Genomic DNA, 288,358 nt, shown 5'->3' with positions numbered 1-288,358 from the left:
GTTGGGATCGTGGCTAATGACCACAATGTCATTTGCAAATCGTAAATGGTTTAGGTACTCTCCGTTCACATTGACTCCTTTCTACGACCAGTCTAATCGTCTGATAGCTTCCTCAAGGGCAGCAGTAAACAGCTTCGGAGATATTGTGTCTCCTTGTCGAACTCCTTTCTCAATTTTAAATTTCCTACTGTCTTTGTCTAGTCTAATAAAGGAGGTAGCACTCTCGTATATTTTCTTCAAAATCATAATATATGCAGTATCTATGCCTTGTCTTTCCAGTGCCCGAAACATTGCCTTATGCTGTATGGAATCAAATGCCTTTTCATAATCCACAAATGCCAGGCATAATGGTGTTTTATATTCATTTGCTTTCTCCATTAGCTGTGATATTACGTGAAGGTGATCCATAGTTGAGAATCCTGTCCTAAAGCCAGCTTGCTCTTGCGGTTGATTCTCATCAAGTATTCTTTCTAATCTGTTAGTAATGACCCTTGTGAACAACTTGTAGATGTGGGACAGCAAGCTAATTGGTCTATGATTTCCAATTTTTGATTTATCTCCTTTCTTATGCAGCAAAACTATGATTGCATTATTCCACTGCTTAGGCATCACACCTTTTCTAATGCACTTTGTGAAGAGCCTTGCCACTTTTTGTGTTATGTCTCTTCCTCCCAATTTTAACAACTCTACAGTAACTTCATCTTCCCCCGGGGCTTTCTGATTCTTCATTTTCTTCAATGCATGTTCTACCTCATCAGGAAGAATATTGAGTATGTCGTATGTTTTGCTACTTTGCAATCCATCTTCCCTACTGCTGGTATCATTCCCTCGCTCCTTGTATAATTCTCTATAGTAGTCTTCTGTTATTTGAATTATGCCTTCTCTGCTGTTTATAAATACACCATCGCTATTCTTCAGTTTCAGTATCATTTGTCTTTCTGTATTACTGCTCATGGCTGCTGATTTAAATCCTTTGTTTTCCCTTAATGCTTGTTCTACTTTTCTTGTGTTAAATCTTCTTATGTTCTCTCTGAGTCTCTTTCTAATGGCTTTGCATAACTCAGTATACTCAATTTTCTCCCTGTCAGTGTTTTTCTTGCTTTTCATTTGTCGCCTTCGGTTCATCATGACAAGTGTTTCTTGACTAATTTTTTCTTCTTTGGATTTCTTTTTCCCCTATAGGTTTGTTGCGCTTTATCACTTTCAGAAAGTTGTAATATTCCTCGTCGATATCTTGGTCCTCAGCAGTCTGCAGAAGCTCATACTTGTTCTTAAGTTCCAGTACATACTGCTTTTTCTCCTCTTCTGTTATCTCAAAGACCTTTGTATTATTTACTCGAGTCAGTTTTTTCCTTTCCTTTCCTAAATCTATATCAAGTGTACATCTTACCATTCTGTGATCACTTCCAACATTTACCTTATTCAGGACGGTAACATCATTCACAATATATCTTCTGTTAGTGAGGATGAAGTCGATTTCATTAGTAGTTAATCCATTTGGACTCTTCCATGTCCACTTTCTGTTCACCCTTTTCTTGAAAAAAGTGTTCATTACTGACAATCCTTGAGATTCTGCAAATTCCACAAGTCTTTCACCTCTTTCATTTCTTTCACCAATTCCAAAATTTCCTATTGTTCCCCTTTCTGCGCTGTTTTGTCTTTTCCCAACCTTAGCATTGAAGTCTCCCATAATAATAGTGTAGTGGGTTTTATGCTCATCTAGAAGACTCTCAATCATGGCTCGATGTTGGTCACTATTAATATTAAATGGTACTTCTTCTTTAAAAATAGATATGAAAGCTTTAACTACTTCTTGTGAATGTTTAAATTTTAATGATCTTACCCAACCATTTCGTGAAAAGCAATCAATACACATGAGAAGAAAATGAACACCATTACAGTATTTGCTTTAGCCAGATTTGACATATTGGCTAAATCACATTGAAATGTATGGTGAAGATTGGGAACTTTCATCTGGTTACGAGGAAAATTTCTTCGTTGCTGTCTGTGTCTCACATATGTGGGACAGAAGATACTTTCCTTTATAGTACCCTTCATACTTTTTGTAATGGGGGAATTGTGGACTGTCCTTGAAAAGAGAGCTGTCTCAAGATTTTTTCAGAATAATGATTCTTTTGTAAATAATTTTGTTAACAGTGTTCAATAAAAGACTTCGTTCATTATAATTCTGTCTTCCTTAAAAATTATATTGAAAATCACTTTCAACCGACAAAATATCATTGGTTAAAAATATTGTTTATGAATACTTTAATTATGTTCAAATAATACTTTTGATTTGTTCATGAATACTTTAAAAAATATCATTGGTTAAAAATATTGGTCATGAATACTTTAATTATGTTCAAATAATACCATTGATTTGTTCATGAATACTTTAAAGTAAAAACAACAATTCAAAATAGCACTAATTAATTTATTGCCTAAAAATAACATGTTTAAAATTGCCTTCTCATTTAAAATTCTTTTTAAAATATACACGTGCTACCATTCAGCAGCAAAATTAAAAAAAAAACAAAAAACACGTCATCACCTTCAAATGGGAGAACAAAACCCACTCTTTGAATTCAAAGAATTACCACAAAGGATTATGACGTCATAAGACATGTTAAACCATGCGGGGGTGAGAAGAGGGAGAGTGGAATACAACCCCGGTCACGTTTTGTTCAAAGTGTTTCGGTGGCAGCGGCACCTGGCGGCAAAGGTGGGGAGAGGGAGGGTGGAAGACCACCCGCAGACAAAATCGGTTCAAAGTGCTTCGATGGCAGCGCCACCTGGCGTCAGAGGTGGGGAGAGGAAGAGCACCCCCCTGGTCAGTTTGGTTCAATGTGCCATCACTACTACTCAGACCGTATCTATGAAAACTAAACAAATAAAGCACAATAATGAAAATCCCATTAAGCATAAAGGTTAATTAATTAGTTTCGTATAATAATAAGGTAAAGTTCATTTTACTTTCACCGATGCTGTGACCTATGGCATTTAGAAATTCCTCCAAGTTTGTTGAACGACTGGAAGGTCTATTGGACTATTTCAGTAGCACCTAATATTCGGCACATTCTGCGCATCCAGCCACCAGCTCTTCCTGACTGAATACTTTCTCCAGTATGCATGAGAACGATTCCTGCCCCGTTTCCACCACAGTTATGGAATGTCCATCAGGCAACCATCGATGAGGAGGACGCACCAACAACCTACGCGAGAGTTGGAATTTTGCTTTCTATGGGCTTGTGGAACTTGACCACCCGGCCATCTGAAAGGTCACTGAAAGTATTAGAAAGGATCGGGCTTTGTATCAACAGCCCTGATTAAGGATTCTCCTAGTGAGCCTCCAAGAAAACTAGTCCAACGTGCCACAAAGAAGTATCAACAGCGTTTGAAGAACCTATGTCTGGACTATGTGAATGAGAGCAAAACCTTGGAGGAATTTCTGATGGCCGTAGGTCACAGAATCAGGTGGAATAAAATACTTATAATGCCTTTGTATTGCAAACTTTGTATTACATATAATGAATGTAATATTTTGCGTCTCAGAGGAGTGTTCTTTAAGTGTTCATTCTTAAATAACTACAAATAATAATTATAAATATTGTTTTAAAATTTCGTATTATTATTTGTCCCAGGGAGTTTTTTCTTATGGATGTTTTGTCTGGACCCAAATGTTGGAGGATGACGCATATGTATACACCCTTTTCTATGAAAGGTGAACAATCTGCATTAGACAGGATCAGCCTATCCACTAAGCAAGATTGGGGATGACTAGGAGATTGTTGGAAAAAAGGTCCAGCTGTAATTATACAGGTCAACTTAGAGAAACCTTTAGGCGAGTCTGCTTATACCAGATCTAGAATTCAAAAACTAGGACATTTTTAGTTTTTAAAACGAGGTCATTTTAAAAATTATATTTATTACTAAAAAATCGCAGTACATATTTATTGTTACTGCCGATCACATTCAGTAAGTTTGGATTTCAAAGTAAGTAATTATAAAATATTTTACAATCTATTTTCAAATTATCAGTAACCAACAAAGTACCATTCACAGTATTTGTTTCCATTTTATTTCTAATGTTGTCCATTGATTGCTAATTAATGAAAATACACGCTCTACGTTCCCATTGGGGCAAAAATAGAAAATGTATATTGAGCAATATTTAAAAGCTCGGAACTTTCCTCGCAACTCTTGCATTTATTAAACTATTTATTCCACTTTCTATGGACTAACAAGTTTCCCTAGTTATCATCTTTCTTTTTCTCAGAAACAAATTCCTTAAAATTCGAAAATTAGTGAAATAATCTGCTATCATCGATTTTCAATTAGAGGAATGACGTCCACTTGTGTAATTTTGGGATAATAAAAAGGAAAAATGTTGGGATAATACAGTCCACTTAATGCAACGAGCGTATTTATGACATGTCCTCGTTTGACTTTAGATATGTATACGAGTGAAGGCTCGTGAAGGCTCCCGAGGACATGAGCCTTCACTCGTATACTGTACATATCTAAAGTCAAATGTGGGGCTGGTGGGCATTCTTGTATTGCTAGGAGACGCAGTGTTGTGATTGGCTGTATTCACAAGATAACACGTCGGGGGTCAAGGCCGAATGACATTGTCAAGAGCTCAGATTTTTCTGTTCGAACAGAAATTTCGTCAGAAGTGACCGCTTGACAAGAGGAAATGCTAATAGAAAATAAAATTTTAAGTAAATAATCTGTTTTCAGCGCACAAGTAAGAATATCCGAAAAGAAATAACAACTTCAAGGACGTTGCTCCTGTGCCTTTCCGAAGCACCCTTAACTTCAACCAGCTACTTGGCATACTCACCGCAAATGTCCAGTCACAGGGACACTCAAAATTGGCCAAAGGAGGAAAATAGACCAACAGAATTACAAATTGAGAGGACGAACAAGTCGATCATTTCAATTTGCACAACAAGCTCAATTTTTAGGGTTGAGAAGTAGTTTTTTGTTGTTATTAAATTTCATTATTATTATTTTTTTTTTTGTTTCGTATTTTGACAGAAAAGTCATTCAAAATTAAACTTGCAGTATTTTAACTTACTTGCGTACTCTTTTTTGTTTTCTCGGCTATAAGTCCCAGGGGCTCACATCTGGTGAGTATGGGCTTGGCACACCCAGGGTCCTGAGCTGGGTATCATCATTCTTCTCTTTCTTGGCGATTCCCTTCTATTTCTCTCTCTCTCTTGAGAATTTTTTTTTTTTTTTTTTTATGGCTGGTGCAGCATAAGCGTCAGGCTTCCTTGCACCTTATGGCTAATAATAATAATAATAATAATAATAAAGAGAAGCGCATGCATTTTCTAAATCTTCAAAATCTGAAGAGGAGGATGAACTGTGGCAATTCATTTCGCTTCAGCTTCCTCAAAGAGAATGACACGTATACAACGTTACAGGTTGCCAGACGTACCCCTTTTGGAATTATAATAAAATTTCCAAGATACCCCTTTTTTAACATTTGAAATGAGGAATTTGAAAAAAGCAGAACTCATAAAACAACCCGTCGAGATGATTATTTAGGAAGAAAGAATTAATTGACGATAAAGTTGTTGAAATGCACCCTTAAAGACTCAAAAAACAACATTCTATCCTATTTACAAAGGGGGTTACATAATATTTATATTATGCTTACTTTGTAACCTTTTACATTCTACTTGACTTCTTTTTTATTTCGTTGTAATGGTTTAAGGCTCAGGCAACAAACTTTTTATTTAAAATTCCCAAATCGATTTGCTGTGTGAAGAATATGTTCTGTTGAGATCATTCCTCAGAAATATTGAGTCAAAAGGCCTCAAAAATACCACAAATGTTTGGATAAAAATTTGGATAAAAAGTACGTAATACAGAAAAAAAATATTAATTTTGTTTTTGCTTTGACTCACTCAAATGCCACGAGTGAGCGAGTATTTAGCTCAATGTTAAGATATAATGCGAGTACCCCTAAACGAGGAATGAATACCCCAAACATAAGCATGAGTACCTTGAGATAAAATTTTTAATCTGGCCAACCTACGTTAGTTTCTTGTCCAACCGACTTCACAGTTTACACTAAACAGGGACCACAGAGTACTACTCTGTGACAGGGACATGACGAGATTCACGTGACGTGATAATAGTGCATTCCTGCCCTTCTACTACGCGTTCAAGTCACGAAAATTAATTTTCGTTACTTCTCAATCAGCTGGATTGAGAAACAAGAACCAAGGAACAAGAGGAACAAGAACCAAGAGTTATGTAGACGTTGATGTAGACGTAGACCAAGAGATATGTAGACGTTGAAATTCCACATTTCAGTGAAGTAGCCCTTTGACACTACCAAGAATTTATTCCCTCAGTAGTCCTCGTGGATGATTACATTCTAATATTACAAAATATTACATCCTAACAACCCGATTTTATTAAGGGAGTAGGTAAGAAGAACCACTTTAGGTCTCAGGATACTTATATCCGTCTAAAATCTTCTTTTCCTTTATTCCTGGTAATTATTTCCTTAATACTATTATTAGAAAATTAAAAGGAATAAAGAGATTGGACTTTGAGTTAATTTGTTTCAGATTGAAGTATTACTACATCTGCATGCATCATACTGTTGGAAACATTTCAAGATTTTACTAACTCCTGTCTTCAGGCAAAACATAAGAGAAGCTTTGGTTTGGGAGCCATTATATCCCTAAAAATTTTCCGAATTTGCAGACAATTCTAAAAATCTCGCGTTCTGTGAATTAGCAACTAATCTGGGGCTTAGCTAATCTGGAAATAAGATCCTCAGGACTTTTTTCCGGCACACAGCTGCATTAGACAGGTCAGACTACCCACTAATTAAACTTCTGGATTGTTTAGGGTGTCAATATTTGCTGGAATCATAAATTAAATAAATGAATTTTCTGTTTATAATCTAGGATACTGGCGCGCAAACTTATTTCGCTCGCGACCCCTCAGTGTAAACCCCGAGGTAGGATGACCAGATTTTTAGAGAAGAAAAATGGCATTTTATAAATTATGTAGTAGAAATTTTTATTCCAGTACTGAGAAAGGAATAAAAAACTTGTTTCCATTTTAATTTACACATTAAAATAATTGTTTAATATTTTAATTGAATATAGCAAAAACAACAAATCAAATTCTTATTCTTCAATTAAGATTAAGAAACAATTACCAAACAAAACAATTAATGAGAAGGATGACCCTAATAACCGATAATATTTGGTCCATATTTGGCCCAATGTTTGAAGTTCTAATCTCATGTCATCTTCTGGATCAAGTCTGGAACACTGTTTTGTTATTATAGCTGTTAATTTTGAGGACCCAACCTCACATAAATATGTAGACTCGAAAGTTAGCAATGTTTGTATCTCCATTTTCAATAATTCTGGATACTCGTCTCGAAGAGAAAGCCAAATGGAACTACAAATGGTGTCGGCATGCTTTTGAAAAGGATTCAGTATTTTTCGGTATTTTTCATCAACCATAATATAAAAAGTAGCAGAATAATGAAAACACTGAATTGCGAAGCACAATAAAGATGCGGAACAGGCTTGCTATTTACTGTCACCGCATATTCGCACCCCTGGCCTTAGGGCAATATCAGAAATTTTTGCTGGCTGCCGGAAGCACGAATTAAAAGCTAAAGGGATTATGGTTCAGCAAATCAGTAGTACTGAGAAGTATCTCAGCTGCTTTCTGTGTGTGTCCATAGACAATAAGTAAGAAAACCACCTGCATCACACGTGAAACAACCCTAAAAAATAAATAGTGTTCATTCGTATCTCAGATTTCGTTCGAGTAATAAGGTCTCTCCACCTACAGTTTTCAAAAAGGAATTTTAACAACGGATTTTTTAGCTTTTATGTACACAATAACTAATTTTATTTAAAAATTGCCGCGACCCTTCTGGGGATCGTGCCCCATAGTTTGCGTACCACTGCTCTAGGCTAACCACACGATCAGAAGATTTTAGAAGACAGAGAGAATACAATTAACACTACGTACTGTATTGAGAAGTCACAGGCTTGAACCCCGGTCACTCAAAGCAATCCCAGAGTTTCAAACTTCTTGGGAATTCAAAAAAATTATGAATGCATTTTAAAATGGTAGTATTATAGAGGTCAAAGATGCATGGTACTTCATGTGACTTATATTCCTTGAAAAAAGTGTTTGCTTGTTTACATTACAGTAGTTAAACAGGTCCGATAGTTATAGTTATCACCCGATGGCTTATGCTCATTAATGAACTTTTGTTTGTCAGAAATATGTATAAAAATTCAAAACTGTCATTCCCTTCTCCATTTCTCCAGCAGTTCCAAAACAAAAATTTGTTAAAATAAACAGATATCGAAATCTGAGTACAATACTAAGTGTGCAAAGTTCATGCACTTCTATAAAAATTAGAAATATTAAATAAGGAAATTTGTATATTTTATAAATATTTCTAAAATAACTAACAGAATGATTTATTCCACCTGTCTGAGGATTATTTTGATAGAGCCGGGTTATGGCACCATGTTGTTTGCTGGCGAAGTTAACTAGGGGACTTAAAGTGTGTGTGTGTGTGTGTGTGTGGAGAGGGGGGGGGGGATTATCTCGCTGAGTACAATACTAAATAAAAGGATAACTTTGAATTTCCTGCGTCTTACGATGCGAAGATTATACTAAATTATGCAGTGATGCTTTTAGAAGTGACTATGAAAAGTATAATCAAATCATGCAAGTGGCTCTCCCAAAAAAAAAAGCTTTAGAAGTTAACCATTCCACTCAATTTGAATGGAGAAAACAAAAAGTTGTTTGCTTCACCAGCCATTGAACATATCAATTAGCAAAACTTTTAAAGTATTCCTTGCATGAGGAATGGACCATCTGAATGGAGACACCAAATCACGATTGCACCAACAGCACAAATGAAGCAATTAACAATTTCACATGTGTGCGAATTCGTAAAAAAATCATCATAGTGAACCAAAACATATTTTCTGTCTTTCAAGAAATTTCAAATCCCGCATAATATCATCAGTGATGATATTACGCGGGACTTGGTCTTGCAGTGGAATGACAATGGCTGCAGATTTATTTATGAGTTGTTAGCGACCAGTATTATCACTTATAACCCACAGCACCTAATCATTTGGAGATCGATTTTTGAAACAAATACTATTTTTTTGTCTGTTTTCGTGGACACGAAATTTGGTTGAATTTGCATAAATGACAGATTTACTTACTAATCTTTGGTCCTTAGACCTGAGTTTGAATCCCGTTGATGACGGGAAGCATTTGTATGGGCGTTTTTCACAACGTGGCTGAGTTAGTAGGTCTCAGGCGATGGTAGCATGGTTTTTTCCTCCCAAAAACTCTGTTTTTTCGCCTAGCAAACAGAAAATCGATCTCAGAACGCACGCAATTTACAGACAATACACATTAAGCATCATGGCCTTAGTTGCCGATGCTCCTAATACCAAAACAACAGCAACTAATCTGTGGTTATTATTTTCATGTACGAATATTTAAGAAGGAGAATATTCAAATCAGGGTATAAACATTTAAATTTGGCAACTAAGTCGGGCCATTGCATTGTCATAACTGGTACCATACATTTTTTGTTGTTGTTTTTTAGATAAATCGTCAAATGAATGCGAAAAAAAAACAAAATATGGAATTGAATTGAAAATGTGACCGATTATTTTGCAACGCAGAAAATATTACAATTTGTATTCGTCAAAATATATTAGAAATGGCTATGAATGTTCAAATATAGTAAACGCTTGAATTACTCTACGGTTTAATTTATTTTTCTGTATTTATTATTTCTAAGGAACAGGAACTTTGACTTTGTTGAATCACAAGCCATTCTGTGGTTTGGTATAGAAGATAACTCCCTCACAGCAAAATTAGTCACTGTGAATAGCATACATGGCACAATGGAACTTTACCTACTCTTCTGACCTGGGGTGTATTGCCACTAAACGGAAATTTGAAACCCCCACCCAACTCTTTCCGTTTAATTCTTCGGTTTGCTTTGATTGCACTCAAGAATTAAAACTTAAATTTAAATTCTTGAATGCAATCAAAATATGTGGATTTATGTTGTACTAAATTGAATAGGCCTGCACAAAAATACACATTTTAAGTCTTATATCATAATTAAATCGACAAACAATTCGAGAATTTCGAATCATCAAATATTTCCAACAGGATCTTAAAGAACATGACGTCATGATAGTGCGAAGGTTGGGAGGGTGCCAAAAAACATTGTCACCCAATAGAAAAATTAGACCACATTAGTATGCTAATCCTTTCACCAATAGATATTAGTGTTTCTGATGTGACACTCCTCAATAACTATAGAGATTTTGTATAAATAAGAACCGAATTATTTCCCAAATGCTTTCCTTTCTTATTTGTCTCTTAGAAGTGGTCAGTGGCAGCACGTGGAATTTTTGGTAAAGCACTAGAATTTAGATTTATTAGCGTTGAAGTGTGCTTCGGAATTTGAATTCCTTGGCATTCTTTTTTACCGTATAGCATTCACTCTCTGTAGTTTAGAAGTGTCTTTTTCGGAATTCCTTCTTCAAAGAATGAGTATGTTATCTGGTTCATGTATTTCAAAATCATGACTAGATTCATACTCATCCATTTACGTAGGAAAAGTCTGCTTACAGAGAGTCGTCGAGGCATCTGCTACAGAATAGCAGTTAATTTCGAAGTTGTAGAAATTGTCACATTTGGTAGAAAGATTTATTAGTTTTTTTAAACTAAATTTTTTAATATAATTTAGTTAATTAAATGGATTTTCGTTAACACTAAAAGCTGTTTTTATGGATAGTTAGGTTTGTAAATTAGTTTACTATTCATAAAAGTATTAGTTAAACGATAGATGTTGGCAATTTTTACTGGATTTAGAATCTACACAAATAGATTCTAAATATTTTCCAAAGCACAGCTAAAGAGGCAGATACACTTTGGTGGTATAGTAATAAAATCATCACCGGGTCCGTATCTGCCTGATTTTCTGTGCTGTTGCAATCAAGAACCAAGAACCATTTTGAAAATTTCCACTCTTCAGACCTTGCCTTGGATATTAACAATTTTTTGAGATTTCTTTCCATAGGATCAGTGTTTATAACTTGGCCACCGCACTTGTATAGCAAAAGAGGCAGATGCACTTTGGTGGTATTGTAATGAAATTATCACCGGGTCCGTATCTGCCTGTTTTTCTGTGCTGTTGCAACCAAGAACCATTTTGAAAAATTTCCGCGCTTCAGACCTTGCCTTGATATTTGGCCACTGCACTGATAGTATAGCAAAAGAGGCAGATGCACTTTGGTGGTATTGTAACGAAATTATCACCGGGTCCGCATCTGCCTGTTTTTCTGTGCTGTTGCGACCAAGAACCATTTTGAAAAATTTCCGCCTTGCCTTGATATTAAAACTTTATTTGGGATTTCTTTCCATAGGGTCAGTTTATATAACTTGGCCACCGCACTTGTATAGCAAAAGAGGCAGATGCACTTTGGTGGTATTATAGTGAAATTATCACCGGGTCCGTATCTGCCTGTTTTTCTGTGCTGTTGCAACCAAGAACCATTTTGAAAAATTTCCGCGCTTCAGACCTTGCCTTGATATTTGGCCACTGCACTGATAGTATAGCAAAAGAGGCAGATGCACTTTGGTGGTATTGTAACGAAATTATCACCGGGTCCGCATCTGCCTGTTTTTCTGTTTTTCTGTGCTGTTGCAACCAAGAACCATTTTGAAAAATTTCCGCCTTGCCTTGATATTAAAACTTTATTTGGGATTTCTTTCCATAGGGTCAGTTTATATAACTTGGCCACCGCACTTGTATAGCAAAAGAGGCAGATGCACTTTGGTGGTATTATAGTGAAATTATCACCGGGTCCGTATCTGCCTGTTTTTCTGTGCTGTTGCAACCAAGAACCATTTTGAAAAATTTCCGCCTTGCCTTGATATTAACTTTATTTGGAATTTCTTTCCATAGGGTCAGTTTATAACTTGGCCACCGCACTGATAGTATAGCAAAACAGGCAGATGCACTTTGGTGGTATTGTAATGAAATTATCACCGGGTCCGTATCTGCCTGTTTTTCTGTGCTGTTGCAACCAACCATTTTGAAAAATGGTTCGCGGCAAGGTCTGAAGGTTTTGAATGGTTTTGAAACCATTTCCGCGCTTTAGACCTTGCCTTGATATTAAAACTTTATTGGGATTTCTTTCCATAGGGTCAGAGTTACTGATAGTATAGCAAAAGAGGCAGATGCACTTTGGTGGTATTGTAATAAAATTATCACCGGGTCCGTATCTGCCTGATTTTCTGTGCTGTTGCAACCAAGAACCATTTTGAAAAATTTCCGCGCTTCAGACCTTGCCTTGATATTAAAACTTTATTGGGATTTCTTTCCATAGGGTCAGAGTCGCTGATAGTATAGCAAAAGAGGCAGATGCACTTTGGTGGTATTGTAATGAAATTATCACCGGGTCCGTATCTGCCTGGTTTTCTGTGCTATTGTAACAAACAAGAAGAAACCATTTTGACAAGTTCTGCACTAGTACTGACAAGTTCTGAGTCCTTTGCTTAAAACTAAAAACAATTTATTCATTCTGATTTCATTTCCATAGAATCAGAACACGACCACTGGACTTTTTAGTATAGCAAAAGAGGCAGATGCACTTTGGTGGTATGGTTATTAAATTATCGCCGGGTTCGTATCTGCCTGATTTTCTGTGCTATAACAACCATTTTGACAAACTGCGCTTGGATACTAAAAGAAAAATTTATTCATTCGGATTTCATTTCCATAGGATCAGAATTTATAACTTGACTACTGCACTTTTTGCATAGCGAAAGAGGCAGATGCACTTTGGTGATATAGTAATGAAATTATCACCGGGTCCGCATCTGCCTGATTTTCTGTGCTACTACAAACAATAAGTGACGTTTTTTTGTAAATATATCAGACCAATTTTATTTGGTATCCTAAATTACAAAAAAATAACATTGTTCCAGAAAATTTATTACTGATTTTTCCATTTCGTTGAATACTTTGGTCTTGGGGCTTTGGTATTTTATTAACTAACAGCATTTTTTTTTTTTTCTCAAGGAAAGTTCCTAACCCGAAAAGGGTGTAATCACTGGTCAGTTTTTATAGTTTATCTTTAAAGTTCAGTTAGCAAAGCTGATGGTAAATATTTTTGGCACAGGAGAAGAGGCAGATAGACTTTGGTGGTATGGTAAAAAAATTTATCACCGGGTCGTTATCTGCCTCTTTTGCTGTGTTTCTGCAACAGGTCGGAATTGGAAGTTTAAAAAAATCCAGTACAGGTGATACATTTATAATTAATATCACTACTGGGCCAGTATCTTCCGCTGAACTTTGCTACTTCCCTAACTATTTTTTTCAGTCGTGGGAAGCAAATACATCTAGATCCATAATTGATGGCATCACAGATTAATGTCTGCACTAATGCAACTGGAAGAAGATTGAATTGAAGATAGAAGGAGAAGAAGAACTGCAAAATGAAGGCTATTTGGAATGCATTTTAAACTACTGAAACCATGGAAATACAAACTTCACGCGAAGGCAGATTCACTTGATTGATGTTGTTTTATACAATTCATCATCGGGTCGATATCTGCCTTTTTGTGTTGCAATATCTACAAATTCTACAATATCTGAGCGAATGCTTCTGTTCAGGACATTTACAAATCGTAATAAGTTAGTAAATAACAGTATGTAGCAACATCTCTTATTTTAAAACATAGTTAAGTATTCTTTGAATAGGCTTACACTAAATTCAGCAAAATGTCAGAATAACTCCATTTCTATGCAGCTTGCAAATTTATCACAGGAAAATCTAGAACAATTGTTTCCTAAATGGTGTTCCGGAGAATCCTAGGGTTTTGGAAGTGAAAGTACGCTTCCGACAAAAAATACACATGAAACTTGCCAAAGTTACTATTTTAAATTCGTAATAAATATACTAATTGAGAGTGGATTTTCTTTAACCTTTAGTATCAAGACGAGATTTGTTTTGGAAGAAAATTACAAAAAATCAATCCTTGGTGCCTTAAGCAAGTGATTTTCTTATTGATAATCCGGCACGAGTCCTAACATCGGATTTTTTCAAGTGACATCACTCTGTCCAAATGGCATGAATGAAAATACGAACTGTTAATGATTTTGCTAACAAAGAGCCGAAGAAAGGATTTCTTAAAATCTTTATTTAGCAATTAGTTTGTAGAATTTCATTATTGGTATAAATTTCTTAAATTATATTGCAGGCGCTAAAAATTAAGGTTCAGTTCCTAATTGAAAGGAGGTCTTACTTCCTAGTACAGAAATTAATGTTTGTGTGTTCAACATGGTATTAACATTTCATTAATGACAGCATTATTATGCCAATAAAGCGAGCCTACGGATGTGGTGGATTATTACAACAATTTTATTTTTTTTGCAAGAAAGATCTTTAAAATTACATTAAACACTATATTTATCACGTTTTAAAATACTTTTAATGCCATATTTAAAAGATATTAAAACTATGCATTAACTTTATTAATGAGGAAAAACCCGAGTTTCTGGGAGAAAAAAACATGGTCTGAGACCGACTCAGCCACGTCTTGAAAAAGGCCTATAAAAATTCTTCAGTTCTTTTTTTATGGAACTCGAACTAAGGTCTTTTCCACCTGGTATAGGAGAGGATGGCGGTGGATAACCAACTGTTATTCACCAGGACTTTAGCATTTTTTTGACCTTGTTTATATTACAGAATTTTTGAGGCGAAAAAAAGTTGATTCTTCATTTACAGGAGCAGGGAACCGTGTCCCCCCCGTCCCAAGGGATTCTCTTGGTTCCTTTAATGCATTTTTAGATTTTAATTCATCAACCCTCCAATGTATTAAATCATAGTTTGAAGGTGCTAAATAAACATTTAAAAGTAATGACAATTTTTGTCATACTGTGTAATCATCACTCGCTGATTATTCACAATTTAAGGATAATGTATTTGCAGTTTTCAGGCTGAATCTTTATCTTAATATCTCTTATCTGAATAAGAGAATTACTATTTCCTTCAGATACCGTTCCGTATTTCGTCTTCTCAATCAGCAATAAAGATAGGTGCTGCCATCTTGTGTTTCCAATCGCATTCATAGATCGCAAATTCTAGGACCGGCCCTAAGTCGTATGTTATTATTATTAGCCATATGATGGGAGGAAGTCTAAGGCTCATGCTGCACCAGCCAAAAAAAAAAAAAATCCCCGAGTTACCCTGCGAGAGAAGTAGGAAGGAATCACCAAGAAAGAGAAGAATGATGATATCTAACTCAGGACCCTGGGTGTGCCAAGCCAATACTCACCCTGGATCTCGAAACACTTATACTAATCAACAAATACTATACATTTGCAACTGAAAATACAATATACTATTGCAATTAACAGAACAAAAATCAATGAAAATTGATTTTTCACTCTCTCTCTCTCTCTCTCTCTCTCAGGGTACTCAAATTTTATTTTTGGCTAGTACAGCATAAGCCTCAGGCTACCTTGCACCATATGGATAATAATTGTTATATACACTTTTTTTTAATTCCTTGAATGCGGTGTGGTAAGAGATTTTGCTTCAGACCCATAAAGCTCTTACCAGGTCACTCCAATCATTTACAGTTTCAGTAATTATTTTATAAAGTGAGCGAGTTTGTTAAAAGGTCATGAGATCTGCTATTTTTGGCAAAATATCCATCCCTACTCTATTCTTCGTCTTTCTTACCACTGTATTGTGACTACATCAACACTTTCTATACATTTCACATCTACACCAGAGATATCTAATTGGGTGTTTCCTCTTATAAAAATTCTTTAAAGAATTTCTTCCGAAAAATTCCAATATATTTTAAAAAAATTCTTAAATAATTTCCATGGAATATATCTCTTTCATTTTGGCCATACACCACTTCACCTCAAATTCAATTACATTTATTATCATATTTAATTAAATTTTAGTCATACATTTTATGAAAAGGTGAATGGTTGATCTGTACAATGCTACGTTTTTTCAGAAATGTCTTCACAACAAGTGCGGAATGGGCAGGGGTATTATCATGCAACAAGAACCAGCTGCCTTTCTCTCGAAATTGCGGTGTTTGTAAACTCTGTAAATGAGACAGAAGTCGCGCTCAAGACGATCATGACTTCTGTAGACGAAACTATTTCGAAATGCGCCCTGCTAAAAATGAATCAATCAAACTGACTTGTGAGTTCAAGTAGCCCTAAAAAATTCCCATTCTGCAGCGAACCAAAATTTTCATACGCTTTCAAAAAGCTAGGATAACGTACGAATAATAGCTATTACAGGCTTGTTCGAATAAGTACGAATAACAGCTACTACACGCATATTACAGACATGTTCCCACTAATTGCACTCTTCTTTAATTTGTTTTTTCAACTCTTGTCGCAGTCCCAAACATTGCGAGTTAAGTACGTTAGCATAAAGTCTCGGTGTTTAGTTCTTCTTTCGTGATGAGCAATTACACTAGTATTTCGCCAGTAACTGAACCCTTCTCTTTCAACAAATCACGAGGAAAATTTAGGAGCAAAAAGTTTACAAAAAAAGCGCGCAAACTGACCCTGTTGATGGTATCTTGTTTGTTTGCCACTTCTGAAAGTTAGGTAAGATTTGTCATGTGGTCCATTGTGGTGTTAATAGTCACTGGGTCCGCAAGCAATCCAAAATTCTCGCCACAACCCTGGATCTTTCGCTTTATTTACTTCATTTGCAGACTAAATCATTTCACCTTGATCCAGTAGATTTTCATTTTTGGCAATCTTTTCAACTTCAGATAGTCTTGTCGAGCAACTTCTCTCAACATTTACGCTAGACATATAAAGAGAATTTACAGGCAAAATGTGATCAGTAGTGATACTCGTGCCAGTTGACCCAACCTGTGACATCTCAATATAATCATGATGTTCTGATCTTGAAATATACCGAGTGGTACTGATAGGTTTGTTTATCTTCAATCTTGTCATAGTCAGATACACTACAAGTAGTTTTTGATGGCTGAGATCTCTTTTGATTTAGAAGATCAGGTTGTGTAACTTTTATGAAGAAATTAGTCAGCTTTCCAGTCTTTGCTGATTCTTTTTAGCCTGTTTTCTCTTTTGCACCACTTAATCGAACACGTTTCAGCTTGGGTCTGAAAATTACAGAAGAATGAATGTTAAAAAACACACATGAACCTTGCCAAAGTTACTATTTTAAATTCGTAATAAATACACTAATTGAGAGTGGATTTTGTTTAACCTTCAGTATCACGACGAGAGTGATTTGTTTTGGAAGAAAATTACAAAAAATCAACTGAAGAAGCATGTGGCAGTGAAAAAGTTAAAGGTTGGCATGATAGCTAGGGAAAAAAACTGATGCCCCTTTCCCTTGGTGCCTTAAGCACGTGATTATTTTGCTTATTGATTAGTCCGGCACTGCATGAAGGAACCACGAGTCCTAACGTCGGATTTTCTCAAGTGACATCACTCTGTCCAAATGGTATGAATGAAAATACAAACTTTTAATGATTTTGCTAACATAAAGAGCCGAAGAAAGGATTTCTTAAAATCTGTATTTAGCAATTAGTTTGTGGAATTTCATTTTTGGTATAAAATTCTTAAATTATATTTTTTCGGTACAACATGGTATTAACAAATTTCATTAATGACAGCATTATTATGCCAATAAAGCGAGCCTACGGCTGTGATGGACTATTACAACAATTATTTTATTTTATTTTTTGCAAGAAAGAACTTTAAACTTACATTAAACACCACATTTATCACGTTTTAAAATACCTTTAATGCCACATTTAAAGGAATATTTGTAATTATTAAAACTATGCATTAAGTACCCTCGTCTGAAACTGACTAACTCAGCCACGTCTTGAAAAAGACCCATAAAAATTCCTGTTTTTTTTGCAGAACTTGAACTAAGGTCTTTTCCACCCGGTATAGGGGAGGATGGCGGTTCTACCAACTGTTATCCACCAGGACTTTAGCATTTTTGTGACCTTGTGTATAATACAGAATTTTTGAGGAAGAAAAAAAGTTGATTCTTCATTTACAGGAACAAGCCGTCAGGGAATGGTGTCCCCACCGCCCCAAGGGTTTCGGATTTTAAGTTCTTTTGGTTCGTTTAATGCATTTTTAGATTTTATTTCATCAATCCTCCAGTGTATTAAATCATGATTTGAAGGTGCTAAACATAAACATTTAAAAGTAATGACAATTTTTATGTCATACTGTGTAATCATCACTCGCTGATTATTTACAATTTAAGGAGAATGCATTTGCAGTATTCAGGCTATCTGAACTTAATATCTCTTATCTGAATAAGAGAATTACCATTTCCTTCAGATACTGTTCCGTATTTCGTCTTCTCAATCAGCAATAAAGATAGGTGCTGCCATCTTGTGTTCCTAACTCGCAATCATAGATCACAAATTCTAGGACCGGCCCTAAGTCGTATGTTATTATTATTAGCCATATGGTGCGAGGAAGCCTGAGGTTTATGCTGCACCAGCCAAAAAAAATTCCCGAGGTACCCTGAGAGAGAGAAGTAGAAAGGAATCACCAAGAAAGAGAAGAATGATGATATCCAACTCAGGACCCTGGGTGTGCCAAGCCCATACTCACCAAATGGGAGCCCCTGGATCTCGAAACACTTATACTAATCAACAAATACTATACATTTGCAACTGAAAATAGTAGAAATACAATTAACAGAACAAAAATCAATGAAAATTACAAAGAAATGTGTATGCATTACTCACTCTCTCTCAGGGTACTCAAATTTTATATTTGGCTAGTGCAGCATAAGCCTCAGGCTTCCTTGCACCATATGGATAATAATAATTTGTTTTATATACTTTTTTTTTAATTCCTTGAATGCGGTGTGTGAAGAGATTTTGCTTCAGACCCATAAAGCTCTTACAAGGTCACTCCAATCATTTTTAAGTCACAGTAATTATTTTATAAAGTGAGCGAGTTTGTTAAAAGGTCACGAGATCTGTTATTTTTGGCAATATATCCATCCCTACTCTATTCTTCGTCTTTCTTACCACTGTATGGTGACTACATTAGCACTTTCTATACATTTGACATCTAAACCACAGACATCTAATTGGGTGTTTCCTCTTATAAAAATTCTTTAAAGAATTTCTTCCGAAAAATTCCAATATTTTTAAATTCTTAAATAATTTCCATTAAATATATTTCATTTTGGCCATACACCACTTCACCTCAAATTCAATTACATTTATTATTATCATATTTAATTAAATTTTAGTCATACGTTTTATGAAAGGGTGAATGGTTCATCTGTACAATGCTGCGTTTTTTCAGAAATGTCTTCACAACAAGTGCGGAATGGGCAGGGGTATTATCATGCAACAAGAACCAGCTGCCTTTCTCTTGAAACTGCGGTCTTACCATAGAAATGGGCTTCTGAGGTCTTTGAACTTTGAAAGCAGCATTGATTCTCTCCCCTTCAGGTATAAATTCCTTGTGAATTACCCGCTGTTTATCGAGAAGTCATGATCGTGACTTCTGAAAACGAAACTTTGTAAACTCTGTTCGCGATCAAGACGATCATGACTTCTGTAAAGAAACTATTTCGAAATGTGCCCTGCTAAAAATGAATCAATCAAACTGACTTGTGAGTTCAAGTAGCCCTAAAAAATTCCCATTCTGCAGCGAACCAAAATTTTCATACGCTTTCAAAAAGCTAGGCTAATGTACGGATAACAACTATTAAACGCTTGTTCGAATAAGTACGAATAACAGATACTACACGCCTATTACAGACATGTATGATCCCAGTAATTGCACTCTTCTTTAATTTGTTTTTCCAACTCTTGTCGCAGTCCGAAACATTGCGAGTTAAGTATATTAGCATAGAGTCTCGGTGTGTAGTACTTCTTTCGTGATGAGCAATTACACTAGTATTTCGCCAGTAACTGAACCCTTCTCTTTCAACAAATCACTAGGGAAATTTAGGAGCAAAAAGTGCGCAAACTGACCCTGTTGATGGTATCTTGTTTGTTTGCCACTTCTGAAAGTTCGGTAAGATTTATCATGTGGTCCATTGTGGTGTTAATAGTCACTGGGTCCGCAAGCAATCCAAAATTCTCGCTACAACCCTGGATCTTTTGCTTTATTTACTTCATCATTTGCAGACTAAATCATTTCACCTTGATCCAGTAGATTTTCATTTTTGGCAATCTTTTCAACTTCAGATAGTCTTGTCGAGCAACTTCCCTCAACATTTATGCTAGACATATAAAGAGAATTCACAAGCAAAGTGTGATCAGTAGTGAGACTCGTGCCAGTTGACCCAACCTGTGACATCTCAATATAATCATGGTGTTCTGATCTTGAAATTGACCGAGTGGTACTGATAGGTTTGTTCATCTTCAATCTTGTCATAGTCAGATACAGTACAAGTAGTTTCTGATGGATGAGATCTCTTTTGATTTAGAAGATCAGGTTGTGTACCTTTTATGAAGAAATTAGTCAGCTTTCCAGTCTTTGCTGATTCTTTTTAGCCAGTTTTCTCTTTTGCACCACTTAATCGAACACGTTTCAGCTTGGGTCTGAAAATTACAGAAGAATAAATGTTAAAAAACACATGGACCTTGCCAAAGTTACTATTTTAAATTCGTAATAAATACACTAATTGAGAGTGAATTTTGTTTAACCTTCAGTATCACGACGAGAGTGATTTGTTTTGGAAGAAAATTACAATAAATCAACTGAAGAAGCATGTGGCAGTGAAAAAGTTAGAAGTTGGCATGATAGCTAGGGAAAAAAATTGTCCCTTTCCCTTGGTGCCTTAAGCACGTGATTATTTTGCTTATTGATTAATCCGGCACTGCATGAGAGCATGAAGGAACCACTAGTCCTAACATCGGATTTTCTCAAGTGACATCATTCTGTCCAAATGGCATGAATGAAAATACGAACTGTTAATGATTTTGCATAAAGAGACAAAAGAAAGAATTTCTTAAAATCCGTATTTAGCAATTACTTTGTAGAATTTCATTATTGGAATAAAATTCTTAAATTACATTTTTTCGGTACCTATATTTTTTTTCGTAGGCGCTAAGGTTCCGTTCCTAATGGAAAAGAGGTCTTGCTTCCTGGTACAGAAATTAATGTTTCTGTGTTGAACATGGTATTAACAAATTTCATTAATGACAGCATTATTATGCCAATAAAACGAGCATACGGCTGTGATGGACTATTACAACAATTGTTTTATTTTTTTTTTTGCAAGAAAGATCTTTAAAATTACATTAAACACTACATTTATCACGTTTTAAAATACCTTTAATGCCATATTTAAAGAAATATTTGTAATTATTAACTATGCATTATCTACCCTCGTCTGAGACGGACTAACTCAGCCACGTCGTGAAAAGGCCCATAAAAATTCCTGTTTTTTTTTTGCGGAACTTGAACTAAGGTCTTTTCCACCCGGTATAGGGGAGGATGGCGGTTCTACCAACTGTTATCCACCAGGACTTTAGCATTTTTTTGACCTTGTGTATATTACAGAATTTTTGAGGAGGAAAAAAAGTTGATTCTTCATTTACAGGAACAAGCCATCAGGGAATGGTGTCCCCCCCACCCCAAGGGATTCTGATTTTAAGTTCTTTTGGTTTTAATGCATTTTTAGATTTTATGTCATACTGTGTAATCATCACTCGCTGATTATTTACAATTTAAGCAGAATGCATTTGCAGTATTCAGGTTATCTGAATCTTTATCTTAATATCTCTTATCTGAATAAGAGAATTACCATTTCTTTCAGATACTGTTCCGTATTTCGTCTTCTCAATCAGCAATAAAGATAGGTGCTGCCATCTTGTGTTCCCAACTCGCATTCATAGATGGCAAATTGTAGGACCGGCCCTAAGTCGTATATTATTATTAGCCATATGGTGCGAGGAAGCCTGAGGCTTATACTGCACCAGCCAAAAAAAAAAAAAAATTCCCGAGTTACTCTGAGAGAGAGAGAAGTAGAAAGGAATCACCAAGAAAGAGAAGAATGATGATATCCAACTCAGGACCCTGGGTGTGCCAAGTCCATACTCACCAAATGGGATCCCCTGGATCTCGAAACACTTATACTAATCAACAAATACTACACATTTGCAACTGAAAATAGTAGAAATACAATATACTATTGCAATTAACAGAACAAAATCAATGAAAATTACAAAGAAATGTGTATGCATTACTCACTCTCTCTCAGGGTACTCAAATTTTATTTTTGGCAGGTACAGCATAAGCCTCAGGCTTCCTTGCACCATATGGCTAATAATAATTGTTATAAACACTTTTTTTTTTAAATTCCTTGAATGCGGTGTGGGAAGAGATTTTGCTTCAGGCCCATAAAGCCCTTACCCGGTCACTCCAATCATTTTTAAGTTACAGTAATTATTTTATAACATGAGCAAGTTTGTTAAAAGGTCATGAGATCTGTTATTTTTGGAAATATATCCCTACTCTATTCTTCGTCTTTCTTACCACTGTATGGTGACTACATTAACACTTTCTATACATTTCACATCTACACCACAGACATCTAATTGGGTGTTTCCTCTTATAAAAATTCTTTAAAGAATTTCTTCCGAAAAATTCCAATATTTTAAAAATATTCTTAAATAATTTCCATGAAATATATCTCTTTCATTTTGGCCATACACCAACTTCACCTCAAATTCAATTACATTTATTATCATATTTAATTAAATTTTAGTCATACATTTTATGAAAAGGTGAATGGTTGATCTGTACAATGCTACGTTTTTTCAGAAATGTCTTCACAACAAGTGCGGAATGGGCAGGGGTATTATCATGCAACAAGAACCAGCTGCCTTTCTCTCGAAATTGCGGTGTTTGTAAACTCTGTAAATGAGACAGAAGTCGCGCTCAAGACGATCATGACTTCTGTAGACGAAACTATTTCGAAATGTGCCCTGCTAAAAATGAATCAATCAAACTGACTTGTGAGCTCAAGTAGCCCTAAAAAATTCCCATTCTGCAGCCAACCAAAATTTTCATACGCTTTCAAAAAGCTAGGCTAACGTACGGATGACAGCTATTACAGGCTTGTTCGAATAAGTACGAATAACAGCTACTACACGCATATTACAGACATGTTCCCACTAATTGCACTCTTCTTTAATTTGTTTTTTCAACTCTTGTCGCAGTCCCAAACATTGCGAGTTAAGTACGTTAGCATAAAGTCTCGGTGTGTAGTTCTTCTTTCGTGATGAGCAATGACACTAGTATTTCGCCAGTAACTGAACCCTTCTCTTTCAACAAATCACGAGGAAAATTTAGGAGCAAAAAGTTTACAAAAAAAGCGCGCAAACTGACCCTGTTGATGGTATCTTGTTTGTTTGCCACTTTTGAAAGTTCGGTAAGATTTGTCATGTGGTCCATTGTGGTGTTAATAGTCACTGGGTCCGCAAGCAATCCAAAATTCTCGCCACAACCCTGGTTCTTTCGCTTTATTTACTTCATCATTTGCAGACTAAATCATTTCACCCTGATCCAGTAGATTTTCATTTTTGGCAATCTTTTCAACTTCAGATAGTCTTGTCGAGCAACTTCCCTCAACAATCACGCTAGACATAAAGCGAATTTACAGGCAAAATGTGATCAGTAGTGAGACTCGTGCCAGTTGACCCAACCTGTGACATCTCAATATAATCATGATGTGCTGATCTTGAAATTGACCGAGTGGTACTGATAGCATTAGCATTAGCATTAGCATTAGTAGAGGCATATGATGCAAGAAAGCAAGCTTATTCAGCATCAGCCAAACAAAAAAAAAAAAAAAAAACAACCACTACTCCCATTTCACCCCTCCGTTCGTACGAAATACCTGTCCAGCTGAGCCTTAAATTTATTTAGGCTATCAACTTCAACAAAAGCGATGGGAGTCTATTCCACAAACCAACTGCCCGCTGGCTAAAGGCAAATTTCCGCACACATCTATCCGACATCCGTCCTTCCTCAATTTGAATTTATGCCCTCTCAGGTGATTATTCTGAGCAAGAGGAAGAATCCCATCGGCATTGAGCATGCTCAAGCCATTCAAAGCCTTATACACCTCTATCAGATCACCTCGCCGATGCCTAGTCTCCAGGCTCTGTAATTTGCAAAACTTAAGCCTTTCTTCGTAAGAGCAACCCTTTGTTCCATTCACTAATCTTGTTGCCCTTCTCTGTACTCGTTCCAGCAGCTCTACATCCTTCTTGAAATGAGGCCTCCAGACCTGTATACAGTACTCAAGGTGTGGCCTGACCAATGCCTTATACAAGGGAATAATCACGTCCTTATCCCTGCTAGAAAAATTCCTGTATATCATTGACAAGACACCATGAGCTACTCTTGCAGCTCGTCTGCACTACTCAGAGAACTTCATATCTGCCTGCACAATTACCCCCAGGTCCTTTTCATTCTCTACCACTGTCAGCGTAGTACCACAGAGTTGATACGTTGATCTGGGGTTACTGTTTCCCATATGTAGTACTTTACATTTGTCAATGTTAAACTTCAATTGCCACCTCTCAGCCCATCTGCTCAACCTTTCCAGATCCTGTTGCAGTAGCATAGTATCAGTAGTGTCCTTAACAACCCTGCCAACCTTGGTATCGTCTGCAAACTTGGACATTAAGCCTGATACACTATCATCAATATCATTTATAAATACTGAAAACAACAATGGACCCAACACTGAACCCTGAGGAACTCCACTAATAACATTAGTCCACGTTGAGCAGTGTCCATTGATTACCACTCTCTGTCTTCTGCCACTCAACCATCCCTTTATCCATAGCAGCAATTTGCCTCCAATGCCACACTTCTCCAATTTGTGCAGCAGTCTTCCATGCGCAACAGTATCAAAAGCCTTTCTAAGATCCAAATATATAATATCAAAGTTATTCCCTGCATCCAGTTCTTTTGTGACTACATCATAGTATCCAATCAAATTGGTCAGACAAGACCTGCCCTTAACAAAACCATGCTGTGTCTGAGCTATAACTGAATTCTTGTCCAGATGATCCTGCAGTGCTTCTTTAACAAGTGCCTCCATTAATTTTCCTGGAACCGAAGTTAAACTAACAGGTCTATAATTACTTGTGTCAGCCCTTGATCCTCCTTTGTGAATTGGGGTTACATTTGCACATCTCCAGTCCATGGGTACCTCCCCTGAGTCCAAAGAAGCTCTCATAATTATGGCTAGGGGTTTGCTTACTTCCTTTGCTGCCTCCTTTAATATAACTGGATAGATCCCATCCACCCCTGGTGCCTTTTTTATGTTTATCCTCAGCAATTTCTCCTCCACTTTCCTCTCAGTTATTAGAAAATAATCTAGCTCACTGCCAATGTTTACTTCACCTACGACATTCCCCTTCCTGAATAACTCCTCATGTGTGAATGTAGATGCAAAATATTCATTTAGATTGTTAGCCCCCTGAGCAGGATCCTCAACTGTTGAACCATCAACATCCAGTGGACCAATCTGATTCATCCCTTTCCTTCTTGAGTTTAAATAGGTAAAGAACTCTTTTCTGTTTTTCTTTGCATCCTTTGCCAAGGATTTTTCGTAGTCTGCCTTTGCCTGCCTAATCTCCTTTGTGACTTGGTTACAGACCAAATTATATCTATCATAGGCTTCCATGTCACCCATTAATTTGTATGTATCCCATGCATTTTTCTTCTCTGCCATATGTCTCATTAGTTCATCTGACAACCATTTAGGCCTGAACCTTGAACAATATTTCTTGGTTGGTATGTAAAGCCTGGTAGCTTCCAAGATTAGTTCCTTGAATGCTTCCCATTTTGAATTTGCTGTTGGTAACATCATCAGTTGGTCCCACTGTATAGAATTTAAATACTGTCTCAGACCATCATAGTTGCCTTTACGAAAGCAAAAACCCCTCCCTTTGCCTCTGATGGTAGTTACCTCCTTGAGTAAATCCCACTTCAGCACACTGTGATCACTGCCACCCAGTGGTTAATTTTTTCTGCAGATTCCTAATGCATGAAGAATCACTACTGATAATCAGATCAAGAGTATTACTCCCTCTAGTTGCCTCCCGAACATGCTGGTGTAGAAAACAATCATCCAATAAATCCACAAAAGCCCTGCTAGTGTGTGAGTGACCAACCCACAAATTCCAGTCAATATCTGGGAAATTAAAATCCCCCATTATAAGACTCTCTGATTTACTGGCCCATTCTATTTCCCTGTACAGTATCTTATTATACTCATCAGAGTCATTAGGCCTATAGCACACTCCTACTCTCAATTTTGATTTACCTATGTTTATGTCACACCAAACTGACTCGACACTGCCCTGTCCATCAATGTCGACTGGCTTCACTTCCTTGGATTTTATGTGTTTTTTAACTAATAGCATAACCCCTCCCCCCTTCCTATCCTGTCTATCCTTTCTGTAGACGTTGTACTCCCCAAATTCCAGTTCTGCGTTCCTTATATCTGTGTGACACCACGTCTGTGATATCCCAACAATATCTGCCTTTGATGTTTTGAGCAATACCTCAAATTCATCAAATTCATAGGTTTGTTCATCTTTAATCTTGTCATAGTCAGATACAGTACAAGTAGTTTCTGATGGCTGAGATCTGTTTTGATTTAAAAGATTGTGTAACGTTTGTGAAGAAATTAGTCAGCTTTCCAAAGTTACTATTTTAAATTCGTAATAAATACACTAATTGAGAGTGAATTTTGTTTAAACTTCAGTATCACGACGAGAGTGATTTGTTTTCGAAGAAAATTACAAAAAATCAACTGAAGAAGCATATGGCAGTGAAAAAGTTAAAGTTGCCATGATAGCTAGGGAAAAAACTGATGCCCCTTTCCCTTGGTGCCTTAAGCACTTGATTATTTTGCTTATTGATTAATCCGGCACTGCATGAGGGCATGAAGGAACCACGAGTCCTAACATCGGATTTTCTCAAGTGACATCACTCTGTCCAAATGGCATGAATGAAAATACGAACTGTTAATGATTTTGCTAACATAAAAAGCCGAAGAAAGGATTTCTTAAAATCTGTATTTAGCAATTAGTTTGTAGAATTTCATTTTTGGTATAAAATTCTTAAATTACATTTTTTCGGTACCTATTTTTTTTTCGTAGACGCTAAAGGTTCCGTTCCTAATGGAAAAGAGGTCTTGCTTCCTGGTACAGAAATTAATGTTTGTGTGTTCAACATGGTATTAACAAATTTCATTAATGACAGCATTATTATGCCAATAAAACGAGCCTACGGCTGTGATGGACTATTACAACAATTATTTTATTATTTTTTTGCAAGAAAGATCTTTAAATCTACATTAAACACTACATTTATCACATTTTAAAATGCCTTTAATGCCATATTTAAAGGAATATTTGTAATTATTAAAACTATGCATTAACTACCCTCCTCTGAGACCGACTAACTCAGCCACGTCGTGAAAAGGTCCATAAAAATTCCTGTTTTTTTTTTGCGGAACTTGAACTAAGGTCTTTTCCACCCGGTATAGGGGAGGATGGTGGTTCTACCGACTGTTATCCACCAGGACTTTAGCATTTTTTTGACCTAGTGTATAATTACGGAATTTTTGAGGAGGAAAAAAAGTTGATTCTTCATTTACAGGAACAAGCCGTCAGGGAATGGTGTCCCCCTCCGCCCCAAGGGATTCGGATTTTAAGTTCTTTTGGTTCCTTTAATGCATTTTTAGATTTTATTTCATCAACCCTCCAATGTATTAAATCATAGTTTGAAGGTGCTAAACATAAACATTTAAAAGTAATGACAATTTTTATGTCATACTGTGTAATCATCACTCGCTGATTATTTACAATTTAAGTATTCAGGCCATCTGAATCTTTATCTTAATATCTCTTATCTGAATAAGAGAATTACCATTTCCTTCAGATACTGTTCCGTATTTCGTCTTCTCAATCAGCACTAAAGATAGGTGCTGCCATCTTGTGTTCCTAACTCGCAATCATAGATCGGAAATTCTAGGACCGGCCCTAAGTTGTATATTATTATTATTAGCCATATGGTGCGAGGAAGCCTGAGGCTTATGCTGCACCAGCCAAAAAAAAAAAAATTCCCGAGTTACTCTGAGAGAGAGAGAAGTAGAAAGGAATCACCAAGAAAGAGAAGAATGATGATATCCAACTCAGGACCCTGGGTGTGCCAAGCCCATACTCACCAAATGGGAGTCCGTGGATCTCGAAACACTTATACTAATCAACAAATACTATACATTTGCAACTGAAAATAGTAGAAATACAATTAACAGAACAAAAATCAATGAAAATTACAAAGAAATGTGTATGCATTACTCACTCTCTCTCAGGGTACTCAAATTTTATTTTTGGCTAGTACAGCATAAGCCTCAGGCTTCCTTGCACCATATGGCTAATAATAATTGTTATAAACACTTTTTTTTTTAAATTCCTTGAATGCGGTGTGGGAAGAGATTTTGCTTCAGGCCCATAAAGCTCTTACCGGGTCACTCCAATCATTTTTAAGTTACAGTAATTATTTTATTACGTGAGCGAGTTTGTTAAAAGGTCATGAGATCTGTTATTTTTGGAAATATATCCCTACTCTATTCTTCGTCTTTCTTACCACTATACGGTGACTACATTAGCACTTTCTATACATTTCACATCTACACCACAGACATCTAATTGGGTGTTTCCTCTTATAAAAATTCTTTAAAGAATTTCTTCCGAAAAATTCCAATATATTTTAAAAAAATTCTTAAATAATTTCCATGAAATATATCTCTTTCATTTTGGCCATACACCACTTCACCTCAAATTCAATTACATTTATTATCATATTTAATTAAATTTTAGTCATACGTTTTATGAGAGGGTGAATCTGTACAATGCTACGTTTTTTCAGAAATGTCTTCACAACAAGTGCGGAATGGGCAGGGGTATTATCATGCTACAAGAACCAAAGAAAAATATTTCTTTGCATGGTTCCTTCTCCATTCCTTCCTCTTCCTTTTCTCCTACTTTCCTGCTTTGTTTGATGTTTTATTGCTGATAATAGGATCAATTAAGTAAGATATTTAGAGAAATTAAAGGTGAATTTTATGAGCATGTCCGATGAGTCTGTTCTAGCTTCCTGTCTTAATTTCCATAGGCGTGTTGTTAGTATTTTCTTGTCATTTGTTTTGCCACTGAGAACAGGGCCGCATCCTTCATTAGGCACTTTATGTACTATGCCTTAGGGCCTACAGAAAAATAGAGACACAAAAATAGAATTCAATGATTTTATTCCAAAAATAAAATTGTACAAATCAATTTTAAACACAGATTTCTAAACTAAATTATTTTTCTGGCTTTTTCCATAGCAATATCATTAACATTGTCATCAAAGTTCATATTGAGAGTAAGTTAGTAATGGAATAAGTGTTGTGGGAATAGCTTCAAACAGAATTTTTAGAAAGTCTCCTGGTTTTTATAAAAACAAAAAAATTGGTTATAGGCAAGAGATTTTAATCTGTGCTATAGTGTAAAGAGGCCTTGGACTGATTAGTACCTATGGCCGACAAACACCAAATGAAGAGTATCTAGCACCTAAGAACGAGATCGATGGGTCTTTAACAAGGATCTTCATATCAATCATAATTGACAGGACCAATTTTACTGCCTGATCTGCTTTTAATTACGAGTATTGCAGGATTCTGAGTGTTCAGTGTCGTGTACAAGGATCAATTTAGATCTGATCAGGAGAGAATGGCAGTTATGGGTTTCATTCTGCACTAAATTGAAGGAGCTTAGTTGGAATAGATACCAAGCTGTGTGTGTGCTGGTGGAGAATCTAAGGGTTTAAGAAGTAATTAGATGGCAAAAAGTTATGCAGAAAAATTATTAAATATTGTTGGTAGAGAGGCAGAAAAGTGAAAGCCGGTAAGATCACCGCTTTGTCTTACTTCAACAATCAGTGTATGATTATATTGAGCATAATTTGAAGTGTGGGCAGAATGAAGTTGCTTTATGAGAATGCCTTCCCAATTGATTAAAATAGCCATCATATTTGACAAGAATCGTAGTGCATGAAGAGCAGGACCATGCAATGGTACGAAGGGGCCCGGGTACAAGGTTATCTTTGGGGTCTTCTTTTGTTATAGCCATTTAAGAAAGGTATTGGGCGCTTTTTCTGTTGGGGGAGGCTGAGTACGTGGCATCCACACACCCCTCCCCACGTTTTCATGGCCCTGATGAAAGATTAGAGATGCCACATCTAGATAGATAATTTTCATTTTGTATGTTACAATTTGAAGCGATCTCATTAAGTCTAATGCCTGCAGATTCGTTGTCATAAAAAATTCTCATTTTAGGTTTACCCGAGAACCTCATCCATCTATTTTATTATATTCATAAATTGCGCATGTCCTTTAGTCGGTATGCCTATTTTGCTGGACGAAAAACCCGAGTTTCGAGGGAGAGAAAAAAAGTCGATATCTTTGCCTGAGACCGAATAACTCTGCCAGGAAGTGAAATAAAGTATATAAAAGTTCCTCGCGTTATTGGCGAGATTTGAACCAGAGCCTTATTCATCTTGTGAGGGAAGAACAGTTATCATGATTACTGTTCTATCTGGGAGGACAGGGTTGTTCAGGTAATATATATATTTTTAAACTATTATATTAGACCAGTAGAGCGCAAATTTATTTCACTCGCGACCCCCTTTGTTAAATATATATTTGACGCGACCCCTCAGTATAAAATCTTGTCATCCCCCCTGAGGGAGGATGACAAGATTTTTTGAGAAGAAAAATGCATTTTATAAATTATGTAGAAGTAAATTTTATTTGAGTACTAAGAAAGGAATAAAAAAAATTGTTTCCTTTTTAATTTACACTAAATAATTGAATACAACAAAAACAACAAATCAAATTCTTATTCTTAAATTAAGATTACAAAACAATAAAAAATGAACAATTACAAAACAAAACAATTAATGAGGAGGATGAGCTTGACTAACCGATAATATTTGATCCATATTTGGACGCAATATTTGAAATTGCTAATCACATGTCATCTTCTGGATCAAATCAGAAACGGTGTTTTGTTTTTATAGCTGTTAATTTTATGACATAAATATGTAGACCCGAAACGCTTGTCCTCGAGTCTACGAATCTTTGTATCGCCATTTTCGATAATTCTGGATACTCATCTCGAAGGGAAAGCCAAAAATTTCACAAGTAGTCTTGTAACGAGCACGCAATGCTTCGTCGACAGGTCGATAAGACCTTTCTTTTGATGAATGGGATTTTCGGGACATGAAGAAATATCAAAAGTACAGGGATCACGGATCCAATACAACTTTTTATTTGGAGATTTCACCCCAGGGGCTAACTTCTGGTGAGTATGAGCTTGGCACACCCAGGGTCCTGAGCTCGATATCATCATTCTTCTCTTTCTTGGTGATTCCCTGCTACTTCTGGCACTCTCTCTCTCTCTCTCTCTCTCTCTCTCTCTCTCTCTCTCTCTCTCTCTCTCTCTCTCTCTCTCTCAGGGTAATTCAGAAATTTTTTTTTTTTTTTTTGGCTGGTGCAGCATAAGCCTCAGGCTTCCTTGCACCATATGGATAGTAATAATAATGATAATACATTAAATCGTTTGGAAAAATTCTTAATTAGCATTGTTAGGTGGGTGGCAATGACATCTCTAAATTGCAAAATGTCAATATTATCGCTATTAACAAAATCAGAAAAACACAGAAACATTTCAGTATTATTACGCTCAAATTCAGTTTTCCAAAGGTTAAGTTTATTTTTGAAAGCTTCTGAGTATTAATATACAATATTTTTTCCCTGTCCTTGAAGATTTAAATTTAAATCATTAAGTTTTTCAAATATGTCGACAAAGTAGCTAAGTTTTCCAAGCCATTTTTGATTTGTAAACAATTGGAAAAGGTTCTGATCTGTTTCTGATAAAAACAATAAAACTTCATATATGAGGCCAAAAAGAAGTCGCAACATTTTACCAGTGGACAACCACCTCACTTTCGTATATAAAAGAAGCGTTTCATAAGCGGATCCCATTTCATTACAAAGTATAGTGAAAAGTCTGCTGTTTAAGCTTCTACTTTCAACAAAGTTGATCACACTGCATCTTTCAAAACTTCGTGCAAATCAGTTTGCATTTCCTTCGCTACTAATGCTTCCTTATGTATAATGCAATGATTAAAAACTGTATTTGGAGCAATTTCCTTTACTTTGCCCTTTAAACCTTTATTTAATGCAGCCACAGTCCATACACGTTAGATTATTTATTTGAAAGAAAATATTTATAACATCAAAAATTGTCTTGCCCGTCGTTCTTCCTTCTGAAGCTTTGCAAAATAGGAAATTCTCTAAAATATTCCCCTCGTAGCAGTATCCAATGTATACAATAAGTTGGGCAAGGTTTGAAATATCTGTGGATTCATCTAACTGTATTGCAAAAGTTGGGCAAGGTTTGAAATATCTGTGGATTCATCTAACTGTATTGCAAAAATTGGACTTTCTCTCAATCGATTTAGTAAATTGAATTTTACATTGTCCGCGATAACTGCAATACGTCACGAGACTGTATCTCTGGACAGAGGAATGTTACGAATTTTTAAATCGTATTTTTTGTCTAGGCTCCATAAATTCAAAGATTTTCTGTTTCCCTGCATTTCGACTGGTAGTTTTTACGGCGTTTCTATCTTCAGGAGCTGTGAATTACTTTGATCTTCATCAGGTTTTGCATCGAGCTTAGCTGCAGGAGTGGTGTAATTTCAAGCAAATGAAAATTCTTCAGAGATTACATTGGACTAAACTGGAAGATTCCTCTGTCTCTAAATCCAAAAATTATATTATCTGATGTGTCTTCTTTGATAATTTTGCTAAAATCCGCTCTTGTGATTTTTTTTTGTCGCTCTTCGTTGAAAATATCTCAAAGAAACCTTGACGGCTCTTTGTCGCACAAAGAGCTATCGCTTATCCCATTTCTGTGAACATGACTTTATGGGTAGGCATTAATGGTGGTTTACCTGACTTGGTGGTTGTGTTAATTTCTGCTACCTAACCAATGCTATAATATCCAAAGATCCCATTCTCTGCTCCAGAATACAGTGTCCTACCATTATTATCCAGACACCAATCGGTTGTAGTTTGTCACGTTCTACTCAAGAACCACGTGTCATGCACAACTATAAATGTGCTCGCAGACCTTGGAAGGGACAGTAGTACGATTGTGAATGCAAGATACCGTGATTGACGAAGCTAACATACTTCCAGCAAGGAATGATAATAGTGTGTTAGTAGTGCTACAGGTCTGGATGCCTCACTTTAAGAAGAATGTAGATCTGCTGGAACGGGTACAGAGAAGGGCAACCAAACTAGTGAAGGGAACAAAAGGGTGCTCTCACCTAGAAAGGCTTCATTTCTGCAAATTGCAGCGTCTGGAGACTAAGCACCTGGAAAGATCTGACTGATGTGTTTAAAGATGGACTCTGTGTTTAAAACCCTTAAAATGGACTCTTCTTGCAAGTTCTAAGACCCTGATTGTGTAATGTGTGTGAAGAAATACCAGTGCTCTGCCTTACTCCTACCTGTTCACTTAAATAGGACGGATGAGTCCTACTTTTATTTTATCTGTACATTTCAATTCACTAGTCTTCTTATGTACAGTTACTTTTCTCTTTACTTTGGGAAATGTATACTCCAAGCTTCTACTTTGAAGCTGTGTAATAATGCTTTGTAGCTGCACCCTCAGGCACATTTGTTTGCTGTTTTGTAGCTGTTAATAATAATAATAAGACTAAAATGAATTGAGTAGGCTGAATGTTAATGGCATTTTTCAGATATTCTTCCATTTGCTGAGATTATACACATGAGAGGACATAAAAATTTTAAGTTGAGGAAGGATGGTTGAAGGATAGATGCGTGGAAGTTTGCCTTCAGCTAGTGGGGGGGGGTTGTTGGAACCGACTTCCATCTGTTGTTATGGAAGTTGATGGATTGCATAATTTCAAAGCAGAACTATTACGTGAGTTGTAGTTTTTTTTGCTACTGCTGCTGCTACTACTACTACCACTATAAGGAATTGTTCTGTACACAACATTTCAATATGACTGCAGCTGAAACTCAACAGCTTCAATTTGCAGTTTACGTTTCGTCTGCTTCGAAGGTATTCCGGGTGGCTCGGAAAATTCCTAAGTTGACAAACCTTGACAAGGGTGTCCTGAAAGACTCGTCCTCTTGAAACGCAGGTGGAGGCGCCTCCGTAGCCAGGTGGGAAGGAGCAGCAGTGTCTAACCCGGTCTAATCAAGAAGCACACGCTTCTTGATTAGACCGGGGTTCGAGCCCGTCACCACCAAATACGGAGGATGCGGAAAGGTCAGGGAATGACCACCGCATATCCCGGAGCAATATGGCCTTAGTTGCTAATGCTCCTAAAAAAAAAAAAAAAAAAACCAACAATAACAACAACGCAGGTGGACGTTGTCGCAGCCTTCAGTAAGATCATTGGGACACATGTCGCCACCATTACAGTGCGCTGAACGCTGAATGATATCTGTTATCACGATAGTTCAGCCGTCCAACAGCCACTAATCGTTCCCACCAATGCTAGAGCGGTGGACCTTACAGCACGCCATCTAATTTGGTGTAAGACATAACATTCTTGGACCGTAGACCAATGGAAAGCTATGCCTCAGAGTGAAGATCACAGCACGTAGTCCGCCAGTCATGCATAGATGTGGTAGATCTCGTATTCTCGTAATGTCCTCAAATTACGTCTGTAAATAATATGTCCCCGTATATAAAATCTGTGGTCGAATTGCTGTTTGCTGGAATACCCCCCCCCCTCGAGTTTCTGGGAATAAAATCTATGTGGCGGATGCCCAGAGAAAGCTAAGTGCCGGCTGTGTCGTCCCGATACAGTGCGGAAGAAGCAGCGTAGTCTGGAGTTGTTTTTTAGTTGTTTTTGGCCTCTTTGCCACCAGGAAGGCGAACAGGTGGAACGGTTGCCCAATGCAAACAATGAAGGGGCCACAACTTTGAATTGTAGCACTACGACTATCCTGTGCAGAATGCCCAAAGTGAGTTTGAGATTATTCTTTTAAAAATTAACAAATTAATTAAAAAAATATAAATAGAATAATAATAATAAAAAAAAAAAAACTGAAATTCCTGAACGGACAATTGATATGAAAATTATAAACTTTTTATTATTTTATTTCATTATTTTTGCAAAGAGAAGTTGCTTTGAACATAAAAATATTTTTACCGGTTTAATATTAGTTTATGTTTTCTACTAGAGCCAGCTTATCTGGCATTTGCCAGAATTTCCAAATTGCCAGCCCGCCACTCTGTTAAAAGTTTTGAGACAAAAGGAAGGAAAGAAAAAATTTCATTCTATCATTCCGAATTTTCAAAGTTGCTGTGTTGACTGGAAGAATAATTTGATTGACACATCTTGTTAGATAACTTAATATTTGTGGCGCGAATAATAGAAACAAAAAATAGTTATAATTATATTTTAAAAATAGCGTACTATACAAAATACTGCATAATACAAATAACTACATTTTCCTCAATTTGGATAAATAGATTAGTGATTATAGCGAACATTGGAAAGGGGACCGATAAAACTAAGCCACTTAGCTTCAACCCCGAAATCGAGAAACGAAATTCTGCCAAATGATAACGAAATTCTTCCAAATGCGCTGAACTACCAAACAACTAGACAATCAACAAAATTCTGCCGAATGATAACGAAATTCTTCCAACGAAAAGAAACGAAATTCTGCCAAATGATAACGAAATTCTTCCAAATGCGCTGAACTACCAAACAACTAGACAATCAACAACTGCTCCACGTTAGGGATCTGGATGTTACTCGTCAGCACGAATACACTTCTGTATACTCCATTGTGTTATATGCCTCAGAAATTTGGGAGCCTGCAGCCACACCAACATCAAGCGCGTGTACTCCGCCGAATACTGGCTCCTTCGTTGGATTATGCATAAATACCGTCGTCCACACCAGTAAAATACAACTGCGATGGCGACCTCACTAAACTTTGCCCGACTGCCAAATCTTCAAATGAAAGGCGCCTCTTCTTAACTGCCAAATTGACTATCGGAATAATCTCGGAGCCAAACATCTGGGAACTGTGCAGCGGGAGAATCCCTCAACCAGGCCTGAGGTTAGCTCCCACACTTATAGACTAGCCGTTTGTGATCGTTTTCTCCTCAGGCAGATGCTCACCACAGTTCAAGAAATTGATGGCGACTTCTACAAATGTGCAAAGAATCGAAAATACAGAAGACAGATCCTTGATGGCCTAACCTCAACCAGGCAAACTGCATATTAATATGGGCAGTATAAAGTGTTCACATCCAGTCGATGTTGCGAAGAACTTTAATGGGCTTTTTTTCACTCCGTGGCTGAGTTAGTCGGTCTCAAGCGTAGATAGCAAGGTTTTTTCCCAGCAAAACAGGCAAACCGACCAGAGAACACATGTAGTTTACAGACACAAATACGGCTTTATGTAATGAATTAGGGGCGACCCTAATAATAATAATAATAATAATACAATACTATACAATAATAATAACAATAATGGTACAAGAAGCTCACTTGCACACACAAGCACCTGGCAGAGCAGTTCACCGAATGATAAGGCACCCAGAGACAATCCCGAAGTTTCTCACTCAAGAAATCACATATCTGAAGCCTATAGGCAAAGATACAAGAAACCCGGCGAAATATAGGCCAATCACCTGCCTCCCAACAATGTACAAGATCCTGACCAGCTGCATAATCAGGAAGATATCAGACTACTTGGAGAGCCAGAGCATAATGGCTGAACAGCAGAAAGGATGCTAGAAGAAATTAGCATTAGCATTAGCATTAGTAGAGGCTTTTGATGCAAGAAAGCAAGGTTATGCAGCATCAGCCAAAAAATAAAAAAAATAAAAATAATAATAATAAATAAATAAATAAAAAATAACCACTTCCACTTCACCCCTCTGTTCGTTCGAAATACCTGTCCAGCTGAGCCTTAAACTTATTTAGGCTATCAACTTCCACGACAAGGGATGGAAGTCTATTCCACCAACCAACCACCCGCTGGCTAAAGGAAAATTTCCTCACGTCTATCCTACATCTGTCTTTCCTCAATTTGAATTTATGCCCTCTCAGGTGATTATTCTGAGCAAGAGGAAGAATCCCATCAGCATTGAGCATGCTCAAACCATTCAAGGCTTTATACACCTCTATCAGATCACCTCGCTGGTGCCTATTCCTCAGACACTGTAATTTGCAAAACTTAAGCCTTTCTTCGTAAGAGCACCCCTTTGTTCCATTCACTAATCTTGTTGCCCTTCTCTGTACACGTTCCAGCATCTCTACATCCTTCTTGAAATGAGGACTCCAGACCTGTATACAGTACTCTAGGTGTGGTCTGACCATTGCCTTATACAAGGGAATAATCACCTCCTTATCCCTGCTAGAAAAATTCCTATATATCATCGACAATACACAATGAGCTACTCTTGCACCCCGTCTGCACTGCTCAGAAAATTTCATATCTGCCTGCACAACCACCCCCAGGTCCCTCTCATTCTCTACCACTGTCAGTGTAGTACCACAGAGTTGATACGTTGCTCTGGGGTTGCTGTTTCCCATATGCAGTACTTTACATTTGTCAATGTTAAACTTAATTTGCCAACTCTCAGCCCATCTGCTCAACCTTTCCAGATCCTGTTGCAGTAGCATAGTGTCAGTAGTGTCCTTGACAACCCTGCCAACCTTCGTATCGTCTGCAAACTTGGACATTAAGCTTGATATACCATCATCAATATCATTTATAAATACAGAAAACAATAATGGACCCAATACTGAACCCTGAGGGACTCCACTAATAACATTAGTCCACGATGAGCAGTGTCCATTGATTACCACTCTCTGTCTTCTCCCCTCAACCACCCCTTTATCCATAGCAGCAATTTACCTCCAATTCCACAGTGCTCCAATTTGTGCAGCAGTCTTCCATGTGCAACAGTATCAAAAGCCTTTCTAAGATCCAAGTATATAATATCAAAGTTATTCCCTACATCCAGTTCTTTTGTGACTGCATCATAGTATCCAATCAAATTGGTCAGGCAAGACTTCCCCTTAACAAAACCATGCTGTGTCTGAGCTATAACTGAAGTCTTGTCTAGATGATCCTGCGTGCTTCTTTAACCAGTGCCTCCATTAATTTTCCAGGAACAGAAGTTAAACTAACAGGTCTATAATTACTTGTGTCGCCCTTTGATCCTCCTTTGTGAATTGGGGTATCCTGAGTCCAAGGAAGCTCTCATAATTATGGCTAAGGGTTTGCTTACTTCCTTTGCTGCCTCCTTTAATATAACTAGATAGATCCCATCCACCCCAGGTGCCTTTCTTGTATTTATCTTCAACAGTTTCTCCTCCACTTTACTCTCAGTTATTACAAGATTCTCTAGCTAACTGCCAGAGTTGAATACACCTCTGGCATTCCACTCGCTGAATAACTCCTCATGTGTGAATGTCGATGCAAAATATTCATTCATTCAGTTTGTTAGCTACCTGAGCAGTATCATCAACAGTTGACCCATCGATATCAAGTGGACCAATCTGATTCATCCCCTTCCTTCTAGAGTTTACATAAGTAAAGACCTCTTTGCTGTTTTTCTTTTTTTTTTTTTTTTTTTATGAGAACCCCAAACACGAGAGGTGTTAAACCTATAGTACTTAGTACCGTGCTTGGGTTGGAGGTTGAGAAGACGAAAGAAGATATTTGTTGATATTGGACTTGAACTTCTGTAGATTGTAATTTTCAGGAAATACGTATGAAGGAAGGTTGTTCCAGAAAACGGCAGTTGAATGAATAAATGAGGAAGATGAAAAGTTGGTTCTGTGGGTTTGAAGTTGGACAGTAAATGGATGTTGGCTGGTGGCGGCACGTGTTCGGACTGGTTTGAAAGAGAGAGCGGGAATTATAGAAGCCAATTCAGAAGAACAGTGCCCATGGAAGTATCTGTAGAAGAGGCATGCAGCAGAAACAGTGCGTCTATGAGACAGCGAGTGGAGAGACTCTGTTAGAGATGAATCATTAATTAACCGAACTGCCCTCTTCTGAATGGAATCAAGAAGCCTGAGAGAGGTTTTGGGGGCACCACCCCAGATGTGGGAACAATATTCCATAGCAGGGCGGATTTGCGATTTATACAGAGTGAGCAGCTGTTTGGGAGAAAAGTAACGCCGAGAGCGAAACAGAAAACCAAGTTTTTTAGATGCAGAGGAAGCAATATTTGTAATGTGCTTGTGCCAAGAGAGATTAGAAGTCAGGGTAATCCCCAAAAGAGATATATCATTTTGCCTAGAAATTGGAGTGTCACTAAAGATAAGCATAGGAGCAGAAGAATCCTTTTTGCGAGATATAAGACAAGATTGAGTTTTAGAAGGGTTGAAATCAACTAAGTTGTCTTTGCCCCACTGGAGAATTACCTGAAGATCGGCATTTAAGGAATTGGCAGCAGATTTTCGAGAACTTAAAGCTGATTGAGCTGGACAAGGTTTCTCAAAATGGAAATTTGAATGCAATGTGCTATAATCGGCAAAATTATGGATGGGATTTCCAGTCAATGGAAGAAGGTCATTGATATACAAGAGGAAAAGAGTGGGGAAAGAACTGAACCTTGGGGACACCGGCATTAATGGAGAAGTTAGAAGACAGAGAGCCATTTACCATTACCCTCAGTGAGCGATCAGAGGGAAAACTGGATAGCCAATTACTAAAAACAGTTGGCAAACCATAAGATGGAAGCTTGTTTAGAAGACCTTTATGCCAAACACGATCAAAAGCCTTTGAGATGTCAAGAGCAACTACTTGTGTTTCACCGAACCTTTCCATTGAATTAGTCCATAAATGGGTAACATAAGCCAGAATATCACCAGTGGATCGACACTGACGGAATCCATACTGGCGCTCGTTGATCAGACGGAAAGTTTCTAGGTAGTTTAAGAGTTGGCGGTTAATTGATTTCTCCATTACTTTAGAAAGAGTAGAAGTAATTGCAATGGGACGATAATTGGATGGGAGGGATTTGTCACCCTTTTTAGGAACTGGCTGGATATGAGCAAATTTCCAAGCAGAAGGAAAAACACCTTTGGAATAAGAAAGTGAAAAAAGGCGGCAAAGAATAGGAGTAAGTTCAGGAGCACAGGTTTTGAGAACAAGTGGAGAAATACCATCAGGACCTGGAGCTTTCTTAGCATCAAGATTCATCAAAATCCTTCTGATATCCTTTTGACGGAAGACCACAGGAGGCATTGAATGGAGCGTGTTAGGAATGGTGGGAGGTGTTTTACCAAGATCATTAATACATGAGCTCAAAGAAAAATGGGATGCTAGCAGGTCAGCTTTATCCTTGGCTGAAGTGACAACAGAACCATCTGGTTTGGACAGAGGTGGGAGCAGAGATGGGCAAAAGTTGCGGCCAATAGCTTTGGCAAGAGACCAGAATGCTCGGCTACCATTAGGGCAAGAAGCAAGTTTTCTACTCTTAGCCTGTTCAAACTCTAGTTTGGACTGATTAATAACTGCTTTACAATTGTTGCGAGCTTTGGTGTAGGCAGAAAATGAAACTGAAGAATTAGAAACAAGCCAATTACGATATGCAACGTTCTTCTCTTGGACAGCCTTAGCACATTTATTGGAAAACCAAGGTTTAGATAAAGGACGAGATTTTAAAGTGGAGTGTGGGATAAAGGATTCCTTTCCTGCAAGAATAATTTCACTGACACGATCTGAGCAAACGTTGACCGGGCTAGCCGAGTGGGTAAAGTACCTGCCCGGCAACCCAAAGGTCGCGGGTTCGATTCTCGCCTCGGGCTTGGATCAAAGTACTGCAAAAACCTTGGGAGGTGGTGCAATATGGCCACAGAAGCCGATGCGCCAACAACTACCAAATCAAAAAAAAAAAAAAAAAAAAAGTTGACATCAGAAGTTTTGAAACAGTAATCAGACCAAGGAAAAGAAGAAAAGAAGTCTCGCAGGTCATCCCATTTTGCATTCTTGTAATGATAAACAATACGAGGTTGGGAATAGCCATGAGATAAAGGTTCCATTGGAGAAGAGGCAATCACCAAGTTGTGATCTGAAGTGCCTAAAGGACCTCTCACTTCAACCTTGTACTTAGAAGGGTTGTTTGTGAGAAAAAGATCAAGCGTATTGGCTGTATGATTAGGATTGTCCGGTATTCTTGTAGGTAAATGAACAATCTGTGCTAGGTCATTAGTAATTGCAAAAGCCTCAGCATCTCGACTTGCTGGGTCGGTGTGACTAGAAAACGGAAGCCAGCTGGAGTTGTGAACGTTAAAATCACCAAGGAAAATTACCTCACTCTTAGGAAAGTAGGACTGGAGAAAGTCAAGTTGCAAAGAGAGGAAGTCAAAGAGCTCCAAGTGATTAGTGGAGTTGGGAGAACGGTAGAGACAACAGATGAATTTTACACAATGAGGTAGAGAGATTTTAAGCCAGAGAAGATCAAAGAGAGGAGATTCCAAATTGCCAAATCTCTGACAGGGAATATCAGAACGGACATATGCACAAGTACCACCTTTGAGGCGAAAGGAATCATACAGCAAATAATTTGGACATCTGAGATGAGCAGTAGTTGAATCAACTGATAACTGAGATTCAGTCAGAAAAAGTACATGGGGTTTGGAAGACTGCAAGTGGAAATGGACATCGTTGAGATTAGAATTGAGACCACGTATATTTGTGAAATGAATTAGGAAGTCCTTGGGAGGTTTAGATCTTTTCGCAGATAAGCTTGCTCTATTATTTTGACAATTCATGGTGTATTCAATAGTAAGAAAAAGTGGGTGGGACATGCTGTATGAAGTAATGAAATTTTTGGATATGGCGTAGATGTGGTAAGAATATACCCAGATCCTTGACATAACGTGGCCTCGACAATGCTCCCCGCATACACACTACTCGGACTCCCTCCAGTCACTATCTGGCAGAGTAGAGGTAGCAAGATTATACACTAGCTGATCCGGAAGCTTCCTAGAGAGTTACCAATAGGTTCAGTCCGGTGTACTAACTAGCGGCCGGCCTGCGAACACCGTTTTAGAGCTGTACCCTCGAAATGTAAGGAATATTGGATCTCGCCACGACATTCATCATAACCTCAAAAATCATCAATCATACTGCATGATGGAAGAGATAGGGAAGGGTTGGCCGGAACTTAGCTCTAGAGACTAAACATGGGTTCCACCACTTCAAGCCTCCAATAAGCAAATTGGTGGTATTTCACCGGTTGATGAGAGTCATCTACCACCTAGTACTGCCTGGTAACATAGAGGGGCGGCGTTCCTCCATGTGGTGTGGGCGCCACACCTCGACCCCTGCTTACGTTGGTTCACACCTGGGTGGTCACCCACCATGTACTTGTGCATGAAGGTTATACCCATGATTACTAACAGTCCCACCATCGTGAAGGTGCAAGCAGAGGATTTGGCTGTCATAGACCGTCCGGACTTCGCCGAAATTGGGTCCACTTTGACTTGAGTGTCACCCGAATATCAGTTCCATCAGCGTTTTAGACTCACAGGTAGCAAGAACAGCTTGTCTGGCATATCTTGCATCTGGCATCTTGTCTGGCACAGCTCGTCTTGCATCCCTTGCCAAAGATTTCTCATAATCTGCCTTCGCCTGCCTAACCTCCTTTGTAACTTGGTTACAGATCAACTTGTATCTATCATAGGCCTCTGTGTCACGTGTTAAATTGTATGTATCTCATGCATTTTTCTTCTCTGCCATATGTCTCATTAGTTCATCTGACATCCACTTAGGCCTAAACATTGAACAATATTTCTTAGTTGGTATGTAAAGCCTAGTAGCTTCCAAGATAAGTTCTTTGAATGCTTCCATTTTGAATTTGCTGTTGGTAACATCATCAGTTGGTCCCACTGTATAGAATTTAAATACTGTCTCAGTCCATCGTAGTCGCCTTTACGAAAGCAATAACCCTTCCCTTTATCCCTAATGGTAGTTACCTCTTTGAGTAAATCCCACTTCAGCACACTGTGATCACTGCCACCTAGTGGTTCATATACCTGCATATTCTTAATGCATGAAGAATCACTACTGATAATCAAATCAAGAGTATTACTCCCTCTATTTGCCTCCCGAACATGCTGATGTAGTAAACAATCATCGAATAAATCCACAAAAGCCTTGCTAGTGTGTGAGTGACCAGCCCCCAAATTCCAGTCAATATCTCGGAAATTAAAATCCCCCATTATAAGACTCTCTGATTTACTGGCCCACTCTATTTCCCCGTACAGTTTCTTATTATACTCATCAGAGTCATTAGGCCTATAGCACACTCCTACTCTCAATTTTGATCTCCCAATGCTTATGTCACAATCGATGTCACAATTAACCATAGATGCTGCAGTTAGGGAACAAGCCTACAAGAAGCGCTGCAACATGTACACAGCCTACATCGATTGCTGCAAAGCCTTCGACTCCGTGCCTCATAGCTGGCTAATAGAGGTGCTGAACATCTACAAAGTCAATCCGATAGGTACGGAGAACCCCAACACAAGTTCGTGGCAAGGAACGAATGGTTAATAGGTTCAAGCATCGCGCTGGTTTCCACAACGTTAAAGTATGCGGTGAAGTCGCAAGTGCCCAATCTGCAGCTGCAGAGAAATTTTGTGATGTGTTTGAAAAAATTATTGATGAAGGCTATTCAACGCAGCAAATTTTTAATGTTCACGAGACTGCTCTGTATTGGAAAAAAATACCAGATCGAATATACATTGCCAAAGAGGAAAATACAATGCCAGGTTTCAAGGCATCAAAACATAGAGCAACGCTCTTGCTTGGAGCAAATGCAGTTGGAGATTACAGATTAAAACCACTGCTTGTGTACCATTCTGGAAATCCTCGACATTTAAGGACATTAATAAAGCCACCCTACCCGTGCATTTCCGATCGAACCAGAGAGCATAGATAACAATATCTCTCTTTGAGGATTGGTTTAAATGCGCTTCATTTCCGAGGATGAAAAATATTAGCATTAGCATTAGCATTAGCATTAGTAGAGGCATTTGATGCAAGAAAGTAAGCTTATGCAGCATCAGCCAAAAAAAAAATAAAATAAAAATAAATAAATAAAAAATAACCACTTCCACTTCACCCCTCTGTTCGTTCGAAATAACTGTCCAGCTGAGCCTTAAACTTATTTAGGCTATCAACTTCCACGACAAGGGATGGAAGTCTGTTCCACCAACCAACCACCCTCTGGCTAAAGGCAAATTTCCTCATGTCTATCCTACATCCGTCTTTCCTCAATTTGAATTTATGCCCTATCAGGTGATTATTCTGAGCAAGAGGAAGAATCCCATCAGCATTGAGCATGCTCAAACCATTCAAGGCTTTATACACCTCTAATATTGTAAAGACAACGACGTGCCTTTCACGATTTTGCTTCTATCAGATAATGTTCCTGGACATCCTACGCATCTAGATGATTTCAATTCGAACGTGAGAGTCAAATTTCTACCGCCAAACACGACTTCACTCATCCAACCTATGGATCAAGGTGTTATTTCGAATTTAAAAGCATACTATTTACGCACATTTGCTCAGGAATTGTCTGCAGTAGACGATGAAAAAAATTTTACGTTAAGAGATTTTTGGAACTATTACCACGCCATCTTAAACATTAATAAAGCCTGGGCGGAAATTACTAAAAGTTGTTTAAATGGCGCGTGGAAGAAAATATGCTCACGGCACGTAAAAGGCTACGAAAGATTTGAAAAAGACGAATCATATGATTCGTTACAGAAGGTTGATTGAAAATCAACAGGAAGATTGAAAAGGTTGCAGAGCTACTTCAGTTGGAGGTTGATGCCAAAGACATGGAGGAGTTAATAGAGGAAGAAAAGAAGCAATTAGCTAACGAATAACATATTGACTTGCAGGCAGCAATAGTGAAAGAAGAAAATGCTGACGAAGCTCAAGATAAACCAAATGAGCAGCCGAGACGCTTCATCGCCAGAGAGATGGCAATGGCATTTCGTGAAATTGCATCGGCAATGACGAGGTTTGAGAAGCTGGATCCTGACAGCGAACGATTCTTAAAAGTTAACAGAGGGATGAATGATATGCTTGCTTGCTACAAAGAAATCTCCGATGAAAGGAAAAAAACCACCGTCCAGTCATCCATTAATATGTTCTTTCATAAGGTTGAGCGGTGAACCCCTTCTAAATCTCCACAGCCCTCAACCTCCGCAACGGCGTACTTATTAGCTGAACACGTCGATTCTGGCAACGATGCTCGAGATGCAAAATTTACTGACGTTATGCTTGTCTGCTCTCTTTTTTTGCAATTTTATAATTTTGAATTTTTTTTCGAATTGCACGCTTTTGTAATTTTTCCTGCGCATGAGATAAAAAATTGAATAAATACAATAAATAATTCTATTTACATGTTCGTCGAACATTTCTTTTTTAATTCAATCAATACAGCGATAACAGTTGCGAATGCTGCACAAGCATGGGGGGAAATTCCCCAACTTACGTAAAATCCGACTTACATAGCGTTCCACGGAACGCAAGCCTTACGTAAGTAGGGGAGTTCCTGTACACGAACCTAAGACAGGAGATCAAAGAGATGTGGCATATGCAACAAGTAACGACCATTCCGATCATCGTATCAACCACAGGTATGGTGCCAAATACCCTACATAACAGCCTAGCAGCAATATGTCTCCCAGCGAACACCTACAAGAAACTCCAGAAAGTCACAATCCTGAACACCTGTACGATATTCAGATAAATCCTCCACCAAAAGTAGCACCAGACATAACAACAACCACCCTGTGTAGTTGGTAGCAATAATCGTCACCAGGTGAAAGCCCAAATCAGGGAGCAATAATAATAATAATAATAATAATGTGAAAAGTATAATATCCCGTACGAATATATTGTAAATAATGTCAAAAGTATAATATCTGTACAAAGATATTGTAAACAATGTCAAAAGTATGTCTACTGTATATGAATATATATTGAAAATAATTTCCGAAACGTATTCTGTAGTTGGTTTTGGGAAATGAACGGGAATTCTCAGTGTGGGCACCGTTCTTCAAGCCATTATCTTCCAGTCAATGCAAAACCCCTGGCATTGCTACTGTAAAGACTATATTGTATAAATAAATAAATAAATATATATATATACATCACTTTTGTATACAATAAAGATTATATATGTATTTTGTTGCGGGATGAAAATCTCTTTGTGTTTCAAGGTTTGAAAAATATCGAACACCGACTAATTGAACCGTTTAATTGTTTATCCACACCCACACACACAGGGGATTTTATCATCTATATATTCGATTTGAACCTGCATGCATCTGCTTTTTAATATCGACTTTGTATATAAAACGAATTATTTTTATTTGAATAGAATTCCATAATGTCAGCTTGCTGTTTGAGTACAGGTGAATAAATATGTGAGTACAGGCGGATCTTATCTCTTCCGCTTACATAAGACCTTCCTTGCAATTATACATATAAAACAAGTAGTGTTTTATTTATATATATATAAAACGAAACTATCAGAAATCAATGAAATATAAGGATTAACAATATTGAAGAATTTAGTGTGGTACATTTAGATTTTATGGTCCTCTTCAATAAACAGTTTAATAGGAATTCGCCCAATTTGGCTGTCGATTTATGAGTTCGAGAGTTTTTTGAACAGAAGCCAAACATTATCGAAGGCGATTCCTGTTGTGGTTACGGGGCTGGCATCCAACTGTTGTGGTTAGGGGGGTTGTTTGAGAAATGAGGTGATGTATGCTTAGTTTTAGTCACAGTTCATATCAGGAGTGATAAAGTTTCTCAATAATTATAGTAAATGTACAATGATTGTCAGGAACGTCATTCGTGACTCAAATATTCCAGTATGAAGTCAGTATGCTAAATAAGCATATAAGATGATTTGTAAAATTTTTATGTCTAACGGAAACTGCTTTGTTTCGCTTAAAATAATTGACCTTATTTTTGTGGATACTAGTTAAATTGGTAAGTAGAATTCAGTAATAATTAGGTTATTTATATTGCTTATCGAAGTAGTCAGCTGTTAGGAATACACCCATAAGATAAAGAATTCCTGAATTAGAAAGTGGCTTGCTATTTTTTGTAGTTATTCACTGAATTAATTGTAATGTGAAGGAAAAACATCGAGCTAGAATTGTCTTTTTGTGATTATTTATTATTATTTTTTTTTTTTTTCAGTATCAGTAAAATGCTTCTAATGATTTCTAAGGCAGTCGATTTCAACATTCCTAAGATTTAAAATGAGTGTACTGTCTCAAGGCTGCTGCTTTAGGCTAAGCGAGGTAGTTTAAGTTTTAGGCATGCTGCTATGCCAGTTTGCTTCTTGAATACACGCATAGAACAAACAACAATAAAACACCAATAAATTTTATGAAACTTTATTTTGGAAGCATCAAGCCTTCGAATGCATTTTTATAATATTTTACTGCAGGAGCCCTCTTAACTGAACTGTGTTACGAAAAGCCATTAAAGCTTAACGTTGCCAGACGATTTTAACTAATTTAACGAAGTTAACTAATTTCTGTCATCTTTCTTCTGATCTCACCTTAACATAGTATTTTAATAAATTTTATTTATTTTTTAGTTGAAATAATATACATATACATCACTCATGAAAATATGCATATTCAAAAGTTTACGCTCATTAATTATTGTTGACCTATCAAGCGGATCTTGTTTTGAGTGGGAATGGCTAATTAATTAAACATTTTTCATCAATTTTTTTTTTATTTTTATTTAAGCTGTTTTTTGCCCATACAATGAAATTGTTTAATGTCATTGTTAAAATTGCTTCAGAGATTGTTTTGCTGACTGGAATTAAAAGCTACTTAATCCTTTGCAATTTAAATATATTTGATTTGTAATGCATAAAAGCAAGTAAGGCTAAATCTAATGTAACAGCAGATTTACAGATCTATGTTCACCACCTTTTCTTTGTTCATATATATATATATATATATGTGTGTGTGTGTGTGTGTGTATTCATATTTCAGTTCATTTTTTTAAATTAAAATAAGTTGAATTTTACAGTATTCTGGATGAAAGAGCAGTCTGAATAAGAGAATTGCTGGATCTGTTGTAGTGATTCAGTATACCTTCATGATGGTTTAATTTTGGATCTAAACAGTGTCCCCCACCTTCCTCTGGGTGAAAAGGAAGTCACTTTAACACTACCTGCAATACTGAATTCAGAATCTAGCATTCAGAACCTTTAGATGGCAAGGGTTTAAAATTTAGGATCCACACATAACGCTCAACTTTCCCTGCTGGATGAAGGGAATCCATGCAAAAATTCAATGTTTAGTTGCACTGGTTCCAATGAGGTTTGAGGAGATTGTGTACAGACAAATTATTCATATTATGTTCAGACAGTCTTCAATTTAAATAACACTTCCTACAGTGCTTCTGAAAACCAGCATAATATATATATATATATTTTTAGGTTAAGGTTATTTGTTTTCTGGACCTTTTTGTCATATTTGAGCTGATAAAATAAAATAATTTTATTTTATCAACTCAAATAAGACAAACAGGGGTGGGCCATCCCAAGGGTGCCAGGGGTGCTAACGCTCAAGGGTGCCTGAAAACCTGAAACTTATATACACATATGAAGAAAATTTTAAAGGGGGGGGATGCCAAATTGTGATTTGCACCCGGGTGCCACATTCCTTGCAAACTCCCCTGGAGACAAATAAGACAAAAATCAAGTCAACAGGAAAATTGAATCATTTTCCTATTGATTTGATATATCATAATTGGAATGTGTTCTTTACTTATGAATATTAGGAAACAAAATTAAAATACAGACGTTACAGAAATATACAGAAGTTATATAGAAATATTACTAATAAATATAAATTTTATTTGTTTAGCTTGTTTAGCCTTTTGCTAAACAAATATAATTTTAATGGTAATACTCAGTCCAATTTTAACACAAAGTTTTTGAATTTAATGTGAATTGTCATGGTAATACTCATTGGACTGAGTATTACCATGACAATTACAAATTCTAAATTAAAAATTTCCCAATGAAATTTTTTTCTGAATGTGAGTAGTTTCTCTCTCCAGTTTAGTCTAAAAATGGTATCACTGTACTTATGAAATGAATGTAAATCATTTATAGTTAAAACTGAAAATAAAACAGTCACAATGGTTGCATATAATGTTCACTCTGAAGTAAGTATGTGCTTTGCAGTTTATGCCATTGTGTTATTGGCGCCTCTGTAGCCAGGTGGGAAGGAGCAGCAGTGCGTAGCACACGCTTCTTGATTAGACCGGGGTTCGAGCCCGTCACCACCAAATACGGAGGATGCGGAAAGGTCAGGGAATGACCACCGCATATCCCGGAGCAATATGGCCTTAGTTGCTAATGCTCCTAAAAACCAAATAAAAAACAACAAACATTGTGTTATTATTATATTTTTTTCCTTCTTCCCAATAAAATGATTTATGCATATTTCAGTAGTACAGTAGTGAAGTAACTTTCCCACTGAACAAAAAAGGCAGTAGATTAATCAAAATTTTAATTTATAAATTCTTACTGGTAATATTTAATACAATTTTAACATCAAATTAAAAAATTTCAGCTCAAACATGACAAAAAAGTTCCAACACACACACACACATATATATATATATATATATATATATATATATATATATATATATATATATATATGTGTGTGTGTGTGTGTGTGTATATACACATATATAATTGAAACAAATGTTGAACCAACAGATCAAGAAATTGAGCAAAGGCATATAAATGAAGAAATAATATGTAAATTTACACTTAACAGAACTGATTGATGTGATCAAAAAAAATTATATATATATATTTTTTTTTCAATTATCAATAAATTTTTTATTAATTTAATCAATTACATGCTTCTAATATATATATATATATATATATATATATATATATATATATATATCAGAATCATGGCAAGAAAGATGTCAAACAATCACCAACTTACATTGGTGATTGCTTGACATCTTTCTGTTAACTTCATTAGCTTTTCATTTTTGGTTGGTCTCTGATTTACAGCATAATTTTTATCAACTTGGCCATTCACCAGCATCCTAATAGTTTAATTCATGTAGTTTAACTTTGAAATTAATACTTTTTCTACTTTTTTTTTTTTTTGGTTCTGAAGTGTTGACAATATTTGCTGGACATTGTTTATATTGAAAGTTGGGTCATAGTTTTTTAAATTTTATAAAGTTCAAATAATGCATAAGATGATTTTTGTGGTAACAAAAATGCATCATCAGAACAAACTTAATGATGTAGGATTTGGCAGAATATTGCGCAATGCACAATGCATTATTTGGCCTAAAGGACCTTTAGAAAATAAGGTACACGAGGCCATTGTGTTATTGATTCATGTATTGATGCTGAAATAACTTTGTGTATACCAGTATCAGCATTATTTTATTAGTATTGCCACAATTCTCTTAACCTTGTCGCATTGGTGGATGAATGTATAGATACTGCAGTAAAATTGTAGTCAATTAACTGCAGCCAGGCCAGTACTGTAGTTTTAGATTTCTTCCCTGACAGATGTTTTGGTCACTGTTAAAGAGATTGTAGTATGAAAGGACAAAGTTTGACTTTGCAGTGGACATGCCAAAAACTTCCTGCCCACAGCACCTGAAACATTGCTCTGTCTGCATGGCTGTGCCTGATATGGTATTGTCACTGAGTAAGATCAAGCATTCTTGCAGTAGTTCTGGTCCATTTTGATGACATCCCTCATTTTATTCAGTGTAAGATAAGTGTTAGAATTGGCTCTTTTTGGGAAAAAGTCAGTAAGCAGGATGGCTTGTATGTACCCAAACACTGTGACTGTAATTTTTATTTTCTACATTGACAGTTCTGTACTATTTGACAGGCAATGAATGGTTTCATATACACATATGGTTTTCATATACAGTAAACCCTCGATTTAGCAGACTAATAGGGGAAAAGGGGTGTCTGTTAATGCAGAAAGTCCATTAAATCAAATGTAACCTGGGGCGGGGGGGGGGGGGGCATTTTTATTGTTCTTAATGTAAAAAAAAAGCTTTAATACAATATACAGTACTGTACAATATAAAATTATGTTGCAATTTGGCCTCTGATTTATGGATATCAGAAACAGTTTGTTTTTTTTACACCGTAAATTTCACAAACAGGTGCTACTGAGACGCCTTGTTCTAATTTCTCAGTTAGCCCTAATTTCTGTGCCACATTTAAGTTCACACGCTTTCTTTTAACTCCTTTATCACTTAATGCCATTTTAAATTGTAAGGATTGCAAAATTATTTAATAAATAAAGTCACAATTCAAAAATCATAGAAACACTGTATACAGCCTGACCGCACAATAGGTTGAGGCAGACTGAGACAGAAACAAAGCAAGTCGGTAGACCTGCAGTTTAGTGTCCTGAGTCACGTTCAGCTCGCAAGTCACTGCCTGCTCTTATCTGTAATCTGGGAAACCAACTATTTGAACATGTTTTCAGAAAGAATAAAAAACAATTTCCTGTATTTGATTATAAAAATAAAAGTAATTATCAAAACAATAATGGAAATAGGTAATTATTATTAAATTTTAATTAATAGTAACACAGAAGTTTTGTATAACCTAAAAAAAATAATATGGTCGAGATTAATATGTATATTACTGTATTATTATTTGTCCAGTCCTTTAAATCTGAAATCCATTATATTGGGGGCCATTAAATCGAGGGTTTCCTATACAGTAATATGTATGCCACCTGTGGCTTATAAAGAAGTTAAGCCATTCTCCTCAGTGTTAGTTTACTGCTACCATAGTTGTACCAACATCACATGCACATACAAAAATAGATGCGGAGCATTTTACCTGCTATTATTGCATGTATTGTTGCTCCATCTACAGGATGAAAAATAACGGTGAGATTTGTGAAATTCTGTTTTCAAAAACACAAAATGCATCCCATTAAATGTATGTCTACACTTTCAAACTCAAATAGGCCTGAAATTGCTGAAAAAAATATGCTTGAAATTGCTTTGGTTCTGATTTGTGGCCTATTTTGCATTTGAAATGACCACTGTGTCCTTGTATACTTTTCCTGAATGTGCCTCTTCATGGGTGCCTGACATATTCAAAAATTCCAGGTATTGCTCACACATGTTAGCATCTTTGTCTCTACATGAGCAAAGCATTTCAGCATCAATGGGTATCATGTAGACAATGGATTTCAGATGATCCCACAGGTAAAAATTGAATGGATTGAGGTCTGGGAAGTGATCAAGTTTATCCATTTATCAGGGTAATGCAGGCGCCTCCATAGCCAGGTGGGCAGAGCAGCAGTTCGTAGCACACTCTTCTTGATTAGACCGGGTTTGAGCCCATGACCACCAAATACGGAGGATGCGGAAAGGTCATGGAATGACCACCGCATATTCCCAGAGCAATATGGCCTTAGTTGCTAATGCTCCAAAAAAAAACAACAACAAACAGGGTAATGCTCATTTAGATAGTTCTGACTACTTGACTGAAAAGAGGCAGGTTGCTGGCATGCATAAACCATATATGATGTCAGACAGTAGGTGCAATGTAGCTGAACTCAGACTGAGAAAGTCCCTGAATCCTAACAGGGTGGGAGCCCCTAAATTCCAGTATGGTAGGAATTCCCTCAGTCTAGGTCACAAAAGGTTGTTCTCTGGCCTTCCTGAACTCTAGGACCAACTCTTTACTCTTTCCTGAGAAAGAGTAAAGATGCCATCAACATGTAGTTTATTTAATCATTTCAAAGCCTTATCAGTTAGATCACCATGCAGTTTCCTAGTTTCTAAATGCTACAATTTACAGAACTCCAGTCTTTCTTGATAAGAATATTCTTTTGTGCTCCTAATCATGTTGCTCTTCTGAGTGCCCTTTCCAACAGATCTGTCTCCTTCCTAAAATGGGATTTCCAAACCTGTATATGGTATTCCAGATGTATCCTAACCATGGATTTAAAAAATAATTGCCTCTGGCAAAGGTCCGACAGAACCTTTGCCAGAAACAATTTGTTGACAGAACTCCAAAGTTGTTCTAGTAGTAACATACACTGTTCAGAAAATTTCACATCAAATTGTATGGTTACTCTGAAGTCCATTTCATTATCAATAATCTTGAGTGTGATGGTACCTAATTTGGTATGTTTGGTTCAGACATTAACTACCTGCTCACCTTTTTATCATCAGCAGATTTGATTACTGCTATCAATTTGCAAGACTTTGGAATTTCTAGTATTAAATGTCAGCCCATCCAAATAATTTATCTGAGTCTTATTGAAATAGCCATATCCTAATTACTGTCATTAACTATTCTGCCCACCTTGTATCATCAGTAAACTTAGACATTAAACTTGATTTACTTAGTTCATGTCATTAATGAATATTAGAAACATTAAGATGCCAAGAATTGAACGTTGTGGGATCTCAATCATAACATTGTCCATGAAGAGCAGTGGCCATTATAGCAATGTGGTCTACCACCACTAAACCGTACCTTTATTTATAGGAGTAACTTGCCCCTAGTGTCACATTGCTGCAGTCAGTAGTAGTAGTAGTAGTAATGGAAGCATGTGATGCAAGAAAGCAAGCATATGAGCTTATGTAGCATCAGCCAAAAAAAAAAAAAACAATTTCACACATCCATTCCCTCTAAAATTTTTTGTCCCATTCCTCCTCGAATTTATTTAAGCTGTCAACTTCCACAACGACAGATGGAAGTTTGTTCCAGCAATTAACCCTGGCTAAAGGTAAATTTCCACACATCTATTCTATAACTGTCTTTCCTCAATTTGAATTTATGCCCCCTCAGGTTCATAATCTGAGCATGGGAAGAATCCCATCAAAATTCAGCGTGCTTAACCCATTCAAGGCCTTATGTACCTCAATCAGATCACCTCGCAGGTGCCTAGTCTCCAGCCGCTGCAATTTGCCTCTCTTGGTAAGAGGACCCCTTCGTTCCCCTCACCAATCTTGTTGCCCTTCTCTGTACATGCTCAAACAAATCTACATCCTTCCTAAAATGAGGCCTCCAGACCTCTACGCAGTACTCAAGGCGTGGCCTGACCATTGCCTTATACAAATGGATAATCACCTCCTTCCTGCTAGCAAAATCCTTGTATATCATTGACAATACCCCATGACCTGATCTGGCAGCCTGTCTGCATTGCTCAGAAAACTTCATATCTGACTGCACAATTACTCCCAGATCTTTTTCATTTTCTACCATCCTACGTATAGTACCACACAGTTGGTATGTTTCTCTGGAGTTACTTCTACCCATATGCAGTACTTTGCATTTGCAATGTTATAAATTTCAGTTGCCGTTTCTCAGCCCATCTGCCCAAATTTTCTAGATCCTGTTGCAGTAGCACACTGCCATTACTGTCATTAACAACCATGCCAACCTTTGTATCATCTACAAACTTCGACATTAAGCCTAATATACCTTCATCAATATCATTGGTAAAAATACAAAACAACAGTACCCGAACCCTGGAGACCCCACTAAAAACAGTCCATGAAGAGCAGCATCCATTGATTACCACTCTGTCTTCTCTCACACAACCACCCTTTTATCCATTGTAGCAACTTACCTTTAATATCATACTGCTCCAATTTGTACAACAAATTTGTCCAGTTTATACAACTATCATACATGTGATACAGTATCAAAGGCTTTGCTGAAACTAAGTATATATGAAAATTATTCTTTTTATCCAGTTCCTTTATGACATCCTCATAGTAGCTAATCAGATTGGCACGATCTGTCTTTAACATGATGTGATTGTCATATGGCTCCACTCTTATCAAGATCATCTTGCATTACTAAAGGTGCCTCCATAGCCAGGTGGGCAGGAGCAGCAGTGCGTAGCACACGCTTCTTGATTAGACTGGGGTTCAAGCCCGTGACCACCAAATACGGAGGATGCGGAAAGGTTGGGGAATGACCACCACATATCCCCAGAGCAATATGGCCCTAGTTGCTAATGCTCCTAAAAACCAAATAACAACAGCATTACTTAACCATAGTGCTTTAACTATTGCTTCCATTATTTTTCTCTTTCTCTAAAAAGTTTTTCACATGTGAAGATATAAAATATTTATTCAGTGTATCGGCAGCCAGTACAGGATTGTCAATAGTTATGCCATTCATATCTAGTTAACCAATGTGATTAACTACATTTATTTGCATTCTTACCCCAAGGCTTCTTATAATTTGCCACAGCTTGCCTAATCCTTGTTTATTCATTCAACTGCCATTTTCTGGAATAACCTTCCTTCATATGTATTTCCTAAAAATTACAGTCTTCAGAAGTTCAAGTCTAATGTCAACAAATATTCTCTCATCTTCTAAACCTCCAACCCAAGCATGGTACTAAGTACTATAGGTTTTAATACCTCTCGAGAGGTGTTTGAGGTTTTCATAAAAAAAAAAAAATCCTTTGAGTAACTTGATTATAGATGAGCTTTTACTTATGAGACTGTATCCCTTACATTTTATAATCATTCCAATTTTCTTCTTTGGCACTAAGCACATGAGATCATCTGATATCTGTTTTGGTCTAAGCCACATTATCTCTTAGTTGGTATAAAACACTTTGTAGCCTCTATGATTATTTATCAGAACCATTCCTATTTGTCATTTACACTTAATTCGCCCCACTTAAAAGAGGTTAACAATTGTCTGAGCCCACTATAATCATCTTTGCAAAAAAAAAAAAAAAAAAAATTCCCTTTGCTAAATTTGAAAACCTTGACAGCAGTTAATTCTTCAATATACTATGATCACTGCCACCTAAAGGTTCCTTAAATTGAAGATTCATAATATATGATGGGTCACTGATGATAATCAGATCAAAAATATTGCTTTCTCTTTTCCTCTTTAACATGTTTGTTTAAAAACCACCATCAAGAAATGAACTGCTACTTAGAGAGCTGCTAGCCCACAAATTCTAATTGATATCTGGAAACTAAAATCCTGCATGAAAAGGTATTCTGATTTGCTGGCCTACTCTATTTGTCTGTATAGTTTATTATACTTTTCACACTCATTTGGCCTATAATATTCATATTTCATTCAATTTATGCCATCAGACTGACATAATATACACTGGCCTGTGTCTCCTGGTTATACTTTAGACCCTGCTTCTTAACCAGGATCAGTATTGGGACCACTTTTTGATTTTCTTAAATGACATCAATGAAGGGATAGAGGATGTGATGTCTAAATTTGCAGATTATACAAAGATTGATAGAGTAGATAATGCCAACCAGAGCTTCATCAGAGTGACCTAGATTGACTTCAGAGATGGTCAGAAAAGTGGCAGCTATGCTTTAATTCAGCAAGGGGTTCACATCTGGTGAGTATGGGCTTGGCACACCCAGGGTCCTGAGCTGGATATTATCATTCTTCTCTTTCTTGATGATTCCCTTCTACGTCTGACTCTTGTTCTCTCTTTCTCTCTCAGGGTAATTCAGAAATTTTTTTATTTTGGCTGGTGCAGCATAAAGGAACAGTAACCCCAAAGTAACTTATACACTTGGAGGAACTGAACTTAAGTCAGTAGCGGAAGAAAGGGACTTGGGAATTACAATACGATCATACTTGAAGTTCTCCAAGCATCGTAGACAGGTTGCAAGGAAGGCTTACGATGTCCTATCAATAATTTATCAAACATTTGCTAGTAGAGATAAGATGCCATAATCCCATTATACAAGACTATTGTTAGACCACACTTGGAATACTGTGTTCAAGTGACCACACCTAAAAAAAGAGCTTGAGCTTCTTGAAAGAGTCCACAGATGGGTAACTTGCCTGGTGAGATCGGCAAAAGGGCATCCTTTTGAGGAAAGACTTCAGATATGTGTGTTGCACAGCTTGGAAACTAGGCACCTTAGAGGCAATAGTAAAATGAATGAGGATGAAATTTTCACGGTTGTACATGATTCTAGAACTTGGGGCCATAAATTCAAGTTACGGGGAGAGATGTTTAGACTAGATTGCAGGAAGTTTTATTTTAGCCAGCGAGTTATAAATTACTGGAATAAATTACCTACATGGGTGGTAGAGGCTGACAGTTTCAAAGGTCAGCTGAATAGTTACCTATGAGAGCAGGGAAATGCATAGGTTGTCTATTTCCTTTTCTTTTATTATTTATTAATTATTTATTTTTATTTATTGATTTATTTTTCTTTTGGGCTGGTGCAGCATAAGCCTTAGGCTTCCTTGCACCATATGGCCATTATTAAATACTAATACCAGAAGCATAGCTCCCCTCCCCTTCTGTGATGTCTCTCCTTTCTGTGCATATAATTGCCATAATAAAATTCTATATCCCTAATACGAGAATGACATAATTGCTTTTGCTTATCCACTAATGCAGGGAGCTTAGTAAATAAATTGGATGAGTTTGAAGTATTGGTTAAGCCATTAAATGCCAGCACTTCAAGCTCATCCAATTTATTTATTAAGCTCCCTGCATTAGTGGATAAGCAGGTATATATTATGTGTGCTTGTTTGTGTTTTTAGCAGCTCTTACGCAGCTCATGTAATTGCTAGTCCCACATGAATCTCCAGCAAGGTCTTATATGCCTCTTTCCAGGCTACTGTAAGTCACAATAGAAGCAATACAAGAATCAATTCCACCTCTCCTTATGGTTGTCATTAAACTATTAGTATTTCCCCAAAATGTTTTCTGACCTATTGATGCATATGACATTGCATCGATAGCATCAGCAAATATCCTGGCACATCTTCTACTCAAATGAAATTTTGTAGTAAGTGTACCCTTTTGGGTGACACATTATAGCCTTAGATGCTGATGCACCAAGAAAACACCAATCAAAATTAAATTAAAAAAAAAAAACTTGTTTCTTTGAATAACTTGGTTACTTTTCTCAGTATTCATTCCAAAAGATGAACAACTTTTTAAAATTAGGCCTCCAGGCCTGTATATAGTGCACAAGATGTGGCCTAATCAGTGCCTTATATAATGGGATAAACACCCTCCTGGACTTGTTGCAAAAATTGCTGTATATCAGTGACAGTACACTATAAGCTGTCCTAGTGTCTGTGCTACTCAGAAATCTTCATGTTGGACTATTCAGTTACCTCTAGGTCTCTTTAGTTCTCCACCACTTTGAGTGTGGTACCACTTAATTGTTATGTTATTCTGGGATTACTTCTGCCCAAATGCAGTACCTTGCATTTATCAATGTTAAACCTCAACTATCACTTCTGAGCTTATCTACTTCATTTTTCTGTATCATATTGCAGTAGCATAGCATACTCTGATTACTGACCATTAACTATCCTTGCCAATCTTGGTATCATCTGCAAAATTAGATAATAAGCTTGGTATGCCTTCATCGATATCATTAATAAATATTGGAAAGCAGTAAGGGTTCCAGCACTAAACCAAGGGTTCAGTGCTGGACCAAAGAAGAGCAGTGTCCATTTATAACCTCCTTCCATGTTCTGCCATTCAACCATCCCTTTATCCATAACAATTTGCCCCTAATGCCACACAGCTCCAATTTGTACAGCAGTCTCTCACGTTGAACAGTTTGAAGAGCTTTACTGAACTCTAAGTATAAATTGTCAAAATTATTTTTTGCATCCACTTCCTTTGTTTCTGCATTATAGTACAGTCAGTCCTTGTATAGCACGATAGTTGTGTTCCCAGAAACCCTCGTGCAATATAAACAACAGACCCTATGGGAAAAATAGGGTTAGGTGCCGACCACCCAAGATTGAACACACATTGGTAACCAAAACATTACCAAACACAATAAATAATCGTAATAAAATACTTACGTATTTTATAACGATTAAAATACGTAATAAAAAATAATATTATAATTTATTATTATTATTATATTATATTTTATTATAATATAATAAATAATAAAAAATACGTAAGTATTTTTTACGAATAAAATACTTACGTATTTTATTACGACTATTACGTAATAAAACGTTGCCAATGCTTTTGCTTCTATCATAAGAAAACTTGTTTTTTGTTTGATTTTTTTTTTTTTATCCAAACAGATGACAGCCGTTCCATCTCTTCCAATTCTTTGTGGCTTGATATAATGGATTTTAATTACACTTCGAGTTGTTCCTGCTATGAAAGTTGTTTTTATTTTCTCTGCATTCTTTGTAATTCTCGGCGTTGCCTCATTTAAGTCTGTAGCACGTGCAATATTACATGGTCTTTCATTTCGCTCAAAGCGTTTCACAATTTCATATTTTTTCTCTATCGCCAGATAAGCCTTACCGGGGAAACCCCGGTGGGCCGGAGGCCAGTGTGATTTTGGCCATAAACCATAGTATGAGGCCACTATAAATTTTCCCGGGTAAGAATTTTTGACCCAGTCCGCCTCTGTTTATCGATATTGCCTTTCTTTTTCTCTGAAAGTTCAGTGTCTTCACCAGGACGCTTCCTTTTCACACCTTTTAAGTATTTTACTCATTTTTAGGGAATAAAGCACAATTACAAAACGAGGAGGCACCCTTGATACACACAAACAAAGCTGCGCGTGTGTAGCAACTGAATAAACAACACCATAAATGCAGAGATACACTATTAACACCTCACATTTTACTAGAGCACATTTCTAGGGGTTACTACAGTAAAACAATAAAAACAATTTCCAGTTTCGTTCCTGCCAGTGGAATCTGTTATAAACTGGTAGTAAACTCGATCTAATTACATTTGCAATTATACCGATAGCTGGAATTGTGTTAGTTTTTACGTTATTATGGTGAAATGTGTTTCCCCTTCACTGATATAAAAAAACATAAATACATTTTCAGAATCTTCTCGTCATTCCTATCTGTGTTGCGTTCGACTGCCATTTCTTGTAAACACAAAGGCGAATCGTGCATAAGTGAATTCGGTTCGTGTTATATAGGATATCGTTCCCCTATTTATAAATCGTGTATGATCAAATTTGTGTAGTGTAAACACGTGTTATACGAGGACTGACTGTACCTTAAATATTCTTTTAGAGACATGGTGCTCACGTATATCAAGAACTGGAATTTAGTGAAATAATGAGCACTTAAACCTGCGTGAGATGTAATTTGTCTTTAATTTCTTAAAGAATTACAGATTATTCTAAGACATTTCATGGTTCTTCCTGTACCACTTCTTCATTGAACTCCTGTAAAGTCTCACCAAGTTGTTGTTATTTGGTTTTTAGGAGTATTAGCAACTAAGGCCATATTGCTCTGGAGATATGCGGTGGTCATTCCCCGACCTTTCCGCATCCTCTGTATTTGGTGGTCATGGGCTTGAACCCCGGTCTAATCAAGAAGCGTGTGCTACGCACTTGCTGCTCCTGCCCACCTGGCTATGGAGGTGTCCACATACCAAGTATCGTCCTTACAATACTTGGTATATGAGACTGACGGTATTGTAGAGACAACATTAGCGGAGTTCTGATAAAGTGATACAGGAAGAATCACAAAATGCCTGAGAATAATCTGTAATTCTTTAAGAAATTAAAGGCAGATTACACTTCACACAAGTTTAAGTGCTCATTAAAGTAAAGTAAAGTAAAGTGCAGCCATTATCAACCCACTGCAGGATGGAAGCCTCCTCAACAATTCATGCTGAGGGAAATGGACCATAATCTGCCACGCTGGTCCAGTGCGGGTTGGCAGATTGACCGTATTCAGCAGTCAGGGGCTTGAACCCCGGTCTACTCAAAGAGCGTGTGCTACTGCACTCCCGCTCTTGCCCACTCGGCTACGGAGGCCACAAGTGCTCATTATTTCACCAATTCCAGTGCATCGTAGTATCAAACCAGATTGATCACTCATTAACAAATTCATGCTGTGACTGCCATATATCTACATTTCTGTGTAGGTAATGTTGTATTGCTTCTTTAATTAGAGACTCCATTATTTTCCCTGGAACAGAAGTAAAGTTGACATGACTGTAATTAGTCACTTTGCTCTTTGATCCCCATTTGTAAATGGAGAGATTTTCACATCGTTAATCTGCAGAAACCTCTCGTGTGTTCATGGATGCTTTCATAATTATGGCCAAAGGTTTGCTTGTATCTTTTGCTGCTGCTTTTAATTATTGAATAGATCCCATCAGCCCCAGGTGCTTTTTTCTACTTTAGCTTCAGCAATTTCTCTTTTACTCTCCTAGTTTTCAAAAAATCAATTTAGCTTCCAGATATAACTTGGTTTATTTTTGGCATTCCCATCCTTGAAAAAAATTTTTGCAGTAAATTTAATAGTAGTAATGGTAAATGATGCAAGAAAGGAAGCTTATGTAGCATCAGCCATAAAAAAAAAAAAAACCCTGAACATTTCACTCATCCATACCCTCCAGGAATTTGACTAGTTCTTCCTTGAATTTATTCAACCCATCCACTTCCACAACAACAATCAACCACCTGCTGGCTGAAGGCAACCATATCTATCCTGCAACCAGCCTTCCTCAACTTTCCTCTCGTGTGTAGTCTCAGGAAGTGGAAGAATGTCGCTAACATTCATCTTACTCTATCCATTCAAGGCTTTAAAGACCTTAATCAGATCTCCCCACAGGTGCCTAGTCTAAAAATGCTGAAATTTGCAGAACTAATGCCTTTCTAAGATAAGAGCAGTTTTTGTTACCCTGACCAGTCTCATTGCCATTCTCTGTACCTGTTCCAGAACATCTACATCCTTTCTAAAGTGAGGCCTCCAGACCTGTATGCAGTACTCAAAATATGGCCTAACCATGGCCTTATACAGAGGTGGTAAACACCTCCTTATCCAGCTAGCAAACTTCTTGTATATTATTCACAAAATCTCCCTTATGAGCTGTCTTGGCATCATGTCTGCACTGCTCAGAGAATTTCATGTCTGACAGCACAATTAGTCTTAAATTTTTTTCATTCTCTACTACCCTGAGTGTAGTGCCACACAGTTGATAAGTTACTCTGCGGTTACCACTACCCCAGGTGCAGTACCTGACATTTGTCAAGGTGTACTGCATTTGTCAAAGTTAAACTTCAGTTGCCATTTCTCGGCCCACGGACCTAATTTTCCTAGATCTTGTTTCAGTAGTTCACCCTGCCAACTTTGTATCATCTGCAAACTTAGATATTAAGCCTAATATACCTTCATTAATATCATTGATAAATATTGAAAACAATATTGGGCTCAGTACTGAACCCTGGGGAACTCCACTAATAACATTAGTCCATGAAGCCCATTGATAACCATAACCAAACTGACTCAACATTGCACTCGTCACCCATGTCAACTGGAGGCACTGCCTTAGATTTAATATTCTTCACTAAGAGCATAACTCCTCCACCTCTCCTGTCCTGTCTGTCCTTCCTGTATACATTGTATTCCCCTTATATAAATTCACCATCACTTAAGACTAAATGACACCGTGTTTATGCTGTTCCTACAATGTCTGAATTTGATGACTTAATCAGTACTTCAAATTCATCAAATTTATTTACAGTGCTCCTAGCATTAGTGTACATGCAAGTGTACATGCACGTGTTCTTACTCTTAGTTACTCTAACAGAGTCCTTGTATTTATTTGTTCCATGATGATCCACAGCAGGGCCTGACACCCCAGACATCTTGCATCCCAGGCTGCTGCATATACCAGTAGTAACAGGGCAAGAATCACTTTTGCCTCTGCCTGTGGCTCTAGTTAATCTATTAGTCTATGTATTCTCCTCCCCCCCAAAGCTAGCAGTTTTCTGACCCACCTGTCTCTGCCTCAACAGCATCAACAAATATTCTTACACCTCTATTCAAGTGTATTAATGTGCACAGACCACGCTGAGAAAAATTCTACCCGATGAGCTTTGCACATTAATTGACAAGGCTCTCAACATATACTCCTTCCTGTCGTGTCTGAGGAGGAAGGAGTATATTTCCAAATTCAATCCTAACCTGCAACTTTTTTCCAACATTGCCCTCTACTTGTTAAGTAAGCCCTCAGATCCTCTACTCTTAATATCATTAGTGCCAACGTGTACAGCAATATCACCTTTTGTGCCATTAAAAGATAGCTGCTCTGTAATGTCATCTTCATTTTGTCCCTGGCAAAATGTGGATGCTAAATGTTTATTTAATTTGTCAGCAGCCTGAACAGGGCCATCAATGGATATCTATTGGAGCAGTGTGATTTATACATTTTCCCTCTAGTGTTTACAACTGTTTGTAAAGAAGTCTACTTTTTTTTTTTTTTTTGCATTCTTTGTCAGAACCTTCTTTTAATATAATTAAATCATAATTTCCTTAGCTTACTTAACCTGCTTATTGACTTGGTCGTAGACTAGTTTGTACTCACTATAGGTTTGTATGCCCTGATAATTTATGAACATTCCATGCATTTTTCTTCTCTGCTGCTAGTCTTATTAGTTTGTTTGATACTGTGAACTCTTAGTTGGTATAAAAATTGTAGCAATTTCTGACTACCTTCTGTGTTCTACCAGTGATTACTTCCCTGAATGCTTTGAATTTAGAATTTGCAGTTGGTAACATCATCAGTTTGTGCCACTGAAAGAAATTTAAAAACTAAGACCATTGTTGTTGCTTTTGTGAAAGAAAAGATTGTGGAATGACTTGGAAATGATTCTTTGTAGTTATTCTGACAAGACTGAGAATTGACCCATAGCAAAAAAGCCTGCATTTTTGTTAGTGATGCTGCTCCATACATGATATAAATAACATCTGTATTATAGGTTTCCAATTACAGGTTTAGATTTTTTAATAACCATTTACAACCGATATGAACTTTAGCAATAGACAGAAAATGAAGTTGGAAATTTGGATACAAGTCAATTGTGATATGCTGTGTTCTATCTTGAACAGCCTTAGCACATTCATTGGAAAACCAAAGTTAGGATAAAGGACAAGAGTTTAGGTTTGAACGAGAAATTAAAAGATTTTTATCCCTATGATAATAACTTCAATGATATGATATGAACATATAGTGTTTTTGTTTCTAACAGCACCAGGGGTTTCCCCCATCTCCACATGATATCATAATGTCACATATCTTAAATGTGTAACTAGGAATTAATTTATACCTTTGAAACAGATATTGAAATTAGAAGATTTAAAACAATAGATCCAACCAAGGGAAAGAGGAATCCTGCAGATCATCCCATTTTGCACTTATGTAATGCCAAACAACACGGAGCTGGGCATGGCCATAGGAGAGATTCTCCACTGAGGAGGAGACCTTCAACAAGTTTTGAACTGAGGATACCTAATATTAACTGTGTACTTAGAAGAGTTGTTGGTGAGGAAAATATCAAGTGTTAGATGTATGGTATCCTAGTAGGTAAATGAACAAGTTGTGTAAGATCATTAATAATGGCTGAATCCTCAACTATACTAGTTGTGTCCATGCAACTAGAAATCAAAACTTGCTGTTGGAGTTGCGAACAATAAATTGTCATGTAAAAATTACTCTTTTTAGGAAAGGTTTCAGAGGTTATTGTTACCTCATCAGTGAGCAGTTGGGACTCAGTTGTGACTTAATTCAACAATATGAGAGATGCCAAAAGGTGTGAGAAGTTAATTCCTAACATTATATAATAAACCATGATATTAAAAATAAATAATTTGCTTTGTGACAAATTAGTAACATTATAACACAAGAGTAAGCGTAATATGTGATTTATGCCAGTCTTTGATTGTCTGCAGCATTTCCAGTTGGTACAAAGAATGACAACTTGTATGGTTGGCGTTACAGCATTGGTATTTTAAGTCATATTGCACAATGGTGTATTATGTCTGCGTGTGTGTTCAGAGGCTGATTTGTTAGAAGTGAGGGCACAACTGATCTAGGGTGATCCAATTAAACTGCAACTCAGTTTGCAATACAACCTTGAATTTTCATTAAAAGTAATCCACTTATCTCTTGTAGGCATGCATTTACTCGTTTATTTGATGAAACTAATATGTTCATCAGTAGTACAAATGGATTTCTCAATGTTACCTTGTTTGGATAAAATGACTTGGATGCAAGGGACCGTTTCAAAATAAACACGTTCCTCTTGCAAAAAATCCGTATATGCACTGCACTAATACATGTACTGTTCCTTAAATATCACTGCTGTTACTGTATCACAATGAAACTGCCTTCCACCACCTGTCTAAAAATATCTCATCCCATATCCAGTAATATCTTGTACTTTGTTGGTGTAGTGACCATGGTACCCATTGTTAACCAGTGTGTTACAAAATAAATGGTATAAAATGAAACTATAATCCTATCAGCTATTTCCATAATGTCACATATCTTAAATGTGTAACTAGGAATTAATTTTATACCTTTGAAAACAGGACATCTTTAGCTCCATGATTCTGGAATGAAATTATCTCTGAATATAACTACTAAAAAATAAAAAAATAAATAAATATTTATGTGAAACAAATCTTAAATGTTTTTTTCAAAATAATGTTACCTATACCAGTGTGTTTTATGTATTTTATAGTGTTACTACTATTTTGATTGTATTGTGTATTTACAGTTATGCTGTGCCTACAAATAATAGCTTTAGTGAAATATTCTAATGATTTAATAATTATGTTTTAATAGAAAGTGATAATGTATTAGTTCATTTTAACAAATTATTTTCAGTCATTTACTAGAAAATATTGCATGTGACTGCATTAAGAAATATTTATAAGGTACTACTGTATCACTATAATCTTGGTGCTGGCACTTATGGAAAAGACAACTTTGCTGTTTTCACAACCTAAAGATGAATAATAGACTAAAGACAGCTATAAAGTGACTTGCATGTGGCACCATGACTTTAGTGTTTATGTGAAAGAATTTTGGCTGCTTGCCATAAAACTTTGTTTCTGTATGAATAAAATATCCGGGTAATCTAGTTTTTTTTTAAAAAATGTTTCGAAATAATTGAAACATGATACACATTTAACAATGGAGACTAGTGTTAGAGAAAGTTTGCAGATCTCAGCTATTCACAGAACTAAACATTGATTTTAATAGTTGTGTCATATCAAAGTTTTGTCTTTTTTTTTTTTTTTTTTTTTATTGGGGGAGCCTTGAAATTATAAACTTATTTCACATCATGTATTTGATTGTACTGGATGAGAATTTTGGCCAGTTAATTAAAAAAAAATCTGAGACATTGGTATACCTAAATCCATATATAATGCAAAATTATCCTATACACCTTACTTCAGAAACAAATTGGCAGGCTGTTGCCTATTTGAAGTCTTACTGTCATGCACTTGCGATTTTTTCCACTGGTTTTTTTCCCAAAGTTCTTGAACTTGGAGAGCCTGAAATGGATTCATGAGGTTTGGGGAAAAAATATAAAATAAATAAACTTATTAATATTAAACTTGAATTTTTTCTGTAGGTTGTAAGTCACTCGAAGTTTATCGTATTTGTTAATAGTGTTCTTAGTATTTTAACTCTGGTTATTTGATTTTAAAAATTCAGTTTATTTGGAGTTATAAACATACCTATTTGTGTAGTACGATAGCTTAAAATGAGTTGTATTATAAACTGTCCATCCTTACTTTCATCCCTTGTGGAAGTAAGGATGAAAAGAAGTGTGGTTGTTGGTTTTAGCAATACTACTGATTCCTCAGATTGTGTTTTCTGTACAGATTTAGGCATAAGACAAAGCTATGGCTTAGAGCCCCCCCATGGTTTCCTTTTGTGAACATAAAAATCTAAATTCTGTAATTACATCTTTTGAGGCTTCTTTACATGCTTTGGCTTAGTGCCTTTTCATATCTGAGCTGCCCAAAAAAAACTAGAAATCATAATTTACCTTTAGGACAATAGGTAAATTTTGTTATTCCTTAATTTTTTAAATTCAAGTTTGGATTACTAAGTTATTTACAACTATTGTGGATTTTAAGGTAGACAGGAAAGAAAGATTGTGAATTTCAAAGCAAGTCAGTTGTGCTCAGTTTTTTTTTTATTTGAAATGGCTGTAAGACATCTGGAAAACCAACGTTTAGATAAGGGCTTAGTTTAACATTCTTTTGGAAAGAAATGATTTTGCTGATGTGATCAGGGCATGTGTTGGGTCAGGTTTAAAACTTAGTTCAGCCAGCCTAGAAAAAGTGGAACAGAAATCATATTACTATCTCATATAGTATTAAAAATACCAAACAATAGGTAAACTTGCAAATTTTTTTTTTTAAAAGCCGCATCAGAAATGTGATTTCTCTGATGCCCACTAGGAAGGGAACATGTTCAAATGGCTACTCCATGGAAAAAACACTGGGTTTGCAATAAGGGTGCAACATCAATTTCCTACATGCTAAAAAAAAATGTCTTGCCACAACATAAATTAATTTATGATTAGTGTAAGCAGCTTGGAAGCAAAGGTACTATGGAAAGAGTCCAGATCATCTCCTGCACTACTGCAGAAACAGTATAACATGTAAGAGAGGCCTTTCAGCAAAGCCTATAAAAGTCCACTTTTAAATCATATTCAACTTTTGAGTTGAATATGCTTCAAACAATGATTTAGTGTACTCTATGAAAGCGTTTACTTTTTAAAGCTTAAAAGTAGCAGTTAGGCATTTTTAGTCTACGTAAAGTAGACTAAAAGAGATTATTACGAGAAATCATTGGCAAAGGATGCAAAGAAAAACAGCAAAGAGTTCTTTACTTATTAAACTCTAGAAGGAAGGGGTTGAATCAGATTGGTCCACTTGATATCGATGGTTCAACTGTTGATGATCCTGCTCAGGTAGCTAACAAACTGAATGAATATTTTGCATCTACATTCACACTTGAGGAGTTATTAAGGGAGAGGAATGCCAGAGGTGTATTAAATTCTGGTGTAAGCTAGATAATCTTGTAATAACTGAGAGTAAAGTGGAGGAGAAATTGCTTAAGATAAACATAAGAAAGGCTCCTGGGGTGGATGGAATCTATCCAGTTATATTAAAGGAGGCAGCAAAGGAAGTAAGCAAACCCTTAGCCATAATTATGACAGCTTCCTTGGACTCAGGAGAGGTACTCATGGACTGGAGATGTGCAAATGTGACCCCAATCCCCAAAGGAGGATCGAGGGGAGACAGGTAATTACAGACCTGTTAGTTTAACTTCTGTTCCAGGGAAATTAATGGATGCACTGGTTAAAGAAGCATTGCAGGATCATTTAGACAAGACTTCAGTTATAGCTCGGACACAGCATGGGTTTGTTAAGGGGAAATTGGTCTTGTCTGACCAATTTGATTAGATACTATGATGTAGTCACAAAGGAACTGAATGCAAAGAATAATTTTGATATCATATATTTGGATCTTAGAAAGGCTTTTGATACTGTTGCACATGGAAGACTGCTGCACAAATTGGAGCAGTGTGGCATTGAAGGCAAATTGCTTCTATGGATAAAGGGATGGTTGAGTGGGAGAAGACAGAGTGGTAATCAATGGACATTGCTCTTTGTGGACTAATGTTATTAGAGGAGTCTCCCAGGTTTCAGTGTTGGGTCCATTGTTGTTTTCTGTATTCATCAATGATATTGATGATGGTATATCAGGCTTACTGTCCAAGTTTGCAGAAGATACGAAGGTTGGCAGGGTTGTTAATAACACTAATGACAGTAAGCTGCTGCAACAGGATCTTGAAAAGTTGAGCAGATTGGCTGAGAGGTGGCAACTGAAGTTTAATATTGACAAATGCAAAGTACTGCATATGGGAAGCAGTAACCCCAGAGTAATGTATGAACGCTCTGGTACTACACTGACAGTGGTAGAGAGTGAAAAGGACCTGGTGGTAATTGTGCAGGTGGATATGAAGTTTTCTGAGCAGTGCAGTCAGTCTGCAAGAGTAGCTCATGATGTGTTGTCAGTGATATACAGGAATTTTTCTAGCAGGGATAAGGAGGTGATTATCCCCTTGTATAAGGCAATGGTCAGGCCACACCTTGAGTACTGTATATAGGTCTGGAGGCCTCATTTTAAGGATGTAGAGCTGTTGGAACGAGTATAGAGAAGGGCAACAAGATTAGTGAATCGAACAAAGGATTGCTGTTACGAAGAAAGGCTTAAGTTTTGCAAATTACAGTGTCTGGAGACTAGGCACCTGCGCGGTGATCTGATTGAGGTGTATAAAGCCTTGAATGGTTTGAACATGCTCAATGCTGATGGGATTCTTCCTCTTGCTTAGAATAATCACCTGAGAGGGCATAAATTCAAATTGAGGAAAGACAGTTATAGGATAAATGTGCGGAAGTTTGCTTTTAGCCAGTGGGTGGATGATTGCTTTAACAAACTTCCATCTGTCGTAGAAGTTGATAGCTTAAACACATTCAAGGCAGAACTAGACATACATTTGGAATGAGTGGATGGGTGAAATGAGAAGGGTCTGTTTTTTTTTTTTTTTTTTTAATTTTTTGTGGCTGATGCTATATAAGCTTGCTTTCTTGCATCATGTGCCCTGCTAATGCTAAAGTAGCTTTGTTACTAAATCAGAAGAGCCTGTTTTCGGTAACAAAGCCACTTTTCACTTGAGCAGAAGAGTCATCCCACCACAACATTTGGTTGGTGGGGGGGGGAAGTACCATGAGAGCATGAACCATTTTTTTCAAGTATGAACTTGGTAAGAATTTTTGGAATTCCCCAAAAATAAATGCCTTATATAATTTCACATCATCAGATTTATAATATTTTCTTTTTTTATGTAAAAGACAGTTGGTGGAAACATTTATCTGGAAATGCTGAAGAAATGTCTTATTTATTCCTCAATGTTTTGAAGATTTTGCTGATTTTTATTTTACAGCATAGCTGTGTGTATACAAGAATATCTGAATAACAGTTACCTCAGCAGTTGATACTGAAGATGACATGTGGTGTTCCTGATTCCTGAGGTCACTGGACTTAGCACCACATGATTTTTTCATGTTGATTGTGTGTGGGGGGGTGGTGTAAAGGATGCCATGTTTGTACCATCATTTCCATGAAAAAAAGGTTCTGACGGAGCCTTTTTCTCATGGAATTCTCAACCTCGTGTTGTTTAGCATTACAAGAATGCAAAATGAGATGATCTGAGGAAATTTTTTTCTTCTTTTCCTTGGTTGCATTACTGTTTCAAATCTGATCTCAATATTTGGTTAGATCGTGTCAGTAAAATTATTCTTGTAGGGATGAAATCCTTTATTCCACACTACACCTTAAAATCTTGTCCTATATTTAAGCCTTGGTTTTCCAATAAATGTTCTAAGGCTCTTCAAGATAAGAATGTTACCTATTGCAATTGGCTTGTATCCAAATCTCCAGCTTCATTTTCTGCCTACACCAAAGATCACAACAATTATAAAGCAGTTATTAATCAGTTCAAATGGTAGTTGAGCATTCTGGTCTCTTGCCAAAGGTATTGACTGCAACTTTTGCCCATCTCCATTCCCACCTCTGTCAGAACCAGATGGTTCTAATTCCACTTCAGCCAAAGATAAAGCCTGCTAGCATCCTGCTTTTCTTCTAACTCATGTATTGATGACCTTGGGAAACCACCTACCATTCCCACTACACTTTATTCAATGCTTCCTATGGTGTTCAATCAAAAGGATGTCGGAAGGATTTTGAACAATCTTTATGCTAAGAAAGCTCCAGGTGCTGATGGTATTTCTCCACTTATTCTCAAAACCTGTGCTCCTGAGCCCTGTTCTGTGTTTCCTTTTTTTATCTTTCTTATTCCAAAGGTATTTTCCCTTTTGCTTGGAAATTTGCTGATATCCAACTAGTTCCAAAAAAGGGTAACAACTCCCATCCAATTATCGTCTCATTACACTTCTATTCTTTCTAAAGTAATGGAGAAATCAATTTACTGCCAGCTCATAAACTACCTAGAAACCTTCCATCTGATCATTGATCATCAGTATAGATTCTGTCAGTGTCAATCCATTGGCGATATTCTGTCTTATATTACCCATCTATGGACAGATTCAGTGGAAAAAGTTTGGTGAAACTCAAGCAGTTGTGCTTCACATTTCAAAGGCTTTTGATTGACACTTCCATGTTATGATTTGCCAACTGTTATTTGTAATTGGGTATCCTGTTTTCTCTCTGACTGCTCACTGTGAGTGATGGTAGATGACTCTGTGTAGAACACCAACACTAATGTTGGTGTTCTCCAAGGTTCGGTTCTTTCTCCCACTCGTTCCCTCTTGTATATTAATGACTTTCCGTTGACCAGAAATCCTATCTGTAGCTTTACTGATGATAGCACATTGCATTGCACTGCACCTACAGTTTGAGAAACCTTTGCCCTGCATAAAACAGCTTCAACTTCTCGGATATCCATTACCAATTCCTTTCAAGTGAGGCAAAGATAACTTAGTTGATTTCAATCCTTCTAAAACTTAGTCCTGTGTTATATCTCACAAAAATGATTCTACTGCTCCTACGTTTATCTTCGAGGACACTCCAATTTCTAGGAAAGATCATATATCTCTATTGTGATTACCCTGAATTCTGATCTACCTTGGTATTAGCATATCATAAATATTGCTTCCTCTGGATCTAAAACACTGAGTGTTCTCTTTTGCTCTTTTGTACAAATCACAAATCTGCCGTACTGTTAACTATTTTTCTCATATCTGGGGTGGTGCTTGATTAGACCGGGGTTCGAGCCCGTCACCACCAAATACGGAGGATGCAGAAAGGTCAGGAAATGACCACCGCATATTCCCAGAGCAATATGGCCTTAGTTGCTAATGCTCCTACAAACCAAATAACAACATAACAAAAATAACATCTGGGGTGGTGCACCCAAAACCTTGCTCAGGTTTCTAGATTCCATTCAAACGAGAGCAGTTAGGTTAATTAATGACATCTCTAACAAGTCTCTCCACTCACTGTCTCAGATGTTCTGTTCATAGATGATGATATTCCATGGGCACTCTTCTTCTCAATTGTCTTCTATTATTCCTGATTTGTCTTCCAAACCAGTTCAAACACGTGCAGCAACCAGTCAACATCCTTTTGCTGTCCCAACTTCGAACTCACAGAGCCAACTTTTCTTCTTCTCATTTATTCATTCAACTTCCATGTTCTGGAACAACCTCCCTTCATATGTATTTTCTTGAAAATTACAATCTATAGAAATTCAAGTCTAATTCAACAAGTATATTCTTTTATCTTGTCAACCTTCAACTCATGCATGGTTTTAAGTACTATAGGTTCTTGTCGTGCTTAGGGCTCTCATTAAAAAAAATTCATTTTCCACTACACTGAAGTGAAGTGTAGTGGAAAATGTGGGGATAATTGTACAGTCAGATATGAAATTCTCTGAGCAGTGCAGACATGCTGCGAAGGACAACTCATGGGGTTTTGCAAATGATATACAGAAACTTTGCTAGCATGGACAAGGAGGTGAGTATTCCCCCTCCTGTACAAGTGGTTAGGCTCCATCTTGAGTGCTCAATACAGGTCTGGAGGGCTCACTTTAGGAAGAATATAGATCTGCTAGAATGGGTGCAGAGAAGGGGAGCCAGATTGAAGGGAACAAAAGGGTGCTCTACCTAGAAAGAATTTAGTTCTACAAATTGCAGCATGTGGAGGCTAGGCACTTGCAGGGAGATCTAATTCAGGTGTTTATGACCTTGAATGGTTGAGTAAGCTAAATGTTAATGGCATTCTTCCTCTTTCTGAGACTACACAAATGAGGGGAAAAAAATTCCAAGTTGAGGAAAGTTAGTTGCAGGACAGATGTGCAGAAGTTTGCCTTCAGTCATGGGTGGTTGATTGTTGGAACAGGCTTCCATCTGTTGTTGCAGCAATAGATGGTTTGAATAAATTCAAGGAAGAAAACTAGACAAATTCTTGGAGTGTATGGGTGGGTGAAGTGTGTGTGTGTGTTGTGTGTTTTTTTTTTTTTTTTTGTCTGATGCTGTAGAAGTTTGCTTTCTTGCATCATTTGTCTCTAGTACTACTGCTAAAGTTTGCTTCATGCTAACATTTTAAATAAAAAAAGTTAGCATTTTCTAGTGTGACTGACACCTTAAGCCTTTTGGCTCATTTAAACTTCTGTTAAAATCACTATATAATACAACTGTGAATTTTTCAGGCATTATGGTATAATAGCTGCCATTTCACACAGCATTAACATTGGTTTTGTATTTTCTTGAAAAAAGCTATTAACAAAATTACTAAACATAATTAAGAAATAGCAAAATATTGTAGCATTTGAATAATTAATTTTCTCTAGTTTGAATCATCTCATAAAATCTGGCAAAATTTAATTTAGCCTTTAAATAGGCTCCTCACTCACAATACCTATCAAAAAAAGTTTTTCTCTCATTTCTGAAATTCCAGAATCTCTTAAAAAGGGATTGCAAAAAAAAATTCTTTAAAATATTTAACCTGTTAGTAGGTACACTTACTAACGGGTTGAAATCTTTGATAGAAATCTGTGTATCTTTTGATGCCTAAATATTTTTGTTTGAATATATTATAAAGGAATTACTGAATAAAAAAAAAAATTATGAATGATGCATTTTTTTTTTTTTTTTTTTTTTGTTCAGCACTGGACTACAAAAATGTACTTATGAATTTCTCTTTAAGGAGACTTGAGATATGTAATATATAGGTATGTGAAATGAATGCTCTTACTACGTAGCTTAGACTTGTTGTGATTTTATTTAGCCTTCAGTTTTTGGGCTGGCCTGGTTTGTAGAGTTCACTGGTCTGTATCTTTGACTCTGTTAAAACCAGGAGGCCCATATTTTATATCTGAAGTAGGAAGGTCTACCAAGATTTTAGTTAGATCTTTTGGAAATGGAATGATCCTTTGCTTTTGTATGTATACCACTGAATATCTTTATTCAAAGTTTTTAAACTTCACATCATTCAGATTCTTTTTTGCTTGTAACAGACTATTTTATTTTGAGGAATAAGATAAATTTCTGATTTTGTTAGTGTTTCAATCATCAGCTCTGTGGTATAATAAAATATCTTTGGCATTTGAATTATTTTGACCCAATTCAAGTGAAAATTTCTTATAGAGTTTTAATAAAGAAATGAAGCAAAAGCTTTTCTTGGGAATTATGATGAGCTGTGTTTATAGCTGAATGAACACAATGAGTTTAGATTGCAAAACAGCTACTAAAAAAATGTCTAGTTCAAAATTATCCCTGTATGAGTGTTGATTGACCAAAGTTGTTTGCTCCCTTTTTGTAGAAATTTTTTTTTGTTTTATATATAAAGTTACATTTTAAAAATGTATAAATGTAATAAAAAGTTACATTTTAAAAATGTAACTTTTTAATTCAGGGGCTCACATCTGGTGAGTATGGGCTTGACATACCCAGGATCGTGAGCTGGATATCATTATTCTTCTCTTTCTTGGTGATTCCCTTCTACTTCTGACTATTGTTATATATCTCTCTCTCTTTCTCTCTGGCTAGTGCAGCAAAAGCCCCAGGCTTCCTTGCACCATATGGCTAATAATAATAATAATAATGTAACCTTAACCATATTTTAAGTTCAAAAATACAATACTGGACAATAATAAAGTTTTAGAGCTTGTTTTCATGAAGTGCATGCACCTGTAGGCTTTAGTTACTTGCAGAATTTTCTTTCTTGGTTGTGGTACTTCCTAATGCATCCAAAGAGCCAGTAGCCTTGAGCAAGTGGTCATGACCATCGACCATGATTGTGAAAAGATTCATCAAATTATAGAACTCGTGGATAGTAATTATGTTACTTAATTATCATTACTCTAAAACCTTAATGAACAGTATAGATCAGTATAAAGTTAAAAATTCTATTCACAGCTGTTTTCATATTTGGTGTTTCATTGATAGAATTCCATTAACTTAAAGACATTTTTGCAGCATGTATAGCTTGAATGGTTGAATTTTTTTGAGATAGTTTTATTTGAATTTTTTTTATTGTCAACCTGAATTAAGTTAAGTGGATGTAGAATTTTTGACAGAAATGGAAGTTTGGATCTTCTGTACAAATCTGTCTAATCATGATCTTGAGAATACTTTACACAAAGACATCATTGAGCCAGCATAGGCCCTGGGGCAAATGACTTCACCAAGCTGGCACACCTGCCTTTCCCTTCCCCAGTGATCTTGACTATGTAGTTCATTTGGATGACTTGACCACATCAGAACTGATAGTTCTGATGTGGTTAAGGTTACTTTTGAAGGAACAAGCTTTTGTTGATACAGGTGTCAGTTAATAACTAGTGTTCTTATAATGCTGAAAAATTAAAGCACTAAATCTCTCTCTCTCTCTCTCTCTCTCTCTCTCTCTCTCTCTCTCTCTCTCACTCACTCACTCACACACAGGGTAACCCAGGAATTTTTTTTGGCTAGTAGTGGAAGTGCAGCATAAGCCTCAGGCATCCTTGCACCATATGGCTAGTAATAATGATTATTATATTTAGACTACTATAGAAGTTGATTAAATTTTAGTATAGTCCAGTCCTAGAATTTTGCCATTAAGGCTATGCAGTGGTGTTAGAGATAGTGAGTCAGTATTGCCATGATAACTTGATATATAATTTTAGATTCAAGTTTTTAAATGGTCCAAATTCTGAATTTATCCAAAATATGTAAAAATTACTATGCAAAATGTGTAAATTGTTTTTCAGAGTAATTTAAAGTTCCTAGGAGTTGAAAATATGAAATACATATATTGCAGTTCACTTTCACAGTAATGACAACACTATGATAATGTTATCATTATTTGGGAGGGGTGATTTGCCAGCTGCTGCTTTTTCATCTATGTGAAGTGATATCACATGTTTCAAACAGAATTATAGTATTATTTGGTGTTGCTACCTTGTAATATTATTGTTAATGATTTTCACACTGCTACTTGAGATATACAGTATACATTTCTTTCACAGTAAATGTGAAAAATATTTTATGGGTAAGTTGAGGAGCAACTTTATATATGTGAAATATGTATGGAATTTGTCTATTTTATACAGACTTGATAATGAGGAGATTTGAAAAGTTGTGTGGAAAAATTTTTATATTGTTGATTAGTATAATTATATTAAGAGTAATTTATATTCAGTTAAATATTAAATTATATTATATTGTGAATATTCTACATATACTCCTAATATTAATTATATTAGGAGTATATTCAGAGTATTTTAATGTTGCAAAAGCACTAAGTTAATGATAAATTTCTCCACTACTGATAGGCTGAAATTTGGTTTGTTTGTTAGTTCAGAAGAATTTTAAAAAATAACATCAGACATATTTTCTGTTTCTTTTATACAAGCATGATCCTGTTATACTGTTTTTCATTAGTTATGATGCTCAAGAATGTAGAACTGTTCTCATAATTAAAGTTAAGAAATTTAGAATGAATACTGTTTCTTAGTTTTCAGCAATTATTATAATGCTGTCATATAGGCACTACCAGTGGTGAAACTACCATTGTTCCAGCTCTGTGACCATATGCAGTAGGAAAGGGCTGACAAGGGAAGTTCCATTCATGAATCTTGTAGAGGGGAAGGGTTAGAATTTATAATTTCGCTATGGAACCTGACCCTAAGAATCACCTTTAGCCTTTTGTCTGCGCCTATCTAGTCACACTGTATATCTAAAATAACATTATTTGCAGAGACAAAAAATTTTGTTCCTGCAAATGCAGTCTAAACCAGAATGTTATCCCTGTGCTTGTACAGGTGAAATTTGTAAATGCTCTTTTCAATGAAGATATTACTTGGCATGCAGTTTTCTGAAAATATTTTTAAAAATAATTATAATTATTTTAAATATTATTTAAAAATTATTAAAATTATATAATAATTTTACCAATATTGAAATATTTGTTTCATTAATAACAATGAATACAAAACTAAACATTTTTATGATTTGTATTAAAAAATTATGTATTTATCAATATGAATAGAGAAACATAGATTACTTTTATGAACTAAATTTTAAATGTTACTTTAGTTTAATGTACTTTTATTTAACTTAGTCTATTTTTAACTTTACTTTTTTTTTTCTTCCCCAATTACCTTTTATTTTCATATTATCCTGTCATCTTCATATGTTTACTCCTTCCCTTACAAGTAATACTTTTTATTGCAGTGCACTGACTCATTCTTTCTTGGCAGTGTCCTTTACCTGGAACTTTTGGCATTCTCAGTGTTCTGTAATGGGAATGGTTGCTCTTAGCCTTGTGCTTATTTTACTACTACAGGCTGCTTGCTTTAAGAATAGCAGAGCATGTTCTGTGAGGAAAAACTGCATCTGCTCTCATTTCAGTGAAGTGCAGACTGCAAGAAAATTTAAAGTTTATTTAGAAGTGTTGTATGAAAGGATGAAAGTTTATTTTCTATATATATATTTTTTATAATTATTTGTAAAAAGTTAATGGATTTGACTCATACTTAATAAGTACATAAGGCAGTTGAAATATTTGAATTTCTAATATTTGAATGAGGTGATGTATTTAAAACACCTACAATAATTTATAGTTGATGAATGTCCTTGTCCAGTATTTTTACGTTAACCTGTCTTGTATGTAAATGAGCCTGTTCTTTAACTGGGTCATTCAACTAACAATAGGAACGTTAATTTTAAGCTGATTGTATCAACATGTATTAAAAAAAACTGATCAGTGATTCTAATCTTTTGTGCCACTTTGGAGTATAATAATGGTGAACAGACAGTTTTCTCTCTAATAACTATGTATTTTTTTCTAACAGAAATTATAATTGATAACTGTAATTTTCCAAAAGAAGTGATCCTCTTACTGCACAACTTTGCTAATAACTTTTGTTAATACACGAAATGATATGAAAATTTGTCTTTGTAACTGAGGTCATGACAGTCTGGCTAATATCCTCATTAATTATTGCTAGTTAGCCATACTAGTTAGCCTTTGCTGATTAACTTTCCTAAAAAAAAAATCAATTTCTGTTAAATGACAGGTGGTTCCATCCTTTTGGAAATAACCTTGTGTCAGCCCAGCATCACTTAACTGAGTGATACTAAGTTTAACTTGAGTTTGACACGATCTCAGGTATATTGCTACCAGTTTTCATATCTTTACATGCATTTAATAAAATCTCTGGGTTTTTCAACAAGATCACCCAATACTTTGAATTATGTATCACGTGGCATCAACCAAACAATATCTATCATGATTTATGCTTGATTGTATAGAATGCACCACTATTAATACTCTCCTAAAAAGTTTTATTTTTTTATATGAAAACTGCAAACATGAATGTATTACAACCTATAGTACTTATAGCATGCATGGGTTGAAAGTTGAGAGGATGAAAGAAAGTACTGTACTTAGACATTAGACTTGAATTTCTGTAGATTGTAATTTCCAAGAAGTACATGTGAAGGGAGGTTGTTCCAGAAAAAAAAAAATTGAAAAGACAAATGAGGAAGAAGGAAAGTTGGTTCTGTGAGTTTGAAGTTGGACAATATCAGTGTTGGGCAAATTTCATTCAGAATAATGAATAAAAACAATACTTTTATTCGTGAATAAGAAATAAATAATTTAATTGATGAATAAAATAATTGTTATGAAATAAAAAGTTATTTTTATTTACTGAACAACAAATAAAAAATTATTCACGAATAAAAAAATTTGTCACAAATAAGGAATTTATTTGTAATTAACAGTTAAAAAAAATTTTTGAGAATAAAAATTAGAATAATCAGTAAGCCCAACCTCGCTTACAACTGTAGTGGCCATCCTCTTTGTATTTGTCACTTACCATGTCCATCCATTATAAGCATTCCACTTGGTTCAAATTAGTTTTCAGTACTATCCTTTTTTCAAAGAAGTCATCAGAAAGTCTGAGACTTATGAACAGTAATAATAGAGGAATAAGAGAAAAGTCTTTTTACCAGTGTAGAAGGAAGTGGTGGTGTGCATATTAAATCAAAGAAATATTTAATTCACTGCTGGATATTTCTTTAAACAGTTGTATATCAATGTTCAGGTCATTTAAAAAGTGTGGTTTTCCACTTGATGTAAATTTCTGTTGAACAATGTATGATCTCTTCTGTTTGTGTTGCAATTTCTGCAGCTGTAATTTGCTTAAAGAGAGTAATCATCTTTGCATAGAAGGGTCCATGCAGCCTAACCATTTCTTCTTAAAATGAAGATAAGAAAATGGAGCGACAGCCACATTTTCTGCCTTGGCACTCGAAAAATTGAAAATATTATTGACACTATTAAGTAAGGATTGACAGCAGTTGACACTATTAAGTAAGGATTGACAGCAATTGACACTATTAAGTAAGGATTCACTCAAATGTTTACAATATATCCGTTCACAGTTTATAAGATTTTGCAATTTCCTGAACAATGCTAAAAGGCATGGTACAAAACTCCATAGTATGTATTTTTCTCTCCCTGCAGTATATCCAGAACTTTTGCTGGTGGCTATGTGTATGTTACATGTTCTGATATGTAATCAAATTCAAAGTCTCTCAAGGAAATTTTTAAATTTAATTGTTTATGTAATTGAACACTTCTTTCTCAAATGCTTAGGATATGTTTAAGTGACTCGTGTAAGGAATTCCATGTAGTCTCTCCTGGTCTGGAATTCGGGTGTCCCACTGCTTTCCAGAGCTTATTACATTTCTTTATTACTTCTGTGTGTGCATGCATGCGTGTGAGTGAGTGAGTGATGCAATTGTGGAAATTGCTTCAACCTCTTGCACAAATCAACTGAAGCACAAAGATATAGTGTGAGTACTACACTTTAGATGTCCAGGTAATATTTGTTGCCATGAGATCACATTTGTTCACATCACTGCCACTGGCCAACTTTCCAGTGTCAGTTGTCAGATATTCCTTGTCTTCACCATTCGAGCCTGTTCCACTTTCTGAGAGGACATTTTTTTTTTTCTTCCCTTTTTTTTTTACCTCAAATTATTTAAATGTTTTAAGGAAATTGCTTGCATTATTGGTAATGGCTGTCACGATTTTTGTTCAATTTAGATTGAAATACGAATGGATCTCATCTAAAAGGTCAGCAGTTCTGTCGAAGTTTGTGTACTCCGAAACCTACAACATGCTAGTACGACTGATTTGCTTTCAAAATCTAGGCGCCTCCGTAGCCAGGTGGGAAGGAGCAGCAGTGCGTAGCACACACTTCTTGATTAAACCGAGGTTCAAGCCCATCACCACCAAATACGGAGAATGCGGAAAGGTCAGGGAATGACCACCACATATCCCCGGAGCAATATGGCCTTAGTTGCTAATGCTCCTAAAAACCAAATAACAAACTTTCAAAATCTGATGTAATCCAGTGAGTGGTTATTATGCCTAAAAAAACTTTCCTAGTTGGCCAACTGTTAGCTGTCGTACATACAAAATTTACTTCTTTAAGTGTTCTTGTTTTATTTGAGAAATGCTATGGTTGAATAAATCATCAATGACATATTAGCATTAGTAATGGCCATATTGTGCAAGGAAGCCCAAGGTTTATGCTGCACCAGCCAAAAAAAAAAAAAATAAATAAATAATAGAAAAGAAGAAAGAAAAAAAAACATAAAATAATAATAAAAGAAAAGGAAATACACATCCTATGCATTTCCCTCCTTCCATAGGTAACTGTCCAGCTGACCTTTGAATTTCCTCATATTGTCAGCCTCTGCCACCCATGTGGGTAACTTATTCTAGCAACTTATAACTCTTTTCCAATCCAACGGACTCTCTCCTGAGTCCAGTGATGCTCTCATAATTAGCCTCAATGGTGCAATGCACTCACTACGTGCCTCCCTTAAAATTATAGGTATATGCCATCAAACTCAGGATCCTTACTGGCCTGTAGGCTCAAGTTTTTTTCATTAATTAATCGTGAAATTCAACATCATTAATTACATTTTTTTTTTTTCAACTTCACTCCCATAATTTCTCATTGACATGAAGGGTTTTCTTTTGTGCCTTGGAGTGCCTTTCATTTAAATGCATAACAAAACATTTAAGAAATATATATACGTAGGAAATAGTCCAAAATATTTGGAAATAACAATCCATTTCAATTATTTGTGCCCGAACATCGTTCATTTTACCTGGCTCAGTCCTGAACACTCTTCTTGTTATCTGGGCCGGGTCGGGCTGAAGCATGAGGCCCGGGCCCATGCAGACCTCTGATGCAGCATCACCTAAAAAAAACCTAATTTTACCCATCCATTTTTTCTCTAAATGGTATGAATTTTGTCCAGTTGAATTTATTTAAGCTATTAACTTCCACAACAACTAATGTTTGTTCCTACTATCAACCACCACCAGCTGGCTAAAGGCAAATTTCTGAATATTTGTTCTACAACTGTCTTTCCTCGTTGTTAATTTATGCGTCCCCCTCAGGTGTGTAATCTGAGCAAGAGGAATAATTCTATCACATTGAGCTTGCTCAAACCATTCAAAGCCTTTTACACCTCAATCAGGTCACCTTGCAGGTGCCTAGTCTCCAGACACTGCAATTTGCAGAACTTAAGCCTTTCTTGATAAGAGCAACTATTTGTTCTCCTCACCAGTCTCGTTGCCCTTCTCTGTACTCATTCCAGCAGTCTACATCCTTCCTAAAATGAGGCCTCCAGACCTGTATGCGCTACTCAATGTGTGGTCTGACCATTGCTTTATACAAGGGGTTAATCACCTTATTCGTGCTAGCAAAGTAACTGTATATCATTGACAAGACCCGATGACCTGCTCTGGCAGCCTGTCTGCAGTGCTGTGGCATAGCCAGGATTTTTTGTCAGCAGGTACATTCACAAAAAACGGTGGCAATTGCAATTGGGCATTATTCAAATAAAAAATTATTTGAATAATGCCCAACTCTGGACAGTATAACGACGTTGACCAGTTGCATCGTGTGATTGGACTGGTTTGGAATTGAGAGAAGAAGAGAAATTATAGAAGCCAGTTTGGAAAAACAGCGCCCATGGAAATATCTATAGAAAAAGCATGCAGCAGAAGCGGAACATGTATGAGACAGAGAGTGGAGAGACTTTGTAAGAGATTAGGACATTAATTAACCAGACTGCCCTCTTTTTAATAGACACCAGAAGCCTGATGGAGGTTATGGGAGCACTGCCCCAGATGTGGGAACAGTGTTCTCTGATAGGTCAGATTTGAGACTTGTACAAAGTGAATAGCTGTGTAGAAGAAAAGTAATGCCAAGAGCGAAAGAGAGCCCAGTTTTTTAGGTTCAGAGAAAGCAATATTTGTGATGTGATTATGCCAGGAGTAATTAGAAGTCAGAGTAAACCCTAATAGAGAAATGTGATCTTTTCTAGAAATGTGAGTGTCATTGAAGATTAGCATAGGAGCAGAGAAGTCCTTTTTACTAGATATAAGATAGACCCAGTTTTAGAACAATTGAAATTAACTAAGTTAACTTGGCCTCATTGCAGAATTACCTGGAGTCAGTGCTGGATTAAGGTACGGGCTAGCAGGGCCCTTGCCTCGGAGCGCCATTCTTTAAGGTCCATCAAATTTTACAAATCACAGAAGAAAAAAAAAAATTTTTTTTTTTTTTTTTTTTTTTTTTATACTTTACTAAGTATATATATATAAAATCTTTCTGCCCCGGGCACTAAAATTACCTTGGTCCAGTCTTGCTGGAAATCAGCAGTTTAAGGAATTAGTTGTGGATATTTGAGAAGTTGATGCTGTTTGTGCAGGGCAAGGGTTTTAAAACTGGAAGGTAGAATGCAATGTGCTATCATCAGCAAAACTATGGATAGGATTTCCAGTCATCGGAAGAAGGTCATTCAGATACAAGAAGAAAAGAGTGACAGAAAGAACTGAACCTTGGGAAACACCAGCATTAGTGGAGAAATTAGAATAGAGAGCATCCCTCTACCATCACCCACAACAAGCAATCAAAGAGAAAACTGGATACCCAATTACAAAAAACAGTTAGTAATCCATAAGATGGAAGCTAATTTAGAAGACCTTTATGCCAAACACAATCAAAAGCCTCTGAAAAGAGCAACTGCTTAAGTTTCCCTAAAAATTTCCATTGAATTTGTCCATAGATGGATAACGTAAGCCAGTATATCACGTGGATCAGCACTGATGGAATTCATATCGGCAATCATTGATTGGATGGAAGGTTTCAAGAAAGTTTGAGTTGGTGTGTAATGGATTTCTCCATTAATTTAGAAAGAGTAGATGTAAGTGAAATGGAATGTTAATTGAATCAGAGAGATTTTTACCCTTTTTAGGAACTGGCTGGGATGTGAGCAAATTTCCAAGCAGAAGGAAAAATATGAGTGGAATAAGAAAGTAAGCTCAGGAACACAGGTTTTGCAAACCAGTGGAGAAGTACCATTAGGACCTGGAGCTTTCTTGGCATTGATTGTTCAAAATTCTTCTGACATCCTTTTGATGGAAAACCACAGAAGAAATTGAGTTAAGTGAACCAGAAATGGTAGGGGGGGGTTGTTTACCAAGAGTTAGAAGAAAAGTAGATTGCTAGTAAGTTAGGCTTTATCTTTAGCTGAGGTGGCAATAGAAACATCAGGTTTTAAGAGATGGGCAAAAGTTGCAGCCAATAGCTTTGGCAAAAGACCAGAATGCTTGACTACTGTTTGGACAAGAAGCAAGTTTTCTACTCTTAGCTTGCTCAAAACCTAGTCTGGACTGATTAGTAACAGCTTTACAATTTTTACGAACTTTGGTGTAGGCAGAAAATGAACCTGGAGATTTGGATGCAAGCCTATTGTGATATGCAACATTCTTATCTTCAACTTCCTTAGCAGATATATTGGAAAACCAAGGTTTAGATAAAGGATGAGATTTTTAGGTGGAGTGTGGAATAAAGGATTTCATCCCTACAAGAATAATTTCACTGAACATGATCTCAGTAAAATTGACATCAGAAGATTTAAAACAGTAATCCAACCAAGGAAAAGAAGAAAAATCCCTCAGATAATTCCAATTTGCATTCTTGTAATGCCAAACAACACAAGCCTGTGAATGGCCACAAGAGAAAGGCTCAATTGAAGAAGAGCCCATCATCAAGTTGTGGTCTGAGGTGCCTGCAGTACCACTTAACTTGACTGTGTACTTGGAAGAGTTGTTTATGAGAAAAAGATCAAGAGCATTGGGTGTGTGATTAGGATTATTTGGTATTCTGGTAGGTAAATGAACAATCTATTTGTGGCCATTAGTAATTACAAAAGCCCTAGGACTTTGACCAATTGGCACTGTGTGATTAGAAAACTGAAGCCATCTTGAGTTGTGAACATTAAAATCACCGAGGAAAATTACCTCACTGTTAGGAAATTTGGATTGGAGAGAGTCGAGCTTCAAAGAGAGAGAAAGTCCAAGTTACAAGTGATCAATGGAATTGGGAGATCAGTAAAGGCAATTTAACAGAATGGGATAGAGAGAGTTTTAAGCCAGAGAAGATCGAAAAGAGAAGATTCCAAATTATTAAGTTTCCAACTGGGAATATCAAAGCAGACATATGCACAAAGTACCACATTTGAAGTGAAATGAATTGCACAACAAACAATAAGGACAACTGAAATGAGTAGTGGTTGAATCAATTGATAATTGGAATTCTGTCAGAAAAAGTAAGTGGTGCTTGGTAGACTAAGTGGAAATGGACATCATTGAGATTGGAACTGAGACCACTTTTATTTGTGAAATGAATGAGGAAGTGTTTGGGAGGTTCATATCTTTTTACAGATAAGTTTGTTCTGTTAGTTTGATAATTTGTGATGTATTCGGCAGTAAAAAAAAACACAGGAAGACCATGTTGTATGAAGTAATGAAATATTTTTTTTGATATGCCATACACACAGCTAGAATATACCCAGATGCCTGACTAATGTGGCCTTGACAGTTCCCCCACCATACACACTACTTGGACTCACTTCATTCATCACTACATGGAAGAGTACAGGCAGTGACATAATACAATAGCTTTTCTGGATGCCTCTAGAAAGTTACAAATAGGTTTAGTCCAGTAGACTATCTAGTGGCTGGCCTGCAAACACTGTTTTAGAGTTGTACCTTCAAAATGTAAGGAAGATTGGGTCTCACCATGATACCTATCATAACCTCAAAAGAGATCAATCATACTGCATGATGGAAGAGATGGAGGGTTGCTAGAAATTTTCTTTGGAGACTAAACATGCATTAAAATCACCAAGAAAAATTACCTCACTGTTAGGAAAGTTGAGCTTCAAAGAGAGGATGCCTCCAATAAGCAAAGTGTGGTGGTATTGCAGCTGTTGATGAGAGTCGCCTACCACCTAGTATTGTCTGGTAATACAGAGGGGCAGCACACCTTGACTCAGGGTTACTAACAGTCGCACTCATGAAGTTGCAAGAACAGGATTTGGTTGTCTTAGAATTTCTGGACTTTGCTGAAATCTGTCCCACTTGACACTTAAGTGTCAAGTGGATTGAAATTCTGAATATCAGTTCCATCAGCATTTTAGGTGCGCAGATAGTAAACCCCAGGTTATCATACATGCGAGAATGTCTGTGGCATGCTTGAAGGACCGAAATAGAAATAATTGTTTGTTTGCTAATACTTTTATTCATATCATATTGCATAGTACTGAAGCTAACAACCATTTTTAACAGGTATTGTGAAAAATAAAATGATGAATAAAATTTTATTGTTCAGTGCCACATGTAAAGTCTTCTTATACCAGAGAAACCTCACATTTACTCTCCATTTGAGTTATAAGTGAGAAAGAATGAGCCCATTTTATTTAAGGATGGATAGCAGTCTGCTATTGCTTAAATACCTAATAATTGCTTCCTATTGTAAGAATTAGCCTCCATCAAATTTAGGGGAATATTTATATTAAAAAAAATATTTTGACAGAATGCAGAAAAAATTAATAGTTGATTATTTAGATTGTTTTTCCCAACTTGTTTTTCAGATTTGAACTACTTTTATATTTGAAGTTGGATGCGATTGACCAAAACTATTTAACTATATATGCAAATATATTAATTTTTTTTTTTTTTTTTTTTTTAAATACAGTGATATGACTTGTACTTAGATATGGTAGTGTGTTCATTAGATTGTTATAGTTTAACCTGAATCTCTCATCACTGTTACTGGATTGTTGCCTACTTTGAAAAAAAGTTCCATTTTATTGTAAAGTCAAACAGACCACTTTCATAAGTTATGCAGACCACAGGTTGAGAAACAGCATTAGATGACCTGAAAAACAAAATGCATTCAGTCTCCATATTTGGTGAAACCTCTGTTTTGATGGCTGTAAGAAATTGGGTTTATGCTCAGTTTAGAGATGACATAGTTATCCATGTGTCATCCTGCACCTGATATCTCTTAAAAAGTAATTCTGTTTTTTTGTTTTAAGGAAAAAATACACTATTGTGAATAGCTGTTTCAAGGTTATTATATGTCAGTCTTTGAATATTGTATCAAGTTTAAGTGAGCAGCTTAATCAGTGCATGGAAACAAAACTAAGTAAACATGTAACAAGTTATGTGCACTTTTAACCCTTAAAACTTGCCCATATGTACTCAACGCAGCTAAATAATATTATTGTATATATGTTAGGGTAATATTCTTAATTTTTTGTGTAGCTACAAGCAAACTAGGTTTGCTACAAATACATCATTCTCATATTGTGGAGGTAGTTCATCATGAGCTGACTGGTATTGCACTATGTTCTTTATATAAAAACACTGTTCCAATAGAGAAGTATGTTATTATTGCACTTTGTACTTTAAATGAAAAACACTGCTCCAATAGCGAAATGTATGTAACTACACATCTGAATAATTTAAAGGTTTTCAGATATATTGTAACATAAGCATTGATATATATATTTAGAAATAGAAATATCTAATGTATAATTATTTGTATTTCAAAATATGTTTACTGTGTATATGGAGTATGGGTGGGGGAGATAGAGAGAGAGAGAGATGCACACATTTCAGGTATGATTGTGTAAGCTTGTCTTCGTTGAAGAGTTTATGGAGGCTAGTATACTCAATATTGTCAACCACTGTACAAGAAAATGAATAGTAAGGCTTATTGCATTAGAAATTCAAAATGACACCTTAAGTCATTTTGCACAAACACTGTGCTGCCACTTTATTAGGTACACATCTGCTGTGCACACAAATGGTTTGTCCCACAACGTTGCAAGTCACATAACCACAGTTGTGGATATAAATGCACCAGAACAACTTTTCTAGTATCAGTTAAGTGTACAAACTGTAGCAAGAATGGGGAAAAGGAGTGATCTAACGGACTTCGAACGTGGCATGGTAGTAGTAGGTGCAAGATGTGCTGGACAAAGCATCTCTGAAATGGCAGTTCTCCTGAACTTTTCACACACCACAGTTTCAGGGGTGTATCGAGAATGGTGCAACGAACAGAAAACATCCTCTCAACAACACTCCTGTGGAAGAAAATCGCTTGTTGATGAGAGAGGTCAGAGGATAGCTAGAATTGTGCAAGCAAACAAATGGACCACAATGTCACACATCACATCAGAATACAACCTTGGTGCGCAGACAAAATATCGTAACGGACCACTAGTTGCACTTTGTCGCAAATGGGCTACAACAGCCGACAGCCAGATCACGTACCTTTGTTATCAATGAAGAACAAGAGAGCATGTCTCCTGTGGGCACAGCAACACTAGCACTGGATTATCGAGGATTGGAAAACAGTTGCTTGGTTTGACGAGTCGAAGTTCCTGGTGCATCATGTTGATGGAAGGCTCAGAATTTGGCGAAAATGACATGAATCTATGGACCCATCATGTCTGACGACTACTGTACAAGGTGGTGGGGCCAGTGTTATGGTGTGGGGAATGTTTTTTTGGTACACATTGGTATCAATGGACCCATAGATTCACGTCTGAATGCCACATCGTACCTAAACATCGTTGCTGACCAAGTGCATCTGTTCATGTTGACAGTTTATCCTTAGTCAGATGGTTACCTCCAGCAGGATAATGTGCTGGTGCACAAAGCCCGAATCACAATGGTTCCAGGAACATGACAATGACTTTTCTTTGCTGCAGTGGCCCACTCAGTCCTCGAATCTCAATCCTATTGAACGTCTTTGGGATGAGCTGGAAAGGGCTGTTCGCTCAGGCTACACCTCCGTCAAATCTCAAGGAACTGCATGACACACTCATGTCTGCGGGCACCTCCATAGCCAGGTGGGAAGGAGCAGCAGTGCGTAGCACACGCTTCTTGATTAGACCGGGGTTCGAGCCCGTCACCACCAAATACGGAGGATGCGGAAAGGTCAGGGAATGACCACCGCATATCCCGGAGCAATATGGCCTTAGTTGCCAATGCTCCTAAAAAAAACCAAATATCAATAACTCATGTCTGCATGGTATACCATTCTTGCACAATGTTTTCAGCATCTTGTTCAATCCATGCCTAGATGAATTCAGGCTGTTTTGAAGGCTTAACATTCCACTAGATAGGTATACCTAATAAAGTGGCAGCACAGTGTATATCCCTACATTTTAAATAGAAAACTGTCACATTTTCTTAATTTATATTTCATTTCTCATTCAAGAATGTCATAGACCAGCATTTCCCAAATTGGGATCTGCAAAATGGACCCTCTGGAACTGGTTAAATTATTTGTTCTATGTATAGCAAATTGATGATAAATAAAGTTATTATTATATATTTATGTAAAAATAAGAATCAAGTTGAGTTGTTTTAAACATAAAACTTAGAATTTTCTTTTCAGAAAACCCAGTGTTCATACATATATAGGGGTCTGCAAAGTTTTTTCTGAATGGGTCTGTAAACTTTTTGATTTTTGAAGGGGTCCATAGATCTCAGTAGTTTAGGAACCACTGTCATACACAATCTATGACAATTTGTTGAAAATAGTTACATGTTAATTATAATAATCTGTTAAAACTAAAAACTATGTACATATTAGTACACAGCTGAACTCTGAATTAGAAAATTTTTGCAAAGGCGGCATCATTTAAATTATATCTCATATTGTGAATACTAAAAACTATTTAAAGGAAGTGGCACTAATAAAATTACAAAATAAAACTGTACTGTACAGATAAAATCACATTAAAATAAATTTTAATAAAAGTGATAAAAATATGAAACTGAACACTTGCAAACTAAAGACATGCATAATCCGTCTATCAAAACTTTCAAAGAGTCAACTTTGAAAAGAATACATCACTAGACATGAGTTTTGGTTTTCTAGTCATCTAGCCTAGGGGGGGGTGTCCAACTTGCAGGTCACATGCAGTCCACTACATCACATTATGTGGCCTACAGCCACATAGGCAGCCTTCAAGTATTACGTATCCCCTGAATTTAAAACTGGTATGTCTCAAAATATAGTATCAAATTGACTTTTGAAACTATTTGTTTTTAATAATATTTGATTTTTCTATATTGCTTTCTCATGTTTTATGTATCTTCTTCACAATTTAGCAATATTATTATGGCCATATAATAGGAATGCTATTAGTTTTATGTAATAATACTGATTGGTGTATTTTCATATTTAATTTTTAAATATATAATATCTGTGTAGCTACTCCATAGTTTACCCATAAATTAAACTAAGTACATAGTGTGAAGGCATCGTTTTTAATTGTATCTCATACTGTGGCTACCTTCACAAGATACCAGGTATTGCACTACTTTGAATAAGTAATGCTTCTCTAGTAGAGAAGACTACCGTTATGGTGCATCTACACTGATATTATATAGTTAATTTAAACCCATATCATATTGTGCCTTGCGCATTGAATCTTCAAATATTGTATCATTCTGTACACCATTTGGCATCTCTCATATTGTGGAACCACTTCGCAACTGTGATGGCATGTTTGCATTATCTGGGTACTTGCCCACTCACCGACGATAGGCCAACAGCTTTAAAATGGTGACTGTCTGGGTGGTGTTATCCACTGAAAATAAATAACAGTAGTCTTCTCTACTAGAGAAGCGTTACTTATTTGAAGTAGTTTGTTTGTTTGTTAAATAGGTTTTTAGGAGCATTAGTAACTAAGGCCATATTGCTCTGGGGATATGCAGTGGTCATTCCCTGACCTTTCTGCATCTTCCGTATTTTGTGGTCATGGGCTCGAACCCTGGTCTAATCAAGAAGCGTGTGCTACGCACTGCTGCTCCTGCCCACCTGACTACGGAGGTGCCCATTCAAACTAGTGCAATACCTGTTATCTTGTTGTGAAGGTAGCCATAATATGAGATACAATTAAAAACGATGCCTTCACTCTACTACCTATGTAATTTAATTTATGGGTAAACTATGGCGTATCTACACTGATATTATATAGTCAATTTAAACCCATATCATATTGTGTTTTGGGCATTGAATTTTCAAATATTGTATTATTATGTATGCCATTTGGCATCTCTCATATTGTGGAACCACTTCGCAACTGTGATGGCATGTTTGCATTATCTGGGTACCTGCCCACCCACCGACGATAGGCCAACAGCTTTGAAACAGTGACCATCTGGGTGGTGATATCCACTGAGAATAAATAACAGTAGTTTTCTCTACTAGAGAAGCGTTACTTATTCGAAGTAGTGCAATACTTGGTATCTCGTTGTGTGAAGGTAGCCATAATATGAGATGCAATTAAAAATGATGCCTTCACTCTACCTACTTAGTTTAATTTATGGGTAGACTATGGTGTATCTATGCCGATATTATATGGTTAATTTAAAGCCATATCATATTGTGCCTTGCATATTGAATCTTCAGATTAATTTTTAAATATACGAATAACTGTAAATACAAATGTAGATAACAAAAAGTAAATTCTATTTTGAAAAGTGCATAATTAGTGGCAAGGAGTTAGTCTTGCAGTCCACAACCTGCTTGCTGCAACAACCCATGTAGCCTGTGGCCTTCAGCAGTTTTATCTGTTTTGGCCCCTAGCCTGAAAAGCTTGGGCACCCCATCTAGGCTTTATAAAAGCAGTGAACATTTCGTGTAATGTGGTGACATCTTCTGTTAAGAAGAAAGAAAAGAGAAGTAGTTTTGTGAGATATGCCTGGCATTTCACTAGCAGTGATCACATTGCAGAATGAGATTAAAAATTGTGGGTGCATCCATACTTTCACTCTATTAGTGCTTTGCTCTACCTGCTTTATGCATCTTGTTTCTGTAATTCTCAGCTCATTTCTTAAGTCAGCAGTCGCTTTTCAGATTTAAAGCCAAATTTTGAGGGCTAGTATGGGTTAGTATTAGTAGTAGAAAATTATCCAAAGAAGAAACTGTCAGGGTGGGGTCATATTACATTCCCTCTAACAATTTGTCTAATCCTTAAATGTATTCAAACTGCCCACTTCCACAACACCAGAAAGAAGCTTGTTCCAGCAATCACTTTCTGGTGGAAAGAAAATTTTCATCGCTGTTCACGCGACCTCCCGTTCAACATCTTCTACTGCACGACGAAGGCATTTTGGACCCTGCAATGCTATGTGATTCCGATTCGTCTTTGTGCCCCCTACACCTCCTGCAAGTTTGTCGCACTGGTAGTGAATGACCCTGTAATAGGAATTCTGTTAGCAGAGACAAGGAGGTGATTATGGTCAGGCCACACTTTGAGTACTGTGTACAGGTCTGGGACCTCATTTTTAGAACAAGTACAAAGAAGGGCAACAAGGTTGGTGAGAGGAACAAAGGTTCCTCTTACCAATTAATGCTTAAGTTTTGAAAGTTGCAGCATCTGCAGACTAGACACATGCGAGGTGATCTGATTGAGGTGTATAAGGCCTTGAATGGCTTGAGATGAACAGTGCTGATGGGATACTTCCGGTTGCCCAGATTAAGAATCTGAGGGGTCATAATTCGAATTGAGGAAAGACAGTTGTAGAATAGATGTGCAGAAGTTTGCCTTTAGCCAGCGGGTAGTTGATTACTGGAACAGACTTCCATATGTTGTTGTGGAAGTTGATAGCTTAAATAAATTTAAGGCTGACCTAGACAAGCATTTGTAGTGACTGGATGGGTGAAATGGGATTTTTTTTTTTTTTTTTTTATATGGCTGATGACTGAATAAGCTTGCTTTCTTGTATCATATGCCTCAGCTAATGCTAATGAGCCAGAATATCACCAGCTGTTGAGACGTGTTCATTGTTCAGATGGAAGGTTTCTAGATAGTGTAGCAGTTGGCAGTTAATGGATTTCTCATTAATAGGATGATAATTCTATGGGAGGGATTTGTCACTCTTTTTAGGAATGGGCTTGATATGAGCAAATTTCTGAGCAGAAGAATAAATGGCGGTGGAAAAAGGGCAACACAGAACAGGAGTAAGCTCAGGAGCACAGGTTTTGAGAACAAGTGAAGAAATACCATCATCAGGTCCTGGTGCTTTCTTAGCATCAAGACTGTTCAAAATTCTTATGACATCCTTCTGACGGAAGACCACAGGAAGCATTGAATGGAGTGGAGTGTATTGGGAATGGTTGGAGGTGGTTTACCCAGATCATTAATACACGAGTTAGAAGTTGAGTAGGATATCAGCAGGTCAGCTTTATCTTTAGCCAAGGTGGCAATGGAACCAGCTGGTTTTGACAAGAAGTGGTAATAGAAATAGATAAAAGTTGCTGCTAATGGCTTTGGCAAACGTGAGACCAGAATGCTTAACTACCATTTGGACAAGAAGGAAGTTTTCTACTCTTAGCTTGTTCAAAATCTAGTTTGGATGGATTAATAACTGCTTCACATTTGTTGCGAGCTTTGTTGTCTGCAGTACATTATCATTAGAATCAAAGGATATTAAAATTTGGTCATATTTAAGCTGATAAATCATAAGGGCTTTTTGTAGTTAAAATCTTGTTCATTGACAAGAAAGAGGTTAACTTGTGAATCTAGTTTTGATTTTCTTCATTAGAGTTAGTAGCCATCTGGAATCTAATGAGGTAGATCAGGGGTCGGCAAACGTTTTTTGGAAAGGGCCAGATCGTAAAATTTTTAGGCTCTGTGGGCCAGGTAGCAAGCTCGAAGATATTTACATGGGTAATTCTACTCACAGAGCAACAACAAAAAAACAGGTTCAAAATCTTTTTATTAGGAAGTGATATTTTACATAATATTTATACACATGCTGACACTGAATAAAATATTTCCATTTAGTAATAAACGTATTATAGAACTGGTTAAATTTTGTACTAATGCGATGAATGTATTTGTTTTTTCTGAGATAATATTTCATCATACTGGAGTTCGAAGTTAGTACTTCCTATCATTAAAGTTGTTTGCAAATGGTCATCCGTTAATAATGATCTGTATTGCGATTTTACATATTTCATTTTCGAAAATGTCTTTTCACATTGGTAAGTACTCCCAAATACAGATATAAATCCCCTTGTATATGATTTTAATTGACCATATTTATCTTCCAAAAGACATTTATAGAATTGGGTTAGATCCATTTCTTTAAACCTAACTTTTAGCATATCATCATTTTGCAGATCAATTACTTCCAATTGAAGGTCTGATGGAAGCTCCTCAATTGTACAGCCAAATGGATTTTGAAATATGGAAATGTCTTTTGCACTTGTATCAAGATCCGAAAAACGCTGTTGTAACTGTAGTTTAAGTTCAGAAAATATATCAACCGCAAATTTTTTTGGGAATGGGGATTTCGCTAATATTTGAAATTTTTTACAGCATGGAAAATGGTCAAACTTGGTTAATGTGATTTGTGTTTCAAACAATGCAAATTTTTGACGATATGACTTTACGATAGAATACATTTCACATATGAGCACTGTTTTCCCCTGTAATTTTAAGTTAAATTCGTTAAGATATCCCATGATGTCTGTAGCAAATGCTAATTTCCATAGCCATTCATTGTTAGATAATAGTGGTTGTGGACAGTTTTTCTCATTTAGAAAAATTTCTATTGCTTCTCTGAGTTCAAAAAATCTCCATGAAACTTTTCCATTGCTAAGCCATCGAACTACTGTATGGTAGGGCAAATCAGGATATTCGGCTTCAATCTCTAATAAAAAAATCACGAAACTGACGATGGTTAAGTCCACGAGAGCGAATAAAGTTAACCGCTGACACAACTGGTTCAGTAACACATGACAGATTGAGGTTTTTCTCACAAAGAGCCTATTGGTGAATAATACAATGAATTACTGGAGGTTTTGAACATTTAGCTTCTTCACAAGCCATAAAAATTTGTCCAACTAATCCTTTCCCCATTCCACACATTTTTACCACTATCAGTTGTGACACATTTTAACTGATTCCATTGCAGATTGTACTGTGTTAGCGTTTTCTCGACTTCCTTGAAGATACCTTCACCTGTAGTTGTTCCATGCAGACTATTCATAGAAGCTAATTCTTCAGTAACCTCAAACTCAGTATTGACTCCTCGAATAAACAGCAACAATTGGGCAGTATCAGTAATGTCTGTAGACTCATCAAGAGCCAATGAAAACCACTTGAAATTTTTTGCCTCGTCTTTTAATTGATTCTTGAAGTGGCTCCCGATGTCCTCAACTCTTCTAACAGTTTTTCTCGCCGAAAGACTGCCAGATCGAAACAAATCCATTTTCTTTGGACACATTTCTTCGGCTGCCACAAGCAAACATGATTTAATTAATTCACCATTGGTAAATGGTTTCCCTTTCTTGGCTAATAAATGAGCTATTCGTAAGCTTACTTTAGTTACTGCTTCATTATCATTTTTTATTTTAACGAATAAATTGCGTTGTGATGATGCATTACTTTTAAACTTTCCAATTTTAGCTTCCGTTGATTTTCTTGAGTTTTGAATATTGTGCCGCTTGCTTAGTTTGGTAATGACGACATATATTGTACTCTTCGCACAGCTATTGTGTCATTACATAATAAACATGATACTTTGTCATTTATTTCTATGACAAAATAATTCGCGTTCCATTCAGCTTTAAAAGCACGACATTCGAAGTCCACTTTTCTCTTCATATTTGGTCTTGAGGGTGACATGGAAACAGTGGGTAATAAATAAAAGGAAAAAAAAAAGTTCACAGAGCGGCGTGACAGACAATACCACGTGCGCCGCTAAAGCAAAACTGAGAGAAATGCTGACAACACTTGTTCTACAGTAGACGATAGAATGCAAATATGCGACACCAGTAGCGCCACATCCGGTCATTATTCTCAACCTGACTATCGGCTATTGCAATGCGTAATTTGATTTATTTAAAATTTTTTTCATGTAAAAAACAATAGTAACCCACGGGCCGGATTAAAAAGAGGGGGGGGGGTTGGCCCGCGGGCCGTAGTTTGCCGACCCTGAGGTAGATAATGCTTATGCAGCCTATAAGCAAAGTACTCAAACCTCAAGCACATCTTTTTTCAGATTTTTGAAGATATGGTATGATTGTAGTCCTAACCAACAAATATTAGATAGTAAATTTTTGATGTGGAAATATCAGTAAAAGAAATGGTATTAATGTACCACTAATATGGAAAATTGTGCTTCCACTTTTTGGAGGGGGACCGAGGGTGAAGAATGGGGGGGAAGAGCTACCCAAACTTGATTTTATGTGTGAAGTTCAGCAACCTGTCTTAAATCATTTATAGATTTTGAATTAATTTATTAAAGAAAATAGTCATTTGTATGAATTATATATATATATTTTCTCCCCTAGAGTTAATAAATATGAAGAGGACTTGGCTTACTGAAACAGAAGAGAGGTTCTCTCGTCCACCTCTAACGTCAGCTCAATCATTTCATGCAAGAATTATGGCAATGGCTGGCCCTTCTACAGGAGGCTTAACAGCAATTCCCGGTACATCTCGTAAACATAGTTTCAGTCGTTTTTCTTTGCGCCGCCTGTTTGGAACTAACCCTATCACCAGACACAGCATTCGTCAACAAAGACCAATGCCTGCAGAAGTTGATTCCCGTTCAGAAAACAGCTTTATCAGTCACAATACTGCCCCAGAAAGCAAAGTAAGATTTAGCAATTCTCTCTCTTTTTTTTTCCCCCCCGTAGTGCATCGTGGTCTCAGATGTTAATATGCTATATAAACAAAAATTCAATTTTTGTTTTAAGAGTAATATTAATTTCTGTCTTTAAGGATTAACACACACACTTCTTAATGTCTGTGTTAGTTAAAATATGTTTAAAATGGAAATAAATTATGGATTAATGCTCTGTTATGAATGTAATAAAGCATCCTATTATTAAGCAAAACTTTGAAATTTCTTATTTTGCTGTTATTGGTTTGTCATCCTTATTAGTTAAGTAAAAACAGTCCATATCAATATATAAAAAATTCTCTCCATGACCTTTGTTATTTTGGAGACATTACCTCAAAATTAAGATAAAAGAATCAGTTGCATTCACCTTTTAAAACTGGAAATAGTGCTGCCTAAAGACACTGATTAATACACCATTTGTAAAAATTTCAGAAAGTGATGCTTCTGCCATTGATTCAGAAGCCATAAATAAATCTTAAGGAATGAAATAAAAAAGTGTTATTTATTTAGCATTAGCATTAGTAGAGGCATATGATGCAAGAAAGCAAGCTTATTCAGCATCAGCCAAAAAAAAAAAAAAAAAAAAAACACACACCACTCCCATTTCACCCCTCCGTTCATTCGAAATACCTGTCCAGTTGAGCTTTAAATTTGTTTAGGCTATCAACTAAACTGCAATCACTTGTTGCATCACTTGTTGGAATTATATATATAATTCCAACAAGTGATGGAAGTCGGTTCCACCAACCAACCACCCGCTGGCCAAAGGCAAATTTCCGCACATCTATCCGACATCCGTCCTTCCTCAATTTGAATTTATGCCCTCTGAGGTGATTATTCTGAGCAAGATGAAGAATCCCATTGACATTGAGCATGCTCAAACCATTCAAAGCCTTATACACCTCTATCAGATCACCTCGCCGGCGCCTAATTGCAAATTGCAAAACTCAAGCAAAACTCTCTTGCAAAACTTAAGCCTTTCTTCGTAAGAGCAACCCTTTGTTCCATTCACTAATCTTGTTGCCCTTCTCTGTACCCGTTCCAGCAGCTCTACATCCTTCTTGAAATGAGGCCTCCAGACCTGTATACAGTACTCAAGATGTGAAATTTAGTGCAATATTTAGTGCATTCATTGATGATCCAGTTTCATTTAGAATAGTTGACAGCCTTCAGCTATCTAATTGTCAAAATAGTTGACAGCCTTCAACTATTTTGACAATTAGACCAAATAAAAAGAACAAACTAATAACAAAATATAAAAAATAAATGTCAAGTTTAAGCTGGGAGGAGGAGGAGTTAACAAAAGGCACAATGGAAGCAGAGGTGGATCCAGATTGTTTTTCTAGTGGGAAGAGGGAGAGTGTAACATTGATGATATATGTGAGTCTGATCCTAATTGAAAATTAAGCTTTAGCTTTACTTTCAATTGGACCAAATAGGACAAATTATTTGAAACAAATTTAGGTCTAATTTTAAGCCAGCCATAACATGAATAGTTATTATTCAACAACTTAATATTGTAACACATTATTTGCTCCAATTTACTCAGGCATTTTGTGGGGAATGATTGATGAGACCCCCCTGGATTCACCATTACCTGGGTCCACAATAACAGGAGATGCTGTGGACTGAAGTTCTCACATTGCTGTCTTATAGCTGTTTATTGGATTTGCAATTTATAATTAAAGTTTTAATATTATACTCTACTAAAATATAAATACAGTCAGTCCTCGTATAGCACGATAGTTGTGTTCCCAGAAACCCTCGTGCAATGCAAAATCGTGCAATATAAACAACAGACCCTATGGGAAAAATAGGGTTAGGTGCCGACCACCCAAGATTGAACACACATTAGTAACCAAAACATTACCAAACACAATAAATAATCGTAATAAAATACTTACGTATTTTATAATGATTAAAATACGTAATAAAAAATAATAATATAATTTTTTATAATATTTATTATTATTATAATATAATTAATAAAAAATACGTAAGTATTTTTAACAAATAAAATACTTACGTATTTTATTACGACTATTACGTAATAAAATATTGCTAATGCTTTTGCTTCTATCGTAAGCAAACTTGTTTTTTGTTTGATTTTCTATCCAAACAGATGACAGCCGTTCCATCTCTTCCAATTCTTTGTGTCTTAATCTGATGGATTTCTGAAAGAAATCCATCAGATTAAGACACATCCATCAGATGGATTTCTTAATCTGAAAGAACATAAGTCCTTCTTGGTAAAAGCAACTCTTTGTTCCCCTCACCAGTCTCATTGCCCTTCGCTGTACTCTGTCCAGCAGCTCTAAATCCTTCCTAAAATGAGGCTCCAGACCTTGTATGCAGTACTCAAGATATAGCCTCACCATTGCCTTATACAAACGGATAATCACTTCGTTATCCGTGCTAGCAAAATTCCTGTATATCATTGACAAGACACCATGAGCTTTATATCTGACTGCACAATTATCCCTAGGTCCTTTTCATTCTCCACTATCCTGAGTGTACTACCACACAGTTGGTACGTTACTCTGGGGTTGCTGCTACCCATATATGCAGTACTTTACATTTGTCAATGTTAAAGTTCAGTTGCGGCCTCTCCGCCCATCTGCCTAGCTTTTTTAGATCCCGTTGCAGTAGCGTACTGTCATTAACAACTGCCAATCTTCGTATCATCTGCAAACTGCAAACTCCAATTTGTACAGCAGTCTTCCATGTTCAACAGTGTCAAAAGCTTTCCTGAAATCCAAGTAAATGATATGAAAATTATTTTTATATTCAGTTCCTTGGTGACCACATCATAGTGTCCAATCAAATGGGTCAGACAAGACCTTCCCTTAACAAATCCATGCTATGTCTGACTTATAACTGCAGTCTTGTCTAGATGAATGTTATTTTGGGTTTTTTAGGAGCATTAGCAACTAGGGCCATATTGCTTCGGGATATGCGGTGGTTATTCCCTGACCTTTCCGCATCCTCCGTATTTGGTGGTGACGGGCTCGAACCCCGGTCTAATCAAGAAGCGTGTGCTACTCACTGCTGCTCCTTCCCACCTGGCTACGGAGGCGCCTGTCTAGATGATCTTGCAGTGCTATTTTAACCAGTGACTCCATTATTTCCTCCGGAACAGACATTAAACTAACAGGTCTGTAATTACTCATGTTACTCTTTGATCCACCTTTGTGAAATGGGTATACATGAGCACATCTTCGGTCTGTGGGGACCTTCCCTGAATCCAAGGATGCTCTCATAATTATGGCTAAGAGTTTGCTCACTTCCTTTGCTTTAATATAACTGGATAGATCCCATCTACCCATAAGAAAGTTAAACATAAGAAAGGCACCCCAGGTGCCTTTCTTATGTTTAACTTTACCAGTTAATTTCTTCTGCTTTCCTTTCAATTATTGCAAAATCATTTAGCTCCCTGTTATTGTTTGATAAACTTCTGGCATGCTTTTAAAAGAATTCCTGATGTGTGAATGTAGATGCAAAGTACTCAATCAGTTTTTCAGCTACCTGAGCAGGATCATCAACAGTCAAATCAATCTGATTCATCTCCTTGAAGCATTCTATAGTTTACATAAGTAAAGTCTTTGTCGTTTTTCTATGCATCCTTGCCAAAGATTTCTCGTAATCTGCATTTGCTTGCCTAACCTCCTAAGTGACTCGATTCAGACTAGCTTACATCTACCATAGGCTACTGTGTCACCTGATAATTTATATGCATCCAGTGCATTTTTTTTTTTTTTTCTGTCACTAGTCTCATTTGTTCACCTGACATCCATTTAGTCCTGAACCTTGAGAAATATTTCTTAGTTGGTACGAAAAGCCTAATAGCTTCCAAGATTAATTCCTTGAATGCTTCCTATTTTGAATTTTTTCAAACATCAACAACATCAGGCAGGACACACAGCTCGAAGACATGACAAATGGACTAAGAAAATAACAGAATGGTACCCAAGAGGAGCTAGAAGAAAACCTGGAAGACAACGGCGGAGATGGATAGATGGAGTTTGTGAGTAGTAAATGGATTGCCATTGCACAAAACAGAAGGAACTGGAAAGTTGCTGGAGGGGCCTTCATCCTGCAGTGGATTGGAAATGGCTGATAATTATAATGAACATCATCAGTTGGTCCCACTGTATAGAATTTCAAAGCTGTCCGAGACCACTGTAGTCACTTTTACGAAAGTAAAAAGCCTTCCCTTTACCCCTGATGGTAGTTACATCTTTAAGTAAATCCCACAGCAGTACACTGATTACTACCACCAAGTGGTCCCTTTAACTGCTGATAATGAAATCAAGCGTATTACTCCCTCTGGTTGCCTCTTGAACATACTGCTGTAGAAAATAATCATCCAATAAATCCACAAAAGCCTTGCTAGTGTGTGAGTGGCCAACTATAAGTTCCAGTCAATATCTGAGAAGTTAAAATCCCACATTATAAGACTTTCTGATTTACTCACCCGCCCTATTTCTCTGTCTAGTTGTTCATTGTACTCACCAGAGTCAATAGGCCTATAATACACTCCTCTCATTTGTTTTACCAGTGCTAATGTCATACCAGACTGATTCAGCATTGCACTGTCCACCCATGTCAACTGGATGCACTGCCTTTGATTTTGTGTTTCTTAACAGCATAAGCCCTTCACCCTTCCTATTCTTTTCGGTACACATTGTACTCTCCAAATTCCAATTTTTCATTCCTTATATATGTGTGTGACACCACATATCTGATTTCCCAACCATATCTGCCTTTGACATCTTGACCATCACTTCAAATTTATTTACTATACTACTAGTATTGGTGTACATGCAAGTATACATGCATATGTTCTTACTCTTATTTACCTTAACACAGCCCATGTATTTACTTGTTCCATGATGACTCCCTGCAGTTCTTCTCGAAATCCCCAGAAACTTGCTTTCCAGGCCCCCTGCTCATTCCAGTAGAAGCAGTGCAAGAATCACTTTCACCACTGCCTGCAGCTACTGTTAATCTATTATTCTGTGAATCCCCCCCCCCCCAAGCTAGCCGTTTTACAACCAACCCAATACTGCCTCAATAGCATCAGCAAATATTCTTACGCCTTTTCTATTTAAATGTATCCAAATGTATTGCCTGCAGCATATCGACTTTGCATTATATTTTGTTAGCATACAGTTTTGTTTAATAGCATTCTCTGATAATTTTTGTTTAAAGCGCTGGATTACACCTTGATAAGTGGCTGAATAACTGATGTTGTATTAGGTGGCAGGTACTAAACAGTGATTGTACGTAGTCCTTTCACTTGGCAATGAGATGGCCTTTGACATCTTGACTAGCACTTCAAATTCATCTGATTTATTTACTATACTTCTAGCATTTGTGTACATGCAAGTATGCATGCACCTGTTCTTACTCTTAGTTACCCTAACACAGTCCATGTATTTACTTGTTCCATGATGATTCCCAGCAGTTCTTGAATTCCCCAGCACTTGCTTTCCAGGCTGCTGCCCATTCCAATAGAAGCAGTGCAAGAATCGCTTTTGCCTCTGCCTGTGGCTACTGTTAATCTAATAGTCTGTTAATCCCCCAAGCTAGCTGTTTTCCGATCCACCTGACACTTGCTTGTAGCATCAGGAATATTCTTGCTGATGCTACCAATTAACCACTTTCACAACAATGAATGGAAGCTTGTTCCAGCAATCAAACACCCGGTTGAGGCAAACTTCTGCACATCCATTCTGCAATCAGCCTTCCTCAGTTTGAATTTATGCCTCCTAATGTGCATAGTTTGAGCAAGAGGAAGAATCTCATCAGCACTGAGAGTTTGCTCAAGCCATCCAAAGCACCTCGATCAGATCACCTCACAGGTGCCCAGTCTCCAGATGCTGCAGGTTGTAGAACTGAAGCCTTTCTTGGTAAGAGCACCTCTTACCTTGCCAATTTCATTGTGTTTTCTCTGTACCTGTTCCAGCAGCTCTACATCCTTCAAAAAAATGAGGCCCTCAGACCTGTATGCAGTATTCAAGATGTGACTTGACCATTGCCTTATACAATGGGATAATCATCTGCTGACAGCTGCTAACAAAATTTCTGTATATCATTGACAAACCCCATGAGCTCTGCTGGCAGCCTCTCTGCACTGCTTAGAGAACTTCATATCAGACTGCACGATTACTCCAGGTTCTTTTTATTTTCCAATACCATGATTGTAGTACCACACCATTTTATAAGTTACACTGGGATCACTGCCACCCATAGGTATCTGTCCAGCTGACCTTTGAATTTTTTGAAGCTGCCAGCCTCAAATGCCCATGGCGGCAACTTATTTCAGTAATTAATAGCTCATTGACAAACTTCCTACAATCCAGTCTAAACCTTTTTCTCTGTCATTTGAATTTATGGCCCCTAGTTCTGAAATCATTTATCTTCTTCTTTAAATGCTGCCGAATGGCGTTTGCGACTTCGTTTTGATATTGTTCTCTGTCTAGCACTGCGTGTAGAATTTGTGCTGTTGTCATGTGAAGCCAGGTGTTGATGTTATCTAGCCATGCCATTTTCGGTCTGCCTGGGCGTTTCTTGCCTTCGATCTTTCCCTCCAGGATGAGTGGTAGTAGGTGATATTTTTGTTGGTTCCTAGCGATGTGACCTAGGTATTTGCATTTCCTGCTGATGATGGTTTTGAGCAGGTCCCGTTCCGTGTGCATGTCCTGCAGGACCTGTGCGTTGGTTATCTTGGCTGTCCACGGAATTTTCAGCATTCTTCGGTAGAGCCACATTTCGAAGGCCTGGAGCTTTTTTGTAGTGGCTGATGTTAGAGTCCAGGTTTCTACACCGTAGAGCAGTATTGGCCAGATGTAGCATTTCAATGTGCATAATTTGAGCATGATGTTCAAGCTTCTGTCGGTGAGGAGGGTTCTCCATTTGGTGAATGCCTGCCTGGCTTGTTCAATTCTGCTTTTGATTTCGGCCTCATGGTTCAGCTGGTCATCAATGAGTACTCCGAGATACTTGAAGCGGTGTATTTGCTCTAATTTTTCGTTGTTTAGTTTGATCGTGATTTTGCTTGCAGTCCTGCTGACCTTCATCACCTTTGTTTTCTTTTTGTTGATTCGTAGCCCCCATGCTTGGCTTTCTATGTCCACTTCGTTCAAGATGGTCTGTAAATCTTGTTCTGAATCTGCTATTAGTGCTGTGTCATCAGCATATCTTAAGTTATTGATGTAGTGTCCGTTAACTTTTATGCCAATGTTCTTGTCAGCCAGTGTTTGGTCGAAGATCATTTCCAAATAGATGTTAAAAAGAATGGGAGATAATGGACAGCCTTGCCGGATGCCTTTTTTTATTGGAATTGGGTCTGTCAGGTCGTTGTCATAGCGAAGCCGGGCTGTTTGATTCCAGTAGAGAGTTGTAATAAAGTTGATATCATTGTTTTCAAGCCCAAGTTTTCTCAGTCGGTCAATTAGGCGGTCGTGGTCTACTGAATCGAAGGCTTTCTCGTAGTCAATAAAACATATATACACGTCTTTTTGATGTTCATAGCACCTTTGTAGCAATATTTGTAAACAGAAAATTGCTTCTCTGGTGCCTTTTCATTTATAAGAATAAATATTTTGCCCTCATTCATTTTATTGTCTCCTCCCAGAGTTTTATAGACTTCAGTCTGGTCCCCTCTCAGGTGCCTAAGTTACCAAGCTCTTTAATTAGTTGTCTAGTTTTATTTTGAGCATCTTTTAATGGTTTCGGAACAGATTTTATTGGTAACTTTGTGTGTACTAAGTTTTTGGTCAGAATCACCTGGCATGATCCAAGGAAAATTCTTAGTTCATCAGCAATTTTTCAGATGGTGATTTGCCAACCCGAGCAAATTTTTTCACACATGTTAACAGCTGTTTCATTATGCCTTGAAATTGAAGGTCAGCCTAAACATTCATTATCTTTAACAGATTCTCTGCCATTTTGGAATGAAATGTAGGAATGAATAGGCAGTTTGGTAAATTTGAGGAAGCAGAATGTTCTGTCTGCATATAAAAGCTGTTTCTTTTTGCTCTTTTTTTGTTTGTTTGTTATTAATGAATTATTACTGTTTACAGTGACTTGAAATGTAACACATTGCACACATTAATTAACTTGATCCTATCATCACCATATGATTCATTTTGATAGCTCAATCATGATTAAGGAACTAGGGGAATTTTTCCCTTTTTTAACTGTTGAATATTTTTTTTCAATTTTACAATTTTTTTTTTTTTTTTTTTTTGCTATAAATCTTTATAATAAGGAACATTATATGTAATGCTCTGTAAATTTTTTAAAAATAATCCAGTATCATGCTTACTTTTAAGAATCAAGTAATACAGAATTATCTGATTTTTATATTTCATGCCCAACATAGTCTGTTTATTTAATGTAGCATACCACATCAGTGAGAGAGGCCTTTCGTTTAACTGCCATTGGACATTCCTCATCAGATTCAGAATCCAACAGCCTTTCCATGGGACATAGTGATTCAAGACATGATTCCAGTGTGTCAGGACATCATGGGATGACTAGTGGTGTACTTGAGTGTCCCCTTTGTTTATTAGAATTACCCCAAAGTTGTTTTCCTGAACTGAGTTCATGCCACCATCATGCATGTTATGAGTGTCTACAGCAGTATTTGAAAATTGAGATATCTGAGAGCAGGTAAGAAAAATATACAACATGCTTTTTGTCTTTATGAAATAATAGTTTGATTCTGTAGTAGTTCTATGGCATGCATGTTATGAGTGTTTACAGCAGTATTTGAAAATTGAGATATCTGAGAGCAGTAAGAAAAATATACAACGTGCTTTTGTCTATATGAAATAATGGTCTGATTCTGTGGTAGTTCTCTGGCTTTTTTTAGATGCATATGCATAAGTGCGTATTGTCTTTGTTTGCCTTTCAATCTGCATGTAACAACTAGATTCCAGGTGAATGGATCTTAATATTTTTATATTTGGGTCTTTCAGAAAGATTTGTTCACAAATCCTAGATTTTATTAAATTCAGAAAAATAAAAATCCAGAATTTTTTTTTTTTTTTTAATATATTATCAATTTACTAAATGTATAAATAATGAATTATTACTATTTGTTTATCGTACATTGTGCATAGCTGCCAGCTCTATGGATTTAGGATTTACTTGGTTTGACCCTTCTCTATCTTACTATCATAATATAATTGGTGACAAAGAGTATCCTTCATCTTTTTCTTTTTGTGTTAAAATTGTGTACCCCCCAATAATTTCTGCTTATTTTCCTTAATGAATTGGTTGTCAGGTGTACTGTGGTAATCTACACTTCAAAATAGAAATGCACAATAATATCGTTCTCTGTAATGCACGATATTTCATCTGACTTCCTTGATTCAAAAACCAATTAACAGTGTTTTTCAGTAAGATTCTAAAAAAATTTACATAATTTCAGAAGACATATCTGAGATTTTTCGCGTATTGTAAAATCTGAAAAAACGTAACACATTTGCACGATGTGTGTCAATAGTACCATTCGAATTCTGCCGCCATTGTTTTCGTATCGATATAGCAGATTAGCATTAGTAGAGGCATATGATACAAGAAAGCAAGCTTATACACCATCAGTGGAAGTGGTTATTTTTATTTATGTTACTTTCTTTTTTTTTTTTTTTTTGGCTGATGCTGCATAAGCTTGCTTTCTTGCATCAAATGCCTCTACTAATGCTAATGCTAATCAGCCAAAAAAAACCCAAAAAACCTTCCCATTTCACCCACCCATCCATTCATTCCAAATGTTTGTCTAGTTCTGCCTTGATTTTATTTACCCCCCCCCCCCCCCATGGATTATCCAGAGATACCTTGTTTTTAGTTTTAAAAGTTATTTGGAACTACACAAAATATCTCGGGATACAATAATACCTCCAAATTTACGATTGAGACGTATTTTCTCGGGCATTTATCTGACTAATTTTGCATTAGCCAGATAAATCCTGAGATTTCTCGGGATTATCTTACGCCTGGCTTTCATTTTACTTATATTTACTTATTATATAGCAATGTCGGAACAATAGCGTGCATTCCTATGTGCCGCCAGTAAGGAAAATATAATTTGCCCTCCTAAGTGCTGAATACTGATAAGCATTAACCAATTAGAAAACAATATTGAAAAATATTTCAGCACTCTCATGAACTGCAGTGACGCTTACCTTGCCTATCCACTTGCTGTGGGCACCTCCGTAGTCACGTGCGCAGGAGCAGCAGTGCGTAGCACACGCTTCTTGATTAGACCAGGGTTCAAGCCTGTCACCACCAAATACGGAGGATGCGGAAAGATCAGGGAATGACCACCTCATATCCCCGGAGCAATATGGCCTTAGTTGCTAATGCTCCTAAAAAAAACCAAATAAACAAACAAACCACTTGCGGTGGCCGTGTGTCAATGTTGTTAGTTCACAATTATCGCTTGTGATGGGAGATTACTGCTTGTGCGTTCCACTTGATTTTTTAAATTTATTTATATAATGAGTAGTGAAGAGGGTTTTTCTGTTCCTTTCTTTAGCTCAAGCACTAATTTATTTAAAAAATCTGTATAATTTGCACACTTTTTGCCATACACGAGATAATTCGGGATAGCCCAAATGGGTTAATTACTCCCATTTATTCTACTAAAAATTTTATAAAAAACACAAAAAACTCTACAATGAGTATTCGCATGATGCATACTTTTAATCTGTAAAATAAAAAAAGTCAATCCGTTATAGCACATTTTCAAAAAAAAAATGTTCCAAGAAGCGGTTAATCTGTGAACTTCCACAACGACAGATGGAAATTTGTTCCAGTAATTAACCACATCCTGGCTAAAGGCAAATTTCTGCACATCTATTACACATCTGTCTTTTTCAGTTTGAATATATGCCCCCTCAGACTATTAATCTGGGCAAGAGGAAGAATCTCATCAGCATTGAACTTGCACAAACCATTCAAGGCCTTATACACTTCAGTCAGATCCCCTCGCAGGTGCCTAGTCTCCAGACACTACAATTTGCAGAACTTGAGCCTTTTTTGATAAGAGCAACCCTTTGTTCCATTTGCCAATCTCTTTGCCCTTCTGTGTACTCGTTTCAGCAGCTCTACATCCTTCTTAAAATGAGGCCTCCACATCTATATACAGTACCCAAGGTGTGACCCGACCATTGCCTTTTACACGGGGATAAGCGCCTCCTTATCCCTGCTAAAAAAAAAAAATTCCTGTATATCATTAACAAGACACCATGAGCTACTCTTGCAGACTGTCTGCACTGCTCAGAAAACTTCATATCTGACTGCACAATTACACACAGGTCTTTTTCATTCTCTACTAACTTGAGTGTAGTACCACTCAGTTGATATGTCAATCTGGGGTTACTGCTACCCATATGCAGTACTTTACATTTGCCAATGTTAAAATTCAGTTGCCACCTGTCAGCCCAACTGCTCAATTTTTCTAGATTCTGCTGCAGTAGTGTACTGTCATTAGTGTCATTAACAACTATGCCAACCTTTGCATCATCTGCCAACTTGGACATTAAACCTGATATACCTTCATCAATATCATTAATAAATACAGAAAACAACAATGGATCCAACACTGAACGCTTGGGGACTCTACTAATAACATTATTCACAAAGAGCAGTGTCCATTGATTACCACCTTCTGTCGTCTCCCACTCAACCATCCCTTTATCCATAGAGCCATTTGCTCTTAATGCCATACTGCCCCAATTTTTATAGTAGTCTTCCATATGCAACAGTATCAAAAGCTTTTCTAAAATCCAAGTACAGCAGCCGGTTTATCGATTTACCGGGATTGGATTAACTGGGGAATTTCAAGAGAATTAAAAAAAAAAAAAAAATCAACCAGAAATCATAAAATTCAAGTAATAACTAGAATAGGTATAAACAGATATTTTGCAAGTCATAAATAAGCGACAAGAACCGGCATTATAAGTCGTCATTGGGAGATAAAGGTGCCTATTATCTTGCAACCCCTGCTGTCTTTACACCTGCCACTCAAAAAAAAAAAAAAAAAAAAGAGAAAAATGTTTAGTTTGTTTTAGTGTGTTGTGTCGATTGTTATGTTCCGTTGCACCGCAAAAAGACAAATTTTGTTTCGTTATTTATGTCAGGAATGTAAATTTTTTTTTATAGTAAATTTTTATTTTTATTATTTTTTTAATTTATAAATTGCGAAAATGATGGGTAAACGCAAAAGAGTTACACTTTCAGTTAAACAAAGACTTGAAATTATTCAAAAGTTTGAAAACAGTGCATCCGTTAAATCTCTAAGGAACCATTATAATGTTGGTGACCAAACCATATGCAACATTGTAAAAAATAAAGGGAAGCTATTAGATTTAAAATTAACATTGCAAAAAGTAAAGGGAAGCATCATATTGGACACACAAGTAGTACGTGGTAAGTTTTTTTTTTATCTATTGCCATATTTTTTACGTAGGTTGCTGAACATTTTTCGATCTAGTAAGTCCCTGGATTTACATAAATTTGTTTTCACTTAATTTTTAAAATTTTTTTATTTATTCATTTATTTTTTAGGATTGTAAAATTTAAAACAACAACAAAAAAAATAATAATAAGCAATCAATAATGACAATCACAGCACGCACAAGTGAGATTGGAGTAACAAGCAACAATAGGAAAGAAGAGAAGATTCTTACAATTATGTTTTTTTTTTTTTTTTTTATATATATATACATATGACAAGATTTTAGCGAAGGGGATGCACTTCACCATAATAATGTAAAAACCCACAGAATTCCAGCTATCGGTATCATCGCAAATGCAATAAGATTGAGTTTACTATCCATTTATAATAGATTGTGCTAACAGAAAAGCCCAATAAAACAGAAAGTACAAATTGTTTTTAATTGTTTTTTGTTGACCTCCAGAAATGTGTTTTAGTAAAATGTGAGCTCGCGTGGGGTGATAATAGTGAGCTTTTGCCTTAACCCTGTGAAGTTCTTTACAGAAAATTTCATTTTGACCATTATCATGGTATCGACCAAGAGAATAAGTGACAGCAGTACTAGTAAATCTACCAAGAAAAGGAAGGCGATCAATTTGGATCAGAAAATTAAACTAATAAGAATGTATGAAAATAGTCAAACATTAACAAGTATTGTGCTGAATTCAGATTTGTCAATAATAATATAGCAGCAATATGTTACTAGTCATTCCCGAGTTACGTAAAACTCGACGAAGTAAGAAGTCCTGGAACGTATCTCTTATGTATGTCTGGGACTTCTGTATTTTTGGATTAACCCGGAAATCGATTATCCGGGATTTGTTTTTTGCCATCTATCCCAGAAAATCAAGAATCTACTGTATATGATATCCAAATTATTTTTTGCATTCAGTTCCTTCGCGACTGCATCATAGTATCCAATCCGATTGGTCAGACAAGACTTTCCCTTAACAAATCAGTGCTGTGTCTGAGCTGCAACTGCAGTCTTGTCTAGATGGTCCTGCATTACTTCTTTAACAAGAGATTCCATTAATTTACCTAGAACAGAAGTTAAGCTAACAGGTCTGTAATTAGTTTAGTCACTCTTTGATCCCCCTTTGTGAATTGGGGACACATTTGCACATCTCCAGTCCATGGGGACCACCCCTGAATCCAATCCATGCTCTCATAATTATGGATAAGGGTTTGCTTACTTCCTCTGCTGTCTCCTTTAATATAACTGGATAGATCCCATCCACACCAGGTGCTTTTCTTATGTTTGACTTCAACAATTTCTCTTCCACTTTGGTCTCAGTTATTACAAAATCATTTAACTCCCTGCCAGAGTTTGATTCACACACGAGGAGAGGGAAATGTCAGAACTTTTGGCATTCCCTTCTCATGTGTTAATGTAGATGCAAAATACTCGTTCAGTTTGTCAGTAATTTCATTAACAATACCTGTTGTTGTTCTTCCATAACTCTTTTCTTTTTTGCTATTGGGAAACATATTTCTGAAAAATGGCATATGTTGATGATGTGTTTCAGTTTCAAGCAGTAAGAAATGTGACCTAATCAGACATTTTGCATTTAAATAAGTTTAATAACAGCAGTGCACAGAATGAATTGCAAAAATAGATGTTGCCTTTCATGGTGCCAACAAACCAAATGTTTATTTGCCTCATTTATCATGAACAATCTTCCTCTGAGTTGTGCTGATCATACAGAGCCATTTTTCAGAAATATGTTTCCTAATAGCAAAAAAGAAAACAGTTATGCAGTTATGGAAGGACAACAGCAGGCATTGTTAATGGAATTGCTTGGATAGAGAAAGAGATGATGGTGCTGAAAAATGGGCCATTTTCTGTTTTTATAAATGACAATCATCGAAGTGATTTTAAGCTATATTCCATTGTCACGGTTTTTTTTTTTTTTTTTTTTTTTCATAATTAAAAAAAAAAAAAAAAAAATCACCAAATCAAAAGCAGCTTGCCCTCAGTGCCAGCATTGGATGGTGACTCTACAGAGTACAATATTGGACATCATGTTCTGAACAACCTGAAGGCATGTAGAATATCTTAGAAAAACTGTCTAGCTCTTAGTGTTGATAATGTGCCTGTTATGATAGGCCTTAAAAACTGGAGTAGTAAGAGTATTAAAAGAGGGGGATTGAGCACTTGGTAATTATAGACTGTCCTTGTCATCCTATTAATACTTGGCGGAAATATACTATCTAGAAAGAAGTGATAAAAGGAAAGATAGATATGAACAGTTTCAACTGGTTCATTCCCCTGAAGTAAAAGATTTTGAAGCATGTGTGTATGCATTTTCTGTCTTTAGTTAAATAAATTGGTATAACAGTGGCAACCTTTCACAAGTCTGTTTAAAGAAGAGGTTAGAAGTGGTGAGCAATATGAGCAATTTCCAGAGTTACCAGAATGAAAAGTACACAAGCAGTCACTACTAGTGAGTGGTGCATTGACTCATGTTCAAATCCATTTCATGATCTAAAAGTTTTGAAAGGAGACAAATCAATAAACTCAAGAAAAAACTTCTGAATTGCAAACTTATGGTAAAAGCAATCCTAAACAGTCTGAGCAAGCTGATAATTTTAATCATGTCCTTGCTCATGCAGAAAATCTGTTCATGTTCCTTTCTTCTGGCTTGAATAAAGCAGTTTTCTTGTTTCTTTTAAATGTTATTCCAGCATTTTAAAATACAAACGTAGCTTTTCAATCTGTCGTGCCTTATATCAATGTATTGAGATCATTATTCCAAGACACATTGAAGAATGTAATGTGCAAACTTGTTATAGTAACTGTTTTTTTTTCAACCTCCATTTTGGAAGCTGTTTGTCATAGCAGAGTGATGATTTTGATTTAGTGACAGGCATTTCTACTGCCAAGGTTGTGAAGAGTCTAAAACAAGAGAAGATTCTGTTTTTTCGTTCAGCAAGGAAGTACTTTATTTCTGTGACTACACGGTGCACAAAATTCCCATTGAGAAATGCTCTTAAAAATGCAGAGATAGCACAAATTTCATCAATTGGCAGTGCTTCATTTTCAAATTTAAAATTTTTTTGCAGACAAGTTTCCATTACTTATCAATATCATTGAAGATAATGAAATAAATGAAGCATCAGATGTTTTGCAGTCAGCGCTGTCAGTTTTAATGTGAGAAGCTATCAGAAGCTATTATGGAATAAAAAAAAAAAGCTAATGTAATTGATCCTTGGTTCTGACACCTGCACAAATTCATTGGTTCCCAGCAACTCTGCACTATATATTTACCAATAACCGGCATTGATTGAAGTTGGTTTCAACTGTTGCATGAAGATTATTACAAGCCTGTACTGCACTTATTACGAATATTATTCACTCCATTTCGACTAAACATTGTTTCATCAGTGAATAAAGTTTACCTGCACACATCATGAATAGGGTACACCTAATGAGAAAAGTTCACTTGTGGCTCAGAATCTGCTTCTTCAAAGTACTTGTTGAAAATGGTATGTATATAAAAAAAAAAATGCCCTTTACTTAGCATCTACCAAACAACCATTTTAAGAATCACAAAGCGTGCAGGTATTTTCCGAATAAATACCTGTTCCAGTACTGCATCGCAGTGCTTGAATTATGTTATTTCAGATTTTTCCATTGTCATTTTTGGACACAGTTCTATGTGACCATTGTAACTGGACCCACACCACAGTAACTGGAGTTGCCTGCATTATTTCTACCCAAACAGGAAAAAAGGACATATTCAAAAATTTTTTGAAATTTTTTACACAACGGTAATAATGCAAAAATCAATCATTAATAATATTAATATTTTATTGTCTTAATCATTGACTTAATTCATTTTACACATTTCTGCTGTGCAGAAGACAATTGTCAATCTTCTTTGGTTCAGAAATACAGCTGCAGACACTTGACAATGAAAATATTCTTTATTGTCAGATGGAGGGTCAACATTTTTATTGTTTTAATCTTCCACATCAAATAAATTGTCCTCTTTCCAACCTTTTCTTTATTGAAACTTTTAATGCTGGTCGTTCAGTGTCATGTGGCAATGAGTTGTTTATAAATACTGGAACTGCACCTGACCCACAAACTTCAGTCTCCTGAGAACTGGCTTGCATTATAGGTAACTTGCTGGTACTGAACCTGATGCAGAACTCTATATTCAGATGCAACACCAAATCATCCATTTTATCACAGACATTGGTGTGTTGATTAGGGACAATACAATTGGAAAACTGGCATCAGAATTCCTCAGCAGCAGTCCTTGCGTTACCATTACAAAAACTTAAGTGAAGTAAAGGCAAGTGTACTTTCCATTTGAAAACTCAGCTATCCTCTTTTTTGACAAAAGCGCAGTTAAACCTGGTCTACTTAATACCACAACCAAACACTGTTTAAAAGCTCTAGAATGCTAGCAAAAACTAGAGTACCAATAGAACACAACATATGCAGTTAATTCTTATTATGCATTATTTGCAGAAAAGACTTCCATATAACACTGTGATTCCAAATAGATTGACTATGACAAATTTATTGGACACCCTATTTTGGATCCAGATGACTGAGCACCAAAGGGCAGATTGATGTAATCTTTTTAGACATTAAAGCTGCTTTCGGCAATGTCTTTACTTGAAATGATGATGACAGTACTTGAAGATAATTTAGAATACAGGAAAGCTTATTAAAAATCCTCAATTCCATTCTCAAACAGAGGCATGTGAGTCGAACATAAAACCTTCCAATAGAACCACATCTACAGAGGAGCCACTAAAGGTGGCATTCTCTCTCTTTTTTTGGCATTCCCTGTTTTTTGCTGCTGCTGCTGCTTTGGATCCCTTTCATTCTCTGAATCCTGATTGCAGCATTTGTGCAGATGATGTAAAACTTTGTCTTGTCTAAAAAGTGACAAATCTAATGCTATAAATACCCATGCCACTACCTTAATAGAAGAACTTGAGCTTTATCTTGATAAAATTGGCCTATCCATAAAACCAATCATGTCAGCTCAAATATCATTTACCAATTTAAAGAAGAACAACATAAATATCTACATCAATGGTACTAGGGTCCAGAAGGTCTCACATCATACTGATCTTGGGCTTATGTGGGATGAGAGCCTGACTTGCTGTTTTAGCCTGATAAGGGCCAAACAACACTTTGCCAACTCTGTCAGCAACATGGATGATAAGAAATAACTGGAATAAGCAACCACAAACTATGTACAAACATGTCTTTTTCCAATTCCCATGTATGCCTCAATGATATCGTTCTCTGCTCCTCTCACTGTCATCAAAAAATTTCATGGGTATCGAATACTGGATATTAAGGTGGTCGAACCATGTTATTGGTGACCCTTTAGCCTTCTCAAGATCTATAATGTTTGCTAACCTTGGTTGCTCGTGACAGGAAATCTACGTATCTTCTCTCAGATCCTCACTGATCGTCTTGGCTCCCCAAATGTCCACAATCTTGTTGCTAGCCTAGGCTGTCCCATGTCATTTGCAATGATGTGTAGATTCTGCAAAGAAGCTCATTACAGAATTTAGCCATGCTTAGCAGGTATTTTGTTGCCAACACCCTCCAAATGTAAAACACCCTGAAAATTTGACCTTTACAAGTTCTGCGATGAGAAAGCCAACATCTCATCATGATCTCAGAAGACACAGAACATGTACCACCTAATACAGCTGTAGCAGTTTCCAGATCATCTTTTTCAAGATGGTCAACCCCACTCTGCAGAGGAGAATATTAATCTCTGCTTTAAATTACAGGCACTCCTCGACTTAACGTACTTAATCATGTTTTTTTGTTTTGTTTTTTTCACTTACATAAGTCCATTTTGTACGTAAGTCCAACTTTGGTCTTGTAAATACAAAATACATGTACAGTACAGTACAATGCACTGAGATTATAACCCCCAAAAAACTTCGTCATGTACAGCATTTTACGATTTGTAACTGAGTTAAATGAGGCTGAAAAAACATACAATGAATAATAATGTAGAGTACAGTATTTATTCAAAACTAATTTAATCTAAATACGATATATAATTTAATTTAATCTACGATCAAATCACTTTACACTATGGACTCTCCAAATAAAACACCTTTCACTATGCGATATGGAGTAAGCGCTGGTCATTGTGATCACGTTCATTAGCTGAATTTTAATTGTATTAAATGGCTATTCTAATAAGTGAAATTAGGAGAAATATTATCCACAGGCTATAAAAGTAAAGATATAGAGCACAAATTTACACATTACTTCCTCCAATTAACAAAATTAAATGATGCATGAAAATTGGAAGACTATTTCCAACAGATTAGCAAAATAAAAATAAATTTACACTTACGTATAGCTTAATTAATAGTGTAACTAATTGATATTTCTGTTCACTGACTTTTTTTCTTTTTTTTTTTTTTGGTCATAAAATTTGAAACAGTAAGAAAATAAGCAATCAATAACAAAGAACACATAACTCACAAATTGCAACTAACACGATATGCACAAGTGAGATACCGAGTAACAACTTTATGAAGCTCAAAAAATAGAAATGAAGAGAAGATTCTTAAAAGTTATTTATGTTTTTTATATGATTGAAGATTTCAGTGAAAGGGAAGCACATTTCACCATAATAATGTAAAATTCCACTGAATTCCAGCTATCGGTATCATCACAAATGCAATAAGATTGAGTTTACTACCCGTTTTAATAGATTGTGCTAACAGAAAAGCCCAATAAACCGTAAACTGCTAATTGTTTTTTATAGTTTTATGGTAGTGACCTCCAGAAATCTGCTTTAGAAAAATATCACGAAGGCATGCAAAATTGATTCTTATAACCAAACATAGCAACAGCTTTGTGCTTTGTATGTAACTGCGAGTTGTACGTAAGTCGTTTGTACATATGTAGAGGAGTGCCTGTATTTGTGTGTTTATTATTTGTATGTATTATTGTGTGTGTATGTATGTATATACCTGTATATGTATTAGAAATATCTGCATTTGGTTTTATATGCTCGTATTGGTTGTTATATGGGTCGTATTATTTTATGTATATCTGATGTTTCTGTATGCTTATTATTTTTATGTATGGTTTGTATGTTTATTGCCTTGTTTATGTATATAGAGTAAACCCTCAATTTAACGGACCCCAATATAACGGATTTCGGATTTAACGGACCGGACAAATAATAATACAGTAATGTACATATTAATCTCGACCATATTATTTTTTTTAGGTTATACAAAATTTCAATGTTATTATTAATTTTTAATTAATAATAATTACCGATTTCCATTATTGTTTTGATAATTACCTACTTTTATTTTTATAATCAAATTCAGGAAATTGTTTTTTATTCTTTCTGAGAATGCGTTCAAATATCTGTTTTCTGAGGATAACAGATAAGAGCAAACGGTGACTTGTGAGCTGAACATGACTCGGACACTCAGGTCTACTGACTCGCTTTGTTTCGGTCTCAGTATGCCTCAAGCTATTGTGCGGTCAGGTTGTATACAGAGTGGTTCTGTGATTTCTTAATTGTGACTATTTATTAAATAATTTTGCAATCCTTACAATTTAAAATGGCATTAAGTGATAGAGGAGTTAAAAGAAAGCGTGTTAACTTAAATGTTGCACAGAAATTAGAACAAGGCGTCTCAGTAGCACGTGTTTGTGAAATTTACAGCATAAAAAAAAACTGTTTCTGATATCTGTAAATCAAAGGCCAAATTGCAACATAATTTATATTGTACAGTACTGTATATTGTATTAAAGCATTTTTTTTTTTACATTAAGAACAATAAAAAATGCGACAGGTTACATTCGATTTAACGGACTTTCGGCATTAATGGACACCTCTTCTCCCCCATTAGTCCATTAAATCGAGGGTTTACTGTATGTACATAGGCACCCAACTAAGGATGTTTGGGTGAATCAAACTGCAATAAATTGATTTTATAATAATATGCACTATATATTATATTTTATATAATATAATATAATATTATATTTTTATAATAATCTTCAATCAGGCAATACTGCAGTTACTAGTGGCCAAATTGTGAAATGTTTGTATCTTTCCAAATGTACAGAACCATAATGATATGACTGCTTTTATTTTAAAATCAGTCAAGGAACCAATCCTTGAAGTTAGTCAGATTCTGTATTGGAAAGCCCAGTATTACACATAGAAGAAATGTGAAATTTGTATTGTATTTCAGTTTTTATTAAAGTTCAGAAGGAAATCGGAGAGGGAGGGTACAAAATGTGGTTCTCCTACAAATCAGGGTGTTATCGCAAGCAGTGTGTGTATATATAGTATGTATGTATGCATGCAGATCTGACTGTAGCATAATGCCAAAGGACATGCATTTGTGTGTGCTAGGTACAGAGGGAGGAGGGGGTGAAATTAAATGAAATTTACTGTTTTGTTGGATGAATTTGAGTGCTTGAAGGAATTAAATCAGGTAGCTAAAAGTACTCAGCTACCCACCATAGTGTCAGAGCCTACTTATGCATCTGGCTACATGGTAGGATCACCACAAGCAGAATGTGCTGTTCCACCCATATGAGTTAGTTATTCTTGGACACACTGTTATCACAGAAATGGGAAATATTTTATGCAATGAGGATAGGAGAATAGAACTAGGGATAAAAGTTGATGATATTGCTGAATAATTATCTTTTAAGGGCACAAAATATGATGTGCATGTTGGTACTAATGCATAAGTATAAGCAGTCTGAGGCTTTACTTAACAAGTATTAGGTGATGTTTATCTTGAATTAGGGTTGAATTTGAAAGAGTTTGGAATTTCACCAAGGCACAACAACAGGAAGTTCATGATGAGGGTCTTGTTGATCATTTAAGTGTTAAAAATTGATGGGGTAGAATTTTTCTCATCATGATCAGTGCTTGTTAACAGAAGGCACTGTTTTTATAGAGATGGGATACACTTGATAGAAGAGGTGCAAGGATATTTGCTAATGCTGTTGAGGAAGTGTTAGGTGGGTCGGAAAACTTACTTTTGGGGCAATATACAAAGTTTAGTGACAACCATAAGCAGATGTGTAATTTATTCTTGTATTGCTTGTCTTGTGATATGCAGCAAAACAGAGTGACTTGCCTGATAAGCAAAGGCTCATTCCAAATGACTGCTGGGCATTCATTTGGGACTAGCAGATATATGGGCTGTGTAAGAGTTGCTGAAAAACAGATAAGCATACATTTACTTGATAATATACTAATGCTAGCAGCATAGTAAATAAATTTGATGAGCTTGAAATATTGGTTAATTCATCAAATTCTGACATCATAGGTATAACAGAAACATGGTGCCACTATAATATTTGGGAATTCAGAATTTTAATATGGTAATTGTAATGTATGCAGAAAGACTAGAAAACAAGGAGCAGGGATATATACTTTTGGTTAAGAATTGCATAATTCTAAAACAGTACAACCAAAAAAACAGGACAGTGTAATGTTCAGTTAGTCTGGTGTGACATAAACACTGGAAAAACAAAGATGAAAGTAGAAGTCTGTTATTGACCAAATTACTGTGATGATTATAATGAGCAGATATACAGACAGAGAGTGGCTTTGCAAATCAAAATGTCTTGTCGGGGTGGATTTTAACTTTCCAGATATTCATTGGAACGCATGGGTTTACAGTTCCCTCAGTAGCAAAATGTTTCTCAATCTGTTGGATGACTGTTTTCTACACAAGCATGATAGATAAGCAACAAGAGAAAGCAATATTTTTCATCTGGTTATAAACAGTCATTCATTATGTATTATGAATCTTCAAGTAAAGGAACCTTTAGGTGGCAAATGATTCTGTTAAGGGTAAAGGATTTTGTTTTCACAAAGGTAATGGGCTCAGACATGTTTTAAACTTTTTTTCAGTGGGACCAACAATTTGAGATAAAAATTGATTTGAGATAAAGATAAAAAGCATAAATGCCACATGGGAAATATTCAGAGACTTGATCATAGAGGCCATTTGATTTTATACCAACTAATGGATATTTTTTACATAATTCTTCCTTAAGCAAACTTGAGGAAGAATTATATGAAGCCTTTGGCTATGAGTACAAAGAAAATTAAGAGTTCTTTGGATATATTAACACTAGAGGGAAAGGAATGAATCACATTGGTCCATTGGATATAATTGGAAAATGACTATTAATGAACCTTTACAGATGTGCTCATGTGCAAAGAATTTTTTAGGTACATGCTTAGTAGAAGTCCATCTAATATAGATTGGGAGTTAAATTATTTTATATAAATGGAAATAAAGGTGGAAGAAAAACTGTTCTACAGCTAAAAGTGAACAAAACACAAAGTTTGTTCCAAGGTCGAAGTAAGAGCAGACTTGTATGTTTCGCTTCTGTCTGTGATAGGGAAAATAATGAAGACAGTTGTTAAAAAAGTAATGCAAAATTATTTTGATGGGAGTGCATTAGCAGGGCACATGATGCAAGAAAGCAAACTTATATAGCATCAGCAAATAAAAAAAAAAAAAATACACACACCCTTCTCATTTCACCCATCCAGTCACTCCAAATGTTTGTCCAGTTCTGCCTTGAATCTGTTTAAGCTATCAACTTCTACGACAGATGGAAGTTTGTTCCAGCAATCAACCACCTGCTGGCTAAAGGCAAACATCCGCACATCTGGCCTACAACTGTCTTTCCTCAATTTGAATTTATGCCCTCTCAGGCGATTATTCTGAACAAGAGGAAGAATCCCATCAGCATTGAGCATGCAAACCATTCAAGGTTTTATACACCTCAATCAGATCACCTCGCAGGTGCCTAGTCTCCAGACACTGTAATTCGCAAAACGTAAGCCTTTCTTCGTAAGAGCAACCCTTTGTTCGATTCACTAATCTTGTTGCCCTTCTCTGTACTCGTTCCAACAGCTCTATATCCTTCTTAAAATGAGGCCTCCAGGCCTGTACACAGCACTCAAGGTGTGGCCTGACCATTGCCTTATATAAGGGGATAATCACCTCCTTATCCCTGCTAGAAAAATTTCTGTATATCATTGACAAGGCACCATAAGCTACTCTTGCAGACCGTCTGCACTGCTCAGAAAACTTCATATCTGCCTGCACAATTACCCCCAGGTACTTTTCATTCTCTACCACTGTCAGTGTAGTACCAAAGAGTTGATACGTTACTCTGGGGTTGCTGTTTCCCATATGTAGTACTTTACATTTGTCAATGTTAAACTTCATTTGCCACCTCTCAGCCCACCTGCTCAACATTTCTAGATCCTGTTGCAGCAGCTTACTGTCATTAGTGTCATTAACAACCCTGCCGACCTTTGTATCGTATGCAGACTTGGACATTAAGCCTGATTTACCATCATCAATATCATTGATGAATACAGAAAACTACAATGGACCCAACACTGAACCCTGGGGGACTCCACTAATAACATTAGTCCACGAAGAGCAGTGTCCATTGATTACCACTCTGTCTTCTCCCCCTCACCACCCCTTTATCCATAGCAGCAATTTGCTTCCAGTGCCACACTGCTCCAATTTGTGCAGCAGTCTTCCATGTGCAACAGTATCAAAAGCCTTTCTAAGATCCAAATATATGAGATCAAAATTATGCTTTGCATCCACTTCCTTTGTGACTACATCATAGTATCCAATCAAATTGGTCAGACAAGACCTCCCCTTAACAAACCCATGCTGTGTCTGAGCTATAACTGAAGGTTTGTCTAGATGATCCTGCAGTGCTTCTTTAACCAGTGCCTCCATTAATTTCCCTGAAACGGAAGTTAAACTAACAGGTCTGTAATTACTTGTCTTCCCCCCCTCGATCCTCCTTTGTGGATTGGGGTTCACATTTGCACATCTCCAGTCCATGGGTACCTCCCCTGAGTCCAAGGAAGCTCTCATAATTATGGCTACGGGTTTGCTTACTTTCTTTGCTGCCTCCTTTAATATAACTGGATAGATTCCATGCACCCCAAGTGCCTTTCTTATGTTTATCTTCAACAATTTCTCCTCCACTTTACTCTCAGTTATTACAAGATTATCTAGCTTACTGCCAGAGTTTAATACAACTCTGGCATTTCCCTCCCTGAATAACTCCTCAAGTGTGAATGTAAATGCAAATTATTCATTCAGTTTGTTAGCCGCCTGAGTAGGATCATCGATACCAAGTGGACCAATCTGATTCATCTCCTTCCTTCTAGAGTTTACATAAGAAAAGAACTCTTTGCTGTTTTTCTTTGCCAAAGATTTCTCGTAATCTGCCTTTGCCTGCCTAACCTCCTTTGTGACTTGGTGACAGACTAGTTTATAATCTATCATAGGCTTCTGTGTCACCTGTTAATTTAAATGTATCCCATGCATTTTTTTTTCACTGCCACATGTCTAATTAGTTCATCTGACATCCATTTTGGCTTAAATGGATGTCAGATGAACAATATTTCTTAGTTGGTATGAAAAACCTAGTACCTTCCAAGATTAATTCTTTGAATTTGCTGTTGGTAACATCATCAGTTAGTTCCACCGTGAAGAATTTAAATAGTCTCAGACCACCGTAGTCACCTTTACGAAAGCAAAAACCCTTCCCTTCTTTACCTCTTTGAGTAAATCCCACTTCAGTACTCTGTGATCACTGCCACCTAGTGGTTCCTTTATCTGCAGATTCTTAATGCAGGAAGAATCACTACTGATAATCAGATCAAGAGTATTACTCCCTCTAGTTGCCTCCCGAACATGTTGCTGTAGAAAACATTCATCCAATAAATCCACAAAAGCCTTGCAAGTGTGTGAGTGACCAACCCACAAATTCCAGTCAGTCTCTGGGAAATTAAAATCCCCCATTTTAAGACACTCTGATTTACTGGCCCACTCTATTTCTCTGCACAACTGCTCATTATACTCATCAGATTCATTAGGCCTGTAATACACATCTACTGTAATTTTTCCTTTCCTAGTGCTTGTCACACCAGACAGACTCAACATTGCATTGTCCACCAACATCAATTGGATGCACTTCCTTAGATTTTGTTTTTCTTAACTAGCAGCATAACCCCTGCTCCCTCCCTGTCCTCTCTACCCTTCCTGTATACATTGTACTCCCCCAAATTCCAATTCTGCACTGCTTATATCTCTATGACACCATGTCTCTGATATCCCAACAATACAACAATATCTGCATTTGATGTCTTGACTAGCACTTCAAGTTCATAAAATTTATTAACTATACTCCTAGCTTTGGTGTACATGCAAGTATACATGCACCTGCTTCTACTCTTAGTTATCCTAACACAGCCCATGTATTTACTTGTTCCACTATGACTCGCAGCAGTCCTGGAAATCCCTATTGCCTTGCTTTCCAGGCTGCTGCTCAATTGCATTTCAATAGAAGTAGTGCAAGAATCACTTTCACCTCTGCCAGCGGCTACTGTTAATCTATTAGTCCATTTCCCCCCCCCCCCCAGCTAGCAGTTTTCCAACCCACCTAACTCTGCCTCAATAGCATCAGCAAATATTCTTGCACCCTTTCTATTTAAGTGTGTCCCATCCCTGTCTCTCCAGGGCTGAATTGATCAACAAGGCTCTCATCATATACTCCCTCCTATCGTGCCTGGGCACAGTGGAGCCATAAGACAAAGACAGTCACTTCATGGATTTGTTGAAGGTAGATCATGTGATTAACTTCATGGATTTGTTAAAGGTAGATCATGTGATTACCCTATATGATTAACTGCTGTGAGGCCATCACATAGGAATTGGTTGTAGTGGCTGGATGTGTTTTATTCACTGTACTGTGTGTGGAGCTTATGTGAATTGGGACAGTCTGGGATTAGGGACAATTTACTACTGCGAATAAAGTGATGGTTAAGTGGTAAGAGACAAAGTGGTTATAAATGGTCTCTGCTCTTCATGGACTATTGTGATAAGTGGGGTACCACAGGGATTGGTGTTGGGTCCTTACAATTTTTAATATTTATTATTGATATTGGTATTTCAAGTTTCATCTAAATTTGCTAATGGTACAAAGGTGGACATAGTGGTTATTAACTGTAGTCAGGGTATGCTCTTTCAGAAAGATTGAGATAAACTGATGGAATGAAAAGTGGCAACTGAGGTTTAACATTGGTAAATGGAAGGTATCCATTTGGGTAGCACCAAACTCAAAAAAAATACTTAGGGGTAATTGTATGGTCTGACATGAAATTCTCTGATTTTTGCAAACAGGCCACTAGAAAAGCCCATAGTGTTCTATCAGTGGTATATGAGAACTTTGCCAGAGGATCTTATCCCATATAAGAGAGGATCTTATCCCATTGTATAAGTTTGTGGTTTGGTCACATCTTGATTACGGCATTATAGGTTTGGAAACCCCATTTTAGGAATGACATATATCTACTAGAGAGGCTGTAGAGAAGGGGAACCAAGATTAGTTGGTGATAAGAAAAAAAAAAAAAGAGAGAGAGAAAAAAAATTCTCACTAAGAAAGACTGGAAGTGTATAAATTGCGTCCTTTCGAAACTAGGCATCTGCTTGACGACCTAACTGAAGTGTATAAGGGTTTAACAGGGTTAAATAAACTAAGTGCTGTGATGTCCCTACTCATTTTCAGATGACACATACAAGGGACATAAATTTAAATTGAAAAAAAAAAAAAAAAATGGTTGCAAATAGATGTTCAGAAAATATATAGATGTGCTGTGGAAGTGGGCAGAAATGGACAAAAGCTGTGCATGTGCTCTCTCTCTCTCTCTCTCTATATATATATATATATATATACTAAATAGATACGTTATAGTGTAAAGATAATATCTTTAAAGTTTGAAAATCCATATAGCCATAGTCCTGCCATATCTCCAGTATACATGAAAACCAAAATATAAATCATATTAAGTAAATTAATAATTAATTAATAATTAATAATTAATTAAATTAATAATTAAATATATAATTAAATATAATTATATATTTATATTTATTTAATTATTTAATTTAATTATTTAATAAATATAATTAAATAATTTATATATTTAATTATTTAATTATATTTATAATATAATTAAATAATTAAATTAATAATTAATTAATTAATAATTTATTAATTTACTTAATATGATTTATATTTTGGTTTTCATGTATACTGGAGATATGGCAGGACTATGGCTATATGGATTTTCAAACTTTAAAGATATTATCTTTACACTATAACGTATCTATTTAGTATATACATAACGTCCGATGTAATGTTCGATCGTTTGATGGCATTAATTGGGTGTTCTATATATTACACTTTAACTATAATTTTACATCTTTACAACCTAAACTCAGTAATTTTATGGATGCTTTATATATATATATATATATATTATGTGAGGTAAAAGTTAGGCAAAAGCAATAAAAATAAATAAATATGGCTATATAGCTATCATTAGAGGCAGCAAATGCACATCCTCCACATGATGCCTAATTATATCTGATAATTAAAATAAATATGATATTTAAAATAAAAACATCAGCCAGTAGTACGGCAATAATGCAGAGTGAAAGGAAATGCAAAATAATATAAAATAAACAAACAGGGAAGGAAAAGTAGAAATAATAGGTAGTCGATAATCCCCTGTAAAATTTAGTCAATTAAGTCATTAAACCCAATTAATAAAAAAAGTATATAAATTTAGACTAATGCCAATTATAAATAATTTAGCGGTACCCCCCTTGAAGGTACCAGTTCCAAAAAACGTGAAATATCACCAAAAAAGGGTTAAAGAAACTACCAAAAAACTAAAATATCAAAATAATAGACTGACCATCATGCCCCATATCGACAGAGGACCACGAGGCCAATAATGGTCATGGAATCGCTGCATTTCAATCGTCATACAAATCATCGCAAAGGCAGAAATATCGAAGAACCAAACACCTCCATTCTCCGATAGATCAACCAATGCAGAGGATTTGCATGGCAGTGGTCCTTATGCAGCGAAAATAAACTATAGAACAGACAGCACTCTTGATCAGAACCACACCACTGACATAATGCAAACTTAACCAGCTTATATAATAGAAAGAAAAAGAATAGATGGCGGCACAGGCGCTGCTTATTTAGCATATCAACCCACTACTACCACTAATTTATATTATGTGAGGTAAAAGTTAGGCAAAAGTAATAAAAATAAATAAATATGGCTATGTAGCTATCATTAGAGGCAGCAAATGCACATCCTCCACATGATACCTAATTATATCTGATAATTAAAATAAATATGATATTTAAAATAAAAACATCAGCCAGTAGTACGGCAATAATGCAGAGCGAAACGAAGCGCAAAATAATATAAAATAAACAAACAGGGAAGGGAAAGTAGAGATAATAGGACAAAAAGGTAGTCGATAATCCCCTGTAAAATTTAGTCAATTAAGTCATTAAACCCAATTAATAAAAAATGTAAATTTAAAATAATGCCAATTATAAATTTAGCGGAACCCCCCTCGAAGGTACCAGTTCCAAAAAACGTGAAATATCACCAAAAAAGGGTTAAAGAAACTACCAAAAACTAAAATATGGAAATGATAGACTGACCATCATGCCCTATATCGACAGAGGACCACGAGGCCAATAATGGTCATGGAATCGCTGCATTTCAATCGTCATACAAATCATCGCAAAGGCAGAAATATCGAAGAACCAAACACCTCCATTCTCCGATAGATCAACCAATGCAGAGGATTTGCATGGCGGTGGTCCTTATGCAGCGAAAAATTTTTTTAAATATCATATTTATTTTAATTATCAGATATATATATATATATATATATATATATATATATATATATATATATTTGAATAGCATTTAAAATAGTTGGAAACAGAATCTTTCCTAATAAAATAAAATAGTACAGCATACATCAGGGGCAGCAAAAAGCATATTCCTCTACATGATGCTTGAAATATAACCATATAAATAAGAATAAGAGTTAAAATAAAATAATGCCAGCAGGTAAGACAAGAGCGAAAATAATCAAAATTAAACCTAAATCAAACTGCGGGGAAGAGAAGGGTAACAAGAGTAAAAATATTTGCAGTAGAAACACTCTAAAATAATTTAGTAAATCTAAATGAAAGAATAATAATTCATTGAATTTTGAAAGCCAATTAAATAGAAATTTAGCGGTACCCCCCTCTGATGGGTACCAGGTCCAAATTTATGTGAAATATCACCAACGGAGGTGTTAACCACTACAATAAAATAAACTGAAAATAGACTGACCATTATGCCCCATCTCGACAGTGGACCACAAGGCCAATAACGGTCAGGGAATCACTGCATTTCGATCGCTGAACAAATATCTGGTTAAGATTACTTTGTCAGTAGTGTGGCTTTGCACCGGAGTGCTTGTAGCTGTTCTATTTTTTTAATTTTCGCTGCATCAGGACCACCACTGTTCAAATCTTCTGCATTGGTGGTTTAATCTGAGGATCGGATGGCGGGCTGATCTTTCGGTCGATTCTGCTTTGCGGCGATTTGTCCAGCGATCGAAATGCAGCGATTATTGGCCTTGTGGTCCTCTGTCGAGATGGGGCATAATGGTCAGTCTATTTTTGGTTTATTTTGTTTTATTTTATTGTAGTGGTTAACACCTCTGTTGGTGATATTTCACATAAATTTGGACCTGGTACCCATCAAAGGGGGGTATTGCTAAATTTCTATTTAATTGGCTTTCAAAATTCAATGAATTATTATTCTTTCATTTAGATTTACTAAATTATTTTAGAGAGCTTCTACTGCAATATTTTTACTCTTGTTACCCTTCTCTTCCCCCCGGTTTGATTTAGGTTTAATTTTTATTATTTTCGTTCTTGTCTTACCATACTGCTGGCATTATTTTATTTTAACTCTTATTCTTATTTATATGGTTGTGTGTGTGTGTGTGTGTGTGTGTGTGTGTGTGTGTGTGTGTGTGTGTGTGTGTGTGTGTGTGTGTGGGCTGTATGCAACAATAAACTATATGTATATAATTTTTTTTTGTGTACTCTGTAAATTCAAGCACTAAATATATGTACTCAACTATATACAATCGAACTTGGTTATAACGAGCATCAGGAGACCGACAATTTCCTTGTTATAACCGTTACTCGCTAATCAGTGATGAGTTAAATCTACCTCCTTTTTTTTTTTTTTTTTAATTCTTAATAACTTGATAAAAAGATTCAAAAAACAAAAGAAATATTAGATAGAAAAAATAATATTAGTATATACCTATATATATATATTTTTTTACATATTATTTATATTAATATGCTTGTATAAACTACAGTACACTTAATATTAAACACAATTTATTTGTCTGTAATTTTAAACCATACACTTAATACTAAACACAGTTTCAATTAGTCTTTGTTATAGTGAACCATTGAAGCAATGCTTCACGTTTGTAACCTCACACTTTCTAAAAAAAAAATTTTTTTTTTTTTGGTTATGTTCCTTTCCAATGTTGATATGTAAACATGTTTATTCTTCGAAAATGTCGATACTGTTGAAAAGGACAAAGAAAACCTTTTACACACTTCAACATTTTTTCACCACATTTTAACTCTCAAATAATTTAGACTTTTTTGTGAATCGAGAGACACTTTCTTTTGCTAGTAGACATCTTTCTGAAGGAAGGGTTCATTTCTAACTGATTTATTTTAAAATGACAGTAAAGTGCAAGAAATAATTATCGCATACAAACAATTACGCTGGTTTACAGTGTATCTGGGGTTTGAGTAAAAGTATGTGGCAGTTATTTATGCATGTTTACTGATTACTAAACTGAAGTCCGTTTGTTTCTATCACGTAAAGATTTTTCACAATTCATTAACAAAATATTACCTAGGTATTATACACAAATGTGTACATAACTATAGTTTCTGCAATGGTTTACAAGTTTTATACCCCTATATTCGTAATCAGTATCAAATATTTTCCTCAAATACAACAGATTGTGCATGTTTAACCCGTAACTACACACACTATAAGGTCATACTGCAAGGTAGTCGACCGTGACCCAGAAAGGTAGACGGTCCCCCACCCTGCTCTTCCGGCCCATCTGCGATTCCCAGAATTTTATTTTCCGAGTGGAGTCTAGGAGACTCCTGTGTGTGTAGTTACAGTGAGCGATTGTATGGGAATACACATAAATTAAAATCATTATGGCTTTTTGCTCATTACAGCCATGATCTCATTATTTCCATGCTCGTTATAACCAAGTTCAAATGTACTTACCCTATTATGTATATTACAACTATATATAGTTTAATATATTTGTTTTCTAGGATAAATATCTCCTGTCCTGAATGTACTGAACCAATTCATCCAAATGATATCCGAATGATTCTAAATGATGAAGTCATGTTAATGAAGTATGAATCTTTCATGCTTAGAAGAGTTTTAGTAACTGAACCTGATGCCCGCTGGTGCCCTGCTCCAGATTGCGGGTAAGCACATACTTTGTCATAGTAAAATTGTGCAAATGAATCTTTATATGATTTTTTAATGTAAGTTGTTTTTTCAGATCATATCAAGTAGTGATTTTGTAATATTCTAGCACATTACTCAAGGATTACAGCAGCTTACTTATTTAGGTAACTGCTTACAGTATCCATTATACTGAAACCATAGTTAATGTGGACTATGCTTTTTTTTTTTTTTTTTTGCTTTTTTTTTTTGTGGTGTTACATATATCTGCAGCTTTAATCTTGGAACATACACACTAGTAGTGACAAGCCGGTAAAACTTAACCATCTTGTAATCAATTAATTGACAGAAAGCTTAATTTTGTAATTTTTTTGCAAAATAAATTATATCTTCAAGTACCACATAATTTATTAATTTTCTGACTATCAGGTTATACAATCAGGTAATCATAATAAGTATAATGATAATAAGTAATTATAAAAAATTGTTAAGGTTGAAAATGTCCACCTTCTTGAATATATGCACAAATATTTCATCATATTTGATTATGTATATTTGAACACCTGTGTTCGCAGTTTCATTTTGTATATTGGCTTTCAGTTCCTCTAGTGTGTGGAAATCATTTTTATTCGCTTTGCCTTTCACCAAGCCATAAATTTTTAGAATATGTAATGATGGCTTTTTCATGAACAAACTGGTATGGACAAGTTTGTGTACCTGACTATTATGTATACATAAAGTCTAAGAAATCTCTACTGTAATATAATCATGAGCATATGACATCATAAATAAGAAAATCTTGTTACTAAATAAACAGTATATGGTATTACCTTTTGACATTAAAGTGATTTTCCATGGTGAATCCCGTTTTCACCGATTGCAAATAATAGTGAAAATTAGGGAAATTTTTCAGTCACTAAAATCTTTGAAGTGGAAGTGTGTATTATAAAATCATTACTGGTAATAATTTCATTATCTGTATAACAGAGTGCTTATATCACTCTTTGCTTAAAAAACTGAACCATAAAAGTAAAAAGACTTTCCATTATGTTCTCAAAGGAAAGATGAAATCAGGATAAATGTTCACAACCAAGTAAACTTATAATGCCATCCAAAAAGTTCCCTTTTAGTCTTTGAATGAATAATTATAATTCAGTGGATCCTTACTTTCAATTTTTTAAATTTTTTTCTAATTCAGTTGATTCAAGAGAGTATATACATATTGTTGAACATGGCTTGCAGCAACAACTGTGAAAGTAGAGTGGGTTTTATTTCTTATTTTGAAAATATGTTATAAATATTTGCATAGACTAAAGAGTAAACGCTCATTAAAAGTGATATATTCAGCATATCCAAGAAGTATTTCTGTAGCATAAATGCAGAAGGAAGTGCAAACAATCATGACACATGTTAAAGTGTTTTTGATATGGTACAAACATACTGTGCATTAGCAATATAGATAGACAAGGATATGTTCTTCAAAAGTATAACTTAAATCAGAAAATATTTTTCCATTGAAGTAATTGGTATAAAATGATGATGCATTCCTGTGAGATGCTGTTAACTCATAATTTGACATTGTCACTTTATTTTAAGCCAGTAGTAAACAAATTTGTTTACTAGCAGGCTACCCTAAGACCTTCATTTCTGTCTTTTTATACAAAGGAAGATTTATCTTTTAGATATGCACAAGCTGAAATTTAAATATTATAATTCAGCTTAGCACTGTACTCCAAGGATTTAGCACCTTCTCTTTTTCATGTTTCATATGATGCATTTTTGCTTTCTGTTATACTTTTTTTTTTTTTTTTTTTTTTTTCAAATTATATTTTCAATTGAATAGGCTGTTTGATTCATTAATATTTTTTCTATTTAACAGGCCTTTAATATTTGTTTTATTTTTCAGAAAGTATCCTGATATGAAAATAAAATTGTTTGATGTCCCTCAAGGACCCATGGCTTCTATGAAAGATGCCATGGGTCGCTCATCACTGCTTTAAATTTTTTTAGGTGCATTTGCAAATGCATAAAATGTCTGCATGTAACAGCTCAACTCCCAATGGACAGATTTTTATGAAATTTTATATTTGAGTTCTTCAGAAAGATTTTACTAGCTATCAAAATGGGACCAACAGAATATTGTCAATTTTATTTATTTTTATACACACACATACACACACACATATATATATATATATATTTTTTTTTTTTTTTTGTAAAATTTTTAATTATCTCTATACGTTAAAGTGCAATATATTGCAAATGTTCGATTTTAAAAGGGAGAGGGGCAGATTGGCACCAGATTTTCAGGCTGTATCCAATTAACTTTGGGAATGTTTTTGGATCAATTCCAGCTTGAAATTTGTAATAATGTTGTTGTCATCTAGGATTTTATTCAGAACATTTTCCTTCAGTGTATACTCTTCATGGTCATATATTTGCTTCAATTTACAGAACCGCAGTGTTTCTTGGTAAGATTGGGATTCATAGTGTTTTGTGACTAGGAATCTCTGTGCGTGTGTGACTAGGAGTCCAACGGCCTTGTTATGAAAATAAAAATTTACTCGAGTAAATCAGAAGAAACTGAACAAAACATAGGTCATACTGCTGAAGTTGTGCTATACTTGTTTGAGGACTACTTAGACAAGAAATATGTAGTGTATATGGACAATTTTTATAATTCTGTTACTCTGACGAAATTGTTGTCTGCTTGAAAAACTTATGTATGTGGAACATTGCGCACCAACAGAAAAGAAAATCCAAAAGATCTGGTGACGAGAAAATTGAAGGAGAAGTTGCATGGCAACGAAATGGCCCTGTTGTAGTTTGTAAGTGGAGGGATAAAAGAGAAGTTCTCACTATTTCTAACAAACACCTTGTTCAACTGGTTGAGGTACATAACTGGAATGGAAAAATCCAACATAATTTGAGATTACAATAGCAGAATATCCAGCATAGATCGATCAGATCAAATACTCTCATATTATTCAGCGCTAAGAAAAACCTTCAGATGGCCGAAAAAAAATTGCATTAAATATTTTAGAAATATATATACATAACGCATACATCCTTTTCCGTCAAATTACAGGTTCCACCATAAAATCTCTAAAATTCAGAGAAACATTCATTGAATCTTTGATTGGAGAAAAAATTCTAAACATTCCAAAGAAGATTAGGTCTGAACGTGACATTCATTATTTAGAGGCTATAAAAATATGTCGTGCCAGAAATTAAAAAAAATGCCAAAAAACATGGCATTTTTTTTTTATGACAAGAATATTGTCCAGTGTGCCAAGAAAAGCCTGCTCTTTGTGTAGAAGAATGTTTCAAGAAATATCACAAATGAACAATATTATTTTTGTAATTCTTAGTAATACACTTTTCTTTATGTATTTGTAAATAAAATATTTTTTTTGTGAATAAATTTTCTGTTTTCTGACGCAGCAGAAAAGTCTCCTCCAATTCCCTCCCCCCCTCTATATTTCACAAGCAAGGTATTTCTGCCATGCTGCTCTAACTTACTAATACAGTTTTCTGTTTTGTCACATGGGTGATTGCCTCTGACTGCTTAATAAAATTAACGTGTATTAGCATTAGCAAGGGCACCTGATGCTAGAAAGCAAGCTTATATAGCATCAGCCAAAAAAAATCCCTTATTTCACCCATCCCCTTGCTCCAAATGTTTGTCAAGTTCTGCCTTGAATCTATTTAAGCTATCAACTACAACGACAGATGGAAGTTTGTTCCAGCAATCAACCACCTGCTGGCTAAAGGCAAACTTCCGCACATATCTATCCTACAACCGTCTTTCCTCAATTTGAATTTATACCCTCAGGTGATTATTCTGAGCAAAAGGAAGAATCTCATCAGCATTGAGCATGCTCAAACCATTCAAGGCTTTATACATCTCAATCAGATCACCTCGCAAGTGCCTAGTCTCCAGTCACTGTAATTTGCAAAACTTAAGCCTTTCTTCGTAAGAGCAACCCTTTGTTCTATTCACTAATCTTGTTGCCCTTCTCTGTACTCGTTCCAACAGCTCTACATCCTTCTTAAAATGAGGCCTCCAGACCTGTATACAGTACTCAAGGTGTGGCCTGACCATTGCCTTATACAAGAGAATAATCACCTCCTTATCCCTGCTAGAAAAAGTCCTGTATATCATTGACAAGACACCATGAGCTACTCTTGCAGACTGTCTGCACTGCTCAGAAACTTCATATCTGCCTGCACAATTACCACCAGGTCCTTTTCATTCTCTACCACTGTCAGTATGGTTCCACAGAGTTGATATGTTACTCTGGGATTACTGTTTCCCATATATAGTACTTTACATTTGTCAATGTTAAACTTCATTTGCCACCTCTCAGCCTATCTGCTCAACTTTTCTAGATCCTGTTGCAGCAGTGTACTGTCATTAGTGTCATTAACAACCCTGCCAACCTTCGTATCGTCTGCAAACTTGGACATTAAGCCTGATATACATAATCAGTATCATTTATAAATACAGAAAACAGCAATTGACCCAACACTGAACCCCGAGGGACTCCACTAATAACATTAGTCCACAAAGTATACAGGAAACTTAATGTTAAGTTTTAATTCACTTTAAATAAGTTTTAAAAGAATGTATTATCCATTTAGTACTGGAATCAGTATGATGCTGTCCAACAAAGAGCAAGGGATAACAAACCTCATTATTCTACAAGAACTAATTTCAATTTATATAGGCAATCATTGGAGGTCATTGGTGGTTTGTATAATAATTGCCTTTGTAGCGCATCCCACATGTGGTCAATAGGTTTAAAGACTTGTAACCTTGCTTTTCTCTTCATTCTTTGAATGATGTCTTCTTTCTGTACCAGCTTAACTCTGGAAACAGGAGTTATCATCTATAAATAGGAATTTAGGCTTGGTGACATCCCTCAAATTTAATTTCATTTAACGTAAATTTATTCACAGCTAATGAAAAGACTGGCCTTGCTTTTGTTTATCAATACAGTATCAGACAATAAGATAGAAAAATCAAAGTACTCCATGAAGCATTTTTATTTTCTTTTATAACCAGTGCAGTAACTTGTTTAAATGCTGTACCTAAGCTGTGTTTACAGATCCTGTAGTTATGAAGAAACTATAAGCAAAATGAAATTCATGTCTGATGCCATTTAGAAGAGATGCCTGAAATCTATCAGCCTTCCAAACAAGTTAAACATCAGTCGTATCTCATCTGAATCTCTGGTAAAGATACCTAGCAGTTCTTTAGCCTTTGAATAAGCTTCGGTCAGTTTTTGCTGCCACTATACAACAAGGCAAAATATCAAGCTCTTCAATTCCACACAGCTTGTAAGTGCAGCAGAATGCAGTGTTACAGCATTTAATTATTATTATTATTTTTTTTTTCATAAGTGCAGCACTTTTTTATAACATTATAGTAAATTTGGCAAATGTATGTCTGTCAGGGACAAAAGTTGATGATGTTGTAGAGCAGGTATCATCTTTTAAGGTCACAAAAGGTGATATTGTTGTACACGTTGGAACTAATAACATTAAGAGTAAGAGATCTGCAGATTTACTCAACAAGTACAGTCAGTGTTGAAAAAAAGTCGCAAATTAGGGTTGAATGAAAGTGCCTGCAATTCTGCCCAGACACGATAGGAGGGAGTATATGATAAGAGCCTTGTCGATCAGTTCGGCCCTGGAGAGATTGTGCATGGCTCAAGGGGTAGCATTTTTCTCAGCCTGGTCTGTGCTTGTTAACAGGAGAGACTGCTTCTAAGGGTGCAAGAATATTTGCTGATTATATCTCAGCCTGGTCTGTGCTTGTTAACAGGAGAAACTGCTTCTACAGGGATGGGATACACTTATATAGAAAGGGTGCAAGAATATTTGCTGATTCTTTCAAGGCAGTGTTAGGTGGGTTGGAAAACTGCTAGCTTGGGGGCATACAAAGACTAAAAGGTTAACAGTGGCAGCAGGCAGAGGCAAAAGTGATTCTTGCACTGCTTCTATTAGAATGAGCAGCAGCCTGGAAAGCAAAGCAATGGAGATTTCCAGGACTGCGGGGAGTCATAGTGGGACAAATAAATACATGGGCTGTGTTAGGGTAACTAAGAGTAGAAACAGGTGCATGTATACTTGCATGTACACCAATGCTAGGAGTATAGTTAATAAATTTTATGAGCTTGAAGTGCTAGTCAAGACATCAAAGGTAGATATTGTTGGGATATCAGAGATGTGGTGTCACACAGACATAAGCAGTTCAGAATTGGAATTTGGGGAATACAATGTATACAGGAAGGATAGACAAGACAGGAAGAAAGGAGAGGTTATGCTGTTAAGGAAGATATAAAATCTAAGGAAATGTATCCAGTTGATGTTGGTGGACAATACACTGTTGAGTCTGTTTGGTGTGACATAAGCACTAGGAAAGGAAAAATGAGAGTAGGTGTGTGTTATAAGCCTAATGAATCTGATTAGTGTAATGAGCAGTTATGCAGAGAAATAAGGGTAGGCCAGTAAATCAGAATGTCTTATAATGTTCCGGGTAAAATAATACAGTTACTGGTTAAAGATGCAATGCAGGATGATCTAGACAAGACTGCAGCAATAATTGCGACACAGCATGGGTTTGTTAAGGGAAAGTCTTGTCTGATAAATTTGATTGGTTATTATGATGTGGTTACAAAGGAACTGGATGCAAAAAATAATTTTGACATCATATATTTGGATTTCAGGAAAGCTTTTGACACTGTTGCGCATGGAAGACTATTGTACAAATTGGAGCAGAATGGTATTAAGGGTAAGTTGCTACAATGGATAAAAGGATGGTTAAGTGGGAAAAGACAGAGGGTGGTAATCAATGGGTGCTGCTCTTCGTGGACTAATGTTATTAGTGGAGTCCCACAGGGTTTGGTGTTGGGTCCACTGTTGTTTTGTGTATTTATCAATAATATTGATGAATGTATATCAGGCTTAGTGTCGAAGTTTGCAGATGATACAAAGGTTGGCAGGGTTGTTAATGACAGTAATGGCAGTGTGCCACTGCAACAGGATCTAGATAATTTGGGCAGATGGGCTAAGAAGTGGCAACTGAAGTTTAACCTTGACAAATGCAAAGTACTTTATATGGGTAGAAGTAACCCCAGAGAAACGTACGAACTGTGTGGTACTACACTTAAAGTGGTAGAAAATGAAAAAGACCTGGGAGTAATTGTGCAGTCAGATATGAAGTTTTCTGAGCAATGCAGACAGGCTACCAGGGCAGGTCATGGGGTTTTGTCAATAATATATAGGAATTTTGCTAGCAGGGAAAAGGAGGTGATTGTCCCTCTGTATAAGGCAATGGTCAGCCACGCCTTGAGTACTGCGTACAGATCCGGAGGCCTCATTTTAGGAAGGATTGAGTGTGCACAGAGAAGGCAACACGATTGGTGAGGGGAATGAAGGGATCCTCTTACCAAGAGAGGCTTAAGTTCTGCAAATTGCAGTGGCTGGAGACTAGGCACCTGCGCGGTGATCTGATTGAGGTGTATAAGGCCTTGAATGGGTTGAGCACGCTGAATTCTGATAGGATCCTTCCACTTGTTCAGATTACGAACTTAAGGGGGCATAAATTCAAATTAAGAAAAGACAGATGTGCGGAAATTTGCCTTTAGCTAGCGGGTGGTTAATTGCTGGAACAAACTTCCATCTGTCGTTGTGGAAGTTAATAGATTAAATAGATTTAAGGAGGAACTGGACAGGCATTTGGAGGAATGGTGTTTTTTTTTTTTTTTTTTTTGGCTGATGCTGCATAAGCTCATACACTTGCTTTCTTGCATCACATGCCACTACTACTACTATTTTAACGTTCCAGATATCAACTGGAAATTGTGGGTTGGTCACTCGCACATACCAAGACTTTTGTGGATTTATTGGATGACTGTTTTCTACAGCAACATGTTCAAGAGGCAACCAGAGAGAGTAATACTCTTGATCTGATTATCAGCAGTGATTATTCATGCATTAAGAATTTGCAGATAAAAGAACCACTGGGTGACAATGATCACAATGTACTGATGTGGGAATTACTTAAAGATGTAACTACCATCAAGGCTAAAGGGAGGGGCTGTTGCTTTCGTAAAGGTGACTACAGGAGTCCCAAACTGTTTTTAAATTCTGTACAGTTGGATCAACTGATGATGTTACCAATGTTGAATTTTAAATGGGAAGCCTTCAGGGACTTAATTTTGGAGGCTACTAGTCTTTTCATTCCAACTAAAAAATACTGTTCAAGGTTTAGGCCTAATTGGATGTCAGATGAACTAATGAGACTCGTGACAAAGGAGAAAAATGTATGGGATGCATATAAAATATCAGGTGACACAGAAGCCTATGGCAGATATAAACTAGTCTGTAATCAAGTCACAAAGGAGGTTAGGCAGGCGAAGGCAGATTACAAGAAATCCTTGGCAAAGGATGCAGAGAAAAACAGCAAAGAGTTCTTTACTTGTGTAAACTCTAGAAGGAAAGGGATGAATCAGATTGGACCACTTAACATAGATTGGTTGACTATTGATGATCATGCTCAGGTAGCTGATAAACTGAATGAGTATTTTGCATCTACATTCACACATGAGGAGTTATTCAATGAGGGAAGTTCCAGAACTTTATCAAACTCTAACAGGCAGCTAAGTTATTTTGTAATAACTGAGAGCAAAATGGAGGAGAAATTGTTGAAGTTAAACATAAAAAAGGCACTTGGGGTGGATGGGATCTATCCAGTTATATTAAAGGAGGCAGCAAAGGAAGTAAGCAAACCCTTAGCCATAATTATGAGAGCTTCCTTGTACCCAGGGGAGGTTCCCATGGACTGGAGGTGTGCGAATGTATGACCAATTCACAAAGGGGTTCAAAAGGCGACACAACTAACTATAGACCTCTTAGTTTAACTTGTGTTCCTTGGAAAATAATGGAATCACTGGTTAAAGCAGCATTGCAGGATCATCTAGACAAGACTGCAGTAATAGTTAAGACACAGCCTGGGTTTGTTAAAGGGAGATCTTGTCTAACCAATTTGATTGGATACTATGATGTGGTCACAAAGGAACCAAATGCCACAAATAATTTTGATATCATGTACTTGGATTTCAGGAAAGCTTTTGATACTGTTGCATATGGAAGACTGCTGTACAAATTGGAGAGGTATGGCATTAAGGATAAGTTGCAACAATGGATAAAGGGATGGGTGAGTGGGAGATGACAGAGAGTGGTAATCAGTGGACACTGCTCTTCATGGACAAATGTTATTGGTGGAGGCCCCAGGGTTCAGTGTTGGGCCCATTGTTGTTTTGTATATTTATCAATGATATTGATGAAGTTATATCAGGTTTAATGTCCAAGTTTGCAGATGTACAAAGGTTGGCAGAGTTGTTAATGACAGTAAAGACAGTATGCTACTCCAACTGGATCTAGATAAGTTGGGCAAATGGGCTGAGAAGTGGCAACTGAAGTTTAACATTGACAAATGCAAAGTACTGCATATGAGTAGCAGTAACTGAAGAGAAACTTACTAATTGTGTGGTACTACACTTAGGGAAGTGGGAAGTGAAGAAGACCTGGGGTAATTGTGCAATCAAATATGAAGTTTGCTGAAAGTGCAGGCAGGCTTCCAGGGCATGTCATGGAGCCTTGTAAGTGATATATAGGAATTTTGCTAGCAGGACAGGGATGTGATTATCCCATTATACAAGGCATTGGTCAGACCACTCCTAGAGTACTGTGTACAGGTCTGGAGGCATCGTTTTAGGAAGGATGTAGAGTTGCTAGAACGAGTACAAAGAAGGGCAACAAGATTGGTGAGGGGAACAAAGGGGTGTTCTTACAAAGAAAGGCTTAAGTTCTGCAAATTGCAGCACCTGGAGAGTAGGCTCCTGCGAGGTGATCTGATTGAGGTGCATAAGGCCTTGAATGGGTTGAGCAAGCTGAATGCTGATGGGATTTTTCCTCTTACTCAGACTAAGAACCTGAGGGGGCACAGATTCAAATTGAGGAAAGACAGTTGTAGAATAGATGTGCAGAAATTTGCCTTTAGCCAACGGATAGTTGATTGGTGGAACAGACTTCCATCTTTTGTTGTGGAAGTTGATAGCCTAAATAAATTTAAGGCTGAGTTGGACAGGCATTTGGAACAAATGGAGGGGTGAAATGGGAGGGTTTTTTTTTTTTTTTTTTGGCTGATGCTGCATAAGCTTGCTTTCTTGCATCGTATGCCTCTACTAATGCTAATGAAAATAATTGCAACAATAGGCAGATAGCTTCCCAAGCTTTCATTTTAGGTGGTTGTGTATGCCCCTGTTGTAAATGATTCTCAGGAAAAAGTTTTTAACATCAGTAAGAAAAAGATCTTCTGATGAAGAGCTAAGTAGATAGTTCCAAACATCAGAAGAGAGTGAACAGTGATTGAGTACATAGTAAATGTGTTAAAAATTTACCTTATTAGTTTTACCTATGCCATGTCTTCATAGTGTGTACTATATCAGAATATCTGCATGTAATTTGATTACCATGTAATTATTCACAGAAGGTGAAGCCTGGATTATCAAAAGGCCTCACTCAGCTTGTGGAAGAACTCATAAAGGGCTGATTTGTAAGTAATGTTGTTTTGCAGTTCTGGAAATTTTAAAAGCCAAAAGATTACTAGGTTATCACAAAATTTTATTCATCACATGAACTGTTTCTGAAGTGTATCATCAAGCCACATGATAACTTTTTAGTGCCTAGATGCACACAAGAAACTGCCATCCTTCCCCACCAAAACATGGAAAAGTTTCAGTGTTCATTTTGTCTCCCTGAGAACTGGTGGTTGTATGCCACTTCATTGAAGTTCAAGAAGTTTTTTATCTTAAAAATCATATACAGCAAAACTGTTTACCTTAGTTTTTGTAACCTTTGAAAAGTAAGCTTTATGACTGCCATCAATATCCTTTTTTTTATTATTTTGGAAATGAATATATTTTTACTTTGCTAAACTTTTGTTTTAGATATGTAGTTATTGCCAGTGGATGTGCTAGCTGCCCAAAATTAAAGTGTGAGCGTCCAGGTTGTGGAACTTATTTCTGTTACCACTGTAAACAGGAATGGCACCCTAATCAAACCTGTGATAATGCCCGCGCCCAGCGAGCTAACCATTCTCCAAACTTGCGTTCTGCTTCAGTTTCCTTCAGTCATGATTCCATTGTGCAACGTAAGATATTTTTAAAATTTTTATTTTAGATTATTCCTTTTAAATATTTTAACCATATAAAATTTTTATTTTAGATTATTCCTTTTAAATATTTTTAACTTATAAAATGATTATACTCATTGCAAAAAAAGTATTCTCATCAAAATTTACTAAATGGACTTTATATTTCAATTCTCCAAACAACAATAAATCTGTTATTTTTGTATTCACTGTAATCATTAGTTTAATCAAAAAGTGTGAAATGTTTTGGAGGTTTTGCCTTAAAATTTCACTGTTCTTATTTAGAAATTCTTGAATTTTTTTTTTTTTTTTTGGTCTGTTTTTTTTACTTTTTTTGTATCATGTTAATAGTAAGATGAATGTTTATTTCATATATCCATAATAGATTTTTGCCAAGGTTTTGGCAGCTAGTAAGAAAAATCTCTATGCTTTACTTGATGTTGATAACTAACCAGCTCCAATATTTCTTACCAGTCTTATAACCTGCTTATTGCACTTTGGTTGTCTTAAAAAATGAATTTTCTTATTTATTTATTTTCATCTTAAAAGTTAGAAAAACGTTATTTAGAAACAGGGTTTTTAAGAGCAATCTGGAAAACTGTAAACCTGTAATTTTGGTTTTTGTGAAAGAAAATTTATGGAATTTATGATTATGGATTTAGTGCGAGATCACCTCAATTGGAATGATTTTGTGAAAGACATTATGGATTTTAAGTGAAGATGTCTGTGGCCATTCTGATAAGGTATTATGAGATAGTCAGAAAGGAACTGAATGCAAGGAATAACATTGATATAATTTACCTAATTTTAGAAAGACTTTTGATACAGTCTATGTGAATGCCTTTTGCATAAGTTGGAAAAGTGAAAATGGCATAGGTTGCTGCAATGGACAGAAGATTAACAGTAGTTTTCAATGGATAGTGTTCTCACAGTTGACCAGTTTCTTGAGTATTATCACTTGTGGGTTCTCTAATAGAGCCCTTATTTCTAATTTTCGTTGATGATGATGTTATTACAAGTTATATGTTAAGATTTGCTGATATTAAAGTGGACAGGGTTATTAAGTTACGGGGAGAATGGTTCACTCTGAGCATTGTTCGTTTTAAGTGGACAGTTCTTGAAGTAGACTGAGACATTGGCACTAAAAAGGAGCTGAGACATTTGCCCTAAGAAAGGAGGATATTAAAAGAATAAAATCTTTTGAGATATTGCGTGCTAGAGGCTTGAAACAGTGAAATGGGCATATAGGGTTAAAAATAAGAAAGTGTTGAGGAAGTAGGAGAACATAGAAGTTTGACGGAAGCTATAGGGAAAAGAAAGAAAATTTGTATTGGACACATATTGGGGATGGGGGACATTATTAAGGAATGTAGTTGAAAGGAGGGTGATGACCAGGAGAAAAAAGAATTAGAATGTTGAATGATTTGCTGGAGGGCTGATGAGTATGACTGATGACATTGAGACATATAAATACAGCTGAAGGAGAGGGCTATGGATAGGAAGAGATAGAGATGCAGTTGAGTTCTGTCTTTCATGAATCTCACGCTTCTTGATTAGACCGGGGTTCGAGCCCGTCACCACCAAATACGGAGGATGCGGAAAGGTCAAGGGAATGACCACCGCATATTCTCGGAGCAATATGGCCTTAGTTGCTAATGCTCCTAAGAAGCAAATAACAATAACAAATAACAGTCTTTCATGAATCTGCCATGTGGCAGAGTATGGGGATGGAGATGGTTGTTAAAAATATGAACCAGGGAATGCTGTCCCGGCATGACGTAGATAAATTATGCCAATGGTCTGAAAAGGGCAATTAAACTTTTAGGCTAGTAAATTCAAAATTCTGCATATGGGTCACAGTTGCTGGTTAGTAGAGCGATTGTCCCTGCACGAGGATTGATGCAATGCATAACAATAAGTACAGTGCAAATAGTTGCAACTGATGGTTCTTCTTTAGAATTATGTGGAGAAGATTGTCTTTCTCTCTGAAACGATTTGGTCTTTATTGCATGCACCCCCCCCCCCCCCCCTTTATCCCCCCCATAATTAGAACAGTACTGCACATCCTGTGCTTACTGAGTTGAAATATTGAAATATGCTACAAATATGTATTCAGCATTTTAAGTTGGTGGGTACATTATAAGTATGACTGATGACTCTTTCTGTTCTCCCAGAAAGGAGCCTCTTTAATAGGTGACTGTGGCACTAAGCAGTTGTTTTCTTGCTGGTCAGTAGTTCCAAATTAAGGATAGCCAAACATTTGGTGGATTGGTAACATAGACACAAACATCTGTATTAACTGATTACGAGGACAGAGGGAGGTGTTGAAAACAGATTTGTATTCATCCAGAAATAGTTGTGATGGAAAGTTGAAACAAACACTGTGTGTTACACTTTTTCAATATAATCATCAGACAGAATGACACATTTTTGCCACCTCTTAATACACTTCTGAGCAGATTTATAGAAGTCCTCTGACTGTCCTTCAAACCACTACTCTGCTGCAAAAATTGCCTTATCGTCAGCAATAAAGTGTTTTCCACAAAGAAAGAATTTCAGGGCAAGAAAGAAGAAGAAATCCAAAGGTGAAAGGTCAGGGGAATAAGCAGGATGTGGCAATATTTCAAACTCACATTTATGGGCACACCTCACTGTAGCATGCAAGGAATGTGCAGGGGCATTGTGGAACAGGTGCACACCTCTTGACCCCTTTCCCCATTTTTTTTCTTTTATAGTAGAACACAGTGTTATGAGGAGGTTGGAATAATACTTATCATCACAGTACAGCTCTTTTGAAGGTAACCTGTTCATATTGCACCATTCTGATCCAAAAAAACTAACCGTATCACTTTTGCCTTTTGGGTGAGGGTGGTGATTCTGCATGCTTCCATTGGTTTGATATTTGTTTAGTTCCAGGATCATAATGGTAGATCCAGGTTTCATCCATGGTGATTATCCATAAAGAAAATCCCCTCATGCTTTCCTTGGCACATTGACAACATTTCATGTACACATTGTACCTTTTCCTTCTTCTGGTAAGGGCTCAGAAGTCTGGGATCTAGCAGATACTTTACTTATGTAGTTGATGGATGATGTTCTCCACAGATGCTATGCTAATTTGGAGCTCTGCAGCTATTTCTTTGATACTAATACAACAATCTTTCAGGATTAATGCCTCAATTTCTGCAAAACTCTTCTGTTACAGCAATTGGGCATCCTGAGATTTCTTCATTATGCACTGAGGTTCTTCCACATCTGAATGGTTTATACCAATGTGCAACGACACTGTAACCTGGGCAGTCTTCTCCATAAACGGTGATCATTTCTTTTTGGATTGTTTTTGGTATTTTCCTTGCAGAAAGGGGAACTGAATCACTGATCTGTATTCCACTTTATCCGTTGTGACACTACTTCATTCAGCAGTGCAAAGAAAAAATAAATCAAATTGTCAGATCAAAAACCAAAATTTGTGGTTGCTGTAGAGATTTCAAGGTATGAAACAAAAAATTTTCATCTTTCTATCACAACTACTTCTGGGTGAATACAAATATTTTTTGAACCTCCTCCCATAGGTGATTAACAGAATTACCACTTCTCTGAGTAAGTTTACCCTGTTTGGGTTCTGTGTTATGTTGTAGTTTCTTTGTGTCATAGAATGGTAAAAAAAAAAAAAATTCCATCCATTTTTTTAGTGAATATGATACCATTATTAGTTAGACTGCATCTTGTACTATATATGTCTAGATGTCTCATTTTAAGAAGGATGTGGATCTGTTGGAGTGCATGCAGAGAAGAGAAACAAGGTTAGTCAAAAACACAAAGGGATACTCTTATCACAAAAGACTTCAGTTCTGCAAATTTCAGTGCTTCAAAACTAGTCGTGCGTGAGGAGACCTGACCGAAGGCTTTAAGGCTCTTTAAATGGATTGAGTGAACTAAATGTTGATAGTATCCTTATCCTTTCTCAGACAATACACATAAGGAGAAAAACTTAAATTGAGGCCCCGGGTGCCAAGTGATTGTGACTGAGCGATTTTTCTGTGCTTTTACTGCGATTCTCAAAAGGTGAATTCTAGTTCTCTTTTACGTTCTTCTCCTTAATAAATCCTTTTATTTAATAGCAGCTCTTTTTTTCAAAAGTACTGATCGAGAGCAAGAAAGGAAAGTAACCTTTCTTTTTTCATATTTAATAGACTAACCCCTACTAACTTCGCTTGGTCACACCAGGCACTGTTCCTGCCTCCCCGTGGCGGGGCCAGTAACCTTGGCAGAAAAGTTCATCTGCCAGGGGCTAAGAGGAGCCAACATGGAAAAAAATATGTTTCCATCTATAGAGTCGACAAGCTGTCGGCCAGATACTGAACATGAACATGATTCGTCACAAGCAAAGAGGTTGAAAGCCAACCCCTCAGTGACAGACTTACCAGCATTTTTAATAATGCACTCACTATCAGAACAGCCTCTCAGTAAGCTATCCCCTTTTCTAAATCAAAAACATCTGGAAAGTATTGCAGGGTCTCCCAAGATGGTTAAGAGACTGCAATCAGGGGACTTACTTGTTGAAACTCTAAACCATGGGCATTCTGAAAAACTACTAAAAATTACAAATTTTGCTGGTATTCCAGTTAACGTAACTCCACATGCAACCCTAAATACATCATAGGGTGTAATATCTAGTTGGGACCTGATGAATGTGACGGAGGAAGAAATTAAAGAAGAGCTTAAGGAACAAAATGTAATCGCTGTAAAAAGGATTATGGTTAAAAGAGACAATATACTCATACCTACCAGAAATATCATTCTCACCTTTAACATTCCAAATCTGCCCTCATCAGTAAAAGCAGGATATCTTCTTTGCCGCACTCGTCCTTTCATACCCAATCCGTTGAGATGTTATAAATGCCAAAAGTATGGCCACTCTCAAACAACATGCAGATGCAACCCAGTTTGTCCCAACTGTGGATCAGAGGATCCACAGTTGGGACAAACTGCCATTCAAAGTGATTGTTCGGTGAAAGAAATGATCTGTCCCAACTGCAAAGGCAACCATCCGGCCTACTCTAAGACATGTGAGAGATGGAAAACAGAGAAACAAATTGTGAAATATAAAGTTGAAAATAAAGTTAGTTATCAGGAAGCAAGAAAATTAATTGCACCCAGTATACATAACCGTACCTATGCCAGTATCGCAAAAAAATATCAGACAATAGCCACGCAAACTGATGTTACCCCACATAGCATATCAATCTCCGACTTGGCTCGAGCTGTCCTCTCTCAGCAAGAGTCCAATACCTTGAAGCACTCAGACCAAGCAAGTAATACACCTCTTAAGATTCCAGTAAAATCTCCTCCTCCACCAGTGATTGCTACTACTTCAAATAAACCTAGTTCATCTTCAAAAAAGGTTATTCAGGACACATCGATGCATCCAGAGTATTCATCCAAACAGGAAGATCCGATTCTGGAAATATTTGTAGAAGAAGAAGATATGGACACAGGTCGCCCTACATTTCCAAAAAGAGACAAACCAAAGCCAGAACGCCATAAGACAGCCACGTCAGGTACAGCTTCTTCTTCTAAATTCAAGTAATGCCCAACATCTGGCAATGGAATTGCAGAGGCTTTTGTGGAAACATTGACGACATTCAGTACTTAATTAACCGCTACTCTCCAGTTGGTTTCTGCCTGAAAGAAACCTATTTAACTGCCCAAATTTCCATTTCCATAAAAAACTACTCCATCTATAGACAAGATCGGAATACATCCGATTCTGCTTGTGGTGGTGTAGCTATTTTAATTAGCACAAGGATTCCAGCTAGGCAAATCACTCTCCAAACCCAAATCGAAGCTGTCGCTGTGCATCTGATTACTCAGACTGCTTTAACTCTAGTCTCAGTTTATCTCCCACCAAATCATACTTACTCTTATAATGATCTTAAAGAACTTTTATTACAGCTACCCTCCCCTATCTGCCTGCTAGGGGATTTCAATGGCCACCACCCTTTATGGGGATCATCTAAATTAGACAGACGCGGCCGACTGATTTGAAACTTTACTGGAAAAACAAAACCTCACTCTTCTTAACAGTGGCTCGCACACCCATATACAGTTACCTAATGGACAGACTTCTGCCATTGACCTATCGATTTTCTCCGCAATACTGTTTTCAGTCATGCAATGGTCCGCTCTGGATAATCCCATGGGCAGCGATCATTTTCCAATTGTTTGTAATCTGATGACTACACAACCACCATTAGACGAACCCTGCAGGAAATGGAAATTCTCTAAAGCTAACTGGGACAAATTTCAGTCAGCAATCACACTGGACAAAAAAATTATACAACTACATCCCATAGATGAAGTTACCGATTATATCACTTCCTGCCTTTTTTTTTGCAGCTAAAAGCTCAATTCCAATATCAAATTCCAAGACTCGACGCCATTTCAACTGTTGGTGGAATGAGGAATGCACAAAAGCGAAGAAAGAACAAAATAAAGCACGGAATTTATTTCGTCGAACTCCAACTACAGTTAATCTTATTAACTACAAGAAACTAAAGGCAAAAGCTCGTCTCATTCAAAGACAAGCCAAGAAAGATTCTTGGACTCAGTTTGCTTCGACTATCAATAGAAACACGAACCCACGATTAATATGGAAGAAAATTATGTAGCTTTCCGGGAAGTTTCCAACTGTTCCTTCCCCAATTCTTTCCTGCAATGGTCTAGACGTCTTTGCTCCTCTGGATGTAGCAAATGCCTTAGGCAAAACTTTTGCTCACGTTTCAGCTGCTTCCACCTACACTCCGGAATTTCAGAAAACCAAGACCACCACAGAACAGAGACACATCAACTTTCGAACTTCACTGCTACTTCCATATAACCAGCCGCTCCAATACTGTGAACTTATGCAAGCCATCAGAACAACATGCAACAGTGCCGCTGGGCCAGATGGGATATATTATGTTATGTTACAGCACCTTGATGAGAAAAACTTATAAATGCTACTAGCCTTCTTTAACTGAATCTTCCTGGGAAATGTTTATCCCACTTCTTGGCACCATGCTACAGTTCTGGCCTTTTTGAAACCTTGAAAAGACCCCTCCAATCCTAATAGTTACAGACCAATATCTCTGTCCAGTTGCCTCGGTAAAATTCTTGAAAAAATGATCCACAGTCGACTCACTTGGATCATTGAAAGCGAACATTTATTAAGTAATAGTCAGCATGGCTTTCGCCAAAACAGGTCCTCCTTTGATCTGATGATCAAGGCTGAATCTGAAATTCACAATGCCTTTGTTAAAAACGAACACCTAGTTATGGTCTCCATAGATATAGAGAAGGCATTCGATACTACCTGGCATTATGGAATTCTCTGTGACCTCCATAATCATGGTCTCCGTGGAAACCTGCCTATATTTATTAGGAACTTCCTCAAGAGCAGAACTTTCCAGGTCCGATATCAAAATTCCCTTTCTACTACATTCTTGCAAGAAGAAGGACTACCACAAGGGTCAGTTTTGAGTGCAACCCTGTTTGCCCTCAGAATTGATTCTATCACAAAAGAACTCCCAAATACTGTAGAAGCGTACCTTTACGCTGACAATCTCTCTCTTTCTTGCCATTCACAGAATATGAGATCTATCGAAAGGCAATTGCAGATGTCTCTCAATAAAGTACAAAAGTGGGCTGAGCTCAATGGATATCATCATTCCCAACAGAAAACAGTTGCGATTTTGCAATCAACACAAACTGCATACAGATCCTGAACTCCGGATATCAAATTCCACCATTCCGATTGCTAGCAATATCAGATTCTTGGGACTAATCCTGGACAGTAAGCTGAACTTCTTTGAGCATGTTAAATTATTACGTACTACCTGTCTCAAAAAGATCAACATGCTAAGAGCTTTATCTGCCCATTCTTGGGGAGCAGACCATACAACTTTGCTGCTCTTGTATAGAGCATTGATCAGATCCCATTCAGATTATGGTGCTCCAGTTTATGATTCTGCCCGAAGGAGTGTACTATGCTGGCTGGATCCTATTCAACATAATGCACTGCAGATTGCAATTGGTGCATATAGGACATCTCCAACTCATAGTCTATACAATAAAGCTCACGAGCCCCCTCTGCATCTCCGCAGAAAAATGCTGTTACTTAAATATGCAGCCAAAATACAGACTTGCTCTTTGCATCCTATTCAGCCATACCTTTTTAATCAACCACTAGTTAATCTCTATAGAAATAAACCAAGTAAAATCCGACCAGCTGGCCTACGGCTCCTTGAAATATCACAGAACTGGAATGTTCCTCTCCACAATAGGCAACAGATAAAGAATTACTCTCATCCGACGTGGACCCCCTTTCCTCAACTGACTTGTGATACTTATTTTCTACAATGGGGAAAGAATCGCCTACTGACACTGAATGTGCAACAGCTCTATGCTAGCCATCTTCAAAGCTGTGCTGACTTCTTGTCGGTATATACGGATGGTTCCAAATCTCTTTCAACAGTTGGAGCAGCAGCAGTGTTTCCCTCGGCTATCATATCAGCTTCTCTTCCACCTGAGTATAGCAACTTTTCAGCAGAACTGTATGCAATACAATTAACTCTAGAAAATTTGACTCTACACCTATCTGCAAAATATATAGTTTACACCGACTCTCTCAGCTCAATTAAAGCAATGCGGAATCCCTCTCAAAAGAATCACGATATTTTAATGAAAATCAGGAGTTTGCTATTGCAAATTGATCACCGTCAACAACTAGTGAAGTTTTGCTGGATTCCGGCACATTCAGGCATAGAAGGAAATGAACTGGCTGATATATCTGCTAAAAACTCGTCAACCTCTGTTTTCATTCTTGCTTCTGATTATAATATCATAATTCAAACAGCATACCGTGCACAGTGGACAGAGCTATGGCATAAAGAAACAAATAACAAACTTTTCCAATTGAAACAGGACCCAAAATTATGGTACTCATGCACTCAGACAGTTCGGCGAGAAGAAGTGGTACTTGCACGGATAAGAATAGGGCATACCCATCTGACTCACCTCCATTTACTCACCGGCAATGATCCTCCTCAGTGTTCACACTGCTCTGAACATCTAACAGTCAAACATATTTTGATTGACTGTCCACACTATCAACTACATCATACTTTAACACTTCAAAATCTGGCTAATCTTCAAGAACTGTTGACACTACATCATATCATAGGAGAGGAAGCAAATATTAAGGAACTCTTTTGCTTTTTGAAACAAATTGGAGTGTATAATCTTTTATAAATGGTTTCAGAACTGAAATGAAGTTGAACTGCTACGTTCTTAATTATTTTCTGATATAACTACGAATAGGCGCACTATAGCCATAGCAGCTAATGCGCCAATAAACAACCATACCACACACACACACACACACACACACACACACACACACACACACACACACACACACACACACACACACACACACACTTAAATTGAGAAAGGTGTCTAAAAATTTACTTTCAGTGAGAGAGTAATTGTTGAAACCAATTTTTATATTGTGTTTTGGAAGCAGGTAGTTTGAATTATTTTAAGGAAGGATTAGATGTTTTATTAGAGGAGATGGACAAATATTTATTTTGTTCAGTTTATGCTGTATAAGCTGCTTCCTTTCATCATTTGCCACTACTTATACTATGGGCTGACAGCCTTTCCCCCCCCCCCCCCACCAAGTGAAGAAGAATCTTTATTGCAACGCTTAGAATGATAATTTACATAATATTAGTTGCAACAGCCCGTCATGGCACAGTGGCCAGGGGTTAACATTGTACTACAGAGACATTATTACCTCAAAAACCAAAATACATAAATAATAGAAATGATAAATAAGTGCAAAAAAAGTACAGGAAAATGGAGAAATGACTTTAGTATACTATATATATATATAGAACATTTAGTGAGTGTACAATCATTTACTTCAAAATACATATTATAAGGATATACATTGAAGTGGATAAATATGTATATAGTTCTTTGGGTTAAGAATATACATAAGTGGATCTCTATTTTAACTATGTTAGCTGTAGAATTATTATTTTTTATTATAAAAAAGACAGGTAAATAGATACATAAAAATTTGAAATAAACTTTAAAAACTGCATTGGGTAAGAAATTTGATATTTGCCATTGGCCACCTACAGAAAATCATGTTATTTTTTATTACTGGCACTGTGATTGGCCATTGCTAACCTTTGTTTTGAACTATGGTGTTAATGGGTCCCTAAACTGGAAATTGAAATTTATACAAGTAAATATTTATCACAAAAGATCTCAAAGTAATTTTTTTTCCTAATAAATAATATTTAACAGATTAAATGTGTTGAGAGAAGGATGCAAAGTAGTTAACGTTAGCATTAGCATTAGTTGAGTCATATGATGCAAGAAAGCAAGCTTATACAGCATCAGCAAAAAAAAAAAAAAAAAAAAAAAAAACACCTGGTCACTCCAAATGTTTGTCTAGTTCAGCCTTTAATTTATTGAAGCTATCAACTTCCACAGCAACATATGGAAGTCTGTTCCAGCAAACTTCCACACATCTATTCTACAACTGTCTTTCCTCGATTTGAATTATGCCCGCTCAGGTTCTTAATCTGAGCAAGCGGAAGTATCCCATTAGCACTGATCATCTCAAACCATTCAAGACTTTGTACATCTCAACATATCACCTCACAGGTGTCTATTCTCCAGATGCTGCAACTTTCAGAACTTAAACATTACTTGGTAAGAGCACCCCTTTGTTCCTTTCACCAATCTTGTTGCCCTTGTACTTGTTCTAGCAACTCTCCTTCTTTCCTAAAATGAGGTCCCAGACCTGTACACAGTACTCAAGGTGTGGCCGGACCATTGCCTTATACAAAGGAATAATCACTACCTTGTCTCTGCTAGCAGAATTCCTATATATCATTGACAAAACTCCACGACCTACTCTGGCAGCCGATCTGCACTGCTTTGAGAACTTCATATCTGACTGCACAATTACCCCCAGGTCTATTTTCATTCTCCACTTCCCTGAGTGTAGTACCACACAATTAGTACGTTTCTCTTGGGTTACTGCTACCCATATGCAGTACTTTGCATTTGTCAATGTTAACATTTTGCCTAACTTCATTTGCCACTTCTCAGCCCATCTGCCTAACTTTTCAAGGTCCTGCTGCAGTAGCTTACTGTCTTTACAACCCTGCCAATCTTTGTATCATCTGCAAACTTGGACATTAAGCCTGATATACCTTCATCGACATCACTGATAAATACACAAAATAACAATGGGCCCAGCACCAAACCTTGGGGACTCCACTAACATTAGTCCACGAAGAGCAGTGCCCATTTATTACCACTCGCTGTCATCTACCACACAACCATCCCTTTATCCATTGTAGCAACTTGCCCTTAATACCATACTGCTCCAATTTGTAGTCTTCCATGTGCACCAGTATGAAAAGCTTTCCTGAAATCCAAGTATATGATATCAAAATTATTTTTTGCATCCAGTTCCTTTGTGACCACATCATACTATCCATTCAAATTGATCAGACAAGACTACCCTTTAACAAACCCATGATGCATCTAAACTATTACTGCAGTCCTGTCTAGATGATCCTGTAATGCTTATTTAACCAGTGACTCCATTATTTTCCCTGGAACAGAAGTAAAACTAACAGGTCTATAATTATTTGTCACTGTTTGAATTTGATACATTTGCACATCTCCACTCCATGGGGACCTCCCTTGAATCTATGGATGCTCTCATAATTATGACTAAGGGTTTGCTTACTTCTCTCACTGCCTCCTTCAATACAACTGGATAGATTCCATCCACCCAAAGTGCATTGTTTATGTTTAACTTCTGTCTTCCCTTCCTTATTTCTCATGTATGAATGTTTGTTTATAATGAAATAATTAAATGCAAATAAAAATAATTACACCATGAGTTAAGGGAATTTTATTGAGTGAAAATGTATTACATAGTTGAACTTATTTTATTAATACTTTTTCCTCAATAAACTTCACTTAAACAAATCATGAAATCATGTGGTTTAATTAATGTTATTTATTTAATAAATTAATTGTCTAATACAAATTAATTTGTAACAAAATAATCTAAAAATATGAAGAACTTCTAGGATTGCCTATAATTTCCATCTTTTATCATTGTTTGGAATTCATTCCAAATTCTTCATTTACATCACATGTGTCATTCTTTTGAATTTAGCTACATTTATAGGAATTCCACCAATTATTTTCTCTGTAGAGATTTTGGATTGGCTCCACAATCCAAAATTTATTTATTGTGAAAGTATCAACTTTCACAATAAAAGTGCACACTTAATCAAAAAAAAAAACACCTCCCTGCACTTACTAAGCAAAATCTTGGAACAAAATTTAAAAAATTTTTATTTTTGCAGAGAAGAAAAATTCAGTTTTTCCTGTCTGTTTTAGCCAATTTAAAATAAACTGAATCTTTTGTAAACAACTGTATTAGTCCTTCTACTACACAAAATTCCAAATTTAGTGTGTAACTTTGGAGTCAGGAAATGTAAGAAGGAAAAAACATGCAGGAAATTTGCAATTATTCTAAAACTAGATTTAGAAATTTTATTTTTAGGAAGGAAAATCGTTTTGAATATTTTCATTAGATTTTTTTTAATTGCGTTAAATTGATTTTTAATTGTTTTAAATTGATTTGAATTGTGTTAAATTGGTTTTTAATTATTATTTAATTTATATTTTACTCTAATGTACTGGTAAGTTGTCGGTTTTTTTCGTTTTTTTCCATTTTAATTTTTGGAGAGTATCATACGGAAGTGTTCTACGTGCTGTATTGAGGTAAACTCCTCTTATTATTTTACAAATATTAATATCAACGTAGAACGTATTGAGTATTACAGCTCTGATTCATACTATCTGTTTAATTTTAAGAAAATAGCATTGTGATAATTAAAAATAAGGGCAAAATTATTCAAAAACTAGATTGTTTATTTTCTCAAATTTTAAGAAAGCATCATTATATTAATTACAGATAAGTGCAAAATTTCTGCATATCCTGGTTCTGCCAATTAGATGAATGCCAACCCTTCAATAGTTATCCACTGGCTAGTTCTTATGATCCTTTTCCCATTGCAGATATCTGTTATTGTTATCTGCAGACTGGACTGTGTTTAATGCATTGTGTTTGGAACCCATAAAATTCAAACAACTTTTAGCTCCAAGTTGTTTTACTGTTACATTTCAGGTCACCTTCTTTGTACTGGACTGTAAACCATTAAAACCATAAAATTTTTGAACCATAACATAAATGATACTCTGCCTTTCCCCCCATACTGGGTTGTATTAGCACATCATTATACCCTTCTGCAGTGCTTTTTTTGGGATGGTACGGCGTTCCGGCACCTTTATTAACAGTGACGTGTGACATTTGGATGCAACGCACTTTGAAATTTGTAATATTCCATAAATTTTTTTCACATGTTTACCTACTATTCAAATAAACTTAAAATTATTTAACTAAATTTTCATTTTTTACTGTATATTGTTAAGATATTTACTATATAAAACTGTATAACCATTTTTATAATTCTAAATTACTCAGTCGGACTTCTGTTTAACGAAGTCCTTTAATAGCGAATTATTTTGAATTCCCCTCGAAAGTTACATTTAACATAGTTTCTGTTGAGCGAAGAAAATTTTCATATAGCGAATGGATTAGGAGAGAATTAACTCGGTACACACTGATCAGATTTTTGGCTTTCAGGCAATTTAGGCAATTAGTGCTGCTGCACGAATTAAGAGAGCTAAAGGGATTACCATTCTGCAACTTAGTAGTACCTGGTAAAACCTATCCAACCACCTGTACCACATATGGAGAAGTCGCACTGGTCAAGAGTGAGCAGTTCAAGGTGTATTCCCAATGGGCTCTGGCCCACCTTCTACTGCAGTGGTGGCTAACCTTTTCCCGTACAGTGGCCATATTCAAAAAAATTCAAAGTTAAATTTCTTTAGTGTGTTACATTTTCCATATCTTGTTTCGTGTAAAAGTAAAATTGAAAATATTCGAAACTTTTATTAAGTACAATACACAATTACATTTACTGAACAAAACATTTAATGAGAAAATTTTTTTGATAATTAACAAAATTTAAAATGCTGTTTTAGTTCACTTTCCTCGCAGGCTATAGGTTGGACACCTCTGTGAATCAACTGTAACTGCCCCGTTCGAGAATTAGAAAAGTGATTTTCTTTTACTCCGACAAATAATCTGTTGTTTCGCAGAAGTGCATTCATTGTCCACATCTTTCAATAAATTTTCCCTATCTCTGTTTACATGATCACAGTACCTGAATATCCGAATGATACTGTCATTTTGGACAGTTTAAAAAAAAAAAGAAAAAAAAGAAAAAAGAAAAGAAAAAATTCAAATTTAAGAACTAGTGAAAATACCGATGACAAGAGAGAAAAAACGAGGACAACGAAGGTATTAATTCTTCTAAACATTAATTGTTGGCATTTGGTGAAAATGAAGCTAGAAAATTGTCAATTAGGTTACAGTTAAATGCAATTCGGGGATACCTAATTGATAAGAAGGTTTCGGAAGAATTTAAACATTGATGAAAGCTCTGAGTACGATACAAATTTCATCGAGTGAATGTGAACGAGGATTTTCACAAATGAATCTGATCGCCATCGCTTCGTTGATGACAAAAACAGCTTCTTCACTACTGTTTCTTAAAACTGTAGGCCCACCGCTAATGCGCTTTGATTCAGCAAAATATGTCGATTCACGGCTGCTTCAGAATAGTCATTCAGCAACAAACACACAAAGAGGAAGAAAATAAGTCGTCATGGGTGTCCAATGAGAACTTAATGAAAATTTGGAATATTCTACAGAAACTTTATTATGAAATTATTTTTACCTATGTTATTATTTTTTACTTATTTTACTCACATTTTACTTATTTTTTTATATACTCCAATAATCAATTTATGCTTAATAAACTGTGTTAATATACTTAATTTGTTCTTATTCTAACAACATTGTTACTAAAGTAACAATATCAGGAAAATAAAATTTTTAGAGTAGTTTTCATATCCTTTTAATTTTCAATTTTTCCTGATAGCAAAGAATCAGTACCGGCACCTATTTTTTTCCAAAAAAAAAAAAGCACTGCCATTCTGTATCTGCTGGCTGATACTGATATTCATCTTCTCAAACCTCTGGACTGCAAACTATTAAAACCATAAAATTTCAGGACTATAAGCCATTGTTGATACTTCCCCCCCCCCTCATCTAAAATAATAACCTACTAGATTGGTAGTTGAAGAAATATGAATGAGAACTAAGTCGCATATTGGTGAGAACCCAGGTGGCGACTTAGGATGGAAGCTCACTCAAATGACTCCCCCTTCCATGGTGGAGATGGTGGAAACCTCTGGTGCCATTAAACGTGAATGCGCTATATGCCCCCTCCCATACTGTTTCATTCAACACCCCATTGTGTCTGCTGTTTTGTTTTTGATACTGATATCCATCTTCTCAAACCCGTACTATTATTTTTAACTCAAAATTACTTAGGTCACCTTACTCGCCCATTAATTTACCATCAAAAATGTATTTCAAATAAGTCACGAATGTCCTGTTAACTTATACCTGTTATAGAAACACCTGTTAAATACCTGTTACTGGGGAAAATACCGAAATATCAGTCCTCCTTTGGATGATTAATATTTTTAATAAAGTTCGCTAAGTATATGGATGTACAGTGAAACCTCAGAATAATGTGGGTGTCAAGTGACAACTTTACATGCATTATTAAGCGAAGCATGTTATAGCCTAAAAATTTTTACCATGTTTTCCCCAATTTTTTTTAACATAAATGCACCGTACTTAGTAAATACTTTATTTACCAATGTTTTATGAATATAAAGGCTAAAAGATATAAAGTATTAAAGGTTATATCATTCCCTTTACATTCTACTAATACAGTACTAATACACAATGCTGTTATGGACTTGCATTTTACTCATCTGTTTGAAAATAGTCATGTAATTTAGTTTGCTGGAGCTGGTGACAGCATTTTTTCAGTACATAATTCTTAATTGTGGTCAAACGCAATAAATGAAGATGTTCATACTCTGATTTTTCTAATCACACCATCACCTCATTAATTATGCACTAGTCATACACATCTTCTGAATCACTCCCAGTGTCACTGACCTTCTGTTTGTCATTTGTCTTCCTACTGTTCACAGCAGCTGAAATTTCTTCTTTGCTCAAGTAATGCACAACCAGACTTCCACATTCATCTCAATCCAGGCAGCCAGGTCATTTGCTCCAAGATTACCTCTGCTTCTTTTTCTGAAAATGCTGCTAATTAAAGTGATCTCGCCTTTTCCAATACATTTTTTCCAGCAGTTTTCATTTACTATTGAGCTTATTTTCTCCCACACTAATCCAGTATTGTATACAAAATCTTTCAGTGTTAATGTTTTCAGAAATTCTAGAACTTAAATTTCTGAGTGCACAACACCAGCAAGTAGCTCACCACAATAGTAGGCTTTGAAGGTCAGATAATGCCCTGTTTCATGTGCTGAATTAGTGCAGTTGTGTTCCTTGGCAGAAATGCGACTCTGATCTTGCCATCTTTCAATTTCGGGACATCAGCTGACGGACAATGCTACAACTGTGTTTCCACAATATGAATTTTTTATGCCCCCTCAGGTTCATAATCTGCTCAAACCATTCAAGGCCTCATATACCTTAAGTGGAGGAGAAACATTAGCAAAATGTCTGTGCAGATGCTTTTTATAATAAATAGATCCTGAATTTATGCAGGGTCAAGTGCCCATCTATTTTGTCCCACCAGGTATTTAGTTCTTTGAAGTTGCTTTCTTGAATGCTATGCAATTTATGTGATAATTGCTTTGGAGAAAAATTTTTGGCAATTATATAAATAAGTAAAGATCTTTATTGTATTAGTGTACTTGGAGTGGTGGTTTTACTAGCCATAAATTCCATCGAAAAGAATTTGTTTCAAAAATCAGTGGTCACAATTTTTTTCTATCTAACTATATTTTTCCATTGGATGAATTTCTTGAAAATTCATCCAATGAATTTTCAAGAAATCCAATAATTAACCTCTACTCATAATTTTTAAAGGAATATGTTAAAATTTGCTTCAAAAAAGGGTTTGTTTTCTTGAGGGGAAACTGACTATGCTCATTACATACGTTCACAATTCTGTCACGAAGACAGCTAATTAAATTGCTTAGTTCAAAATTTTATCACGAAAATATGAAGTGCAAGCTCACTAAAAATATTTTGCATCCTGTCAATTGTTTTTAGTATTATTCCATTCTTTCTAAATTTTTATTATTGTTTGCTATGTCATTGACTGATATCCTTGTTCAACATGCTTAAACATGCTTGTCCTTCTCTAATTCTACTCCTGCATATTCAGGTAAGTAACCTTTTAATTCCCCCCTCATTTATGCTACACTTCTTCTTCTTCTAGGGGATGACATGAAATCCTGTCCATGCTGTAAGGTTCTTATCATTAAGATGGATGATGGCTCTTGTAATCATATGTCATGCAGTGTTTGTGGTACAGAATTTTGTTGGTTGTGTATGAAAGAAATATCTGACTTGCATTATCTGAGGTTTGTGTAAAGTATTTTTGACACTTAATTTTTATATATAGCAGGACTTTGCTGACCGTGGAGTTGGCCACAGAAAAGTTTATCATACCTCACCCATCACAGGCCTGGTACTGAATCATTGTATTGTAAATTACAATAATGTAATTTATAATACATAGAAAAGAATAAAAAAAATAATAATAAAAAATAAGTTACATTGTGTTAGCTTATAAACGACATTCTGCAGAAAGTTGGCCTTTGTAATAATCAGATATGCATGCTAATTAATAAATGAAAATTTAAAACCATATTTATTATTAGTATGTATAATCATTGTGGGTATTCAAAATGGCTAAATATTCAGGACTCCCAAGTGGTCCTTATTTTTCTTATTAGTTCTTTTTTCAAGCTATGGCTCTCACAAGAAACAAATTTTAAACTTCTGTCACTATTTTATTAATTATGGTTTTAGTTATTATTAGAAATAATGCAGTTTTGTATTGTAGAGTAAAGCAACTGTCAGCTGTTTTCTTCAGTTGTGGAAAGCTGAGTGACTATGAGTGGGTGAAAAGTATTAATAGCAATTTTAAAAAAATCTGCTGTTGAATACACTCATTCTCTCTCTCTTTTTTCCTCTCTTCTCTTTCCTAAATGGACATTTCTGTCTCTTTATCCTCACTACCTTAACTCTTGTTTTAAATTGGATGTTTGTGTGTAACAGTTGGTAGAATTTCATTTCACTTTAGCATAGTGTGATTGGGCAGACCATTCGGTGATCCTGAAGTTGCTTTAGGATTTTTAATGTTTTTGCTTAGTAGACTGCCTAAACCCTCAACTTTATGTCGACATAATGTGATGTATCTTCTCATTTCAGGATTTTAACATTGGTTGTGAAAGCTTATATGTAATAAATGTTACTGTATCCTTTCAGGATTTACTAGACTTTTAGTATGGGTAAATGTAGTTTTAAAAGTGAATAACTAAATAAAAGAGACAATAGAGGACCTATTTTGGGCACAGAAACACAAACTGATAGTGAAGTGTTTTGTGTTCTATGCCCAAAATGTGTGTAAATATTACTGAAGGATTTTTTGGTATAAAGCAAGATTATGATAATGTAGAACACAAAAGCAATAACAGGATAAAAAAAAAATTAGGTGACAGTCAACTAATTTGTGGTACAGAGAATGAAAGGGAACTCGTAGTAGTTTAAACATTCTGGGAACTTGTAGTAGTTTTGCAGCTGCAATGTTTAGGACACACTGAACTTTTAGTGGCTTTGAACATCATTCAGATTCATGTGCTAGGATTAGAAAGGTTTTCAAAGCAATGTTTTCTACACCAGGAGCAGTCCAAGAAGGGTTTTCATTTAATGCTATGAAAGTTAGTTACATTATTAGTAATGCATTGCCACTGTAATTCCATGAAGAGATTTTATCGGATGCCAGATCCTTGTACTGCACATTTAAGTAAAACAAACGAACTGACAGTGCTGGTAAAAGCACTGCACACATTTAACAAAATGTAATAAGATATTGATCTAAAATCAAAGCAGCTGTTAATTTCCATCACTTAAGAGAGTTCTTACATGGTTCTTGTAACAGTTGACTATTTAAATGAAATGTTTTGTTAACTATCAATAATGGTGACTTGCCCCTTTCTAAACTACTTTCAGTTACCAGTGATGATCATAGTGCGAATAAAAAGTATTATGGCTCTTGAATATAAAAGTTAAAACTGTGAGCTAAGGGACATGGCAACGTTTAAACATGCAACATACTTTCTGAAAACTCGAAGAATTGGGTAGTGGTGCATCCACATTTGATAACTTCAGTACCCAGCTACTTTACTGATTGGCCTTCACTTGGAAAGATTTACAGGAAATTTAGAAAATGGGATTACCATGAAAATGGGACAAAATGGGATTGCTTTATTAAATATGTCAGCGATTGGTTGCTTACTCTTTAACCATAGTATTTTGCTTCTTGGATCAGTGGAAACATCCTAAAGAACATTTCATGAGTACATCTATCCAAAAGAAAATTTGACACTGCAAGCTACAAGGAGATTGTGTCTTCTGAAGAAACAGTGAAAGCTCCTTTAAATTAGTTATAATAGTTAAAACCAACTACTGAAGCACATTGGAGCAGAATGGTATTAAAGGTAAGTTGCTACAATGGATAAAAGGATGGTTAAGTGCGAGAAGACAGAGGGTGGTAATCAATGGGTGCTGCTCTTCTTAGACTAATGTTATTAGTGGAGTCCCACAGGGTTCGGTGTTAGGTCCACTGTTGTTTTGTATATTTATCAATGATATTGATGAAGGTATATCAGGCTTAATGTCGAAGTTTTCAGATGATACAAAGGTTGGCAGGGTTGTTAATGACAGTAATGGCAGTGTGCTACTGCAACAGGATCTAGATAATTTGGGCACATGGGCTAAGAAGTGGCAACTGAAGTTTAACTTTGACAAATGCCAAGTACTGCATATGGGTAGAAGTAACCCCAGAGAAACGTACCAACTGTGTGGTACTACACTTAAGGTGGTAGAAAATGAAAAAGACCTGGGAGTAATTGTGCAATCAGATATGAAGTTTTCTGAGCAATGCAGACAGGCTGCCAGGGCAGGTCATGGGGTTTTGTCAATGATATATAGGAATTTTGCTAGCAGGGAAAAGGAGGTGATTATCCCTCTGTATAAGGCAATGGTCAGGCCACGCCTTGAGTACTGCGTACAGGTCTGGAGGCCTCATTTTAGGAAGGATGTAGATTTACTTGAGCGTGTACAGAGAAGGGCAACAAGATTGGTGAGGGGAATGAAGGGATCGTCTTACCAAGAGAGGCTTAAGTTCTGCGAATTGCAGTGGCTGGAGACTAGGCACCTGTGCGGTGATCTGATTGAGGTGTATAAGGCCTTGAATGGGTTGAGCACGCTGAATTCTGATGGGATCCTTCCACTTGTTCAGATTACGAACCTAAGAGGGCATAAATTCAAATTAAGAAAAGACAGATGTAGATTAGATGTGCGGAAATTTGCCTTTAGCCAGTGGGTGGTTAATTGCTGGAACAAACTTCCATCTGTCGTTGTGGAAGTTGATAGGTTGAATAAATTTAAGGAGGAACTGGACAGGCATTTGGAGGGAATGGTGTGATTTTTTTTTTTTTTTTTTTTGGCTGATGCTGCATAAGCTCATACATTTGCTTTCTTGCATCACATGCCACTACTACTACTACTACATCAGTTTGTTTTAACTGTTATGAGTAGAATTTAAGCCTTAAGTAATTTATGCATTCTCAAGAAATTTAGATATTGATCCTTTCACTTATTTCCAGTGAAAGAACTTAAAATTTATTATTAGTTAAAAACAAGCTGAAGTGGTGCCACCAGATGAAAAGGAAAATATTCAACTTCTGTTTGGTGCTCAAAGGCACCTCATTGCAACAGGAAGTGATATTATTGGAAAAAAATTAAGAGGATATGATCACTTGCTCATATATACTCAGAACGTTTGTAACTCACTGAAAGGTGTAACTATAGAAATTTTGAGGTATCTTGAAATTTGCTGTTGCATTACCAGTGGATGTTGAAGTTGATTCACTGATGGACAAATGAAAGATTTGATAGAGAGAATCAACATTGAGTGTCTTTTTTTTTTTTTTTCCATTTAGTAAAAAATATTCATTTGGAAATCAAAACTATCCAGTAGCAGCCAAGATTGATTGCAGTCCTCCCGCTGCCATGGTAGGGCAGACACAGAACTGGATTTTACTCATTCTAGAAGAGGTTATGACTGATGACAAAAAAAACAAAAGTTAAAAATTTAAATGCAAGACTAATAGTGATATGATAAAATGCCTACTTGTCCCTGTTATTTCAAAACAGAAAATCAAATAAGAAAGAAGTTGCTAGAAAATTGGAGGAAATTAAGGCACCTGAAGTGGAAAATACAAAATGGATAGCAAAAAATATATATATATTATTATTATTATATATAATAATAATTTTTATTTTAATAATAAAATTCTTATTTGTACAAAATAAACAAGAATGAAATTAATTGAAGTTCTTGAAATTAAGCTGAAACATGCAAAGAAGATGTTGGGGTTAATGCATGCATATCAGATTTTTGATAAGGCCAATAAAGATTAAAAAATGCATTGGACAAAGATTTTGAAGCTAAATTTGCCAAATGAGTCAATGAGCAAACTAATGAGAGTGGGGAAGGCTGTGAGTACAATACAAAAAGAAATTAGAGAAAAGGGAAGACATTGTCACTAACCACTTCACTAAAAAGGGAAAAAAAAAAATTCAAACTTCTAAGCAGTTGAATTGTGTTGTGTTTTTTTTTATATATATAACTAAACTGTTTTGTATTGTTATATTAATTAATGAAACATTAGAAGTCAGGAATAAAATGTAACTTATCCAAGCAAAATTCACCGTTAACACAAATTGTTTGTCTACTTTGATGCTTTCATAATTGTCATCTTTTCAGCATGAAGCTAAAAAGTTGGCACCTCCGTAGCCAAGTGGGTAGGAGCAGCAGTGCATAGCACACTCTTCTTGATCAGACCAGGGTTCGAGCCCGTGACCACCAAATACGGAGGATGTGGAAAGGTCAGGAAATGACCACCGCATATCCCCAGAGCAATATGGCCTTAGTTGCTAATGCTCCTAAAAACCAAATAACAACAACAATAAACTAAAAAGTTGAACTGTAGTCGCCCAGCCTTTGGTAGGAAACTCTTGGGGGGGAGGGGAGGGAGGGTTTTTTCCTGTTTTATGTCTATATTGGTTCTTTCTTTAGCAAAATGTGGTATTTTTTTCCCCTAAATATTTGTTCAAAATATTTGGGAGACAAATGTTGCAAAATAACCTTAATGAGACTGGAGGCTAAAACTGTACTATTGGCTTAACTTTTGATGTTTATCTAGTAGCATAAGAATTTGGGGTTTTATACTCAGATAGCTGTTTCAATATCTGATGTGGATTTGAAATGACTAGAATATGAGATATGATCAAAATAGTTGTTTCCAAGCCAATATGGAAAAAAGAAACTAATTATCATGAAAGAAATACAGAAAATTAATACTACAGTTAGAGAGTTATATTTGGCTAGGTATAATTCTGCTAATTGAATACCAAGATACTCCAGTATTCAAAGTACGCTGTGGCCACTACTCTCTGTACGTTAAATGTAACAAACAAAATGTAAATTTGATTGTCATCTTGGCCAAACGACAGGCCAAACCAAATGCAAATCTGCAAAGTAACATTGAAAACTAATAATAATAAACAGAATTAACGTAAATCAGTTACAATCAAATAATTAATTCAAGCTAAATGAAAGAAAAAGTTAAAGCATAATGAAAAAGCAGTGGTGGTTATAAGCATTCAAACTTAAAAGGAAAGCATGGAACAGAATAAACACACATTGAAGATGGTAGAATAAAATGCAGTCATTGTATTTTGTTATGCTAGTATTCAAAAGTAACATTTTATTATAAGGGCAAATGTGGTCATATCTCCAAGACTGTTATGGAAAAATAAACACTAATTACCACAAATATGCAACAATTTAACACTATAATTAGGGATATACTTGGCAGGGGCCAGGTGTGACTCCTACTTGAGTACATTGAAATGTATATTTTGTTATGGTTGCTTATTTAACCTACAGAGGGTATGGCCATTGCATACTTTATGATTTTGACTTTAGTATGTTACTTTCTATGTTCAGACTGTATAGGGACATCTGTTTACATTTGGCTAAATAGCAGCTGGCAACTGAAATATCCTTTTTGGACTTATGGACAGGCACTGCTAGAAGAGGTGGTGCTTGTGAGTATTTGTATTTGTATATGCCATATAATGTATTTGTATTTGCCATATAATGTAAAGTAACTACTGACTTGCTGTACCATCCAAAAAATAAAAAAATAAATAAAGAAAATAATGAAAGTAAAAAAGAATAATAATAAACATTAATAACAAAAGAATAAAATAACAGTAACTAAATCAAAAATAATAAAAGTATAAAGGAAGATTTAAAAAAATAAGAAAAGGAAATATTAGATTAATTATGTGCTTCCCTCCTCATATAGGTAACTATCTAGTTGACCTTTGAATTTCTTCAAACTGTCAGCCTCTACCCATAGAGATAACTTGTCAACAACCTGCTAGTTGAAAGAAAACTTCCTAAAATCCTTTCTACTCCCCCCCCCCACGTGTTTTTTTTTTTTTTTTTTTTTTTATGAAAACCCCAAACGCGAGAGGTATTAGAACCTATAGTACTTAGTACCATGCTTGGGTTGGAGGTTGAGAAAGACGAAAGAAGATATTTGTTGACTTGAACTTCTGTAGACTGTAATTTACAGGAAATATGTACGAAGGAAGGTTGTTCCAGAAAACATCAGTTGAATGAATAAATGAGGAAGATGAAAAGTTGGTTCTGTGAGTTTGAAGTTGGACAATAAATGGATGTTGGCTGGTGGCGGCGCGTGTGTTCGGACTGTTTTGAAAGAGAGAGAGGGAGTAATAGCCGCCAATTCAGAAGAACAGTGCCCATGAAAGTATCTGTAGAAAAGGCATGCAGCAGAAACAGTACGTCTATGAGACAGCGAGCAGAGAGACGTACTGTTAGAGAGGAGTCATTAATTAACCTAACTGCCCTCTTCTGAATGGAATCTAGAAGCCTCAGAGAGGTTTTGAGGGCACTGCCCCAGATGTGGGAACAGTATTGCATGGTAGGCCGGATTTACGATTTGTACAGAGTGAACAGCTGTTTGGATATAAAGTAATGCCGTGAGCGAAAGAGAAAACCAAGTTTTTTAGATGTAGAGGAAGCAATATTTGTAATGTGCTTGTGCCAAGAGAGATTAGAAGTCAGGGTAATCCCCAAAAGAGATATATCATTTTGCCTAGAAATTGGAGTGTCACCAAAGATAAGCATAAGAGCAGAAGAATCCGTTTTGCAAGATATAAGACAAGACTGAGTTTTAAAAGGATTGAAATCAACTAAGTTGTCTTTGCCCCACTGGAGAATTACCTGGAGATCGGCATTTAAAGAATTGGTAGTGGATATTCGAGAAGTCTAAGCTGATCGAGCAGGGCAAGGTTTTTCAAAAAGGAAAGTTGAATGCAATGTGCTATCATTGGCAAAGCTATGGATAGAATTTTCAGTCATTGGAAGGTCATTAATATACAAGAGGAAAAGAGTGGGGGAAAGAACTGAATCTTGGGGGACACCAGCATTAGTGGAAAAGTTAGAAGACAGAGTGGAAAAGTTAGAGCCATCTACCATCACCCTCAGTGAGCGATCAGAGAGAAAACTGGATAACCAATTACAGAAAACAGTTGGCGAACCATAAGATGGAAGCTTGTTTAGAAGACCTTTATGCCAAACACAATTGAAAGCCTTTGAGATGTCAAGAGCAACTGCTTGTGTTTCACTGAACTTTTCCATTGAATTTGTCCATAGATGGGTAACATAAGCCAGAATATCGCCAGTGGATCGACACTGACGGAATCTATATTGGCGATCATTGATCAGACGGAAGGTTTCTAGAAAATCTTTTGATTTCCCCATTACTTTAGAAAGAGTAGAAGTAATTGCAATGGGACGATAACTGGAAAGGAGGGATTTGTCACCCTTTTTAGGAAGAATAAGAAAGTGAAAATAGGCGGCAAAGAACAGGATTAAGTTAAGGAGCACAGGTTTTGAGAACAAGTGGAGAAACACCATCAGGACCTGGAGCTTTCTTCGCATCAAGATTCTTCAAAATCTTTCTGACATCCTTTTGACAGAAGACCACAGGAGGCATTGAATGGAGTGTGTTGGGAATGGTGGGAGGTGTTTTACCAAGATCATTAATACATGAATTGGAAGAAAAATGGGGTGCTAGCAGGTCAGCTTTATCCTTGGCTGAAGTGACAACAGAACCATCTGGTTTTGACAGAGCTGGGTGCAGAGATGGGCAAAAGTTGCGGCCAATAGCTTTGGCAAGAGACCAAAATGCTCGGCCATCATTAGGGCAAGAAGCAAGTTTTCTGCTCTTAGCCTGTCCAAATTTTTGTTTGGACCGATTAATAACTGCTTTACAATTGTTGCGAGCTTTGGTGTAGGCATAAAATGAAACTGAAGAATTGGAAACAAGCCAATTACAATATGCAACGTTCTTCTCTTGAACAGCCTTAGCGCATTTATTAGAAAACCAAGGTTTAGATAGAGGAAGAGATTTTACAGTGGAATGTGGAATAAAGGATTCCATTCCTACAAGAATAATTTCACTGACACAATACAAGCAAAGGTTGACATCAGAAGTTTTGAAACAGTAATCTGACCAAGGAAAAGAAGAAAAGAAGTCTCACAGGTCATCCCATTTTGCATTCTTGTAATGCCAAACAACACTAGGTTGGGAATAGCCATGAGACAAAGGTTCCATTGGAGAAGAGACAACACCAAGTTGTGATCTAAGGTGCTTAAAGGACCACTCACTTTGACTGTGTAACTAGAAGGGTTGTTTGTCAGAAAAAGATGAAGCGTGTTGGCTGTATAGTTAGGATTCTCCAGTATTGTAGGTAAATGAACAATCTCTGCAAGGTCATTAGTAATTGCAAAAGCCTCGGCATCTCGGGCAGCTGGGTAGGTGTGTCTAGAAAATGGAAGCCAGCTGGAGTTGTGAACATTAAAATCACCAAGGAAAATAACTTCACTGTTAGGAAAGTTGGACTGGAGAAAGTCAAGTTGCAAAGAGAGGATGTCAGAGAGCTCCAAGTGATTAGTGGAGTTGGGAGAACGGTGGAGACAACAGATGAATTAGACAGAATGAGGTAGAGAGATTTTAATCCAAAGAAGATCGAAAAGAAGAGATTCCAAATTACCAAGTCTCTGACAGGGAATATCGGAACGTACATGTGCACATGGTACCACCTTTGAGGCAAAAGGAATCATGCATCGAATAATTTGGGCAACTGAGATGAGCAGTAGTTGAATCAAATGGCAACTGCGATTCTGTCAGAAAAAGTAAATGGGGTTTGGCGCACTTCAAGTGGAAATGGACATCGTTGAGAATAGAATTGAGACCATGTATATTTGTGAAATGAACTAGGAAGTATTTGGGAGGTTTAGATCTTTTGCAGATAAGCTTACTCTATTAGTTTGACAATTCATGGTGTATTCAATATTTAGAAAAAGTATGAAGTAATGAAATTTTTGGATAAGGCATACACAAGGTAAGAATATACCCAGATCCTTGACATAACGTGGCCTCGACAATGCCCCCCCCCCCCCCCCCATACACACTACTTGGACTCCCTCCTGTCACTATCTGGCAGAGTAGAGTAGCAAGATTATACACTAGCTCAGTGGTTTTCAACCGGGATGCCATGGCACCTTAGGGTGTCGCAACAACATTCCAGGGGTGCCACGTAATTTGGGTTTAAGTAGTAGTAGTAGTGGCATGTGATGCAAGAAAGCAAGTATATGAGCTTATGCAGCATCAGCCAAAAAAAAATCACACCATTCCCTCCAAATGCCTGTCCAGTTCCTCCTTAAATTTATTCAACCTATCAACTTCCACAACGACAGATGGAAGTTTGTTCCAGCAATTAACCACCCGCTGGCTAAAGGCAAATTTCCGCACATCTATTCTACATCTGTCCTTTCTTAATTTGAATTTATGCCCCCTTACGTTCGTAATCTGAACAAGTGGAAGGATCCCATCAGAATTCAGTGTGCTGAACCCATTCAAGGCCTTATACACCTCAATCAGATCACCGCGCAGGTGCCTAGTCTCCAGCCACTGCAATTTGCAGAACTTAAGCCTCTTGATAAGAGGATCCCTTCATTCCCCTCACCAATCTTGTTGCCCTTCTCTGTACAAGCTCAAGTAAATCTACATCCTTCCTAAAATGAGGCCTCCAGACCTGTATGCAGTACTCAAGGCGTGGCCTGACCATTGCCTTATACAGAGGGATAATCACCTCCTTTTCCCTGCTAGCAAAATTCCTATATATCATTGACAAAACCCCATGACCTGCCCTGGCAGCCTGTCTGCATTGCTCAGAAAACTTCATATCTGATTGCACAATTACTCCCAGGTCTTTTTCATTTTCTACCACCTTAAGTGTAGTACCACACAGTTGGTACGTTTCTCTGGGGTTACTTCTACCCATATGCAGTACTTGGCATTTGTCAAAGTTAAACTTCAGTTGCCACTTCTTAGCCCATGTGCCCAAATTATCCAGATCCTGTTGCAGTAGCACACTGCCATTACTGTCATTAACAACCCTGCCAACCTTTGTATCATCTGAAAACTTCGACATTAAGCCTGATATACCTTCATCAATATCATTGATAAATATACAAAACAACAGTGGACCTAACACCAAACCCCGTGGGACTCCACTAATAACATTAGTCCAAGAAGAGCAGCACCCATTGATTACCACCCTCTGTCTTCTCCCACTTAACCATCCTTTTATCCAGTGTAGCAACTTACCCTTAATACCTCCAATTTGTACAATAGTCTTCCATGCGCAACAGTGTCAAAAGCTTTCCTGAAATCCAAATATATGATATCAAAATTATTTTTTGCATCCAGTTCCTTTGTAACCACATCATAATATCCTATCATATTTGTCAGACAAGACTATCCCTTAACAAACCCATGCTGTGTCTGAATTATTGCTGCAGTCTTGTCTAGATGATCCTGCAATGCATCTTTAACCAGTGACTCCATTATTTTACCAGGAACAGAAGTTAAACTAACTGATCTGTAATTACTCGTGTCACCCTTCGATCCCCCTTTGTGAATTGGGGATACATTTGCACATCTCCAGTCCTTGGGAACCTCCCCTGAGTCCAAGGACGCTCTCATAATTATGGCTAAGGGTTTGCTTACTTCCTTTGCCGCCTCCTTTAATATAACTGGATAGATCCCATCCACCCCAGGTGCTTTTCTAATGTTTAACTTCAACAATTTGTCCTCCACTTTGCTTTCAGCTATTACAAAATCATTAAGTATCCTGCTACAATTTGATAACCTTCTGTCATTTTCAAACCTTAATAATTCCTCACGTGTGAATGTAGATGCAAAATACTCATTCAGTTTGTTTGCTATCTGAGCAGGATCATCAACAGTCCAACCATCAATGTCAAGTGGACCAATCAGATTCATCCCCTTCCTTTTAGAGTTTATATAAGTAAAGAAATCCTTGCTGTTTTTCTTAGCATCTTTTGCCAAGGATTTCTCGTAATCTGCCTTCGCCTGCCGAACCTCCTTTGTGACCTGATTACAGATTAACTTATATCTGCCATAGGCTTCTGAGTCGCTTGATAATTTATATGCATCCCATGCATTTTGCTTCTCTGTTACGAGTCTCATTAGTTCATTTGACAACCATTTAGGCCTAAACCTTGAACAGTATTTCTTAATAGGTATGAAACTTTTAGTAGCTTCCACGATTAATTCCTTCAATGCTTCCCACTTAGAATTTACTGTTGGTAACATCGTCAGTTGATCCCACTGTACAGAATTTAAAAACTGTCTGAGACCACTGTACTCACCTTTACGGAAGCAAAAACCCTTTCCTTTACCCCCGATGGTAATTAAATCTTTAAGTAAATCCCACGTCAGTACACTGTGATCACTGCCACCTAGTGGTTCTTTTATCTGCAAATTCCTAATACAAGAATGATCACTGCTGATAACCAGATCAAGAGTATTACTTTCTCTGGTTGCCTCTCAAACATGCTGCTGCAGAAAACAATAAATCCACAAAAGTCTGACTAGTATGTGTGAGTGACCAACCCACAAGTTCCAGTCAATATCTGGGAAGTTAAAATCCCCCATTATAAGACATTCCGATTTACTAGCCCACTCTATTTCTCTGTACAATTGTTCATTGTACTCATTCAAGTCATTAGGCCTATAACACACTCCTACTCTTATTTTTGCTTTCGCACTGCTTATGTCACACCAAACTGACTCAACAGTGCACTGTTCATCTATATCAACTGGATGCACTTCTTTTGATTTTATGTTTTTCTTAATTAACAGCATAACACCTCCTACCTTCCTATCCTGTCTATCCTTTCTGTACACATTGTACTCCCCAAATTCCAGTTTGGCATTCCTTATATCTGTGTGACACCACGTCTCCGATATCCCAACAATATCCGCCTTTGATGTCTTGACCAACACTTCAAATTCATCAAATTTATTTACTATACTTCTAGCATTGGTATACATGCAAGTATACATGTACCTATTCTTATTTTTAGTTACTCTAACACATCCCATATATCCACCTGTTTCACGATGACTGCCATCCGTCCCTGAAACCCCCAACACCCCTTGCTCCAGGTCGCTACTTATTCTAATAGAAGTTGTGCAAGAATCGCCTTCACCTCTGCCTGCGGCTACTGTTAAACTATTAGTCCTTGTATCCCCCCAAGCTATCAGTTTTCCGACTCACCTAACACTGCCTCGATAGCATCAGCAAATATTCTTGCACCCTTTCTATTTCAGTGTATCCCATCCCTATAGAAGCAGTCTCTCCTGTTAACAAGTACAGTCCAGGCTGAAAAAAAATTCTATCCCTTGAGCCTTGCACAATCTTTCCAGGGCCGAATTGATCGACAAGGCTCTCATCATATACTCCCTCCTATCATGTCTGGGCAGAATTGCAGACACTTTCAAATTCAACCCTAATTCACGGCTTTTTTTCAACAGTGACCTGTACTTGTTAAGTAATTCTGCCGGTCTCCTACTCTTAATATCATTAGTGCCAACGTGTACAACTATATCACCTTTTGTGCCCCTAAAAGATGATATCTGCTCTACAACGTCATCAACCTTTACCCCTGGCAGACATACCCTGGTCCTGTTCCACCTATCCTTTTTATACAATATATTTCCCGTCTCCCTGACAATAGAGCCACCAACAACTACTAGTTCCTGTGGAACCAGCGCATTCTGCCTTGGGGGTTGCCGCTGTGTTGCGTGATGACCAAGTGCAAGCTGTGGCGTTGATGTGGGCAGCTGAGAGCCTGATGGGCCCCTCAATTTAGATCTTTCGAGGGCATCCACCCTGTCCTTCAAACTCACATATAGGCCCATAACAACGCTGAGTTGTTGCCTGATTTCCTTACACTCCTTACATCGCGCACACACAAAGACATCTCCCATGGCAATATCATGTTCCGTTCCAGATAGTTCGGCAAACATTTCACAAGCTGCACATTTTTTAGGCTGTGATGCATTGGAGAATCCCCCCCCCCTCAGTTCTCCCCCGAGTCACAGCACTCCTGCCACTTTGTGCCCGTTGCTTTGCTGCTCTAGTTTGGGGCATGATATTTTAAATTAATAAGATCAATAAATTAAATTAATTAAATGTCAATACTATGCTATCTAATAGAAACAGTGAAGCGTATTACTGTTTCTATAATTATACGTTAGAGCTACCTAGCTACCTCAATTAAAAATTTGAATTCCCTATCACTATATACAAAAACAATGCCTGCAGATTCGAACGAAATAACGGTTTACGTATATAAAGTATTACGTATATCTACAAAAACTGTTTATATAAATTAAAATAAAAATAACCAGCGTAATTATAACTATAAGACTACGTATTCAGTACAATATAAAAAACAATTATGTAAATAAAAAGCAAACACTTATCGTTTTTTTCGGAGCCTGTAACTCGCAGCTGTATTTTCTAAAGAGAGTCAGCGCCCACTATAATAATAAGTTACTTAAACTTATTATTATATTTAATTTATGTGTTTATTTCATTATAAAATGATGTACGGTATCTTTTTAATTTTGTGTTGATCTATAATTGACGTTTACTTAGTACTTCTATATAAAGAATAAAATTATATACTGTATATATATATATATATATATATATATATATATAAAATTTGTATTATGAAATGTAATTTTTATAATTATATTATTGTAATAAATATCATATAACATATATATTTTTTAATATTATATGTATATATATACAGATATATACAGAGAGATAATCAGATCAAACAGGTAGAAAATTGAGTAGGGGTGCCGCAAAATAAAATAAATTACTTAGGGGTACTGTCATTAAAAAAAAGGTTGAAAACCACTGCACTAGTTGATCCGGAAGCCTCCTAAAGAGTTACCAATAGGTTTGGTGCTGTGTACTAACTAGCGGCTGGCCTGCGAACACCGTTTTAGAGCTGTACCCTTGAAATGTAAAGAAGATTGGATCTTGCCTTGATGTTCATCATAATCTCAAAAGTCATCAGTGATACTGCATGATGGAAGAGATGGGGAAGGGTTGGCTGGAACTTAGCTCTGGAGACTAAACATGGGTTCCACCACTTAAAGCCTCCATTAAGCAAAGTGGTGGTATTGCACCGCTTGATGAGAGTCATTTACCACCTAGTATTGCCTGGTAACACAGAGGGGCGACATTCCTTTATGTGGTGTGGGTGCCACACCTCGACCCCTGCTTATGTTGGTTCACATCTGGGTGGTCACCCACAGTGTGCTTGTGCATGGAGGTTATACCCAATATTACTAACAGTCCCACCATCATGAAGGTGGAAGCAGAGGATTTGGCTGCCACAGACCATCCAGACTTCACCGAAATTGGGTCCACTTGACTTGAATGTCACCTGAATATCAGTTCCATGAGCATTTTAGATTCCCAGGTAGCAAGTATAGCTTGTCTGGCATATCTGAGAGAATGTCTGACAACCTCAAGGACCATGTATAGATCTTAATCTGATTCCCTCTAAGTGCTGCCTGATTGCCAACCTCTATAGCTCACATAAAGTCCTTCTTGTGTGGTTGCCCTTTTCCAGATCTTACCATGCACATTGCCCATATTTGGACCCTGTAAAGAAGCTAAATGTCCTTTTTTTAGATGATGTCTTGATACTTGGACACAGTATTCAAAGTACATTCTGACAATTGCCTTATACAGTGGGATTATGACCTCTGTATCTCTCCAGGCTATGTTCAGTAAATTATTGAGACGACACTACAGGCTTTCCTGGTCACCTGTTAGCATTAGTAGAGTCATACGATGCAAGAAAGCAAGCTTATGCAGCATCAGCCAAAAAAAAAAAAACCATTTCACCCCTCCATTCGTTCCAAATGCTTGTGCAGCTCAGCCTTAAATTTATTTAGGCTGTCAACTTCCACAACAAAATATGGAAGTCTGTTCCACCAATCAACCACCCGCTGGCTAAAGGCAATTTCTGCACATTTATTCTACAACTGTGTTTCCTCAATTTGAATCTATGTCTACTCAGGTTCTTAATCTGAGCAAGACCAAGAATCCCATCAGCATTCAGCTTGCTCAACCCATTGAAGGCCTTATACACCTCAATCAGATCACCTCGCAGGTGCCTACTTTCCCAATGCTGCAGTTTGCAGAACTTAAGCCAGTCTACAGTTACACTGCTCAGAGAACTTCACATCTGCTCTTATCATAACTCCCAGATCTCTTTCTTCCTCTTACAGATCTCTTATTAATTCAACCCCACCAAGTGTATGTGATTTGGGGTTGCTATATCCCAAGTATAAGACCTTGCATTTTGCTGTATAGCTGCCACTTTTCTGACCATCTTTGAAGCCTAGCCGAGTCATCCCGAGGGAGCATTGCTTGGCACGGATCATTAATGGCTCCCAATCCTTATATCATCTGTAAATTTTAACATCAAACCCTCTATCCCTTTGTTGATGTCATTTATAAAGATCAGAAACAACAGTGGTCCAAGAACCAATCCTTGAGAAGCCCACTTCTGACGTTACACCAATCTGAAGTGTATCCCATTAATCATAGCCTTCTGCCCTGTGGCCATCCTCTGATCCAGCTTAGAACCTTGCCAGTAATCCAAACATGCTCCAGCTTGTAAAGCAACCTCTCATGAGAGACTGAATCAAATGGCTTGCTAAAATCAAATTGAACTTACACAGAATTATTACAGAAGCCTGTGATAGATATAAATTTGTCTGTAATCAAGTCACAAAAGGAAGATAGGCAAGCTAAGGCAGATTATGAGAAATCTCTGGCAAAAAATGCAAAAAAAAAAACAGCAAAGACTTCTATGCTTGTTAACAGTAGAAGGAAGGAGTTGAATCACATTGGCCATTTAATGTCTGTAGGTTAACTGTTGATAACCCTGCTCAGATTGTGGACAAATTGAGTAGCTATTTTCTATATACATTCACATGAGGAGTTATTTGGGGAAGGGGATGCCAGACATTTATCAAACTCTAATGAGGAGCTAAATGACATTGTGATAACTGAAAGGAAAGTGGAGGAGAAATTGTTGAGGATAGACAAAAAAAGGCACCCGGAGTGGATGGAATCTATCCAATTTTATTAAGGGGGCCAGCAAAGGAGGTAAGCAAACCTTCAGACATAATTGAGAGCATCCTTGGATTCAGGGGAGGTCCATAAAGGTGATCAAAAGGTGACGTCAGTAATTACAGACCTGTTAGCTTAATGTCTATTCAGGGGAAAATAATGAAATTACTGGTTAAAGAATTAATGCAGGACCATCTGGACAGGCATGCAATTATACTGTAGTCACAGCATGGATTTGTTGAGGGGCAGTCTTGTCTAACCAATCTGATAGGTTATTATGATGCAGTGAGCACAGAACTGAATGCAAAAAATAATTTTGACATCAGATACTTGGATTTCAGGAAGGCTTTTGATACTGTTGCACATAAAGGACTGCTGTACAAACTAGAGAAATTTGGCATTAAGCGCATGTTACTGCTGTGGATAAAGGAATGCTTAAGTGGAAGAAGACGGAAAGTGGTTATCAGTGGGTGCTGCTCTTCGTGGACTAATGTTATTAGTGGAGTTTCCCAGGGTTCAGTGCTAGTCACATACAATCTGACCTAATGTTGTTTTCAGAATTTATCAGTGATATTGATATCAGTATATCAGGCTTAATGTCTAAGTTTGCAGATGATACAAATATTGGCACAGTGGTTAACAACAGTCATCAGGGTGAGCTACTGCAACAAGATCTAGGAAAATTGGGTCGATGGGCCGAAAAATGCAGTTGACGTTTAACATTGACAAATGCAAGGTTCTGCATATGGGTAGTAGTAACCCCAAAGTAACTTATCAACTGTGTAGTGCTACACTCAGGGTAGTGGAGAATGAAAAAGACCCGGGGGCAATTATGCAGTCAGACAAATTCTCTGAGCAGTGCAGACATGCTGCCAGGACAGCTCACAGAGTTTTGTCAATGATATACAGAAACTTTGCTAGCAGGGATAAGGAGGTGATTATCTGTTTGTATAAGGCCATGGTTAAGCCATATCTTGAGTACTGTATACAGGTCTGGACTCCTCACTTTAGGAAGAATGTAAATCTGCTGGAACGTGTTCAGAGAAGGGCAACCAGAGTGGTGAAGGGAACAAAAGGGTGCTCTTATCCAGAAAGGCTTCAGTTCTGCAAATTGCAGCATCTCAAGATTAGGCACCTGCAGGGAGAACTGATTGAGGTGTTTAAAGCTTTGAATGGATTAAGCTGAATGTTAATGGCAGTCTTCCATTTGCTGAGACTGCACACGTGAGGGGGCATAAATTCAAGTTGATGAAGACTGGTTGCAGGATAGATGTGCAGAAGTTTACTTCTATCTGTTGTTGTGAAAGTGGATGGGTTAAATAAATTCAAGGAAGAACTAGACAAATTCTTGGAGGGTACGAATGCATGAATTGTGTAGGTTTTTTTTTTTTTTTTTTTGGCTTATGCTATATAAGTTTGCTTTCTTGCATCAGTTGCCATTATTACTATGTTGAAGTTGTTTAGTACATCCAGCTCATGATTATCTGTGTTAAAATAGCTTACTAAATTAGTTAAACATGATTTTCCTTTAACAAAACCATGCTGTGTGCCTTTTAGAATACCATTTCTATCTAAATTTCCCTGGATTGCACTCTTAATTATTGCCTCCAAGATTTTTCCTACCACTGTAGTCAAACATCCAGTTGATAGTTACTGACTTCACTCTTACAACTGCTTTTATGTATTGGCGATACATTGGCACTTCTCCAGTCCAAAGCAATCTCTCCCAAGTCCAATGATGCCCTCATGATTAACTTTAGTGGTTCAGTTCACTCTCTGGCCACCTCAAGATCATACTTCACAGGATCATTTCTGTAGTGTGATTAGCGAGTTCGGATCCCGAAACTCGCAGCAAACTCTCTGGCCACCTCCCTCAAAATTACTGGGTATGTGCTATCAGCTCCAGGATCCTTACTTGCCTCTACGCTCAAAAGCTTTTCTAATAAACAGTCATCTGTATTTCAGAATTGCTAATTTCATGTCTTTGCCTTGCTTGCATGCCCTCTTCTCACTATGAAGGGCTTACCTCAGTGAAGATCAGTGCAAAGTACCTATTTATTTTATCAGAAACTTCATCTGGGTTATCTAAGACTCCCACATCCATTACACATGGGTCCAGTCTGATTTCATTTTCTTCATTGTATTCACATACACGAACTCCTTAATCCCATTCTTTGCTCTTTAGCCAGTGCTTTCTCATACTCAGCCTTTGCCTCCCTAACCTTTTCTGTGGTAGTATTACAGATCAACTTGTAGATGTACTTTCCTATGCCATCTTTTCTGCTCTATTAGACTGACCAGGCTCTGTATTCATCTATCTCAGTATCCTTCTTGTGCTATATTTTTTGATGGCATTTGTGGCCTCTGCTTTAAAAGGTATTCCATAATTCTAATGTAGTCACTAACTCTCTGCAATCTGCCCAATTGATAGATGCCATTTACCATCTTAAACTGTTATAGTTCCCTTTTCTGAAATTAAAACCCATGCTTGTACCTTTAACTATGGCAAAATCTTTCTCCATCTTTCAACTAATGACTGCATGATCACTATCTGCCAATGGTTCCTGTACTGTGAGTTTCCCTACCACTTACTCCAATCAATTTGAGGCAAATTGAAACCACACATAATAAGACACCCACGCTTTCTCACCTATTCCATTTGCGTGTAGAGACTCTTGTCATATGCTTCACAGTCTTCTGGTCTGCAGATATCTCCCATTCTGATTATACCTTTGCTTACCACAAACTTACACCACTCAGTAAAGTATGCAGAAAGTATAATTTCTGAATCTGCAAAATCTCATCATGCTCAGACTGCTTTTAGTAAGAAGCATGACTCCACTACTCCTATCCGAAATACATTGTACATACACAACTCTTGCAAAACTCATCATCCATGGTGCCACACTTCTGGGTGGCACCACATTTTCATTATCCTTATGTCAGCATTGGTTGTCATAAGCAGGAGTTTGAATTCCCTAATTTTATTGACAACACTACTGACATTACTATAGAGACAGTTATGGCTAAGCGTTCTTCTATAGTTTACTACCTCAGCCCACACCCCTTGAAGTTATATAAGTTTGTTTCTTTAGCTCCCCACTCATTTTAAATTGCTATCTTCAGAACATATTGCCAATATCAGCAGTTGTGGCAACAAACAAGAACTCTTGAGATTGTGTACAAGCATTACTTTGATAAATGTGTGATAAATAAATAAATGTGTGACTATGTTACCCTTGCCCCCCCCCCCCCAATTAGCAGTTTCCCTGAACACTTTAAGGTACCTTTAGTGATACTGGCAAAAACCCTCAACCACTTTTGTTTAAGTGAATCTTGTCCCAGCAAGATAGATTCTGTCTACCTACAAAGTGCTGGCCACACTGATAAAAAAAAAAAACCAAAAGCCTTGCAGAGTCCCTGAAGTCTCAGTTAATCCACAGGGCTTTTAGCATGTAATCCCTCCTGTTGTGTCTGGGCAGAATTGTAGACACATACAATCTGACCTAACTTGGAATTAAATGAAGATAAATCCTTGATTTATTTAATTCTATTTACTTATAGCACTCGTGCTTTGGTGGGTGTGAAGGTGTGTCTCCTTGGGTGAGGAGTCATGAATTTGTACTGCTGTGGGTGAGCATTGCTTTGTCTTTTTCTTATTTTTATGATTTTATATCATTTTGAATACTGGTACCCAGATAGCAAACTTTCATCTTGCCACTTATAATTCTAATTTTAGTATTATTTTCTACATTTTTTTTTTTTTTTTTTTTTTCCATGGTAATTATTCTTAGGAACATTGTTTGTCTTTGTAATAAAAGGTTCTCATGTTATTTACAAAAAAAAAAAAACTTATTTATTAGTCTCCTTGAGACTTGATACAAGTCCAGTGATTCTGCCCAATGTTGAAAGCATTTACAAATCCCTATTTTGTGATCTCTTTGGGTCATCCTGCAATTTTTTCCCCCCAGATCTCTTAAAATTTCACGAAATCTTCACCCTTTGTGCGGTTATTCTTTTGGCATTCACACATGGTATATGACACATGGGCTACTTTTTTTGTGTCCTTCAGGCCTCAGAAAAATGGTAGTAAAGCAGGCATGGGACCACCAAGAGGTGGTGTGTGCATCCTGAGTACATCTTCCAGTATCCAGTGTAGAAATACCCATTGATAGTTTAACTGAGTGGAACATGTTCTTGATCCACTGAAGTTAAAATACATGTTCAACTTGACCTTAGAATTTGAGTGAACCTGCACATTCCATCCTGAATGTATGACGCTTTCTGGCCAAGTTCACTGTAATTGTAGGCCCCCACTCTCCATATTCCTGGGATCTAACTTTCTGGCCAAGTTCACTGTAATTATTATTATTATTAGGAAGCCTGAGGCTTATGCTGCACCAGCCAAAAATAAAATTTTTCTGAATTATCCCGAGAGAAAGAGAGAAGTAGAAGGGAATCACCAAGAAAAAGAAGAATGATGATATCCAGCTCAGGCCCTGGGTGTGCCAAGCCCAAGTTCACTGTAATTATTATTATTATTAGCCATATGGTGCAAGGAAGCCTGAGGCTTATGCTGCACCAGCCAAAAAGAAAATTTTTCTGAATTATCCCAAGAGAAAGAGAGAAGTAGAAGGGAATCACCAAGAAAAAGAAGAATGATGATATCCAGCTCAGGCCCTGGGTGTGCCAAGCCCAAGTTCACTGTAATTATTATTATTATTAGCCATATGGTGCAAGGAAGCCTGAGGCTTATGCTGCACCAGCCAAAAAGAAAATTTTTCTGAATTATCCCGAGAGAAAGAGAGAAGTAGAAGGGAATCACCAAGAAAAAGAAGAATGATGATATCCAGCTCAGGCCCTGGGTGTGCCAAGCCCATACTCACCAGAGGTGAGCTCCTGGGATTTGTAGCCCCCCACTCTCCATATTCCTCAGATCTAACTTTCTGGCCAAGTTCACTGTAATTGTAGGCTCCCACTCTCAATAGTCCTCGGATCTAACTTCCCATGATTTCCTCTTGAAACAAATTTTACTTATATTGCAGATTTCATGGCATTGCAGAACTTAATGAAAACTCACAGGACATACCAAAGGTGATCAAAAAAGCTGGAACTCAAGAAATACTTCCAGCAGTGACAATCACCGTACCAAGTCTCAGAGGGACTAGTTTGCGGGTGACAGTATAAAATATGCAGTAAATGACAACAGTTATTGTGTTTTTTTTTTATCCAACCTAGTTACAATCTAGATCACACCTTGTAAATAGCTAATGAGACATAATTTGATGTTAAAAAAGAATTTGTGATGCTATCATTATAATACATGTTTGATGAAAAAAAGTACTAAAACCAATATAATAAAGAAATAAGAGGTCATCTGATCTAGTGTTACAAGTGCCAGAGACTCTTGGGCTTGAAAATGTTGAGTTAGATAACTTCCTATTTTTACTTGACATACATTTGGCAACACCATTAGCCACTTGACATATATAATATATATTAATACAAAAATGTGTTTACAAAAAATTTCATGGTAGGTGATATTTAACTAGGTAGCTGAAGATCTGTAATTTCCTGATAAACCGTTAAGCTTGCTACGCTCAACAATGTCCTACTGTATTTGCATGCATGTGTTTTTTCATATGAATGAAATTATAAATTAAGTAGTGCTATAATTTAAGAAACTAGTACATGACTTTTTGTGCTTTTTGCTTTACATCTATTTTTTTGTGAGAATATTTTAGAAATTTACTAATTAAATGTATGGATTTTATATCACTTAGTTGCATGTGCCACTGATGGACTGTGCCTTTAGTTGAATTCTGATATCAACTAAAATCTTAAAGGAAATATTTCTAAAGAGTTTTTTATTTGCTTCATATTAATTTTTTAATATTTTTAGAACAGATAACTTTGTTTATCTGATGTAAGTTTTGGAGGGCATATTTGATGGCTACCAAATGATTTATTAATTTACTTCACTATATGTTTCACTATATTATGTTTAAAAGGAAAGGTAATATTCCATTATTTTGGACAAAAATACTCTTAAATAAATTTAAAAACATTCTTTAATATTAAGTATAAAAAGACACTCAACAGTCATGTGAATTTGAGCAAAATTGAGGTTTAATGATATAGCACAAATTACATTAAGAATAACAATTAAATAATGTAAGTTTACGACAAGACACCCAATTATTCATTTTTCTGTCCTACTTAAAACAAGACACCATTTTTTGATTCTTTTATTGTAATCAAAACAATGTCTACTTTGTAAGTAGACATCTCTAGATGGAGTGGGGGTATTCTGATTGAGGTATTTAATATAGTTACCGACACCCATGGGACAATATAACCATAGAATGTTTCCAATTTCTGGAATGTGTTCCTGAAAAAGTGACTCACAAGGTAATAGTCGTGATTCTCTCTCTCTCTCTCTCTCTCTCTCTCTCTCTCTCTCTCTCTCTCTCTCTCTCTCTCTCTCTCTCTCTCTCTCTCTCTCTCTCTCTCTGTGTGTGTGTGTGTGTGTGTGTCAACTGGTGATACATACTATGACCACATTAGTGCAACCATCAGTAACACACCTAGGAAATGGCAAATGTGGTCTTTGCTACAGACTCCAAATGGAGTTAGAGAAAAGATTCAGCTGAAATTTGATTTATTTTAAAGATATAACTACGATTTTTATTATTATCTAAATCAGTTATTATAACAGTCTGTATCTTTTGCATAAAAGCTACAGGATGATCATTTAATTAATATTGTGATTAATTAAAATTATAATCTAATTTATATATTATTTAATCCTTTCCTCAGAAATATAGAATGGCATGTCTTTATTTTTCAAATTCTTTGTATTGATAATTTAAAAATGATAATTTTAATATATAGAGCCCTAAAGGAAATCATAAAAAATGAATGAGAGAGGTGTTTCCTGGTAAGCAGTAAGAACCAGGGGTTGCAAATACAGGTGACCCCCTCTTAACGCTGATCATTCGTTCTGGAAAAACAGAGCGCTAAGTGAATCCGCGCTAAGCGAGCGCCGATTTCCCATAAGGTAACATATGTATTTATGAGCTGCGGTCGGTGCCATAGGATATTTCCTAATAAATAATAAACAATAATGAAAAGATGCACAAATGTCGGTCAAAATATTTAATATTCAAATATTTGCACATATAAAATATTCTGCATTGCATACGTATAATTATTTGGTAACTACTGCGTATCAAAAGTAAATTTAAAATTCCAATTAAAATAATGAATTTAATTTAATTGATGAATTTAATCATGACAAATGTGTGGATTTTGAGTTGAACTTTGGCCCTCTTCCAAATAAACTAAAAGGGGTATTAATTTTAAATCCCCCGCAGCGTTACAACCAACAATAAAGTCAACCGATCCTTCGCCGCTTTGAAACCTGGCATGTTTTTTTCTTCTTTCAATATGAAACTTCTTTTAGGCATTCGTTTCCACAAAAGTCCTGCTTCAGCTATGTTAAAAACTTGTTGAGAAGTATAACACATAATACCCCTCTTCAACAATTTTAACAAGTTCTTTTTTGAAAGTTTCGGCTCCTTGATCTGAACTTGCGGCTTCTCCCTGGATTTTAAATCTATTCAACCAGCCCTTACCAGTTTTAAATGGTTCCACATTTTTTTTTTTTAGGCGAGTTTTCTTCAGATCATCATATTGGCTAATCTCTTTCTCTCTCTCTCTCTTTTTAATATTTAACTTAACTGAATTCTGCATTGGAATATTATCTTCAATAAAATTAAAGTCTTTCCATTTCAATCCTAATAGCTGGCCTAGTCCTAGTTGCTTGCAGTGGAACAGCTATCTTTCCCGCTGCAAAAATTAATTCTTTATTTTTTTATAATTGTTCTTACAGTTAAAGTTGCAAGTCCTAAATTATGGCACACATCCGTTTGTCGTTGACCGGAATCGATTCGCTTCAAAACGTCTAATTTAATTTTCAAATTCAGTCTTTTTCTTACATTTATAGTCTTCGTACTGCGCCCAGACGTTGTTGCATTTTCATTCCTATCAGTCATTATTAGCTCTTCGAAAATGTAACTGCGTTGGTTGAATTAATTACGATACAATGTTCAAGTAAACTTTCCGTTACGCACGATGTCTAATACTCTACTGAGTGATGACTAGACTTCGGATAAATGCATATAACGCAAATATTACAAGCAATATACTTGATCATTTTTTAAAATGTTGATCTCGGAACTACGTAACAAGTCACTGTACTGAAACTAAATTAGCGTGCGAGAAAATTTCTCAAGTCGGCCAAAAATGCAATCTGTAAAAGAGCGTTATAGTGATCTGTGACAGCGTTATAGTCAGATACGGGTTATAATATAAGAACAGCGTTATAGCGAATCAGCGTAAAGCGAACCGCGTTATAACGGGGGCCTGCTGTACAGAATATTAATAACAGAAGATGGATCTCGAATTTTTTTTTTTTTTGCAGTGTGCTATAAATAACGAATAAATTACCTATCAAAGGTAGCTGAGGCAGGGTTTAAGGCAGAACTGGATGAGAAGTTTCTGGTGTATAGAATAATATAAATGAGGGAACACTTTTTCATTTTATTTTATTTTATTTTATTTTTTTTTTTTTTCTGGCTTATACGAATAAGTTCGCTTATTGTTGGAGCATTTTTAGTATGAGCCACAACTGAGGAAACAAAGGAAATATCTGGTGTGTCAAAAGCAACTATCTCAAACATATACAATGAGTGGAAGAAAGAAAGAAAGAAAGAAGAATGCAGCTCTAAAAGGCAGAAATGCAGTAAAAAGTTGATACTCCAAAAATAAGACAACAGGAATTTAATTGTATTAGAATAGGTCCAGTGTACAGCAAATGACTGAAAAATTCATTTTATATAAAGAAAGACCCATTTCAAATGAAACTATGCAGCAGGAGTTAAAGAATCTGGAATTTGGTAGTTATGTGCCTATATGAAAGCTACTGATTATGTAAAAATTTGAAAGATTTGACTGAAGTGGTGCTGCAACTTCAAGACTGGATTGTGGAAAAGTTCATGAGGTCTGATAAGTCTCAATTTACACTTTTGCTCTAGTGGTGACATGAACCTCACAAAGCCCTGTATTCAGTCTATATTTTATCCACCACTCATGTGGCTAGAGCCACCTCCATCCCAGTGGTATCATAATATGGGGTATGGCCAGTGGTGGGATTCAAATAATTTAACAACCGGTTCGCTGCCCTAATGACCGTTCTAAGTATAAAAAAACTATATACCGAAAGGTAGTTTATTATTTCATGCAGTTAATACTTAAATAAGAACAATAAAAGAGGTCCACAAAACTAGATTATGTTTATAAGAAAGAATTTTAAAATATTAAGGAAAAAATATTAAATAATACCTGACAAAAAACAATAAAACTGTTATTTAAGATATTTCCATATTGCTTCTTGATTGGCGTCCTCGCTTGCAATTTTCTTCGCTTTTATCCGAGCATCATCGGCTGAGTGATTTATCCTTAACCACTGTAGGAGTAGGATCCCATTCCTTTAGAGGTAGGCCGATTAGACTAATAGTCATTGTGTTTGATTTATTAGAAACAGTTAGGCGACTTCTCTTCTCTGAACATTATTTTCATCTTTGAAAAACCCCTTTCCGCTTCTGCTGAACTTACAGCAATTGTTCTGACAATATTTTTAGCTCTTTGAACACTTTCAAGAATTGCATAATTCTGGGAATTTTTTAAAACGTTTTCCAAGAAATCTCGATAATCATTAATATCAATTTGGTAATTAAAAATGTCATTAAATACGAGCAATTGTTCTTCAGCTGCTTTCCATGGAACTAGTACTTCTTCAATATTCCAGTAATCTGGCTCCAAAAAATTGAGAAATTGTAATTTATTCCTATCTTGAAATTGGCTACAACTTGCTTTTAAATGTTCACAATCCATTAGTCTTTTTTTTTTTTTTTTTTTCAAATTCATTACGATGTTTTCTAAAAGTCTTTCCCGAGGAAGCCCGAGACAAATCGATGATTTATACAAATTTTATATTTTTGAAGGTTTCTGAAGTAATTAATTCAACCTTTTTTTCGTATGGACCCTTTTCCTTTCCAAGCATTTGAAATGCTTTAATAGATCTTATCACGAGTTTTTCAGCCTTTATTATGTCTATATTTCTTGCTTGCAGTGCATTTGAAAGAAGAGAAATTTCGTTTAAAATATCAATCATCAATGCCAAATCAGTTATAAAATATATATTTTCAAGACGGGCAGCCATACCTAAGTACTTTTTATTTGAATAAAAATAGTGATGTAGCGCTGGATAAGCAAGCCACACAGCTAGGGTTGACCTTAAACTACAGGCAGCCCATCTTGGTCCCAAAACTCTACCAATCTTTATAATTTCAATTCCAAGTTGTTCGGATATTTCGGAAAGTTCAATTTGGTTCTTATTGGATTGATGAAAAATAGTATCATCATCATCATCAGCCATTTTCAATCCACTGCAGGATGAAGGCCTCTCCAGCAACTTTCCAGTTCCTTCTGTTTTGAGCACTGGCCATCCATTTACTACTCAAAAACTCATGAATTTCATCTATCCATCTCCGCCTTTGTCTTCCAGGTTTTATTCTAGCTCCTCTTGGGTACCATTCTGTTATTTTCTTAGTCCATCTGTCATCATTTCTTCGAGCTATGTGTCTTGCCCAAGACCATTTTAGTTCTTTAGTTTTGATAAGAATGTCCTTTACTTGAGTTTGCTGCCTAATCCATGTGTTTCTCTTCTTATCTAACAGTCTGATTCCCAATATAATTCGTTCCATTCTTCGCTGTGTAGTTCTTAGCTTCTCTTCCATTCTTTTGGTGAGTGCTCAAGTTTCACTTCCATAAGTCATGGTGGGGAGTATACATTGATTCATTATTTTACGTTTCAGACAAACTGGGATATTGCTCTTCAGTATGTGACTATATTTCCTGAATGCTATCCATCCAAAATTTATTCTTCTCTTGACTTCCAGCCATTTATCATTATTACAGCTAATAACTTGTCCCAGATAAGTATATGACTCCACCTTTTCAATTACTACTCCTTCAATCATTATTTCCCTTTCCGTGGCATACTTGTTCACCATTACTTTTGTTTTAGCCATATTCATCTTTAGTCCAAAATCCTTACTAACTGTGCATAACTGATTAAGATTTTCCTCTAATTCTTTGGGATCGTGGCTTATGACCACAATGTCATCTGCAAATCGTAAATGGTTTAGGTACTCTCCGTTCACATTGATTCCTTTCTGCGACCAGTCTAATCTTCTGAAAGCTTCCTCAAGGGCAGCAGTAAACAGCTTCGGAGATATTGTGTCTCCTTGTCGAACTCCTTTCTCGATTTTAAATTTGCTACTGTCTTTGTCTAGTCTAATAAAGGATGTAGCACTCTCATATATTTTCTTCAAAATCATAATATATGGAAGTATCTATGCCTTGTCTTTCCAGTGCCCGAAACATTGCCTTATGCTGTATGGAGTCAAATGCCTTTTCATAATCCACAAATGCCAGGCATAATGGTGTTTTATATTCATTTGCTTTCTCCATTAGCTGTGATATTATGTGAAGGTGATCCATAGTTGAGAATCCTGTCCTAAAGCCAGCTTGCTCTTTCGGTTGATTCTCATCAAGTATTCTTTCTAATCTGTTAGTAATGACCCTTGTGAACAACTTGTAGATATGGGATAACAAGCTAATTGGTCTATAATTTCCAATTTCTGATTTATCTCCTTTCTTATGCAGCAAAACTATGATTGCATTATTCCACTGCTTAGGCGTCACACCTTTTCTAATGCACTTTGTGAAGAGCCTTGCCAGTTTTTGTGTTATGTCTCTTCCTCCCAATTTTAACAACTCTACAGTAACTTCATCTTCCCCCGGGGCTTTCCGATTCTTCATTTTCTTCAATGCATGTTCTACCTCATCAGGAAGAATATCGGGTATGTCATATGTGTTGCTACTTTGCAATCCATCTTCCCCACTGCTGGTATCATTCTCTCGCTCCTTGTATAATTCTCTATAGTAGTCTTCTGCTATTTGAATTATGCCTTCTCTGCTGTTTATAAGTACACCATCGCTATTCTTCAGTTTCAGTATCATTTGTCTTTCTGTATTACTGCTCATGGCTGCTGATTTAAATGCTTTGTTTTCCCTTAATGCTTGTTCTACTTTTCTTGTGGTAAATGAATATTTTGCATCGACATTCACACATGAGGAGTTAGTCAGCAAGGGGAATGCCAGAGGTGTATTCAACTCTAGCAGTAAGCTACAGAATCTTGAAATAACTGGGAGTCAAGTGGAGGAGAACCTGTTGAAGATAAACACAAGAAAGGCACCCGGGGTGGATGGGATCTATCCAGTTATATTAAAGGAGGCAGCAAAGGAAGTAAGCAAACCCTTAGCTATAATTATGAGAGCTTCCTTGGACTCAGGGGGGGGTACCCATAGATTGGAAATGTGCAAATGTGACCCCAATTCACAAAGGAGGATCAAAGGCTGACACAAGTAATTATAGACCTGTGAGCTTAACTTCTGTTCCAGGAAAATTAATGGAGGCACTGGTTAAAGAAGCACTGCAGGATCATTTAGACAAGACTTCAGTTATAGCTCAGACACAGCATGGTTTTGTTAAGGGGAAGTCTTGCTTGACCAACTTGATTGGATACTATGATGCAGTCACAAAAGAACTGGATGCAGGGAATAACTTTGATATTATATACTTGGATCTTAGAAAGGCTTTTGATACTGTTGCACATGGAAGACTGCTACACAAATTGGAGCAGTGTGACATTGGAGGCTAATTGCTGCTATGGATAAAGGGGTGGTTGAGCGGGAGAAGACAGAGAGTGGTAATCAATGGACACTGCTCATCGTGGACTAATGTTATTAGTGGAGTCCCTCAGGGCTGAGTGTTGGGTCCATTATTGTTTTCTGTATTTATAAATGATATTGATGATGGTATATCAAGCTTAATGTCCAAGTTTGCAGATGATACAAAGGTTGGCAGGGTTGTCAAGGACACTACTGACACTATGCTGCTGAAACAGGATCTGGAAAGGTTGAGCAGATGGGCTGAGAGGTGGCAAATGAAGTTTAACATTGACAAATGTAAAGTAGTACTCATGGGAAACAGCAACCCCAGAGCAACGTATCAACTCTGTGGTACTACACTGACAGTGGTAGAGAATGAAAGGGACTTGGGGGTGGTTGTGCAGGCAGATATGAAGTTCTCTGAGCAGTGCAGACGGGCTGCAAGAGTAGCTCATGGAGTATTGTCAATGATATACAGGAATTTTTCCAGCAGGGATAAGGAGGTGATTATTCCATTGTATAAGGCAATGGTCAGGCCACACCTAGAGTACTGTATACAGGTCTGGAGGCCTCATTTCAAGAAGGATGTAGAGCTGCTGGAACGAGTACAGAGAAGGGCAACAAGATTAGTGAATGGAACAAAGGGGCTCTTACGTAGAAAGGCTTAAAGTTTGCAAATTACAGTGTCTGGAGACTAGGCACCAGCGAGGTGATCTGATAGAGGTGTATAAAGCCTTGAATGGTTTAAGCATGCTCAATGCTGATGGGATTCTTCCTCTAGCTCAGAAAAATCACCTAAGAGGGCATAAATTCAAATTGAGGAAAGACAGATGTAGGATAGATGTGCGGAAATTTGCCTTTAGCCAGCGGGTGGTTGGTTGGTGGAACAGACTCCCATCCCTTGTGGTGGAGGTTGATAGCCTAAATAAGTTTAAGGCTCAGCTGGACAGGTATTATGAACGAACAGAGGGGTGAAGTGGAAGTGGGGTTTTTTTTTTTTTTTTGGCTGATGCTGCATAAGCTTGCTTTCTTGCATCAAATGCCTCTACTAATGCTAATCTTCTTATGTCCTCTCTGAGTCTCTTTCTAATGGCTTTGCATAACTCAGTATACTCAATTTTCTCCCTGTCAGTGTTTTTCTTGCTCTTCATTTGTCGTCTTTGGTTCATCATGACAAGTGTTTCTTGACTAATTTTTTCTTCTTTGGATTTCTGTTTCCCTATAGGTTTCTTGGGCTTTATCACTTTCAGAAAGTTGTAATATTCCTCGTCCATATCTTGGTCCTGAGCAGTCTGCAGAAGCTCAAACTTGTTCTTAAGTTCCAGTACATACTGCTTTTTCTCCTCCTCTGTTATTTCAAAGACCTTTGTATTATTTACTCGAGTCAGTTTTTTCCTTTCCTTTCCTACATCTATATCAAGTGTACATCTTACCATTCTGTGATCACTTCCAACATTTACCTTATTCAGGACGGTAACATCATTCACAATATATCTTCTGTTAGTGAGGATGAAGTCGATTTCATTAGTTGTTAATCCATTTGGACTCTTCCATGTCCACTTTCTGTTCACCCTTTTCTTGAAAAAAGTGTTCATTACTGACATTCCTTGAGATTCTGCAAATTCCACAAGTCTTTCACCTCTTTTATTTCTTTCACCAATTCCAAAATTTCCTTTCTGCGCTGTTTTGCCTTTTTCCAACCTTAGCATTGAAGTCCCCCATAATAATAGTGTAGTGGGTTTTCTGCTCATCTAGAAGACTCTCAATTTCAGTGTACATTTCTTCAACCTCTTCATCATCATGGCTCGATGTTGGTGCATAAATCATTATAATCTTTAGCTTGTACCTCTTAGAAATCTTGAGTATTAGTCTTGACACCCTTGGTGATGTACTTTTGAATTCCAAAATGTTGTTTTTAAAATCGTTATGGACCAGAAACCCAACTCCACTTTCACTGTTTCCATTGGTGTACAGCAGATTTCCACTTGATAAACTTATAAGTGATTCATTTCTTCTTCTTGTTTCAGCCAAACCGATGATATTCCAATTCACATTTTCTAATTCCTTTTCCAGCTCTAATATCCTGTCTTCACCGATGAGTGACTGTACGTTATCACAGGCCAAGTTCAATTTCCGTGCATGGCAGCCTGGTCGTACCCAGAGATTCTTAGCACCCTCTGCTTCCACTCTGATCCTCTCGCTGCCGTAAGAGGGAGAGTGAAAGCTGCTGGGGACTGAGGGCCATTTGTATTGTTGTGCTCTCATTGCTGGAGGGTTTGGTCTTTTCCTCTTCACGCTGACCAGGCATCTTGAAGAGAACCACTCTACACGTTCGTTGCCACCTAAGTGACGTAACAGGGCTTGCCATCGAGAAGGTGTGCATGAGTGGATTTTAGGGAGGCAGGCCAACCGCACTTCTCCTAAATCTTCTGTAATAGAGAGATATTGGATCCACCAGTGTTTTAGGCTGAGTGTCTGATAACACACAGGATACCTGTTCCCCTCTAAGCCCCAAAAATAGTATATATCTTATCAATAAATATTTTAAAATGATTTACTTGCTTTGTTTCCTTTATCGAATCATCTAAAACAAGATGGAGGCGATGATTTAAACAGTACCATATTATTATGTTTGGAAACTCTTTTGCAGTCCTAGTGCTCACTCCAGATTTTCTCCCAAGCATAACGCTGGCACCATCGGAGCAAAATCCTATTAATTTTTTTCTAGGTAGTTCTTAGTAAGCCCAGCATTATTTAAACTTTCCATAACTGAAGAACATATTGTCTCTGCATCTTGTTTTTCCAATTCAACTAGTTCAACGAAAATTGTTGGTGATGTAACTGAATCCAAGGCCAATTGTAATACAACAAATTCTGATTTTGGTTTCTTATTGAAAAAATCTGTCAAACTCTGTTGCCTTTTCATCCTTTTAAGGGCTACTGCACAAAAATTTAAAAATGTTTTATTTTAATATATTATAGAGCAGGAGCGGATATGTGCCAATATATTTGAATAATTTTACTGGTTCTGTCCGCGTGTGGTCATATCATAAACTTTTATAAACAAAGCACTATGCTTATACCATTGATAAACATCAGTCAGAACATACATTTTCTTCATTTTATCGATACTAAACGAAAATTTCTTGCTGAATTAATAAATGGCATAGAATACCAGGAGCCTCCCTTAGAGAGAACCCTGATCACAAGTGCCACTTTAACAACCGGTTCGCCGAACTCAACAAAAAATTAGGTATCGGTTCTGCCGAACCGGTGCGAACCGGCTGAATCCCACCACTGGGTATGGCCTGCTGGTACAGATTGGATCCACTCATGCCATTAGAAAGTCATGTTGTCTCCCAGTGAATATCTTTCTGTCATTATTAGACCAATTTCACCCCACAGTGCTTCATTTATACCTGGATTGCAATGGCACTCTTTCAAGACAGTGCAATTATTGACCCTACAAAAATTGTATCTTAATGGTTTGAGTAACATATCCAAGATTTTCAACTTCAATTGGCTGTCTAATTCTCTAGATATGAATCGAATTGAGAATGTTTGGGATATGTTGGAAAGGGCAGTTCAGCTTCCCAGTTCTCTACTCACCACAGTACATCAGCTGACAAATATGATAGAATTGTCAAATATGGAGCTAGACTTCCTCAGACACATAGTGGAATATATGCCAGCAACATGGATAGAACAGATAATCTAGGGCTGTAATTTAGACAATAGGTAACCCTAACAGATACCAAATAAAGGTTTCTAATTTTTTGACTAAAGTGTATGTGTAAACCTTCCTGCAGTAGATTTATGCATATACTGCATACATCTCGTCCATTTCATAGTTTTCAGTGGATAGGATAAGTTTTTTCATCAGCCATCAAGTACTCAATTTTGGATATTTTCTTATATATAAAAAATTTAGAGATACTTAGACTGGAGAATTTTATTTCAATTTAAATTTAACTTGATCCATTTCATAGTTTTCAGTGGATATGATATGTGCTTTCACTGGCCACTGAGTGCTCTATTCTCGATATCTCTTTCTAGTATATGAGTTTTAAAACTTAGTATTTATATGTAAATCATTTAACTCCCTTTCTAAATTGTCAAAGTTTTATCACAATACTACATTTTATTATATAATTTAATTTGATCCTTTGTTGTTGTTGTGGCGCCTCCGTAGCCAGGTGGGCAGGAGCAGCAGTGCGTAGCACACGCTTCTTGATTAGACCAGGGTTCGAGCCCGTGATCCATCAAATATGGAGGATGCGGAAAGGTCAGGGAATGACCACCGCATGTCCCCGGAGCAATATGGCTTTAGTTGCTAATGCTCCTAAAATCCAAAATAACAACAACAACAACCTTTGTTGTTGGGTGGGTTTAACTTGTCTTAGAACATGATTTCTGTATTAACTACAAATAATTTTTATTAATTTCATATTAGATTATATCCTCTATCTCAGCATGAAGACTTGATTTGCTGTAAGCTAAGAATTGTGTTCACTGAATTTTATATTTAATGAACACAATAAAACTAATGTTTATCATGCAATTTAGATAGTGAAAGCTGAAATGATGAAACCCAATGCCCTTTAAACAATAATGTAAAGCTTGCATTGTCTTTTTTTTTTTTTTCATTTTTATTAGTATTAATTAGATATTAATTAATGTGACCAGGATAGCAGCCGATGGAGGAGAATTGGAAGTAAAAAAATTTACATATTTAGGAGGTGGGATTAATAGGGATGGAAGATCAGGATAAACTTTCTGTCGAGATAAATGCTGTTGTGGAGTGATAATTTATAAATAAAAACAGAGATACTCCTTGTAATGCATTATTCAATTCCACATTTCTATATAAAAGTGAAGGATGGACACTACTGAGGGAAGACAAAAAAAAATACTGGCACTGGTTAAAATCAAGTGATGCAGACTTTTAAGAATTTCATATATGGAATTAAGTAAACTAACTAAGAAGCAAGGAGCAGAACTGCTGCAGCTGAAGAGAAAGCATAATCACAGGAGTTAGAAGAAAACATTTTAAATGATTTGCACATTTTGAGGTTGCAAGGAATTCCAAAACAAAGGTTTTAAGAAACCTTTGCTTTTCTTGAAATCTTTCAAGAAAACAAGTTTTTTTTTTTTTTTTTTCACAACACTGTTATTTATATACAGCAAATAGCATTTATTAGATTTATTGACAAGATGGGATAAAATTTTTATTAATTTTTGTCCCCAATTGTTCTGAACTCTTTATTGAATTTTGTCATTATCAAGGAGTTGGGTTCTACGAGAATATAAAATAAAAATGAAATCCTTTTTAAGCAGTTAAGTACTATAATTAGATGTGTTCTGTAAGCTCTAAACAATTTTTGAAAATAATTTTAAAAATTTGTATGTTTGTTTCCAATTGACACATCTGTATTATTTAATCATCTAATTTTTAATTACAATTATGAAAGTAAATTTAGCTCACTGTTAAGAATAGTACATAAAGAAATACACTGCCCTACTATTAATATCCGGACACCCCTCCATGGATGGGGAAACAGGTCCCATGCATGCAACACATTACAGAACCTGCTATAAATATGCACACTGGGCTTTGAACAGACAATTGCAAAAGTGGGCATTCAAGATGACATGTTCAACAGAATTACCTCAACAGTTCAACAGAATTGATTACCTCACCAAATGTTAGATGGCAATTAATACAGTGTAAGGAGCGCAAATCCTGGACTGTAGAGCAGTGCAAAACAGCCCTATGGACAGACAAGTCAAAGTTTGCACTCTACTAGTCTGTTGGCCGTTCCTGGGTGTGGCAAATGCTAGGGTAACCATTCCTTCCTAATTGTATGCTCCCAACAATGAAGTTTGGTGGAGGCAGTGTCATGGTACGGGGCTCCTTTCATGGTTTGGCTTGGGCCCATTAGTTATTATCAACAAAACCATGAATGCTGTGCAGCATCAGGACATTCTGGACAATTATGTACTTCAAACATTATGGCAATACTTCGGGGAAGACCCATACCTGTATCAGCAAGACAACGTGCCATGCCATACTGCTTGGGTCATAACAGAGTGGTTTGAGGATATGGGTGTGGAAAAATTGAATTGGCCAGCCCAGAATCTTGATCTGAACCCTGTAGAGCATCTTTGGGATGTATTGGATCATCGGGTATGTTCACATCCAGATCGCCCAAAGAACAAGGCTGAACTGGTGGCTGCATTAAAGGCCGAGTGGAGGAACATATCACCTGACATTTATAAAAAGTTAGTTGAGGGTATGCCTTGAAGATTGAAGGTCGTCATAAAAGCAAAAGGTTTCAGCACAAAATATTAAATGACACAATAAAAGCTTTTTTTTTTTTTTTTTTTTTGTCTAAAGGCAGGTGCCCAGGTATTAATGGTAGGGCAGTGTATTTGAAGATACAATGCTACGTTTGGAAAGAGATAAGGATAAGAATTTAACTGAAATTCTTATCTTATATGAATTTGCTGCTTTAAATAACTGTTGCATTGGAAAATTGGTGAGAATGAACCTAAAATTGAGCTGCATTGGATACAAATTGCTATTTACTATAGGTACTACGACAGATATAATCTGGATGCCATGCATGCATAATGAAATGCTTATGCAAGAAATCCAGTAGATTGGATAATCAAGACTCCGGTCTAATATATTTTTTCTTTGTGATTCATTGTGATTGATTTTAGGTTCATCCTATCCAGTTTTTCAATGTCATTATTATTTTAAGCGGCAAATAAGAACAGTTACCTAAGTTTAGTTTCATGATCATAATTCAAATAGATGATTAAATAACAGTATGTCGATAGAGCATATACTGTATTGTCAATTCTTATACATTGTTTTATTTATAAAAATTGTTTACCCAGTGCTGGTTGCACCAGACCTGACAGAAAAACTGATCGTGTGCTAATTATTGATTCAAGATTAATGGCTGAAACTTTCAATACCTTCCTAAAGCTCTCAGTTTTACTCAAGTAATTTTGGAAATGAACAAAAATTAACTGTTGTTTACCTGCAATTATACAAGGGAGAAAACCTATCACATTCAGCACAACTGTTTTTGTTGCTATTTTTGTGTTCCACTTTATTTGATATTTTCATTTTTAGTGTAGACAAACAAATACATTTCTTGCCAAATACAGAAATTAGGTACTCTGTTTTATGTTTAATTATTATGTAAAATGGCTTCTAGTTATGATTATCTATTTATTTCTTTGGAAAAACATAGACAATATATGTCTGCATGTATATGTTTGAATTTTGCTTAATGGTTTTTTTTTAAATTGAAAATTAGAAGGGACTAATATTTTCATGTTTATAGTTTTATAATGCTTTATTTTTATTTTGAGAAGCATTAGTGAAAGTTTTTTTTTTTTTTGTTAAATAATGTAAAAAACACCTTTTTAAATTTTCAATTCATTCAAAAAATAAAAAAATTACATTAAATATGTATTAATAAAAGGACAAGCATGGTGTATTATCAGCAGAATTCAAAAAAAAATTTTTTTTTTTTTTTTTTTTTGTTTTCTAAAAATAAAAAAAAAGTTACTCACCTGTAAGATGCCATATAACTATTTTTGTTATACTTTGGGTTGCAACCAGTGCCAGGGTTAAAATAACAGAATAGATTTAATTATAACATATAACCTATTAAAAATAATTCTTTTTGTACTTTATATAATATCCTTAACTTAAATTAGAACCAAAAACCCTGTTGTTATGATACAATTCAATAACAAATCCACTACTATCATGGTCTTAATTTAGTTATTGGGATAATTAATTTGAACACTTCATTAATGTCTTACCAGTAAATCTAATTTAAATTTAACACATGAAAAAGTCTTTTCATAAAACACTGGAAGGATTTACTCCTGGTTCAAGACATAGTACACAGGTAGGCTGTGCACAAACAAGATAATATTTTATATATATATATATATATATATAATAGTAAAAAATGAACAGGATTGTTATTAAAAGACCAATCATTTATCTCTAAGGACAGACATCTGGATAGTGTACTTAAGGTCTCCTTTGAGCTGTTCCAGTGTCCTCATAGGATTGTGGGTAATAAAGAATTGAGATTAAATGTGGATAAACTATTCATCCATCAAGGCCTTTTCCTTAATATCAGATGGGAAGGGAGAAACAGTAATTATAGGAAACTTCCTATAATGATTGTTCTCTACAATTAATTCAATTTATAAATATAAGCATAGAACTTAATAAAAACAAATATTTAATATTGTGTTAAAATAGTATTCTAAATATACAAAATTTTATGGTTTCAAATTCATATTAATTTTTAATAAAAAAAGTATTATGTATAGTCCTTCAGGCTGTACATTTTGGGGGAAGAAACCATGGAGTCGAAAGAAGAAGATTTTGTGGCAGCTGGGTATGCTTGTTGGAGCTCCTGTGGGAATTGCCTTAATTGCTGGTATTGCTGTTCCTGCCATTATTATCGGCATTCCAGTGTGGGTTGGAAGAAAGGTATAATAATCTTAATAAATTGTGCATCATTTGTTGAAATAACTTTTGTATTATTAATGCTTATGCTTATATTTCTGTTAGCTTTTAGTTATATAGCACTTAATAATTGTGAATATGCTTGGTTCTTCACTTCTGTGGAAGAATGACAGTAATACATTATCTTTGTTGTTTTATCTCATACTTCAAGTAATTCTTTGTTTTAAGTCTTTATACAATGTCACTGAAATTTTTACCAGAAAATTGAGATGTGGAAAATGATTTGGGGGGGGAAGCAAAAACTGTAATGAATTTGAAAGTAAGACTTAGGTTTGTTATGTAGACTTGTTACAATATATTTTGATAACTTGAAAGTTCTAAATATGCAGTAAGTAATTTTTATATCATATTAATATAAATTTAAATTTTCTATATAAACTGATACTGTGAAATGAAATGTGAATTTTTGGTTTGTTTATTTTAATTTTCTTAAAAGATTCCTGTACAATTTTATTTTTAATGAAGTTAAGAGCTGGTAAAAAACAGTGCACTCTAGATCAGACCATTAGACTTTCTCTCTTTTTTTTTTTTTTTTCCCTTTCATGATGTATTAATGTTTATAATCACTTTTAATTAGAATATAACTACATATAAAACATTGAAACTGCAATGTAGGGATATATTATTACAATGGTTAGATCACATTATTGTTGCACTCGATATAACTTCATTATTGTTGCACTGTTGATATAACTTCATTGTTGTTAAGGAAAATATGTATTACTGCAAGATGTAGCTTAAGTTGAGAGTGATGGAAATCTGAAGCCTCTAATTCAGAGGTATATGGGGATACTATAAAGGTCACCTCTATGAAAAGAGACCTCCAATATGTTGTTTCATCTAGTCTTTTCCAGCCAGTCAGTTTAATTCATTTGAAAACTGTGGTTATGCATTTTCATGCCAGTGCTGGCTCCATCATCAAGAATCTGAGCTTGTTTTCTTATCACATTTCTCAATTCTGTAGATTCTCTTTAGTGATGCATTCAGCTTAAGCAACATTATCAGCAATGACTGATTTCTGTGGACCACCAGGCCAGTCTTCATCCTGCAAATTCTTCTCTCTTTCTTAGACAATCTACACTATTTGTGAACATTTTTTGTAGGAATTTACTGCTTTACATACAAGGGATCAAAAAGTTCCACGTCTTGAATTTCCTAAAAATATCTGAACTTTGAATAAAGAAAAAATTCATATTTGTCCGTTGTTGGTAGTAATTAATTCCTATCATAATTTATTTTGTCTCTTTTTTTAAACAGATCTATAAAAATTTTCTTTTTATTGTTGAAATTATCTCAGAATCTGTAGAAATGTTGAAGCATACGGTGAAAAAGTTTAGCATTAGTAGAGGCATATGATGCAAGAAAGCAAACTTATATAGTATCAGCCAAAAAAAAAATGCCTTCCCATTTCACCCATCCATTCACTCCAAATGTTTATCTAGTTCTGCCTTGACTTATTTAAGTTGCTGACCTCCACTACAACAGATGGAGGTTTGTTTCAACTATCAACCACCTGCTGGCTAAAGCGAATTTCTGCACATCTATTCTGCAATTGTCTTTCCTCAATTTGAATTTATGTCCCCTCAGGTGAGTAATCTGAGCAAGAGGAAGAATCCCATTAGCATTGAGTATGCTCAATCCATTCAAGGCCTTAAACACCACAATTAGATCACCTCACAGGTGCCTAGTCTCTAGAAGCTGCAATTTGCAGAACTGAAGCTGCCTTTCTTGGTAACACCAACCCTTTGTTCCACTCACCAATCTTGTTGCCCTTCTCTGTACTCGTTCCAGCAGCTCTACATCTTTCCTAAAATGAGGCCTCCAGACCTGTATACAGCACTCACTCAAGGTGTGGCCTAACCATTGCATTATACAAGGGGACAATCACCTCCTTATTGCAGCTAACAAAATTCCTGTATATCATTGACAAGACACCATGAACTACCCTTGCAGCCTTTTTGCACTGCTCAGAAAACTTTATACCTGACTGCACAATTACCCCCAGGTCTTCTTCATTCTCCACTACCCTGAGTGTGGTACCACCTAGTTGGTACGTTATTCTGGGGTTACTGCTACCCACATGCTTTACATTTGTCAATGTTAAATTTCAGTTTCCAGCTCTCAGCCCATCTGCTCAACTTTTCCAGATCCTGTTGCAGTAGCATACTGTCATTAACAACCCTGCCAACCTTTGTATCATCTGCAAACTTAGACATTAACCTGATGTACCTTCATCAATATCATTGATAAATACTGAAAACAACAATGGGCCCAACACTGAATCCTGGGTGACTCTACTAATAACATTAGTCCATGAAGAACAGTGTCCATTGATAACCACTCTGTCTTCTCCCACTCAACCATCCTTTTATCCATCTTGCCCTTAATACCATACTGCTCCAATTTGTACAGTAGTCTTCCACGTGCCATAGTATCAAAAGCTTTCCTAAAATCTAAGTATATGATATCAAAATTATTCTTTGCATCCAGTTCCTTTGTGACCACATCATAGTATCCAATCAAATTTGTCAGACAAGACTTCCCCTTAAACCTATTCTATGTCTGAACTATAACTGCAGTCTTGTCTAGATGATCCTGCATCACTTCCTTAGAATCTGTAGAAACTTTGAATAAAGAAAAAACTTATTTTTTAACTTAGAATGTCTATAATTTTTTTATAGTAGGTGGCATTTTTGTTGCCCCTGTACAAAGGTTCATATTTGTCTGTTGTTGGTAGTAATTAATTCCTGTCAGTTTTTTTTGTCTCTTTTTTAAACAAAGATTTATAAAAATTTGCTTTTTATTGACGAAATCATCTAAGAATCTGTAGAAATGTTGAAGCATACAGTGAAAAAGTTTTTAATTGAAGTTTAACATTGTTTTTAGGGAAAAGGCAATTGTGAGATCACACTTGGAATATTATGTACAAGTATGGAGGCCGTACCTAAAAAAAAAAAAATTACCTCAAAGTTCTTGGAAATATCTCGGTGGGGTTCAATGTGTGTGATGAGATTGGCTAAAGGGTACCTATATGAAGAGAGACTTCTAATATGGTGGTCATGGAGCTTGGAATTTATAAACTACATCTAGTTTTTTTTAACCAGGTACCTTAATGGGGATCTAATTCAGGTTCACAAGAGGTCCATTTTGTCATTAATTTAATAAAATGAATGAAGGAAAAATTTTCACAGTATTAAATGATGCTAGAGCCTGTGGCCATAAATTCAAACAAAGGGGAAAGAATAATAAACAGATTGTTGGAATTTTTCCTTTATACAATGAGCTGTTAATCATTGTAATAAGTTGCCACCATGAATAGTTAACACTGTCACTTTAGGGAAATTGAATTAGGAGAGTAGTTAATGATCAGCACCAAGTAGCACTTCAGCACAAATTAGGCTTCAGAGATTATCAGAAAAGTGGTAACTGTGTTTTAATGCAGCCAAATGCACGGACTTACACTTGATAGGATTGAATTAAAAAAAAAAGTAAATGAAAGGATTTGGGGTTATAAATATGGGTGGATACAAAGTTTCTGTGCAGGGGTTGTTTGTTATTTTGGTTTTTTGGAGCATTAGCAGCTAAGGCCATATTGCTCCGGAGATATGCGGTGGTCATTCCCTGACCTTTCCGCATCCTCCGTATTTGGTGGTCACAGGCTTGAACCCCGGTCTAATCAAGAAGCGTGTGCTACGCACTGCTGCTCCTGCCTGCCTGGCTACTGAGGTGCCTCTGTGTAGGGGAGACAGTTGGCAAGAAGGGGTGGGGGTTTCCTTGTTTTTATATCAGTAATTCAGTGAATATTTACTTTGAGATGGAAATTTATAATCTCACTGTTCTTTGAATTGTAAGACCGCATTTGGAATGTTGTGTTCAAGTGGGGAGACTGACATCATGCTTCTAGAAAAGCTTCGAAGACAGGCATCATATTTAGTGATATTGACAAAGGGGGAGGATCCACATAAGGAAAGACTCTGAATATAGTAATTGTAATAGAGGCATGTGATGCAAGAAAACAAGCATATGAGTAGGTAGCATCAGCCAAAAAAAAAATTCACACAACCGTTCCCTCTAAAAGTTTGTCCAGTTCCTCCTTGAATTTATTTAAGCTATCAACTTCCACAATGGCAGATGGAAGTTTGTTAAAGCAATTAACCACCTGCTGGCTAAAGGCGAATTTCCACGTATCTATTGTACAGCCTAATTCTATTCTATTCTAATTTGAATTTATTTCCCCTTGGGTTCTTAATCTGCGCAAGCGGAAGAATCCTATCAGAAATTCAGCATGCTCAACCCATTCAAGGCCTTATACACCTCAATCAGGTCATATCGCAGGTGCCTAGTCTCCAGCCTCTGCAATTTGCAGAACTTAAGCCTCTCTTGGTAAGAGGACCCCTTTTTTTCCCCTCACCAATCTTGTTGCCCTTCTCTGTACACACTCAAGCAAATCTACATCCTTCCTAAAATGAGTCCTCCAGACCTGTATGCAGTGCTCAAGGCGTGGCCTGACCATTGCCTTATACAAATGGATAATCACTTCCCCCATGCTAGCAAAATTCCTGTATCATTGACAAAACCCCATGACCTGCTCTGGCAGCCTGTCTGCATTGCTCAGAAAACTTCATATCTGACTGCACAATTACTCCCAGGTCTTTTTCATTTTCTACCACCCTAAGTGGCACATTATAGCCTTAGTCGCTGATGCACCAATAAAACTCAAAACAACCAACCAACCACCTTAAGTGTACCACACTTAGGGTGGTAGGTACGTCCCTCTGGGGTTACTTCTACCCATATGCAGTACTTTGCATTTGTCAATGTTAAACTTCAGTTGCCACTTAGCCCATCTGTCCAAATTCTAGATCCTGTTGCAATAGCACACTGCCATTACTGTCATTAACAACCCTGCGAGCCTTTGTATCATCTGCAAACTTTGACACTAAGCCTGATATACCGTCATAAATATCACTGATAAATATATAAAACAACAGTGGGCCCAACACCAAACCCTATGGGACTCCACTAATAACATTAGTCCACGAAAAGCAGCGTCCATTGGTTACTGCTCTCTGTCTTCGCCCGCTCAACCACCCTTTTATCTATTGTAGCAACTTACATGTGCTTCCATGTGTAATGGTGTCGAAAGCTCTCCTGAAATTCAAGTATATGATATCAAAATTATTTTTTGCATCCAGTTCCTTTGTAACCACATCATAGGATCCAATCAGATTTGTCAGACATGACTTTCCCTTAACAAAAACCCATGCTGTGTCTGAATTACTACTGCAGTCTTCTCTAGATGATCCTGCAATGCATCCCTAACCAGTGACTCCATTATTTTACTCGGAACAGAAGTTAAACTAACTGGTCTGTAATTACTTGTGCCACCCTTCGATTCCCCATTTGTGAATTTGGGATACATTTGCACATCTCCAGCCTGTGGGGACTTCCCCTGAATCCAAGGATGCTTTCATAATTATGGGTAAGTGTTTGCTTAGTTCCTTTGCCACCTCCTTTAATATAACTGGATACGTTGGCTATAGAGTTTGGTAACAAAGGTGATCTAATTGAGGTTTATGAGACTCTGAGGGGGGAAAATAAAGTGAATGAAGGTGAAATTTTTATGGTTATAAATGATAATAAGAACTAGGGCCATAAATTCAAAGTATGGGGGAAGAGGTTTAGGCTGGATTATAGGAAGTTTTCTTTCAGTCAGCATGTTGTTAATTAATGTAATGAGTTGTTTCCATGGGTGGGTGAGGCTGAGGTTGAATGGAAATTTAAAGGTCAGTTGCATGAGGAAGGAATTACATAGGTAGTTTATTTTATTATTATTATTTTTTTTTGGCTGGTGCGTGACATAGCTGTATACTCTAATATAAAGTATGGAATTACAAATTAAGAATAAAAAAAAAAAAATCAGATAGATGCAGGCTATCCTGAATGCATTTTTTTTTTTTTTTTTTTACATGTGCAGTTTTGATTGCTTTATTTAAGTACATACAATGCAATTTTTTCAGTCAAAAAAAGGAATACTGGTATTACTTTAAAAAGGAAAGTTCCCATGTTTTCTGTTATAAAACTCCAGCAGTTTTGAGCCCAAGATTGTTGATTTCAGCAGTTATTTTTTATACCGTACTATCCATTTTTATTTTCAAAACACACACACAAACTTATATATTTTTCCTGTTTAAAATGAATTAAATCCACCCATTAACACAAAGTGCTGACTAATTTATAAGCACATCTAGCTTTCATTTAGCTTTTTTAGTATTGAAACCCTCTAATCAGTTTCTTAAGAGTGCAGTAAAATTACTAAAATTATAAACGTTATTACTTGTGATCCATTTGAGTTGAAAACAAAGATCCCCTGTGCATACATTAGCATTTTCATTAAAATCTTGATAATATTTTTTTTTTGTGAAGTAAAGTAACAAAACTAAAATTTAAAATTACATATTAATTAAAAAAAAAGAAAAAACAGTTATGATAAATGTATTGGATTTTATATGCATCACATGCAAAATTTAAAAGTTTTTCATGGGTATGCAACATATTTTCTTTCTTTGGTGTAGAAATTTTCAGTACTAATAAACGCCAATAAACTTGCATGAAAATATTTATTAACAAGAAATTTTTAATAAAAATGATTAACAGCTTTATTTATTAACCAAATAATTATGATTATTACTACTTCTCAGCATATGCATGCCAAGATAATTGGCATAGATATAAACTCCATTAAGAGAACAGGTGTCAGCAATAAATATTGAAATCCACTGCTCAAAAGAATTATTCAGCTTATACTGCAATAATATTTGTAAGTTGGTTTAATCCATTATTGGGTTAAAGGTTATAGATAAGGTGATATCCTGGAGCAAGTGTGAAACTGTTGAGAGTGATGACCAAGCTTGTATATTAATATTAGTGTGAAACTGTTGAGAGTGATGACCAAGCTTGTATATTAATATTAGTGTGAAACTGTTGAGAGTGATGACCAAGCTTGTATATTAATATTAGCTATTAGTGTAGGGCTCCTTTAAGATGTTAATTATTTGTTAGGGCACACTTTCCTTTGTAAAATGCCTTCATTTTGGCTGTGGAACTTTATTTGATTAACCTGCAGATGGATCTTAGAGAAGGAAAAAGTGGCCACTATCAAATGTGTTTGAGAAATCCATAACAATTGAGCATTAGTTTACCATTCTTGAGGTAAATCAAGGTGTGTTAAATAATTTTGTGTGATTCCAGTTTTCCTAATTTAGAATCATTGGAAAAAAATTATACCTGAATAAGCTGCCAATTGCATTGATTTCTTATCATAGGCATTTGATATATATATTTTTTCCCTTCTTTTAAACCTAGCTGTATGATCGGTATAATCATAGAGCAGGCAACAGACATAGGAGGAATTTAGCTGTGACTGGTGGAGTTCTGGCATCTGTTTTAGTGTCTCCAGTGTTAGCAGGAATAGCTGTTGGTAAGAATGACCCTTGTGGCATGTTCATTAAGTTTCAACTAGTAAACTTACATTAACATTTTATTTTTAATTATAAAACTTTAGTTATTTTTTGGGAGAAGTGGAAGTGAGTTTTCTTTCACTTGCATTTACAAATGATATTCTTTTCAAACTTATTTCTTTTGTTGAGGTTCGAATTTGTTATGTGTAAGTGTCTTAATAGGTATTGTTATGTAAAATAATCTTTTAAAATACTTGTATTCACTTGTGTACTCAGGTGGGCAAAACTTTTTATGATCAAGTTTGCAAATCTACACTTTGAAAATGAACATATGCATATTATTCTGAAATGCAAGTATGAGTAATTTTAAATAGAGCCCTTACTATGTACTTCATTTTCTCACACTTTATTTGCTTACAGATACCAAGCATGTCTAGTTTCATGAGTCCAAAGGTGTTGAAAGGCTGTTGAAGTATTTATTTATTGGTGTTGGAGGGTGGTTAGCAGGATGAAAATGGGTTAGTCACAAGCAAGTGTTTGGAATGTCTGCTTAAATGTAGTACATCCAATTGTGGAGATGCTTCCCTGGCAGAAGTATATATGAAGAGCTATAACACCAGCAGATGACTCTTGCCTTGTCCTTAACTAGATGACATAAGAAAATAGTCACTCTTCTGATTTTTCATCATCTGTGTCCCTCTTATAGCAGAGAGGGGTGTCTTGAACTGGATCCAAGGACAATGGTTGTAAATGATGCTCTTGGATGAGTCTAGATCTCAACATAATCCAGTTCATAAGTCCAGTTCTCAACATAATCTTATATGGAAAGGGAGGGACCTAAAACTGTCCCAATGTAGTGAGCAGAGAGACAAATTATGGCTGCTCAATGAGTATTGTTTGTATACCCCAGCTAGTTCTGTAAAAAGTAACATCAGTCACATGGTATCTGCCACATGTCAAACATGCAGTTAACTTCTTGTAACTAGTAAATTGAAATGAAAACAGAAAATGTGTTGTCATAATTTAGAGAATATTGGTGGGGCAAGAACATGGGAGGATTTGATTTTATTCTCCAAAAAAAAATTAAAAAGTGGCATTTCTCTCAGGTGCAAAGCAGCAATCTAAAAGTTAAAAAGAGCCACCCTGAAATGTTTTTCAAGACAGATGACATTTAACATGCACTTTTCATCTGAAATATTTATATTAGTATGGTGAATGCACATTTTAAAGCAGTATTTTTTACTAGAACATCAGTGCATTTGCATCATTGCTACACAATTGAATTTTTTATACAAATTGAAGTTTGTACGCTGACATCATTATTGTACATCTCATATTGTGAAATCCTTCACAATGAGTTGTCTTCCTTATACTTCAAATAAGTAATGCTTCCAATTAGAGAAGACTACTATTACTTATTTTCAGTTGAGTGCCACCACAGTGTTACAATAAGATGCCAATGTACAAACTTTGGTTTGTCTAAAAAATTCACCTATGCAAATGCATTAATTTGTGTCATAGTTAGAGGCTTTCTGCCCTGAGATGTTATTAGCAATATATATAATGTTTTAATCGTTCAGCTGCAGTTTAAAACATTTTTGATAATATTTTTTTTTTTTTTCCCCCACCCCGTTCTTCTCCTTAGGTATTGGCGTTCCCATTTTGCTAGCTTATGTTTATGGTGTAGTCCCAATATCCCTATGTCGGTCTGGAGGATGTGGTGTCACTACATCACCCTCAGGGGTGCGCTTTGAGTTTGATGAAGAAAATGATATTGGTATTGCAGGTAACCTTGCAGCAGGTTAGTTTCCTAATTATAAGAAATAAATAAGAAATATTAAGTAATTGTTATGAAACTAATAAAGTAACCTTGTCACGGATAGCACGTTAAGAAACTGTAATTGGTGAATATTTTCCTCATATCAATATGTGATGTTAGTTAACACCACATTCATTGTCTTACTGCCCAATAAAATGGTGTTTTGGGTTCAGGTGTCTTGGTTTCATATAAAATTTTGAAGAATTATTTAATTACTTAAGTTATCTGAAATTTTTTTGCTCTTTTCCCTTTAATTTCACCCAAAAGAAATTGATACATTTAATATTTATTTGTAAGAAATAAAACTGTTACATTTCACTTTATATAAGTGGAATCATGATTCCACACATGATTAACCATTACATAAATCACTGCAACTGAAAAAATTGTGCGTAGTCAATTTTTTATTATTATTTTTTTCCAGCAGAATTTTTTTGCATCACATCAGTGTCATTGGTATTATACAGGGACTGCATGGGTAATCTACCCGGCCTGTTTACTTTTTTTCATAGATACATCAGACTTTTTTTTTTTTTAAATACACCTTTAAATTTTTATTTGTATATTCCCACAATTTAACTTTTCATAAATAAGGGTTTTCTCCATTATAATTCATGTACTCTGATAAATTTTTTGGACATTTTAATAGCAATGCACATTATCAGTTGGTTGTTTTCATAATGATACAGGTTTCACTTATTAAGAGATGATAAAAATGGTTTCTCATTAATTATTCCATTACTTAATGAGAGAAAGAACTGAATTCTGTTTTGTAGGAAAAACAATTCAAAATCTTGCAGCAGAAAAAAAGAAACATATCAATGAAAAAATGAGAAACATAGTTTTCTCTCATTAATATATATATATATATATTTTTTTTTTTTTTTACTACTTCCCTTTTATACTGTAGATAGTGCACTTAAAATTGGATATCCGAAGAAATCAATTACTGAATTACCCTTTGTTCCAGTTGTTTCAGACAACCAGGGTTTTGCTGTACCTTATTTATCTTCATATAGTAGACTTAAACCTTCACCCACTGAGAGGCTTTTGTCTTTCATTTTGTTTTTGATTGTCAGTAGTATCTAGGAGACGATCTCTGTTTTGAAAACAGCTGTTTGGCCTGTGAAGGACTCCCATCATTTTTTTTTTTTTTTTTTTTTTATATTCTGTTGCTTTGTCTTGAAGAGCAAAACCTGTTAATGCAACCTACTTCTAAATGGTTTCTAGTTGTGTTGCTAAATCATATTTGTTATTTATATATTATGCTAATTATAGGAATTAATAATATTACTCCGTTTTACTTAATTTTAGTATGACAATTTTTTTTATCATCTTACTCACAGAACATGGCTCTGCTGTGACTCTGAACTATTTCTGTATTCTTACATCATGCCAATCATGACTTCAGGAATGGCAGAATTGTGGTGTTTTCCCATATAACAATAAATTCCTGCACTCTATCATTTCTCAGTATTAGGTTTATCCCTGCTAGTAAGTTTGCCTGAGAACAAGTTTTCATATTATTCTGCCTGTTTCATCTAGGTGGTATAGATGTCTTGTCAGTTTTGTAATATTTAATCAATAAAACTATGTTAGCCAAGTCCAGCAAGTCTGTTTTCGTTATCCTTAGAGATTTAACTATTTCCAATGCTTTTAATTCTGGACACCAAACATTGACTGCAGTTTAGTTTTGCCAATATCTTACTTGGTAATAATTTCACTGGGAACTATTCTCATCTTGATTTAGTTTTTACATAGGTTCCCATTATGCCTATCACATCTGACCATTAATTAAAAAATTGTACTGGGTTTGGTTTTTGATACAACCTCAACTAGTTTCTTTCTCTAATTCTAACTGGCACAACGTTGATTATTTTTGGGGACAGGTTCTTTAATAAGCTTTTTTTTCTTCCCTTAAAATAGTATGATTAAAAATGAGACTTTCCCTATTGGATATAGTAGTAGTAATGGCAAATGATACAAGGAAGCAAGCTTATATAGCATCAGTGAAAAAAAAAAACTACACAGTTCACCCATCCATAACCTCCAAGGATTTGTCTAGTTCTTCTTTGAATTTGTTCAACCCATCCACTTTCACAATAACAGTCAACCACCTGCTGGCTGAAGGCAAACTTCCGCATATCTATCTTGCAACCATCCTTCCTTAACTTAAATTTATACCCCCTCGTGTGTAGTCTCAACAAGTGGAAGAATGCCATTAACAGTCAGCTTACTCAATCCATTCAAGGCTTTAAACACCTCAGTCAGATCTCCCAGCAGGTTTCGTAGTCTCGAGACACTGCAATTTGCAGAACTGAAGCCCTTCTAGGTAAGAGCACCCTTCTTTTGTTCCCTTTACAAGTCTTGTTCCCATTCTCCACACCCATTCCAGCAGATCTGCATCCTTTCTAAAGTGATGCCTCCAGACCTGTATACAGTACTCAAGATGTTGCCTAACTATGGCCTTATACAAAGGGATGATCACCTCCTTATCCCTGCTAACAAAGTTTCTGTATATCGTTGACAAATCCCAGTGAAATGTCTTGTGCAGCATGTCTGACTGCACAATTATCCCAGGTCTTTTTCATTCTCCACTAGCCTGAGTGTAGCACCACACAGTTGATAAGTTGCTGTGGAGTTACTGCTACCCATATGCAGTACCTTACATTTGTCAATGTTAAACTTCGACTGCCATTTCTCAGCCCATCAATCCAGTTTTCCTAGAATTTGTTGCACTAGCTCACTCTGATGACTGTCATTAACCACCTTGCCAATCTTCATATCATCTGCAAACTTGAACACTAAGCATGATATATATATATACAGTAAACCCCCGCTATTCGCGGGGGTTACGTTCCTGAGAAATGTCGCGAATACTGAGTTATGGCTCCCATAGTAATAAAGGGGTTTCGTTCCAAGGTATGAAATATATAAGAAAAACTAGTCTAAAATTTTGTCTATGTATGTATTATATGTACCTTCATAATATGACTATGTACTAGACAGTACATAGTGAAATGCAAGCATATGGCATCGAAATGAAAATAAGAAACAATTTAATATTAAATGTATATTTATTAGAAATTTCAAACAAATCTTTCAAACCAGCGCCTTTGCTTGCTAGCAAAAAAAACATCCCCCCAGTGCTATCACCAGTTTCGCTAAAGTGTTGATAAAGGAGTTTTGCCTTTTCGCAAATGATGAGTGAACTTAACAGAATTTTATTTTGAGTTCGGTCTTCTATCCACAGATTTAAAGCTTTTTCCATTTTTTCTAATTTAACATCACGAGTTACAGAGCAAATTTTTGAAGCAATTAGCACGTTTTCACGGACACTACGGCGGATTTTTTCTTCCGATTTTTTGATTGATCGTACCGTTGACTCGTTGATTTTATAATGTTTTGCCACTGAGGAGACACTTTCACCATTAGAAATTTTGTCTAATAACTCAGTTTTATTCGCTAATGTCATCACCTTCTTTGATATTTTCACATTTTTCTTTTTATTCGTAGCCATATTTTTGTAGGGGTTAGAAAGAACTTGTCCACAATAAAGTCACTTTCTTCCATTAACACACTTGAAAAAGTCTGTTTTACACTGCAAAATGGTAGATTTATCATTTTTGTAAGCATATCAATTTATAAATTGATAAATATATTCAATTTATAAACATATAAATTAAAAGCAAACGACGAAACCTTCCATGACAAACGCATAACATACTGAACAAGGATTAGCGAGAAACATCCACGTTCGCGATTTTGTCACCCCACTCCCCCCACCCACTGAGCGCTGTTTTGACTGGGAAAGATAATTTTAGCCACACCCATGTTTTTTATGGTGGAAAATATTCACGGTGTTTTAAAATTCACATTTTTTTTTAGGTTTCATTTTATATTAAATCGGCGAACCCGAATACGTGAAACCGCGAATACAGATACCGCGAATAGCGGGGGTTTACTGTATATATATATATATATATATATATATATATACAAAGGGTACTAGGAAAGTTTTGCAATACAGCTTTGTTTATTTAATTTTTTCAAAGTAATTTCCTCTACATTCAATACACCTCTCCATCCTCCGAAACCAATCTTTAAACCAGTTCTGCCAAGTTTCACTAGGGAGTAAAGCACACTCTTTGTCCCAAGCCCGTAGAAAGTCCTCATCACTGGAAAATCGCCTCCCTTTTAGCTTCATTTTCACATGCGGGAACAGTGCAAAGTCGCAGGGAGCAAGGTCTGGACTGTAGGGAGGGTGCTCGAGAAGTTTCAGTCCTGTCGTGGTCAAATATTCGGTGCAGGCTTTGGCGCGGTGAGCTGGAGCATTTTCGTGATGGAGGTACCAGGTGTCCATTCTTGACTTTGGCCGCAGGTTCTTCATAGATCCAATGACTTTAGGCAGGCATTGTTCAGTATACCACTTAGCTGTGACTGTCTTCTGCGTGTCCAAAACGACACGTTCCACAATTCCACTCGATTTGAAAAATACAGCTATCATTTTCTTCTTTACAGATCGGGATTTTCTGACAATTACGGGTGTGTCGTCATCATCAAAGACCCAAACTTTGTTTTGAGCCTTGGTCGGCAGATCGTAATAGTACAGCCAAGTCTCGTCACCTGTCACGATGTTGTTCACATACCGAGATTGTCCCTTATCAAACTTTTTTAACATCTCCCGGCACCAAGTCACACATCGTGTCATCTGCTCTTCAGTCAGTTGATGCGGCACCCAGAGAGAACAAAGTTTCTTCACGTGCAAATGATCTTGCAGAATCGAACGAATTGCTGGTGCATTTAGGCCCAAAGTATCCTCTATCTGTTGGTAGGTCACTCGCCTGTTTTCGTCAAGCATTTTCCTCACAACAGTAACGTTTTCCTCCGTAACTGACGTTCGTGGCCTTCCCGGCCTCTCAGAATCCTCCAGAGTGAAATTTCCCCTTTGGAATTCTCTATACCACCTGAATATCGTTGTACGATGTGGACAATCATCATCTAGTGCAAGAGTCATTTCTTCTAAGCACTGGTCTATGGTTAAACCACGCACGAAATTATACCGCAAAACTGTCCTTATCTCATTTCGTGACCACGATGCCATCGCAAGCACTTTACACTCTCACTACTAATGAATAACTGAGCCCATCGACTTGGTGCGGCGGCTACTATGCATGTATGAACATGTCTCAACATGCAGCAACAAGCAGCTTCCTGTGATTCATTGTTGCGTCATATTGCAAAACTTTCCTAGTACCCTTTGTATATTTTAGTTAATTATAATACCAACTAGAAAAATTGGACAAAAGTATTAGGGGTGAAAACTATAATCATTAGCTCAAAGTGCCAAATTTAAATAACCCAAGTTGGACTTTTTTGTTGTACCCTATAAATAAACACACATAATAAAATAATAAAATGACATGAAATAGTAAAAATAAAATGATAATATAGCTAATTATAGATATATGGTTACATTGAATGGAATGTTAACAAGGGCTAGCTCCACTCAATATATCCCATCAATAATTAGCAGAAGCTATCTGTTTCTGTTTGCCATTTGCCAGTTTTTCTATGTTCAAATATATAATGACAATTTACTGTAATTATATAATCAAATTGGCTTAATTACTTTAATATACCTTAAATTTAGCAGAAAACTGGCAGAATAACTGCTAGCCCTACAGATAGCAGTGTAAATTAATAATAATGGAAGTGAAAAATGAATAATATATATGAGTACCAACTATTTATTTATGTAGTGAAAAGGAAGGCTTATGCCTAAAAATTAAGGCGAATATGAAGAGGATTAAGGATAGTAATAGACCTCAATCTCCCCCGAATTGCTCTAATAGATTTTGAGGTATAAAGAGTTAGCAAACAAAAAGCAAAAGCATAGAAACAGCATTTTATATAGATACTTGGGATTTACCAGGATCATAACTGCCCAACCTTTTAGTAAGGATCCTGGTATTATAGTATGTAGTGATATTTGATGTAATATAAATTCAATAATGATTAGAAATTATCTGATATATTAGAAGTCTTTTGAATAAGATAAAATCAAGCACAATAGAAAATACCTGATATATTTGAAAATATATGGATAAGATAAAAATATAGAAGTTCCATGGGAAATTATAAGAATGAATCCTCATTTACTTAAATAGCAGTTCAGTTAGTTAATCAAAACTAGTTTTCTGTAACAACAAATTAAATAAATAGAAATTGAATTATACCTTCTTGTAGTGGACTACAAAGCTAACAGACTAATATATCTAGTTTCTGCCTTTATATATGCTGAAGAAAGACAACAGCACCCTCTCACTTTTGGTTACTATGTGAAGAATTAAATATATAACTGAATTTTGGGAAAAAGAAATAATGCAAATGAAATTATTAATTGAACTTCATGAGATGTTAGAATAATGCAGTAGTAGATTAGAAATTAAAAGTTGAAAACCTAAATAAGTATTAGAAATTTTGTAAATATAAGAAAATACTATAAGGTATATAAGAAGGTATATATATACCTTCATCAATATATCATTGATAACTGCTGTCTGTCTTGACCATCCCTTTATCCATAGCAGTAACTATTATGTGCAACAGTATCAAAAGCCTTTCTGAAATCTGTATTTGATGTCAAAATTAATTTTTGCATCCAGTTCCTTGGTCACTGCATCATACTAACCTATCCGACTGGTTATACAAGACCACCCCTTGACAAATCCATGCTGTGATTGCAGTATAATTGCATGCCTATATAGATGTTTCTGTATTACATCTTTAACCAGTGATTCCATTATTTTCCCTGGAACAGAAGTTAAGCTAACAGATCTATAATTATTCACATCACCTTTTGATTCCCCTTTATGGAGATACGTTCGCACATCTCCAGTCCATAATGACCTCTCCTGAATCCAAGGATGTGCTCACAATTATGGCTAAGCATTTGTTTACCTCCTTTTTTGCCTCCCTTAATATAATTGGATAGATTTAATCCACCCCACGTGCCTTTTTTATGTACATCTTCAACAATTTGTCTTCCAATTTCCTTTCAGTTATCACAGTCATTTAGCTCCTCCTTAGAGTTTGATAAACTTCTGGCATCACCTTCCCTAAAGAATTCCTCATGTGTGAATGTAGATGCAAAATACCTATTCATTTTGTCTGCAACCTGAGCAGGGTCATCAACAATTAACCCATAGTCATCAAGTGGACCAATGTGATTCAACCCCTTTTTTTCTACTGTTAATATAAACTTAGAAGTCCTTGTTGTTTTTCTTGGCATTCTTTGCCAGAGACTTTTCATAATCTGCCTTAGCTTCCATACCCTCATAGGCTTCTGTATCACCTGATAATTTATATGCATTCCATGCACTTTTCTTCTTTGCTACATGTCTCAATAGTTCATTCATCCGACATCCATTTAGGTCTAACCCTTAAACAGTATTTCTTTGTTGGTATGAAAAGGCTAGTAGCTTCTTTGATTACTTCCCTGAATACTTCCCATTTAGAATTTGCTGTTAGTAACATAATCAGTTGGTCCACTGCACAAAATTTAAAAACTGTCTGAGATCACTGTAGTCATCATTACAAATGCAAAAGCCTTTACCCTTGACATTAGTCATGTCTAATTAAATTCCACATTAGTACACTGTGATCGCTGCCACCCAGTGGGTCTTTTACTTGGAGATTCTTAATTCCCGAAGCATCACTGCTTGATAACCAGATCAAGAGTATTGCTTCCTCTTGTTACCTCTCTAACATGCTGCTGTAGAAAACAGTCATCCAAGAAATCTACAAAAGTCTTGCTAGTGTGAGATAGCTGTGTGGTATACTCATCACATTCATTAGGCCTATAACTCCTGCTCTCGGCCCCGGGTGCCAAGTGAATTGTAACCAGGTAATTATCTGTGCAATCTTTTAGTAAGTGATCTTCATAAAGTGACTAGTAGTTCTTTTTAAGTTCCAGCATTTTCAAAAAACTGTTTATTTCATAGAAGTTCTTCTACCAAAAAGTTTTTATAGAGAGTGAGGAAGTAAAACCACCTTTCTTTTATATTTTTCTTTCTTAAGTACTAATCCTTACTAACCTCCGCTTGGTGACACCAGGCACTGCTCCTGCCTCCCTGTGGCAGGGCCAAAAACTTTGGCAGAAAAGTTGAACTACCAAGGGCTAAAAGGAGCAAAATGTGTTTCCACCTTTAGAGCCAACAAGCTCTCGGCCACAGACTGAAACTGATTATGACATTTCAAAACCCAAGAGATTCAAAACAAATTCTCCAACAACAGAGTTTCCTGCATTTCTAATTTTGCATTCACTTTTAGAACAACCTCTTAGTAAATTATCTTCTTTCCTCATCCAGAAAACCTGGAGAGTATTGCAGGATCTCCTAAGACTGTGAAGAGGCTGCAATCTGGAGACCTACTATTAGAAACAGCAAACCGTAGACACTGAGAAACTCTTACTACTTACAAATTTTGCTGGGATACCAGTTAAAGTATCTCCCCATGCTACCCTAAATACATCTAAAGGTGTAATATCTAGCTGGGATCTGTTGAACATGGTGGAGGAAGAAATAACTCAAGAGCTTCGAGATCAAAATGCCATTACAGCAAAAAGAATCATGATTAAAAAAAACAACCTTACACCTACCAGGAATATTATCCTTACGTTTAATTCCCCAAACTTACCGTCATCGGTAAAAGCTGGTTATCTACTTTCCCGCAAAAGCTATCTGCAAAATTTCCCAATCCCTTGAGATGTTACAAGTGCCAAAAGTATGGCCACTCTCAGACGACATGCAGAGGAAACCCATTATGTCCCAACTCTCCATATGCTCACCAGCCCCTTTTCCTCTGTTTGACTGGTCTGGTCATGATAGTTTACTGGGTAGTGACCACTACCCAATAGTCTGTCATATAGAAGCAAACTTACCACCCTGCCATAATCAGACAGCCAAATGGAACTTTACGAAAGCTGATTGGGAAAAATATAGGCAGCTAGCAATCCTAGAAAAAAAGAGTTGTTTCAAATGTGTCAATAATGATGCTGTTGATTACATAACAAACCAAATATTGCAGGCCACAGAAGCAGCAATACCCAGAGTTTCCATAAGTCATTAAATAAGACCAAAACCCTCGTGGAACAATGAATGCAACCAAGCCAAGCGAGAGAAAAATAAAGCCTGGAATAGCTTCTGCAAGAATCCTACCACTGCTAATCTAGTCCAGTTCAAAAAAGCCAGAGCCAATGCTAGGCGCATTCAGCGGTTAAGCAAAAGAGAACGTTTCGCTTCCACGATTACGAGGACCACCAAAACAATCAACCTCGAAAAATATTAGAAAAATTTATAGCAAATATCCTCCTTCACATCTATCCTCCTTCAATACTGAATGTAAATGGTAATGATATTTCATTGCCTCAGGACATAGCTAACACTCGCGGAGAATTTTTTTATCAAACCTCTGCCGTATCCTCATATTCACCAGAATTCCAGAAATTAAAGTCCCTTGCTGAAAAACAAAAGTTAAATTTCGGCACCAACCGCTATCAATCATACAACTGGCCATTTATCATAATTTAAATACTGCTTACTGTTAACAGCTCAAGACCTAGTGCTGCGGGCACCTCTGTAGCCAGGTGGGAAGGAGCAGCAGTGCGTAGCACACGCTTCTTGATTAGACCGGGGTTCGAGCCCGTCACCACCAAATGCAGAGGATGCGGAAAGGTCAGGGAATGACCACCGCATATCCCGGAGCAATATGGCCTTAGTTGCTAATGCTCCTAAAAACCAAAATAACAAACAACAACAACAACAACCTAGTGCTGCTGGACCTGATGGAGTTCACTATTCCATGTTAAAAAACCTGAGTGAAGAGTCGCTTTGTCTCTTACTTCTGTATAACCAAATTTTTACAGAAAATGCTTTCCACGATACCTAAAGACATGCATATGTCATAGCATTATTAAAACCTGGCAAAGACTCATTGAATCCACGTCATTACCGGCCTTTTGCCCTCACCAGCTGTATAGGTAAAATAATGGAAAAATGGTAAACTCTCACCTCACCTGGTTGCTGAACAAATATAACCTTATCAGTTCATCGCAGTGTGGATTTCATACAGGTAGATCACCTTTAGACCTCTTGACTCAAATGGAAACCCAGATTCACAATGCTTTCGTAAAGAAGGAACATCTGACTACAGTTTATTTAGACATCGAGAAAGCTTTTGACACAGCTTGGCGATATGGAATTCTTCGTGATCTCTACACTTTAGGTTTCAGGGGCAATATGTCAAAGTTCATACAGAACTTTCTGAAGCAGCAGTTGTTCCAGTGCACATTCAATCCACCCTCTCTCGTAACTTCATCCAAGAAGGTGTTCCACAGGGTTCAGGTTTAAGTGCCACGCTATTTGTTATAAAAATCAACTCTGTATCAAAGATCATTCCACCCACTGTTTTTACTACTTTATATGCAGATGACTTTAGTATATCTTGTCACTCCCAAAACATGAGAACGATTGAGAGACGACTTCAAGGTGCTCTTAACAGGATTACGATATGGGCTGCAGATAATGGTTTTTGCATATTACCTGAAAAAATCTGTCGCAGTTCACCTCTCTAGAAGACGTAATCTCCATCCTGACCCAATTCTGAAGCTGGGCAAATATGACATACCTGTTGTGCCTACTATCCAATTTCTTGGCTTAACCTTAGATAAAAAATTGACCTTTATTGGCATATCAAACAACCTAGAATCGCCTGTTTCAAGAAATTAAATATATTGAGAGTATTATCAGCTACATTATGGGGTGCTGACCGTCATACTACACTTCTTCATTTATATCACACTATCGTAAGATCACAATTAGACTATGGATCTCCAGTTTACAACTCTGCTAGACCCAGCGTCTTAAGATTTTTTGACCCTATTCACCACAGTGGCCTGCACATTGCTCTTGAAGCCTATCACACATCTTCAGTCCAGAGCCTTTACACTGAAGCTCATGATCCTCCACTCTCTCTGAAGACAAATTTTACTGTTAAATTATGCTGTCAAAATCAAAGGTCAACCCCTGCATCCAGCATGAAAACATCTATTTACTCCAGATTGGAAGAACTTGTATGTTATTTATCCATCAATAAATCGACCTGCTGGCATTCGCTAATTACTCCACCCTGTGTTACTCCACAGTTTTGTCAGCAAGTTCATTTCCCTTTATCCCTGCACATTCAGGGATAAAGGGAAACGAACTTGCTGACAAAACTGCCAAAAATCCAACTTTTGATTTAACCTCTGCCCCAGTTCCTCTGACTATAATCACATCATACAAACAGCATGTCTTGCACAGTGGAAAGAGCTATGGCATACCCAAACCAATAATAAACTCTACCAATTAAAACAGGAACCAAAGCGTTGCCACTCTGGTGTCAAAACAGTGCGAAGAGAAGTGGTACAGCAGGCCCTCGTTATAACACTGTTCGCTTTACGCTGATTCACTATAATGCTGTCACAAATCGCTATAATGTTCTTTTACCAGCGTACAGATTGCATTTTTGGCATATTTAACGAAAACGTTTTGTCTGATGGAGTCAATAGCTTGAAAATGAACAGCAAAACAGCATTAAAACGTTTCCCGCGCCGACTTGATAAATTTTCCCACGCTCAGTGAAATTTTCTCCACCCTAATTTAATTGCAGTACAGTGACTTCTTACGTAGTTCCGAGATCAATATTTTAAAAAATGATCAACTACATTGCTTGTAATATGCATTTATCCGAAGTTTAGTCATCACTCAGTAACAGTATTAGACATTGTGCGTAACGGACAATTTACTCGAACATTGTATCATAATTAATGCAACCAACGCAGTTACATTTTTGAAGAATTAATAATGGCAGATAAGAATGAAAAAGCGACGTCTGGATGCAGTAAGAAGACTATAAATGTAAGAAAAAGACTGAATTTTTAAAATTTAATTAGTCGGTTTGAAGCAAATCGATTCCTGTCAACGACAAGCGGATGTGTGCCATAATTTAGGACTAGCAAGTTTAACTGTAAGAACAATTATAAAAAATAAAGAATTAATTTTAGCAGCGGGAAAGACAGCTGTTCCACTGCAAGCAACTAGGGCTAGGCTGGCCGGCTATTAGGATTGAAATGGAGAGACTTAACTAATTTTATTGAAGATAATATCCAATGCAGAATTCAGTTAAGTTATATATTATAAAAAAAAAAAAAAAAGAGAGATTAGTCTATATGATGATCTGAAGAAAACTCACCTAAAAAAAAAATATGGAACCGTTTAAAACTAGTAAGGGCTGGTTGAATAAATTTAAAATCCAGGGAGAAGCCACAAGTGCAGATCAAGGAGCCGACACTTTCAAAAAGAACTTGTTAAAATTATTGATGAGGGATATTATGTGCTATACTTCTCAACAAGTGTTTAACAAAGATGAAGCAGGACTTTTTTGGAAACGAATGCCTAAAAGAAGTTTCATATTGAAAGAAGAAAAATCATGCCAGGTTTCAAAGGAGCAAAGGATCAGTTGACTTTATTGTTGGGTGGTAACGCTGCAGGGGATTTTAAATTAACACCCCTTTTAGTTTACCAGGAAGAGGGCTGAAGTACAACCCAAAATCGACACATTTTTCAGGATTAAATTAAATCAATTTAGATCAATTAAATTCATGATTTTAATTGTAATTTTAAGTTTAATTTTGATACATAAGTAGTTACCACATAATTATATACGCATGCAATGCAGAATATTTTATATGTACAAATACTGTATTTGAATATTAAATATTTTGACCAGCATTTGTGCATCTTTTTACTATCGTTTATTACTGATTAGAAAATATCCTGTGGCGCCGGCTGCAACTCAAAAATATGTTACCTTATGGGAATCTGGCACTTGCTTAGTGCGGATTCACTTAGCACTCTTTTTTTTCTGGAACAAATTATCAGTGTTAAGCGGGGGTCACCTATACTTGCACAAATAGGACACATATATCTGACTCATCTCCATGTACTCACAAGAGAGGATCCTCCTTGGTGTCCACACTGTTCAGCACATTTAACAGTGATACATATCCTGATTGAATGTCCACACTATCAACATGACAGAACATCCATCCTGTTTTCCTTGACAAATCTACGAGAACCGATGACATTATGACATATTATTGGTGAGAATGCAAGCATCAATGAATTTTTCTCTTTTCTAAAAAAAAATTGTACTTTATCATAAATTCTAAAAGATCTTGGTAATAAAAAATGAAGGAGCTAATACCTGAACTGTTTTTAGCTTTTCCTTATGAATAGGTGCACTCTAGCCCCAACAGCTTATAGCTTATGCGCCCTTAAATCCCCATAACACACACACACACACACACACACACACACACACACACACACACACACACACACACACACACACACACACACACACACACACACACACACACACACTCCTGCTCTCAATTTTATTTTCGCAGTTCCCACACCAAATTGACTCAAACGTTGCACTTGTCACCCATGTCACCTGGATGCCACTGCCTTGGGTTTAATATGCTTAACTAAGATCATAAAGAATCAGAAATATCATTCGTACCAAGAATCTCTTCAACAAATTTTATTAAGAATTATGGCCGGTTGTCTTATGCATCTTTCTCAAATCTCAGACAACAGTTTTAAAAAAAATTAGCTATTTCTCAGTTTTGTCAATATTGTAGATCTATTATACTGCTCTACAAGATTTCACTGTTAAGCCTTTTCTGAGATTTTGCCAAAGATTTGACTAAATCAAAATACATGCCTACATTTATTGACAAATATCACTCCATCTTTTCTTCTCCTGTTAAAAGTGCCAATCTTTTTGCACAAGTTTCTCAGTTTCCTCTCTCTTTCTTTTGCTCCTCTTCCAGGCCATTATTCTAAGTCAGTAGTTATCAAAATTGGTTGAATTTTTATCTGTGATATTTTAACTATTATTTCTAGCATCAAAGACCTTATTACCTCATATACTGATAAGCTACCAGTCATACTATTTTAAAAATGCCCATATACATTACTACAATTAGAGATAATATGTACTGATATTAGCCTTCCTCTACATTTCATAATTTCTCAAAATGGAGTTGTTATTGATTCAGAGGGAGGATGTGTTGAGCAATATTTGTCCTGCAATAAAAATTTTTGTTATATTTTTTGAACATTAATATGTTTACATCAAATAACTTATTTTTACATTTCACCTTGGCCATTCTGTATATTGCATTGTTTAGGTAACACCCTGAATCTTGTGTATATGTTTGGTGACCCTATTTCAGGGTGTGGATCTGCTAGAAAGGGTGCAGTGGAAAACAACAAGATTAATTGTAATCCTACAGAGAAAGACTTTTGTTTTGTAGGTTGCAAAATCTCAAGACCAGATTGTACCAGGGCACTCTACTATTAAATGATGAGTCTGTTAATTAAGACTTGATCAAGATATTTTAGACTTGTGTAAATTAAATAATGGAAATATTTTTCTTTAACGTGTGGCACAAACTAGTAGTCATAACTTAAATCAAGGAAGGGTAGTTATAGACTGTGCATAAGAAATTTATTTTGGTTAGGGGTCAATTAATAATTGGAACAGTTTACCACCTAATCTTATAGAACTAGAAAGCTTATGTAAATTTAAGGACTATTTGGATAGACACCTTTATGGAACCATAAAACCATATGGCCTTTTTAAGGTTTAATAAGTTTGGCTTCCTTGCATCAATTTGTTTTTATTAATATTTATGCTTATCATGTCACAGATCCTATGCCCTAATGGTAACTTTCCTCACAATACTAGGTGGTGTTTTTAATGAATTGTACACCTATTTATTTTCAATACAGCAGACTAGACTCTCAATTTACCGGGACACTTCAAGAGTCCAAATTAAAAAAAAAAAAAAAATCAACCAGAAATCATAAAATTCGAGTAATAAATGGAATAGGTATAAACAGATGTGTTGCAAGTTGTAAATAAGTGACAAGAAGCAGCATTATAAGTCGTCAATAATGGGAGATTAGGTTGCCTATTATCTTGCAATTCCTGCTGCTTTCACACCTGCCACTTAAAAAAAAGATCAAATGTTTAGTGCGTTGCGTCGATTGTTGTGTTCTGTCACACTGCAAAAGGACAAATTTTGTTTTATTTATGTCAGGGATGTTGGAATTTTTTTTTTTATAGTAACTTTTTTTTTGTTTTTTTTTGTTTAGAAATTGCGAAAATGATGAGCAAATGCAAGAGTTGTGCTTTCAATTAAACAAAAACCTTGAAATTATTCAAAAGTTTGAAAACGGTGCATCCATTAAATCTCTAATGACCCATTATAATGTTGGTGACTAAACCATACGCGACATTGTAAAAAATAAAAGGAAACTATTAGATTTAAAATTGACGTCGTAAAAAATAAATGCTTGTCCAAAATGCACTACTCGCGTATTGGACATGTGAGGAGTGCGTGGTAGGTTTTTTTCGTTTTTTATGTAGGTATCTGAACATTTTTCGATATAGTAAGTCCTCAACATACATAGCTTCGGACTTACTTTACATTATTTATATTTTTTTTATATGACAAGATTTCAGTGAAGGGACACGCATTTCACCATAATAACGTAAAAACCTGCACAATTCCAGCCATCAGTATTATCTCAAATGCAATTAGATCGAGATTACTACTCGTTTATAATGAATTGCACTAACAGAAAAGCCCAATAACCCGGAAAGTGCAAATTGTTTTATGGCAGTGACCGCCAGAAATGTGCTTCAGTAAAATATGAGCTTGGTGGGATAATAGTGAGTTTTTGCCTTAACCCTGTGAAGTTATTTTCAGAAAATTTTATTTTGACTGTTATCATGGTGCCAACTAGGAGAATAAGTGACAGCGGTACTAGTAAATCTATCAAGAAAAGGAAAGTGATCGAGTTAGATCAGAAAATTAAAATAAGGATGTATGAAAATGGCCAAACCATTAACAAGTATCGTGCTAAATTCAGATTTGTCAGTGGCAACTGTGAACACAATAAAGGAGAGAGACAGAATATGAGAAGCGGTGAAGCAATCAGCGCCAATGAAGTCAACTATATAATAACCAAGGCTACGAAATACAAATCAGTTTTTGCAGTACAATAACATGTTTTTTCTTTTCTTATGTGCCATTCTGGCTACTTCACTGCTGCCCTCAGATAAAGTTTTTAACTGAACTAATTAAAAATATGTAACTATTTTCCTTCATTCTTCTGAGGATATTATGTGGTTTTTGTAATTTTGTCATATCACATGGATATAGTAGCAATATTTTATTAGTCAATCCCGAGTTACGTAAAACTCGACTTATGTAAGAAGTCCTGGAACGCATCTCTTATGTATGTTGGGGACTTACTGTACTTTTGGATTAACTGGGAAATCAATTATCCAGGAATTTGTTTTTTTTTTTACCATCTATCCTGGAAAATCGAGAGTCTACTGTATTTATAAGAACTTTTCTCGTTTTTTTATGTTTCATAAATCATTGTGAAGTGCTGTATATAACAAAACTTTTATATTTCATATTTCTTTTGTGTTTTTAGATGGTGTAAGTGTAAATACTGACGCTAGTAATCGAGGTGTAGATCCAAGTATTGGAGAAGTATCCTGTGGTATGTCAACTAGTTTAAGTATGGGAAGTGGCAGTCACCTTGAGCGAGTTGGACTTATTAGAGATAGGGACAGTGACAGAGAGAGTGCTAGTAACACAGCCATAGCTGGTCACAGTTTGACAGGCAGTATCACTAGTGCTTCATTAGCAGGGAATGTTCCTCACAAGTAAGCATAATTTTGTTTCATGGAAAAATTTTTAAAATTACTATTTCAGGCTTTTTAATATTTATTATGAATCTAATATAGGTTGTAAAATTCTTTAAAAATACAATCCCTTATTCCTCCACTAAAATTTAAAAAATAAAAATTTCATTAACTATATAAAGTTTAGGGCTTGAGTTTTGTTAGGAGCAAGTGTAATTTAATTATTTAGAATAGAAAGTCCTTTAAACCCACACAATAAAAGATGCATTCTTGCAACATCAAGTCAAGACACTCTTTCATGCCTTTATTTATGGAAAATGGTTAGTTCTTCCAAAAGGGAAGCTGTTTCCCTACCTGCATTCCCTCACTGTGCTAATATGTTTCATTATTCATTGGTGCCTGTCTAGGAGTGGGTGAGGAGAATCTGTCTTAGCTCTCAAACCATGCAGGATACTGTTAACAGAGAACTCAGCTTATGCTGAAAGCTAATGAGAATTTTATGCTACAGAATCAACAGTATTCATTATTCAGGGTAGGAAAGTTTCTTAACCTTTTCAGCAAATATGTACTTAGGTCTATGTTTTTCATGTATAGGCTCCGAGGAGTACATATGTAGATTTGTTTCACAGGTCACTTTGATCAAACAGTAAATTCATTTAACATACAAGGTGCCTTAATTTTTCCAATACATGTTGCCATCTCTTCATGTTTCCAGCTAATTGTAGACAAAGTTTATAATAGTTGGCAGAACAAAAATAGCTTTGAAAATCGGAGAAGATCACATCTGTTGACCTCAGTTATCTGATAACTGAGTTAACAATATTTGTTGTAGTGCATCCTGTTGACATATAAAAATATCATAAATTATATTTTCTAGTAACGAAATAAGTACAGGTGTTTTAAAATAATATGTATTAATTTATCATTAATATGTATTAGTAATGTAACTTATTTATTTATTATATTTTTTTTAACTAATGTCTCATCAGCAGTCCGGATTCTTCTACCATGAAATCAGAAAATGAATCACTGAAAAAGTGTATTGTGCTTACTTTGATGTTATAATTGGTGATATAAACAAATTATGGGGCCCATGATTTACCTTAATTCTCTGAGCAGTGAAGTTACTTCTCAGAAAATTAAGGGAGTTAGGCATGCTAAGGCAGATTATGAGAAGCCTTTTACAAAGAGTGCCAAGAAAAGTAGAGGAATTTTTAGCTTATGTAAATAGTAAAAGGAAAAGAATGAATCACATTGGTCCACTTGATATGAATGGCATAACTATTAATGATCCTGTACATGTTGCTAACAATCTGAATAAATATTTTGCATCTGCATTTGCATGTAATGGAATTCCAGAAGCATGCCTAATTCTAACTAGGGAGCTAAACGATCTTTATGATAACAAAAAAGGAAGGTGGAAGAGAAATTGCTGCAACTAAAAAAAAAAAAAAAAAAAGCACTGGCTTAATGGAATCTATTTCATTACATTAAAAGAAGCAGCTAAGGAGGTAATCAAACTTTTAGCTTTAATAACAAGAACATTATTAGATTCAGGGGAAGTCCCAGTAAATTGGAAATGTGCAAATGTATCTCCTATTTACAAGTGTGGCTCAGGGGATGCCATGCATAACTATAGACCATTAAGTTTGACGTCTGTACCATGGAAAATAATGGAGTTGATAATTGGAGAAGTGATGCAGGGTTATCTTGATAGGAATAGCACTATAAGACAATTATGTGATAGATTTGTTAAAGGAAGATCATGCCTGGCCAGTCTGCTTAGCTACCTTGAAATCACTCAGAGGGACTGATGCAATGAATAATTTTGACATTTATACTTTTGATACTGTTCCACGTGAACAATTATATAAATTGGAGAAGTGTGGCATTAGGGACAAATGGCAAGAGGCAAAGAGTAGTCATAAATGGCCACTGCTCTATGTGGACAAATATTAGGATTAGGGCACCACAGGGTTTGGTGTTGGACTCCTTACTGTTTTTTTTAATATTGATGTTTAAATTTGCTGATTATACAAAGGTGGTTATTGACATTAATCAGGGTCTACTTAAAAAAAAAAAAGATGATCAACACTCCAAAGTTATAGGCGCATTTTGGCCATAGCAGCCCTTGCGCCAGTAAACCCCACTCCAACAACAACTTTAAAAACATATGCAAGATATGCAGAAAATAGCGTACTTTGCATAAAATAACAATTGAGATGTAACATAAATGCAAGGTAATTGCAGAATAACATACCATTTTGGGTAGCACCAACCTCATGGTAGTTGATAAGGAAAAAGACATCAGTCCAATATGAAGTTTTCTTAGCAGTGCAGACAAGTGCTAGAACAGCTCATAGGGTTCTGTCAATAAAATGAAGAAGCTTGAATGGGAAGGAATGACCAATATATAAAATAGGTGTTGGACATCTACTTTAAATGGTACTGTGAATAATTTCCTCTTCTAAAGTTGTCGTTACTTACATTCTGTAAATAATACTGTAAATGATTTGCACTTATGTAAATATTGTAAACATGATTTGTAAATATTGCATTGTAAAAATTGCCACTCTTGCATTTTTGTACACCCTTCTAGCCGGTTGGCTGTGTAAAAGGGGTGAAAGCAATCACTTGCTATTAATAAACGGATTTAATAATAATAATAATAAAAATACAGTGACTACTCCAGCAGGAAAAAAAAAAAAAAAGGTGATTATCCTCTTATATAAAGCGTGGTTGGAATACTGATACAGGTTTGGAAACCCCATTTTAGGAAAGACATAGGTCTATTGGAAAGGGTGTAGAGAAGAGTAAGAAGATTGTAGGGCACACAAAGATATTCGTACCAAGAATATCTTTATGTGCCCACTTTATATTCTTACCAAGAAAGGTTTTGGTTCTGTAAATTGCAGCATCTGGAAATTAAGCATCTGCTGACAACTTATTGTTGTGTTCAAGACCTTAAAAGGGTTAAGTAAACTTAAATAGCATCTTTACTTTCTACTTATACTTTTTACTTTCTAGTGTTGTGGAAGTAGGTAATTTAAATTATTTCAGAGAGGACTGGACAAACTATTAGATGCAATGGTCAAACGAAGTGGATATTTTTCTACTTTTTTGGCTGATGCTGTATAAGCTTTGTTTCCTTGCATCATTTTTCCAATGTAATACTAATAGCAATGCCAATGTGTGTCATCTGCTTTACTTAAGATACGAGACAAAGACGGATCCCTTTTATTTGGTACGTACGGTGCAGCATGCACCTCGGGACTATACACTGGATTGCTATTTTTGCATATACATTATTACAGGATGCAACATCAAGAATAAGCTGCAATATAATATCCAAATCTGCAAGACTTGGATACTTCCAGCATGGACTCTGATTGTTCCTCAAATATGCATAGTGAATTTGAAGGTGCTGGTCAGGTTTATCCATGTTAAAGAAGAAATTTACTCAAGCTGAACTGAAAAGTGTGAATGGAACTTGGATCTATGAAAGATCTAAGAACAGAGAAAAATAATTCATTCCTTTCTACTTAAGGAGAAATCTGCATTGTATGCTGCCATAAATGGTTTAATTAGTGCACTAGGTATTAGGTATGATCCATCAGAAAAAAAAGATATACCAGAGTGAATTGAATGAGACGATGGCAGACTGCTGGTTGGTGTTCAAGGGGATACATGTGACAACCTTAAAAGAGTTTCAGAAAATTCATCTGTGGGCACATAAAACTGTTAAACTGCTGAAGTTTGGATTTAGTGAGATGACTGCCTTTATATGTTATTTACCATTTGTTTTTAATATGAGTGCTCTAAATATTCAGCAAATGGTTTTCTATACTGAAAACCATTTGCTGAATATTTGAAATACATGTACCTTTCTGTGGGTTGTAGTACTGTTTCTTATTTTTCATTTTGTGCAAAAAAAAATTAACATGAAAAGAATTTATTATAGATTTTCCAAAAATTGGCACATGCTCACTTATTTACATTTAAAGAAAAAAAGCATAATTAAGGCTGCTGTAGCCAAGTGGTCAGGTGTGAGGATGCATAAGTATATGTGCCACGAGTGACCACGGTTCAAGCTACTTTCACCCATGATGGTATCAACAACACCCGTAACTCTCATTGTTTTTGTTTTGTTTTGTTTTGTTTTGTTTTGTTTGTTTTGGTTTTTAGGAGCATTAGCAACTAAGGCCATATTGCTCCAGGAATATGCGGTAGCCATTCCCTGACCTTCCCGCATCCTCCGTATTTGGTGGTGACAGGCTCAAACCCCAGTCTAATCAAGAAGCGTGTGCTACGCACTGCTGCTCCTTCCCACCTGGCTACGGAGGTGCCAACTCTCATAGGTGGTCAGTTGAAAATCTACGTGCCACTATAGACACAAATTTTCAACATTGCTTCTCTGTAAACGTGTGGTGCGGTATCATTGAAAATCAGTTGATTGGGCCTGTTGTGTTACAAAATCATCTTACAGGGCCCATTTACCTAGAATTTCTGCAAAACGAACTTCTACTACTATTGGAGGATGTTCCCTTGGCTACAAGGATTGGTATGTACTTTCAGCATTTCCTGCACATTATACCCGTCTGGTGATACAATATCTAAATCGAACTTTCCCTGAATGATGGATCGGCCGTGGTGGTCCCATTCTTTGGCCATCAAGGTCTCGAGACCTCACTCCATTAGATTTTTGTTTGTGGGGTGGATGAAAAGCACAGCATACAAAGAAAAGGCGAATACAAGAGACAAATTGCTCGCTTGCATTTTGGATACTGCTGCCCTCATAAAGGAATACTGAGACTACCTCAGAAAAACAACACAGCATATTACCACAAGAGTTGCAAAGTGCATTGAGGTTGGTAGTGGGATTTTCGAACATTTATTGTGAACTGTAAAAAAAAAATTGTCCAATTATCTGTGTTTTGTATCTTTTAAAAAGTCAATGAATACAAACAATAAGTCATTTATCATTCTTTAATACTGCTTATAATGGTTTTGTGCATGCCAGTTTCAAACAGCTATATCTCCATATCCATTGAGAATTGGACACATGTTTATGTGAACTTTTTTACTCAGAATAATCAATGCTATAATCTCCCAAAATATTTACTGTTCCTCCTGAATCACCTTGTATATACACGCACACACCAGTGTAATTTAGGATATTAAGCCTCATTTTTATTTATTTGTGGTGTAGTAGTGTCTGATATTCCCACAATATCTGCATTTTGATGATTTGATCAGTAGGCAATACAATGGAAGAAAGTTGCTGTGTTGTTGTTCACAAACAACAGTCTAAAAGCATTACAAAACATCAAACAAATTTAATGAATTACCACAGTCTATTGTGAAATTCAAAAGCTGCATAATACATCCTTAATAACAACAGTTCGTTAATTTTGTCAAGTTAGATAATTTCATCATTTAACACATTTCTTGTTGGTGTTCAATCAAAAAAATGGATGATGCTAGATAATGGAGTGCCAAATTTGGGTGGTTTGACTGCAAAAAAAAAAAAAAAAAAAAAAAAAGTTGCATATCTTAACTGCCGAAGCATCTCCAACGTGTATTTAAAAAAAAAAAAAAGGAAAAAAGTGTGGTTGGGGAGATCTCAGCAGTAAACATTTTCACTATTTCTTGTAGAACTGTTTTGTGGAAACAAATAGTGATTGTGTGAAAATCTGTTTCTTCTAACATTTTATCATTTTATTACCCCCCTTTTTTTATTTATTTATTTATTTATTTTTTTTTTTTTTGAAGAATAAGATAAGATAAGATAAAAATCTATGAGTATATATTCCTAACCATCAGCCTCAGGCCTCAGAGTTCTTAGTGGTAAAGAAGTATAGGCAACCCCCGTACAACATGGTACTTCTACAACACCGCGATTTGCTCTAACACGATTGATAAATTGCAGAAATTCTCACACAGCTCAGTACTTATATAATACTGTTTCGCTCTAACGTGGTTAAAGAATTTCGGCTCAGAAAGCACAGTATTTTTGAGCATTTATGCGGAGAAAATCCTACTATTATTATGTTGGATGCAATTTTTCAACATTTCCATTCTTTTTTTGTGAATCCCCCGCTGTTTGACTCGCTAGTCGTTATGCAAAAAAAATTATTGGGACATCCCTGTATTTTATTTTGTTTGGAAATCCTCGTGTTAGGTTCTATGCTTGTTTGAGACCACAAAAAAAAAATCAAATTGTGACTTCAAAGCATTACTAAACTTTGTTCTTAAGAAATGTATTGGAATAATTTCTTTGTTGTGAATTAAATTCCAGCCCTAAATTATGCCTACGGAACTTAGGCATAATTTGTGTAACTGCCGATTTATTAAAAGAATGATTTCTAAATTGTTTTGTGCCAGCTGTGGAAAACTATTTAAAGTGGAAAAATCTAGTAAAAGTTTTATTACTATTGGATAAACGCTCCAGGCCATCCAAAAGATTTTAAGTCATCAAAAATGTTGAAGTACTGTTCCTACCACCTAATACAACTTCTTTAATTCAGCCATTAGATCAAGGCATTACATCTATTCTTAAACCTCATAACATCAGAAAATTTACAATGGATTTTGTAAAAAATTGATTCTGAATCTATTGAAGTGATGGAGGCATGGAAACATTTCTCAATTGTGGACTGTATCACTCAAATAAATAAAACTGTCAACATTAAAACCGTTTTGGAAAAATGTATGGCCAGAGTCAGTTCATTCAGGAAATATGGTTGAACCAGCAGAAAATAGAATTGGTGCAATAGTAGATATTGCTAAGTTGGTAGGAGGGGGAAAGTTTGATGATATGAAGATGTTCAAGAATTCAGTAGTCTTGAAGATCTTCAAGACTACTGAAGATGTTCAAGAATTACAGTAGAAAAGAGGCTGGCAAAGCGGATTTGGTGGAAATGGCATCGGAGGTAAACCAGATCAATTCAGAGGATGATAGTACAGATTAAAATTTTGAAGTTCCAAATTTTACACCAAAAAACATAAGGGAATGCATAAACTTAGCCGAGCAGTTAGAATCTTATTTTCTGAATGCAGAGCCTTTGACTGAGAGGAACACAAATTTCAAAAGGGAGCTTCAAAAATGCAAAGCTCTGTACCATGCAATTTACAAAGATCTATCAAGCAAAAGCAAACAAACCCAAATTGATTTTTTTAAAGGGAGCAGAAGATACATGAAATCTAAATGCTGCAGAAGAAAGTTCAGAAGGTGAAGATATTCTGCAACAGAGAAACATTCTTGTTTGATTTGCTTAGCAGCAGTGAAGAGGCAGAAAATTAAATGAATGTACATTATCTGACATACATGTATCACAGTTTGTAACACTATTTTTAATAAAAATTAAGTTTCCGATAGTTATATAAAAAATTATGCTTTTGGAACATAACTCCCCCTCCCACCTTTTTGTACTGGTTCTTAGTCCCGTATAACATGGTTTCGCACTAATACACAGGATTTTATGGGTACCTAACTACCGTTTTACATGGGAGTTACCTGTACAGTGTTTGTAATGTTGATTCAGTAATTTAATGATTGATCCCTTTTAAAATCACACCACAGACATTATTATGAAAGGTTTGTGTTCCTATTTATAACTTGCCACTTGAATGATTCATCATAAATATATTGTAATATGGGTAATGAAATATCACACTATCCTTGAATGCTGGGTGGTTAGTGTGGCTCAAGAAACTTGCTCAGCTGTTATACATTGTGCAGCAGAAGTCTCTCTAATATTAATTAAGGAAATTAAAGTTCTTTGCTAAGAAGTTATTAATTTTGTATTTATCCATAGCATTGGGCTCTAGATATTTCTAATTCTTAGCAAATTGGTTATTTTTGTTTGTTAAATGATAAAAAGAACATTTATTCCTTTGACAGAAAAATGAAGCTAAGATCAGTAATTTAAGATTAATACTGAATTCCAGCAATCAGTCATGTATGGTCCCAAACAGTTGTTATTAGGATTTCTTGACAGGACAGCTATTATTAAATTGTATAACACAGACATTATTTGAGATTCTGCAATTTTAACTAAATTAAATTAATTAATTATTCTAAGATTAATCATTTTTAATTTTAATAAAATAACCAGGATAAAAGGTTCTAAAATTATTAGAACCTAAGGTTGCCTTAGGTTCTAATAGTTTTAATTTTTGAAGAACTTCGAAACTAGGTTTAGTAACAACTCCTTGGAAGGCAGTGATTCACATTGCATCCTTAACATTAAAACATGCAACCCATTGTTTCACCAGGATGCCGTCCTTGTCAAGTTCCTTCAGCTGTTGATCAAACTAATTACTAATCACATTCAACTTACAGCATCTGACAGAAATTAGAATTCTTCCAGTGCCTTTTTTTGATGCCAGAATATGTAGAAATCATAGGCAGGGGAAAAGTAAATTTGGAGGGATACTCCACCTTCCTTTGCATTTTGCATAACATAGCCTTGGTGGAGAGCATTGCACATGGGCAACATTTTACATCAGGCATGTTTGTTCTTAAAAGCTATATGCAGGTGTTGCTGGTTTCATTATATCTATGTGCATTCATGGAATCACCAGCTTTACTTCAAGTCCTGGAGGAGGGGTCTTGTTAATTGAATAATACTAAGCCTCACCTTGAGCAAATGCTTCCGTTGCATGCCACATCAGGCTCAAAGCGTTATGACATTTTGTCAGCAGGACTGGTGGGAACATTTTTAGTGAACCCAAGCAGTAATACGGAAATGGTGTTTCATAATATTTAAGATCAAATTGTTGTTGTTGTTATTGTTATTGTTATTTGGATTTTTTAGGAGCATTAGCAACTAAGGCCATATTGCTCCGGGATATGCGGTGGTCATTCCCTGACCTTCCCGCATCCTCCATATTTGGTGGTGACGGGCTCGAACCCTGGTCTAATCAAGAAGCGTGTGCTAGGCACTGCTGCTCCTTCCCACCTGGCTACGGAGGCGCCGATCAAATTGTAAAGTGATTGATCAAATCACACATTCACTCCCTGAATGATATTTAAACAAAATGATTCTTTGAAATAGGGGCATTTTGGGGCTATGTTAAGTTTATTAAATTACATGAAATGATAAATTTACTCTCAAATATTTTCAGAGTTGAAATTCAAGCTGATGTAGCCTCTACTAAAAGATTCAGTCTCAGTAGCCACAGTGAAACAGCCTCAGCTACAGTTAGTCTCAGTGAGCGTTCTGCCAATATGTCTCTTGCAGATGATGCTAGTACAAGAGCTCTTGCTGGTTCCCTCCTAGGATATAGGTAAATTCCCATATTTTATATGACATTAAATGTCCCACTTCAATACAATCTGACTGCTTTTCATATGCATGTATATGTTCTTATTCTTGTATGAGAACTTTGTATCCAGGGGTTGAACATAAAATGTTATTTTTTTCTTTTGTATCAATTTATTTAATGAAATATTCAGTTATTTTTATTTATTTATTTTATTTTATTTTTTTTTTTGTTGCTGGCTACAACTGATTCAGCAATACCCAAATACTGTGTCAATTACTTTTAAACACATATAGATATGAATATAGGTAGAAATAAGGCCACTATCAGATATTTAAGTTACAGCCCTAAAATGTTACTCAAGCCTACTGTTTCCAAGAAATCCACCAAGAAATCCACCAGGGCATGGATTGAGGGAAATTAATTTAATTTTGCCTCCAAAGGAAGTGCCATAATTTTCAGTATGTTAGGCTACATTATAATATCATATTCAAAATCATTGAATTCCTGTTCAATCAGAACAGAGTTCCTTTAATTTCCTGCAGTGGGTCTTTTTATTTGTTCACCAGTTTTAGGTTATCCTGAGTAGTCATGGGATGTGTTTGAAAGATGAGAATGGTTATTTGGCCATTATTAATTTTAAATAAAAAAAAGTCTTTCACCGTAGTACTCAATTTAAAATGAAAATTCAACAAAGTGGAATGAACAGCTTTGTTAAATTTCCATAACTATGCATGGCTAGAACATTTATGCAATTTGCTGTTTTCTCTTAGCAGGACAGTACATTTAATGGAACACATTTATGCAACTAACAGACTGTTGCAGAGCTGTTAAAAATTACAGATCAGACTGTAGTAAAATAACAATATCAGGCTCAAAAAAAAAAAAAAATGCAAAGAGGGAACAACTTTCACCTTTAAATATTTGTGGTGATGAATGAATATTCATTCATTACTGATAAAAAATAGGGAGGGAGGGAGGGATTCCTCTGGTATACAAGAATAGACCATGAAGTCAGCTATCTTGTGTGCAACCAGCTCAGCCCTTTTTGATCACTATTCTTTCACACCATATTGAAAAGGCCCGAGTTTTTGGACTCCATTTCAATTGGAAGTTATTTATTTATTTATTTATTTTTTTTTGGGTTTTTTTTTTTACACATTGTCCAAGTTGGTTACATGGGATCAAAAGGATCTTGGTTTTAAAAACTCAGTAGTGCTGGCATTTATGAAAATTTGTTATTGGTAACCCCCCCCCCCTTCAAGAATGCCACCATTTATTGTTTAGATTTCAGTACATTTGAAAAAGCAATTTGTGAGTGGTGGTACACTGCAGTACTCATGAATTGCACTCATGATGGAAAGTTTCTATTTAGCACCAGTCCTTGTCGCTCTCTACCACGTGCTAATGGATAATTTTCTTTGAAGTTTTGTTACTGAATGAAATTAAATCAAGGAAAGAGTACATAAATATGTCTTTCAAAGAACAGTCTGTTGCAAATAGTGGTCACAGTTTTTCTTCACAAAATTAGTGGTCTGAAGATTTTTTTTTTTTTTTTTTGCACTAATTTTTATAAGTTTCTAATGCAGCTTCCAATAGTAATTTTACTTGAAATTTTGTTATTAGGTCAAATATATTGCAAAGAAAGATGCTTTAACAATACAAATTTTAAAGCATCTGTTATTGAATACTTTTTATTATAACTGCTGATTCCAGGTTTACATGACAAAAAATCCATTTTTTACTTGATTTGACTCCTTCTGTCTCATCATTGTAATATAATTGGTTACAAAGAGTGTCTCTTGGCAAAAATATTATTTTTCTTTTTCTTTTTGCAAAAAAATAGTAAACTCATTAAACTTTGAATTTTTTAAAAATTCTGTGAATTTCTTATTGTCATTAACAAATTGGCCATCAAGTTGGGCTAGTCTACATTGCAAAATAGAAACATGGGACAATGGAATAATAGCTTTGTTCTCTGTAATATGTGACCATTTCATTGTACTTGTGTGGTGTTGAAGCTAATTAACAATATCTAAGATACCAAAGATATACAATGTAAAATTAGAAGACCTTTATGCAAGATTTTCCATGTACTGCAAGATATGAAAAAGGTAACAAAAGGTCTTGTGTACTATATGTAGATATGATTTTTCTGTTTTGAGCCATGGGATACAAGATATAATCAGATATTTGCAAACAAATAAGAATGACAGCATGCAGTGCATAGAAAAAAATGGACATAGTTTTTCATAGTGATGATGATGTCATACAATGCAGGGGAAAATTATGTAGAACATAATTTTCCCCTGCATTGTTCAGAAAATGTGTCCCGATAGTGAAATGGCAGAAAAAATATGGTTACAGAAGAACAAAATCAATAGCCATTGTTAGGGGAGTTGTATGGATAGTGAAAGAAGAGGTAGTGATGGCTCTTAAAAATGAGCCATTTTCACTTGCTATAGATGGTTGTAATCAAAGTGATTTCAAGCTATATTCCACTGTGGAATATAGCTTGTGACCTTTTGCAGTAAAAAGATAAAGAAAGAAAAAATCGTCAACTTGAAAGCAGCTTCTCTTGGTGCCAGCAGTGAGTGGAGGGTAACTCTACAGGGTACAATACTAGAAATCTCTTGCATGACCTGAAATCTTCTGAACAATCTGAGAATGTGTGTGGGATTTCTTTAAAAAAGTCTGGCACTTAGTGTTAATAATTCACCTGATATTGTATACCTAAAAACTGGTGTAGTAAGACTATTAAAAGAGGAGAATAAGCACTTGATGATAAATAGGTTGTCGTTCAACTTATTATGTGCTGAAAAAGGGGTGTGTTCCTTCCTTCCTGTGAAAGTGGATGAATATTTGGTGGACTTTATTTCTTTTTCTTTTCTTTTTTTAGCCAAACCATGTTTTCTAGTTTTATGACTGTGGAAAAGATTTAACACGTCCTAATGGTTACTATTCGATGATGATCTTAAACTACTTGCATAATATATTGAGGAAGATTGCAGATACCAACTAAAAAAATACTCTTCAAGTTATAGGCCTAAATGGATGTCAGATGAACTGATGAAACTTGTGGCAGAGAAGAAAAGTGCATGGGATGCATATAAATTATAGGGCAACACAGAAGTCTATGATAGATATAAACTAGTCTGTAATCAAGTCACAAAAGAGGTCAGGCAAGCAAAGGCAGATTAAGAGAAATCTTTGGTGAAGGATGCAAAGAAAAACAGCAAAGACTTCTTTAGTTATGTAAACACTAGAAGGTAGGGGATGAATCAGATTGGTCCACTTGATACTGATGGTTTGATTGTTGATGAACCTGCTCTGGTTGCTGACAAAAGTAATGAATATTTTGCATCTGCATTCATTCAACATGTGAGGAATTGTTTAGGGAAAAGCATGTCAGAAGTTTAGCAGACTCTAAAAGGGAGCTAAATGATTTTATAAAAACTGAGAGGAAAGTGGAAGAGAAATTGAAGGTAAACATAAGAAAGGCACCTGGGGTGGATGGGATCTATCCAATTAACATTAGTAGAGGCATACGATGCAAGAAAGCAAGCTTATACAGCATCATCCAAAAAAAAAAAAACCCTTCCCATTTCACCCATCCATTTATTCCATATGTTTGTCTAGTTCTGCCTTGAATTTATTTAAGTTATACACTGGTGTGCAAAACTTAATGACCAACACTATTTCTAAAGGTTACAACCACAAAATCAAACGAAACAGCCTGTGGCCGTTCAGTAGAAAGCTGGTGCACGTACAAAAATTTGAATCGTGATGAGAGGGCTCACATAAACAGATAAAATCAGCAGTTATGTGCAAATTACTGCACAATTGTTACAGACGTTCAATTGGTTTCATACAGTGCTACAGACAACAAAATAGCCAGTAGACAGCATCTGGATGACTTTACCCGGGATCAAATAATTGGAAGCTCGAAGTGCAAGAAGTGTGGCTGCAGTTTGGTATCGCCCATAGCATCATTTCACGTGCATGGTCGGCCTTCAGAATGACAGATACAGCTGTTCGAAGGACCAGTGGTGGTCGTCGACGAAAAACAATGCTCAGTGATGACCGCTATATACTCCTATAGGCCAAGAGGGACCGACACCAGACAGCGGGATCCATTGCAAACCAACTGCACAAAATATCGCAGTGGACTGTTTGCCCGACGGCCCGTATGCTGTGCCCCTTTAACACCTGCCCATTGGAGACACCATTTACAGTGGTGCATCGAACACAAGAACTGGACAGCAGCGTAATGGGGTAAGGTACTCTTTGCTGATGAGAGTAGATTCAGTCTCAGCAGCAATTCTGGACATCAGCTAATCTGGCGAGAAGTTGCCACGCGGTATCACCCCACAAAAATCACTGAAAGGGATCGATATGGCAGTTGAGGTGTTCTCGTCTGGGGAGGCGTTATCTTGGATAGACATACACAACTTCAGATACTGGAAGGCGGTACTCTAACCAATGCACGCTACTGTACTGAGGTAATTCTTCTCCATGTGCATCTATTCCAAGGTGCCATTGGCCCCTAGTTCCTTTTTATGGATGATAACGCCACACCCTATCGCACTGCAGCTGCTGATATGCTTTTGGAAAGTGAGGACATTGTTTGTATGGATTGGCCTGTCCGTTCCCCGATCTAATTCACATCGAACAAGTATGGGATGCTCTGGGGAGACACCAAGCAGCATGTCCACACCCACCAGAAAATGTTCACCAGCTGAAGATGGTACTGACAGAGGAATGGACAATGTTATCGCAAGAACTTATCAATAACATTGTTCTAAGTATGGACAGGCAGTGCTGCAAAGCCTGCATCGACATTAAGGGTGGCCATATCTCCTACTGAGGACCACCTCTTCCCTTTGTTCCATCTTTGGCAGCCAGTGCTATATTGCCATTTTTGAGTAAAGTCCCTCTGTACCATTTTGTTTCTGTTGTTGTGTCGGTGTTGTTTCCTTCATCATTTCTGTACCTCACGAGGTTCCTTTGGTATGCTTTTCCCATATCCAGGCCACCCCTACCTATGAGAAACTACAGGTGAAAATCTGACTGGTCTTTAAGTTTTGCACACCAGTGTATTAAGGGAAGCAGCGAAGGAAGTAAGCAAACCCTTAGCCATAATTATAAGTGCATTCTTGGATTCTTGGGAGGTCTCTGCGGACTGGAGATATACGAATGTATATCCCCAATTCATAAAGTGGTGACATGGGTAATTACAGACCTGTTAGTGTAAGTTCCGTTCCAGGGAAAATAATGGAGTCGCTGGTAAAATAAGTGATGCAGGATTATTTGGAGAATGCTGCAATTATACTTCAAACACAGCATCGGTTTGTTAAAGGGAAATCTTCTTTGACCAATTTGATTGGTTACTGCAATGTGTCACAAAGGAACTGGATGCAAAAAATAATAATAAATAATAAAAAAATAATGAAAAGTAATGATAAATAATAAAAATAATTATAATATAAAACAATGTCATATACTTGGATTTCAGGAAAGTCTTTGATACTGCTACACATAAAAGACTGCTGAACAAATTGAAGCAGTGTGGCATTAAGGTCAAGATACTGCTATGGATAAAGGAATGGTTAAATTATCAGTGGACACTGCTCTTCACCAAAAAGTCCCCAAACTTGGATAATAGCTTGTAATAATTTTGATTAATGCCATCTGTAGCATTTGAAAAGGACACATTTTTAAGAGCTGTCACTACCTTTTCTTCACGTTCTGTGCAGTTTTGTTAACAATACCTATTGTTTTTGTTCTTTCCCAACTTTTTTTTTTTTTTGCTATTTCACTATTAAGAAATATATTTCTGAACAATGTTCCTGCATGTATGACAACATCATCACTATGAAATGATATATCTACTTTTGCATCTCACTGCACATTTTCCTTTTGCTTATATTTTTGATTATGTCATATTTCCTGCCACTTAAAATTGAAAAATCACATCTACATACAGTACATTACACAAAGCAAACGTATTACCTTTTCCAGATTCTAAAATTCATGAAAAATCTTACATGTCTTCTGAAACTTGTCATATTTCTTTGTTTTCTTACTGAAAGACATTATTAATTTGCTTTGCACCACAATAGTACAATTAAACCATCACATATTAAATGAAACAACGCTGTTATCAGGTGTTCCTGTTTTGTAACATAGACTAGCATACTCCACAGCAAATTTGTTAATGAAAATAAGTGGAAATTAGCAAAATTTTTTAAAAAAATTCTGGTTTTAATGTAGTTTTCTATTTTTCCATAAAAAGAAAAAGACAGAAAAAAAGTATATTAGAGCAAAGATGGAGAAGGGGTCAAATCAAGTCAAAAAGATATTCTTTAACTTGGAGAGTTGACAACTATATAGAAATCTTAATAATCTTTAGTTAGATCTTAGAGACAAATTCTATTTCTTTGAAAACTGAATTTAACAACCCCCATAGGGGAATGAGAAAAATGGTCATTATATTGGAAGTGCGGTATATCGACCGTTCATAAAATCAGCAACAAAACAAGTAAAAGCCTGAAATTTTAATGTAATGCTACTAATACAACAGTATAATCTTATTTATAATATGTACTATAGTATTAAATACGAAAATTATGATTGTGGGGTGCAGTAAGGTTACAATAAAATTGTAAATTTCACTACATAGGCTACATACCTATCAAGACCTAACAAGAGAATTGTTTCAAACTTTAAAATAATCTTTCAAAAACACACTGTTTCAATGGTGGAGCATGTTTTAAAAGAGAATTGCGAAGGTATGTGATAGCAGTTATTTCACTTTCGCAGTTAGGCTGCACTTGAAAAAATCAAAATCAGTGTACAAGCTCTAATCTTTCACCAAAGCTTCTTGCTCAACCACAGTAGGTTCCTCATTTTCATCACTACAAATTTCAGAATATTCCATTATGTCTGCAACGAGTTCCTTTTCATTTGTGTATATCCTGAAGCATTCAATGTCCGCATCCACTTTTGCATAATCGTTGAAGCTTACGTTTCCCTGTAAGTTTAGGTCATGACACACTCAAATATTTTTTTGCTATTGTTTGGACTGTCCTTCACACATTGCATCATTCAGGGCAGTAAATCCAGCATGTTTGAAGCAGTTGGTAATCACTTTTTCATCATCTTTATCCCATGCTGAAACACAAATACACTGGCTGCATGATGTCGATTTCATATTGAATTTTGCTTTCAAGACAGCACAGTTTTCTTTAATGGCATTCTTCAGTAGTTTTTGTTAAACGATTTTCCTTCCATTTGTTTGTAGTGTCAATGTCCATGGCTGCATTTTTGCCACACTTCTTTGAAAGACAGGCCATGAAGAGTCTTAATTTCTGGAACCATCTATCTGAACTTTTAAATTCTTCAAATCCATTCGACGTGCAAACGATTCAGCCTTGGCTTTTAAAAGATAAGATAATCTAAGAGAACGTTTTCTGTATGAAGAATCATTAACCATTCCAAAAGTACCTTTTGAAGATCTGGATACTTCGCCTTTCATGCTTGAATTCTACCCTGTACAGCAGTTTCTCTAAACTTTCAATCTTTTTCCGATCTTTTAGAATAGTGAACAGAGTTCTCTTAGAAACTGTTTTTAAGGGCCTTGGGGCTTGGGGCTTTAGTCTGAGAGAATGTCTGTGACAACCTTGAGGTTGTCACAGACATTCTCTCAGATATGCCAGACAAGCGGTACTTGCTACCTGTGAGTCTAAAACGCTGATGGAATTGATATTCGGGTGACACTCAAGTCAAGTGGACCCAATTTCGGCGAAGTCTGGACAGCCAAATCCTCTGCTTGCAACTTCACAATGGTGGGACTGTTAGTAATCCTGGGTATAACCTCCATGCACAAGTACAAGGTGGGTGCCCACACCACATGGGCTGACCGGGCTAGCCGGGTGCGTAAAGTACCTGCCTGGCAACCCAAAGGTCGTGGGTTCGAATCCCGCCTCAGGCTTGGATCAAAGTACTGCAAAAACCTTGGGAGGTGCATTATGGCCACAGAAGCCGATGCGCCAACAACTACCCAAAAAAAAAAAAAAAAAAAAAAACACCACATGGAGGAATGCCACCTCTATGTGCTACAAGGCAGTACTAGGTGGTAGATGACTCTCATCAACTGGTGAAATACCACCACTTTGCTTATTGGAGGCTTGAAGTGGTGGAATCCATGTTTAGTCTCTAGAGCTAAGTTCCGGTCAACCCTTCCCTATCTCTTCCATCATGCAGTATGATTGATGACTTTTGAGGTTATGATGAACGTCGTGGTGACATCCAATATTCCTTACATTTCGAAGGTACAGCTCTAAAACGGTGTTCGCAGGCCGGCCGCTAGTTAGTACACCGGACCGAACCTATTGGTAACTCTCTAGGAGGCTTCCGGATCAACTAGTGTATAATCTTGCTACCTCTACTCTGCCAGATAGTGACTGGAGGGAGTCCGAGTAGTGTGTATGCGGGGGTCATTATCGAGGCCACGTTATGTCAAGGATCTGGGTATATTCTTACCACGTGTACGCTATATCCAAAAATTTCATTACATCATACAGCATGTCCCACCGACTTTTTCTTATTATTGATTACACCATGAATTGTCAAACTAATAGAGCAAGCTTATCTGTGAAAAGATCTAAACCTCCCAAACGCTTCCTAGTTCATTTCACAAATATACGTGGTCTGAATTCTAATCTCAGCGATGTCCATTTCCACTTCCAGTCTGCCAAACCCTATTTACTTTTTCTGACAGAATCTCAGTTATCGGTTGATTCAAGTACTGCTCATCTCAGATGCCCAAATTATTCGCTGTATGATTCCTTTTGCCTCAAAGGTGGTACTATGTCCGTTCTGATATTCCCTGTCAGAGACTTGGCAATTTGGAATCTCCTCTCTTTGATCTTCTCTGGCTTAAAATCTCTCTACCTCATTGTGTCAAATTCATCTGTTGTCTCTACCATTCTCCCATCTCCACTAATCACCCACCAACAAATACGGAGGATGTGGAAAGGTCAGGGAATGACCACCGCATATCCCGGAGCAATATGGCCTTAGTTGCTAATGCTCCTAAAAACCAAATAACAAACAATAACAAACACTAATCACTTGGAGCTCTTTGACTTCCTCTCTTTGCAACTTGGCTTTCTCCAGTCCAACTTTCCTAACAGTGAGGTAATTTTCCTTGGTGATTTTCCTTGGTGAACATTAAATTTTCCTTTAATGTTCACAACTCCAGCTGGCTTCCCTTTTCTAGTCACAATGACCCAGCAGGTCGAGATGCTGAGGCTTTTGCAATTACTAATGACCTAGCACAGATTGTTCATTTACCTACAAGAATACTGGACAATCCTAATCATACAGCCAATACGCTTGATCTTTTTCTCACAAACAACCCTTCTAAGTACACAGTCGAAGTGAGAGGTCCTTTAGGCACTTCAGATCACAACTTGGTGATTGTCTCTTCTCCAATGGAACCTTTATCTCATGGCTATTTCCAACCTCGTGTTGTTTGGCATTACAAGAATGCAAAATGGGATGACCTGCGTGACTTCTTTTCCTTGGTCGGATTACTGTTTCAAAACTTCTGATGTCAATGTTTGCTCAGATCATGTCAGTGAAATTATTCTTGCAGGCATGGAATCCTTTATCCCACACTCCACTTTAAAATCTGGTCCTTTATTTTTTTTTATTTATTGGAAAACCAAGGTTTTCCAATGTGCTAAGGCTGTTCAAGAGAAGAATGTTGCATATCGTAATTGGCTTGTTTCTAATTCTTCAGTTTCATTTTCTGCCTACACCAAAGCTCGCAACAACTGTAAAGCAGTTATTAATCAGTCCAAACTAGAGTTTGAACAGGCTAAGAGTAGAAAACTTGCTTCTTGCTCTAATGGTAGCCGAGCATTCTGGTCTCTTGCCAAAGCTATTGGCCGCAACTTTTGCCCATCTCTGCTCCCACCTCTGTCCAAACCAGATGGTTCTGTTGTCACTTCAGCGAAGGATAAACCTGACCTGCTAGCATCCCATTTTTCTTCCAGCTCATGTATTAATGATCTTGGTAAAACACCTCCCACCATTCCCAACACGCTCCATTCAATGCCTCATGTGGTCTTCCGTCAAAAGGATATCAGAAGGATTTTGATGAATCTTGATGCTAAGAAAGCTCGAGGTCCTGAAGGTGTTTTCCCACTTGTTCTCAAAACCTGTGCTCCTGAACTTACTCCTATTCTTTGCTGCCTTTTTTAACTTTCTTATTCCAAAGGTGTTTTTCCTTCTGCTTGGAAATTTGCTCATATCCAGCCAGTTCCTAAAAAGGGTGACAAATCGCTCCCATCCAATTATCATCTCATTGCAATTACTTCTACTCTTTCTGAAGTAATAGAGAAATCAATTAACCGCCAAATCAATTAACCGTCAACTACCTAGAAACCTTCCATCAGTTCCTTAAATGCCAATCTTCAGGTAATTCTCCAGTGGGGCAAAGACAACTTAATTGATTTCAACCCTTCTAAAACTCAGTTAAATCTCGCAAAAAGGATTCTTCTGCTCCTATGCTTATCTTTAGTGACATTCCGATTTCGAGGCAAAATGATATATCTCTTTTGGGGAATACCCTGACTTCTAATCTCTCTTGGCACAAGCACATTACAAATATTGCTTCCTCTGCATCTAAAAAACTTGGTTTTCTCTTTCGCTCTCGGCATTACTTTTCTTCCAAACAGCTGCTCACTCTGTATAAATTGCAAATCTGCCCTGCCATGGAATATTGTTCCCACATCTGGGGTGGTGCCCCGAAAACCTCTCTCAGGCTTCTTGAATCCATTCAGAAGAGGTCAGTTAGGTTAATTAATGATTCATCTCTAACAGAGTCTCTCCATTCGCTTTCTCATAGACGTACTGTTTCTGCTGCACGCCTCTTCTACAGATACTTCCATGGGCACCATTCTTCTGAAATGGCTTCTATAATTCCTGCTCTCTCTTTCAAAACAGTCCGAACACGTGCTGCCACCAGCCAACATCCATTTACTGTCCAACTTCAAACCCACAGTACCAACTTTTCATCTTCCTCATTTATTCATTCAACTGCTGTATTCTGGAACAACCTTCCTTCATACGTATTTCCTGAAAATTACAATCTACAGAAGTTCATTTCCAGTGTCAACAAATATCTTCTTTCGTCTTCTCAACCTCCAACCCAACACGGTACTAAGTACTATAGGTTCTAATACCTCTCGTGTTTGGGGTTCACAAAAAAAAAAAAAAAAAAAAAGTTCATAAAATTCCGAATTGTTTGGCAGTGTCGGTCTTAGAATGCACACAGTTATCTACAGCTTGAAAAATTTTAATTTTTATCTGCAATTGGTGGACCAACCGCATAAGATATTATAATGCGTTGGGACATTAAAAAGGAGGTTGCTATAAAGGGCTTCAACTGTACTTGGGATGGGAAACAAGAATAGATAAAAAAATAAATTATCCAATCTACGTTCATCTTTCAATATGTCTTGATATTATACTTCCAAATCTTCTTATAGTATGATATTAAAATTAAATTCAGCTCTTGCAATTCCCAATGTCAGGTCTTTTTTTGAATCATCTATACCAGTGGTGTGCAAACTGTAGGATGCAACTCCTCTGGGGGTCACGGGATAAATTAAAGGGGCCGTGGCAATTTTTGAATAAAATTAGTTTTTGTGTACATAAAAGCTAAAAACCTGTTGTTAAAATTATTTTTTCAATACTAAAATACGATTCAGCCATGGCTTTTAAAAGATAAGATAATCTATGAGAACATTTTCTGTATGAATCATCTTTAAAATCATCATTGTAGGTGTAGAGATCTTATTACTCAAACAAGGTCTGAGATACGAATGAACCCTACTGCCACTCTGTTTTTTTAGGGTGGTTACACGTGTGCCGCAGGTGGCATTCTTACTTCTTGTCCATGTCGGGAAGACGCCTTAATTTTCTCACTGGCAAATTAATATGTACACAGAGAATGCAGCTGACTAGTGCCCCTTCTCAGTATGTATTAATACTTCTCAGTACTACTCAACATATGAACAATATTCCCTTTAGCTCTTAATTTGTGCTTCCTACAACACAAATTGCCTAAAGGTCAGAGATGCGAATATGCAGTGGCACTAGCAAATGCATTGCATGCACGCTTTATTTTGCTTTGTAATTCGGTGCTTTCATGTCAACTTGGATGTGTTTTTCATTCTTCTGCTACTTTTTATATTATCATTGTTTTTTAGAAGAAAAAAACTATATTTTAAAACGGACAATTGGGTACTTAGAACAAAATGGCCAAGGAGTGACGACAATAATGTTGCTATAGATACACCAGAAGCTGATAGGGTAAGAAATGTATCATGTGAAAATTTGGAAACACTAACGTTATTTCAAGCATAGTGCAACTATCAATTTCTGGTAGAGAGCCATCATATTCCAAATTAAAAGTAATGAAAAAGAATAGAAAATATCAAGAGGAATTTATGAAGTACAGTTTCACCTACAGTGTTGTTGATGAGTAACTTCCTGTGTGCATAATATGTTATGAAAAACTGGCTAATGAAAGCATGAAACCTATTAAATTAAAAAGACACTTACATACAAAACATCCAGAGATAATGAAAAATATTGAATCCTTTTCAGTTGTAATTTCAGACTCGAAATCTTTCACGAAGAAACATACTGCAGTTTCTTGTAAAGCTTTAAGAGCATCATTGGAAGTTTCATATTTAATAGGCAAAATTTTAAATCACATATACTATTGCTGAATCTCCTGCTACAATAAAAATGTCAATTATGCATGGCGAAAAGTACAACAACGATTTAAAAACCATTCGTCTGTCAAGAGACACAGTCCCATGGTGTATTACAGTTATCGCAGACAACATAAAATTTAATTTATTAAATCGATTGAGAGAAGGTCCAATTTTTGCAATACAGTTAATGAATCCACAGATATTTCAAACCTCGCTCAACTTATTATATGTCAGATGCTGCTACGAGGGAAGATATTTTGGAAGATTTTCTATTTTGCAAAGTTTGGAGGGAAGAACGGCAGGTGAGAAGATTTTTGATGTATTTTCTTTCAAGCAAATAATCTAACTTGGAATAACTATATTACAATTTGTACTGCATTAAAAGGAGAAAATAAAGGTTTAAAAGACAAAGGAAAGGAAATTGGTCCAAATACAGTTTTAATCACTGCATTATACATAGGGAAGCATTAACATCGAAGGAAATGCAAACTGATTTGCACAAGTTTTGAAAGATGCAGTAAGTGTGATCAACTTTATTAAAAGCAGAAGCTTAAATAGCAGACTTTTCACTACACTTTGTAATGAAATGGGATTCGCTTATGAAATGCTTCTTTTATATACGAGATTGAGGTGGTTATACTCGAGTATCTCCATAAAATAGTTGTATTGAAGTCATAATCTGTTGCTTTTGAAATTTTTTCATGCCCAGAAATTATCATTCAGCAAAAGGAAGATCTTGTCAGCCTGTCATTTGACAAATCACTATGTGCTCATTTCCAGACTACAACTTGTGAAAAAGTTTGGCTTTCTCTTCGAGACAAGTATCCAGAATTATCAAAAATGCCGATGCAAGCATTGCTACCTTTCGAGTTTGCATATTTATGAGGTTGGCTTCTCAAAATCAACAGCTATACAAACAAAACACTGTTCTATACTTGATCCAGAAAATAACACGAGACTAGCAATTTCAAATATTGCGCCAAATATGATCAGTCATCCAGGCTCATCCTTCTCAGTAATTGTTAATTTTTTATTGTTTTCTAATCTTAATTGAAGAATAAGAAAAAAAAATTTAACATGAAAAAAATTGTTTAATATTTTAATGTGTAAATTAAAAAGGAAACTATTTTTTTATTCCTTTCTCAGTACTTGAATAAAATTTTCTACTTAATTTATAAGATGTCGGTTTTTTTTTTTTTTTTTTTTAATCTAAAAATGTGGTCATCCTACCTCAGTGTTTATATTGAGGGGTTGCATCAGTTTTATATTTAACAAAGGGGGTCATGAGCGAAATAAGTTTGCACACCACTGATCTATACCACCGCTGAATTTGCATTCTTCCTTGCTTGAGCTGTCTTTATTCAATACATATGATATGCAAGATTTCAATATACAATTAGTGTAAAATCAAACCCATCTACCCACACAGCAGCAGAGGTATGCCAATCCAGTTTTTATACCTTGTGTCACCTTTTAATACACGTGAACTTCTACAAAGTCTTTGAAAGATTTACTTTAAAAAAATGAAGTGAATAAAATTTGTGTCATTTTAAGAGGGTAGCACCTGTCACAGCTTAAGTTCCTGGCACGATGGCTATTCATGTTTCTATCTGCAAAGTCTCTTCCCCCTCACCGAGAAGCAAGCTTTGTAATGAAATATTTCTTGAATCAAATGTAATTAAAAAAAAAAAAAAAAAAAAAAAACACTCAAATGATGGGCTTCATATTTCCTCAGAAATGCTAAATAATTTTATTTAAAAGGATTATAATTGGTTTACTTTCCTTTGCTAACATTAAGTTTTTTCATTGTTGTTTATTTAACACAGTAATTTCATTTTCCATATAATTTAATATATAATTCCCAAAACTTTAACACTATGTAATACCTGACACATGGTTAAAATTTACAAGATCTATTTAAGAAAGCATGTAGATTATATTCGCTGTTCAAGGTTTGAGATAGATAGCAGGTAAAAAAAAAACAAAAAAAACTGCAGCCATTATCAATCCACTGCAAGATGGATGCCTCCTCAACAATTCTAGGAAAATGGACCATAATCTACCACACAGATTCAGTGTAGGTTGGCAGATTGACCGTGTTTAGCAGTCAGGGGCTTGAACCCTGGTTTACTCAAAAAGCATGAGCTACTGCATTCCCACTCCTGACCACTTGCTACGGAGGCTGAGACAGCAGAGCTTACTGTAACAAAGCATAAAATGTTTAAACAGGTCTCATCCTTACCTCTATATAATAAATTGTTCACTAACTTATGGCAATCTGTTACCAGCCAACAGCAAGAATGTGTTTCCATATCTTGTATTTCAAAGTATTATTTTGCACTGGTGTGTGTGTGTGTGTGTGTGTGTGTGTGTGTGTGTGTGTGTGTGTGTGTGTGTGTGTGTGTGTGTGTGTGTGTGTGTGTGTGTGTGTGTGTGTGTGAGTGAGATTTTAAAACTGCAAATGAAGCATTTGATCTTAAAATAATATATAGGAACTACAGTGGGCGATATACAAGTTTTTTATTGGTACCATCATATCTCTCAACCCAAAAAATGCAGCAAAATAAAAGCCGTGTTTCTAGCATTTTTGACTGCGAGGATGTTCACCATGAATTAGACTCCACTCAAGAGGAACAAACAATTAATAGAGTTTTACATTAAAGATCTGAGGCTTCATGATGTAGTTAGAAGAAAAAGAATGGAAAAGTGGAACTCCAAAGACTGGCTGCATTCACCATGTTAATGCACCATCACATTTGTCACTACTTTTATGTTTTTGGCTAGTCATAGGATTGCCCAATTTCAGTAACCCATGTATCCACCAGATATGACTCCATGTAACCTTTTTATGTTTCCTAGACTGAAAGAGTAGTATGATGGCTCAGCTGGAAAGCTGAGCCATCATACTACTCTTCCAGTCTAGAGCTGCTTAAAAGGTAGCAAAAAGCTGATTTTTTTTTTTTCAAAATCTCACAGAGATTTTGAAAACAGATTTCCAGAAGTGTTTCTAAGAGTGGGAAAGTCATTGGGCCAAATGTGCCTAAGGACATTTTGAAAGGAATTAAGTTGCCTACTTTGTAAGTATGCTTATTTTCACTATTAATAGCAATCTGGATACTTTTTGAACAGACTTCATATTATTAAATTAAAAAGTTCTAGCTACTTGTTGTAAAGCCATTGAATGCATCATCATAATTCTTTTAAGAACTTTTGTAAGCAACATGTATATACAATAATGCTAATAATTGTCATAGAACAATATGTGACATACATCAACTATGATTTTTATAAAACTTTTAACAGGTAAACAGTTACCAGGTGACATATTGGCAATCATATATTTATTGTTGATGTTTCTTGAATGCCTGTTTTTAAAGGATAATCTCAATTCTGAGATGGCCACTTAAATCCAAGCACTAAAATCAAAGTTGATTCAAAGAGATACTGACTGTTTAAAAACTATCTCAAAAATTTAATTTAAACAGACTCACACTTGTATTCATTCAATATATCTTATCATAAATAGAGATAGTGCAACATTAGGACAAAAAGTCCAAGAGTAAATTTTATTGACATCAAGAGCAGTGAAAGCAGATCATAAGATTATAGAGCATATCTTAAATATGTTATAGAGCATTTCTTAAATTTCAGAAAATGAAGTAAGTTACTGCTTTTCTCAAAAAAAAAAAAAAAAAAAAAAAAAAAAAGGCATGTTTTCACCCTGCCTGGTTTCAGGTTGCTATACAATACGTGCATAATATTTTTTGCTGTTAGCTATGTAAAGGACTTTTTGTTCAGCATAATGTCACATAAAATGCATTTTAAAGTCAGAAATAAATTATGAGTAACACTGTTACCACAAAAATATTTAGTGAATAGAGAGGATGGTTAAAAGTTGAAACTTTGTAATCCTAGTTTTAAAAATACAGGTGACCCCCGCTTAACGCTGATAATTCGTTCCCGAAAAACAGAGTGCTAAGTGAGCACCGTATTCCCATAATGTAACATATGTATTTTTGATGAAATATTTAATATTAAAAATTTGTACATATAAAATATTCTCCATTACATACGTATATAATTATGTGGTAAGTAACTACATGAATTTATTAATCCGATGGTCCTGGGCTGTCGAGTTTTCGTAACTCTGGTTGATTTTGGGTTGTACTTTGGCCATCTTCCTAGTAAACTAAAAGGGGTTTTACTTTAAAATCCCTGCAGCATTACCACCCAACAATTAAAATCAACCGATCCTTCGCCGCCTTTGAAGCCTGGCATTGTTTTTTTTTTTTTTTTTTTCGATATGAAACTTCTTTTAGGCATTTGTTTCCAAAAAAGTCCTGCTTCATCTATGTTAAAAACTTGTTGAGAAGTTTAACACCACTCTTCAATAATTTTTAGAAGTTCTTTTTTTGAAAGTTTCAGTTTCTTCTTGATCTGCACTTGTGTCTTCTGCCTGGATTTTAAATCTATCTTTAAACGGTTCCACATTTTTTTTTTTTTTAAAGGTGAGCTTTCTTCAGATCATCATATAAGCTAATCGCTTTTTCTTTAATAATATTTAATTTAACGGAATTGTGCGTTGGATATTATCTTCAATAAAATTATTTAGAAGTCTGTCCATTTCAATTATAATAGCTGGCCTAGTTGCTTGCAGTGGAAGAGCTGTCTTTCCTGTTGCTAAAATTAATTCTTTATTTTTTATAATTGTTCTTATAGTTGAACCCGCCAGTCCTAAATTATTGCACACATCCACTTGTTGAACGGAATCGATTTGCTTCAAAATGTATAATTTAATTTTCAAATTCAGTATTTTTCTTACCTTAGTAGACTTCGTACCGCATCCAGACATTGTTTCTTTTTAATTCTTATCCATCATTATTAATCTTGGAAAATGTAACTGCGTTGCATTGATTATGATACAATGTTCGAGTAAACTGTCCGTTACGTATGATGACTAGACTTCGGATAAATGCATATAACGCAAATATTACAAGCAATATACTTGATCATTTTTAAAATGTTGATCGTAGCAAGTCACCATAGTGCAATTAAATTAGCGTGGGAGAAATTTCACTGAGCGTGGGAAAATTCCGCAAGTCAGCGTGGGAAACTGCTATTCAATTTCAAGCTATTGACTACATCAGATGAAACGTTTTCGTTAAACATGCCAAAAATTCAATCCGTACATGGGTAAAAGAGCGTTATAGTGAGATTTGGGTTATAATATAAAAACAGCATTATAGTGAATCAGCGTAGAGTGAACCACATTATAACGAGGGCCTGCTGTAACGGGTATAATATTAATGAAGGCCTTGAATGTCTGAAGGAAATTGATAAGGCACAAGATAAAAGTAGTTACATGCCGTATGTGTTGATATCTGTGTAGAAGTTGACAGCTTAAATAAATTCAAGGCTGAACTAGACGAACTTTTGGAGTGACTGGATGGGTGAAACGGAAGGGTTTTTTTTTTTTTTTTTTTTTTTGTTTGCTGATGCTGTATAAGCTTGCTTTCTTGCATCATATGCTAATGCCAAATGCAGTACTCATCCTGTATTCTCCTATCTTGAAAACTTCTCTGACCCTGTGGCCACCAGGACATTTTAAAAAAAAGTTTAAGCATCTCTCCATAAAAATAATGAATTCTACTAAGATATGGTTATGTAAAGAAACAGACTTAAAACCTGCAAATTCTTAAATTCATGGTAAAAAGCCAAGGACATCAAATTTCTTGTGTCTTTAAGCATGAATTTCCAAACAAGTGTGATCAGCCCATTTCCCATAAAGTGGACCAATATAACTTCATTTGTTGAATTAAAGTTTGAAAAAATATTAATGCAATAAAAATATAAAGATGTTATAATTTGAAATAGCTCTTTATTTTCAGTCTTTTCTTTTACACTAAAATTACTCTTTAATTTTTACATCATAATAAAATAGTAATATGTATTTGTCATATATTCATCAAATAGTAATACAGTCGATTCCTGTTATTTGAGACACATTGGGACTAGTGTATTTTGGCCCAATTTAGTGGCTGCCCCAATTATGCAAAGTTTTACGTCGATAGTTAAAAACACAGCTTTACGATCGATTTTCTATATGATCAGATCATGTTACGATGGACTGACCATAATAAAGTACCGTTCACTATACGATAGGTAGTAAGTGCCGGTCGTTGTGATCACGTTTGTGAATTGAATTTTAATTCTATTAAACAGCGATTCTAATTAACGAAAATAGGAGGAATATTATCTGCAGGCTATAAAAGTAAAGTATATTAAGTACAAATTTACACTTTATTACCTTGCCAATTAAAAAATTAAATGATACATGAAAATCGGAAGAATATTTTCCACAGGTTAGCAAAATAAAAATAAATTTACGCTTACACACAGCTTAATTAATATGTACTGTAATATTTACATACTAACTAGTTGATATTTCTGTTCACTGACATTTGTGGGTGGGGGTTGAAATTTAAAACAGTAAAAAAGATAAGCAGTCAATAGCAAGTAGCATGATACGTGCAAGTGAGAACAGAGTAACAAGTTACGAAGCTTTAAAAATAGGAATGAAACAAATTCTGAAAATTAATTTTTTTATAAGATTTCATGAAAGTGTAAACACATTTCACCATAATAACCCACAGATTTCCAGCTGTCGGTATTATCACAAATTCAAAAAGATCAAATTTACTATCCGTTTATAATAGATTGCACTAACAGAAAAGCCCAATAAACAAGGGACTGCTTATTGTTTTATGGTTGTGACCTCCAGAAATCCGACCGAACTACGGGGTATGGTCAGAGACAATTGTAGGTTAATCTCGAGTGCTGCAGTCTCCTGTCCCGATTAAATGGCATGTTGTCCCAATTAAGCGAAGTAAACCCTGTCTATTTTCTTGATTGGGTTCTGTTCTTTAAAATTTGTCCCAAATAAATGGCTGTCCCGATTAACCAGAATCCACTGTATTTTTGACTATTTTTAAAACTATCCCAGCTTAATACCCTGGTTATTTTAAAAAAAAATTGTATTGTAGAAAATAAGTTTTTAAATATCATGTGAATATTACATATTTATATGGTTTGACAAAGCTGTCTGCTTTCTAGAGTACACAAGATCACAAGGGGAAAGTGCTGGGATAATAGAAAAGGCTGTGACTCTACAAAGAGTGTTATTATAATCAGAATACTATATAAAAAAAATTAGTGTGAGACAAATGAGAAGACAAGAATGATCATCGATGCAATGAAAGCCTTATGACATGACTTGTGCTTTGTGATAAAATTTAAGCAATAAAATATTTTATTTGGTATATGCACGTATTACAGTGATGCACTAATTCAAGTATATGCAGAAATACTGTACCTAATAAAGAAATTCACATGAATGTACATTAGAATAAATAGAATTGCCAGTAAGGCTAAATTTCAAACAGTGAAAAAACACAGGCTCCATTTATTATATTTGCAAATTAAATAGTTTATTGATTGTTACCCAGAGGTAGAAAAGAGAATTTCCTATACAAATTGCAACTGATGCCAATATTTTGGATTCGCTTCTGAATTTCAAGACAAGGTTCTGTTACCACCTTTCCTATCTTTTTACAACCAATAAACTATTTAATTTGCAAAAATATACACGAAGTTTGTCTTCTTTTACGTTTTGAAATTTAATTATTAATTTCCATGTAATGTCCTTCACAGAGTATCTATCTACATAAGATTATTTACAGCTCTAAACAGAAATAATAAAAATAACTAATATAAAAATTGGTACACCAACCACTCTAGACTAGACTTCTTAGAACATAATAGCTAACTGGAGATTTCAAAAAAATAAAATAAATAAAAATAAAAAGAATCATTTTAGTGCAGCAAAGGTTGGCTTCCCGAATATATTTTTAGGAATAAAAATATTGAACATGTGAAGGTTAATTCATTCTAAAGAGAGATTATATATAGTCAAGACAAGATTTTGCCAAAGGCATGTGCCATGAAATGAAAGTTAATGAATACTAACGGTTAATCTTGTCAGTAAAATTGTAGTACTGAAGTCCTAATAATGGTAGTTAGCAATAGGCAAGATTAGTTTCTTGAAAAGAATCAAAATTTTGACATCACTGTTGAAAGCTGAGGTAGTGTGTTTAATGAGGCCAAGAAATTGGAAGGCTTTAGGAACAGTGATATTTACCTGAGCAGATAGATGGCTATATCACATGGTAACACCAAAATACTTGAATTAATCAAAAAATGCATTATTTTCTTGAGTGATGTAATAATCCATGAGCAAGAAAGACTCAAGCATGAGAACTCAGTATAGTTTACAAAATTTTATTTATTATATATTTATGTAATAAATAAAATAAATAGTAAAAAAGTAAAGTAAGAAAGCAAATTCACAATTAATTCCACTTAATTTTGGGGGTTCCAGCATCCACTGCTCAGCATAAGTGATGAAATAGAAATTCATTTTGTTAATTCTATAATACTATAGGGGTTAGATTGTAAAATGTGAGCATCAAAAATATACAGTAAAGACCTATAGATTTTATCAGCAAACAGTTGCCATTTGATATGAATTTTTGGAGCATTCTTGCAAGATTATTAAAGTATATTGATGAATGTCAGAGGGGGCCCTGAGGCATTCCGCAAGAAGGGGAAAGGATGAAGTTGTTTCAAGAACAACCTTTGCTGAACCTGTTATATTTTAAAAGTGAATTATGCAGGTACTAAAAGGTAGAAACACTCCATAAGACTAACCTAGAACAAAGCAATGCAAGGTGAACTGAGTCAAAATCTTTAGCTAAGTGTAGAAAATCAGTTGGGTGATCCTTATCCAAATTAACATAAATGAAATGTGAAAACAAGAAAGGAAAGTATTAAAGAAAATAAGTTCACTAGAAAACTATAATTGTAATTGAAAATTGCTATTATACATCCAGTATAATATTACCTAGTTGCATTATTTTGTAACCAGGCAACATGAATTTATTTCATAGAATGGTTCAATAAATACTGAATCATTTTATTATAAAAGTGTGAAAATCTAAATTGAATTATATGATCCCAGCTGAAGAGTTTATATAGGTTCCACCCATAGGCCAAACGTTTGAAACCTGTGTGAAGACCATACTACCAGCATCCAGTGAGATGTAACCAGTACAATGCTGATTATACTGGTTACATCTCACTGATATTTTATGCAAATGAACTTTGAAATATCTATTGCAGTAGTCTCTCGAACCTGTTAAGGAGAGTATACTGTCTTCTTTGGGATGGGGTAAACTGCATGATTAGATACTTATAGCTGTAATTCTAATTTTTCTGAAGAGAATTATAAACTTTAGATTACAGAAAATTTAATTTTTTATTATAGTCTCTGCCTATGGCATATTTTTAAAATCCCTCCAGAATACTTTAAAAAATAAGAAAATAATACAACCCTCTTTGAAAAAGCCCTGTAATGAGTCATTTTGCTTAAAAAGTGGAAAATAATAGTGTTGTGCTCCAATAAAAGGACAATTTTTTTTTTTTTAGTGCAAGAGAAAGCAATTTTCTTAATATATCATTAAGAAAAGGTAAAGTTTGGAATATTGTATGATTATGAGTAAAAATTTCAATGTATGCTGTTCTATTTCTACAAGACTAATATTTCTCATTTAAATTTTCTTAATTTGGTTGATCAGGTTAGTAGGCTAAGTATATTCAAATGTGGTAAGGGCTACACATTGCTTTTTCAAGATGCAGTCCCCACTACATATTTCCATTTCAAGGTGTGTGCCTCATTACACATTTTTCCACTCAAATACTCCATTTGTGCAAAAACACCGGTCTTAAACTATAAAAAATAGTTTAAATTGTCACCTACCTACCGTTGTGTTTAAATTATTTTCAATAACTGAGCAGTCTGTTATGCAGTTATGCTGCAAAAGAGAATGCCAGAATATGTAAAAATTATGGCCTCAATAAGTGACTGTGATGACAGCAAACAATGTCAAGATCCAGTAATTACAATAAGCATTTTAAAAAGCATAAGAAATTAAGCTAAATATATGAGATTAGTTTAGATACAAACAAGAATTTTCATTTTTTTTTTTTTTTTTTTTTTATTATCACCTTATTAAGAAAGAGGGATACAATGAAGCTAGGGGCATCATGGGATGGAGGAATAACCATTAGCAATAATAAGCACCCCAAGACTTATTATTCAATCTAAAGTATACTACAAAAATTTATGCAGCAGAACAGTACTGAGTACATTCAGATACATAAAATTATAAACTTAAGTTTAAAAGTAAATAATGCAGTATTATAATGGTAGAACAGTTTTATCAGGAAATTGGTCCAGTACAAGGAAAAGAATACAAAATTTTCTTCATTTTTTTTCCCTAATCCAGCATCCTGCAAACATTCTATGAAAGCAGGATTCACAATAGACTGATACGTTAGAAATCAAACATAAATGAAAGCAGCTTCACTTAGAATACAACCCATCATTAGCACAACCTCTTTCAGATAGCCCTATGAAACTAGAATAGTTTTACTGGAGGAAAAAACCTGTTACCTCCTCTTAAGAGACTAACCAATTCTGTTTTGAGTAGACACCGATAAAAGTTCCTTGGCAATACTAAGGAATAAGAGGACCACCCTTTCCATACATCCTTTGCCGTAGGCGATCCATTCACCTGCAATAGCTACTAGATAAGTTTACCTTGCACATCAATTGACTAGGTTAGAAATGTTTATTTAAAATATAACTATTTAAAAGATATATAGTGTTTATAAATTAACATGACTTGGATCTAGTTTTGGACAGTAATATCCAAAACTAGATCCAAGTCATGTTAATTTAGTCACTTTAAATAGAAATGCTGAGAATCCCTGAATTTGTATGTCTACCAGGTTTAAGCACTAGTCTGCAACATGTCTGGAAATGCCAGGTTCTGTTGTACAGTGCATTGTTATGAAGTGCTTATTGAATGCAAATGTCAACCAGGTGAAATTTTTACCAGAGTTAAAAGCTCAATTTGAGAATGAATGTTTATTACAATCACAAATAGTATAAAGCTTTCTATGAAGGGTATGAAAATGGGTCAAACAACCCCATGCTTGGTAATGAAAAACTTGAATTCCTAGTCTATTCAAAAGAATGACAAACTTATTTGTAACAACTAATCGATATCATTATAGACAATTTGGAGGAAATTATATACAAGGAATTAATTTAGCAAAGCTTTGAGGATGTCACAGACATTCCCTCAGGTATGTCAAGCTGGGCTTTGCTACTTGGGAGTCTAAAATGCTGATGGAACTGATATTTGGGTGACACACGAGTCAGGTTGACCTAATTTCAGCAAAGTCCAGTCAGTCTGTGACAGCCAAATCCTCTGCTTGCACCTTCACAATGGGGAGACTGTTAATAACTCTGGGTATAACCCCCATGTGCAAGTCCTGAAATACAGCACTAGCATACTAGAGGTGACCGCTCAGGTTCAAACCAACGTAAGCAAGAGTCGAGGTGTGACACCCATGCTGCCTCTCTGTTACCAGGCAATACTAGGTGGTAGATGACTCTCATAAACCGGTGCAATACCACCACTTTGCATTTTGGAGACTTGAACCCATGTTTAGTTTCCAGATCAAAGCTCCAGCAACTCCCCCCCCCCCCCCCATATCATGCATTTCGATTGATGGCTTTTGAGGTTATGATGGGCGTCCAGGTGAGATCCAATCTTCCTTACATTTCAAGGGTACAACTCTAAAACTGTGTTCACAGGCCGGCCACTAAATAGTCCACCCTGAGTGATCTATTGGTAACTCTAGGAAGCTTCTTATCTCGCTGCCTCTGCTCTGCTAGATAGTGATTGGAGAGAATCCGAGTAGTGTACATGCAGAGGGGTATTGTCGAAGCAGTAATATGTCAAGGAACTGGGTACGTTCTTGCCATGTGTATGCTGTATCCAAGAATTTTATTACTTCACAAAGCATGTGTGTCCCCACCTTTTCTTACCACTAAATACATCACGAATTGTCAAACTAATAGAACAAACTTATCTGCGAAAAGATCTAAAACCTCCCGAACACTTCATTTATTTCACAAATATACGTGGTCTTAGTTCCAATCTGAATGATGTCCATTCCACTTTCTTATAGAATCCCAATTATTCACTGTATGATTCCTTTCACTTCAAAGGTGGTACTTGTGCATGCTCTGATATTCCATGTCAGTGATTTGTATTTTGGAATCTCCTCTTTTCGGTCTTCTCTGGCTTAAAATCTCTCTACCACATTCTGTGAAATTCATCTGTTGCTTCTATCGGTCTCCCAACTCCACTAATTACTTGGAACTCTTTGACTTTCTCTATTTGAAACTTGACTTTTTTACAGCCCGACTTTTCTAACAGTGAGGTAATTTCCTTGGCGAATTTAATATTCACAACTCCAGCAGGCTTCTGTTTTCTAGTCACATGGACCCAGCTAGTCAAGATGCTGAGGCTTTTGCAATTACTAATGACCTTCCACAGATCATTCATTTACCTACCAGATCTCAAATATCCACTAATTCCTTAATGGTGATCTCCAGGTAGTTTTCCAGTGGGGCAAAGATAACTTAGTTGATTTCAATCCTTCTAAAACTCAGTCCTGTTTTATATCTCCCAAAAAGGATTCTTTTGCTCCTCTGCTTATCTTCGATGACACTGATTTCTAGTCAAGATGATACAGCTCTATTGGGGATTACCCTTATTTCTGATCTCTCTTAGCATAAGCACATTACAAATATTGTTTTCTCTGCATCTAAAAAACAGTTTTCTTTTTTGCTCTCAGCATTACTTTTCTTCCAAACAACTGTTCACCACAAATTTCAAATCCACCTTACTGTGGAATATTGTTCCCACATCTGGGGTGGTGCCCCCCAAAACCTCTCTGACTTCTAGATTCCTTTCAAAAGAAGGCATTTAGGTTAATTGACTATCAAAGTCTCTCCAGACTTTCTGCTTCTGCAGCATGTCTTTTCTATAGATACTTCCATGGGCCATGTTCTTCTGAATTGTCTTCTCTAATTCCCACTCTCTCTCCCTCTTCCATACCAATCTAAACATGTGCCGCAACCTTCGACATCCTTTTACTGTCCAAATTCAAACTCACAGAAACAACTTTTCTTCTTCCTCATTTGTTCATTCAACTTCCGTTTCCTGGAGCAACCTCCCTTCGTACGTATTTCCTGAAAATTACGATCTACAGAAATTCAAGTCTAATGTCAAAAAGCATCTTATTTCATCTTCTCAACCTTCAACCCATGCACAGTACTAAGTACTATAGGTTCTATTCCTCTTGTGCTTGGGGTTCTCAGAAAAAAAAAAAAGTATCATATCCTTTGCTAAAAGTAAAGCAAATTTTGAAGTTACTTGAACAAGATGGAGATAACTTTTTCTCATTTGTGGCATATAAAAAAATCTGGATGCATTCACTCCAAATTCATTCCAAATGCAAGTGAACCAGCATGGAATGGTGCCACACATACTTCATAACCACCTTCATAAAATCAAGAATGTTCTCTCTGTGGATAAGGTATGCATTTTCTTGGGATGCAAATGGTTGCATCTTCATTGATCTTATTATGAACTGAATACTTATAATGTAGATTATTGTTGCAAGTTATTGTGGGATAAGTTATAGCTTTATAAAATAAGTAAGTGTCCAAAAGCATCTGTTTCCCTAAAGACAGCCAGGCCTTGCACTGCCTGCAGTAACAATGAATATCCTGAGAGATTCATTCTTAAGCAATAAAAAAAATTCAAAATAACAAGGTAGTCATCAAAGCCATATAATTCTAGTTCCAACGACAACCACAATGCTTTGTCGAGAAAAAAAAAAAAAGCATTTGAAAGTTAGCAGAAAGATGACAAAAGGGTTAGATAAAACAGCAACAACAGTGAATAACAATGTGAATTCAGTGAGTACTAACAATGAATTGTTGAAACTTAGTGCTAATAAACTTTTATAAATATAGTGCAAACGCATCAGAAATACATAGCTATATCTGAATAAATCAGAATATTAGTAAAACGGCATCGTTTTAAGTTATATCTCATATTGTGAATACCTTCACAACGAGTTGCCATGATATTGCACTACTTCGAATAAGTAACGCTTCACCTAAGGAGAAGACTAATGTTACTTATTCTCAGATGGATACCACCACCCAGACGGCACCGTTTCAGGGCTATTTGGCCCTTCTTCGGTGGGTGGGTAGGTACCCGAGTGATGCTTTTATTAAACTTTCATTTAAAAAAAAAAAAACATTCTTATTCATATTTGAATCAACCCTATAGATAAACACAACTAGTTAAAAATTGTGATCATATCCACTTCTGAAATTATATAATGAAATCCAGACATTTGATCCTAGTAAGTGTTTTTTTTTTTTTTTTTTTTTTTTTTGTGGGATTTGGTCTTTCATAAAATGTGTCTCCGTGATTTGTAACGGGTTTTTTTTGCCTGTCACTGGAAAGGTTTCAAACTCGAGCTCCATCAGTTACTAGATGAATTAGCGGCTACCCTTTTAATAGTTATCAGCCATTTTGCAAGCACATATCTATCACATGGTGAATTTATTCAAGAAATTATACCTTGTTACCTAGCGGGGTACTGATCTCACTTTTGGTCTTTTAACCAGAGACATAAGGGGGATATGGATGATTACAGCAATGGTATTCTTATGTGATAACATTTTAACTGTGAATGTGGGATTATGATAATTTCTCAGATCCTGTTTTTTTTGCATCATTATCAGTGTTCTGGTAAGAGCAGGTCCAAGAATACAACTCAACAACCATTTCTCCAAGTCTTACTACCTCAGACTTATCTTCCATCCCCTAAAAATTCATCTATTATAGTTTAGGCCAATGGCACCCTTAAGTAATTTATTTTATTTTGTGGCACCCCTACTCAATTTTCTGCCTGTCAGATCTGAGTATCTCTCTGTGTATATATATAATATTAAATATGTTATACGATAGTTATTATAATAATATAATTATAAACAAAATTACAATTCATAAAACAAATTTTATATATATAATATTTATATAATTTTTTTAAAATCTATATATTTATTTCATTATAAAAAGGTGTATGGTATCCATTGAATTATCTGCTGATCTGTAATTGATGTTTATTTAATACCTCTATATAAAGAATAAAATTATTATATTATTAGAATTAGCATTTAATAAATAAACTTCCGCACATCTATCCTACAACTGTCTTCAAATTGAGGAAAGACAGTTGTATGATAGATGTGCAGAAGTTTGTCTTTAGCCAGTGGGTAGTTGATTGGTGGAACAGACTTCCATCTTTTGTTGTGGAAGTTAGCCTAAATAAATTTAAGGCTGAGCTGGACAGGTATTTGGAACGAACGGAGGGGTGAAATGGGAGCAGGGTTTTTTTTTTTTTTGGCTGATGCTGCATAAGCTTGCTTTCTTGCATCATATGTCTCTACTAATGTTAAATGCTAATGCTAATAATATAATAATTTTATTCTTTATATAGAGGTATTAAATAAACATAAATTACAGATCAGCAGATAATTAAATGAATATCATACACCTTTTTATAATGAAATAAATATATAGATTTAAAAAAAAAAAAAAAAGTTTAAGTAACTTAAACCCAAATTACATGGCACCCTAGGGTGCTGTAGCACCCCGGTTGAAAACCACTGGTTTAGGCTTTCCTCGGTATCCCTTGAGTTCTCTTCCTCCATTACATACTTCATCAGTACTTTACCTTTCAAACCACATCCAATCCAATTTCCCTTATTATTTCAGTCAAACTCTTCTCACCTGTACTTCTCAAAACCTCCCCATTTCTATCTTTTTATCAATCTGTCTTATCTTTCCAGACTCCTCTATGCCCAAGTCTCTCTCGAGACTTTCCAATCTCAATACTGTTCACAATATGAGTTCAGTAATATTTGAACATTTCATATTGTGAATTCCTTTGCAACAACCACTTTTCTCTATTCCCAGCTCTCTTCTTCATCTCCCCATACCCACCATCCACATCTTAATTGATCTATTAGTTTTTCCTCAGTCTCCTATGCTTCTTACACTCAATATTTTTCTCCACATCATTCATCAATCCCATACCTCACAACCCCTGTCCAATCCAATCTCCTCCCCTTCTCATTATTTCAGTCAAACATCTCATCCATCATTCTCAAAACCTTATTTCAGTGACCCATCTTATCTTTTCCATCTACCTATGGCCATATCCACATCTCAAAACTTTACAATCTTCTGATAACTTCCATTCTCAATGTCCATGTATTTGTCCCATAAAGTACCACACTTCATACCAGACATCAGAGCAATCTTTTCCAGTGGGAGATATCATTTGCAAATCTAATGCTCTCAACCTCTCCCAATCTTCACTCCATACAACTCACCCTCATCCATATTCCTTTATCAAATGCTTTCTTGACTATTTCTTCTACATATATACAGTGACTTATTAATCTACGTGAGGGTTATGTTCCAGAATTTCTCATGCAATTTAAATTCACATGTAAATAATTGCCAAAAAATGTGATAATAAGCCAGCCTATAAGAGCAACTTTCGCATCTACCTGTACATGCCATTCATTTTCTTTGGTTAGAAGACTGACCACTCTACAGAAAATGATGAGCAACCAAAGAGATTCATTCATCTTTATTGATTTACTTATTATTTTATTTTGTTTTTGTACAGTAAGAAAAAGTACATTCACTATAACTGATATATACAGTACAACAGAAACAATTGAGAGATTGGGATGGAAGGTATCTTATTGATGAGAGGGATTGTCATGGTCAGATTCCGTTCCCTCGGATTCGGACCAGATAGGTGGGGGTGTTATGCTGGAGGGTCACTTGACTGCTCCTTTGAATGCTTGAAAAAGGAATTCAGAGTTAGTTGCTTTGCACATTTCCTCTTCTCATGAAACAACTCATAGTAGCAACTTGGTTGCTACTATGAGTAACTCAACAGTTACTTTGCATCGATGTTTACAAAAGAAAAACCCTTTGTGTCAATGAGATATTATGGGAGTGTGAAGTTAATGATGTCGAAAAAAGTTCATGTTTATTTAAGGAAAAAACTTTCAGGCTAGTAAGGCTCCTGGGATTGATGGCATATACCCTATGATTTTAAGGGAGGTAGCAAGTGAGTGCATTGAGGCTAGTTATGAGAGCATCACTGGACTCTGGAGTGATTCCGTTGTATTGGAAAACTGCCAATGTATCTCCAATACATAAGGGCGGCTCTAAGAATGAAATGTGAAATTATCAGCCGGTCAGTCTAACTTCAGTAGTAAGGAAAATCACGGAGACAATGATCAAGGGTGGATTCAGGATCATTTAGATAGAAATGGAATTATGAAGGATAATCAGCATGGTTTTGTAAAGGGAAAATCATGTTTCACTAATCTGGTTAGCTATTTTGACAGGGTCAGTCAAGAGCTGGACTTAGGGAATAATTTCAATATTGTATTTGGATTTCATCAAAGCATTTGACTCAGTCGCACATGAGTGGTTACTTTATAAGCTAGAAAAGGTTGGAATCACAGGGAAAATCCTTGGATAGCTGGATGGCTTCAGGGCAGGATGCAAAGGGTTGTGATAAATGGTTATTCCTCAGATTGGGTTGATGTAAGAATTGGGGTTCCCCAAGGATAAGTATTAGGACCACTTTTGTGTTTGATTTTCATAAATGACATCGATGAAGGGATAGAGGGCGTGATGTCTAAATTTGCAGATGATGTAAAGATTGGTAGAATAGGTAATGATCACTGCCAAGCAAAGCTTCTTCAGAGTGACCTAGACAGACTTTAGGGATGGTCAGAAAAATGGCAGCTATGCTTTAATCCAGCAAAGTGTTAGTATTCACCTGGAGAACGGTAACCCCAAAATAACTTATACATTAGGTGGAGTTGAACTAAAGCCGGTAGTTGGAGGAAAGGGACTTGGGTGTTATGATACAGTCAGAAGTTCTCCGAGCATTGTAGACAGGTTGCTGCAAGAAAGACCCATGGTGTCCTATCGATGATTTATCGAACAATTGCTAGTAGAGATAAGGACGTCATAATCCCATTATGTAAGGCTATTGCCAGACCACACTTGGAATACTGTGTTCAAGTATGGAGACCACACTTAAAGAAACACATTGTGCTTCTTGAAAAGGTCCAGAGACGGGTAACTCGCCTGGTGAGATCAGCAAAAGGGCCTCCATGTGAGGAAAGACTTTGAATATGTGGGTTGCAGAGCTTGGAAACTAGGCACTTTAGAGGAGACTTGATTGAGGTGTTAAGGCTTAAGTAAAATGAATAAGGACGAAATTTTCAGTTATAAATGATTCTAGAACTAGGGGCCATAATTTCAAGTTATCTGTGCTTATGTGTGTGTGTGTGTGTGTGTGTATATATATATAGTATGAATCAGAGCTGTAATACTCATTTTAATATATAATATTAAAAATATGTTATATGATAGTTATTATAATAATATAATAATTTTATTCTTTAGATAGAGGTATTAAATAAACATCAATTACAGATCAGCAGATAATTAAATAGATACCATATACCTTTTTATAATGAAATATATAAATTAAAAAAAAAAAAAAAAGTTTAAGTAACTTAAACCCTCACAACCCTTTGCCTCCTGCCCTGAAGCCATCCATCTAAGGATTTTCCTTGTGATTCCAACCTTTTCCAGCTTATAAGGTAACTACTCATGTGGGACTGAGTCAACTGCTTTGCAGAAATCGAAATTATTCCGGGGGGGGGGGAGGTTCAGAGTGGATAGCAGGAAGCTTTATTTTAGCCAGCGAGTTGTAAATTACTGGAATAAGTTGCCTATATGGGTGGTAGAGGCTGACAGTTTGGGAAAATTCAAAGTCAACTGGATAATTACCTACAGGAGGAGGGAAGTGCATAGGTTGTCTGTTTCCTTTTCTTTTATTATTTATTTTTAAATATTTTTTTTAAATTATTATTTTGGCTGGTGCAGCCTAAGCCATAGGCTTCCTTGCACCATGTGGCCATTGCTAATATTAAAAAGTTGTAGCATAACTTTACATTGCACTTTAGAGCTTCGTTCAAGATTAGAGTCTTCATCAGCTAACAGATTTAGGCCTTCATCTATAAGATCTAATGCTTTCAACATTCCTTTCACTCTCGGGCTCCATTCTTCTTTAACCACTGGGTTTTCAGTGGCTGCTGCTCCAGTGCAAGCAGATCTTTATTTGCCAATTCTTGATGATGTGAATCAATTAAATTATCGACATCAGTTGCCTCCACTTCAGTGAACCCTATCTTTTTTGTGAGTTTCGTGCATTTATCTTTAGTTTGTGCATGATCTTCATCAGTGTCAGAGCCTTTGAAGGAGTTGCTAAGATCTGGACATAACTTATGCCTTTACAGTTACGTGGAACTTCATGCCATGCAGCATCAATGAATTATAAAGCATCTTTTATATTGAATGCTTACCAATATTGCTGCATACTCATGGTTGGTCTTGTCAATTAGATTAGCCAGAATGCACTTTAAATACTGAGCCTTAAAAGATTTAAATTAAATGTTGGTCCGTAGTCTGGAGTACTGAGATTGTATTTGCTGGGGGGAAAAAACAGTCGATATTGAAACAGATATCAACAATACTGGGTGGATAGCTTTTGGCATTATTGAGAATAAGTAAGATGTTGAATGGAATTCCTTCTGCTTTGCAATACACTTCCAATTCTGGTTACAACTGAGATCCAAGATAACTTTTGAAAATAATAGCTGTCATTCAGTGTTTAGTGTTTGAGTACCAGTACATGGGCATGTACGACCTGTTGTAACATTTAAAGGCACAAGGGTTTTGAAAGTGGTAAATGCACACAGATTTCAGCTTTTATGACCCTCCATATTAGACCAGATTATGACCAACTGAACAGAAGTGTTAGCCAATCTTTTGATCCAGGCAGTCTTTTCAGCAATGGAAATATAAGTGCAATCTGGCTTTTTTTTTTTTTTTTTTTCGATATAAACCTGTTTCTTTGAGGTTGAATATCTATTTGGGTATGTACTCCCCTCTCTTGGTGCTTTATGTAAATATGGTTGCCGCACGTTATTTTAAATTTGTGTAATTTAAACACACGTAAAGTAAGAAGTCGCTGTATTAAATAAAATTGGAGACAAAAAGGCCCAATTGGCCATAGCAGCCCTTGTGCCATTAAACCTCAATCTCAACAACAGTGGAGATAGAAAACACCCCTTTCTTGCCCCTCTTCTGTATCTACACTGTCAATGTCACCTTGTCCTACTCTATTACTTTTTGCCCCAGTATAATCTACTAATCATTCTTTTGCCCTTTCTAGTATATTCAATAATTTGAGTCTGTTCAATGGAAAGCCTTCTCCAAATCTATAAAGCATATATATAGATATATATACATCTTTGTTCACTTTCAAGGTGTTTTTCTGTCAACATTCTCATCAGATCTGTTGCATCCTTTACCTTCCCCCCTCCTTCCAAAACCAAAGTACCCACATTTTCCTCTATTCTTAATTCCCTTACACCCACTTTCCTTAGTAACCTTATAAACTAAATTGATAAAATTTTGGCAATACCTACTTCCTTATTTCCCTTAATTTCCTTCAAAACTGCAATTACCTCTTGCTCCATTATGACTGGTTTGACCATTAGTCTTACATTATCAGAATCATTCTCTTCCTGCTGCACGTTGAACCCACAACTCCCATATATATTTCCACCCATCTCTCTCTCTCTTATTTTCTTAGTACCGTCCTGTTCCTTTGCCTTATAACACCCTGACTTCTTTCCTTTTTTCTCATATTCCTCAATTCTCTCATATATTAAATCTTATCTTCCCAGCCTTTCTAATACTTCTAATAATCTTCAAACCCATCCCACCATTCTTGTCTTGCTTTATCTGTTATTCATCGAAGCCTATTGTTAATTTCTCTATACCACCTCCTGCTATCTGCACTATTAAAGAATTTCCCCATTTCTCTTTGCCCATAATTTCTTAGGTCTTACCCTCTCAAGCTATTTTCTTTGTATTGTCTCTTAAACTTATCCATTTATCATTTACACTTTATCTATCCAATATTAATTATCCTTTCCTTAATTTTTCCTCTGTAATATCCTTGTTCTTATTCTCTCCATGTTCCATCTTCTAGCTTTCTTTGTCCCTGTTATCCTTTTCAACTTTAATTCCACATGTTCATCACAATTATAATCGGCATATATGTCTGGTCCTGGTTATGTATGCGAGTTGGCCGCCTCCGTAGCAGGTGGGCAGGAGCAACAGTGCATAGCACACGCTTCTTGATTAGACCGGGATTCGAGCCCGTGACCACCAAATACGGAGGATGCAGAAAGGTCAGGGAATGACCACCGCATATCCTCGGAGCAATATGGCCTTAGTTGCTAATGCTCCTGAAAACCAAAAAAACAACAACAACCGTGTGCAAGTTCCATACCAAGATATAGTCCAGTTGACTATATCTTGGTATGGAAGATATAGTCAACTGCCCCCAGACACTTTTCATATATATATTTCCACCTTTTATGCTGATATCCCTTTCATTTTTAGTTCCTCATAAATCTCTGCAATCTCCCATTCTGTTGTTTGCATATATACTTGTACTAACCTATTGGTTAAGCATTCCCTCTTATAACTAACTACCTAGCACTGATATATTTCTCCTCTTCCAGATACTTGCTTACCCAAAACCATTCCTACCCTGTTCCTGTTCTCATTACTTCTGGAATATAAAAACCATATTCTACGTGCTTTTAAAGCCTGTTTCTCCTTCTGTCTTGTTTCACACAATTCTACAATATCTCTTTTGCCACATTCCATTTTAAGGTCTCTAATTTGTCTATTATATTTCATTCTCCTGAAGTTCCAGATACCTGTCTTTCACCATCATCATCTTCCCTATACTTTCTGCTTGCACCTTGTGGATTTTGCTGCGAGACCATTCTTACTCTTATGCTAGACATGATGCCTTGGCTCACTGCCAGATCTCATAGCTCTTGAGTTAACATTAGCAGTAGCAAATGATGCAAGAAAGGAAACTTATACAGCATCAGCAAAAAAAACACCTATTCATTCCCTCCAGTAGTTTGTCTAGTTCTTCCTTGAATTTAAATTCTCAACTTCCACAACAGATAGAAATTTGATGCAAGAATCAACCATCCATTGCCTAAAGGCAAACTTCTGCACATCTGTTCTGCAACACTTTCCTCAATCTGAATTTTTATCCCCTCATGTGTGGTCTGAGCCAAGAGGAAGAATCCCATGAGCATTGAACTTGCTCAATCCATTCAAAGCCTGAAACACCTCAATAAGATCACCTTGCAGGTGCTTCACAGGTGTTTTGGTAAGAGAGTACCCCTTTGTTTTCCTCACCAGTCTCATTGCCCTTCTCTGTACTCATTCCAGCAGCTCTACATCCTTCCTAAAATGAGGCCTACAGACCTGGATGCAGTAAAGGTGTGGCCTGATCATCGCCTTATACAAGGGAATAATCATCTCCGTATCCCTGCTAGCAAAATTCTTGTATATCATTAACAAGACCCCACAACCTGCTCTGTCTACTGTTCTCAGAAAACTTCATATCTGACTGCACAATTACCCCCAGGTCTTCATTCTCCACTACTTTGAGTGTAGTACCACACAGTTGGTACATTACTCTGGGGTTACTGCTACCCATATGCACTACTTTGCATTTATCAATGTTAAATTTCAATTGCCATTTCTCAGCCTTATTTGCCTAACTTTTTTTAGATCCTGTTGCAGTAGCATACTGTCATTAACCACCCTGCAAACCTGGACATAATGCCTGATATGCCTTTGTTAATAAATATAGAAAACAATGGGCCTAACACTGAACCCCAGAAGGCTTCACCAATAGCAGTCCACAAAGAGTAGTGTCTACTGATAACCACCATGGCTTCTCCCATTCAGCCACCCCTTTATCCATAGCAGCAACTTGCCATTAACGCCACACTACTCCAGTTTGTACAGCAGTATCAAAGGCTTTCCTGAAATCCAAGTATATGATATCAAAATTATTTTTTGCATCCAGTTCCTTTGTAACCATATCATGGTAACTGATCAAATTGGTCAAACAAGATTTCCTCCTAACAAACCCATGCTGCATTTGAAGTACGAATATAATTGCAGCCTTGTTTAGATGATCCTACATTACTTCTTTTACCAGTTATTCCATTATTTTCCTTAGAACAGAAGGTAAATTAACAGGTCCATTATTACTCGTGTCACCCTTGGATCCCCGTTGTGATTTGGGGATATATTTGAGCATCTCCAGTCCACAGGGACTCCCTGAATCCAAAGATGCTCTCATAATTATGGCTAAGAGTTTGCTTATTTCCTTCGCTGCCTCCCTTAATATAACTGGATTGGTTCCATCCATCAACAATTTCTCTTCCACTTCACTCTCAGTTATTACGAAATGAATTAGCTCACTGTTAGAACTTGACGAACTTTTGGCATCCCCTTCCGTAAAGAATTCCTCATGTGAATGTAGATGCAAAATACATGTTAAGTTTGACTGCTGGTTCTACTGTTGATGATTCTGCTCAGCAACCTGAGCAGGATCATTAACAGTTGAATCATCGATATTAAGTGGACCAATTTGATTTATCCCCTCTGATTTCCCAATGGCCTCCCTTCCTGCCCATAAAACAGGTGGGACAAATACCCAGAGAGTGAGACTCTCACTGCAAAAACATAAGAACAAGAGTAAGAAGTAGAAGGGAATCAAGAGGAAAGAAGAATGATGATATCCAGTTCAGGACTTTAGCATTAGCATTAGTAGAGGCATTTGATGCAAGAAAGCAAGCTTATGCAGCATCAGCCAAAAAAAAAAAAAAAAAAACCCACTTCCACTTCACCCCTCTGTTCGTTCAAAATACCTGTCCAGCTGAGCCTTAAACTTATTTAGGCTATCAACCTCCACCACAAGGGATGGCAGTCTGTTCCACCAACCAACCACCCGCTGGCTAAAGGCAAATTTCCGCACGTCTATCCTACATCTGTCTTTCCTCAATTTGAATTTATGCCCTCTCAGGTGATTTTTCTGAGCTAGAGGAAGAATCCCATCAGCATTGAGCATGCTTAAACCATTCAAGGCTTTATACACCTCTATCAGATCACCTCACTGGTGCCTAGTCTCCAGACACTGTAATTTGCAAAACTTAAGCCTTTCCTCGTAAGAGCACCCCTTTGTTCCATTCACTAATCTTGTTGCCCTTCTCTGTACTCGTTCCAGCAGCTCTACATCCTTCTTGAAATGAGGCCTCCAGACCTGTATACAGTACTCTAGGTGTGGCCTGACCATTGCCTTATACAATGGAATAATCACCTCCTTATCCCTGCTGGAAAAATTCCTGTATATCATTGACAATACTCCATGAGCTACTCTTGCAGCCCGTCTGCACTGCTCAGAGAACTTCATATCTGCCTGCACAATCACCCCCAAGTTCAGTGTAGTACCACAGAGTTGATACGTTGCCCTGGGGTTGCTGTTTCCCATGTGTAGTACTTTACATTTGTCAATGTTAAACTTCATTTGCCACCTCTCAGCCCATCTGCTCAACCTTTCCAGATCCTGTTGCAGCAGTGTAGTGTCAGTAGTGTCCTTGACAACCCTGCCAACCTTTGTATCATCTGCAAACTTGGACATTAAGCTTGATATACCATCATCAATATCATTTATAAATACAGAAAACAATAATGGACCCAACACTGAGCCCTGAGGGACTCCACTAATAACATTAGTCCACGATGAGCAGTGTCCATTGATTACCACTCTCTGTCTTCTCCCACTCAACCACCCCTTTATCCATAGCAGCAATTTGCCTCCAATGTCACACTGCTCCAATTTGTGTAGCAGTCTTCCATGTGCAACAGTATCAAAAGCCTTTCTAAGATCCAAGTATATAATATCAAAGTTATTCCCTGCATCCAGTTCTTTTGTGACTGCATCATAGTATCCAATCAAGTTGGTCAGGCAAGACTTCCCCTTAACAAAACCATGCTGTGTCTGAGCTATAACTGAAGTCTTGTCTAAATGATCCTGCAGTGCTTCTTTAACCAGTGCCTCCATTAATTTTCCTGGAACAGAAGTTAAGCTCACAGGTCTATAGTTACTTGTGTCAGCCTTTGATCCTCCTTTGTGAATTGGGGTCACATTTGCACATTTCCAGTCTATGGGTACCTCCCCTGAGTCCAAGGAAGCTCTCATAATTATGGCTAAGGGTTTGCTTACTTCCTTTGCTGCCTCCTTTAATATAACTGGATAGATCCCATCCACCCCGGGTGCCTTTCTTGTGTTTATCTTCAACAGTTTCTCCTCCACTTTACTCCCAGTTATTTCAAGATTCTGTAGCACTGCTAGAGTTCAATACACCTCTGGCATTCCCCTTGCTGAATAACTCCTCATGTGTGAATGTCGATGCAAAATATTCATTTAGTTTGTTAGCTACCTGAGCAGGATCATCAACAGTTGACCCATCAATATCAAGTGGACCAATCTGATTCATCCCCTTCCTTCTAGAGTTTACATAAGTAAAGAACTCTTTGCTGTTTTTCTTTGCATCCCTTGCCAAGGATTTCTCGTAATCTGCCTTTGCCTTCCTAACCTCCTTTGTAACTTGGTTGCATATCAACTTGTATCTATCATAGGCTTCTGTGTCATGTGTTAATTTGTAAGTATCCCATGCATTTTTCTTCTCTGCCATATGCCTCATTAGTTCATCTGACATCCATTTTGGCCTAAACCTTGAACAATATTTCTTAGTTGGTATGTAAAGCCTAGTAGCTTCCAAGATATGTTCTTTGAATGCTTCCCATTTTGAATTTGCTGTTGGTAACATCATCAGTTGGTCCCACTGTATAGAATTTAAATACTGTCTCAGTCCATCGTAGTCGCCTTTACGGAAGCAATAACCCTTCCCTTTACCCCTAATGGTAGTTACCTCTTTCAGTAAATCCCACTTCAGCACACTGTGATCACTGCCACCTAGTGGTTCATTTATCTGCAGATTCTTAATGCATGAAGAATCACTGCTGATAATCAAATCAAGAGTATTACTCCCTCTAGTTGCCTCCCGAACATGCTGATGTAGAAAACAATCATCCAATAAATCCACAAAAGCCCTGCTAGTGTGTGAGTAACCAGCCCCCAAATTCCAGTCAATATCTGGGAAATTAAAATCTCCCATTATAAGACTCTCTGATTTACTGGCCCACTCTATTTCCCTGTACAGTTCCTTATTATACTCATCAGAGTCATTAGGCCTATAGCACACTCCTACTCTCAATTTTGATCTCCCACACAACTTCAGTTGTGTCAAACCTATACTCATGAAACCCATAATTACTCACCAGATATGAGCTCCTGGTGCATAAGAAAGCTTAATTAGAAACCAAAAATCCAACCAAAGAATATATGCAGTTACAGACACAGATATATTGACACCTTATGGCTTTTGCTGCCTAACTCCCCCCCCCCCCCCCCGGCGCCTCCATAGCCAGGTGGGCAGGAGCAGCAGTGCGTAGCACACACTTCTTGATTAGACCGAAGTTCAAGCCCGACACCACCAAATACGGAGGATGCGGAAAGGTCGGGGAATGACCACCGCATATCCCGGAGCAATATGGCCTTAGTTGCTAATGCTCCTAAAAACCAAATAACAAACAATAAACAACTAACTCTCCCCCCCCCCTCCCCCAAGCTGTTTCTGCATTAGAAACCTATTATGATTGCAATTTGTAATTATAATAGTACATTTAATATGTGGTTTTTAATATTTAAAGTATGCATTTATTATTTAAATAAAGAATTTTTGAAATAATAAAAAACTAATATAAAAACTATATTGGCAATATACAATTGCAATAAAAAAAAATATTGTAATTACAGTATACCTGGAAGAGTAGATGCACTCACTGATATAGATTAGTAACAGATCACATAAAAGATGTATGGTAAAGGGTTGTCCCCTTATTCCTTACTATTGCCAAGGAGTTTTTACAGATGTTTTACTTGATATGGAGTTGGTTAGTAGGAGGAGCAGAATTTTTCCTCCAGTTAAACAAACAATGACCTCTAGTTGTTTTAATGGATACAAGTATATATGATGGGCCTTGTTATGCTCAGCTATAAAACTACTAATTATACTTCATAAAGTAACTACAAGTGGGTAACAGGCATAAATGAGTCCTTGTTTTGACAAATATCCTTTGATTAAATTATACATAATTTTTTTTTTTAATGTTAACTATTTGACATGTCATTCATTTAAAAATTGGAAGTATTATTTGTCAATGTACAAGTTGATGCATATAAGGTGTACTTATGTTTATATTTCTAATCGTTTCAATTAGAGTTTTATATACATCATGCTGTGATTTAAAGGTGAAAAAATAGGAACTGGAACTGCAGAAATTGTTAAAATCCATACTGAATAAATAATTAAAAAGAACATTTAGAGATAAATCCATTATAGGTTCTGCTGTTCCCAGTGAAATTTATCTCTGTGCAAAAAAAAAAAAAAGTGCATATCCAAGATATATTAATTTCTTAAATCTAACTAGGTTTTTCGGCTACATGAAGACTAAGCAGATTATGAAACTAAGTCTAGCAAGTACAATTAACAACTTAGGCAATACCAACCTAAAACTGTAGTTATAGCATGGTACTGTTAATTGTATTTGCCGTGATTCTCACTACAAAAGCAGCCATTTCTGAAGAGTAAAATTTTAGAAAATGTTACAATTTTTAATGAGTTATTTAAAAAATAAGATGAATAGACTGCAAACGTGGTAAGAATTTAACTTCTGAACCCGTGAAACTATAGTTCTAATTTTGGTTCTAGGGAGAGAGATTATTACAGTTGCAAGAGTAAAAGAATATTTTTCACTGTACTTTAAACAATGCTTTTATACATTTCAGCAGTACAACAGGTTTTTCCTTCTTCTTTCATCAGTTTTTTCTTTCTTTCAATAATATGGAAAAAAATATGGCCAATTCTTGAATTCTTAATAATATCAAGCAGGAACTTCTAACTAAATTAATATCGTATGCATGAATAAAATTTAGTGAATTTGTTTCAAAAATTAAATTCTCATTGTTCAGAATAAATGGCTGCTTATCATTGGTTTCAAGTCATGTAAACAATTGGGACTCATTCTATAAAGGTATTTGATTTTTTTTGTAACCTAGAGCAACTGTATGACTGGAAAAATAACACAGTTATATTATTTAACATAAGTAATACTAGCCCTAATAAGGAGAATACACAAAAAGTAATTTTGCCACATTGTGAAAATATTTTGGAAGAAGGAAAACATGAAAGGGACAGTTAGAGCTTCTTCCTGGAACATAAGTGTGAGAATGAAGTTTCCAGACTGATGCAATAAAAAAACACAAAGTGAAGGAGCTCAAGAATAGTTTTATTTTTAATTCAAAGTATTCACTAAATGATTGAATGCATCTGTTACACTGTTCTAGAAGTTTCTGAAAAGAAGACATCCAAAGAGATGTTCAGTTCAGCAGTCACATTATTCTTTATGGCCTCAACATGCCTGAAATCTCTTTTCCTTTGAGGACAGTTTTCACCTTGAAAAAGAGGAAGAAGTCCACTGGTGCTAATCAGGAGAGTAGGGCGGATAGTTGATCTGTACTATGCCATGTTCCATCAGAAATGTCTTCACAACAAGTGTGGAATTAGTGGGGGCATTGTCATGCAACAAGGACCAGCTGCCTTTCTCTCAAAATAGCCTCACCTGAAAAAAGGAATTCAGTAGTCTTTGAAGCACCTGTACATAGAACACAGCATTGACTCTCTCCCCTTCAGGTACATATTCCTTGTGAATCACCCTGTGTTTGTCAAAAACATGATCTGCACATTCTTGATTCTAGACTTCTGTAAGCAAAAAAACTTTTTGGGCCCTTGGTGATAATTTTAAATTCCACTGCATGCTCTGACTCTGGGTTGTAATGAAATGCCCAACACTCATCTCCAGTGACAATACAGTTGAAAAAAATTAAGATTGTCTTGACAAATCTTGCTTCTGTTCATCTGTGAGGCACAAATTTTGCACAGACCTTCCTTTACCCTAAATCTTCATGCAGAATTTGATGAATTGTCCAGCCATCATTCTGAGGGTCAAACAATGATCTCTTGCCACAATTTACTGTATGAAATTGTGGATGTGAGTGCCCAGTGGGCCACTTTTGGTAAGCAGAACTGGCACTGTGGGATGAACCAAAAGCCATTATTCCCTCTTTTTTGCAACTTCTATTGGCGCCTCCGTAGCCAGGTGGGAAGGAGCAGCAGTGCGTAGCACACGCTTCTTGATTAAACCGGGGTTCGAGCCCGTCACCACCAAATACGGAGGATGCGGAAAGGTCAGGGAATGACCACCGCATGACCCGGAGCAATATGGCCTTAGTTGCTAATGCTCCTTAAAAAAAAAAAAAAAAAAAAAAAACAAGCAACTTCTATCCTCACTTTGAAAGGTTGATGGATGCCCACTTCTTGGGTTATCGAAAACATCGTCATATCAGTCTTTGAACCTCTTATACTATTCAAACACTGGTACAACTTAACATTCCACCACCACAAACAGTTTTTAACATTTCATACATTCCTGTTGCAGATTAAAGCAAAATTTTATATTCATTGAACCATTTCAAAATCATGACACAGAATTAATGCTATTAACGAAACTGGTTGTTACTTGCAACCTGTCAGCCTACTGGACAATCTGTTGGATGAAGAATACATGCCACGTCTGTTTATTTCAAACATGACTGCAACATCACCAGTCCAGGAACTGTATTGCTACACCTTGTAAAGTTCAGGTAATTCTTTAAATCTAGCCCTTCTCTGCAGTTTACTGTAGGATTTAATACTATAGATAATTAATTTGAATTATCTAGTTAAAAAGTGTGGAATTTTTCTGTTTCAGGAGGCAGCAGATCTGTATTTTATCTTCTAGTAAAGATGGCTTCTAACCATAACTTCTATGTTTACCTATTTACTTGCACTATATTGAAGAGAATTACCAAATATACATCACAATTAGCAAAATATTTCTTTTATCCCAATATTCTATTTTATCCCTCACTTGTAAGATCTCAAGTTTGGTAGGCAACAATAGCAATGTTATTTTTTCAGCAGTGTTGATCACATGGTAACTCTGAGGGATAAAGCTGGTACTTACTAAACCCTGTATATATAAGTGAAACTGTAAACTCGTTTTTTTTTGACAATGAAGACTTGCTGTTTAATCCTTGAAATGTGAATGCATTAAATGTGTGCGTGCGCATGCAGAAAAAGTGGTCTTGTACTAATTATAAATTTAGTATGACAGTTCTGTTTTATGTAAGACTAATATATATATATATATATATGCATGTGATCAATCAAGGAAAAGTTGAAGAGCAAAGAATTCATCCTTGGGGGGGAGGAATCGATATTTTAAGTTTCAAAACATGGACATATACCAAATTCTTGGAAGCTGCTGATATGGGCTCTCGAACATCTGTTATTAACAATGTAACTTGTACAGTGACAACTACCATGCTGCCAGGTCCACCACAGCAGAAGAGGCAAGGGATTGGGGTGTCCAATAGACTGATTTGGTATGGTTGTTAAAGATAATGCAGGGCTGTTCATCGATGTATGTAGGGGGCAGAATTTGTAGCTTCGCACTGTAGCTGTACCATCATTTTCAAATGTGTAAAGTCTATCCCCACAAGAAATGATGCTAAATACAAAGTATTCCAGACCCTTAAAATATGATTTATGCTCTTGACTGTCATATGTGCGAGAATTTTATATAAATTTGTGTAATAACTGGATCTTTTGCTTCAGTAGTACTGGTATTGAAAACAAATTTGTTTTAACCAATAAAATATTTTATTTTCTGTGAGGCCAAGACCACTGCACAATTGAAGCCTAAATTAAACTAACTATTTGACTAATTAATTAATATATTATCTAATTAATTAGATATTAATTAGAATTTAAATTAAAAGGGGGTACTTTGATATGCAGTAGTCGCAATTTTATATATACATGATTGTTCTTTGATATTATGTTATAATGTTCCATACATACATTATGTACTACAATCAGAGAAATCCACACAACCAAGATACATCCAGAATATATTCTAGTGTATATCTGAAATTATGTTAGGCCATCTCATCTTCAATATAACTATCAACTGCGAAATGCATCTCAAGAGCAAAGAGATGATTGTCCCTATTTAATCTGTTTTGATTTCCCCCCTCCCCCATGGCTTGAAGTTATAACTTCCACAGGGAATGATGATATATGCTTCACTACAAAATTAATTCCTCCATCAAATAGCTACATATTTCAAATAGTTCTCTGTTACATTTCTTATATTTGAGTAAATACATTTTAAAATTGTGCAGTTTATCCAGGCTAAACTATACCCGACCAGTCTTGGAAAAGAGAAATCTGTTACAAAAAAAGAAAGCTACTTCTCACAACTATATCTACATGCCTTGACTTGATTTGCAATCAATTCTTTTTGCTATTTAAAATAACTACATATAATTCCTCTTTGCTTCCTTCTGTTTCAATATAATTTTGATTGTAAAATGTTATTTTTGCAGACTTAACTTTTTAGACCAGATTAACCAATTTTAACTGGTTATCAGAACCACTTTATCTTGTTGTCTTGAAAAGGCCTCTAGGCCTGCCCACAACTTTTCACTGAAAATTTGCTATTCAAGTTCATCATTCAAGCTTTTTAGATATAACTATCTTTTTCCATTAGTTTCAGTTTTTAATTTATTTGTAGTTGCTTTTAAATCTACACATAAAAAGTCATTATGCTGATCCTCTGCTGCTAATATGATGTTTGACAGCTGCCACTGTTTAAATTTTTAGGTGCATTCACATATACAGTAGAACCCGGATAAGAAGTTTTTCAAGGGACTGGAGGTTTAGAACTTCTTATGCGGGGAAAACTTAAAAGGGAAAGTGACCTAAGGGTATGAATTATTAACTACACAAATAAAAATGAAAAGATACACATGTATAAGTTATAGATCATTTTTAAGTACTATTTCAGAATTTATAAATATTTCATTCTGCCTATGGGAAACATTTTTAAACTGAGGATTTCTGTTTGCTTCACATTCTGATCATTAAACTCATTACCAAGTTGGAAGAATGAGCTCCTTTGGAGTTTCAACGTACCTTAAAAGGTCACAATTACAATAAGACAGAGAAACAATCCACTAAGTAATTCTGAACTGTTCACAACCATCGGAATTTAATGCAGTCTACGTACCCAATTATGGATATCGATGAAAACAATTGCAATATGTCAAGCCCGTTATATCAAAATGTTTCTGCTAAAACGGTTTTAGCGCCGAAAGCCTCAGACTAGGGAAAATTCACTAATCGAACAAGTTATTATCATTTTAGTTCGTAGTAAACTACCAAGTAGGTGAAACGGCATCGTTTTTATTATATCTCATTGTGAGGGCCTTCACAACGAGTTTCCCTGATATTGAACTACCTCAAATAAGCAAAGCTCCGACAATGGATTCTCGGAGGATACCATCAGCCCAAAACCCCTGGGTGGTTGGTGGTGGTATCCACTGAGAATAAGTAACATTAGTCCTCTCCATTGGTGAAGCGTTGCTAATTGGAGGTAGTGCAATATCAGGGAAACTCGTGAAGGCATTCACAATGTGAGATTAATGTATATCAAAAACGATGCCATTTCACCCACTACAGTGGTTTACTACGAACTAAAATTATGCTTGGCACTAACTTGTTCAGTTACCAAATGTTTATACTGTGTAATATTTTTTAATATTAAAAATAATTTCTATATTTAAAAAATGTATTAAGTGGGAACTGTCATTATAATAATACACTATGTATTCTTTATCACAAACCTTTTATGCGGGAAAGCTTTTTACCTGGGAAACTTCTTAAGCAGGAAATAATACATTACAACATACAGAGTTGAAATTGGGACTTAAGAAACCAAACCTAGTATAGGGGAAAACTTCTTATGTGGGAATTTCTTATCCGAGTTCTACTGTAGGATGCTGTCCTCCCCACACAAGATGGAAAAGAGCTGAGTTTGAGTCCCATCAGTGAGGTGAGAAATTTGGGGCTTTTTCACAATGTCCATCTTAGGCGAGGGTGGCATGGTTTTTTTCTCCCAGAAACACAGGTTTCTCGTGCAGCAAACAGAAAATCGACTGCAGAACAGAGCAATATGGCCTTAGTCGCTGGTGCTCCTAAAGCCCAACAACAACCATTTCAAATTTCATTAAAATCAGACAAATAGAAAACCAGCAATTATTATTTCTTTCTTTTTTTTTCTCCATAGAATTTGTATGGGAAAAAAAATGAATTGGGTTAGGTATAACCTACCTAACTGTGACTTTGGATTACATTTTCCCCATCCAGCCATATAGCAACTTATTCAACGTCTTCAGCTCTCTGCTAAGGCAGGTTTGTAAGTGTATACACTCAACAACCACTTCTCCATATCCTCAGCCCTCTTTTTTTTTTTTTTTTTTTTTTGATTTGGTAGTTGTTGGCGCATCGGCTTCTGTGGCCATATTGCACCTCCCAAGGTTTTTGCAGTACTTTGCTCCAAGCCCGAGGCGGGAATCGAACCCGCGACCTTTGGGTTGCTGGGCAGGTACTTTACCCACTCGGCTAGCCCGGTCTCAGCCCTCTTCTTCATTTCCCCATAATCACCATCCCCCCTGCCTCAATTCATGTAATCATGGTTTTCTTATTCTCCCTCTGGGCCTCTTCCTCTCAACTTTTCCCATCACATCCTTTGCTATCCTTCTCTTTGCAACACATCCCATCCAGTTTCTCTTCCACCTTTTGATTATTTTGGTCAACCATCTCTTCTTACTAGGGTGACCAATCATCTCAACTTTTGCAGGACATCCTGATTTTTGGCTCTCTATAGAGGCATCCTGAAAGAACCCTAGGCAGGACGCCATTTGTCCCGATTTATCACATAACATAAAATAAATAATATAAAATATAATAATAGATCGTACAAAAATTCATTAACTAGCATAATGTGAAAATATAATTTCAAGCTTTTTAATTTCACATATTTTTATAGTTATTATTTGATTAAGGAAGTGATTACTTTAGTTCCTATTTAATTTTTAAAAAATCTTAGTTTCTTTTATTGAAATTGTTTAATTTTCTAAACACAATTACATATTTTTTTTAATGTTGTGCAGCCAAATTTAATTTAGTATCGGTATAATTACTTCTAGAATTTTATTATTACGTATTATTTGTGTGATGACAAATAATACGTAATATTTTGGTATACGCAATGTTGATTTTTCATTGCTTTTATGTTCCGTTGATGATTGTTGTTTGATTTTATCAGTCTAGTTTTAGACTAATGATTATTTATATTAAAAAATAATAGACGGCTATGTTCTGTTAATTGTTTGATGTTGATCTAATAATGAATAAACATTTTACTTACCTACCTACGTGTATCTAATTTATTCAACCTACCTATTTTAAAAATTAATGTCAAGATACACCTATATATGTATAATAACCAAGAAGGGACATGTACATACGTTAATATTACAAGGTATTTTGTAATCTGATGTACTAATGAAGGATTTTTTTTTGGTTGTGTCCCGACTTTTTTAAGGTCAATATCCCGAAATTGGCTGATCAAGAGTTGGTCATCCTACTTCTTACCCACCCTTCTCAAAACTCATTTCATCAAACCATATGTTTTCCATCATACTCCATACCCACTTCTCAGAACTTTCCAATATTTTAATATCTTCAATTTTCAGTGCCCATGTCCTGCTTTGTGAAGTACCACGCTCCATACCAAACACCATATGAACCTTTCATTAATATGGCTAAAGTTTAATATTTTGTTTTGTTGCAGTCTTTGTGAAAAAGCTGTTGGATGTACTGGGATTTCACACAACAGCTGGAGACTTCTTCAATAGGGGAAACTGCAGAAAAATCTGTTACATTTCATGCAGTGTTATTTATCATCATATTAAAAAAGCGTAGTGAAATTGCTGCTAGGTGAATAGAGTAGTAGCTTTAGAGCATAGAAGAATTCTCCACCATCATTCACCTGTAAAACAACATAAAGCAAATAACCTTAAGCTGAAAGAACTGTTGCATTATCTGTTCTGTTTTAGCTTAGGAGTAATAACAGTTTAAAACGAGCTAATTTTTGGATAATAGGGAGCAGCTCCAGTTCTCAGATATTATTCTATCAATATATGAAGACAGATGGCAATATAGGCATATATGTGGCCTATAATATAGGTTAAATTGACATATAATAACCACTTGTGATTCTAAGCAAGCAACTAGAAAATTCTGACATACCATGTAATTAGTATAGCTTTCTAACATGTAAAGATTTTTGTCCATAGCCACTTGTAAATTACTATTCAGTATTCTGTTCCAAGTAGTAATTAGTTAATGTATTAATTACTAATTCATATTTTCAGAGATGCTACCTCAACAGCCATCACACCAGTAGAGGTCCATGTGGATGCTCACTCAACAGTAGAGGAAAGTTTTGCTGCTGCACTACAGCCTCGAGCAAATTCTGATGTAGTACATAATGAAGGTTTAGGAGTTCAAATAGAGGATTCTTCTGATAGAGGAGATGAATTTGCACCATGTTGCTGTGGTGACGAAGGAGCTCATCCAGCACGGGCTAGCCGTGTGAAATGGCGCAGAACATCCAGCAGATGGCAGTCTGGAAATACTGTTGTTCCCAACATTATACCAGAAGGCCAAAGTGATATTAATACTGCTGGATGTATAGATGATAGTGATGACCTAACTCCTCTAGAAATGCCCCATTTTAAGGATCTAAGTGCTTATTGTGTAACATTTATTGATGAGAACCTTAATATGAGTGACTATAATGAAGAAACTAGTGCAGTTAGATTTAGAGATGACATTAGAACCATAAGTGATACTCCTAATTTTGAGCGTTGTTCATTTCCAGGGAGGAATAATATTTTATCATCATCATCAAATTATGGCATGGAAAAGCAAGAAAGCCACCAAGGTGACGGTTACAGCCAGGAAAGAAAAGCCACTGTTCATGAGTCTAGGTCTTTGGATCAACTGACCACTTACTGTGATTTTTGTCATAAAGCCCATCGACCATGCTGTCCCGTTGCTTTCCCACAGACTGTGCTTAGTTCTGTAACTATACCTACAAGTCCTGAAGAGTCTGGAAGCCCTCTTCCTCATCCAAGCCATAAACTAAATACTGTTGCCTTAGTAAATGAAACTAATTTTCTGACCAATAATCATTTAAGTAGTGCTGACAATGCAAGTGCCAAAAGTAGTGATGAAAGCGGACCAGTATTACATCACCATCTTTCTTTTGAACCTATCGTGATTGTTCATGCAGAACCAAAATACATTGGTCCTAGAAATGCACATAGTTGTAGCACCGTATATGAACATGACCAACCCGACCCAGTTTCACGATGGAAACCAATTTCTACCCTTCCTCACGTCGAAGAGCCTGAATTTGAAACTTCATCACGCTTAAGACCTCGCAGTGCACCTTATTTTTTATATCTGGAAAATGAAGAAATTAGCATAGATCCTGCTCCACTTTATGAACTCTAGCATATTGTTGACCAGTACTTAAGCTCAAAAACATTTTTATAACTTTTAAGAATTATATAAACTTATGCTATTAAAATTATATTCATTAATATGCAAAAACACACTTTTTTACCATTCAACTTAACTCTTTAAGGAAAAAAAAAAAAAAAAAAAGCTGTTGATAGTATAGCTCGTTTGCCATACATAATCTGCCATCCTTATATATGTATATACAGGCTTCTTGTATAATTTTGGTTAGGGACTCTAATTTCACTTATTCCAAACACAGTGAATACCAGTTAATCATGAAGAATTTACTTGAATTCTTCCTTTATATTAGAGACAGAATGCTTTAAAGAAATCGACTGAAAATATTAATGATTCTAACATCAGCTGCTTATCACATCCTGAAAGATGGAACTATTCATATATATACATGCATTGATATTATTATTATTACTTATGATGTGAATGGGGTTAATTTGAGTATACATATATTTGTAGACTTTTTTTTAAATTATATTTTGTTCAAGTTTATGTAAGGATCGGTGTTATCCATTTATTTCATTAATTTTTGAATTATCAAGACATCACAGACCAAATATTTGCTGCCGAGGGATTGACATTTGTTTTGTGATATTGAAAAAAAAAAAAAAGAAAAAAAAAAAGTTATGGTATATTTTGTTTAAAAACGATACATTTTGAAATGTATGAACAAACTCTTAGATATATGAGAGAATTTATCACTTTATTTAGCAGCAAAGTTGAAATATCTAAATTACGATATTTAAGCAGAAAAATTTATTTAAAGGTTTTGGTGTAATTAAAAATTATTATATCTGTATATATATTTATTTGGTTTGTCACTCACAGCATATGTAAATATGAGTTTGAAAATCCGACATGCGGGTAAAAATTACTTAATTGTATATAATGTTTGTTTTTTTTTTATGTGTAACTGTAATAAAAAAAAAAAAAACACCCCCTGTGAGTGTAAGGAAAATGAAACCCATATTTTTGAAACAGATTGCTTGTAATAAAGTTTTTATGTAATAATTCAGTGAAATGTGATTATGGAGAGCAAGGTCACAATACATTTATTATATCAGTATGGTAATTTTACAAGAATACACAAAACTGCATAAAATGTGGAGCATGTGAAAAATAATTCTAGTGTGGAAAAAAGTGGTGAACATATTGGCATATTCTTACAAAATTCAGAAGGGTGGTATTAAGGGCAAGTTGCTTCTATGGATAAAGGGGTAGTCGAGTGGGAGAAGACACGGTGGTAATCAATGGACACTACTCTTCATGGACTAATGTTATTAGTGAAGTCCCCCAGCGTTTGGTGTTGGGGCCTATTGTTTTCTATATTTATCAATGATATTGATGAAGACATATCAGGCTTAATATCCAAATTTGATATAAAGGTTGGCAGGGTGGTTAATCACAGTATGCTGCTGCAGAATGATCTAAATAAGTTGGGCAGATGGGCTGAGAAGTTGCAATTGAAGTTTAACATTGACAAATGCAAAGTACTGCATATGGGTAGCAGTAACCCCAGAGTAACGTACCAACCAACTGTACAATACTGCACTCAGGGTAGTGGAGAATGAAAAACACCTGGGGTAATTGTGCAGTGCAGACAAGGCTGCCAGAGCAGCTTGTGGAGTCTTGTCAGTGATATACAAGAACTTAGCAATGATAAAGAGGTGATTATTCCATTGTATAAGGCAATGGTCAGCCCACATGTGTGCGGACAGCCGGGTACGTGTGCATCATTTACCTGGGGAAGTGATGGTGCCTGGATGCACCGTGGGATGAAAACAAGCCAGTGGCGGCGGTATCATACTTTAAGAGATGTTCTGCTGGGATACCCTGGGTCCAGTCATCCATGTGCCGGGCACTCTGATGTTTACCACCTACCTAAACATCATTGCTGACCAGGTACGTCCCTTTACGGCAACAGTCTTCCCCTCTGGCGGTGCCATCTTTCAGCAGGATAATGCCCCATGCCATACTGCCCAGATTGTTCGAGACTGATTCGCAGAACATCAGGAAGACTTCCATACCTGCCCTGGCCTCCAAATTCCCCAGACATCAATCCCATCGAACATCTGTGGTTTGGGTTGGAACAGCAACTCCGATCTGCAGCGTCTCAATCACGAACCTTGCAAGAGTAAAGGATCTGCTGGTTATGTGTTGGTACCAGATATCACAAGACACATTTAGAAATCTTGTAGCGTCCATGCCGCTGTTTTGGCTGCACGTGGAGGACCAACATCATATTAGGTAGGTGGTCATAATGTTTTGATTCATCATTGTATACGATTACATATTCTCTGTTACTGATATATTTTTTTTATTTATCTGGAGTATATCTAGAAGGCATGTTTGAGGCATACTAGATAACTGACTATAACATGTATAATCGGTTTAAATCTGTTTTAATGTATTATCTGCAGATGAAAAATTATACTGACAGGGTTTATAGTGGGGGGAAAAAAAAGACAATGTGAAACACCTTTTTTATTTAAATGAAGTTGTACACAAACTTTTGGATGCCTTTTTAAATAATCTGCAGTTTTCTTCCATTTCTTTAGTTTATATGTGAAAAATTATATGCATCTCTACATTTTGCAATGCCGAGATGCGTATTATGATGATAATGTAAATGAATTCTCTCTTCTGTCCAGTAAAGCAAACATGATAGAAAATGATTCAGTATCTATATTCATCACTGTTAAACTTTGCTGTTTTTACACAGCCTACAAATCGGTGCAATTTCAGGACAGACTCTTAGGCAGAATTTTCTATATTATTAGTGTTTTATCATTTATTTTTTTTAGAATTTTAATTCCCAGATGCAGCAACTCAAAGCAAATCAATAATAGCAACTTAGTTTGCTATTATTTTTTAAATTATACAAAATGATGCCAAAGTACTTACATACATTTGCTGTAGAAATTTCTGTGGTTTGAGGCTTTGCTCTAAATCTCTCATACTGTATTGTCAGCTCCTATGCTCAGGTACCTGCCTACCCACCATCAAGCAGACACACTCTGAAACAGCACTGTCTGGGTGGTTGTACCCAACTAAGAATGGGTATATATTTGTATATATACCCATTGAAGACAAGAATGATTAGTAAATTATTTGGAGACAAAAAGTAATAGCTAGGATAGGATAAGGTGATGCTTATGGTGTAGAGGTCAGAAGAGGAACGAAACAGACACTATCTGTCCCCAAACTTAGTTTGAGCCTATTAACCAATAATGAAGTTGTGATGAGGATAAATACTAAGACAAAGGTTATGAGAGTGAAAAGAGAATCGGCCATTCTCTCTCCTATTTGGGTATAATAGAATAAGCAAATGAATATAAGTATTTAGGAAGCTAATGGTGGAAAAAATAAAGAGCATCAGTGAAATATGAATAGAATGGGTAAAAGAAGCTTTTGAGAAGCAAAGAAGAATATTATATGGGAGATTAGGAATTGGTTTAAAGAAAAGATTTGCTATGATGTAATCTGGTACTTTTGTGGATTATGAAAAGGCATTTGACTCCATACAGCATAAGGCAATGTTTCGGGCACTGGAAAGACAAGGCATAGATACTCCATATATTATGATTTTGAAGAAAATATATGAGAGTGCTACATCCTTTATTAGACTAGACAAAGACAGTAGCAAATTTAAAATCGAGAAAGGAGTTCGACAAGGAGACACAATATCTCCGAAGCTGTTTACTGCTGCCCTTGAGGAAGCTTTCAGAAGATTAGACTGGTCGCAGAAAGGAGTCAATGTGAACGGAGAGTACCTAAACCATTTACGATTTGCAGATGACATTGTGGTCATAAGCCATGATCCCAAAGAATTAGAGGAAAATCTTAATCAGTTATGCACAGTTAGTAAGGATTTTGGACTAAAGATGAATATGGCTAAAACAAAAGTAATGATGAACAAGTATGCCACGGAAAGGGAAATAATGATTGAAGGAGCAGTAATTGAAAAGGTGGAGTCATATACTTATCTGGGACAAGTTATTAGCTGTAATAATGATAAATGGCTGGAAGTCAAGAGAAGAATAAATTTTGGATGGATAGCATTCAGGAAATATAGTCACATACTGAAGAGCAATATCCCAGTTTGTCTGAAACGTAAAATAATGAATCAATGTATACTCCCCACCATGACTTATGGAAGTGAAACTTGGGCACTCACCAAAAGAATGGAAGAGAAGCTAAGAACTACACAGCGAAGAATGGAACGAATTATATTGGGAATCAGACTGTTAGATAAGAAGAGAAACACATGGATTAGGCAGCAAACTCAAGTAAAGGACATTCTTATCAAAACTAAAGAACTAAAATGGTCTTGGGCAGGACACATAGCTCGAAGACATGATGACAGATGGACTAAGAAAATAACAGAATGGTACCCAAGAGGAGCTAGAAGAAAACCTGGAAGACAAAGACGGAGATGGATAGATGAAATTCATGAGTTTTTGAGTAGTAAATGGATGACCAGTGCTCAAAACAAAAGGAACTGGAAAGTTGCTGGAGAGGCCTTCATCCTGCAGTGGATTGAAAATGGCTGATGATGATGATGAATCTGGTACTTTATGGGGCAGATACATGGATATTGAGAGTGGAAGATTTTAGAAGACTGGGAAGTCTTCTAAAATCTTCCACTCTCAATGATTTTGAGATGTGGGTATGGAGGTGGATGGGTCGATGAAATGAGGATTTGAGAAAGGTGGGCAAGATGCTTGATATAATTAGAAGGTAAAAAATATTGGATTGGACATGGTTGCAAGGTATGGGATTGATGAAGCATATGATGAAAACTATGACAGATCAATTGAGAGGGGAAGGGGAGAGAGGAGATGAAGAGGGCTGAGAACAGGGAGAAGTAACCTATTTGAATAATTTGTCATCCTGATGATGACTTATTCAAAGTGCACGAGTAGACATGTATAGTATCTTATGTAAGGCGGCTCCCAAATGCTAGTTCAATTCTGCCGTGTTACACTGTGACGTTACAGAAACTTTGCAGAAAGGCCAGAAATGTGTGTAATGCTATGTTTGTGCCGTGTATATGTTATGTTGTTTAGTTGTTTCTGGCCACTTTGCTATCAGGATGCAACAAGTACCAGGGAGGTGCATCCTGATACCAGTCTATGCCATGAGGAGGTGGGCCACAACTGAGCGCAAACCACGAGTGTCACTGAATGTCAAAACCATTCAAAATATGAGCAAATAAAACAAAACAGTAAAGTAATAAAAATTTAAAGTAAATATAAATTTTTTAAAGAAAAAAATTTAAAAAATTAAAAAATATATAAATAAAATAATCAGAAAAATTAAAGATAAAAATAAGTAAATAAAATAAAATAAAAAAATTCAGAAAAAATAAGAATAAAATAAATAAAAATCCCACACCACTGCAAGGTGGTGCCAGCAGAAGATAACAATCAGAAATACACAGTGATATAGTTCAGTGTCATACAAGTATGATTACCAGCTGTCCAAGTCAAAGGTGGTGGTGAAGATTGAGCTAAAAATGGTGGTGGTACCATGAGATGGCAATGATGGAGGTGCTTGCCTGGACTGGGGGTAGAGCTGGATTAGGAGTAGTTCCTGAATAGGGCAACTTGTTGCAAAGGGATTCATAATATGAAATGTTCAAATAATGTCTTTTTGCAAACTAGTTGCTATTTTTTTTTAGCTGTGTACAAAACTTTGCCAAAGAACTTCCATTTTTGTCATATGCTGTATATCATGAATAGTCACTATGGGCTGAGATTCAGAGGTTAAAATTCTCAAATTTACAATATACAAAGTGGCTTTTCGTGTTATAGTGAGAATAAGCATAGAGTAATGTCAATCATCTTTGTATCGCACGACTATTATAGTCTTGCGATACAAAGACTTATTGAATAATTAGCTCTTAAGATAACTAACAAACCCTCAGCTGGCAGAATAGTCAGTTTCTACCTACGTGGTGAGGAGGAATTGTAGCTGTACACAACAGTAGCTTACCAGACAGTGCAAGTATAGAATCATCTTACATTCCGCATATCTGAATCCATATGATACCACAATATATGGTAATATTCCGGTGACTGTGTGTGTGTAAGTTAAGTGCCAAAGCAACAGAGGCCGTGGGGTGATAGTATAGTCTCTGTAAATTATGGATATTCTGTGGTTGAAAAAACTTAAGCACCCCTTGCCCGAGACCAACTAAGCCGCATTATATAAAAAAAAAATTACTCATGTCATTGATGATATCCAAACCCAGACATTTTCTACCATTGGGACGATTATATCCAATGAGAGACTACCAGTGAGAGCATAATATTGTCGCTATCTTATAAATGCTTCTAACCTTATGTAGTGTGTATGCGGGGAGCATTGTCGAGGCCACGTTATGTCAAGGATCTGGGTATATTCTTACCACATGTACGCCATATCCAAAAATTTCATTACTTCATACAGCATGTCCCACCCACTTTTTCTTACTATTGAATACACCATGAATTGTCAAACTAATGGAGCAAGCTTATCTGCGAAAAGATCTAAACCTCCCAAGGACTTCCTAATTTATTTCACAAATATACGTGGTCTCAATTCTAATCTCAACGATGTCCATTTCCACTTGCAGTCTGCCAAACCCCATGTACTTTTTCTGACAGAATCTCAGTTATCGGTTGATTCAACTACTGCTCATCTCAGATGCCCAAATTATTTGCTGTATGATTCCTTTCGCCTCAAAGGTGGTACTTGTGCATATGTCCATTCTGATATTCCCTGTCAGAGACTTGGCAATTTGGAATCTCCTCTCTTTGATCTTCTCTGGCTTAAAATCTCTCTACCTCATTGTCAAATTCATCTGTTGTCTCTACCGTTCTCCCAACTCCACTAATCACTTGGAGCTCTTTGACTTCCTCTCTTTGCAACTTGACTTTCTCCAGTCCAACTTTCGTAACAGTGAGGTAATTTTCCTTGGTGATTTTAATGTTTACAACTCCAGCAGGCTTCCGTTTTCTAGTCACACCGACCCAGCAGGTCGAGATGCTGAGGCTTTTGCAATTACTAATGGCCTAGCACAGATTGTTCATTTACCTACAAGAATACCGGACAATCCTAATGATACAGCCAATACGCTTGATCCTTTTCTCACAAACAACCCTTCTAAATACACAGTTGAAGTCAGAGGTCCTCTAGGCACTTCAGATCACAACTTGGTGATTGTCTCTTCCCCAATGGAACCTTTATCTCGTGGCTATTCCCAACCTCGTGTTGTTTGGCATTACAAGAATGCAAAATGGGATAACCTGCGAGGCTTCTTTTCCTTGGTCGGATTACTGTTTCAAAACTTCTGATGTCAACGTTTGCTCAGATCGTGTCAGTGAAATTATTCTTGCAGGAATGGAATCCTTTATCCCACACTCCACTTTAAAATCTCGTCCTTTATCTAAACCTTGATTTTCCAATAAATGCGCTAAGGCTGTCCAAGAGAAGAATGTTGCATATCGTAATTGGCTTGTTTCTAATTCTTCAGTTTCATTTTCTGCCTACACCAAAGCTCGCAACAATTGTAAAGCAGTTATTAATCAGTCCAAACTAGAGTTTGAACACGCTAAGAGTAGAAAACTTGCTTCTTGCCCTAATGGTAGCCGAGCATTCTGGTCTCTTGCCGAAGCTATTGGCTGCAACTTTTGCCCATCTCTGCTCCCACCTCTGTCCAAACCAGATGGTTCTGTTGTCACTTTAGCCAAGGATAAAGCTGACCTGCTAGCATCCCATTTTTCTTCCACCTCATGTATTAATGATCTTGGTAAAACACCTCCCACCATTCCCAACACGCTCCATTCAATACCTCCTGTGGTCTTCCGTCAAAAAGATATCAGAAGAATTTTGATGAATCTTGATGCTAAGAAAGCTCCAGGTCCTGATGGTATTTCTCCACTTGTTCTCAAAACCTGTGCTCCTGAACTTACTCCTATTCTTTGCCGCCTTTTTTCACTTTCTTATTCCAAAGGTGTTTTTCCTTCTGCTTGGAAATTTGCTTATATCCAGCCAGTTCCTAAAAAGGGCGACAAATCCCTCCCATCCAATTATCGTCCCATTGCAATTACTTCTACTGTTTCTAAAGTAATGGAGAAATCAATTAACCGCCAACTCTTAAACTACCCAGAAACCTTCCGTCTGATCAACGATCGCCAGTATGGATTCCGTCAGTGTCGATCCACTGGTGATATTCTGGCTTATGTTACCCATTTATGGACTAATTCAATGGAAAGGGTCGGTGAAACACAAGTAGTTGCTCTTGACATCTCAAAGGCTTTTGATCGTGTTTGGCATAAAGGTCTTCTAAACAAGCTTCCATCTTATGGTTTGCCAACTGTTTTTAGTAATTGGTTATCCAGTT

General features: G+C 36.1%; 1 protein-coding gene across 1 annotated transcript; it reads left to right on the top strand.

Moving 5' to 3' along the window:
- Positions 1-46,925: 46,925 nt before the first annotated feature.
- On the top strand, positions 46,926-279,997 carry LOC150077779 (E3 ubiquitin-protein ligase RNF19B-like). Its single transcript, XM_090385368.1, has 12 exons — positions 46,926-47,276; positions 95,951-96,255; positions 104,693-104,964; positions 128,124-128,285; positions 139,287-139,489; positions 157,045-157,189; positions 194,781-194,943; positions 202,345-202,459; positions 204,085-204,240; positions 220,884-221,118; positions 230,227-230,388; positions 278,799-279,997. Exons 2-12 carry the CDS (start codon positions 95,962-95,964, stop codon positions 279,943-279,945), a joined length of 3,054 nt encoding a protein of 1,017 aa, XP_090241494.1. The 5' UTR covers positions 46,926-47,276; positions 95,951-95,961; the 3' UTR covers positions 279,946-279,997.
- The last annotated feature ends 8,361 nt before the right edge of the window (positions 279,998-288,358 follow it).

This window comes from Mastigoproctus giganteus, chromosome 11 (genome assembly GCF_048544385.1).
Source record: "Mastigoproctus giganteus isolate SK-2022 chromosome 11, ASM4854438v1, whole genome shotgun sequence".
NCBI lineage: Eukaryota > Metazoa > Arthropoda > Arachnida > Uropygi > Thelyphonidae > Mastigoproctus > Mastigoproctus giganteus.
This window is presented reverse-complemented; position numbering and strand designations above follow the sequence as displayed.

Bases quoted from the DNA above. Each gene is read 5' to 3' on its own strand.
- LOC150077779 (XM_090385368.1), top strand. From the start codon at position 95,962: ATGAAGAGGACTTGGCTTACTGAAACAGAAGAGAGGTTCTCTCGTCCA. The intron at 194,944-202,344 runs GTATAATAATCT...TTTTAAACCTAG, and splicing joins CAGTGTGGGTTGGAAGAAAG to CTGTATGATCGGTATAATCA. The intron at 202,460-204,084 runs GTAAGAATGACC...TCTTCTCCTTAG, and splicing joins GTTAGCAGGAATAGCTGTTG to GTATTGGCGTTCCCATTTTG.